The sequence below is a fragment of the Odocoileus virginianus genome, unplaced genomic scaffold, assembly GCF_023699985.2.
Source record: "Odocoileus virginianus isolate 20LAN1187 ecotype Illinois unplaced genomic scaffold, Ovbor_1.2 Unplaced_Scaffold_14, whole genome shotgun sequence".
Taxonomy (NCBI): domain Eukaryota; kingdom Metazoa; phylum Chordata; class Mammalia; order Artiodactyla; family Cervidae; genus Odocoileus; species Odocoileus virginianus.
In genome coordinates, this window is record NW_027224276.1 from 110,985 (window position 1) to 327,614 (window position 216,630).

General features: G+C 44.9%; 3 protein-coding genes, 1 non-coding gene and 2 pseudogenes across 8 annotated transcripts; 4 read left to right on the plus strand and 2 right to left on the minus strand.

The window, feature by feature from the left end:
- The first annotated feature begins 29,666 nt into the window (after positions 1–29,666).
- LOC110132414 (palmitoyltransferase ZDHHC3-like) lies at positions 29,667–31,047 on the plus strand. The gene has a single exon (XM_020885783.2). The coding sequence runs from the start codon at positions 29,936–29,938 to the stop codon at positions 30,716–30,718; it is 783 nt and encodes a 260-aa protein (XP_020741442.2). The 5' UTR covers positions 29,667–29,935; the 3' UTR covers positions 30,719–31,047.
- Positions 31,048–46,071: 15,024 nt separating this feature from the next.
- Positions 46,072–77,824, minus strand: KDM5C (lysine demethylase 5C). The gene is given in 27 exon segments (XM_070462798.1): positions 46,072–46,310; positions 46,312–46,628; positions 46,737–46,936; positions 47,080–47,149; positions 47,429–48,028; positions 48,212–48,349; positions 48,495–48,671; positions 49,156–49,294; positions 49,887–50,245; positions 51,189–51,294; positions 51,902–52,049; positions 52,177–52,301; positions 52,391–52,572; positions 57,955–58,149; positions 58,261–58,380; positions 64,271–64,433; positions 64,520–64,701; positions 65,328–65,486; positions 65,613–65,732; positions 67,480–67,638; positions 68,671–68,852; positions 68,959–69,082; positions 69,807–69,941; positions 70,328–70,498; positions 70,788–70,910; positions 73,165–73,242; positions 77,104–77,824. Coding segments are annotated over 27 exon segments (4,659 nt in total). The 5' UTR covers positions 77,254–77,824; the 3' UTR covers positions 46,072–46,273.
- On the plus strand, positions 53,107–54,298 carry LOC110132408 (glycine cleavage system H protein, mitochondrial pseudogene; annotated as a pseudogene).
- Positions 77,825–85,254: 7,430 nt separating the features above from the next.
- Positions 85,255–162,202, minus strand: IQSEC2 (IQ motif and Sec7 domain ArfGEF 2). Of its 5 annotated transcripts, XM_070462806.1 has the most exons (16): positions 161,210–162,202; positions 138,966–138,995; positions 125,846–125,941; positions 104,468–104,729; positions 103,242–103,643; positions 100,008–100,903; positions 98,496–98,657; positions 97,717–97,839; positions 96,588–96,754; positions 93,980–94,119; positions 93,085–93,210; positions 91,165–91,264; positions 90,456–90,617; positions 88,692–88,865; positions 88,156–88,205; positions 85,255–87,556 (listed from the first exon to the last, which is right to left on the minus strand). In XM_070462806.1, exons 1-16 carry the CDS (start codon positions 161,914–161,916, stop codon positions 86,591–86,593), a joined length of 4,563 nt encoding a protein of 1,520 aa, XP_070318907.1. In that variant the 5' UTR covers positions 161,917–162,202; the 3' UTR covers positions 85,255–86,590. The 5 variants fall into 5 exon arrangements, with proteins under 5 accessions (XP_070318907.1, XP_020733307.1, XP_020733309.1 ...); XM_020877648.2 differs by lacking the exon at positions 125,846–125,941; XM_020877650.2 differs by lacking the exons at positions 138,966–138,995; positions 161,210–162,202 and adding an exon at positions 127,684–127,770.
- Positions 162,203–163,367: 1,165 nt separating this feature from the next.
- On the plus strand, positions 163,368–164,210 carry LOC110127441 (small ribosomal subunit protein uS2-like; annotated as a pseudogene).
- A 45,136-nt stretch (positions 164,211–209,346) lies between these two features.
- On the plus strand, positions 209,347–209,419 carry TRNAG-UCC (transfer RNA glycine (anticodon UCC)). The gene has a single exon. It is a non-coding gene; the product is annotated as a tRNA-Gly (tRNA).
- The last annotated feature ends 7,211 nt before the right edge of the window (positions 209,420–216,630 follow it).

Sequence of the window (216,630 nt, forward strand, 5' to 3'; positions counted from 1 at the left end):
TTAATCTGTCCACTGAGTTTTTTATTTCAAGAATTATATTTTTCACTTATACAAATTTCATATATTTCACTTTCTAATCTTCCCAGTCATCCCTAATAGTCTCTTGTTGCTTGCTCATCTTTGTGATTGCATTTATTATTTCTTTAAACATTTTATACAATTATTATTCAACCAGTAATCATTGTTTGTCTAAGTATGGCATTATAAATATTGTTCACATCCAACTACAGAGTACAGTTGGATTACATATCCTCTGTTGTATGCCTTTTTGTTTTCTTGTAACTGGGTTTTTTTTTCTTTTGCCTAGTGTTCTAATACCATTACGAGTTCTTCTCTGAAATTCTTTTTAAAATTCGTGTTAGATCATGTCTCTCCTTTGCTCAAAATTCTCCCATAGCTCCCAGCTCCCTTAGAATAAAAGCCAAAGCCCTCACCATGGCCCAAAAGTCTTTACACAACCTGGTCCCCATCACCTCTCTGATCTTCCACTCTCCCCATCACTCACTGTTCTCCAACCACATTGTATTCCTTAAGCATGTCAGGTATCTCCCCCCACCAACTTCAGAGCCTTTGTACTTGCTAGTCTCACATCTAGAATACTCTTCTTCCCAGATAATCTGATGACTTACCCACCCACTTCCAGTATGCTCAAATGTCACCTCCCTAGAGAAGCATTCCCTGACTGACATATCTAAAATAGCCCCATTCACCAGCACTTTCTATCCCCTTATACTCCTCTATGTTATATTTTTCTACAAATCACTGATGACCAACTGATATATTTATTTACTGTGATCAGTGTTTGTCTCTCCACAATAGACTGTAAACTGCACAAAGCAAGGACTGTTGTTTTGTCCATAGTTGTCTCTCTAGTGTTAAGAATAGTGCATAGTCATATTTAATAGACATTCAATAAATATTTTTGGAATAAACTGAGTGAATTAATGAATGAATTAATCTGGAGGATAAAGGGAGAAATGCATTGAGAACTCAACTAGGCGTGAAGGCCTTTCGTGTCATGAAAAGGAGCTTGAGTGTTATTGTTCAGAAGGATAGGGGCTGTAAAAAAGCAGTGAGGATAGCTCCTGGATTCTTTTGAGAAGCAAGTTCAGGGTTGATAGGGTAGTAACAAAACCCCATCTTTATGACTGGCTCTATACCCTGGGCTCTTAAAGGTAAACCAGCCTCTTTCTCAAACAGCCCTCAAACTGCTGTGTTGTCATGCCTACCTGTTTACTTGGTGAAAACCAAAGCCCCTGCGCTGATTAGGCCTTTTGGTCCCAGCTAGGATCCTCCTTTCTCTAGCCTGTGAGAAACTGTTTTTTGGTCCTCAGGCCAAGCAGATCACCCTCATTAGACTTTTTCTGTAGTACTTAGGTTTGGGGTGGTGGTATAGCAGCTGGTATAAAGCCTGGAACATAGTAAGTAGTGTCATAATGGTGGACACTTCAGGGAGGTAAGTTCAGAAAATATTTTTCCATTGTAAAGGCTACAACAGGTTGTGAGGTTTTAATCCTGGCTTTTCCCCTAACCCCCTTGTGGGCTAGCATGGCTCCAGTGTTTCTGTCTACCCATGACTCTTTAGATACTAATTCTGTTTAATGTGTAGCCTACTCCCCTGGCTTTTTGTAATGCACTGATTTCATCAGAATGCTGTCAATACACACAGGTCCCTGTGGCATACCCCTAGAGACATCCTCTCTGGGCCAACATCAGTTCATTAATCATTGTCACACTGGTTTTAACCAGCCAACTAGTTCACTGCAGCAAAGTTGACAGGACACCTAGTACGTATCAGGCCTCCTGTCCCACATTGAGGACACAGAGATGAACAGGTGTGTTCTCAGACACAGAACCATCATCTCAGGGCAGTGGTCAATACAGTAATAGTGATGATACAAGAGACTGTGAGAGACCCTATCGAACACAACAACCCAGCTCAGGGTACCAAGGAAGGTTTCATTGGAAGAGGTGGTATGTGAACTGACTAAAAAAGATGAGTGGGAATCTTCTAGATGACTAGCAAGCGGAGAGGAAGGCAGTCCAGGCAGAAGGTACAGCATGGGCAAAGGCCCAAAGATGGGAAACAATGTGCTGTACACCAACCTAATTGCATTCACTGTTCACCTTTTTTTCTATGAGATCATTCTAGGAGACCAAAATTCTGACATGAGTTTGTGCTAATCTGTTAACTCCAGAAAAGCAATGAAAAGTTGGTTGGACACGACTGTCCTCAAACTTGTCCATACCAGCTTGCAACGTTCATGTATTCCTTAAATAGATGATAGTGTTTAAGTGTCAGTTTACTCATCAGTAAAATGAGTTGAATACCCACCTTGAATAGTTGTGGGTGTTAAAGCATATGTGAGGTACTTGGCAGCTGACCACCATTTATTGAACACCAGTATTAAAGGAAGAATGGCCTAGTGGTTAAGAACATGAGCTGAAGATCCAGACCAACCTGGATTTGGATTATAGCTCAACTACTTACAAACATTGGGACCTTGGTCAAGTTTCCTAACCTTTTTAAAAGCCTTGGTAAAATGAAGTTACTGCACCTACCTCAGAGTATGTTCTTGTAGCAGGATATATATGCGAGGTGGGAGCCTTCACAAACCTTGGACCCCTCCCCAGCCTGCCCTCTCAAGAGACTCCCCCCCTCCCCAGGGGACCTACCTTTAGCTTCCCCCTCTCTAAGGCTAACAAAGAGGACTGAGCTGGCCCCTCAGAGCCACAGGGCTACCTTGTTATAGGAGCTTTCTAATGTTAATTGGCTCTTGCATTTCTGGAATGAACATTTTCATCTTATGTTAAATCTTTTTTTACTCATACTAGATTTGTTTTGCTAATAAAATTCTTTAGGATTTTTGCACCTTTGGTCATCCACCATATTTGTCTGGTCAAAGTTATTAGAGGGCTCATCCAGTAAATAAATTAGTTGGTCCGGTTCATCTAATTTCTCAAATTAATTGTATCCTCTTGTGTAATTTCTGCTTTATCTTTTATGTTGTTCATATTATTTATTTGTGCCTTTTCTCTCTTTCTTGATTAGTCCCTCCAGAGATTTTCTAGTGATTAGTCTAGAAAATTTACCATAAATATTCAATGTAAAGTCTAAACAGTATCCTAATCCCCCACCCCAAACAATTCAAGGATTTATCAAATACTAATGTCTCCCAATTTACATGTTATGTTTGTCTACTATTTTAGTTCTTTCTTTTCTAAGGAAGATGTATACTAGATGGACATTAACAATATTATTTTGTGCATTCAGTGTTTAAATAATTATTTACTATTTTATTTGCTCACCCTCCTTCTTAAACATCAGATCTCCTTTTTGGGGATAAGTTTCCTTCTTGAAATACATACTTTAGATCCCTTAACAGCAGATCTCTTAACAGGAAGCTGTCTGAATCTGTATTTATCTGTAAATGTGTTTATTATATTTTATTCTTCTTGAAAGATAAGTTTTGCTGGTCCCCAATTCCAAATTACCTCTTTTTCTCTTAACACTTATAAAATATTATGGCACAGTCTTCTGGTTCCAACTGTTGCTGTTGAGAAGTCTGTTGTCAGTTTGCCTTTTTTTTCAGGTGTTCTTTTTCTCTGGCTGTTTTGAAGATCCTTCTTTGATTGTTTCATAACTCTAAGGGCTTTTCATCGTTGTTGTTCTTTGAATGTTTCTTTGTATAGCTTCTTGGTCTTGCTTCATGAATGAAGTATTTTTTCCTTGTCATTCTGAGGACATTAAATAATAGTGTCTTTCAAAAAAAAGTATTCTTTTCCTTGCATAGTTTTTGTTTCTAAGTATATGTATTTGGGTATCAGTGAGAAACTTAACTGGCTACCAGATGTGGCCAGAGGCATCACAGATACCAAAGACATAACATATTCTGAAGACTTAGAGTTTATATGATATTGAGGGAGGGGCTCCATTACTGTGCAAGCATGCATCAGTGCCACAGTTGTCACTTGATAGCATGGTAGTGCACTGTACTCTGAAGCCAGACTGCCTGGGTTCAAATCCTAGATCTGCCATTTCATAGCTGGACAAGTCATTTAACCTCTATATTCTTTAGTTTTATCTTCTATAAAAATGTGGATATTAATAGTACTTACTTCACAGAGTTATTGAGGGTATTAAATGAATAAATATATCTAATGTGTTTAGAATAGAGACTGGCAGGTAGTAAGCACTCTTAGAAACAAAAACCATTCTCAAAAAACACAAATTTGGGAATTTAGAGGAGTTATTTGGGTACTTTAGGCTGTGGGATATCAAGTTCATTAGGCAGTCGGAATGGTTTAGGATTCTTCAATGGGAAAACAGGAAGCAGGGTTTAAGGGTAAACCCCTCTTGAGAGGTGACCCACATTGGTTATTTCCTCATTGGACCAGAACAATACCAAATGGGGGAGCACTGATAGTGAGGATTAATCTAGGGTAAGTAAGTAAGTAAGTGTTAGTCGCTCAGTCGTGTCTGACTCTTTGCGACCCCATGGACTATAGCCCGCCAGATTCCTCTGTCCATGGAATTCTCCAGGCAAGAATATTGGAGTAGGTTGCCATTCTGTTCTCCCACGGATCTTTCTGACCTAGGTATCTATCCCAGGTCTCCTGCATTGCAGGCAGCTTCCTTACTGTTTGAGCCACCAGGGTAAGGGATTTCCTAAGCATTTAATAATTCTCTTTTGGAACTAAGCTGTCAGGTACTGAGAGGCTTTTTAAAGGGTGTGATGGCTCTTCAGGTTGAGGACACGAATCTGTTGGAAAGCAAGTTTGCTGTCAGGAGTTGAATCACACTCTCAGAGGTAGGACTGACCACATCAGAAATGCTTCCAGTCTTTGTTCTAAATTCTTATGGGCCCCCCTCTGAGTTTAGGGAAATTCCCAGCCTTAGTAACTATCTCAGACACTAGAAATCTAGAGGATATGAACAGGAGGAGTGAGTCATACTGAAATTAAGTGCTTGGTGGGGAGGCATATTTGAGGAAAGTGTCAAAAGTGAAAGTTCAAGAAATGCAAAAATTGTAAACAGGATTTTATCCAATCAAATCCAACAGTATACTTTGAAAGATAACCAAGTGGAGTTTATCTCAGGAATGCAGGGCTGACTTAACATTAGAAAATCAGTCATTGCAACTCACCATGTTAACAACCCCCCTCCAAACCCTATATGATTATTGCAATAAATGCAGAAAAACATTTGACAAAATCCAATATCCATTCCTGATTTAAAAAGAAAACCACTGGCAAACTAGGAATGTAAGGGAACCTCTCAACCTGACACGGAGCATTTACAAAAAATCCACAGCTGACACTACGTTTAGTGGTGAAAGACTGAAAGTTTTACCTTCCAACATCAGAGACGACACAAGGATGTCTGGTTTCATCACTTCTGTTGGGCATTGTACTGGAGGTTCTTGCCAGTGCAATCAGGTAAGAAAAGAAAAAAAGAGAAGAAAAGGCAAGACATTCAGATGGGAAAGGAGGAAGTTAAACTATATTTTTATAGTTATATAAAACTATTTTTTATAGAAGATATGACTATCTGTGTAGAAAATCCAATTGAATCTACCAAATCTACAAACTACTAGAACTAATAATTCCCCAAGTTGCAAGATACAAGATCAGTATACACAAAACAATTGTATATACCAACTGTATATAGCAGAACAATTGGACATAGAAATTTTTAAAATTTCAGCATAATAACATCTAAAAATATGAATTAGGAATATATCTGACAGAAAGACCTGTACACCTATATTGCTGAAAGAAGACCAAATTAAATGGAAAGATACACCTTGTTCATGGGTCAGAAAACTAAGAATTGTTAAGATGTCCATTCTTCCCAAACCAATTTGTACATTCAACATAATGCCTATAAAAGTCTCAGCAGGCTTTTATTCCTGCAGAATTGGACAAGATGATCTTAAAATTCATATGGAGGGACTTCCCTGGTGGCCCATGATTAAGACTTTCCACTGCAAGGGGCACAGATTTGATCCCTGGTCAGGGAACTAAGATCTTGCATGCCATGCAGCCAATAAAATTTTAAAAAAAATTTGTTTAATTAAATTCATATAGAAATATAAAGGCACTGCAGAACCTGAAACAGAGTACAGAAGCTTTGGTTAGGGTCCAGCCTTCCTACAGGATCAATGCTGTCAATAGAGCCACCATAGGAAAAACAGTAGAGTGGCCTCCACAGGATACAAACAAGCGATTTGCTGAAGTAGAAAACTGAAAAAACTAACAGGCTTAAGAAAAGATGTGCAAATGCATTGGTTATCATAAAAAAGTACAAAATGAAATTATGAGATTTCACTTTAGATCTCATAGATGGCCAAATTTTAGAAAGCTCAATCATGCCAACTGTGGTGCTAGAGAAGACTCTTGAGAGTCCCTTGGACAGCAAGAAGATCAAACCAGTCAATCCTAAAGGAAATCAACCCTAAATATTCATTGGAAGGACTGATGCTGAAGCTGAAGCTCCAGTATTTTGGCCACCTGATGTGAAGAGCTGATTCACTGGAAAAGACTCTGATGCTGGGAAAGATTGAGGGCAAGAGGAGAAGGGGGCAACAGAGGATGAGATGGTTGGATGGCATCACTGACTCAATGGACATGAGTTTGAGCAAACTCAGGAGATAGTGAAGGACAGGGAAGCCTGGCACGCTGCAGTCCATGGGGTCGCAGAGTCAGACACAACTTAGCAACTGAACAACAATCATGCCATGTCCTGTAATAGGGATGTAAGGTTAAGGACCCTCATGCAATTCTAGTGATAGAAGGGACTTGGGCAGCCATCCCAGAGATGAATGTGGCAATACATAATCCAGTCAATATCCTCATGTGCCACCTGAAGAAATTCTCACACAGATCCATAACAGGTCAGGTAGGAGAATGTTTGTTATAGTGTGATTTGCAACAGTGGGGAGTTGGGGTTGTTCTGGCTGTTACCAGGGATACACTCCATAGTTGGCCTTTCAGCAGTTAGATCAGTGAGTTAGACATACACAGAGCAATACTGGTGATCTTCTACACATAGCACTGGATGAAAAATAATAAGCCATAAAACAAAACACTATTCTCATAAGTTACAAATGCATGCACATATATACCAAATATACATCTTAAAAGAACTCAAAAGGGTATATGTATGTGGTATGTGTTAGTCGCTCAGTCGTGTCCAACTCTTTGCAACCCCATGGACTGTAGCCTGCCAGGCTCCTCTGTCCTTGGAATTCTCCAGGCAAGAATACTGGAGTGAGTTGCCATTCCCTTCTCCAGGGGATCCTTCCCAACCCAGGGATCGAACCTGGATCTCCTGCACTGCAGGCAGATTCTTACCATCTGAGCCATCAGGGAAGCCCCTTAAAAGGATCTAAGTTAAACACATTCGAAGAGATGCTTGTGAGGCAGGATTTGGCATAGAATGGGAGTGTGGATAATAGGGAATAAACAAAACAAGCAAGGGAGAAAGGAAAAAAAAAAACAGAAAGCATTATTCCTTTGTCTTAGTTTACCTACTCTCTGTGGTGTTCATCCTTTAGCATCTCCTCTTCACTGAGGAAGCAGCCCCACCTGTCCTCTGTTAACCTGGAGACAGAATGCCTAGGGGAACCTGACTCAGAGTATCTGTACTTTATCTGTGTTAATTTGACCACATGCTGCCGAAGCTCCTGCACATCCTCCCTCCAAGCACTGCATAGCCTGAATCAGATGTGGACATACATTCCACCAAACAGAAGTTATCTGCTGTCTTCTACTCTTGCCCATGCTGGGAAGTGGGGGCAGGTCACGGGGAAATGAGAAGTAGAAAAGTTAGAGGGACCCACTTCCTGTCAAAACATATTGTTACCAGACAACTAATTTTTCTGGTCTGCACAGCAGCCTGCTGGTGCCCTGACTGTGGTGAGCCATGTGTGTTTCCCTGGACTCCCATGTGACCTTACCCTTCCCAGACTTAGCTTTCATTAACTCTTAGGGAAGCTGAAGCCAGACTATGACCAAGAGACTTTGTTCAGCTTACCTGCTTTGGGGCATCTTCACCCAACAGTAACTTCAGTAACCAGCTAGGTGTGTGCTGGCCACAACCATTTTCAAAACAAAACAATATATTGTCTAGGGCAAAACTTTCAAGGAAATCAAGAGAATGAGAACATAAAGGTCAAGATAATGGTTTCCTTGGGGGAAGGAAGATACAAAGTGGCTTCTAAAATACTGTAAAGTTCCAGTTCTGAGTCTTGGATATTTTATTACTCTTTCTTAAACTGCACAATGGCTTCCCTGGTGGCTCAGTGGTAAAGAATACACCTGCCAGTGCAGGAGATGCAGATTTGATCCCTGAGTCAGGAAGATCACCTGGAAGAGGAAATGGCAACCCACTCCAGTATTCTTGCCTGGAAAATCTCATGGACAGAGGAGCCTGGCGGACTACAGTCCATGGGGTTGCAAAGAGTCGGACACGACTTAGCAACTAAACCACACAACAAACAGTACAAATAAGTTTGAGAAGCTTTTCTATATGTTGAATGCAGTTAAAATTTTTGAAGAAGCACAGTTTTCAACCGCAATAACATTTACACCTGACAGAACACATAGAATCAAAGAGAATCACAATAAACAAATTAGAACATTTGCCTACGAAGGCAGAGGGTTGGAAATGTAAATGGAGAATGAAGAGAAAATGGGATGCATGAATAAATAAATAAAAAGACATCCAGTCTAGTGGTCAAAAATAATGACAGTTTCCTTTACCTTCTGCCCCGATAAAGCAGCTGGGCCTTACAGATCTCTTCAAAATCAACTGGTGCAAAGTCAAATCACATGAAGAGTATTATAATAAAGGGTTGATACAGGTTTCCCAGGGCGGAAGGTTTTGAAGGCCCCTCTGAGTGGTCATCTCTCCAAGGTTTGATTTGTGAACTCCTGACCAGTGTTCCTGAAGTATTCCAGTGCAACCCTTGGTGCATCAGCCCATTTCACAATAAAGCTCAAAAAACCAGTGGAGAAAGCAAGAGATTAAAGTCATGTTCTTATAAGAGCAAAAGAGGGAAAAGAAATTGCCTCTATAGTTTTAAAAACAAGAAACAAAACCTGGCAGTTGGGAAAATGAGTGCTTGTGTAAACCTCAGCCATCCTCAGCCCGGAGAAGAATCATGAGGGTAACACCGAGTCTACTCAGCTCAATCCTGGCCACAGTATCTCATTTTGGCTCCCAATCTTAGCATCCCCATCTCCACTGATGGGCAAATCCTCATTTCCCCCTCAATTTTAAGGCCACCTGTTCCACCTAAACTGCCCAAGCTCAGTTTGCTCGTTAAACTTGTTGTTTACTGGAATTGAAATTGAGATAAAGTCAATTATCCCTAATCTTATGAAATGGCTCCCTATTACTGTGTTATGTGCCTTCCTGCCTTAACCCATGTGTCTACTAACATATCAACTAGAAATATTCCTTGCAGACTTCTCTAGTGGTACAGCAGATAAGAATCCACCTGCCAATGCAGGGGACATGAGTTCAATCCCTGGTCTGGGAAAATTCCACATGCCATGGAGCAGCTAAGCCCGCGAGCTGCAACAAAACTGAGCCTGCCAACCACAACTAGAGAGGTCGTGCACCACAACAAAAGGACTTGCCTGCTGCAACTAAGACTTGATGCGGTCAAATAAATATTTTTTTAAAAGAATTACACAGCGTATAATTACCTTTCTCTCCCAAAGAGCCTGTCGTCAATGTTCTCCTCAAACATGGCATCTTTTTTTTCTTTTGAACTTTTTATTTTGTATTGGGATATAGCCAATTAACAATGTTGTGATAGTTTCAGGTGAACAGCGAAGGGACTCAGCCATGTATCCATTCTCCCCAAGCCCACCCCCACCAATCCAGGCTCATGGCATCTTTTTAAAAATTATAGTTGATTTACAGTGTTGTGTTAATTTCTGCTGTACAGCAAAGTGATTCAGTTATACATATATGTATGTTGTTGTTCAGTCACCAAGTCGTGTCCAACTCTTCCGACCCCATGGACTGCAGCACACCAGGCTTCCCTGTCCCTGTCCCTCACCATCTCCTGGAGTTTGCCCAAGTTCATGTCCATTGAATCAGTGATGCTATCCAACCATCTCATCCATATATATATACACACATTCTTTAATATTCTTTTCCATCATGGTTTATCATAGGATAATGAGTATAGTTCCCTGTGCTGTATGTACAGTAGGACCTTTTTATTATCCACTCAAACATGGCATCTTAATACCAACTCAGAATCTATGCAATAGCCTTGTCCTCCCAGTAAAAAGTTTATTCCTAAGAGCCAACAGGTCTGCCACAACATTCCAAACCCACATCACTTTAATGAATATGTCACCCCTTTCATCTCAGAGTTCTGAACCCACCTCATTTTCTCCATGCATCTATCTTAAACTCATTTGAGATTGATCTGAGCATCTCTTTGTTTCTTGTTTCAGGACACTCCAGTTCCCCAAAACTGCCTTCACCCACCATCAACAACTAGTAACTTAGACTGTCCCTTCCCAGGCCCCAGGATTTGTAAGGAAACTAGGCTGTTCTGTTAGTCCTCAGTATGCCTCAGTGTCATCTTGTTAGGGGAAGCACACTGATTGAAACCGCCCACCCTGGCCAGGCACCATAGTAACCATTTGCATGAGTTGTTTTATGACAGGAGATCCTGATAAGGAATACGGAACTAATAAGCCACCACCAGCCAGAAGAGTTCGGGAAAGGTCGAGAGGAGACACTGCCTGTCCGTCCACTTCCCAGAATCCCTCTTGCTAGCATCCATCTTGGCTGAGCGATGCGTGCGCCACCAGGAAAGACTCTGAATTAGAATGATTGGCCAAAGACCACCCGGAAACTAATCCCATCACCATAAAACCCAAGACTGAGCGAGCCACGCGGCAGAGCAGTTCTCCTGGGTTCCCTTACCCTCCTGCTCTCCACCTGGGTGCCCTTCCCAATAAAATCTCTTGCTTTGTCAGCACATGTGTCTCCTCGGACAATTCATTTCCGAGTGTTAGACAAGAGCCCAGTTTCAGGCCCTGGAAGGGGTCCCCCTTCCTGCAACAATCTGAGAGCAGGAAGTCTCAACTCATCAGACCCAATGTACCTTCTACTTTCCTGAAATGAAATTTGCTACTAATGGAACCCACCTACACACTTCTTAAAAATCAAGATAATGCCCTCACTTCAACATAAAGGGAATATATCAAATGATTTTCTGCATCAATTGAGCTAATCTTATGGTTAATTCAATTGATGCAGAAAAATCTAAAGGCTTTTGTCCTTTAGACAATTTATATGGTAATGTTTGATGTTCCTTGTCAGGAAGCATTTAACAAGAGGCTTCCTGTGTGCTGTTTTGGGTCTGTCAGGAGCCCTCTGGCCCTTATTGATTCCTGAATATTCAGGAATTAAGAGGAGAGGCATGCCTTTCCCGGGGCTGAGGAATCCAGGCATTTCTCATTACAGTGATAAGTACCCTCTTCCTTTTTATGAGCCATACAGTAAAAGGTGATTGTTTGCAACTCTCTCTTTGATAGGGATCATCTTATGTTTTGTAAGTCTGGAATTTTAATCTTTATCTTTGCTGAGATTACATTATGTATGCCCACGCCATGTTGATTAAAACACCTTTGCTCCATCAGAGCTTTGGTCCACGTGTCTGTCTTTCTTTCTTTCTTTCTTTCCTTCTTTCTTTCCTTCCTCTCTCTCCCCCTCTATTTCTGGCTAATTCCTTGGAGAGCGGAGGCCCACTGAGCTCACTTTCTTGCCCGGGCTTCTAAGCCCCTCTCGAGAAGGCGCACTGTGCCTTCACCCACTCGAGAGGGCGCCCGGTGCCTACGTGCAGCAGCGCGAGCCCTAAGAACAGGACTCTATTGGCTTTCCGCGTAAACCAGGGGATATCAGCCTCTCTCTCTCTTACTCTCCGGACCACCAGGTTCCGGTCCATTAAAGGACCAACAAGCGCTATCAGCCTCTTTCTCTCTCTTACTTTCTTATCGTTGACTCCGGACCACCAGGTTCCGGTCCATTAAAGGACCAACAGTTCCTGGGGTAAACTCTACCTGGTAATAATCTATATTTTTGAATACACTGTTAATGTCTGTTAGCTAACATTTTATTGGGGATTTTCATTTCATAAATGAAACAGCCCTAGAATTTTCTTTTTGTTCTATTCAGGCCTTCAGCAGATTGGATGAGGCCCACACACACTGGGGAGGGCAATCTGCTTTACTCAGTTTACCAATTCAAATGTTAATCTCATCACAAAGGACCCTCACAGGGACACCCAGGATAATGTTTGGCCGAATAGCTGGCAGTCTGTGACCCAGTCAAGTTGACACATAGAATTAACCATCACAAGTTTACCCCCTGTCAACTTGACACTCATAGGCATCTCCTTAAATTATACTTAATTTCCAAATGAAGATAATACAAAGGTTATCCTTCTACTTAACATGATACAGCTGTCCTGTGTACAGCAAAAGTGAATTAACCCCTTCCCCAGAAGAGGAGGTAAAGTCCTTGTATGACGTCTCCTCTTCTCTTTGACATCCCGTGACTTAAATATTATGATTTGCTACGTGAATAACTACATACCAGGAACCAGGGGATATGTTAATTTGCTCAAACAATGAAATCACATTGGTACAGCAGCTACAACCCAAGTTACCACCTGGTTAAGCTTGCAAGGAGATGGCAGCCCACTCCAGTATTCTTGCCTGGAGAATTCCATGGACAGAGGAGCCTGGCAGGCTACAGTCCATAGGGTTCACAAAGAGTCAGACACAACTGAGCAACTACCACTCACTCAAGCTTGCAATAATCTGCAATCATTCTCCAAGATCCATCTGTCTTCTGCACAGGCCAAATAGGAAAGCTGAATGTGGATGTGATGGGAATCACTACCCCTGCATCTTTTAAAGCCTTAATGGTGACACTAATCTCTGCAATCCCTCAGGAATGCAGTACTGCATTTGGTTTACTATTTTCCCAAGTAGAGGTGGTTCTAGTGGCTTCCTCTTGGCATTTCCCACCAGCATCACCCTCACTTCACGGATCAGGGAAATAATGTAGAGATTCTGCCAGCTGCTGAGTAGATCTACTGCAAGTATGCATTCTGTGACTGGGGAAAGAACCATAAGATGGGTTTGGGAACCCATGTGGCCCACTCTGAGATAGATCTGAGCTAAAACTACACTGATCCCCTGACCTCCATAAGCCCGTACTCTGACTGGTGGGCCACAGTGGTCTCCTAGAAATAATGTCCGTTCAGAGTCAGTGTCGGGTAGTCCCCCCAGAGATCTGATTATTCCCTGTTACTCAATGCACAGTTACCCTAATAAAAGCTCTAGGTCCTTTTGTGGAGGCTGAGAGAAAGATAAACAGTATGAATTTTTGGCAGTGTTCCTGTAGGAGATCTGGCCTCACCATTCCAACTTTCAGGATCCTATTCCTTACCAATCAGTCCTCTCTCACTTTAACAGGGGACACCTTGTAAGACCAGGAGTTCAACTTGTGTTGAAATTCAACCAGTTGCAGGATAAGAATCTGGGTTTGATTTTTAGCAATCTCAGTCCTGGAACTACAGGAGATAAGGGCCTCCAGGGCACAGCTAGAAGCTCTCAGGTCATTTATGTGCCTCTTGTGCTGGGATTTCAAATTCTTGAGCTCGTTCTTTACTTTCCCCACTTTGTAGATCAATCTTAGAAGCAACCAGACAATCTCATTATATTCATTAATTTAAGAAAGATGTTCAAAAATGTATACATCCTTGCTTCTTATGAGTAGTTGATTAAGAGTATCCACTGGTAATAGTTTGTGTATCTCTATGAGCAATTCATGCCATGGAATATCAGTGCTGTCTTTACTACTGGGATAGTTATTGTGTGTGTTAGTCGCTCAGTCGTGTCCAACTCTTTGCAACCCTGTGGACTATAGCCTGCCAGGCTCCTCTGTCCATGGGATTCTCCAGGCAAGAATACTGGAGTGTGTTGCCATTTCCTTCTCCAGGGGATCTTCCTGATCAGGGATTGAACCCTAGTCTCCCACATTGCAGGCAGATTCTTTACCATCTGAGACACCAGGGAAGTATCCACCAGTCTCAAAACAGATTACAGTCTCAGCCAATTCAAGAAACCCCAGAACCAATTCAGAAACTCATTCTTAAAATTCTGTTCCTTTAGACTGCTTTCATTATCAAAATCAGGATTAGGGCTCTGCAGAGAAACAGAAGCAATAGGATGTGTATATATAGATAAACATATTTCTTTTAGAAAGAATTGGCTCATAAAACCATGGAGGCTAACAAGCCCCAAGATCTACAGGGTGAGTTGGCAAGTGGGAGACTCATGAGAATCAATGGTGTAATTCCAGCCCAAATGCCAACTGACCCAGGAAGAGCCATTGTTTCATTTGAGTCTAAAGGCAGGAAAAAGCTTCTGTCCCAGTTAGAAAGCAGTTAGGCAGGAAGGAGTTTTTTTTACCTTTTTGTTCTATTCAAGCCTTCTACAGATTGGATGAGGCCCACTCAATCAGAGAGTGCAATCTGCTTTTTTCAGTCTGCTAATTTCCATCCAAAAACACTCTCACATACACACCTGGAACAATGTACAAATATCTAGGCATCCTATGGCCCAGTAAGATTTACACATAAAATTAACCATCACAAGGTAATACTTTGGAGGTCCAGTGATTAGAACTAGGCACTTTCAGTGCTGAGGGAATTAAGATCCTGCAAGCCATGAAGCACAGCCAAAAATAAATAAATAGACAAATAAAATTAACCATCACAGTATCATAATGGACTTTTGGGGTAAAGATGCAATGTTATCATATCTCCAAAACCAGCTCCACGTCCATGAATGGTGTTCACATTATGAGTGTTAGTCGTTCAGTAATGTCTGACTCTTTGTGACCTGGTGGATTGTAGCCCACCAGGCTCCTCTGTCCTGGAATTTTCCAGGCAAGAATACTGGAGTGGGTTGCCATTTCCTTCTCCAGGGGATCTTCCTGACCCAGGGATCAAACCTGGGTCTCTTGCATTGCAGGCGGATTCTTAACCACTGAGCCACCAGGGAAGCCTTACATCATGAGGATCATCTCAAATTTGGATTTGAATGCCCAACAAGCCCTCATTCCTCAGCTTAAATGTCTGATTTGTATACAAAATGTTTGAGAGAAGCAACAGTACCAAACAGATGATTCTATGTTAAACTATTCCAACAAATATTTCATGAATTACTTTTTATTTTGGAGCAATCACAAAGACAAGTTGCAAGAACAGTACAGAGATTTTTTTTCCCTAACCATTTGAGAGCAAGTTGCAGACCTAGTACCCTATCACTTCTGAATACTTCAATGTGCTTTTCTACAAACAAGGATATTTTCCTACGTAACCACAATTCACCCATCAATGTCATGAAATTAATGTCAATCCATCACTATCACCTAATTCTAAGATCCCATCCAGATTTCACCAGTTATCTTAATAATAGCCTATAATTTATAGCAAAAGGACTCAATCCAGGATCATGAATTGCATTTTTATGAACATTTTGAAACAAATCTGTGTAGTGAGTAAGGCCATGGTGACAGGAAGATGTCCTGGAAACCTGAGATTTAAGTAATACATTGTTTTATACATTGTTTTATATATTGTTTTATACAGAGGAGCCTTCATCTGTAAGAGTTTGCCTTTTGATCTGATTTCCATGGGAAATGGTACTATCAGTATGGTGAAATGAAATATAAGGTACTAGCCTCTCCCCTGTTTTCAACTTTGTATAAAGACAAGGGCTCAGTACATTCTTCTTTGTTGTTTCATAAGTGTATGAGCTGAGTCAGAGGAAGAATATTTTCAAAAGTTTGTGAGCCATAATAAAAATTGAAAGTTTTTTTTCCATGGTCAATTCATACCTGACAGATTTGTGGAGAGATTAGCTGAATTTTTTGGTTCCTGAATATAGTTTATAGAAATTTGTAAGGATCATGTGAAAAGAGGTTAATGTGAACTGACAGAGTTTGGGGGGTTCAAAGCAAAAACTCTGGAAAGTTTTTGGAGCTTTGAAAAAGTGAGGTTAAAAGTTATTCCCTTGGTAATGTTGCTGTTATAATCTGAATCATAAAGACAAAAATTTTAATAGAGTAGAATAATGTGAATAACTTCAGGGAAAGAATTATCATTTAAAAACCATTAAAATGTTCAACTGGATTTAAATGATTTCAATAATGAAATAGAAATTCTGGCTAATGGTGAGGAAAACTCATGAATTTTTGCTTTCCATTTACCACTGCCTACTTGAGAAAAAAAATTCTCATTAATAGCCACAATCAAGATTTTGAAGAGATTATGAGTAAAAAGTCCTGATCAGGAATTGTGTGTAGCCATTTCCAGCATAAAACCTTATGTAAAATGTATATTCCAAAAAAGTTGATCGGATGTGTCGTTAAAATGTGAAAATAGTTTATTTCCATATTTATACAAATGAAAGATTTATTACCTCCTCTAATACTGTATAGTTTATTTTTGTCATAACTATATAAAATAAATAGAGGGACTTCCCTGGTGATCCAGAGGTTAAGACCTAGCATTTGCACTGCACAGAGGTAGGGGGAGGAACCGATTTGATCCCTTCTATCTCTGGTCAGGGAACTAAGACCACACATGACTTACAGCACAACCAAAAAAACAAAACAAAAAACCAAAGTAGCACGTGTTTTCACCAAGCTCTCTTCCCACCCCTTTCTCTGCACCCCCATACCTCCTCCGAATCGGAGCCACAGCCAAGGTGATGTTTCCTCTGAGCTATAGTCTTGCTCCAGCTCTGGGAGCCCAAGCACTAGGACTGAAAATATCTAATGATAATAATGGCAGCTAACAGTTACTGAGGACTTGATTTAAGCCAGACACTAAATGCAGGAAAAGAAGTGAAAGTCATTCAGTCGTGTCTTACTCTTTGTGGCCCACCAGCTTCCTCTGCCCATGGAATTCTCCAGGCAAGAATGCTGGAGTGGGTAGCCATTCCCTTCTCCGGGGGATCTTCCCAACCCAGAGATGGAACCCAGTCTCCTGCCTGCATTGCGGGCAGATTCTTTACTGAGCCACCAGGGAAGCCATAATAAATACATAATCTTATTTAATTATCTTATTTAACTACTAAATACATAATCTTTTTAGTTCTCACAGTAACCCTCTGTGGTAGGTATTATTATTCTACTATTCTCCTTCATTAGAAAGATATGGGATCTAGACTATAAGAGATTAAGTTATTTGCCAAAATTTACACAGCCAGTAATCCATGGAGGCAGGATTTACACCCAAGCAGTTCAGTAGCCTCAAAGTGGGTGGCTCCTCCCCTCTGAGTACCCAGTGTACCTGCTCCTTCTGGGCCCCTTTCTGGTCCCTGCTTGTAGGGTAAGGGAGTTAGAGAAGGCGAGGTTTGGAAAAAGAATGAGACCGGCACTTTACAGGAACAGATCACCTTTAATGAGGCGAGAAGGGGCAGCAGTCAGATTAGTGAGCTGCTGCACTAACCCAAGAAAAGAGTAAGTATATATAGGCATATATGTGGAAATCTACTGTCTTAAGGGGGCCTGTTCTTCTCCAAGGTTGTTCGGAGTAGTTATCTCTTAAACGGCTGGGGCAAGGAATTCTGGAGATGGCCAGAGGCTGGGACCAGCTGGGAGCTGGGCATAATCAACCTTAATGTCCATTTTTTTCCTTCGGGTGAGAGAGTTCTTTGTTTTGCATAGAATGGTGGGGAGGACCTGGAGGGGAGTTTTAACTCCAGGCTATTTTGAGCTATGTAATTCTCCTTCACTACTGGGCCTCAGCTTTTCATCTGCAGTGGTTGGTTGTATAGAGGGGTCGATGTCAGGGCTGTCCCAGGTCAAGCTACAGGATGAACAGGTCCTACTGACCACACAGTAGGACAGGCCCAGTTGGGGCCACTGAGGTCTACAGTTAGGAGGAATCAGGAAGTAATGGAGGCACCAGCCCCTGATCAAGCCTGTCACTAAGCCCCAGTCTGGGGAAAAGGCCTGGACTTTCACCTACACTCCATTCTGGACCTGATCATGAGGCAACACAGTGTATGCCAACATCCAGAGGACAGAGATATGCTAGCAAGGAGGTCTTTAGAAGAGAATGAGGCCTGAATACCAGGTAAAGGGCAGGAAAGGGCTCAATCCCTGTGGCACGTCCTGGCAGTAGTTGAGGGGATGAAATGGCCAGAGAGGAGGCTGGCCCTCAAGTCATCTCCAGAGCTTGAGTCCCTCTAGCCAGCTGCAACTCCCAGCCACTTTGGACTAGGCCCTTTCGCTCAAAGCAGGCTTCCAAATCCCATCTAGCTCTGTCTTCCACATTTTGCCACCATCATGGTTTCAGACCACCCCTTACCTCTCTCAAGTCTCTCCATCCATCCTGCAAGGTCTAAATCCAATCCTTCCCCCTCCAGAAAAACTTCTAGAGTCCAAGTTAAGTTCCCTTTCCTGATGAATTGTTTGATTTCTTTTTCTTTTCCTAGTCACCATTCTCAGGGAATCAAGCTAATATTTAATGTTATATAGCCTTTTTGTGTGTCCTGGTAAAATATATTATTGTGTGTGCATGTAGTTGTAATGTATCTAAGGGTGTTATGTGGTATATTTCATTCTGTTTCCTGTTTACACAGCAATATGTGCTTTTAATTTTTTAAACTTTTTGTTTTGTAATTTCAGACTTAAAATATTACAAACCCAATACAAAGAATTCTCATATACTCTTCACCCACCTTCCCCAATGTTACCATTTTACATGATCACAGTACAACTATCAAAACCTGGAAATCAACACTGATACAATACTATTAATCTATTCAAATTTCACCTTGAACTTTATTCAGATTTTACCAGTTTTTCACCTAATATCCTTTTTCTGTTCTCGGATCGCTCAATACAATTAGTTATCATTATTATGTCTCTCTGGTCTCCTCTAAATTACCATAGTTCCTCGGTCTGTCCCAGTCTTTCAGGACGTTGACACTCTTGAAGAGTACTGGTCAGTTGATAGAATGTCCCTCAATTGGGTTTTTCTGATATTCTTGCATGATTAGATTTAGGATTAGATTAGATTAGATTAAATGTATGGATTTTTGGTAAAGACCTCAGAAGTGATGCAGCCTCCCCAGTCCATCATGACAGGGGGTACGGGATGTTCATATATCATATTATTGGTGATATTAACTTTTATCACTTGATTAAGGTGGTGTCTTCCACTGTAAGGTTGCTATTTTCACCTTTGTAATTAATAACTAACTTGTGAAGATTCACTCAAAATATCTTCACAAATATTTTGTGTTTCACCAAGGTTTCACCCACTAATTTTAGCATCCACTAATGATTCATGCCTGATACAGTTGTTACTGTAGTGTTTGCCAGATAGTGATTGTTCTATTTCAGTTGTTCCTTCTACACTTTTTAAACGTTATTAGTTAGACTTCTCCTGTATTAAAGACTTTGCTTTCTCCCCTATTTATTGGGCTTCCCAGGTGGCTCTAGTGGTAAAGAATTCACCTGCAATGCAGGAGACACAGGAGACTCAGGTTTGATCCCTGGGTGGGGAAGATCCCCTGGAGAAGGAAATGGCAACCCACTCCAGTATTCTTGCCTGGAGAATCCCATGGACAGAGGCTAGTTCATTCATTCATTCATTTGTTTGCATCTGTAGGGACTCATGAGTTCTTATTTTATTTTCTGCATTATGATTCATTACACTATTTATTTATTTTGTTGCTCAAATTGTCCCAGATTTGGACGTTGGGAGATCCTTTAAGTTGGCTTTTGTGTGCTTTTGACATGTTTCTTTCATTTTAAGCCCATCTTAACTCTCTGGTCCCAGCCCTGAAATCATCCATGTCTCTAGTATGTTTAGATAGATTATAGATAGATAAATATATAGATGTGTGCATGTTCAGTTGCTCAGTCATGTCCAATTCTTTGCAACCCTATGGACTGTAGCCCACCAGGCTCCTCTGTCCATGGGATTTTCCAGGCAAGAATACTGGAGTGGGTTGCCATTTCCTTCTCCAGGAGATCTTCCCGACCAAGGACTGAACCCACGTCTCCTGCATTGCAGGCCAATTCTTTACCACTGAGCCACTGGGGAAGACCAAATAAATAGATAGATGCTTTATATATCAGCAATATATCTATATATCAGCTTTATTGAGATATAATTGTCTAAAATATACATACTAAGTATAACACCATTATTGAAATACAATTCACATATCACACAATTCACCCATTTAAATGTACAGTTCAATGACTTTTAGCATATTCAGAGTTGTTAGACCATCATCAACATTTAAGCCTATAACATTTTCATCAGCCCCAAAAGGAAAATCTGTACCTGTTAGCTCTCATTTCCCTTCAGCCTCCATCTGCCACCTCCCTAGGCAATAGCTAGGGCTTTCCAGGTGGCTCTAGTGGTAAAGAACCCACCTGCCAATGCAGGAGACATAAGAGATGCGGGTTCGATCCCTGGGTTGGGAAGATCCCCTGGAGGAGGAAATGGCAACCCACTCCAGTATTCTTGCCTGGAGAATCCCATGGACAGAGGAGCCTGGAGGGCTACAGTTCATAGGGTCATAAAAAGTCAGACATGATTGAAGGAACTTAGTATGTAGGCAACCACTACTTTCTGTTTCTATAGACTTCCTAGTCTGGACATTTCATACAAATGGAATCATACAATAGGTGGCCTTTTGTGTCTGGCTTCTCTCACTTAGCATAATGTTTTCAAGGTTTGTCCATGTTGTAGCATGGGTCCATACATCACCTATATTTATTGCAAACAATATTCCATTGTATGGATATACCACATTTTATTTATCCATTCATCTGTTATAGACATTTGGGTTTGTTCCACTTTTGGTCTATAATAAGTAGTGGCAGCAATATATTGTAAGACATATTCTTACATGTAAGACATAAAGCAACCTCAGCTGGTTTACAGCACTATGGTGTACAAAATCCCTATTTTTCCTGTCTACTCAGCAAGAATGGACACCCATATTGCTTCTAATTCTTTGCCATCACAAATTTTGAGGTGATGAGCACCCTCAAATATGTTTCCTCATGAACATTTGAGAGAATTTCTTTGAGGTGTGTGTCAAGGCATGGAATTGCATAGGGTATGTTCTTAACTTGACTGGAGTCCTCCAAAAGGTCTGCTCCATCTTCACTCCTATCAGCCATTTGCAAGGATCATCGAAAAAGCAGGAGAGTTCCAGAAAACACATCTATTTCTGCTTTATTGACTATGCCAAAGCCTTTGACTGTGTGGATTACAATAAACTGGAAAATTCTGAAAGAGATGGGAATACCAGACCACCTGACCTGCCTCTTGAGAAGCCTGTATGCAGGTCAGGAAGCAACAGTTAGAACTGGACATGGACCAACAGACTGGTTCCAAATAGGAAAAGGAGTACGTCAAGACTGTATATTGTTACCCTGCTTATTTAACTTATATGCAGAGTACATCATGAGAAATGCTGGGCTGGATGAAGCACAAGCTGGAATCAAGATTGCCGGGAGAAATATCAATAACCTCAGATATGCAGGTGACACCACCCTTATGGCAGAAAGTGAAGAAGAACTAAAGAGCCTCTTGATGAAAGTGAAAGAGGAGAGTGAAAAAGTTGTTTTAAAGCTCAACATTCAGAAAACTAAGATCATGGCATCTGGTCCCATCACTTCATGGCAAATAGATGGGGAGACAGTGGAAACAGTGGCTGACTTTATTTTTGGGGGCTCCAAAATCACTGCAGATGGTGATTGCAGCCATGAAATTAAAAGATGCTTACTCCTTGGAAGGAAAGTTATGACCAACCTAGACAGCATATTAAAAAGCAGAGACATTACTTTGTCAACAAAGGTTTGTCTAGTCAAGGCTATGGTTTTTCCAGTGATCATGTATGGATGTGAGAGTTGGACTATAAAGAAAGCTGAGCACCAAAGAATTGATGCTTTTGAACTGTGGTGTTGGAGAAGACTCTTGAGAGTCCCTTGGACTGCAAGGAGATCCAACCAGTCCATCGTAAAGGAGATCAGTCCTGGGTGTTCATTGGAAGAACTGATGTTGAAGCTGATACTTTGGCCACCTGATGCGAAGAGCTGACTCATTGGAAAAGACCCTGATGCTGGGAAAGATTGAGGGCAGGAGGAGAAGGGGACGACAGAGGATAAGATGGTTGGATGGCATCACTGACTCAATGGACATGGGTTTGGGTGGACTCCGGGAGTTGGTGATGGACAGGGAGGCCTGGTGTGCTGCGGTTCATGGGGTCGCAAAGAGTCAGACATGACTGAGTGACTGAACTGAACTGAACTTATAGCCTCACACACACACCCCAACACTTGGTCTTATTCAGCTTTAATTTTTTTTTCACCAGTCTAATAGGTATAACAATATATCTACATTAGTCTTTGTTGTTGTTTTGGGCCATGCAGCATGTGGGATCTTAGTTCCCTAACCAGGGATTGAACCTGTGCCCCCTGCAATGAAGCACAGAGTCAACCACTGTTCCTTCAGAGAAGCCCCTTTAATTTTGTTTTAATTTCTGTTTATCTGTTGACTGCTTAGTTTGAGCATTTGTTCATGGGCCTGTTAGCCTTATGGCTTGCTTTCCTTTTCATATTATTTGTAGACCTGTTTGCATCTGAAGTCCTCTCCAAAGGTTTCCCTTCTGTGTGGTCTACACCGGTGATCCCAATCCTGTGGGAAACCTGGATGTCACCCAGGGATTCTATACTCTGTACCGTGGGGCACTCACAGATGCCTCTCTCTATGATTTCTTGACCTGTCTGAACAAACTTCCCTAACTCTGGTCCTCAGCACCCTCTTCTTTTCAAAGTCTCCCTGTGGATCAAGGCCATGGTGGTGGAGTCACATTCATGCCTCCCTACTGACCCTTAGGATGCAACTCCTGTGCTTTCCACACACTTCCACTCAGCCCTGTATGTGTCCACAAGCTATCTTTCCCTCCCCAAAGCTATATAACCTTTTATCAGAAAACTCCAGGGACACTCCACTGTCCAAAATCTCCTGAAAGGATGCTGTGTGGGGTCCTCTCGGGGAGGAGGTGCCATAGAAGCTATCATCCAGGAGGTTTCACTCTTGTCAAGGCCCTGCACTACCTATCTGGAGCAGATCATGAGGATAAAACATGGGGTACCCTCTCCTCAAAGAGGCAAGGGTGCATGGAAGATGAAAGAACTTTAGAAGAGCCTGAGACCTGAGTGCCAGGAAACCACTAGGAAGGAGGCACTGGGGCAGCCAGGACAGGGAGAGAGATACGTATGACCTTCAGTGACTTTTGAGAAATGATGGCCATGGCCTTCGGGCACCTCCAAGCCCAGGCCCCTCCCTCATCAGCCTTAGCTCATAAATCCTTCCAGATTATGCCCTGTTCCAAAGTAGACTCTTGGCACTTCCCCACCATCTTTTTCTCACCCACAGACTACCGCCTTTATTGTGGCTGCCTCCCTCTACTCCTATCCTTATTTGGACCACTTCCCTCTCTCTACCCCCAACCCCAGCATCCCACAAAATCCAGATATAATCATAGGTTCTCTAGGGTGCCTTTTCTGGGTCCAAGTCTCCTTCTTTGTCTCTTACTTACCTTCCTCCCTAGGAAAGAAACGAGGGAACTTCTGGCAGGTGTGCAAGAGAATCAGCACATGAAGTGGAGAGGACTCTCTTCACCTCAAAGGGTTGGGTGTCCTCCAACACTGTCTTGAAGCTGCCATCTTTCTGGAGGTCACCATAGTCTTCAGGGCCCACAAGTGAAGGCTCTCAGTGACCAAGGCCCTGTGAAGTTTAAAGCCCTGCAGTTTCCCACGTCATCTCCCTCCCACCCTACTCCCAACTCATTACTCCAGCCATTCCCAGCAGGGCAGCAGGGCCCTGCTGTCTGGTCTCTAGGCCTTAGCTACTGCTGCGCCTTCAGGTGGATTCTCCTCTCTCTCTTTATAATCAGGCACCCCCCTAACTCATCACTCCAGACAGCTAATCACCACCTTTCTGGGATCTTCCCTTACCCTTTCCCTCAGGCTACAGAAAAGTGGAAATATTAAGCTATGAAGAATATATAGAGTTGAAATAGAGAACACAATAGAGGAGTAAAATAGGTTGAATACAGATGAAGAATGAATAAGGGAATTGGAAGATTAGATTGAAGAATTCTTTCAGAAAGCAGAAGAATAAAAATGTAGAAAATATTAAGTTAAAAAACTAAGAGAAACGGAAAATAGAAAAGCCTTGATAGTAGTCTCAGAAAAAGAGTAAAAAAACGAGAGGAGAAAATACTTAAAGAATGGAGGTAAATATCCCAGGATTAAAGTTTACTGAATATAAAATCACTTTACAAACATCAATTGTACTTCTGCATATAAGCAGATGCAGTTAGAAAATAAAATGTTTTATTTAACACTTAAATGGCATTTAAAATCAATTATTTAGAAATATATCTTAAAAGGACATGTAAGTCCTTTGTGGAGAAAGCTATGTAACTTTTTAAAGAGAGATTAAAGAAGATGTAAACAAATGAAGTGATATACTGTATTCACAGGCTGATGAACTCAATATTACAAGGATGTCGGTTCTCTTCAAATTGATTTACAGATTCAATATAAATCCAAATAAAGCCTTAATGGGCAGTCATTGTTTTGTGGAACTTGACTACTTCCAAAATTTATATAGAAATGAAAAAGGCCAAAAATATTCATTACTCCTGAAGCTCCTCTGTCCATGGGATTTCCCAGACAAGAATACTGAAGTGGGTTGCCATTTCCTCCTCTAGGGGATCTTCTTGATCCAGGGATCGAAACCTGCATTTCCTGCGTCTCCTGCATTGGCAGGTGGATTCTTTACCACTGACTACTGGGGAAGTCCCATAGTATTGCACAAGGATAGAAAACTAGCCTAGTGGAACAAACCACTCAGAGAAAGAACCATGTATAGTTGCATATGTGATTTAACAAAAATGTAGCACTGGAGAACAGTAGTACCGGGGCAATTTTTTTTTTTAGCAAATGATGTTGAGACAATTGGGTGTCCAAATAGGAAAACAAGCAAACAAACACCTAAATTGAATGTTTACCTCACATATCTAAAAAATCAATAATTCACAAATAGTTATAAACCTAAATGTGAAAAGCAAAGAAGATAACATAGGAGAATATATTTTTTACTTTGGGATAGTAAAAGATTTCTTAAACAAGACACCAAAATTACTAATGATAAAAGGAAGGGATTGATAAAATGGACTACATTAAAAATAATAACTTATTTTCACCTGGGCTTCCCTTGTGGCTCAGCTGGTAAAGAATCCGCCTGCAATGCAGGAGACCTGGATTCGATCCCTGGGTTGGGAAGAACCCCTGGAGAAGGGAAAGGCTACCTGCTCCAGTATTCTGGCCTGGAGAATTCCATGGACTGTATAGTCCATGGGGTTGCAAAGAGTCAGATACAACTGAACGACTTTCACTTATTTTCACCTAGAAATACCATAAACTGCACAAAGGTAAATTACAGAATGGAAAAAGATATATTTTCATCATTTAAAACCATCAAAGATTTCATATCCAGATTATAAAATGAAATCTTACAGTTCAATAAAAGATCTATAATCAATATAAAAATATTCAACAGGGAATTCCCTGGCAGTCCAGTTGACAGGACTCCATACTTTCACTGCCAAGGGCCCAGATCCGATCCCTGGTCGGGAAACTCAATATCCCACAAGCTGTGGCCAATAAATTTTTTTTAATTAAAAATATTTGAAAGATTTGAATGAACATTTCACAGGAGACTATCCAATAGCCAGTAAGTGTCCACGAAAATGTGCTCAATTTCATTAGTTTTCAGGGAAATGCCAATTTAAACCATATGAGATACTATGCTTCTCAGATTGGCAAAAATTAAAAACTGACAGTATAGATGGTACTGACATGGGACAGACAACAGGGCCTGAACCTAAAAGTTTCTCTGAAAAATAAAGCCTATATTAAAAAACAAACAAGAACCCTCTGTATCTCTTCTAGTCACCAGACTGATGTAGCCTGAAATCAGTCATAAAGCCAAATACCACAGGTTGTTGAATTACACCACAGGAGGAATTCAACACATCTCCAGGTCTCTTATATGAAACCTAAAGTCTGCTGGTTGTTGGAAGAATGGGACCTTGGCAATTGAAATTGGAACACCAAAGTTGATTTGCATTAACCTGAGCGATCCCTAAACACCAGCTTCCACTGAGGCTCCCTTGGTGGCAGAGGCAGCCCTTCCTCCCCAGTCTAATGGGACTGGACCTGAGTGACTTGGGGATCCTCCAATGATTTGGCTGATCTTTCTCAAGATCCATTCATATCACCTTTTGGTGCCTCCATCCCCATTATTGCATTCAGACTCCTGTATGTCAGACCTGTGAGAAGAAAGCCTAATTTATGTTGGCAGAAACCTCAATAATATATGTGAGAATTGATTCTATGCATGATAGATCAGAGGGAAATAAATACAATTTTAGATTGGGCCAAACATTTTTAATTGTGGTAAAATATATATAACATAAAATTTGCCATTTCATGGGCCAAAGAACTAAACAGACATTTCTCCAAAGAAGATATACAAATGGCTAACAAACACATGAAAAGATGTTCAACATCACTCATTATCAGAGAAATGCAAATCAAAACCACAATGAAGTACCATCTCATGCCAGTCAGAATGGCTGCTATCCAAAAGTCTACAAACAATAAATGCTGGAGAGGGTGCGAAGAAAAGGGAACCCTCTTACACTGTTGGTGGGAATGCAAACTAGTACAGCCACTATGGAGAACAGTGTGAAGATTCCTTAAAAAACTGGAAATAGAACTGCCATATGACCCAGCAATCCCATTGCTGGGCATACACACCGAGGAAACCGAAATTGAAAGAGACACATGCACCCCCATGTTCATTGCAGCACTGTTTACAATAGCCAGGGCATGGAAGCTACCTAGATGTCTATCAGCAGACGAATGGATAAGAAAGCTGTGGTATATATACACAATGGAATACTACTCAGGTATTAAAAAGAATGCATTTGAATCAGGTCTAATGAGGTGGATGAAACGAGCCTATTATACAGAGCGAAGTAAGTCAGAAAGAAAAACACCAATACAGTATATTACGCATATATATGGAATTTAGAAAGATGGTAACAATGTCCCTATATGTGAGATAGCAAAAGAGACACAGATGTAAAAACAGATTGTTGGACTCTGTGGGAGAAGGTGAGGGTGGGATGATTTGAGAGAATAGCATTGAAACATGTATATTATCATATGTGAAATAGATCGCCAGTCCAGGTTCGATGCATGAGGCAGGGTGCTCAGGGCTGGTGCACTGGGATGACCCTGAGGGATGGGATGGGGAGGGAGGTGGGAGGGAGGGTCTGGATGGGGAACACATGTGCACCCATGGCTGATTCATGTGAATGTATGGCAAAAACCACTACAATATTGTAAAGTAATTAGCCTCCAATTAAATTTTTTAAAATTTGCCATTTTAACCACTTTGTAGTATACAGTCAGGTGGTGTTAATTACATTCAAATGTTTTGTGACCATCACCATTACCTAATTCCAAAACTTTTTTTTTTATCATCCCAAACAGAAGTTCTGCACCCATTAAGCAATAAAGCCCATTCCACTCTGCCCCTAGTTCCTGGTAACCTTTAACCTACTTTCTTTCCCTACATATTTACCAATTCTAGATATTTCATATAACTAGAATCTTACAATATTTGTCCTTTTATGTTTGGATTATTTCCCTTAGAATAATATTTTCAAGGCTCATGCTCTGTGATGACCTAGAGAGGTGGGATTGGGGGAGGTTCAAGAGGGAGGGGATATATGTATACTTATGACTGATTCATGTTGTTGTATGGCAGAAACCAACACAACATTGTAAAGCAATTATCCTCCAACTAAAAATAAAGTTTAGAAAAGAACCTGTTGCCAGATCCAAGGTCATGAAGATTTACCCCTGTGTTTTCTTCTAAGAGTTTTATAGTTTTAGCTCTTGTATTTAGGTTGTTGATCCATTTTGAATTAATAGTATAGGTATGAGGTACGGGTCCAACATCATTCTTTTGCATATAAAAATCCAGTTGCACCAGCACCCTCAGTTGAAGAGACTATCCTTACCCCACTGAATGGACTTGGCACTCTCGTCAAAAACCACTTGGTCATTTGATTTGTCTTTTTCAAGATTGTTTTGACTATTTAAGGCCCCTTGAAATTCCATATGAATTTGAGGATTGGCATCTCCACATATCTGCAAAAAGGCTGTTGGAATTTTGATAAGGATTTTGTTGAATCTGTAGGTTGCTTTGGGTATTAGTAACATCTTAATATAAAATCTTCCAATCTGGGGACTTCCCTGACAGTCCAGTGGTTAAGACTCCAAGCTTCCAATGCAGGGGGTGTGGGTTCGATCCCTGGTCAGGGAACTAAGATCCCACATTCTATGGAGTCAAAAAAAAATCAACCTTCCTTATGGCATGTGGCATCTTTAGTTGTGGCATGTGGGATCTAGTTCCCTGACCAGAGATCAAACTCTGGTTCGATGCCTCTAGCATTGAGAGTGCAGAGTCTTAGCCACTGGACTACCAAGAAAGTATCCTACAGATATCTTTTAGATGGTATTATAAATGAAATTGCTCTTCATTTCATTTTAAAACACAACTGATTTTTATGTGTTGATCTTGTTCCTTGCAGCTTTGCTGAATTTATTAGATCTAGGCCTTTTCTGCATCTGAAATGCCCTTTCTGCACCAGTTGAGATGATCATGTAGGTTATTTTTCCCCTTGTTCTATTAGTGTGATGTATCTATAACCTTGATTGATTTTCTGATGTTGAACTACTCTTGCATTCCTGGAACAAATCCCACTAGATCATGATGTATAATCCTTTCAATATGCTGTTGGATCCTGTTGCTAGTATTTTGTTGAGGATTTTTGCATCTGTATTCATCAGGGATATTGGTTTGTAATTTTCTTGTGATAGCTTTGGTTTGGGTAGGGCCAGACTTTTCAGTACGGGTGCACTTAGCATTCCTGGATGTATGTACTGTGTTAGCTAAAGCAGCTAGCAGTATTTCTAGGATTAGTCCTACTGATTGAAAACCTGGACTCAACAGTGTTAGTCACTCAGTTGTGTCTGACTCTTTGTGACCCCATGGACTGTAGCCCGCCAGGCTCCTCTGCCCATGGAATTCTCCAGGCAAGAATACTAGAGTGGGTTGCCATTCCCTTCTCCAGAGAATCTTCCTGACCCAGGGATCGAACCTGGGTCTCCTGCATTGCAGGCAGATTCTTTACTGTCTGAGCCACCACACCAGGGAAACCTGGACTCAACAGCAGCCTATGTTAACTGTACAGCTGTACAGTGTAGAGGGAGGAATCCAAATGTTAGTGACATCGGTGGTATACTGGTGAGCATAACTGCCTTCCAAAGGTTTAGGGCAATGAGTGCTGGGCGCCGCCACCCCACTGAGGGGCGCTTGATGGGCGCGCCGCTTCGTGTCTGGCCGAATCAAGGAAGCTGCGGCGCCTCCTGCCGGGGAGCCGTCGCTGCAGCCTGAGGTCGGGTCCCAGATCGGAGGCTGCCTGAGGAGCGACGACGGTGGCGGCAATCAGAGCCACATCAGGAGTCTGGGACTGAGGAACTGCCTGCAGCTTCACAAGGCCAGTATGGACAGAATAGCTTAGAATGTTTATTCCCGCCCACCGCTTCTGAGAACTTGAGTGGAAACCAGAGTGCCTCCAGTCAGAGAAGTGCATCCCACCTTCCCACCCCTATCCGACGGGCACCATGTGGTTCATCCCCGATGGCTGTGGCATTTTCTGTGCCATCGTCACCTGGTTTCTGGTCCTCTACGCGGAGTTCGTGGTCCTCTTCGTCATGCTGATCCCGTCCCGGGACTACGTGTACAGCGTCATCAACGGACTCGTGTTCAACCTGCTGGCCTTCTTGGCCCTGGCTTCCCACTGCCGGGCCATGTTGACCGACCCTGGGGCTGTGCCCAAAGGAAATGCCACTAAAGAATTCATCGAGAGTTTACAGATGAAGTCCGGTCAGGTGCTGTACAACTGTCCCAAATGCTGCAGCATCAAGCCCGACGGAGCCCACCACTGCAAGGTTTGTAAGCGGTGCATTCGGAAGATGGACCACCATTGTCCCTGGATCAACAACTGTGTCGGCGAGAAGAACCAGAAGTACTTCGTCCTTTTTACAATGTATGTAGCTCTCATTTCCTTGCACACCCTCATCTTGGTGGGATTCCACTTCCTGCGTTGCTTTGAAGAAGACTGCAGCTCCTCCTCGCCCACAACGATGACCCTCCTCATCCTCCTCGGCTTGAAGGGACTGCTCTTCCTCATTTTCACATCGGCTATGTTCGGGACCCAGATGCTCTCCATCTGCACAGATGAGACAAGAATAGAACAACTGAAAAAGGAAGACAGAAGATGGGTCAAGAAAACAACATGGGTGAACCTGAAAGCCGTTTTTGGCCACCCCTTCTCTCTAGGTTGGGCCAGCCCCTTTGCCACGCCAGACCAAGGGAAGGCAGACCCGTACCAGCATATAATCTGAAAGACCCTGACCAGCATTGCCACTCAGACACAAACCACATCCCAGCACTACCCTTGGATTGGGTCTTATGAATGTCCAAACCGAAAAACCAACACAACAACTCTAAATAAAACATTTTTTGTTTAATGTCTCAAGTAAAATGGCAGAACATTGCCGGGAAAAAAAATGTCTCCGTGTTTTGTTTTTAAAAGATCATCCTTTCTGCTTTTCTTTTTTCCTTTTAAAAAATATAATAATTTTATTTATTTTTGGCTGGGCTGGGTCTTCATTGCTGCATGCAGGCTTTCTCTAGTTGCTGTGAACAGGGCTACTCTGTAGTTGTACTGCAGCTTCTCATTGCGGTGGCTTCTGTTGTTGCAGACCACAGGCTCTAGGGCCTGCTGGCTTAGTAGTTTCGGCTCACTGGCTCCAGAGCACAAGCTCAACAGTTGTGGCACATGGGTTTTAGTTGCTCCATGGCATGTGGGATCTTCCTGTACTAGGGATCGAACCCTTGTCTCCTGCATTGGCAGGTGAAGTCTTTACCACTGAGCCACCAGGGGAGCCCTCTTTTTTACTTTTTAAAATTATTTGTTGGGGAGGGAGGTGGGAGGGGGGTTCAGGATGGGGAACACATGTAAATTCATGGCTGATTCATGTCAATGTATGGCAAAAACCACTACAATATTGTAAAGTAGCCTCCAACTAATAAAAATAAATGGGAAAAAAATCAAAAAAATAAAAGTGATATTAGAAGTTGAACTTTGCATTGACAATATCCATAAGGTGGACAGGTTTACTATAAATATTATGATATGTGATAGAGAATAAAGGTAATGAATATTTACCTATTAAAGTAAAGCTAATGGTTAAATACAGGCTCTGTGCTTTCAAAATCACTTGTGTCAATGGTTTTACTATTTTTCAGTAAAATTTTTCTCTTTAAAAAAATAAAAAAATAAAATCATTTGTCACCCATTCATCTGCTGATGGACATCTAGGTTGCTTCTGTGTCCTAGCTATTGTAAATAGTGCTGCAATGAACATTGGGGTACATGTGTCTTTTTCAATTATGGTTTCCTCAGGGTATATGCCCAGTAGTGGGATTGCTGGGTCATATGGTAGTTTTATTCCTAGTTTTAAAGGAATCTCCATACTGTTCTCCATAGTGGTTGTATCAATTTGCATTCCCACCAACAGTGTAAGAGGGTTCCCTTTTCTCCACACCCTCTCCAGCATTTATTGTTTGTAGACTTTTTGATGATGGCCATTCTGACTGGTGTGAGATGATACCTCATTGTGATTTTGATTTGCATTTCTCTAATAATGAGCAATGTTGAGCATCTTTTCATGTGTTTATTAGCCATCTGTATGTCTTTGGAGAAATGTCTGTTTAAGTCTTCTGCCCACTTTTTTATTGGGTTGTTTGTTTTTCTGGTATTGAGCTGCATGAGCTGCTTGTATATTTTGGAGATTAATTCTTTGTCAGTTGTTTCATTTGCTATTATTTTCCCCCATTGTGAAGGTTGCCTCTTCACCTTGCTTATAGTTTCCTTACATACACACAATGGAATATTACTCACCTATAAAAAGGATCCCATTTGAGTCAGTTCTAATGAGGTAGATGAACCTATTATAGCCTATTATACAGTGTAATATTGTAGAGAGTGAGGCAGAAAGAGAAAGACAGGTACTGTATATTAACGCATATATGTGGAATCTAGAAAGATGGTACTGACGATCCTACATGCAGGGCAGCAAAGGAGACACAGACATAAAGAACAGACTTTTGGACTCAGTGGGAGAAGGAGAGGGTGGGATGATTTGAGAGAATAGCATTGAAACATATACATTACCATATGTAAAATAGATAGCCAGTGGGAGTTTGATGTATGATGCAGGGCACCCAAAGCTGGTGCTCTGTGACAACCTGGAGAGATAGACTGGAGAGGAAGGTGGGAGGGGACTTCAGAGGAAGCAGACACATGTATGCCTATGGCTGATTCATATTGATGTATGGCAAAAACCATCACAATATTGTAAAGTAATTATCCTCCAATTAAAATAAATAATTCTTACTAGGAGATTTTTTAAACTAATTTATTTTTAATTGAAGGATAATTGCTTTACAGAATTTTGTTGTTTTCTGTCAAACCTCAACATGAATCAGCCATAGGTATACATATGTCCCCTCCCTCTTGAACCTCCCTCCCATCTCCCTCCCCATCCCACCCCTCTAGGTTGATACAGAGCCCCTGTTTGAGTTCCCTGAGACATACAGCAAATTCCCATTGGCTATCTATTTTACATATGGTAATGTAAGTTTCCATGTTACTCTCTCCATACATCTCACCCTCTCCTCCCCTCTCCCTGTGTCCATAAGTCTGTTCTCTATGTCTGTTTCTCCACTGCTGCCCTGCAAATAAATTCTTTCAGTACCATCTTTCTAGATTCCATATATATATGTTAGTATAATGATATTTATCTTTCTCTTTCTGACTTACTTCACTCTGTATAATAGGCTCTAGGTTCATCCACCTCATTAGAACTGACTCAAATGTGTTCCTTTTTATGGCTGAGTAATATTCCATTGTGTATATGTACCACAACTTCTTTATCCATTCATCTGTCAGTGGACATCTAGGTTGCTTCCATGTTCTAGCTATTGTAAATAGTGCTGCAATGAACATTGGGGTACATGTGTCTTTTTCAATTTTGGTTTCCTCAGGGTATATGCCTAGGAGTGGGATTGCTGGGTCATATGGTGGTTTTATTCCTAGTTTTTAAAGGAATCTCCATACCATCTTCCATAGTGGCTGTATCAATTTACATTCCCACCAACAGTGCAAGAGCATTCCCTTTTCTTCACACCCTCTCCAGCATTTATTGTTTGTAGACTTTTTGATGATGGCTATTCTGACTGGTGTGAGGTGATATCTCATTGCAGTTTTGATTTGCATTTCTCTAATAATGAAGGGTGTGTTAGGAAGTGTTCTAATTTCATTCTTTTACATGTAGCTGTCCAGTTTTCCCAGCACCATTTATTGAAGAGGCTGTCTTTGCCCCATTGTATATTCTTGCCTCCTTTGTCAAAAATAAGGTACCCATAGGTGCATGGGTTTATTTCTGGGCTTTCTATCTTGTTCCATTGGTCTATATTTCTGTTTTTGTGCCAGCACCATACTGTCTTGATGACTGTAGCTTTGTAGTATAATCTGAAGTCAGGAAGGTTGATTCCTCCAGCTCCATTCTTCTTTCTCAAGACTGCTTTGGCTATTCAGGGTCTTTTGTGTTTCCATATGAATTGTGAATTTTTTTGTTCTAGTTCTGTGAAAAATGCCATTGGTAATTTGATAGGGATCTCATTGAATCTGTAGATTGCATTTGGTAGTATAGTCATTTTCACAATATTGATTCTTCCTACCCAGGAACATGGAATATCTCTCCATCTGTTATGTCATCTTTGATTTCTTTCATCAGTGTCTTATAATTTTCTGTATACAGTTCTTTTGTCTCCTTAGGTAGGTTTATTCCTAGATATTTTATTCTTTTTGTTGCAATGGTGAATGGGATTGATTCCTTAATTTCTTTTTCTGATTTTTCATTGTTAGTATATAGGAATGCAAGTGATTTCTGTGTATTGATTTTGTATCCTGCAACTTTGCTAAATTCACTGATTAGCTCTAGTAATTTTCTGATAGTATCTTTAGGGTTTTCTATGTATAGTATCATGTCATCTGCAAACAGTGAGAGTTTTACTTCTTCTTTTCTGATCTGGATTCCTTTTATTTTTCTTCTCTGATTGCTGTAGCTAGGACTTCCAAAACTATGTTGAATAATAGTGGTGAGAGTGGACACCCTTGTCTTGTTCCTGATCTTAGGGGGAATGCTTTCAGTTTTTCACCATTGAGAATAATGTTTGCTGTGGGCTTATCATATATGGCCTTTACTATGTTGAGGTAGGTTCCTTCTATGCCCATTTTTTGAAGAGTTTTAATCATAAATGGGTGCTGAATTTTGTCAAAGGCTTTTTCTGCATCTATTGAGATGACTTCATATGGTTTTTATCTTTCAATTTGTTAATATGGTGTATCACATTGATTGATTTGTGTATATTGAAGAATCCTTGCATCCCTGGAATAAACCCAACTTGATCATGGTGTATGAGCTTTTTAATGTGTTGTTGAATTCTGTTTGCTAGAATTTTGTTGAGGATTTTTGCATCTATGTTCATCAGTGATATTGGCCTGTAGTTTTCTTTTTGTGTGCTGTCTTTGTCTGGTTTTGGTATCAGGGTGATGGTGACCTCATAGAATGAGTTTGGAAGTGTTCCTTCCTCTGCAATTTTTTGAAAGAGTTTTAGAAGGATAGACATTAGCTCTTCTCTAAATGTTTGATAGAATTCACCTGTGAAGCCATCTGGTCCTAGGCTTTTGTTTTTTGGGGGGGCGGGGGGATTTTTTTAAATCACAGTTTCAATTTCAGTGCTTGTAATTGGGTTGTTCATTATTTCTATTTCTCCCTGGTTCAGTCTTGGAAGATTGAACTTTTCTTAAGGGACTTAAATCCTCACTGAAGATGGATTCTTACCCCTTGTAGCCTAAGAGGGCTGGAATCAGGGCTAAAGCTCTAAAAAGTGTCCTTGACACAGTGGCCTTATGCCCCATGTGAGCACAATGCCTCCTGTTTCGTGAAATCAATTGCCTGCCTTGTACTTTATGGGCCCTGGGTGTGTAGAATGATTTTGGAGGTGGGGGTGGAGATGAAAGGGGTCTTATTTGTATTCTGAATCACAAGTTATATTCCAAATGATTATTTGGAACAATGTGAAGGAAAGAAGTTTTTCCAGTTTAAAATGCCTTACACAATCACAAGAAGAAAATGACATAGCTTCAGGCAAGCTCTGTTTCCTTTGTTTCTTCTGCTTACTGTCTGAGTACCCACCCTCCCTCCCTCTCCTAGCACAGTGTCCATTCAGCAGTGTTACTGCCTAAGTGAAACAGCCACAGGCCCCCCACCGCCACCCGTCGACCCCCCTCTTCCTCATTTTGTAAATTTTCGCAGTGGGTTTACTTTCTGATATTTTAGACCCATAAATGTGTACGTACCCATATCTTGTCTGTATTTCAACTTGAGAGACAGTAGACCTGCGTTAGCTGACCGTGATGCCTGGGCAACATTACAAAGTTGAGAGATAACCTTCATCCCCTGGAACTGGCAGACACCTAAGCCTGCAGTACTGAGATTGAGTAGCGTTTCCACTTGCACACTTGTGTGTTGAGTCTTAGTTGAAGGAGGAAGGGCCTGAAGACGGGGTTTGGGGAGCAGAGGGGGATAGATGCAGGTGAGAGGACAAGGAGCACACATCAAATGCAGAAGTCACAGAAATCCAAATGCCGACCATCTCACACGTGGTATTGTTTTTAAATGATCACCATAAACCTTTGTTTTAATCTTTTGCTTGGGGTGGTTTTGGGGTGAGGTTTATTAAATCAGCCCTGGGTGGGGGTAGATTTCATCTAGCTATGTGATCTTTCAGAAAAGTAAGTGGAACATGCTGCCTCTTTTCAGTTCTGTCAGTGCTTCCACATGGAAACCAAACACAGTAAAATTTTTCAAAAAAAAAAAAGAAAAATCAGAGTGCTGGAATCAATTCATTCTATGTAACCCGCTTAACTCACCCTCTAACTATGTGGACACTCCTTTCACAAAGGCTTCAAGACATGCATTATGAGATGTGGCAGAGACTAGCTAGGTGGTCACTAGGCCTGTTTTTATTCTTCCTTTTTGGGACAAATTCAGATTATATCTTCCAGCATCCCTTGCAGTTGAATGTGACTGCTGTCTGAGTTCTAGCTAATGGAATGTGAGTAGAAGTGCTGTACACTACAGTCTAGGCCTAGCTCATTAAAACCTCCCACATGGTCTTATCTTCTTTTATTTGGCTGGGATGGAGACGACAATAGTACAATGGTGACCACATTTTGAAGGTGGCAGATCATCTACACAGAAGATGCCTAGGACCCTGAATCACCACTTAGAAAAGGGCAGTCCAGCTATTAACGGTTGTTTTGGAAGATTGCAGGAGCAAGAAGTAAATGTTATTGTCTTAAATTTCACAGATTTTTTTTCTGTCTCAGAAGCTAACTTTACCTTAACTAATACAAGTAAGCACCAGCCTCGTTAAAAACATTGTAGTGTTTTTTCCCCTGTTATTTGGGTTCATGATAAGAGATGGGCCCCCTGATTTCAATGGGGTTGATAGGATCACCTTTAGAGACAAGTCTTGTCTGATCCCTATAATGGACAGCAGAACCATAGCAGAAATCAGAATGGTGATTTGACCTGTGGGGATGTGTAATGGTGGCTAATTAAATGTGGTTACCCTAGTGCCAAATAGATGGACAGCCTAATAAGGTCCTACTTGATTCATGTAACAACAAAAAAATCTAGTCTAGCAAATGGATGCTTGATCTAGTCCCCAAAATGTAGAGTCCCAGCCTCTCCCCCCAGTTCATAGACTGGAGCCCTTTGAATGAAGGGGAGGGTCTACTTGAAGTAATACTTGCTATACTTTTCACAAGGGTGTATTGTGAACTCTCCCTCCTTGCTTTTCCCACAGGAACCTGCGGCCAACATAATTGTGCCTTGGGGACAGGGAAATACCCAGACCTCTTGAAATATAATGGATACTGGTTCTGAATTAATCCCCCATGACCTAGACTATCATGATGGTCCACCAGTCAGAGAAGCATAAGGTCATACATGAAGATTCAGCCTGAGTCCTCATATTGGGCCCAGGGGTTCCCAAATCCCATCCTGTGGTTTGCTGGTTCCTGGGCATGCTATGGGAATACACACAATGAAGATGGCATAAAGGGTAGGAGAGCTACATATGGAGAACAAAGTTTTGAATGGAAAGATCAGATTGAGGATCTCTCTGGAAATCAACAAAAAAGAATAAAGAGATAAACGAAGAGATTAAAAAAAAAACTAAAGAAGTGGGGGGGGGTAAAATGAGAAGGGGCCACATTATGATAATAGGAGTCTCAGACACAGAGAAATATAAAAATAGAAAAACCAATCTGTTTTGTGAATGAATGCCTGGGCACAGGACACCATGTGACCTGTGTAAGCTGAGCTGCCATTGTGACATGATAACAGTCCTCTCAAGCCATGAGGTTGTCTGTATGCAACAGCATTTGCCACCTAATACAATTAAGTAAGCTGTCTGACAAGGATGCCCACTCTCACCACTATTATTCAACATAGCTTTGGAAGTTTTAGCCACAGCAATCAGAGAACTGAAAGAAGTAAAAGGAATTCAGGTTAGAAAAGAAGAAGTAAAACTCTCACTGTTTGCAGGTGACGTGATCCTCTACATAGAAAACCCTAAAGACTCCACCAAAAAATTACTAGAGCTAATCAATGAATATAGTAAAGTTGCAGGATATAAAATTAACACACAGAAGTCCCTTGCATTCCTATACACTAACAATGAGAAAACAGAAAGAGAAATTAAGGAAACAATTCCATTCACCATTGCAATGAAAAGAATAAAATACTTAGGAATAAATCTACCTAAAGAAACAAAAGATCTATATATAGAAAACTATAAAACACTGATGAAAGAAATCAAAGATGACACAAATAGATGGAGAAATATACCATGTTCATGGATCAGAAGAATCAATATAGTGAAAATGAGTATACTACCCAAAGCAATCTATAGATTCAATGCAATCCCTATCAAGCTACCAACAGTATTTTTCACAGAACTAGAACAAATAATTTCACAATTTGTATGGAAATACAAAAAACCTCGAATAGCCAAAGCAATCTTGAGAAAGAAGAATGGAACTGGAGGAATCAACCTGCCTGGCTTCAGGCTATACTACAAAGCTACAGTCATCAAGACAGTATGGTACTGCCACAAAGACAGAAATATAGATCAATGGAACAAAATAGAAAGCCCAGAGATAAATCCATGCACCTATGGACACCTTATCTTTGACAAAGGAGGCAAGAATATACAATGGGGAAAAGACAATATCTTTAACAAGTGGTGCTGGGAAAACTGGTCAATCACTTGGAAAAGAATGAAACTAGAACACTTTCTAACACCATACACAAAAATAAACTCAAAATGGATTAAAGATCTAAATGTAAGACCAGAAACTATAAAACTCCTAGAGGAAAACATAGGCAAAACACTCTCTGACATAAATCATAGCAGGATCCTCTATGACCCACCTCCCAGAGTAATGGAAATAAAAGCAAAAATAAACAAATGGGACCTAATTAAACTTAAAAGCTTTTGCACAATGAAGGAAGCTATAAGCAAGGTGAAAGACAGCCTTCAGAATGGGAGAAAATAATAGCAAATGAAGCAACAAAGAATTAATCTCAAAAATATACAAGCAACTCCTGCAGCTCAATTCCAGAAAAATAAATGACCCAATCAAAAAGTGGGCCAAAGAACTAAACAGACATTTCTCCAAAGAAGATATACAAATGGCTAACAAACACATGAAAAGATGCTCAACATCACTCATTATCAGAGAAATGCAAATCAAAACCACAATGAGGTACCATCTCACACCAGTCAGAATGGCTGCTATCAAAAAGTCTACAAACAATAAATGCTGGAGAGGGTGCAGAGAAAAGGGAACCCTCTTACACTGTTGGTGGGAATGCAAACTAGTACAGCCACTATGGAGAACAGTGTGGAGATTCCTTTAAAAACTGGAAATAGAACTGCCATACAACCCAGCAATCCCACTGCTGGGCATACACACCGAGGAAACCAGAATTGAAAGAGAGACATGTACCCCAATGTTCATCGCAGCACTGTTTACAATAGCCAGGACATGGAAGCAACCTAGATGTCCATCGGCAGACGAATGGATAAGAAAGCTGTGGTACATATACACAATGGAATATTACTCAGCTATTAAAAAGAATGCATTTGAATCAGTTCTAATGAGGTGGATGAAACTGGAGTCTATTATACAGAGTGAAGTAAGTCAGAAAGAAAAACACCAATACAGTATATTAATGCATGTATATGGAATTTAGAAAGATGGTAACGATGACCCTATATGCAAGACAGCAAAAGAGACACAGATGTAAAGAACAGACTTTTGGACTCTGTGGGAGAAGGCGAGGGTGAGATGATTTGAGAGAATAGCATTGAAACATGTATATTATCATATGTGAAATAGATCGCCAGTCCAGGTTCGATGCATGAGACAGGGTGCACTGGGATGACCCTGAGGGATGGGATGGGGAGGGAGGTGGGAGGGGGGTTCAGGATGGGGAACACATGTACACCCATGGCTGATTCATGTGAATGTATGGCAAAAACCACCACAATATTGTAATTAGCCTCCAATTAAAAGAAAAAAAAAGTAAGCTGTCTGAGCAGGTGGCTCATAGTCCCACTGGCTGCTCTGCCGTCCCCTTCTCACACCTGAGTCTCATGGGGTGTTCCCTGTGACCAGGTGACTCAGAGGCACAATAGTCAAGCTTGGTTCACAGATTGTTTTGCATAGTATTTTGGTACCAGCTGGACATGGCTAGCTGCAGTGTTATAGCTCCACTTAGGGTTGATCCTGGGGACAATGGGAAGGGCACTTTTCAGTGACTGGTCAGAGGTTTAGATAGCCACTCATTTGTGAGTAGTTAGTAATGACTTGGCTAGGTGGTCCAGGACTTAGAACAGGATTGAAATATTGTTCAAGGGGGAGGTCTGGGGAAGAGGCATATGGATGTCCCTTTTGGAATGGCTGTGAAGGTATTCATATCTCACATAAATGAGCACCAGAGAGAATCAACCATTGAGGAAGATCTCAATCAGATGGATAAGATGTCCTGTCCTGTGGATGCCAGTCAACCTGTTTCTTATCCATGAACTCCTGAACAAAATGGCCATGGTGGCATGCATGGAATTTAGACACAAGCTCTACAATATAGACTTTAACCAAGGCCAGTCTGGCTATAGCAACTGTTGAGTACCCAACCTACCAACAGCAGGGGCACACCAAGCCCCACTACTGAAATCATTTCTCAGTGGCAGCTGATTACAGGCACACTACAAAATGAAAAGAAACCATTTGGACCCCCAACACTTTACTGGCAGGAAGCAGACTGGGGAAACTACTCACCTGCAAATATGTGCTACCTTTCATGAAAAAGGAAGGAAGGCACAGAGGATGGGACCAAGAGCCCAGAAAGCAGAGCCAAGCAGAGCCCAGAAACCCTAGAGGATTATTTCCAGGCCTTGAAACCTAATCCAGGAACTTCCATGTGCCCAGTGGGATTTCACAATTGCTATAGACTAGTGACTCTTTTGTGTCTCCCATTTCCCCTTTTTGAGATGGAATGTCTATAGCAGTATCCTGTGTCTGTTCCACCATTGTATGTTTGGGTGTGTTGGGGACAGATAACTTGTCTCTAAATTTCACAGATCTACCGGTAGGAGGGGAGGGGGGAATAATACTTAAGGAGCCACTTAAGGAATACACCAAAGGAACCCTTCACACTTGGACTTGATTTAGATGAGATTCTGGACTTTGAGACAATGTTCTAATGAAATGAGACTTTTACAGACCTTGGGAAGGGGTAAATGTATTTTGCATGTGGAAGGGACATAAATCATTGGGGCCTGAGAACAAACTGTAGTAGTCTCCAAGATGGCTGCCAATGATCCCCACCTCCTGGTATTTACATCCTTGTATAACCCCCTCCCTGAGAGTGTGGCCTGGACCTAATGACTTACTGCTAGTGAGTGGAATATTGTAAAAGTGGTAGGATGTCACTTCTGAGACTAGGTTATAAAGACTGTGACTTCCATCTTGCGTGTGCAATGTTCTCCCCATGTCCCCTCATGCTGCTCTCATCTCACTTGATCACCCTGTTGAAATAAGCAGCCATGTTGTGAGTTGGTCTGTGGGCATGTCCATACAGCAAGGAATTTGAGGATGGCTTCCACTAAAAGTCGGCAAGAAATTGAAGCACTTAGTCTAGCCCACAAGGAACTAAGTCCTGCCAACAGCCATACATTGAGCTTGGAAGCAGATCCTTCCCCAGTCAAGCCTTGGGATGACTGCAGCCCCATCTGACACCTTGATTGTAGCCTGTGAGAGATTCTGAAATAAAAATCCAGCTAAGTTGTGCCCAGATTTCTGATCTACAGGAACTGAGATAAATGTCATTGTTTTATTTAGGTTTTTTCTTCAGCATTTAAAAAAACTTTTTTACAATGTTGTGTTGGTTTCTGCCATACAGCAATGCGAATCAGCCATAATTATACATATATCCCCTCACTCTTGAGCCTCCCTCCCCTCCCTTCCCCCTGTCCCACACCTCTAGGTCATCACAGAGCTCCATACTGGGTTCCCCATGTTATATAGCAACTTCTCACCAGCTATCTACTTTACACATGGTAGTGTACATATGTTGATACTAACATGTTGTTTTAAGCCACTGTTTTTGAAGTTATTTGCAGTAATACACATGAACTAATAGGGGTTTCCCTGGTGGCTCAGTGGTAAAGAACCATCGCCTGCCAATGCAGGAGACATAAGAGACATGGGTTTGATCCCTGGGTTGGGAAGATCCCCTGGAGAAGGGCATGGCAACCCACTCCAGTATTCTTGCCTGGAGAATCCCATGGACAGGAGCCTGGTGGGCTACAGTCCGCTACAGTCCATGGGATCACAAAGAGTCAGACACAACTGAAGTGACTTAGCACACATATGCAGTAATACATAACCAATACAGGAAGGCATGGAGGTTATGTACAAGTTCAGCATGTGGACTTCTATCTACCAACCTGGCTATAGCACTGCTGAGGTCCCATTTGCCAACAGTAGAGAGCAACACTGAACCCCAGCTATGAACTCTTTCCCAGGGGCAGGCTGATTACTTTGGATCCCTGCTCTCATGCAACACAAGCTGTAGGTTCAGAGATTTAGTGGGAATCCCAGCTGATACTACCTGTACCCTGTGTATATGACAAAGACTTCGTGAAATATCTCACATGTAGCTTGGCACCCAGAAAGGAGTTCACAAGAGGCAGTTCCCTTCCCTTTCCTGAAAGGTGAGTGCCCCAGAGGCAGGGAATGCATTTCTTTCTCCAAATCCCTCTTTTCCCATCATCACAATTTCAGGGCTTCTGGGAAGCATGGTCAGTGTCTATCCCTTCAGGGTCTCAGTGGTCATGGACCTCAGACCCCAGGCCCCACTCCTGTGGGGTAGCATCCTTACCAAGGAGCTTTATGCACTGCAGAGAACAGAATTAGACTCCAAGCGTTGTTCCTGTCTCCCTCTTCTTCTGAGCCCTGACTGAAAGTGGGAGCAGAGGTCTCAGGCTTGGGACTTGCCTTCCCTCTAGGAACTCCCAGTACAGGGGACTTGGGGGTGGAGAGTGTTTCAGGCACCACCTAAAGCACAGTGGGGGCACTAGGGAGGGGGAAGGGGTTGGAAAAAGTCCTTAGTAGAAGTGATGTCTCTTCCCATTCCTGTCACTGCGGACTCACGAGCCATTCTGAGGGATTTGGCAGCCCCTGGGAAACTGCATCTGTCTGCAAAGTGATGTCTCTTCAGAAGAAAATGACCTTGAGGGGAAGATACTGTGCTCCCCAGTGCTCTTTCTCCCCATCTGCCACTCATCTGGAATCCCCCAGGGCAGTCAATCCTTTCTAGGTGAGTCTGGAAAAGGGGGACACATCTGCATCCAGAGCAAGCTCTCTGGAAGAGATCATATTTGATTTGGGTCTTACAGGATGGGGTCTAGCACCTCTCCTGCAGAGATCACAGGATGCATATCACTGAGGGATGGGGCAGGGCAGTGCCAAGATGGGAAAGGCTGTCTGGAAACTGGTGAGCCCCTTCCTTTGGAGGGCCTGAGCCTGGGCCGAGTTCTCAAGCAGGGGAGCTGCTACAGGTTGTAGGCACACTCTTCGGCACACTCTTCCTCTCCTGTTACGCCACGTGTTCTGGGGTCTGCCTCTGGGTGGGACTGGGAGTGGTGTTGAAACTGAGCCGTTCCTGTCCCTGTCCCAGCTTTCACATCCGTCTCCTCTCAGGTGGTCTCCACTTTTCATGCTCAATTCCATATAAGTGGGCAAACAAAAGACCAGGCTTTCTCCGTGGACTGGGATCAAAATGAGCCCAAATTAGAGGTGTCCACTGGCCTATGCCTCCCCTTACTTGCACAGCCCATCTCCTGGCTAGAAGACTGGAGGCAGGGCTGAGGCAGATATCAAATCAAAGCCCCAACCAATCAAAGCTGCTAGAAGTGGGTGGGCTTTCTCAACTCATCACTGGGTTACTATCAACTGGAAATCTTTGAAGGGGAAGAAGAGAAGCAAAATGAACCCACTGAGCATTCAGATGAGAAAGGGCAGAGTGGCAGTGTTCTGGGTTCCTGGGCTAGGCACCAAAGCCTGCCCATTAACCTTTAAGAGTGAATCTAATGCAACGTGGTTTATCTTCTTGCCAGTATAATAGATGCATGCAAACCCCCATTAAAAACATGTTAACTAACTCCAGTGATGGTCTCTGACTTTAGAGCCTTAGTCACCCTCATTTTAAAGACCTTGGGGCCCAGGAGGGGAAAAAATCTATCCAATATAAAGTCACCATTAATAATCTATATTTTAAAGTTAACTCACCTTGAAACCATTATGCTAAGTCAAAGAACAGTCACAAGGAATCACATATTTTATGATCCCACTTATATATGTCCAAAATAGACAAACCCTTATAGGTTAAGTGGTAGCCTAGGAGTGGGGCCTAGGGAGAAGGGTGATGCATAAGGAGTGTAGTTTCTTCCTGGAATGACAAAAATGTTCTAAAACCTTTTGCAGTGATGATTATACAACTAGAATATACTCAAAGCCACTGAATTATATACTTTAGTGGGTGAAACCTGTGTAGTATGTAAAATCTATTACAGTAATGCTGTTTCTGAAAAAGTGAACTTGGTGATTGTAAATGACCTAATTTTAGTCCTCTTTCACAGAGGTAGGAAAAACCCTTCAAGGTAGAGAAAAACCAGGGAAGGGCCCCTGAAAGACCAAGCATATGGGTCTGACAGGAAAGCATTCCAGAATGAGATTACACGGGTGTATGTATACATGTGTGTGTTAGGGAGCACCGACCCCTGTACAGTTGAAAATCTGCATGTCACTTTAAAGCCAGTCTTCCATATCATCTGCAGATTTGACACATGGTGTATAGTACAGTAGTGTCAATACATATTTATTGGAAACAATCTGAGTTTAAGTGGACCCTCAGTTCAAACCCATTGTTTAAGGGTCAACTGTGTGTCTGTGTGTATCTTAAGGGCAATGACGCATCATGGATAGTTTTAAGCAGGATAGAAACATCCCTTTGAATCACTGAACTGTACATTTAAAACAGGTAAATTTTGTGTGTAAATTATACCTCAGTAAAGCCCTGCCCCCAAACCATCCCTCTAGGGGCTCGAAAAGGGTAGACAGGAGGGCATAAAGTTGGAGGAGGCTGTGGCAGGAGTTACGTGCCAGGGCCTATCTCGGGAGATGGCTAAAACTGGCTTGGAGGTGGAGTGAGGGAAGAATTGGGATGTCTTGCCCATGGTTAAGGAGAACCTGGTAGAACTCGTTTCAGAACTCAGAGCTCCCTGGCTTCAGCCCTCGTGTTCCACCAGCACTGCAGCTCCTCCACTGACAGGTGATGGAGACCTTCCGAAGAGAAATGCACTTCAGAAACATGTTTCAAAAAAATGTTGCTAAGGGTTTTATTTCTAACAAGAGGAAAATAATAAAATAAAATTAAAATAGGCTTCAGTTGGAACCAAGTTTCTTGTTTTGCCTTTTTTCTTTTGAACAAATTAATTACACACCAACAATCTTCTTTTATTACAACATGAACCCAGGAGGAGGAAAGGAGACAGGGCAGGACATGGAGGGAAGGTCAAGGTGGTAATGAGGACAAGCACCAAAAGCTTTCTTCAGATCTCAGGGAGCCCTCCTCAGCTCCCCAACCAAATTTATTTAAAATAATAAACTGTGAGCACAGCTATGTGAAGTTTCCTCCTCCTGGGTGGAAGTCAGGGGAAGGGAGAAGGAGGTGAGGGGAGGGACGGAGGCAGGAGAAGGGGGGAGGAGGAGGAAGAGTGAGAGGGGGAGGTGAGGTTAGTGTAGCATGGCCTGGCCAGGGCCACAACTGGGGAGAGAAGGGAGAGGAGATTCCCCCAGTTTGCATATGCACTGGCTGTCTCTCTGGAATGGTGCTGGCCCAGTCCCAGCCACCCCCCTGCCACCTGCCCATCCGTCTATCTGCCTCAGGTGTCTAGGAATGCTGGTTAGAGGCTACCAGGGAGGGGGACTCCAGGGGCCAGCCCCCAGGGGCTGAGGTCTGAACAATACCTTGGAGTCAGAATATAAAAGTCAAGGGACTCAGGGGTGGGCTGGGGTGGTCATCCCCCCTACTCGCCCACCTCCCAAGAAGCAGGCTTGATGGTCAGAAAGAGGATCCTTGAGGCCAAGGGGTCTCTGTTGGGGTCTGTGCTAGGCTCAGCCACTGTCACAGCTGTTGCTGAGGCGGCTGCTGTGAGCAGGGCATGCAGGGGAGTCAAAGTGGGAAAAGGGCCCGAGGAGCCTGAACTGGCCCCCAGTGCAGGCTCCAAGCCATTCTCCTGGGCGCTGGGGCTGTCAGTGGTGGGCAGGGGTGGGGGTGGGCCCTCACCACCAGTCTCCTCCTCCAGCTCCTCCTCCTCCGGGGCCTCCTCGGCCTCTGGCCCTGAGCTCCGTACCCTCTTTGGCTCTAGCTCCTCTCGGGCTGGGTCATCACCCTCCCCACCCCGATCTGCTTTCCGCCGCCGCCGCCTCTCCAGTGCCCGGCCCCGTGCTCGGCTCCCATGGCGCTCTGCCTTCTCCAGCTGTGATCACAACAGGCAAAAAGAGGTGCAGCAAAAGTGGTCAGGCCTGGGCTCCTTGCCTGCTCTGCCTGACCTCCCAGCCCTGCACATGAGCTGTCCTCTCCTTACCTCCAGAAGTGTGCGGATCCGCTCCACGTCTGGAGGCTGCCCAGCCTGCAGCAGCTGCCAGATGCTCTGGTTCTCATCCAGGGTCACCTCAAGCAAGTCCCCCTCCAACATGAGCTCCTCTAGGGGGGCCCGGGTTGCCTCAGGCAGCTCCAACACAGGGCCAGTCAACTGTGGCAACAGCGAGGACAGCAGCTCCAGGTCTGGGGAGTTGCCGGGACAGGTTGGGTTAGAGGCTACTCCTGGTTATACCCCTGCCTCCTACCACGACAGAGCTAAGGACCACAGGGATCACTCTGGTGAGGTTCACTAACAGCCTACCCACACTTAGACCTACCTCTCTTACCTGAGCCCTCCCCCGGGGCTACCTTCTCAGGACTGGTCATGCTGTCTCCATTCTCTAGCAACCCCTGCACCTGCCAAAGAGATGAAGAGAAGGTAGTGGTAACTGAAGAACCAGGTCCTACTGCTGCCCGCCAACTTCAGACTTGGGACCCTCCACCTCCTGGAGATGGGCAGACACAGGCTGCCAGCATTGAGCATTATAGGGATCTGGAGAGGAGGCAGAATGGGGCAAGAAGGCCAGGCCAAAGGAGACCAAAAGTCAGAGAGCAGGGGTAGGGCTGGAGCCTAAATAAGGGTGAGGGCTAGGAGAGAGGATTTTGAGGGTGAAAGAGCTGGGCTGCACAGCTCACCTTAGGCATATCCTTGCCACTGCCTTCTCTGAGAGGGTCAGAGGCAGGGGCTGAAGGGTAGGTAGGGGGCTCCTCGGGCCTGGGTTCAGCCTGCAGCCGCTGGCGAAGCTCAGCCAGCCGTCCCAACAGAGCAGTCACATCCTCAGAGGCCAGAGCCTGCCTTGCACGGCCTTGCCAGCTGATGGCCCTCTCTGTGAGGCACTGTAGGGCCTCACCCTCAGGCAGCCGCACAGGCAGTCTCTGCAGTGCTACCAGCAGTGCCAAGATGGTCTCCAGGCGTGGGCGCCGTGAGCGCATGCACAGCGGACACAAGAATTTGGTGTCCCACTCCCACCAGGCCAGCAGTGGGGATGGGGTGGGACTGGGCCTTAGGGAACTGAGGAGGCGGGGTACCGACACACATCGCCCATGGAACCAGTCCTGACACAGGTCACACTGCAGAGCTCCCACCCCGGCTGGCACCTGCCCACACACACAGATGGAGGTTGCAGAGGAAGCTGTGGTCGATGATGCCAGTGGGCTGGGTTTGGTGGAGTTGGTGCGACGTAGCTGCAGGATTCCCTCCTTCTCCTTCTGTTCCCCCTCCTTGAAGGCCACGATCTGCCGTGCCCAGGACAGGGGAGGAGAGGTCAGCACCCCAACCCTCCTTCTCTGGCACCATGAACACCCCACTCCCAAACCAGGAGAACTGACGCACAGGGAGCAAGCGGTCTGCCCATGGTCACCAGGCTCAGACACTATCATTGCCAGACTCTTCTCCCCATCTGGGCCTAAGCTCCTTACCACAGAGCCTGGGTCCCTGAGGTCCTGCGCAGATAGCCCCAGCAGCTCTGTGTCAGATTTGTACAACCCCAGCTCCTTCTCCATCCAACGGCTGCGCTTGGTGCTGTCTGAGCCGGCATCTGCACACGGGCAGAGCACCTGAGGCAGGCAGACAGAGGGGGACTGTCTGGGCTTCCCCTCCTTCCCATGCCCAAAGCCCCCAAACCCAAGTTCTCACAAGAACTGTCTCACAACATCTGGGCCAGAGGCAGGAGAGGCTGTGGGTCAGGATCCCAGGCCTCACCTCCAGCAGAGTGTAGCAAGAATTCTTGAGGAAGGTCTTGGAGGCCTTCTCCCTCCAGGAGTGCGCTGTCAGTACCTGCAGCTCTAGCTGTCTCAGTTCCTCCAACCCCACAGGTAGGTCCCGGCCTACAGCCACCAGACCCTCCAAGTCATCCAGGCAGGGGTAGTGATCACCATTCTGGGACAGGGCAAGAGAAAGCTCAATTCAACTCGCCAACATCTACTGATGCTACTCTGTCCCTAGCCCTGAATTGGGAAGATGGACTGGACTCACAGTCTTGAGCCAGAAGAAAACAGGCTCATCCTAAGGAAGGTATGCCTACCTGGCTCTCTCCTCCAACTCCTACATCCACTGGCTCAGCCTCCAGGTATCCAGGCAGTCCCCAGGACCACCAGACCAGTTACATTGCTGTGGTTGGCCTCTTTTAGCCTCCCTGCCCCTACCATTCTCATCTTAACCAGTGTCCTATCTTCCCTCAGGCCAGCCTCGCAACCCTTCTTCACATTGCTCACCAAGCACATTTTACCTCCTCAAAACATGCTATACCCCCTTCCTCGCTCTAGCCAACCCAACTCAACCCAGCACAACACAGTGTATGACATCTCTCCCATCTGGACTGGAGATATGGGGTGAAGTGGGGGTGGGGCAACAGGGTCCTCACTTGGATCTCGTCCACATCAGCAATCCAAGCCCGGGCCTTAGCAAGAGCCTCCTTGAGAGCCTGGATGTTGGGCAGGTGAACAGGGATGTTTTCTGCCTCATGAATTATGGCCTCAAGCGTGGCTGGTGGATGCTTCTGCCTAAAGGTAGGGAAAAAAGAGGCCTCAGTCTGGGATGATCTCTGTGACCAGAAGCCCAGTCTGACTTTCGGGTATAGCAGTATGAGCCCCTGTGGCTGCCACTTGGGCCTACTTGCTTGCATTCTGCCTACAAGTGGCTGTCAGTCTCTGCTTGTTCCAGATTGCACGCACCAAATTTCTGCCGTATCCCCATGCTCTGCTGTCCACCAGTCTGTCCGCCTGCTGGCAGTGCCTACACACACAACCTGTAGTATTAATCTGGGAATTGCAGTTTGTCAGACTGTTCCATGTGTGGGGTCTTTCTACTAACAGGTGTTCATCTGCTTGTTGGTACTTCTCATGAGTGTGTGCACACGTCAGCCTGTGGAGCTAGTCCTCTATATAGCTCTGTATTTGTCCATCTCTGTTTCTCCATAAGACTATCTCTGCCTCTACGTGTAATACAGAGTTAAACAAAAAAGGGGAGGATAGGATAGTCAATACACCAATACAGGAGTCTGGTGCCCAAGGCCACCCATGGGAATCATCTTCAGCTTCTCTGCTAAACTCTGAAGGATGCAGTAGAGCAGGGAGGGGAAGAAGCTGGACCTACCTGGCCTCCAGGCAGAGATGGGCCTTCTCCTCCCAGCGTTCGGCAATGGTCAGTAGCTCCTGCAGTTCGGCTTGGGCCTTGTCCACAACAGGGCTAGGGGCCACACTGGCACCTGCTACCAACAGTCCCCGCATGACAGCCAGGGTGCCTCTTCGGGCTGAGGGGGCCAGTGTGCGTTTAACCTCATCCAGCCATTGTGCCTGTTCCACCTGCCGCTGGAGCTGCTGGGCTTCAGGTACCTCCACTCCAAGCTGCCGCCCTCTCTCCAGCAGGGACTGCAGGAGCCCTGGACTGGACGGCAATGAGGCCAGAGCCTCACAGGCCTCAGCTTGGTAGGCTTCCACCTGTTCCAGAATACCCTACCAGGACACAAACAAAAAACAAACTCCTCAGCAGAGCCCACACAGAGGTCCCACCACCACATACCTCTGTCCTACTTACCTTCTTACCCTTCAGTATTTGGGAAGAGAACCTAGCATGGTCTAGGCACTCTTCCTTCACCGGGCCCTAAGCAGTGGTTCCTAATACTCACTGCCCACTAAATACCCTGGGACATTTGTTAAAATGCAGATCTCTGGGTCCACTCCTTGAGATTCTTAATAGGGATTGGTCAGGAGTGTAAAGGGCATTCCTGGTGGCTCAGTGGTAAAGAATCTACCTGCAATGCAGGAGACCCGGGTTTGATCCCTGGGTTGGGAAGATCCCCTGGAGGAGGGCATGGCAACTGCAACCCACTCCAGTACTTTTGACTGGAGAATTCCATGGATAGAGGAGTCTGGCAGGCTACAGTCCATAGGGTCGCACAAAGTCAGACATGACTGAAGTGACTAAGCAGCAGCAGTAGGAATCTATGCTTTATTTAAGCGCCCAAAGGATTCTGATGTATATCATCAGGAGACCCTCTGTCTTAAAAATGTTCTGTTATGCTTGGCCTTCTCACAATCTCTACACTCAAACTGGTGTCCACTGCTCTTTCCATCTTTCTTCTGTACCTTCCTGAACTTGACTCAGCTTTCCAGGCCCACAAACACCCTTGTTACTTCTTTTCTCCTCTCCTACCTTGAAGAGGAAACCTTTCCTTGACTATGCATCCTGTATCTGTACCCTTGCCACTTGCCCCTCAAATCCCATTTCTAACAGGCAGTTTGCTAAACCCTTTGCCTCCTACCTCCATCACTCACAGGTGCATCCCATCTTGCCCAAATACTTGCCACTTTTGAAAGAAGTCAAGAGTGGCCTGCTGCTCAGGTCCCTCCCCCTCCCCCAAACCCTCAGCAGCACCCCAAATTCACCCCTCCTCACCTTGACATCCCCAATCTGGTGCATGGCACAAGGCAAGTTGTTCATCTGCTCCAGAAAGGCCCGGAGCTCAGCAAGGGTCATCTGCAGACCAGCCATCCTGTGGGGGCTATGGAGTTTCACATGTAAGGTTTCAAGTCCAACCCAGTCCCCTCCCTCCATCTCTGTACTAAGGCCCAACACCTTTCCTCAGACATGCCCACCCTGACCTCTCATACTTCACAGTTCCCTGCAAATGCCCAGGTTAGAGGGAGAATTTTAAGATACATGCATGTTCATATGATGAGGGGAAAGAATTAGAAGAGAGGAATATAGGATTTATTTGGTGGGGAAAGCTTAGAAACTGATGGCAACAGAAGCTGGACAATTATAATCCATATTCTACTTTGAACTAAGTGTATGCTTCTGTGTCCTTTTCTTATCCCTAAACCTCCCACAACTCCCTGACCTCAGCCTGTCTGAAATCAGTACCTTCAGGTACTGATAAAAAAAAAAACAATCCTAGCTATCCTAGCACTGAGGTACTCCCTGCTGTTCTAGCTGCCTGGCCTTCTTGCCTCCCCACTTCCTCCAATGGCAGTGCTTGTCAGCTTCCTGCTGATGTCACCTGCTAAAGGTACTCAGAGTTCACCCCCCCACCCCCCCCCAATAGTCCTTTTCCTAAGGTGCTCATTTCTCAGCAGGCTATCTGTGCCCAATGCCTCACGCTGCCATACCCAGCTTCCTGGCCGCTGACCAGCCCCAGAGCCCGGGACACGCAAGCCTCTGCCTCACTCAGACAGTTCTTTAGTCGCTGCAGCAGCTCACTGTTAGGAAACCTCCGCTCACGGGCCTCTGACTCTAGTGCCCTCAGCTCTTCAAGGCCTGGAGAGAGAATAAGAGCAGCAAGGAGTAGGCAGTATTGAGTAAAGGCAGAGGAAGGGGGTGGAGGGTACAGAAGAAAAGGGAATAGAACTTGCCTGTGGAGTCCCTCCGTCCCCCCATCACTCACTGCGCTTCCGCCCATCCTCCACCTCCAGGGCCACTCGCACTTTGTTGGCCCACGTGTCAAAGGACTCAGCCCGGACCTTCAGCTTATGGAGCATGGCAGGGAGCTCATCCAAGGTGTACCGATACCTACAGGAAGAAGGCAGGGAAGAGCACATCTGGCCCAGTTCTACATCCTCCTCCTCAGCCCACTTCCTCCAGGTAGGCCCCCTGCTCACCTCAAGTACTGCCGGCTACTGGAGCACTTGCAGAGATCATTGATGTGGGAAAGGCAGACAAGGCCGTCAGGGCAGTCATAGCAGGCTAGGGCTGATAGAAAGCACGTGGTCTTGCACTTGATGCACTGGCGTTCATCATCCGGGAGCAGCTCAAAAGCTTCTCGCTCAGCTTCGGTGATGCCCTGGGGGTGTTCATTATATAGAACCAGAACAGGGCTGCAGAAACCCCTAACTCAGCCACCACTGAGCTCCACGTTAAAGACTCAAATCTGTGCTAAGAGCTATGAAGGAGACAAAACTCCACAGATCACACTGCCTCTGTGAAGTCCAGACTCTCAAAGCTGGGTAATCATATGAAGCAGGGTAAGATCAATGTAGGTTGAGAGGAAGAAAAATCAGGTAAATTTCAGATTAGCAGAAAGGGCCTTAGGGGTGAAAGAAGGTGAGGAAAATGTGGACCAAGGCACCAAAGAGATGGCAATATGTGGAAGGGGTCAAGACAAGCGTCACGTACTGGGGAATAATGCTAGCTTCCAGGCACTCAGAGCCCACTGTGCTCTAGGCACTGTGCTGGCTGCTTTAGCAGCACACTGCATACACATCTATAACTTAAGAGAAATAAACTCTATGTGCTTGTATCCAGTGTTTAAAGTTCCAAACCTAAGCCAATGACTTTATCTGCTGATTGGATGAAAAAAAAGCAATCCACTCCAAAAATGGAGGAAAAGCCAGTTATCTTGGAGTAACTGAAAGACAATACAATGCTATACATTATGGGCAATTTTGGGGATTTCAGAGAGAAATTTTGATTCTAACAGTTTTGGCCTTCTGTACTGACCTAACTTCTGTGTAAGTCCATTGCACATTACAAATCCCACCCTACCACAAATGTGCTCTGCACATTACAAACCCTGCTCATATGAGTCCATTGCACATTACAAATCTAGCTGTGTTGATAAAGAGTAAATTATTTAAACCTCTCTGGGTTTCAGTTTCCCTATTTTGTAAAATGGAGACTATGGTACTATCCCCATTGGGTTGTTATGAGGATTAACAAAGGTAAAGTCACTAAGGACTTAGAAAAGCATCTTAGCACTTAGAATAGTGGAACCACAAAAGGCCCTCAACAGTCAAAGTAACCTTGAGAAAGAAAAACAAAGCTGGAGGTATCAAGTTTCTTGATTTCAAACTATATTACAAAGCTGTAGTAATCAAAACAGTATGGTACTGGCATAAAAACAGACACATAAACCAATGGTAAGCCCAAAAATAAACTCTCATACATACACTCAACTAATATTTGACAAGGGAGTCAAGAATACTCAGTGAGAGCACCCGTGCGAACATGGCGCTGCAAGCGGTGCGGCGAGCGTGCGGGCCGCGGTCGGCAGCCTGCGCGCCATCTCGGCACCCAGCGCGCCCTGCTCGCCGCGGCCCTGGGGACTGCGGGCGGGTGCCGTCCGGGCACTGCGCACCGGCCCTGCTCTGCTGTCGGTGCGGAAATTCACAGAAAAACACGAATGGGTAACAACAGAAAACGGTGTTGGAACAGTGGGAATCAGCAATTTTGCACAGGAAGCTTTGGGAGATGTTGTTTACTGTAGTCTGCCTGAAGTTGGGACAAAGTTGAATAAACAAGAGGAGTTTGGTGCTTTGGAAAGTGTGAAAGCTGCTAGTGAACTCTATTCCCCTCTATCAGGAGAAGTAACAGAAATTAATAAAGCTCTAGCAGAAAATCCAGGACTTGTCAACAAGTCTTGTTATGAAGATGGTTGGCTGATCAAGATGACATTCAGTAACCCTTCAGAACTAGATGAACTAATGAGTGAAGAAGCATATGAAAAATACATAAAATCTATTGAGGAATGAAAATGGAACCCCTAAATAAACTACTTTGAAACAACTTAATCTAGCATAGTTGTCTTAAATTAGTGGTGGATAGATATTTAAAAAGCAACTTTTAGCAAAAGAAACTACTTGTAACAATGTTTCCTGAAGAAAATACCCCTTAACTTTCTAATGCCTTCAGATAAACACTGTATCTTTTCCACAGCATCCTGTGATTTTTAGGCTAGGCTCCAGTTATACTATTCAGAATTCCTGAAATTATCTCTGATAAAACTAATTACAAAAATTATGTAATTCAAGGATAACATGGTTATCTTATACCTTATATGACATTGTAACTTGCTTACAGCTATCCTTGGATTTGGGTCAAAATGATCTTCCCACTAGAAATAACTGGCAGTGGAGAAAAGTTTGTTAGTTGTATAGTGTCCAGTGAAGAATATTACTGTCTTAACTTTGCAATATACTGTGTTTGCTGGTGCTATTTTTATACAGTGAAGCAACAGCCTTGCAGGAGAATAAAACAATTTAATAATAAAATATTCAACTTCTTAAAAAAAAAAAAAAAAGAATACTGAGTGAGGAAAAGATAGTCTCTTCAATAAATGGTGCTGGGAAAACTGGATAATCACATGCAGAAAATGAAACTGGACCTTTATCTTGTATCACTCACGAAAATTAAATTGAAGTAGATTAAAAACTTAAACGTAAGAACTGCAACCATATAACTCCTAGAAGAAAATATAGGGAAAATGTTCCTGGACATTGGTGTGGGCAATGATTTCTTATACATGGTATCTTTAAAATGCACAAGCAACAAAAGCAAAAATAAGTAAGTGGAACTTATCAAACTAAAAAGCATCTGCACAGCAAAAGAAATCATCAACAAAATGAAAAGGCAACCCACAGAATGGGAGAAAATATTTGCAAACTGTCTATCTGATAAATGGTTAACATCCAAAATATATAAAGGACTCATACAACTCAACAGCAAAACCCCAAACACCCGAATAAGAACTGGGTAGAGGACCTGAAAAGATGTTTTTCCAAAGAAGACATACAAATGGCTAAATAGGTACACGAAAAAATGTACAATATCACTAACCATTAGGAAAAAGCAAATTAAAACCATAATATCACCTCCCACCTGTCAGAATGGCTTATCAAAAAGAAGAGATACGTGTTGGAGAGAATGTGGAGGTGGAGACCAGGGAAACTTTGTGCACTGTGGTAGGAATGCAAACTGGTACAGCCACTGTGGAAAACAGTATGGATAGGTTCCTCAAAAAAAATTAAAAATAGAATTACCATATGATCTAGCAATCCCACTTCTGGGTATACTCCGAAGGAAATGAAACTAGGATCTCAAAAAGATATCTGCACTCCCATGTTCACTACAGCATTATTCACAATAGCCAAGATACAGAAATAACCTAAGAGTCCATAAATGGATGAATGGATAAAGGTGATGTGGTGTATGTATGTGTATATGTACATATACATATAATGGAATATGTATTACTCAGCCATAAGGAAGATAGCAATCTTGCCATTTGTGACAACACAGATGGACCTTGAGGGTATTATACTAAGTCAAACAAATCAGACAAAAAAGATAAATATCATATGGTATCGCTTATATATGGAATCTAAAAAAACCCCAAACTCCTAAAAACAGAGTAGTAGGAGTTCCCTGGTTGCCTAGTGGTTAGAATTCCAGGCTTTCACTGCCATGCCCTGGGTTCAATCCCTGGTGGGGAGACTGAGATCCTGCAAGCCGGCTTGCAGCAGCACGGCCAAACAAAACAAAAAAGAAACAGAGTAGAATGGTGGTGGCCAAGGGCTAGGGAGGTAGGGAAAATAGGAAGATGCTGGGCAAAGGACACAAACTTCCAGTTAGAAAATAGATAGATTTGGGGGAGTCTAATGTATAACATGATGACTATAGGAGGGGGAAAAATAGGCACTCAACAAATATTTACTGATATTAGCTAATTTGCAGATAAAGACACATATTTCACAGGCCTATCTCAAAGTCTTAGAGAGAGTAACTTGCACAAAGTGAAAATCTATTTTTGAATCCGAAGCTAGAGAATGCTGCTCTTAGGATGAAGCCCCTAAGTATTCTTGGATCATGGACTCCTTAGAGAACTGGATGTAAGCTATGAGCCCTCTTGCTAGAAAAGGACTCAAACACATACACAAACATAAACACACACACACACACACAATCTTTTATAGAATTTGAGCCCTCTCACTAGAAAAGGACACACACACACACACACACACACACACACACACAATCTTTTACAGAATTTTGAGACTAGGGGTTCCAGAACTCTTCTCTTAGGTAAGGGCCAAATGTAGAGAATTCTGAGTGTTAGTATGGGAACATCTACTTTTCCCACCTTGCTTTGGCTCCTTCCTGTAGCCTAGCACAGCCCCAAAATCATCATTTAATAACAGCACTGAACAGAGAGAAAAAATGATGCTTAGAAAAGCCCATCAAAAAAAAAAAAAAAAAGCCCATCAACGAATACCACAGACTGATAGGCCCTAGACTTCCAACACTTACCAAAGCTGCAATTCTTACAGCCCATGCTCATAGGAAAGTTATAAATGAGCTTTAAAATAAGAAAATACTAGCCTAAATTTCCTTATTTTAAGAAAAGAGATCCAGCATGGGATTCCTCAGGACCAGCATTCTTTTGTCATCCTATGGAGCACTCTCACTAAGTCAATTCCCTAACTGAGCAAGTTTGGAGCTTTAAGAAGGCAGCTAAAGTACATGAACAGCAGTCCCATTCACCTTCAAACAAAACTGATATGTTATGAGGAATCTATCTGCCTTCTACTCAGTAACACTAACCCAATCTGAACTGCTAAACCATTTGAATTGCAATACAATGGCATTTCTTAATATTCCATATTTCAATTATTTTGTTCATGTATTATTATCAATAGTAGCAGCTGCTACACTGGAAGTGCAGTAATAGATGCTTTGACATAAATCACCTTACTCAAGCTTTACAACCACTTTGCAAGTTATTTATTCCCATTTTATAGAGTGTAAGAGTGAGACTATGAGAGGTTAGGTAACCTGAAAAGGTTGTCCAGCTTATCAGCAAGTGGGGGTTTCGTTATGTCAGTTGGTCTTGGGTTATTTAAATAATCATGAATAGCAGCTATACCAGCACCTGCTATGGGTCACTTAACACCTTGAAAGAAAAGAAAGTGAAAGTAAAGTTGCTCAGTCATGCCCGACTCTTTGCGACCCCACAGACTGTAGCCTACCAGGCTCCTCCATCCATGGGATTTTCCAGGCAAGAGTACTGGAGTGGGTTGCCATTTCCTTCTGCAGGGGATCTTCCTGACCCAGGGATCGAACCTGGGTCTCCCTCATTGCAGGCAGACACTTTACCATCTGAGTCACCAGGGAAGCCCACTTAACATCTTAAATCCACTCAACTATCCAAAAAGATAAGCACTATTATAATCTCCATTTTTTTTTTCAGATGGGAATGCTGATGCTCAGTCAGGTAAATTAACTTGCCAACAGTTATTAGTAAATGGTAAAGAATAGAATGTAGTTTCCAACTTAGATGTGTCTAGTTCTTTTCAGTACTTCCCAAGAGTAGAGGCTACTACTACTTCTTCCTCTCCCTACCTCTGCCAGACTAGGGTACCCAATCCTGTTCACTCTCCCCACCACCCACCTTCTCCAGCAGGGCCTTTCGTAGACGCCGCTCCTCCTGCACCATGATGAACATCTCCTTATGCACAGCTGCTGCTAGGTTCAGGTCCAGCTTCTCTGGACAAGCAGCCATCTTGCAGATGAGCTCCTCATGGGAGAAGACACAATATCTTCGGAGTCGGCGGTAGTGCTCAATGCACTGGCGACCAGCTGGCAGCTGTGGACAGGTTCAAGGTTGAGTACAGCCAAGTCTGGAGGCAATGGTACCTCAGCTTCCCTACCACCCTCCTGCTTCTCCTTGCCACCCCCCATCACACTCCAGACTCACCCAGTCAGCAGTGCAAAAGTTGACAGCCTCAGCAAAGTTGTAGCCTTGGTTAAAGCCACTGTGGTAAGCACGAGGGAAGGTAATGACAAATTCTCCTGCACACTGGTTTGTACGGACAACCTGAGGAAGAAAAGCCAAGATCACGGACATAAAAGTTTTCCATAGTCTATAGAAACCTCATCTAAGTGCAGAGTCCTCAAGGAGAGGAAGGAAAGTCTCAGGGAACAGTCTGACAACAGATTCCCAGACCCTCCAACTCCAACAGAGAGGACCACTGGTCTCTGTTCTCAAGGTTTTGATTTGTGACGACAGGAAATATTGTAAAGTAATTAGCCTCCAATTAAAATAAATAATTTTTAAAAAAGAGAAGTTGAGTCAAAAGCAGGAAATATACCAAAATATTTCAACTTCCTTAATAATTTTTATAAAAATTCAAAATGTAACTTTCCATTAAGCTGGCCATTCCTTTCTCAGTAACAATTTTTGTTACCAGTCATTTAAGCAGTTTCACACCAAGTGGTTCTACAAGATCTGTTATAAAATCAGCAGGCCTTGCCATTCTCCATTTCCTAGAGCCATTGGTTTTCACCTCTTCTGATTATTTTGGCATTCACCTTAACAATTCTAAATATAATGCCTCAAGACTATACTAAAAATAGCCTTCTATTTCTCAATTTGCTTAGTTTTCTATGCATGTATTAGTAATTTAATCCCAACCTTTTTGACAAATGTAAAACTCTATCACTTTTCACCTTTCTGTAGCAGCCTCTCATAGAACCTTATGATCTGTTACAACTGGGACCAGCTGCCCTCCCTGGATTGTCACTCTCCCAGGACAGATTTCCTGTTTCCTAGATCCCACGTCTTCCTCTTTCTTGGTTTGTTCCTTTGCTGTGCTTAATTAAGCACATCATACAACAGCTTCCTGAGAAACAGTGGGAAGAATTTAGAAAAATATCTCTATTCTACTCTCACACTTGATAATTTGACTGCACATATAAAATTCTAAGTTGAAAATCATTTTGAAGGCATGGTTCTAGTGTTCTGGATCCCAATGTTGCTTTGAAAGTTTGAAGCCATTCTGATTTGTAATGCTTTGAATGAAACCAGTTTTCTCTCTCAGAAAGCTTGTATGAGTTTTCTGGTCCCAGTGTTTGATAGGAAAATTCACCAGATATACCTTGGTGTGGATCTATTCTCATTCATGTACTAGGTAGGCCCTTTGACTCTGGAAACTTATGTAGTTGAGGGAAATTTTCTTCAACAATTTCATTAATAATTTTATCCTTTCAATTTTCATTTATTCTCCTTTCAGAGAGAATTATTGAATACTGAACTACCAGAAAAAATTACCTGATTTTCTCTAGCTTTTTCTACCTTTAACTTTTTATTCTCTTTTCTGGGAGATAACCTTAACTGTTTATCTTCTATGCTTTTTATTTAGTTTTCCACTTTTGCTATCATTAATTTTAATTTCCAAGAGCTCTTTTTTGTTCTTAGCATGTTCTTTTAAAATAGCATCTTGTTCTTATTTTATGTTTGCAACATATGCTCATCTCTAAAAGTTTTAATGAGGTTTCTTTTCCTTTTCTTTTTCAACTTTACTTCTCCCAGCCTAGCCTCTGTTCAAACTGCTTTTTTACCATTTGGTTCTACTTTGTTCTAGAGTTTTCTCAGTTATCTACTTATATTCAAAAGTAAGAAAGCAAAAGACTGAATAGAAGTTCTGAGTACTGAGGTGAAGTTTGTCAACTGTGAGCTTCACTGTAGGGGAAAGCCACTTAGTTTAGGAAACAAGGTTTTTCCTTTTGAGCCAGTTAAGAGTTCACAGAGAAAACTCTCCCATTTTCCATGCCTAAGAAAAAAGGTCTGGCTACCAGTGTTCTAAGAGTCAAGTGGAGGAAGATGGCTGGGAACCTCAACATTCAATAAGTATACAATGAATTCTAGTAGTTTCACTATACCTCAACTGTACCTAAAAGACCTCAATCCAGAGATCAATTTCAAAAGCACACCTCACAATCTTTTACTAGAGAGAGGGAGGGTCACATTTCCCGCTACCTAGTGTGGGTGAGGTTCCCACCGCTTTCAGATTGATTCTCAGATGTTCCAGATACTAAGTTTCAATTTTCTTGTTTCCTAGTTTCAAGAATTTTTTCATTGTCTCTTTTCTTGTTTTCCCCATCATTGTGATTTTTTGATCTTAAAAAAAAATCACTTTGTATCATTTTAGTTAAGTTTCAATAAGGAACAGAAGTAGCCATGTGTATGTTTAGTTTGCCACCATTACCAAGAAGTCCTACAAGGTTTTTTAAGATGAACATTTAACACTGATGAAGACACAGTGAAATCAGTACAGTCCAGGTATGGGGACCAATTAACTTCTCTCTAGAAAGCAAAATTGCTAATATATACTAAGAACCTAAAATGTTAATAGCCTTCAACACAATAGTTCCTCTGCTAGGATTCTAGATTAATGTGGAGAGAATCAGCAGCCTAACAATATTGAATCTCCAAATTTATTCAGGTCATGTATCAGCTCCCACCTCCAATACATTTTCTTCTCAAATCTACTCCTACTTAGAGACAATATCAGTATTTACTGCTTGTACTACTGCCCTGGCCCCCATTATCAACCAGAATTGTCTTCCCCAACCAAAATGCAAATCTGATCATGTAATGTCCCTGTTGAGAACCGCTCACTCAAATCCTCATATCTACATGATAAACCGTGGCTTTATCATGTAGATAAAGCAGACAAACTCTTATTCTTCCTTCAAGTGTTGCCACTTCTACAGATACTTTCCTGACCCCTCCCCCTCAACTTCCTAATGACCCAGTCTGTTGCTCTCCTGTAACACCTCTAATAATATTTTATTCCAGTTGTTTACTCTGTCCTCTACTCAACTACACACGAACAAAGGCAGGGATTGGTATATTTGCTTTCAGGGTGTTGACCAGAGGCCTTGCAAACAGGGAGTTCTAGCAATATCTATTGAATGATCTAGTCCCAGCCTTGATTTTATAGATGTGAAAACTGAGTTCTAGAAAAGCCTCAAGTAACAGAGCCAGAAATAAAACCTAATGCTCCTGCACCCTCATTTTGGCAATGTCACTTTATTATTTCCTTCCTATACAGTTTTTTAAAAAAAGCTTTCCTCATATTCTGCAGCTATTAAAAAAATGACTCCAAAGTCCATCAACTGGTGAATAGACAAACAAAATTTAGTATATCCATGCAATATATTATTCCACCTTAAAAAGGAAGTTCTGAAACAAGCTCTAACACAGATGAACCTCAAAAACATTATGCTAAATGAAAAGCCAGATATACAAAGACCACATATTATTCCATTTATATGAACTGTCTAGAAAAAGCAAATTTTTAGAGTCAGTTAATTAGTGGTTGCTTGAGACTAGGGGTTGGAATGTAGAGTGACCGCAAAATTGTACACAGGATCCTTTTGGGGTGATGGAAATGTTTTAAAACTGGATTATAGTAATGGTAGCACAACTTTGTAAATTCACTGAATCGTGCATTTAAAATGCATGCTTTTTATGGTATGTAAATTATACTGCAATAAAGTTGTTTTTCAAAAAAGATGGTATAAATAGTTCATGGTGAGGAAGCAAAAATCATTCTAAACCAGCACTGTCCAACAGAAATATGCCAGCCACATATATCCTTTTCAAATTTTCTAATAGCCACATTAAAAAAATAAAATTAACTTCAATGTATTTTATTTAATATATCCACAATATCATTTTAATGTGTAACTGGTATACAGAAGTATTAGTGAGATATTTTATACTGCTTTATATTACACCTTGAAATCCAACATGTGCTTTATACTTTAAATACATTTCAGTTATGACTAGTCATGTTTCAAGTGCTCAACAGCCACATGTGGCTAGTGGCTATCAAGTTGGACAATGCCACTCTAGATGATCAAGCTTAACAAAAGACATTATAAAAATCCATACACTGATTACTGTTATGTCAAAATTTACATAAAAAACAGGTGGACACAACAAAATGTGGAGGAAAATAGAGGTGACCTTTGTATTTCCTTTTTTTCTTGAAAGGGGGGGGGCTTTCTTTTATAATAAAAATACTTATACTATGTATCTTTTATCTATAAAAGGAAATAGCCTTCTCTCACCAAAGGGGAAGATGTGTAAGGTGGTGGCGGGTAGGGGTGGGGGCAGCCAAAGATGGCTGAGGGAGCTCCAGCTGGCTAAACTGCAGTCTGCCAACATGTGAATATGAAAAATCAGATGTCTTGGATGGAGGGAATACTGCCAAGTCTAAAGAGCCTGGAGATTCTGGGAACTACCTATAGGAGTGGCAGGGTAGACAGAGGGTGAGGTGGTGAAACAGCAGCTGGCCAGAGAAGCTGGGGAACCATGAGCAGGAGAAATGCTGTGGAGGTGGATGCAAAGAGCACATATTTAAGAGTCTGTGATAAGACTTTTTTAAAAAATAGGCAAGGATTGAATAGCTATAAGCTGTCTGAATCCTTAATGAGAATCCTCTCCTACTCTTAAAATTCTCCTTGATATTGTGGGAAAGAAAGGATGCAATGAATCAGGAAGTAGTCTGAGGAAAGGTCAGACTCAATGTCTACTTGCAAAGAGCATAACTTGAAGGGCCCTTGATCATTTCCATACCTTGAGCCCAGTAATTTTCAAATGGGGTGAGGCAGAGAGGGAAAATGTAACCCCCCCACCTCCCCCAAGTGGAAGAAGGTGACCTGAACTGTTGCAGAATTCGTTTCCTCTAATTCCCTAGGTATTTCAATCCTTAGTTAAGTACCACTTAAACATGTAAAAGTATTACTCGCAGATTATATAGTATAGTAAAACAAGCTGAAGGCAAGAAATTCTGGTGAGAGCCACTGACCTAGTCCAAAGACCTGCGTTCAGGTGACCAGGAATTTCAAGGAGATTAATTCAGTGTGTACTGACTGTCTACCATGTCCCATACATCAGACTAAGTGGCAGGGTAGCTAAGGCTAGGGTGTGGGGGTGTGTGTGTAGGGGAAGTGGTGAGTTGAAGGGAGTGGGGAGAAGTATAACCACAAAATGAGTAAGACTGAAGCAGAGGTGGAAGATGTACTCAATCCTATTCCTACAGGACTACTGATCAGATTATTTTAAGACCCATACCAGAAAACTGGCTGATGCTAATCAACATTAGAAATTCCCAGGAATATAAAGCCCCTTAGAGGTAAGCCAGGATGTATACCCAGAGTGGGAGAGAAGACTACAGAGAAGGAGAATAGGACAAGCCAGGACTCTGAGCTCAGTTTTTTTTTTTTTAAATGCTGAAAGATATTGGCATTTTTTTTTTAGGTTAATTCCCCCCACTCCCCACCAACTTTATTGAGATATGGCTGACATATAACCTGTTGGTGCACAACATTTTGATGTGATACACTTATGTATTTGCAAAGTAATTACCACCACAGAACTCTGACCTGTTAAATAAGTAAACAGACCTACTCACTTCTCCAAGATGGGTCACAATATGGAAAGTATAACAGTGACTGCTAGTTGTCCCCCTATATCCATTCTCACCCTCTTCCATAATAACATGACCTCCAATTTGTAGCTGGTACATGACCATCCTTAATAAAAATCAGATTTTCCAGTTTTTCTCACAACCAGATGTGGTCATGTGACTAAGTTATGACTAATAGGAGGTGAATGAAAATGATGTGTGTCCTTAACAGTAAGAAGACTTGTCTTGCCCAGTCCTTCCTTCATTTCCCTCTTTTACTGGTGGAATCCACCCCTAAGGTGTTGCCCCGAAACATCTGGCCCAAGGGGCTCATCATCACACTGTATCTCTAACCACTATTATTTCCATCAAACCTACCGTCTGATTAATATAGATTAAGAATGAGAAAGGCATGGAGGTATATTCTAGACAATGACCACCACCACCACCACCACACAGGACATCACTAACTCATTCCTATTCCTTGCCCGTTTACTAGGCACTCACCGGCACACCATGGGACATGAGGGTGTTGGGATTCATGAGGGTAACAAGCTGGTGCAGAAGGTCAGGCTGGCTATCAAAGAGCTCAGGTGTCAGCTTCTTCATCACCTCTTCCAAATGTTCTGCTGCAAGTGAGGGTACCCCATACCAGGTCTTCGGCTCACCCCTGGCCAAAAAGAAAGGGGACGCGTAGAGTGGGCACTCAAAGAGCCTATCCTGAATGCTTCCTTGGCTGCCCAGGACCCCACTCACCAGTGGAGGTAGTTAATGGAGTAACTCCAGTGATCCTCAATATGCCAACAAAAGGCTGAGAAGACCATGCCCACATAGAGCCAGGGCACCTTCATGCCAGAGATATCTGCATTGATGTGGCACAGTACAGACTGTTCCAACACTGGCATCACATTCAGGTTCCAACCACTCGTAGCATACTCCTGATAGGTCAGGTATTTACGGAAAAGAGATGAGTTTTGCTAAGGTGCTGAGTTCTTTAGCCCAGGGAACCTTAATTTTGAGGTCATAGACCTTTCTGAAACGTCTAAAAAATATTACAGATGTTCTTCCCCTTGCCTCCCTCAAATGCATAGACATTTCAATTCACTTCACTTTACTTCAGTTTTAGGAAAGTTTATAGATGTGCCCACTCACAAAAGTATCTGCAAGTCAAAAGCCCCTGCTCTGGACCAAAATGTACCCTTCTTGTGATACAGGCCTAGGGCCTCTTTATTTCCTGCACTTATAATCCCAGTCCCTGAACACTTCTTATGAATGAGCCAGGTACTCTGACAGATATTTCAAATACCTTCTCATTTAATTCTTATAAAATTTGCGAAATGGATACTATTCCCATTTTACAGACCAAAAATAGTCAATCTCATAGCTGGAGAAGCCATGCCAGATACTAGGCTGTGCTCTTTACACACATCATCCCATCTAAATCTCATAGCAACACCTAAGGCAGGCATAATAGTCCCCGTCCTATAGAGATACTGAGTCTTTCAGATACTGAAGGACTTGCCTAAGTCACACAGCTGAATATAACCATGAATCATCTACTCACCTCCTCCTCAGGGGTTAGGTGCCGCTTACTGTCACTGACGGGGAACCCGCTACCAAATTCTTTGGAATGGATGTCAGCCCCATACTCAACAGTTACATCTTCCTCAATGCTATTCACCAGCCGCCAGAATTCCTTCTCCACAAGTTCTGTGGGTACCATCTAAGGAACAGGGGTAGCTGATGACTGTGGCTCATCATATCCTGGCCCCACTGACCCAGGCAAGCTATAGACCATAAGGCGCCTATGACCCTAGCCCTAACACTACCCCAGCCCTCCATCACCTACGTGTACAGGCATGTTGAAGTAATCGGCTTTAAAGGAGTCAGCCATCTCGCCAAAGCTCTGCAGAGTGTATTCCCGGGTAGCCTGCTCAAAGCCAAAGGCTTCAGGGGGGCGCTTACACTCCTGAAACCCAAAGGAGAACATGTCACCAAGGCAGAGGCAAAGAGGTGGAGAATCCCCCAAAGTTGAGCTGGAATATGGGGTAGGAATCGGGCCTAGGTTTTTACTGAAGGCCCCTGAGGCAGGTCTCACATCATAGCTCTATCTTTTTCTCCTAGCACTTCAGTGCAGTTAGTCTCATCATTCCTCACATGCACTTCTACCATGCTTTTATCTTCTCTTCCTTCAGGACTTGACTATCTAAACCATGGGCTCTGATTTAATACGCTACCCCACGCTCTTTCTGTCACTATCTTTCTTTCAAGACAAAATGTGGGTTTATACAGGATGCTTAGAGAAACTTTTTTATGCCGAGACTGGAACTATAGGCCTGGGAAAACAACAGTGAATATTCCAGTAGCTCAGAGGATGGAAAACAAAGGCACCAACCCTTAGTGTCAAACTCCACACTATTTCTGTTCTTTAGACTGTCTCAGAAGACAGGACATATGTCTAACTCATTTTGTACTTATGTTCATGGTTTTAGATGAGAGTTGGATGTACCCCTGAGTCAGACACACCTTCTGCTCATGTCTGAAATCTAAATGTCAACCTGGTTCACCAGCCCAAGACCACTTAAAGAAGAGAGCTAAGTAGACCTGACAATCTTTGTTGTCTATGATACTGTTGGTATTCAAACTCCCCCCTAAAGGAATCCCCACCACTACCAAGGCATTACACTGCCCTGGTCTCTTTCCTCGTGTGTGTGTATGTGTGTCCGCATGCACATGCATACCTGGACTCTATGACCACAGTTGACAGGGCAAGAGACTATCAACATCTACTCTCCCAGAAACCCAGGGAAAGATGTAGACAAGCAACCCAGAATTTGGATCAAGGTAAAAGGCTCATGAAATGAAACTGGCAGACTTACCAGGCCTCTTAGCCCTCACTGCTGCTTCAGGTGTTCTCACTGCCTCTCTTGCACTAGGTACGTTATCCCCACACATCCTTATTCCTGAACTCCTCTATCCCCCAGTCTAGAAAGTCTGCCCAACGCTTGTAATTGAAGTCTACAACAGTGCAAACCAATTTAATTATCACAACAGAAGGAAAATAATTAATAAATATTATACCCACATGATGAACCCCTTACAAGAAAAGAAATCATACCATGAATAAATATAATATAGAAAAATGATTATAAAGTAACAAATGAAAATACACAGTATGATCCCAAACCTGTTAAAGACAGTTATATATACACAACAACGAAAAGATGAGAAGAAAATACACCAGGCTATTAACAGTGGTTATCTCTAGGTGGTGAGATAGATAATTTGTCTATTTTCCAAGCTTTCAAAAAGAAAAAATAAAAAACTTGGAAATTGAAAGAACATTTTTTTCTTCATATTCCTGTCCTCCAAATCTCATTGCTGACACCTTCCTTGATTACTACTCTTAGTCACTTTCCTCTCCTCTGAACTTCTACATCTGAATTTCTAACACACAATTTAACATTTGATTATATGTCATCATGTACAATCTAATTATAAATCTCACCTCCCCAGGTGGTCTGAGAGCTTCCGGAGAACACAGGCTGAATGTCCTCCTCTTCTTTCTCCCAAAGCTCTGCCCAACCTAGCCCAACCTCAGGGACCCAAAACATAAGACTGTGGCTGAGCTAGGAGGCTGCTTTCAATAAGACCAGATGAAGGAAGGCAAGGACAGCCTATGAGGCAGACACAGATTGGGGCTGGGAAGTCCTTACCGCCATGACACACTTTGGACACCGCCAGACACCCTTGGGAATCTCAGGCAAAGGAGGCAACAAGCAGAAGATGTGGTAGTTGTCATCACAGCCATCACACAGCAGGAGCTTGTCATCTTCATCCCCTCGGGAACACATTCGGCACACATATGACTCAATCTGCCAGGGGAGGGAGGCAACAGTTCATCAACCCAAGCCCTGTCCAACCTTTCAAACTTAAGACTCCTCCAGACAGTATCCTAGTCCACAGAGATCTCTGTTAGAAACCCACTGTGCTTGATGGCTGGATCATTCATGGCCTTGTACAGGTTAGTCATGCTTGCTCAGGAGTTAAAACTGCAAGCAATAATCTCCCCAAATAAACTAACTGGTAGAGCTGTGAGAGCAGTCTATCATTCAGTGCTGAATTCTCCATTTTCACTCATTCAATAAACATTTACTGAACACTTGTGTTCAACATTATGCCAGACTCTATGGTACAGTGATAAATAAGACATGGTATCCTCCTTCTAAAGGCATACAACAGTCCAGAAGCACAAGTTCATAAAAATTAAAAGGCAGTGTAGAAACTGCCAATAGCTCCCCATAAAAGGGTACTATGGAAATCTAGAGGAGGAAGCACACAAATCAGCTGGAGATGAGGAACAGCCTTGAGGAAGAACTTCACTGAAAAGGTGACACTTGAAACTAACTGAAATCTGAAGGCAAACTGAGATTTGGCAATGGCGCAGAGAACAGGGGGAAACTTCTAGGCAGAAGAAACAGTATGTGCAAAGGATGGGGCAAGAAAGCATGGCACATCTCAGGGGAAAAACAAACATACCTACAAGTAGTTCAGGGTGGCTATAGCAGAGAAGTAAGGTGGGCAGTGCTGGGGAATGAGGCTAGAGGTCTGCTGGGACTGGATCATGCACGGTAATAAGGAACCTAGCCTTTATCCTGAAGCAATGGAGAGGAAGTCTCCTTCTCTGCACCCTTCCAGCACTTCATGTTGACAGCACTTGATCACCCTTTCCTGTTCTTTGTTCCATGTAAGCTGGCCTTGTTTCCCCAATTAAGTGAGCTACTTGAGGGCAGGGCCCACCAGGCCCACTTTTCTGTTTAATGCAACCTGGTCCAGTGCCATGCTGGGGAAATGCTCGTTGAAGGGATGAGAAGCAGAGCATTAGGAAGTCAGGGCTGGGTCCTTACAAACTGGGCATTGCTGTGGTTCCTCCTGAGCCTCATGGTCATCTTGGTGCAGGGCTCTGGGCTGTGACTCAGCTCCTCCTTGCTCTCCAGGAAGGTCTTGGGTGAGGTTGACTCCACCTTCATGTCCCCGCCTGACTCCTCCTTCACCACTACAGTAGGGGGACACTCGGGCCCTTCCTTATCTGGGAGAGAGAATGGCTCTAAAGTACAAGTCTGAACAATTAGGGCCCCGCCTCCTCTCCCCAGGTGAGGCCATTCTTCACAGTTCCCCAGCCTGTCAGGCCTCACCTTTCTTCCGCAGAGTCTTATCCTTGGCCATGAGGCCTAGGCCCATCATCTTGGGGCCTGCCCCATAGATCTGAAGCTTCTTTAGCTCAGGATTCTTTTCAATGTCTTCCTCTGTGGGTTCCGGCTAGGAGGAAAGAAGGAAATGAATCAAGATTGCAGGTTGCCCCATCCTAAAAGAACAGCCTGGGCTATATCACATGAGTTCATGTCAGGCCTGAAGCACAGGTGGGCCAAGGCAAGAATTTAGACTGCTTTTTGGAGACTAAGGGTAAGTGAGCTCCCTCTTCATTCCTCTCCTGGAATGGAATTAAGATGGATCTCAGTTTTTCCAACTGTAAAATGAGAATATTAACTCCTATCTCACAGTTACAAGGAGCTTGAGAAAGATATATATAAAGAAATCTAAGTATCTGACACTACCAATAAATGGCAGAGACTAACATGATCTGGTAAATTACATGCTTTGGTGAGCCCAGGGACAGTGTCCATCTTCTTTTCTGCTGTAGCCCCAGTACCCAGAAGAATGCTGGCACATAAGCTTCTTTCTGAGGCCAGAATATAGGTGTAAGGAGAAAGAGAGTTTTTCCCCTATAAGCAGAGTCAGGAAAGGAACAAGGCAGGCAAGAATAGCAGACACAGGGAAGATATTATGTGAAGAGATCAAAACCCAGCTCAGAAGCTCAGTTGAGAGTAGAGGAAAAGCAAGAGTGAAGCCAGAAAGAGGCACACTATTCTTCAGAACTCAGAGAACTGAGAGAAGGGAGAGTGGAACAGGGAAGAGAGTCTTGGTCAGAGGGAGAGGACTCTCTTCACCCCCAAAGCTCTGTTAGAAGTAGGGAAGCACTCACATCAGGCTGCAGTCTCTTGGCTCGCCGACCATAGCTGTTGAACTTGGAGGGCTGCACAGACTGTCGAAGGGGGATACTGTGAGGTTTATATTCCTTGTCTTTCTCCTCATTATCAAATGGACGTGTGTTGCACTGCTAGGGATAGGTGAAGGGTAAGGGTCAGGGCATGGGGTCCCAGCCCCCTACAGCAAGGACTTCCCTCTACCCTCCCCACAATGGCAACTAAAGTTGTGGTTTCATCCCCCCTCCCCTGCCAACAGGCCCTGCCTAACTGGTCTTTACCACTGACACCAGCACACACTCCGGGAATTCTTCTCATGCTTTTGCTTATACCATCCTAACATCTTATACATGCTTTTACTTATACCTTCCAAAAATCTCCCCAACAACCAGACTTCATCTCTTTCCAGACCTCTCCAGGTGTCCAGTCCACTCCACTGAACCAGTTCCATTAAGAACAAGTGTGGAAATCTGCATCTGGCAGAGGAAAGCCTACTCCCACCTTGGCTTGGCATCCTTACCACCAGGTTGGCTCCAGACTGGTACATCTCATAGGGGTAAACGATGCGTTCATAGTGGGAGCGCAGCAGGGAGCCAATGTTTTTGCCTGGTGGGTAGTTGAGGCGCTGGGCCACCCGAGCCCATCGACGGTCCTTGCAGATGGCTTCATAGCCACCTTCCTCCACCACGATCTGTAAGGACAAGCAGGAAGGGACGTGATTTGCTATGTGTAGATATAGAAAGAACAATGAGGACAACTCCAGCCCCTTACTTCACTGGAGGCTACCCCCTCCTACCTCCACCACTTAGACTCAAAGTGTAGCCAAGGGATGCCAAGTTCTGATGACAGCTTGTGTGCTACCAGGCTGTGCCCCTTCCACTGTAGCCTAGAGATCCAATAACCAAACCAAGGTGGCCCCCAGAATACCGAGGATATTAAGGCGTGGGGTGGGGAGGGGTTTGAGAAAAACCTGTTCTTACTTTGCTGAGGCTGGAGAGGTCCAAGATCCGCCGTTCTACATTGGGAATCTTTAAGGAAGAGCCCTGGATTTCCCAGAATTTGGCAATCTGATCCAAGTAGTTCAGTTTCACTCTCGTCTGGGCCTGGAGAAGAAATGGCTCAGAGAGGCTGGCCTCCCCCTCTACCTGACCATCTTCTGGCCTAATCTTAGGGCAGGAGAAGGGATACAGAGCAGCCCACTTCATCTACAGAGCAGCAGGCCTCTCCCAGTAAACTGGATCCTCAACTCTAGGTAGCACCTCACCAACCCCTGTTATCTTTGCTACCTTCCAGTCAACAGGAGAAGCCCAAGGTCCCAAAACAGAGCAGGCTGAGTCACAACAGCCAAGCTTTACATATATTCTTTCTCAGTCTCCTTGACAGGGCTGTGTCATCACCTCTTACAGAGCCTCTGCTTCCTCAAGTCACACAGCAGGTACCAAGAAATCTGAGTGTCAAATAAGTTTTTGCTCTTCTGCGAATAATCTGCTGTATAGTCTTGAGTAAATCACTTCTACTCTCTGGACCCCTGTTTTCTGATTAGGAGGGAGATAAAATAACTGCCTAGTCCACTCACCCCAGAAGAGTAGACTTATGAGAGGAACAGTGAATGCCCTTTGGAAACTACAGAATTATATCTAAACTCTAGGCATGTTTCAGAGAATGAAGCCTCCAAAAGAGAACATTCACCTCTTCACATGCACCATGAAATTTGTTCCATGGTGGTCAAAGGGTGAGAGTGCATGCTAAAGACAAAATGGCCTAAAGAACTGAGATGGTGTACCAAAGCAGCACTGGCACCCAACCTAATCAGGACCCAATGTGGGGAAAAGATCCTAGGAACAAGGCATGTGCCATGCGTTCCTGAAATCTGTGATCCAAGAAGGGCACCCCAAGTCTATAACTACCTCACCCTAGTCAGAGGGCCTAGTTTTAGGGAGAACTAGGTTAAGTCCTTACCATTCATTACCTTGCTCTGATCCCATTAGGGGGAAACAGGGACAGTTCTTTCATAGATGAGGAAAAGTAAAGTTTATCCACAGAAAGGAATATCCTATGGCTCCCTTGCTATAAGAATCCCTAAGGGGCCAGGAACCCTAACCCTTCCACTTCAACCCCTTAGCTTTCCAACCTTGGCCTCATGCCTGCCCCCCACCCCCCCATTAGCCAGCTCTCTCTCTAGAAAACCTGCCCCTATCCTATGGTAGGCTACACCTTGCCCTACCTATACAACAGCAGACCTGGTCAGATCCATTTCTCTAAGGAACTTGTATCACATACAAAAGATGATTTTTCCCTGACCAGAAGAGTACCTGGACTGACTCTAGAACAGTGATTCTCAATAAGTGGCAATTTTGCCTTCCAGAGGACATTTTTTTTTTCAGAGGACATTTAAGTAATGTCTAGAGACATTTTTTGGTTGCCATAACTGGGAGAGGGTAATATGTTCCAGTATCTAATGGGCTGACAAGACATCCTACAATGCATAGGACAGCCCTCCATGACAATAAATTACCTGGCCCAAATTGTCAACAGTGCCAAGGCTGAGGATCTGCAGTCTAGAAGACAAGTAACCTTTTAGGTTACAGGTATCTGGTTGGGCCTAATAGTCAGCCCCATACCCTTAGACACCTATTAAGGTTTGAAAATACATAAAAATGAGAGAGAAGAGTATAGCATACTTCTAATCTACATCTTCCAAGGGAAACTCCAGAATTTTACTTGGAACTGGCTTAAGGGCATCTACTCTCATTGCTCTAGGGCATTCTCAAGTCTTTCATGGAGAACCTCACCTTATCCAGGCGAAGGGCCTAGATTTCCTGTACAGAACAAAAGGGAGAGGGAAAAGCCTACTTGCCTGACCTTCTGTCCAGGTTTGTAACCATTCCAGCTTCCACAGAGACCAGTTCTTTTGTCGTTCCTGCCCATCCACCTCACCTCCCACTTTACCAAGCACCATGGAAGGAAGGTAGGAAGCACAGGGCTGTAGATGGATTGGACAGATGAGGATATATTCAGCTGGCCAAGCAAGAAAGGGTCTCAGTTAGCCCCATATTTCTCTTTTGATGACCTAAGTAGGGTGGGTTGGTTGACAGGGGAGTTTCAGAAGTACCAAATGTTTGTGGGAAAAGCACAATCCCCAGCCTTGGGGTTATCAGATCTGGGAGACTAAAAGCCCTTGCTCTGCTTTATATTCAGAGCTCTAAAGCTTCTCCATGCCCTCCAGGCAACTTCACAGAAGATAGAATAAAGGCCTAATTAGGTAAAGTACCTCAGCCAGAGAAGGTAGGAGGGAAGTAGGATCAGAGCTCAGGTATCCATTCTCCCAATCCCACCACCAGCTGTTGGTCTTCTTACCTCTAGTTCATTCAGCCTCTGGATTCGGGGAGTAAACCTGAAGTTGTCCACTTCAACAGCAAAGGGTGGCTGCCAGTCCTGAGTGGGTAAGGAGGAGAAAGGGAGTTGGGTTATTCCAGCATAGTACAAGACCAGTCTGGGCACCAAAAGCAACTCAGCACCCCATTCACGGCTTCCCAGACCTCTAGCCACCCCAGAACTTTTAACCTGGCAAACACCCAATCCATACAAACACAACTCACAACAGAGCTTTAGAAGTGCCTCAAGTCCATACTCAACATCCCATGCACATACCCTGGGAAATGTCTCCTGATTCCCTCCCAACAGTACAGTGGTACAATTTTAAGAAATAGAAAAATGAGGTCCAAAACAGCTGACTTAAAACTCTCCCTATGCACATATCCCTTAGGCATGTGCTGTACTGGAAAGCATACAGGATCTGAAGTCAGAAGACGTGGGTTCACATTTTAGCTCTACTACTTACTAGTTACGGGATTTTTACCTTTCTGAATCTGTTTCCTTAACTGTAAGGTGGCAATATGAACTCTTGCCCTGGTTTCCTCATAAGACTGATATGAAAAATTAAACTGGTTTTCTTTTCAAAGGAATCATCATTAAGACTTGACATCTAAGAGTGACCTCACTACCCAATACATATGCAGAGTAGCTCAGCTCCAATTTGGGCTATTTCAAGGTTTGGGCCTTTAATGTTTGTTCTCTCAGTGAGATAGACACTGCAGGGAAGAGCAAGGAGCAAGAATTTGCAATACTCACCTGGTCAGAAAGGCTTCCTATGTGTCCTCTCTCAAACACCTGCCCAGTACCAGGAAGAGGCAGGGGAAGAAGTAGGAAGGAGGGAGGGGTGTCCTAAGTGCTGAAATGTACCACTGACTGTGGTAGCAAAGATTGGGAGGATTCGGGGAGGAGGAGAGAAGTTAGGAAAGATAACAAAAGTAGAGGAGACTGATCTGCCAAGTTGGAGCTTGTTGTGTCCTGCCCAAAGGGCAGCTGTGAAGAACCTCCTCCCCAATGCTCCTTCCTCCCTCCACCCTCCCAGCAGTCCTTCTTAGAACCTTGGCTCCTGCTGGGATGGTGAAAAGAACCTGAAGTAACCTACACCAGTGCCTTCATTTAACCAATGGGGAAAATGAGGCCCAGAAAAGAAATGTGATTTCTCCAAAATAACATGCTGAGTTACTGGTAGAGCCAAGACCAGAACCCCTGTCTTCTGACCTCTGGTCCAAGGCTCTTTACACTACACCAGGATACCAGTATTCACCCACACATGCATACACATGGGAAAGGGGAGGGGCAGTTAAAAAGAAGAAAAAGCTGCTGGCCTCTTCTGTACACACACTTTTAGAAAAGGGGCCAGAGGACTCATACTTACATGCATACATAATCCCCATCCCCACCCCCTGCAAAGCAGGTAGCAAACACATGGGACTCAATAAAGTAGGGGCAAAAACAAACAAAACTAACAACAAAAAAGCTCAAACTAAAAAGATATGGCTCAAGTCCAGACAGGCTCCCCATGCTCCCTTGCCTCCCATCAGTAGGGCATTCCCCTCAGCGCAGGTAACCCAGGTAGGAAGGTGCTCAAACCCAGAACTCCAGGCACCCTTCTTTCCTCCTAAATCAAGTTCGAGATAAGAATAAGTGCAACATCAAGCAACCTGACAATGGCAGAACTGAAATCCTAGAGCAAAAGCTGTACATACAACAGATAGCTAAGGAAGGTTCAGTGGTCTCCCCTGCCTGGCTCTCCCTGGGACCTACAAGCTCCCTCATCCTGCCTTCAGTCCCATATTCTCATGTGTCAAATACTCGGTATGTCAGTATTGGCAGGATGGTGATAAAATGGTTGGCCACCTGAAGCAGGAAGCAAGGCCCTTCCAAGCTCCCCTGGGTGAGTATACCAACACTCTCCTTGCACTCATCTTCTTCAAGAGTGGCAGCCACTCGCCTAGCAACTCAGAATCCAAATTACCCTTCCCCTGCCCTTCCTTAGGCAAACCTCCAATTTCCAAGCACCCACCCCTATAAACGTTCCAACTCTGGGCCCAAGCACCACTTGGGTGAGTGCTTTAAATTCCAGCCAGAAGTCCCGCTAGGAGGGACATCTAAAGGAGGCCTAGGAGCAGCTCTACAGGAGGGGAAAACCGAACAAAACCAGAGAGAGCCAGATCTCCTGGGTTAGAGGGAAGTACAGTATTGGGGTAGGGAAGAGAAGCCTAACAAAGGAAGGCCCCCTGCAGGACACGGACACACGGACACACACACACACACACACACACACACACGACATGTCACCATGTCACATTTCCTACTCCTGGTGTCCCAAGGAAGGGTAACAATACCTGCACAACGCTAGTCTGCCCTGAGAAGTCCAAGACAGAAAAACAGGATAGAAAATTCAAGGCTCAACTACCTCTTATGTCAGATATGCCTCTTTCCCACAGGCCTGCCAAGTCACTTCAGGGAATGCCTCCCTGAGGCTGCCCAGGACTCCAGCTTCTCCTTTCTGCTGGCCTTTCTGACCTCTCACTACCCACTGCCACTCCCCAACCATGGACAAGGATACCTCAGAGATATGTGGCCAGGCTCCAATAAGGAAGAAATCAGCTTACCCAACACCTCCCAAAGGATCCATTTGAAACCAGCCTAGATCTATGGCTGAGCACCAGAAAGCACCAAGTTAAATAAGGAGGCCTGTGATGCCCTCCTCAGGTGGCAGCGAGGTTTCTCATTTGGTTTCAGCCAGGAGACACCCGTTCAAAAACAGCCAAACTCAATTCCTGCCCTTTGAATCCCAAGTGGTGACTGAACAACATATATCATCATTTCCCTTTGATGCTAGCAAGGTGGCAGCGTATCCTAGCGCTTGGGGGACTTCTCCTGGCCTAAAGCCAGGCCTAGGAGTAAAGATACACCGCCCTTTGTCGCTGACCTCTGGGAATCAAGGGTTCCAAAGGAGGCATACTTCCATCCATCCAACCATTCTGTTTCTGAGAGTTCAAGAATATCCTATCATCTGGCACCTCCTACATCCTGGGACAGATCAGAGGAGAAATCTGAGAAGGACTCATACCCAACCCCAAGCTGACTGGTCCAAGACTCTTTATAGAAGTCAAGCCTGGGTAGTGATGGGCAGAAAAGGCCCAGATATTGCCTTCAACTAGGAAAAGAGGACAATTCGCTGAACCCATCTCAGGGGTGCCAGACAGAGCATTCCCTGTGAAACTGATTTCCTGACTGGTCTACCAGACCAGAATATTATCATAAATGTATTGGCCTGGCAGGCTATGAGTAAATATGAGTCAACCCACATAGAAGCAAACCAATGACCACATCAAACACTTTCGCAGTCACAATAATTACCACTTACCTAGTGCCTACTACACACAGACGCTACCTAGTTTAATCCAATTCTCGAAATAACCATTCAGGGAACCCATTTCACAGGCTCAGAGAAATCACGTTACTTGACCAAGGTCACACAGCTGGTAAACTGCAGAGTGGAGTTCTGAAGGTCTAACTCCCTTCAGAGCTGTGATCTTTACATTACACCACACTGCCTTAAGAGAAGTGATGCCAGTAAATGGGAAAAAAGACCTTTAGAGCAGCCTTGACCTAGGTAGTTCGGGGTAACCAAGAGATGTTTGGAGTGCCTCTCTGTGAACTGTCCCCGGGGCCACTAGGCATCCCTTTCTTGAATCTTACTAAGAGTGATTCTGAAGGGCGGAGTGGGAGTGGGTCTCCGACTTAGGGCCAAAACGAAAGACCCCTTGCCCCCAGCACCCTTTCTCCGACCCGCGCCGCATCCACAGCAGTGCCAGCCATCCCATCTCCCCACACCTCGAGCTGCCCTCTGATCTGGACCTCTCCGCCCGCTACCCTAGTTCTTCATCCCCAGCGACCACCGGCCCAGGGCCTTACCGCGGGTGGGCGGATCTTGCAAATGCCAGACTTCTCGGCGATGGGCCTGATTCTCGCAATGTAGCCAAGAGGGTCTCGGAACTCCGCCCAGCTAGGCTCGAACACCGGGCACTCCGGCGGCGGTAGGAAGTCGTCAGACCCCGGCTCCATGGTGCGCCCTCGGACTGGGGGGCTCGGACCGCCCTTAAGGACTCATGGCGGACGCCGCTGTACGAAGCCGAGGCACTGCTCGGAGACTAGGCCCTAAGCGGGGCGGCCGCCGCCCGCTGAGGGCCCAGGGGACGTGTAGCTGCCGCGATCTGAGAGGTTCAGGCTGACGCTGCTCTATCGCCTCTTCGCCCCGCTCCGTTCGTTCCAAACTCTGCCGCTGCCTCCCAACTACCGCAGCCTTCACCCCCACAGTTACCTCCCAACCGCCGCGGCCGTTAGTGCCGCCGCCGCCATCTTGGTTTCTCACCGTCTCCCCCCCTCCCTTCACCACAACAAACCGGATCCCTCCGCGGGATGTCCCTCTGAGCCTCGCATGCCTTGCGTGAGGCCAAGCCCTAGGAAGCCATCATCCCGTGGGGACTGAGCTGAATCGGCAGGCGTGGATCCCCTATCAGGAAGCGGGAACTTAAAACTGCTTCCCAGACTGAGAGCAAATAGTCCGCCTCAGCGGCGGAGGAACAAAGTTGAAATTAGCAAACCGATCCCTCTTTCCGGACGGACCGGCGGTGCACGTTTAAAGGCCAGTGCTGCGCATGCGCGTTACGGAGGGAGACCGGAAGAGGAGTTGGCGTTGGTAGGTGGTGGGTCTGAACTGGCACCCACTCGATGACCTCAACTCTGGCGCGAGCCCCGCCCCAACATGCTCTCCTCCCGGGTCTTTCCGGTGTGGGCCACAGAAGGCGGCTTCGTGTCCGTGATTGCAAGGGACCTTTCTGCAGGCCCGCAGATTATGAGAGACATACATAGCTCACAGGTCTAGGCTCTGACACCTCTGGGGCTTTGAAAAAAGGAAGCCGGGATGCTGCTCCCTTCTCGAGGATTGCGGATTTTTAGAACCCTGGGCCCCAAGGAGAGGAAGGAAATATTTATTTTGTCCAAGTTTTCGTGTAGAGGCTTCCATCCTTAACTCCAAAGAGTTATTGTCAGTCAGCATTTTAATGAACACTTTTATCGTGTCCTTATTTGTGGCATGTGGGCTTCCCTTGTGACTCAACTGGTAAAGAATCCGCCTACAGTGCGGGAGACCTGGGTTTGATCCCTGGGTTAGGAAGATCCCCTGGAGAAGGGAAAGGCTACCCACTCCAGTATTCTGGCCTAGAGAATTCCATGGATTGTATAGTCCATGGGGTCGCAAAGAGTTGGACACGACTGAGTGACTTTCACTTTCATTTGTGGCATGTACCCCTACAAAATAAGCCTGAGAGTATGTATATTTTAACTATCGGATTTTAACAACAGCATATATATCGCCTACCAGTGCCCACCATTTGAAGTACCTACTCTGTGCCCACTTGTGAGCCTACAGTGTACTTATGTATTTGTGTGCATGGATTGTATTTATTGTGTATAGCCCCCTTCTTATATTTGAGTATCTACCATGTGTACCTCTGCTCCTATTGTGTGCATGTTTGTAAGCAGTTTCTGAATAGGTGTATTGCAACTGCTTTGACTAGCAAACCAATACTTTGCCCATAGATCAGGCATCTACTGCATTTGAGGAGCTCTAAGTTACTCATCAGTTGTGGGCCTAACGCATAAATAGTTCAAAAACCTACTGTGCACATTTTAGAATACTTCTCTACATGCTGATTGGGCTTCCCTGATAGCTCAGTTGGTAAAGAATCCGCCTGCAATGAAGGAGACCCTGGTTGGATTCCTGGGTCAGGAAGATCCCCTGGAGAAGGGATAGGCTACCCACTCCAGTATTCTTGGGCTTCCCTGGTGGCTCAGCTGGTAAAGAATCCACCTGCAGTGTGGGAGACCTGGGTTCGATCCCTGGGTTGGGAAGATCCCCTGGAGAAGGGAAAGGCTACCCACTCCAGTATTCTGGCCTGGAGAATTCCATGGTCCATGGGGTTGCAAAGAGTGGGACATGACTGAGCAACTTTCACTTTCACTACATGCTGCTTAAGTGCTTATTTTGTGTTCCTCTATCAGACTGTGAATTCCTTAAAGGCAGGGACCTTGTGATCTTATACATCCTTAGCACCTGGCATGGTAAGCAGTAAATAAATGCTGAGTAAACAGAAAAATGAATATATTTTTGAGCAGCCTTAATATATATTCACTAAAAATAATATATACTCTTGGCAAACATTTCCTGGATATATTAAGCATCTGCTGTAAGCTTGAGTATGTTTGAAGGGGATGGAGAGTGTCATTCCTTCAGTTAACAGTTTCTAATCACATACCCGGAGAAGGCAATGGCACCCCACTCCAGTACCGTGGCCTGGAAAATCCCATGGATGGAGGAGCCTGGTAGGCTGCAGTCCATGGGGTCGCTAAGAGTCGGACACAACTGAGCGACTTCACTTTCACTTTTCCTTTCATGCATTGGAGAAGGAAATGGCAGCCCACTCCAGTGTTCTTGCCTGGAGAATCCCAGGGACAGGGGAGCCTGATGGGCTGCCATCTATGGGGTTGCACAGAGTCGGACACGACTGAAGTGACCTTAGCAGCAGCAGCAGCAATCACATACCATGTCCCAGTTAAGTATATTCATTCTGCCTGCTGAGCTAAGGGCATCCTCTCTAAGGGAGTGGGGAACACTGGTAGGACCTCACACCCTGTAGTCAGAGAGGCCTAACTTCTAGTCCCACCAGCTCTGCCAATTTCTAGTTATGTGGCCTTAGGTAAGTCCCAGGTTCTGAAACAGTGATGTTGTATGGGGATGATAATACCTACCTTGAAGGATTGTTGTATACTACCTAGCATATAGAAGGCCCTCAGTATCTGTTAACTGTTATTTTCACTCCTGAGAGTCAACAAACAGTATGTCAAAACTCATTAAGAATCTCCTTTGTGCCAGGCACTGTGCCTAGTGATTTCAGATTTTTTATCACTTGAACACTTAGAAGTTTGCCTTGAATGCTTGGAATCTTTATCCCCTACTTGCCTTGTGAGGAAACTTGTCCCAAGTAATACATATAGTAAGTGACATCTCCTTTCTAGCTTTCTAGGTATCAGGGAAACCTCAACCCTTCTCCACCAGAAACACAGGTGAGTGACCCAGCTAGACAACTGTATGGACAGGAAACAAAGCTAGGCAAGGTAATGCTAATAACAGTTAAAAAAAAATCACTAGTCTCTTACATGTGTAAGCATTTAACAGCCCACATAGCTCTTTCATACCAATTACTTCCCTTAATCTTTGCAACAGTCTTGGGAAAGATGTAGATCAATTTACCCAACCTGTAGATGAGGAACCAAGTTCCAGACAGATTAAACAACTTGCCCATTGTTACACAGGAAGTTGCTGACTCTTGGTCAAATGTTCTTGTCATTTGCTCCCACCATAGTAGAACTAGGCAGGAGAAGGTGACGAGAACAAAGAAGATAAAAGAATATGCCAAATCCTAGGTTGAAAGAAGTTCGACCTTTCTATCTTGAGGCTGCTCAGTGAAGGGCAAAGAGCATAAATTAGGAGTCAGGAGACCAGGTTTGGGGTCTCAGCTCAGCCTACCCTTCCCAAAGTCTTCTCTAAGGTTCTTAGCCTAGACACCACCCACCATCCTGGAAGGGCAAATGGAAACTGCATAGACTCTTTGAAGCCCAGTCAGTCCCAATTCATTCATTCATGAACACTTATCAAATTCCTACTATGCACCAGGTACTTTTCTGGGCCCTGGGAATATAATGGTCTGCTTTCCTGCAGCTGACATTCACCCACTGAGATCTACCATGTACCTCACCTCCCTGAACCTCGATTTTCTCATTTGTCCAATGAGACTATATAATCCCTTCCACACAGGGTGGTTATGAAGATTAGAGATCATGATAACTGCCATTGCTCAAAAGCCAGGTACTATGAAATAGGTATTGTTATCCCTATATAACAGATGAGGAGGTTGAAATTCAGAGTAGTGTAAACTTAACCCAGTTACATGGCTAGTAAGTAGCAGAGTAGAAACTGTTCAAGTCTGTCTGACTGCTATGCAATTCTGCCTGTAAAAGTCTCAAATGGTGCCCCTCGCAAAACAGGTGCTCAGGAAATGGGATCCTTTCTCAATCTTTGGATCTTGCTTGGGACCAGCCTGAGTCTGGGCCCTGCAGGGTTAAGAACTGAGAAGTGGCAGGGAGCTCACCTTGAACTGGGGGTTGGGTTGGCCTCAACCATGCACCTGGGAGAGAGGGTCTGGCATGGAACTGGTACAGAGCAGTGATTGGAATGCTTGGCTCTGCTCTTGACCACACTCACTCCATCCATGTTTTCTGGATGAACTGCATAGTGACTTTGTGCATCACTTTCTTGATTTTAAAACAGGATCCCTTCCAATTCTAAAGTAGGTATGAGCTACAAGTTCTAAATCCTAAGTAGCTCTGAAATTTATCCCCTCTTCCCCATGCCTTTTTCTAATCTTCTACTCCCCAAGAGAGCCATTGACTGTTTCTATCCTAGGTTATTAAAAGAGCCTCCTTAAGATATCAAGGTCTCTGTGTGAGTTCGTGGAGATTTATAGATAGATAGGTAGATAGAGAGGGAGATGTATATTATGTGCTCAATATATATGCATAACAATAAAAATGATATTCAAAACAATGATAATCCCAAATGAATTATGATAATAGTGGTTTATAACTCGAGTAAAATAAAAATCCATGACTCCATACTGATATAAATAAATAAAATGAGGGAAAAGGAAAAACTTTTCCTTCAAAGAATGATGGAGTTAGAAAATCATCAATAGATGCTCAAAGTTTTCCCAAATAAAAAAGCAAATCCTGAAAACAAAGCTATTAATATAACACCTAGTGCCCAAATCTTGGTTTCTAAATGCCATTCTCAACCAAAAAGAACCAGAGCTCCTTGAAAAAAGTGGTTGATTCCAAGACTGGGTCAGGGAAAATATGAGTCTGAAGCATCTTGTGGTACCAGAAAATAAGGAAGTGCTCAGGAAAGATGGAGAGCTGTCAAAAGGACACAGGAGTCGTCTTCCTGCAAGCTAAATATGGGACATTTTGAACATCGAGATAAAGAATGACATTAATGTGTTACAACTCACCGAAATTATAGACAACCATGAGTCCATGAGACTATAGATACATAAATGTAGGAAAAGGGAAAGCTCTCCCTTACACTGGAGAGCCAACTAATAGAAGTTCAAAGAATGATGGCATTGGACAGTCGCCATTTGGCCACCTCAAGAATCATCAGTGAATGCTAAAACTGGTGGGTGAAAGTTTGAGGAGTAACAAGACAAATACATAATGTTAATGCATCTCCCTTCAATATAATCATTCATTATTTACAAAGGGAAAAATAATAGCTTTATAACAGAGATGCTATGTAGCCCAACATGTCACCTGGTCTTTCTTTAGCTCCCAAGACCTGGGTGAGAAAATCTGTTGGTAACAGAGGAATGAGGATATGGGGACTGCCCACCTCTCCTTTGGGATGTGCCATGCCCACCACCTGGGCTGTCCTCTCCCATTCCTTTCTCATTATTCCACTAACATTAACATACTTGCACACCTCCAGGCATATGCTGCTCCCTCTGGCAAATGCCTTTCTTTCCTGGGCTTATTCCTACTCACCCTTCAAGACTTAGCTAAAGGAACAGTTCCAGAAATGCTCACCTGACCCCTCTCCCCTGCCCCAAGTTGAGTTTTCCCTTTCTTTGCACCCCCACACATTCTGTGCTTCCTTCTGGGCCCGCACTTATGTTGTATTGGCATTATCCCCCCAGGCTGTCTGCTTCTGAAAATCTTGTCCTGCACTGTCCAATATGGTAGCCAGTATCCACATATGGCTGTTCGTATTTTTTAAAATTCTGTTCCTCAGTTGCAACTAGCCATATTTCAAGTGCTCAGCAGCCACATGTGGCTAGGGGTTATCATAGTGAACAGCACAGGTATAGGACATTTCTATCATCACAGAAAGACTTATAGGCTACCACTGGTCTAGGGTAAAGACATGAACTCCATGAGATTCTAGGACCTTTGTCTTTTGTTATGTGTCATCCCTCCTCATCCACATCTCCAAAAAGACTGGCAGTAAAACGTTTGAGGATGGCCAATTAACTCCTTGTCTTCAGGTCCTCAGGGAAATGGGGAGGTGAGGAGCCAAAGTCTGGATGGTGAGCTTCCAGGGCGAGGGCGAGGGTGGGGCAGGGACAGCCCAGTGCTGGGACTGCAGGGAGGAAGGGAGGAGAAGGAGAAGATAGAGAGCTGAGAGAAGCACGAGGAGGTTCCAGAGAGGCCTGAAAGCTTGCAGGTTGCATCAATCAATAAATCAACCAATGCAAAGATACTTTAACATTTAGCTTAGAAAGAACTAGTCATTCAAATCAACAAAAAGTTTAGTGTCATCTGTGCTATGCCAAGCACTGTGCTGGGGAATGCTCTGGACAGAGGTGATTCAGATCAGCGTCACGCCTGTGCCAGTTATGGTCTAGTGGGGAAGATAGATACTGATGTGAGGGATCCCAGAGAATGTGATCAAGGGCACACTTTGTGAGGCATGGGTTCTTTAAGACCATCTCATAAGAGTGAGAAAACCTTCATCAGGGATGTGGGGGGAGTACATCTTTCAGGGAGAAGTCACAGGTAAAATACTGAGTTTGGAAATTACATACAGGTCTTTTCAGGAAATGGTGAGTGGATGACCAAAGTGTAGACGAGAAATGAGTGGATTACAGAGATAGTTCCAAAGTCAAGGCAAGGGGTTTGCACTTTTTTCTGTAGGCAGCCAAGAATAGCTGACTGTGTGTCTGGCAAAGGGGCAGGCATTTCACTCCCATCTGTTAACAATTGCCCTGCAAGATTATTATCCCTATTTCATCAAAGGCAACAGTCAAGTCTGACTGACTGCTAAAAGCTGAGCTATGGGAAGACAAAAACGAGCATCAAGCTGAAGGTGGGAGAAGTGGGAACAATCAAAGGTAGTCCAGCCTGGTCCACCAGAGAAGAAACGAAAAAAGTCTGATTGGATTTGATTCTGTACCAAATGCTTAGATGGCTCCAGCTGCTGCTTTTGTTTAAATGTGCATGTGAGGAAGAAAACAAAGACACTGATCTCAGCTACTCAAGAGTGGGGCCATCCATAAGGTGGGGGAAATAAGGCCTCAAAAAAAATATGTGGGGTCATCCAAACTGCTCCCTCTTGTGGCCATTTCACACTCTAAGAAAGTCCCCCAAATATTTATTGACTGCTGCTTCCAGGGACCCTGCTGACCCTAACCAAGAGCCAGCATCCCCCATTCTTCCTAGGCTCTGCTGAGCCCAGGACATGATCAGTGGTGCTGGAAACATGTCCATTTCATAGGGAGGCAGCTTTGGGGACTGGAAAAGAGCCTGGACTAGAAATCAGGATCCTCCATCCGGACTTGGGAAAGACCCTCCCCTTCTCTGGGCCTGACCCCTCCTCGGTAAACTAAAGGGAGCCCTGCTATTTGTCATCTAACATCCCAAGTACATACACAGAGTTCTTATAATGAATGTATCTAGCCTTGGCTTCCTGGCCCAGGTAACCCTCCACCCATACTCTCAAGGACAGAAATGTGGCCCACTGTGGAGAAGGGGGAGGGCTCCAGGACAAAGCCAGGCCAGTCCCAGGAAGGGTGAGAATAGATGCCATGGGCATAGAGGAAGTATCCAACCTGTGAAAGGAAGGGAAGAGAACTAACTTGCTGAGCACCTACTCTATGCCAGCTGCCGGACACTCATTACCTCATGCCGTCATCACAACCCCATGCGGCAATGGCTTATCGTTTGAACTGTACCAACTCCAAAGCCCAGACCCTTGCCACTCTGTTATGCAAACTGTTAATGAAACAAACAGGAAAACCTCCCTCACCGCCCACCTCCCACCCAACCAAAGCCTCTCACCCACCCAGTGGCCTGAGCTTCTACCATCAGCACCTCACCTCCCTGGGCTAAGGCCTCTCTCCCAGGGGCTCCATCATGGGGGAGGGGGCACAAGTAGGAGGCAGAGGCGGGAGGTGAGCACAAGGTCTTTTATGAGGCATCAAATATACATTCTTATATACAAGGAGAAAAGACAATGCCTAAACCCCAGGTCCTCTCCATACAGCCCCTCCCACTGCTGCCCTCCCCCACCCCAAACCCCGGGGTCCCTGGCCCTTCATACAGTCAGGGTCTGTCTGTCTGTTTGTACTGCAGCCCATGGTGGAGAGGGGAGAGGGAGGCAGGAGCTGAGAAAGGAGCTGGATATGCAGGGCAAGAAGAGGAGCTGGGGCTTGTAAAAAATATATTTATAATAAATAAACAGGGCTGTAAAGGGGCTGGAGAGGCAGCAGAGAGTTTGACGGACAGAAGGACTCAGGCATCCTGGCTCCCAGCCCCCACTCTGATGGCTTCAATCTCTGCCTCAGGAAGGACATCTCGGGCTCATGGTGGCCCTCTGGGAGCCCCTCTCCCCAGGGCTGACGCTGGGTGCCCTGCCCCAGCGGGATGTGTGTGGGCAGTATCTGTAAAGTGCACTGTCTTCAGCTGTAGGTGGGGTAGGTGTGAGGGAATGGGGGGCATGCAATATGGGTGAGGGAGGGCTGTGCCCTTCTCATCCCAGACCTCAGCACCCCCGCCCCAAACCTGTCTGGACTTTGATCAGGATAAGAACCTTGCAAGGAAAGGCAAGGTCCTGAAGCTGAAGAGGTCTGGGCTGGGGCCCACTAGACAGAGAGCAGAGATCGGCTACAAAGAGGAAGCACTGCTCCACCTGGGGACCAGCATATGTGGGGGCCCACTCACCGAGTGCACTGACACCCCACATCCTCCAGCAGGTGGAGAGACACCTGGAAGTGTGTGGCCAGGCCCTGAGGTCAGAGAGAGGGCCGAGCCAGCTGGGGTTTGGCCACAACACTGCAGAGCCCCCTCCTAGCCCCACTTGGCCAGAGGTGCCCTGGGGAAGCCTTCACCCTCATTGCTCTCAACACCTGCCCATCCCTACCAGCCAGAGCTGACGGGGAGCTCACACTGGCCCAGAGGTCTTAGGCCACCCAACTAGACCTCTGGGGAAAGGGAGAGGGGAGGGTGAAGAGAGGGAAAAAGAGGACGAGGATCTCTGAAAGGTCCTCACCACTCCCCAGAGCTCAAGAGCCCTGCATACAGGCTGCAAGTGGCAAGGAGTCTCAAATCTGGAAGGAAACCCCAAGGAGACTGTTGGGGGTTAGAGAAGGGGTCCAGAGGCAGGGAAGAAGTGGGGAGGAGGACATTTCTGTGTGCATGTATATTTTAGAAAAACTGAGGAAGCAGAGAGGTCCCTCTCCTGCAGATTCCCCAGACCTTCCCAGTCCCCAGCTCACACACACTCCATTCATCAGACCACGGTGCTGATCCGGCTTGGCTTGGCCTTGGGGTTTGCAGTGGGTGGGTTGGCCGTGCCGGGGGGCCCAGAGGCGTGCAGTGGGCCATGGGGGGAGGTGGGTGGCAGGGGCGAGTGTGGGGTGTGGGGTGAAGGTGGGGGCAGGGGTGGGTAGGAGGGGTGGGGTGGGATGGGTGAGTGCGGTGACAATGGTGACTGGGGGTGGTGGGGGTGGGAGTAGGAGCCCCCTGGTGGCCGAGATCCAGGGCCCCCAGCGGCCCCCGCTGCTGGCATCATCTGTGGGTGGTGGCTGAAGATGAAGTGCTTGGGGCCCTGTTTGTGGGCTGGAGGGTGCTGGGGGGCAGGACTGTACAGGGGCAAGGGGGAGGTGGGCTGGTGCAGGGGGTGGCGGCCATGTGGAGCAAACTGAGGGTGTCCTCCGGCCCCCCGCCTGGGAGCTCTGCCTGGCCGGCCCAAGGTATAGTGCTGGGGGCCTGGGACTGGGCCATGGGCATGGAAGTGGCGATGCGGCCCCACAGGAGGAGCTGAAGCGGGAGGTGGTGGAATGGAGCCCAGCTGTGGCAGGGGCGGGGGCTGCTGAGGCGGTGGGGGGAGAGGGGGTTGCTGGGGTGGCAGGTAGGGTGGCGGGGCCGGGCCTGGTCCTTGGCAATACTGGGCATGCAGGGCCTGGAGCTTGGACTGCCCATCAGGCAGCACCCCCAGGCCACCATGGCTGTGACCGTGGTGGTGGTGGTGGTGGTGGTGGTGGGTGGAAGAAGCAGATGAAGAGGAGGCAGAGGCCTGGCCTGTTGGTGGCGGTGGCATCTGGAAGGGCCCCTTGCCCCGCTTGCTTCCAAATAGGGAGCCCAGGAAGGATGAGGAGTTGGAGACGGGCCTCTGGCTCTTGTACTCCTCTGGCGGCGGGGGTGGGGGTGGAGGTGGCATCCTCTGGTGAGGGCGTGGACTGCTAATAACAGACCCCTGGAAGGGGGGAGGGGTGGAAGTCAGGCCAGTCTAGATGTCCTAAACCCCCAACCCTAAGCCCCACCCCCCTGGTCCCTGGGGGCTGGGGAGATAGGACCCCCCTCCACGGCATAATGGAAACCAAGTCACGGTCCTGTACTTGTACGTGGAGCGCCCCCAGCTTGCAGAGCTCTGCTGTCACATCCACTATCTCATCTGAGCTTCAGCTGGGAGAGGAAGATTTAGCAGTACCTTCTCCTCATCCCCATTTTGCAGGCAGGGAGCATGTTAGGCCCAGAGAGACAGAGTGACTTGGTCAGGCTCAAAGAGCAGGACTTGGAAGTAAGAGCTTCTCTCGGCCCAACTCCAAGAGCATCACTACTTGGAGTCGGCCCTGGGGTTGAGAGGGGGCTTGGGAGAGTGGAAGACAGACTGAGAGACAGGCAGAGTGAGGACAGAGAGAGTTGAGGACAGATTGAGAGAGTGGTTGGCTGGGAGAGGCAGCCGCAGGGTTCCCGGCAGGGAAGAGGGGGAAGCAACAGGTCCCCTCCTCCTCTGGGGCGCCAGGGTGGCAGGGCAGGGCTCATGCAGAGAGTGGGGCAGGAGCTGGCACTTACTTCGATGGTGCTGTCCAGCGATCCCACGCTGTTACGCCGCCCCCGCTTCCCTGCGCCCACAAGCAAGGAGCCCAGCGTCAGAGCAGCAACCCCCCCTCCCCACCCGGCTGGGCTCCAGAGCTGGGCACCAGGTCTGGGCCCCTCCCAGGGACAGACACCCCTATTCCCTTTCCCCCGTTGGAGAGGGGGAGGTCGGGAGGAGGAGAGGTAGAGAAGGAGGAGCGAGAGGAGGAAAAGATGGAGGAGGAGGAGGAAAGGTGGTGCCTGAGAGACAGAAGAGGAAAGAGAGGAGAAGTGGAGCAGCGAAAGAGAGGGGCTGAGTAGCCCCATTCGCACTCCCTGGCCCAAACCCTGGGCTCCACCTGTGCTGACCCAGCTCCCAGGTCCCCTGTGGCATGGCACCTAGGACTCTGGATGAAGGCAGGATGCGTGCACGTGTGGTGAGTGTAAGGAAGGCTGGCAGTCAGTGATAGGAAGCGAAGAGGACACCCAGTCCCATGGCTCCCCAGCCAGGACAGGGGCCCCGGGAGACTTGCCTGCATCTGAGAGGTCTCGCAGGGAACTGCTGAGTGCACCCCGTTTGAGCCCATCGCCTGCCCCATAAGTGTCCTCCAGGCTGCTTCGGGCCAGTGTGCCGTTCACCGAGTCCTTGGCCCCTCCGGGCTGTGAGGTGTTAGGCCGCATCATACCTTTCTGCTTTTCTAGCTCCGCTGGGTGGCGGTGGAGGAGACAAGGGGCAAAGGTCAGGGACAGGAGTGAGAAGCCACCTGACTGACCCCATCCTTCTGTGGGCCTTCCCCTTCCTCACCTGCTCTGTCCTCAGGTCTCCTGCTTCGGCCCCTGGACAGCCATACCTCAGCTACATCTCCTAAGTGCTGCAGCGCCCAGCCCGTCTCGCACAATTTCCTCTGGCTCAGTCTTCCCTTGTCCCTCTCAGCACCTGCTCCTCTGGCTCCTCTCCCCTTGCTTCTCCCTCCCCTGTCTGGTCTCCCAAACCACCCCTACCTTTCAAAACAGAGCTTTACAGTGGCTGCTTTGTTCCCAGGAGGGGCAGGAAGGCCCTTCGAGCCTATGGCGAAGGGCACTCATTCCAGAGCCCGCTCCATTCTCAGATACCTTGCTCCAGAGCAGAGGGCTCCTGCAAGGACAGGAGTAGGAAACCAACGGAAATCAAATTCTCTATTATGTGTCAGCCATGTGTTGGGTGCTATGCTTACTCAGTCTCTCTCAATCCTTACACCAGTTCAGAGGTAAGCATTAGCAGCCACAGTTTCCAGAGGAAGAAACTGAGAATCTGAGAAGTCACAGAGCTTGCCCAGGGCAAGTCTGGAAGTGGGGGAGCTGACATTCTGGAAGCAGGTCTTCCTGAGTCCAGAGCTCATGTTCTCCAGCCTTACACTCCCGCCTCCCTGCGGAGGTCACAGAGACTCCTATCGATCACCCATCCCTCCTCCTGGCATACTCACCCTCTCTCTCTCTGAATATCCCCAGGGTCTCAAGGATCTGGTGAGATAAATGAATGACCCTGCCTTGCTGAAGAGCACAGCAGACCCCAGAACTGTGAAGGCCTCACTGAGGAGCAGTCCACATCTCTTTCTCTGTCTCTCTGTCTATCTGCCTGCCTTTCTAGTTAACACCATGTTACTTAACCTGGAGAAAAGAACTTAGAGGGCATTGGGAGGAATGAGATGCAATCACTATTTTCTATTATATATGATCAGAATGACTTGATGTGGCCCCTGAAGGCCAGGAGGATGGGTCATCAGGACTCAGTTCAGGAACGAGAATGTGGGAAGAGGAAAGGAGAGGCTGGGAAGGGGAGTAACATCAGTTGGACACTAACGATGTTCAACACTCATGTCCTGTGAACATGTAGGACACATCCTCCACCTTATCTCATTGAATCTTCACAACTCTGAAAATTTCACCACCCCAATTTCATGTATGAAAAAACTGGGGCTCAGAGAGTCAGGTACCTTTCCCCAGTTTACCCAGATAATAAGTAGCATACCTGGCATCTGAAACTAAGTCCTACCTCCAATACCCTGCTTCTTCTCCCTGCTGCCTTTCAATAGAAAGAAGTGCTGGCTCATAATTAGGGCTTGAAATAATAATGAGCTTGAGAGGTAATGAGCCTCTTGTCACTGAAGGTATTCAAGCAGAGGCTGAAGGGTTCCTGGAATGAGGGTAGGAAGTTTGGACAAGCTAACCCCCAACTCTGAGTTTCTCAGAGGACAGGATTCTTAGTGTCTGCAAGGCACTGTATTAGTTGGAGAAGGAGATGTGGCTGGGTTACTCACACTCCACACGGTATTTCTCCATCTCCTGCACCTCAGCGATGGATTCTCGGAGGTCAGATGTGAAGCGCAGTCGGTCCTGGAGGCTGGGGGCATTGAAGATGATGAGGACTTTGCGCTCCCCACCAGGTACTGCAGACAGCAACTTGATCCCAAACTGGTAATCTGTTGGGAAGGGGAAGGTCAGGCACCTCTGTCTGAGGCAAGGTGGCTCATATGTGAAATAAGTTTTCTCATGTCCATCTCTGACCCAGCCTCTTCTCTGCATGGGCATCATCAGTGGGCCCCCTTTGTTCCAAAGCCCCCAGACTCCTGGTAGTCATGGTATTCCCTATGCCCCAGGATGGAAAGGCAGGCTGAACTCTGGCTGTTCTCTAGAACCCCTTCCTACTCACATTGCTTCTAATGCCCAGAAGCCACCCATCAAAGCTCCTCTGGCTTAGTCCTTCAATGTGTGGCGTGGTCACCATCACTTTAGCCCATCAGAAAACATACATGCTGCAGTTCTCTGCCAGATTATGAGCTCCCCAGGGCACAGACCCAAGTCATACTCCACCCTGCCCTGCCTTCCATCCTGGGACCAAGGAAGTGCTTTGGACACCTCAGCCCTGTTGTAAAGGAGTCCCAAAACTGGAGGCTGGTGTGGAGGAAGGATGAGCATGAGGGCCACGGCAAAGACTCTTGGGATGCTGGGATCCAAGAAGGGACTCACATGAATTCTGGAAGAGCTGCATGTGCATTTCCACGAGGGGAAAGGACTGACGGAAACTGTATGTCACCAAGATCTTCTTCTTCTGGAAAATTTTGGTGACCTTTGGCAGGGGTGGGAAAAAGACAAGAGGCAGGGTTTGGGGTGGGGAATTTCCCATGGCATCTATTGCTTGTTACTGCCTACTCCCTACCCTCCCCCCACCACTAACAGACATATACACACAAACACACATACCCACAAGTTGGGGAGAATTGAAGCTTGGTGGAGCAGAACAGGAGAGACGGGAGAGAAATGCAATTTCCTGATGTAATGATGATGCGCAACAGGCATTCACGATTTTTATAGGAACTAACTGAATGCTGCTCCCCCCAGGAAGCCTCTTCTAATACCGCACATAGAGTCCCCCTGCCACCATTTTCTGAGCTTCTAGAGTGCTGGTTCAGTGCCTTTCACCATTAGGCTTGAGGAAAGTGCTATGAGTGTGTGACTGCTGAACTGGAAACACCAGGAGGAGTCTATCTTGCCCATCTGGGCCAGACCCAGTGCACATTGGAAATCTACAATAAACCAATGTGTAGAGTTAATGAGTCTTCTTCTCAACAACCCAAGGTCTTTATCAAGTACTCGAGTGTTCTAGACTCAGCTAACATGGATTGGAAACATCTCAGACCATCTGCAAGTGTCATTTAAAAGCACATTATTTGATTTCAGGATGGTTACGGTACACACTTATGCAAAGCATCTTTTTAGCCCTTTGGATTGTGAGAGAACAAGGACTGAGTCTCCTTCATCTCTGGGAATCCAGTGCCTAGTATGGGGCTGGGCACCCACAGGTGTCAGTGCACAATGGATGGTGAAACATTTACTCAATACCTATGTGGGCGAGGCCCTCCTCTGGGTTAGGCTAGTCCACATCTGACGTGTTATTTCACCCCCATGACAACCCTGAGCTGGGGATTAGCTCCACTTCACAGAAGAGGAAATAAAAGCTCAGAGAGGGCACTGGAGGAGCTTTATGCAAAGCAGCAATTCTCAACTAGAGGTGAGTTTGCCCCCTAGAGGACATTTTTAGTTTGAGTGCTACTGCTATCTAGTAGATAGAAACCAGGGGTGCCGCTAAACATGCTACAATGCACAGGACAGTTCTCACAACAGAGTTATCCCATATCCACCCCAGATGTCAATAGTCCCGAGGTTAAGAAACCTGCTCTAAAGGAGAGAACACCAAGGGAGGACAGGTCACTGTCCTCAAACCCCTGAGGAGCTGTCTCAGAGCAGAGGGAGAACACTCATTCTCTGGGATTCCAAGGGTTGAGTGAAGATTATTGGAGGAAACCCATTGGGAGACAGATTCTAGCAGTCAGAGCTGTCCGAACAGAAAACTGGCTCCCTTGGAGGAAGGCAGCCTTCTGTGCTGCACTCATGCAAACAAAGGACCATGCGGGAATCTGACTCTTGCCTGGGATAAGAGGTTGGACAGGACCCTGAATTTCCCTTCCCATCTGCAGAGTCCTAAGAGTCCCAGTTCTAAAAGACATATGTCTACACTGGTGATGAGCTCGGTTTTAAGAATTACTTCAAGCATCCCAACCACCAGAAGGTCTCAGACCGACTCCAGGGTCACAGGTTCACTTCCTCCAGTCAACCTACTGGGTTGTTAAGGTGGGCATGGACTTTTTCTACCACTTCCCAGATTGTAAGCCTGTTATCTGCCCTGGTCCTCACCTTTTCTGTCCCCCTGTGGCTGTCACTACCTCCAAATGGATCCTCCAAATGGTGAGGTAAAGGAGGGGCAGAGGCACCCAGATCACATGGCAGAGCTACTTACCTACCATGTATCCACCCACCAATGTTAATGGTTTATACCCCACCCAGAGTCCAAGCTCACCACTTCCCTCCTCCTCCCCTCAATGCGCATACCACAAGGAGGTCGTTGAAGAGGAAGACCTCCCGCTGATGCAACCCTAGCCTCTGTGGGCGGTTTGGATCTGGCACCTCATAGAGCTGGCAGCAGCAAACCAGTCGACGGTGAGGAAGAGATAGGACCTAGATAGGCATGAAGAAATAGGTGTCCGCAAGGCCAGCCCACCAGCTTCAGGCATCTTAATATTAACTGCAAGAGTAAGTTCACTTCTGGTATATATCACTGTCACTCTGATACAAGGAATCTAAGCAACTAAGCCTAGGCTTATCTTTGTCCCTGTAACTCCCTCTGTCTGGAATGCTTTCCTTGCTCAGCTCCCTATGGCCACATTCCACCCCTCCTCCAAACCCCAGTTCCAGTGTTCTCTTTTCCAAGAAGCCATTCCTAATCTCACTGGGCTGAAAATGACTTCTCCCTCCCATGTGCTCCCCTTAAATTAACCTAACTATAAGGTGGAGGTATTGAGTTTTTGTCTGACACCTCCCCACCCTGGTCTGTGCTTCCAAGGACAGAGACCATATCTTATTTGTACCTGTGTCCCCAGTGCCAACTGAAATGCTAGGCTCAGTGGAAAGACATCTGTAAATGTTTGTTGACTAAAAGACTAGAGTATGTTCGTGGCTCGGTCATCAGCTATTATCTTGGCTGCTCACTTGGGATGGACCAGCCAAACCAGAGGTGAGAAGCATGTTAATATTTACACAGCATCCACGATGTGCCTTGCCATGCGCCAGACCCATTCCCACAGAGCATCCCACTCAAGCTGCCCACCACTCCTGAGGAATGCATCACCACCCCCTCCATTCAGCAGCTGAGGGGAGCCTGGGGCTCAGAGGGGCATGGACTCACCTCCCCAACCCTGTCCCTTCTTCAGCCTCCCAAGGCACTTACTGGTTTCTTGCCTACAATCATGCGCTCCACGGCCTGCACTTGGGACACATGGTCATCGTTGGTCCGCAGTTCGCGTCCCTGGATGCGCTGGTAAATACCCACTAGGAGGTCTCGGGGGATGTCTTCACCATTGTCAACCCCTGGTGGAGGGAATACACAGGAATATATAGTATACATGTGGGGAGTGGGTGGCAGGGATTTTCCACAACCCTCCACACCCAGGCGTGGGCCGTAATGATGGCCAGGACTGGAGGAAACAGCCACCCTTGGTCCCTTGGCCAGGATCAGGCCAGAAGAGTCCATTGCTTTCTTCCCCAGGACGGGAATTCTGTCTAACAACTCAGAGCACAGTGTGATTAAAACGATGACACTTTTTTTTGGCCTTTCTAACTAACAAAAATAATTTTAAATGATAATATCCAGTATTAGTAACAGTTCATGGAAGCAGGCATATATACTAACATAACTGTTTTGGAAGGTAATTTGGCAAGCCTCACTATTCAGTGATTCCTCTTCTAGGAACCCACTGTAAGGAATTACTCAGAAATATGTGCAAAGATATGTGTGTAAGTGCAGCTTATGATAAAAATTTCAAACAATCTAAGTTCTAACAGCCAAGGAATACTGAAGTAAAGCTGAATATATCCATTTCATAAAATAATTTATAGCTGTTAAAAATTTGATGTTTATAAAAAAAATTGTAAGAAAATTCCTATAGCAAGTGAAAAAAAAGCAAGATAATAAATTGCTTGTACAACCTGATCTTAACTGTACAGTTACACTTGTTGCTGTTGTTTAGTCACTAAGTCAAATAAATGGAGAGATATTCCATTTTCATGAATTGTTGTTGCTGTTACTGTAGTCTCTAAGTTGTGTCTCATTCTTTTCACAACCTTGTGGACTGTAGCCCACCAGGTTCCTCTGTCCGTGGGGTTCTCCAGGCAAGAATACTGTAGTGTGTTGCCATTTCCTTCTCCAGATGATCTTCCCGACTCAGTAATCAAACCCGCATCTCCTGCATTACAGGCAGATCTTTACCACTAAGCCACTAGGGGAGCCCATAGTTACATGTGCATAGGAAAAAAAAAGACTAGAATACACCAAAATATCAACCATGGTTGCCTCTAGGGGACAGAATTTTGGATGGTTAAAATTTTTAATAACTTCTATATTTATAAAATTTTTGGAATGAACAGGAATTCATTTCGCTTGCTTATTTAATAATTGGAGGGTGAAGATATACACATATACAATATATGTACATATAAAAATATATTGTACATATACAATATATATGTACACATATAAAATATGTACATATGTGTATATGTATACACATGTACATATATACACATATATAAATACACAGAGACAAGGAGGGGAGAAGGGAGAATGGATGAAATGAGTGAATGAACGAATGAATGACTAATGGCAGGATCCTGGGAGACAGCTCCAGATGGCCTCTGGTCTGTCTTACTCCCTCCTTTGAAGTCTACCATCCTTCTGATTGTCTGCTGAGCAAAACCCACTCACTCCTCTGACAAAAACCTTCTGCTAAAGAAAATGTTTTCTCCTTAGGAAATGCCAAGCCTCCTCCTTGGACACCAGGTACTAAACAAACAGCCTTCATCACACCGCCTTTTTACCTCAGCAGTCAGACAGTTTAAGAGCCCAATGATGCAAACCCCTGACAGTTAGCAAATCTGTCTTGTCTGTTTGTTTTTCCTCAATTATACTTCCCTCTTTCCTTTCTGTTTAAATAATCCTAACATCTGTGCCATTTCTAGTAGGCTGCTCTTTGGTGAGAGGCAGGGCTTGACATCAATACAATAAACCAAGAAAAAAAGTCAAGGGGACACCTTTCATCTGGCACGTCAAGGCCCCTGGAAACAGGTTCTAACTGACCTTCCTAACTAGATTGTCCGCCTCCTCTCGATTGTTCTCCAAGCAACTTTGTTTTCCTACCTCTGTGCCTTTGTTATTCTTACTGCTAGGTAAGCCTCCTCTATCACTGTTTGGTCATATTATCTCTCTTCCCTGAGCTCTGAATATACTTCTGTCCTGTCTGACATCACAGTCCGTTTCCTGTCTTGTGATGGGTATCTGGTACTACAAGTCAGTCTCTCGCACACAAACTGGGAGCCCTCTTGGGGCAGGGACTGTGGCAGATGCCCCTCCATGGTCCTTAGCACCTATCATAGGGACTGGCACACATGAGGCACTCAGTGTCAACTGCCTGGCTGGCTGATTGATGAATGAATAAATGAATGTATGAGTGGAGGAAAGGGCACCTAAAATAAATAAGTCTTTATGGGCAAACAAGAGAGGGAAACAGGGAGCAATGAGTGAATTAGTGTAAGTTCCATAAAAGTCACGGATTTTACCTCCCGTTCAGTCAATATTCAGTGTGGGGATGAATGGACAGACAAACGACGATTTGAGTGATTTAACAAGTAAATGCTGTGGGAACATCTAGCCTTGGCAGAAAGTGAGGTTAAATTTTCAGGAAGTAGGTGTGATCTCCCTCTTCCTTCCCACCCCTGCCACCTGGCCCACTTTCCCTTCCCAGGTGAAAGACAGGAAAAGCTGATGGGAAGCTCTGGGGTACCTCTCAGGTTCTTGATGAAGTCATCTAGTTTCATCTTGCGTTCAGCCTTGACGCTGGGACTGTACATGTCAGTATTGAGGAGGATGATGGCAAAAGCAAGGATGAAAATGGTGTCTGGATTCCGGAACTGGCGCACGAGGGCTGGGTTACACACACAGTACCGCTGGCTGCAGGGCAGGAGGGGTCAGGGCCAGGGTCAGGCACCAGTAATCTCTGCCTACCCACCATCCTCCCATCTGGCACCACCAATTCTCTCCTCCAAGACATACTCCCAAACCCTTTGGGTCTCTCCTCTTTCTTCAGACTTTCCTCAAGATTAGCATGTAAAAATCTCAACAGCTACCTTTCATGGAGCTTTGCCAGGGGATTTATGTATGTCATCTTCTGTAATCCCATCATAGTTTTGCAGCCCCATTTTACAGATGAAGTGACTGAAGCCCAAAGTGGCCTTCAGTGTCTAGGATAATAGAGCTGATAAATGGTGAAAATCTAGATCTTTCTGACTACAAAGCAAATCCTCCCATGTCAGAAAACAAGTTCCCAGTAACTCTTCTATTTCTCTTCTAAATACCCCAAAGTGGTACAGTCAGGGCTTATAACCAGGTCTGATGCCTGATCCCTGCAGCATTTATGGAGGAAGATAACAGTTAAGAGCATGGGTCATGGAATCAGACACATGAGTAGAAATTCTGGTTCCACTGCTTATTCACCATATGACTCTGGACAAGTTACTCAGCCTCTCTAAACTTCTGATTTCTCATCTGCAAAATGAGAATAATAAGAGAAGCACCTACCTCACCAGGTTGTTGGGGATATTCACTGAAATAATCATGTAAAGTGTCCAGCTCAGTAACCCAATCAACACCTGATGAGTATGGTATCAGCTCAGGGAACATGAGTTGTTGTTGCTGATGCTGTTGTCACTTATTAGATGCCCATGTCCCAGATGCTAAGCTGGATACTTTTGGTACATTACCTCTAATTGTCACAACTGCCTTGCAATATAGGATTTATAATTTCCAATTTCTAGTTCAGAAAGTATGAGGCTCAGAGAGATGACTCATAGACCCATCCTACACTGCCCCCCAAAGCAGAAAAAGGCAGCTTTAGTACTGGGAAGTGGGCACACCTGAAGGCTTCGATGAGTCGTTCTACTTTCTGGGCCTCACCCTGAACCCGGATGTGGGATTGGAACTTCCGGAGCGCATCATCCAAATCCATGGAGGAGAAGTCCATTTCATCCACCACACAGCTGAGGAGCAGAGAAGGGGATGTGGCACTCTCAATTCCTCTGCAAAGAACCTCTGACCCACCCTGACCTGCTCCAATGTACCAAATCCCCCACTGATAGACTTCCAAAATCTGAACCTGTGGCCCAAGCAAATACTTATGAGGATGAAAATGGATGTTGCTCAGTCATGTCTGACTCTTTGCAACCCCATGGAGTGTACATCCATGGAATTCTCCAGGCCAGAATACTGGAGTGGGTAGCTGTCCCCTTCTCCAGGGGATCTTCCCAACCCAGGGATCGAACCCAGGTCTCCCGCATCACAGGCAGATTCTTTACCAGCTGAGCCACCAGGGAAGCCCAAATGAGGATAGAATGTTTGAAATGGAACCCATCCCAGAAAATTTAGGCAAGACACATGGTTGCTAAGGGTCTGTTCCATCAACCCACTGATATCAGGGATGGGAAAACTCAGGCTCAAAGCAGGTCATAGGACAAGCATGCCTTGCCTGGGGCCACCCAGAGACTTTAGGACTAACTCCAAGAGAGATCAGATCTCTTTAGGGTGGAGAGGTATGGGAGCAGGAGGTCTATTCATCCTGTTTTGCAAAGTTTATCTCCCTCCTGCCCTCCTTTTCCAAGAACCCCTGGCCTAGTCGGTCCCAGCCTGGGGTCCTCACTCCAACACATCTCTGTTGAACTGCTTCTGCCGGTTCCCTAGGAATTCCCCTATCATCTGCCGGCTCAGGCCTTTCCGTTCCAGGATGAAGTGAGCCACTCCCACCGGCGTGTCTGACAGGAAGCCCCGCTCAATCAGATACTGGATACCCTTCTCTGGCTTCCTGCAGAAAGAGGGGAGAGAGATGAGATGACAATCCTCCTGGAACTCTGCCCCCTGCCTTATATCTTGAACTAATTTTGGGCCCAACCATGGCCTCAGAGAGCCAAGAAGGTCCACTCCCTTCATGTGGTCCACTCCCTTCATGGTACACATAAGAAAACTGAGGCCCAAGGGAAAGAAGCCACTTTCCCATTTCACAGAGATTCAAAAATTCCAAGGTATCTTCAACTCAACTTCCTCCTTCACTGGAACCACATTACAATTGAAAGAGAATTAAGATCTGATGAGAGCCTGTTCTGTGCCAGGAGCTTTGATATTCTCCACAGGCACTAAGGAGTCCTGGGAGAAGGGCTGAGTTCCAGGCTAAGTCCTTCTCTCCGCATCACAGGCCCTCGGAGCAGGAAAGTAGTAAAAAGATTACTTTTTCCACATCCCACTCAGGCAGGCACCACCAAGCCTCTGTGAGTGTTTCTATAGATCAGTTGCTCCCTACTTTCCATATCTGGGTCTGAGCTATCCCATATTCAGAACCCCAGAGCCTTAGGGCCTCATGAGGCTAGAATTTGGGAGACTTTGGTGCCACAGATGGAGTCTCAGATCCATTACTTACCATGCATGAATTGCGACAATTCCCTTTAGTTCTCCAAGCCTCAGTTCCTTCTCTATAAAATAGGGACACGACTACCCACCTTGCTGAGTTATCATGAGAACTAAATACAGATGGCCATGTCTAGTAGGCTACAAAGATGTAAGGCATTTGTTTTCTAATCAAGTGTCACACTCGTATTTCACTGCTAAGCACCTGGCACAAGACTAGGTACCTAGAAAGAACTCAGTCCTGGTCGCTGACTAGTCCAGCACAGCACCCTGCCCCCAACATCTCAAACATCCATATACTGCTAGTTTATTGATAGAAACACTGAAGCTCAAGGAAGGGATACACCTTGCTCAGGGCTGCCCAATGAGTCTGGCCCAAGTCTCCTGTTTCTGAGAGCAGGGTTCTTCATATACAACATCGGCCATCCCAAAGGGATAGCCTAACCAAAAAGGGAAGGTGGGAGACCCAAGGTTCAGAATCCATCCTATATAGACAGAACTAGGGCCAGAGAGGAAAGCATCTCACCCAAGACGACACAGTCAGAAGCAGAACCAGGACCACAACTGCCTTTCATGGGTGTGGGGGCAGCTTTCCATTCTTGTCACCCTGTTGCCAATTCTTTTCCCTGAACAGCTAGAGAGAAACGCCATCCACAAAGTGGAAGGATGGCAGCAGCAGGATCACTGCCTCCAGGAGTCTAAGTACCTGCAGCAGGGTCAGTAGGGGCAACAAGGTGGGAATGGGAACACGTACTTATTGAACAGGTTGAGGCCAATTCGGTAGTGCCGCCTCTGCACCACATCATTGTTGAAGGCTGGTGAGTCCCAGCTGTGCCTAGTCTCCCGCTGGTAGGTCTGCTTGCACAGGCCGGTGGCTGGAGGCTCCCTCAGGCTGTCCCGCGAAGAGGAGCCAGAGCTGCAGTTGATGGTCTCGTTGGAATTGCTGGAGCTCTCAAGGCTCTCGTTATCGCCACCATCAGAGTTCTCGCCTGCTGCCTCGCACTTCCCCAACCTCCGACCCCCAGCCACACCACTGGGCCCAGTGCCACTGTTGGGGGCTGGTGGTAGGGGCCCTGGCGGGGCTGGGGCTGGGCCCTCCGGGGCCGGGTAGTGGCGGTGTGGGATTGGGGCCCTGCCTGGTGGCCCTTTGTGCTTCAGGGTCCCATGGGGGCTGCAGCCATCAGCCTCATACACAAGCTGACGGTGGACAGAGCCGCGATCTGAGCGGTCACTCAGGTCCACGGAGCTGTCACTGGGAGGTTCAATGGTAAGCAGGGGCAGGTGGGCAGCCCGCAGCCGGAAATCCCGACATTCCAAGCACCCAGGACCCCTGCGAGTGCCTTCCTCACGGCTACCATCTTCCCGGGACCCTGCTGGCACTGGTGGAGGAACTGGAGGGAGAGGGGCTGGTGCCCAGAACTCAGGCCTGCCCTGGGCAGGGGGCTCTGTGCTAGGCAGTCGTTCAGGGGATGGTGGGGGAACTGGGTCATCCAAGTAGAGGGGAAGGTCACTGAAGGATGTGGCCGAGCTGTCCTCTTGCTGTTCCTTTGACTCTCGCTTCTCCAGCTGGGCTGACCCTGGTTCCTCAGACATGGGCCCCGATGGGTGGCAGTTCAAGGCCTCGTCAATGGATTCAGCCAGAGACTTTACCTGAGGTGGAGGGGAAAGGAGAAAAAGGAGGGAAAGATGAAGAGCAGTGGGATGGTGAAAGGGTGGGAACAAGGAAGGGAGGGAAAGAAAAAGTGGGGGACTCTTCCTGGTGAGGCAGCCATAAAAGGGCTTCCCTTCCCCCACCTCCCCAGATTTTCTGCAGGACATAACTCCCAGGGAGCCATTGTGAGCTCACAGGAGCTAGAACTTATGCCCACAAGTTCCCTTCTCAGATATCCCAATACCTTCTTCATGTCCATATAGACCCAAGTCAAATGCCGCCTCCTCACTGCTCCCAAGCCACATTCCTGCCTCTGCCTTTCCTTAGGGTAAACCCAAATCCCAGCTGCCTCTGAGCTCCCGGAGCCCTCTGTCTGGTTCTCTCTTAGGAAATCCATGATATTTAGCCTTGAGAATCTGGACCGAAGCTGGCCTCACTCTGGTATCTAGCCTCCCAACTGGTCCCTAATGATCCCCGCCTCCTGCTATTCACACCCTCATGTACCATAGTGTCCCAGGTTGGTCTGTGGGACCGGCAGCATCTGGAAAATGTGATGGGATGTCACTTCTGAGATTAGGTTAAGAAAGACTGCAGCTTCTATCCTGAGTACTCTCATTTGCTTGTGCTCCCTCTCTCAGATCCCTCGCTCTGCTCACACTGTGAGCAGTCTTGTAGAGAGGCCCACGTGGTAAGGCCCTGAATCCTCCTGCCAACAGCCAAATGAGTGAGCTTGGAAGCAGACCCATCAACCCCAGTCAGGCCTTTAGAGACTACAGTCCCACCCTATAACTTGATCAGAGCCTCATGACAGACCCTATGTGAGAGCCACCAGCCAAGTCACCCAAAGATTCCTGGCCCTCAGAAACTATATGGGATAATAACTATTGTTTAAGCTCAGTCTTTACATTCAGTTTTAAGCTACTAAATTTTGGGGTCATTTGTTATGCAGCAATAGATACCTCCCGATTAGACTTGAATAGCACTGAGAGGTAGGCCCAGGCCTGGTTCCTCAATCTCCCTACCAGACTATGAGGCCAGTAGTTGAGGGATGAGTCCAGGCTGGGTTTCTCTCTTTTTAGCTCAGCTTGACACACTGATTGACATTAATTAAATGTGTCATATGGATGCATAAAGGAGTGATTTAGATCTTCCCTTTAATACTTCTTTCCTGTCTTCTACCTGCCTCCTCTCCCAACTCCATCACTAACTCCAGGGAAGCATGACCAAGCTTAGGGCAGGGCCAGATCACAGAGGTTAGAGCAGAATGATTTCTTCTCTTATACACTTTCATTAATTCATTCAACAATTTTTATCAAATATCTTTTTGGTTTTAGGAAGGAAACTAACATGTACTTAGCAAATGCCATATACTAGGTGCTTTCAGATATATTACCGAGTTGAACTCAACCTTCCAAACAGCTCTAAAAAGATGGTTTTATCTTCACGTTATTGATCATGTTTCAGTGGAGTTAAACAGTTTGCCCATGGTCATCTAGCTGGGAAATGGCAGAACTGGGATTTGCACCTGATCAGCTGTGCTGACACACTCCAAGCCTAGAATGATCTCCCACCACTATCACTGCTGCTTACATTCCCACACTTCCCTGCTTTTGCTGATGCAATGCTTATGCAAGCAACACCCTTCTGACTGTCTCTAACTTGCTAACTCTTCGCTGCCTGCTAAGGCCCAGCTCCAGTGCTGTTTTTTCAAAGAAGCCTGCTCTCGTCCTCCCAGAAGAAAATTTTCTTTCCCTCCTCTGGGTTCCCACAACACTATATGGGATCTCTTCTCATGGCTGTGAGCACACTCTTTCAGGAAACAGTCCTGTGCACATGTGCCTGTTATTTCCTGCTTGCTTGGGGAGATCCTTGAGAAAAAGAATCCTGGCCAGTTCATCTGTCTCCCTCACAGCACCCAGCACAGAGCCTGGTCCTCAATCGTGTGGTATAAGGGAAAGCTTTGGGACCAGACAGAGCTGAGTCCCAATCCAATTTGGAAAAGTCAAGTCACCTCTCAGGGTTGTAGAGTCTCAATTTCCTCCTCTGTAAAACCAGGATAGCACCCCTAGTCTCGAAGGCTGATATAGAGTAGGAGCTATTAGTTAGGCCTTCTATAGTGGCTCATGTTCTAGAGTGAGAACTTGCTTGTTTGAACAATATAATTTTTCTCTTGCCAATCCTTTCTCATCACCCTCACAGTCCCTACTCAGATGGTAGCTATTTGTTGTTATCAAAACAACAACTTGTTGGGCAACTTCTTTGAAGTACAGGTAAAAGGTTGTAGTAGTAGCCAGAGCTTGGAGAGGGATAGGAAAGGTCCTTTTCAGGGATGCTGACCTGTTTGGAGAAGGAGTCCTCAAGCTCCGTGATGTCATTAGAAAACTCTCCAGATGTGGTGACGGAGCTTCCCCCACCATCGATGCCCCCTCCGCAGGAGCCGCCATATGGGAGCCCCCGTTCAAGCCGGTGGCTCCGGGCCCCAGCCATGGCACCCTCGTCCAGCGAGGCAGGCTTGCCCTCGAAGTACGCGGGGTTCTGTGCCTTCTCATATTCCTCAAAGGAGAACTGCATTCGCATGTTGGAAAGGATGATGCGGCGGGACATGCGACTCTCTGAAGCTGAGCTGCGGAGCCGCTCAAAGTTCTTGTTCATGCGGTACTGGCGGAAGGCCGTCTGGATGGTCCTGGCGGCTCTGCGGCTCAGGAAGGAGCCCCCATACTTCCTCTCCAGCATTTCCACCTGGCAGGGGAGGGTGGAGGGGAACAAAGTCAGAAATTCACGACAGCCTCCTCATCTCCCTGGGCCTCAGCCACACCACCAACCGAGTCATAGCTAACTGCTTACAGCTGCCTGGATGCACCAGGCTGGGGTCTGTGTGGTGTTCTCACTTTAATATCGGATAGCACATGTCACACGGGACTGAATTGTGGTTTTTTTTTTTATTTACAAAAACTAGATGTTCACTATTAAAAAGGAAAAGAAACAGAGAAGCTAAAACAAGAAAGAAAGGAAGACGTAAATTGAAGGCAAGAAAGAGAAAGAGAGAGAAAGAGAGAGGAAGGAAGGGAAAAAGGGAAGGAGGAAGGAAAGAAAGTTGCTTCACCTAAACTCCCAACACCTAAGCATAATCACAATTACATGTTGGGATATGTCCTTCCAATTTTTTTACTTCTGTACATAGTATTTTGTGCCCCCCTTTTGGGTAAACAATATCTTGTGTCATACATGTGACATACTGGAAAACAGTGTTCTGAATTTGTCAACTTACATGTGTGCTTCTCCCCTTATACTGAGATTATTTAGGACTTGGTCTTTTATCTACACATCTCCAGCCCAGCATGGAGCTCACTAAATGTTTGCTGAGTGAATACAAGACTCAGTGCATGGATAGTGAATGGGTCAGTGAGGTTCCAGTCAGGTGAAGGGTTCTTCTTCCATTCCAGTCTCACCATCCCTCCCTGGACATGACCTTCGAGCACCACATTCCAATTTCTCCCTTGGTCCTCTCACCCCCCCATCCCCACCGGCACCCCCATCCCCAACCAGAGCCATCTCTTGGGTACCTTCTTGTCCTGCAGGTCCGTGGAGAGTTCATAGCTGTCCGACAGGGCCTTTGAGCGCTTTATCTCCTCCTCCTCCTGCTTCCTCAGGGCAACACTGGCTGGCTGGAGGCGTGCCCGCTGAGCCCAGGGAAGGCCCACCCCAGCAGGGGGGCCCCCCATGTGGCTGCTGGTGGGGGGAAGCTGGCTCAGCCGGTAGGGGGGTTGGCTCCCAGGACTATCAACCGCTGTGCTCAGGTCACTGCCTGGGGCATCACCCTCCACACTGTGGGGATGAGATAAGATGAGCCAGGATGTGGGAACAGGAGACAGGCCTACTGGGCCAGACTGAGAGTAGGTGGACCAGATCCTTTCCCACAGCACCATCCTCCCCAGCCTCCTCACAGAAACAGAGACCCCAATACTTAAAGGCCAGAGGAGAGCCCTACCCCCAATGTTGTCTTCTTATTCCCCTCACAGTCCTACCCCTTCCCCTTCAGCCCCGTCCCCTCCCCTGCAGCCCTGTCCCCTCATAGCTCCATCCTCAAATGCCCTCTCCCCCCTCACAGATCCCCACCCCTCATAGTTCCATCCTTTCAGACTCCTTTCCCTCCAGCCAGGTCTTCTCACTGTCTTGTCCCAAGTCCTACTCTACCCTTACAGCCTGGTCCCTTCATGGCCAGGTCCCCTCACAGCCTTATCCTCAGACCCGTTTCCTTCCACTCCTACCCCTCAAGTTCCTTTTTCTAATCATCTTAGCCCCTAACAGCTCTGTCCCCAAGTCCCCCCTCCCCTGAGGGACCAGTTCCCTTATATCCCTACCCCCAAGACCTCTTCCCCTCCCAGCCCGATCCCCAGCACCATCCCAAATCAGCTCTGTCCCTAGACCTGAGCCTACTCCTACACCCCTGCTCACCCAGCCCTGCCCCCGACAGCCCCACCTCTGCCCCCAGAGGCCTGGGCTCCAGGCCTGGCCAGTTCTCAGTGTCCCCTGGCTGCCAGGCTCAGTGACAGTGGGAGGCGCCTCCCACCAGCATTCTCACAGGTAAAGAGCTGCCCTGCGGGGCAACTTCCTTTTTCTCCTCATGGCCTCCTCTGCTCAGCTCGGGGGAGGGGAACAAGGGCGAAGAGTGGTAGGAGCAGGGCACTGGGTCTTGCCCGCCCTGGTTACCCAGAGCTGTTGTTCTGCCAGACCTGCTCCCATGGTGCCATGGCAACCAGGCTGCCAGGGAACTCAGGTGGCGACAGAGCCCAGCGCCCTGAGCCCAGGCAGGCACGGTGAGGAGCCACGGAGATGGGAACAATGGAGGGGGTTTGGGAGGGGGGACAGGCAGGGAGAGGTATGGAGGGGGTTGTGGGGGGAATGGGTGTGACTGAGGCCCAGAGAGTGGTCTGGTTTGGGTAGGCACTGGAGCTTTTGGCCAGTGAAAGGGTTAAGGGGCCATTCCCTGGCCCCTACCTGACAGAGGGCAGGGCACAGGACCAGCATGGGGGGCAAGCTGGGGTGGGTGTAGGGAGGCTCCCAACCATTTCAGGAGTTTGAGCTACAATGGGCTTGCCAGTCTGATAGAAGAGTACTTTGGGCTGGGGGCTTAGGGGCTGGGGGCAGTGGGGTACAACATTGGTGCTGGCTCAGGACTAATGAGGGCTCCTGCCCACTGCTCATCCCCGACCCTCCCAAATGTTAATCTGCAACACTGTAAGGAGTAAGGTGGAAACAGACTGAGCGACTGCCCTGAACCCCAAACACTCTCTCCTCCTGGGCCTCTGGGGTCTGTGAAGTCCCCCTTCAGGGGTCAGACCCAGCCCAGTGCTCCCCAGGCATCTAAGATGCACCTCTCTCCCCCTCAGGACTGCAGGATCCCACCCACCAGCCTCTCAAACCTCTCCCCTCCTAGCACATGCCTCTCAGTTTTGATCAACTGGCTCCTTTGTTACAAACCATCCATGGTTCCCACTTGCATTCCTCCGATTAAAAAAAGAGAGAGAGAGAGATAGCCCACGTCCTTGTTGTGGCATTTGAGGCTTCTCCAAGACACGGTAGCTAATGTTTTGTTGTTGTTCAGTCACTCAGTCGTGTCCAGCTCTTTGCAATCCCATGGACTGCAGCATGCCAGGCTTCCCTGTCCTTCACTATCTCCCAGACTTTGCTCAAACTCATGTCCATTGAGTCGGTGATGCCATCCAACCATCTTATCCTCTGTTGTTTAGTAAGACACTATTCTTGTGCTTAGTCACTCAGTCATGTCTGACTCTTTGCAACCCTATGGACTGTAGCCTGCCAGGCTCCTCTCTCCATGGGATTCTCCAGGCAAGAATACTCTGGAGTGAGTTGCCATTTCCTCCTCCAGGAGATCTTCCCCAACCCAGGGATCGAACCTAGGTCTCCCACATTGCAGGTAAATTCTTTACCATCTGAGCCACCAAGGCTACTATTCTTACTGCTTCACATTTAATAACTTGCTTACTCTTCAAAACAACCCTATGAGGTAGGTATTATTAATCATCTTCATTTTACACATAAAGAAATTGAGGCCCAGAAAGGTTAATAACATATCTATGGTCACACAGTTATTAATGATAGAGCCAGGATTCAAATCCAGGCAGTCTGACTCCAGAGTTCACACTCTTAAACATTAAGCCACACTGCAGTTGGCTACCAGCCCCCTACCCCATCTACTCTTCCCTCCAACCTTGCCTAAATCCTGTTTCTCCCCAATACTCCCATTGTCCTTTCCACCTTCCCAACTGCTCATACAGTACTTTCCACCTGGAATGCTGTCCCTATCATCTTCTGCCATCTGCAATCTGAGAACCCCCACACATAGCCTAGTTCCATCAAGAGTCAGGTCATATGCCACCACTAAGAAGCCCTTCTGAAGCCCGCCTCCAGCCAGAAATGATGGCTGATCCTGTTCAGGGCTCCCACACACAGCACATGTCTGTCCTTTTTATGTAGCAGGTTAGCTTTGGCAAAGCGTGACAGCTATTTGTGTTCCTGACTCCCAGAATCCCAGCACAGGAAGAGAGTTTGGTAATCTCCCTGCTAGGACAGAGCACAAGGCCTGGAACAGAGTAGGTGCTCAGTAAAAGCTTCTGGAGGGAGGAAGTCAGTGAATGAGCTCTGGTGGCTGGGCTAATAAATCCTCTCACCTGAACTCTGACCTCAACTCCAGTCTCCTCTTCCCAATCCACTCTCCATTCTGTGGCTAGAGAGAGCTTTCCAAAGTAGAAATCTGACCATGCTGCTCCCCCACTAAAACCCTTCCATGGCTTCTCATAACTCATTCAACAAATGACAATTGAGCCCTTTCTACATGCCAGGAACAGTGCTAGGTGCTGGAAATATAATCATGAGCAAGACGTGTGAGTTTTGTTCCCTCAGGGAGGTGACATTCTAGTGGGAGAAGAAGACTATAAATATATACTATCATTTCAGGCAGGGAGAAGTGCTAGGAAGGAAAATACAGCAGGGTGATAAAAGGTGCTGTTTTAGATGTGGTAGTCAGAGAAGGGCTTTTTGAATAAATGGCATAAAATCAGAGAAGTAAGGGAGCGAGCTGTGTGGTTATCTGAGGCAAGAGCAGTCCAGACAGAGGGTAGAGCCAGTGCAAAGGCCCTGAGGTAGAACTGTGCCTGGCATGTTTGAGGAACAGCCAGGAGGCCAGTGTAGCTAGGGCAGAGTCAACAAGGGGAGATGAGATCAGAGAGGTAATGGGAGCCAAATTGTGAAGGGCAGTGAACCCACGATAAAGACATTGATGTTTGCTATAATTGCGATAAGCAGAGAAGGACCATGATCTAACTTATGTTTTACAGGAATCATCATCCATAGGATAACCTCTAGCTTCCTCACCTCACCATAACCTCACCTTCCTCCTTCCTCACCATAACCATGGATGGTTCTCCTGACCAGACCTCTGCCTCATATACCCTCTGCCCCTTTACCCCAACCTGGCGACCTCCTGCTCACTCTTCAACATTTAGCTAAGGTGTGACCTTCAATGTCTTCCTGAGCCCTTCACACAGGATGGTTTACAGGCCCCTCTTCTGTGCTGCCATAGGGCCCTATAGTCAACTCTATCCCTAGAGCAAGGGCATTAATTGGCTCATTGTGTGGGTGTGTGCTTAGTCGTATCCAACTCTTTGCAACCCCATGGGCTGTAGCCCACCAGGCTCCTCTGTCCATGGGATTTCCCAAGCAAGAATACTGGAGTGGGTTGCCATGTCCTCCTCCAGGGGATCTTCCTGACCCAGGGATCAAACCTGCATCTCTTATGTCTCCTGCATTGGCAGGTGGGTTCTTTACTAGTGCCACCACCTGGGAAGCCCCTTGAAGGCTTACAATTTACTGAGGCAGGCACCAGTAGCCCCATTTTATAGAGGAGAACACTGAGGCAAGAGGTCACGTAAACTTGCTCGAGGTCACACAGGATGCAAATCCAGAGCCCAGGCTGCCTTTTCATGACATCTTGTTGCCTCTCCCTACTTCGGGCCCCGCGCTGCCCCTGGCTTTTAACTCAGTGGCAGTTCTCCCCTAGAGAGCTCTCTCTTCTGCTTTGGTTGCAAAGGTAATAGTGACAGGGAGGTCAGGCTGTCAACACAGCCTCCTAAAAAGAACAGAGATTGAAGGCATCATACACATTGCTGAAGGAGTGGGACCTGGGGACATGGGATCCCTTAACTCAGAACCCCCAGAACACCAAGGAACATGCTAATAATGTGGAAAAATCTCTCTTACATAGACTCATATTCTCTCTCTGTGTCTCTCACTCACACACACACATGCACATGCACACGCATGCACGCGCACACACACACAGAACATGTTGTGCAGTAACAAGCTGGGTGGACCTAGGTTCATGTCCTGATGGCCATCCACCCGCTGTGTGAGCCTGGGTGTGTCTCTTTATCTCTGTGCACCTCAGTTTTTCATCTTCATGGAGTTCAAAATGCTATTCCCTTTTTGGATTCCTGGACTTCAGAAAGGCCCTGAGAGACCTACCTCTCCCCAAACTCCTCCCAGCCAGGAGCAGGAGCAAAGAAAACACACACACACACACACACACACACACACACACATATACCTGTGCATTACACAAACAACCACAGTATAAAGCTGAAAGTTCTCAGGATTGGGGAATGAAGGAAGTGCTGGGGGAGCTCAGGAGAAATTTTTCTTGCTGGGGAGGGGGCCAGGGGCTAAGCAGAATAAAAATAAACTCTCACTTAGAGTGCACCTTCCCTGTGTCAGGCATTTTCTGTACGTATTTTAACTGCATGGCAAATGGGAAAGAAGAATTAGGATTTCGATTTTGCAGGTGAGGAGAAGGCTCCAAGGGGAAAAGTTAAGCCAAAGGTCTCAGGACTAGCAAGTGGCAGAACAGGAATCCAAAGCCCAGAGCCTGTGCTAGTTCCCCTGCTGCCTTGAAGACTACCTGGAGTGGGTGGAGTGGGGGAGCTATGGAATAGGGCCTTGCCTAGGAGGAGCTGGTAGAGATGAGGCATGAAGGACCCTGGGAGCCAAGGCACTATGATGGGGAGAAGTGGGACAGGATGGGCTTGTAGGGATTCGGGGTAGCATGCCCATGGCAGGGGCACTGACCCACTCCGGCTGCTGCCCCTAATGGGAGGTCTCTCTCCCTCCTTCCCTTTATTGGCACTGCCCAGAGCCAGGCAGCCAGCAGGGGATGGAATCAGGATGCAGTTGCCATGGAAATGAATGGGGGCTGTTGCTATGGATACCATAAGATGAGGGTAAGAGGAAGCTAGGGATGCTGAGGACTATCCCCATGACAACTTGGGCTGAAGCGGGGGACTGGAAGTTAGAGACAAGAAAACAAGACAAGGAGGTCAGCACACCTAGATGAGGAAAGAAGCGTTGGGCTCTGGAGGAAGACTGGGCAAGGAGACCAGACCCAGCAGGGCCTGGGGGCAGAGGGGCGGAGGGACTGCTGTCACCTCCCTCTCTCCTGACAGCTTTTCAGCAAGCTGTTTCTGCTGCCCAATCCCAGCGCCATAGAGACTCCAAACCTGAGGCCAGCCCGGCTTGGTACAGTAACTCGCAGGGAAGGGGGAAGCCATCGCAAGGGCTCGTTGAGTACCCAGCGGGCAATGTAGGCTTGGGAGCACAGAGATCAGGTTTGAATCTCAGCTCTGCTTCCTTTGCAGCCCTAAAAATAATAGCTGCCATTTACTAAGGACCTACTTTTAGCTAGGCCCAGCAACTCTGCAAGGTCTGGGTTATTTCCCTTGAAGGGGATAATACAGATGAAGAAACTGAGATGCAGAGAGATGAAGTCATTTGCCCAAAGTCTCAATGTTCAGCGGTGCAGGATCCAAGAATCGAATCATCGCTCATGCCTGTACCCACCAACCCAGCACCGAGCAGCCCCTCTGGAGCCATTCTCCAGCTCCCTGTGCCTTCACACAGTGGCACACAGAGGGCCAGACGCTGAGTAAATATTTGTGGAGTGTTTGAGTGAGAAAGTGACCCAGGAGAAAGCAGAAAAGACTGAGGTTAAATGGAAGAAGTGCCTGCCTTTGAGAGCAATGACTCACTGGTTTGCCTGGCCAAGGGTAGAAGATGCTCAGAACCGGCATGGACTTTTTGAACCATCTAATTCCAGAGATCCAAATTAAGGCTCACAAAGTCAAAGTGACTTGCTTGCTCAGGGTCACACAGGATGAGAACCCCAATTCCCTATCTTCAAGGCCAGTGTCCCACTTGCAGCTTTTTAGCTGAATCCGTCTAGTCCCCACCCCACACCCAGCCCCTTGAAGCTCCTAGATGTTGGCGACAGCAGGCCTCTTGCACTTTCCAGGCTATGGCAAGCTGATCCGTAGTGCCACGCCTGTGCCCAATCTTTTAGCTTCTGTCCATGGTGTCCTCCCTCTCTCCTCCACCTGCAACCTTCACTGATCTGGCTGAGCTCATCTCATTTTGTGGCGCCCCGAGCAGGCCAGACCTCCTAGGAAGTTGGTTCTGACTCACTCCCACTCCCCATCAGATACCATCCCTTTATGTTTTGTGCACACTCATGTCACAGGCCGTCCTTGTCACTGGCTAACTTGAGATTCTCTGTTGAAGTGTTCATTGCCTACACTGCTCCTGTTTCCCATGGGCGGTGGCCTGGTCTGATTTACCACTGTGGACCCTCCCTATGCCCAGGCCAGCAGCTACCTTGGTCCCCTAAGACCAGAGCTGGCAGTCATGTGTGTATGAACATCTAGCTTGACAACTGCCACCCTAAAAGCCACAGCTCCACATGCTCAAAAGCCACTGACACATATTCTTATGATTATCTTCACCCGGCACACACAGAGAGACTGCCAGGCACAGAAATTTGCCATCTCACACAATCGACCTCACACACCCAGAATCCCTCACACCCAGCCTCATACAATCACATTTCCTCAGATACACAACAGTGTACAACCTCTCATTCTTCTCAACCTGCTGGCCTCATGCATACATGTGCACAGGCACACACGTTTCTCTCACAACTGATAGAAACCTTCCCCATTCCCATACCATAGGCCCTCACCGACTTCAGTTGCCTACACCCCCATATCTCCCATGATACCCATCTGATCTTCAGTTGAGCCCCTGTGCCCCCCAACTTTCATCTCCAATCAAATGAAGGGTAAAATGGTCTCTTCCTCCACAGCCAAAGGTCACCTAGACTCACACACCCAGCTTGAACAGAGCAATCTACATACCATTCCCCAATATAACCCTGGAGCTCTCCACGAGGTTTTGGTCCATGCTGTACCTGACTCTCTAATGCCTCCTCACCTCTCAAACCATCTATTCAAACCCTTCCCATTCTTGCCCCTCTTCCTCCAGCAATCCTTGGACACCACCACCCCCAAATGATCCTGACATCTCCCTCTTCTTTGGGCCAGGAACATATTTTGCTCATTACTGAAGCCATATCTGCTCAATCACTTCCGCCCTTCAGGAAAGTACCCTGCTTACTTTCCCAAAGGAATTTGCATCTCTCCTGAGAGATGGAGAACTTATGGAGAACACAGTCACTGTCTTACTTTCGGTCTCTCATGGTATTTAGCTTGAAGCCTTGCACACAGTAGGTATTTGAGCAATGTCTTCTGGAAGAGTAAATAAAGGAGACAGGAAGGGACAGAGGGAGGGGAGAAATAAATGAGAATTTGAATGAGTGATTGAGGAGCTGAGTTGAGTGCCTAAGTCAGTTAAGCAATGAGTGAAGAGTGAGGTGAGCCTTTGGAAAACTACTGGAGCACGTGAAGGGTATGTTGAAGGGAGGAGGGAAAGAGAGGAGAGGAGAGACTCTCACCTGGGCCTTAATCAAAACAGGAGCCACCAATCACTGTGCAGTTGCCAACTGTGCATTAGACCCTATGCTGAGCTCCTTGTGTTTCTTCTTGCTAATCTTCATGACAACCCACAGAGGTAGATCTATTCTCACTATACTCAGGAAGGAAATGAAGCTCAAGGAGAAGAAAATATTTGCCCAAGGTTATACAGAGAGTAAGTGGCAGAACCATAAGGTAAACTCAGATTTGTCTAATGCAAAAAAAAAAAAAAAAAGCAAGGCTCAGAAAGGGAAAGCAGGGGCAACGAGCCCACTTGGGAGCCTCCTGGCTTTGCTCCTAACACAGACTCATCACGCAAGGTGCAGGTCCTACAGCTCACAGACGGCACCTTCCGCCTTCCTGCCAACAGCCTCTGGGGATTCTTAGAACCAGCCTCTGGCAGGTGCAGGAAATATTTAGGGTCATCGCATCTGGAGGCAGTGGCTTTCCCTCAGACTCCGAGATCCCTAAAGCTGTAGAATCAGAACCTTGAAAGTACAAAATCAAGGACTTGTAACATCACAGAATGTTAAAAGCATACCATCAGAATTTTTTAAATGGTAGAATCATGAAATCTTAAAACCACCGTATTGTAGAATCCCCAAATCACAGCATAATAGAAATAGAAACCACAGAATTGGATGGAATGTGTCACTGAATTATCCTCTCTTAAATTCATGTAATCATAGTTTCTTAAAATTGTACCATCTCAGATTCATAGAATGTCAGAGCTGGAGGAGCCCTTGGAGATCCTCTGGTCCAACTCCCCCTCCTCCTTTTACACATGGGGAAACTGGGTAGCAGAGAGGCCAAGTCATGTGTCCCAAGTTGACCAGCTCATGCCACCTCAGGCTGAAGAAGGCTCTAGGCTTGCCCATGGCAAGAGCGCCACACCATTCATTCATTTATTGAGTGCCTTCTGGGTGTTGACAATACCAGGAATCAAACCCTACTCTCTTTCGAGCCCCTGTTCCCAGCCCTGGATAGGAAACAGGGTAAGGCCCTAGTGGAGATGGGGAGAGGGAAGTGGGGCAGGGTGGAATATACATCAGACAGAGAGAAGAGATCAGCTTTTATTGATGGAAATTCTTTTGTACACAGCGACACGCACTCTGAAAGGCCTTTTCCTCCTGATCATATTTACAGAGCGCTATGGGAGCGGCAGGGGGCACAAGATGAGACCATCAAGCAGAAGAGATGGCAGCAATGGCCACAGCGAGGGAACGAGCAGGCTGGGTCCCAACCCCTTCTGGTCCTCTAAGCCCTAGGCACCCTGCATCTCTGTTTGTGCTCACAGAGGACAGAGGTAGGTCCTTGGGATGTCATTTGGAGACCTCTCCAGGAGTGGCAGGCTCCAGGGTGCCTGGGAAGTGGGGTGCGGGTACGGGAGGGTCCAGGTTTCAAGCTCCAAGCTCTGCTACTCCCACATTTTAGTCAGACCAAGGGCTCCAGCCTTTATAATTCGGGGGCTGGAGTCCAGGGGAGACAGCAGCAGGGGTGGGAATTCCAAGAAGGGAGTGGGCAAAGATGGGGCAGGATGCTCGCCCATCTGGTTCCTGAAGCAGGGACGGGGTCCCATGGGGGATCGCAGGGGTGGGGGCTGGTTAAGGCTTTTGCTTCTGCATAGAAAATGACCCTTGTCCTCTCAGTTACCGAGAGGAGGGACTACTGCACTCGGAGGCCGGACAGCAGAACTGATGAGCGTCTTCCTCTTCCTCTTCCTCAGTCTCCTCCTCCTCCTCCTCTTCCCTGGGGCCAGGAAGGGCAGGGTAGAGGCCACAGGCGGCGGGTGACAGAGAGAGGCAGAGGCATTAGTTTGCAGAGCAGGGGAGATACAAGAAGGACTGGAACCAGGGAGGTGGGGCTAGGATGGGGGTTGGAAATGGGAAGGCCAGTGTGACCAACAGGGCCACACCCATCTCAGTCTCTGAGGAGCCTGTTGCTAGTCCCCCTCTGGGACTGGCCCTCCCCACACTCAGGCTGGGCTCCAACTTAAGGTTACACCCAGAGTAAGTAAACTCCCTTTCTGATCAGACTGGTGCCCAACCTTCATTTTAATATAAATAGTAGCAACCAGCTCTGTGCTGGCACTTTGCATGCATCATCTCATTTAACCCCTGCAACAACTCTGCAACATTTTAAAGATGAAGGAATTGAAGTTCAGAGAGATTAGATAACTGCCCAAAGTCACACAGCTGGATTAGTGGTAGAGTCAGGATTTAAACTTGGAATTTTTTGGAGCTCCAAGTCTCAGACTCTGCCCAGCAGGTCCTTTGGGTGGACTTGGTACTATCTCCAGAAATCCATCCTGCCCTTGAAGGACAAAGATTTGTATCTCCTGAAGGCTTCAGGGTTTGGAATGTGGGAGATGCTTAGAAATGGAGTGTGTGAAGTCCACAGCTTTGGAAGCAAACAGACCTGGGTTCTGAGACCAGCTCTACAAGTGCTTCTAGGCTGTGGCCCCAGGCATGTTAATGCCCCTCTTGGAGCCTTGGTTTCCTCATCTGTAAAAATGGGACTTATGGTGCCAACCTTACAGGATTGTTGCAAGGACTGGAATACATGTCAAGTGCCTGGCAAACAAGAGCAATAGGAACACGGTGATGGTGATGAACTGTTCAGGAACTAAACCTAATTAACAAGGTAGCCCTTTGCACTCACACAGAAGCACCACAGTGGTGGGAGGAATCATTGCAGGAACAAGCACACGTTTCTCGGGTCTTGCAGAACAGTACCAGGGATCAGTCACTGGAGTTGGACTACAGTTTCATGGGGTGGATGGACAGGCAGGGGAGCTGGGGCAGGACCAGGTGTCTTGGGAGTGAAAAGGCTGACAGATCTCCTAAGAATAGTGAATGAAACAGTCTTACCCCATTTCCAGACCCCTTGGCTTGGAGGATGAAGGAAATATGGAATCCAGGGTACTGGAGGATCGGGAAGACATGGGAAGGAAAGAGGATAGGCAAAGGGAAGGCACTGCTGTCCATGTGACAGACAAGGGTGCATGGGTGCCCGCATGCGCTTACACACACACACACACACACACACACACACACACCTTCCTCATACTCAGAGCTCCCTCTGACACATTATTCCACAGACTCACTGAGTCAGCAAAACCACATGAGCCAGGGCTCCAGTCCTGGGCAAACAGCTCCTCCTTTCAGAGTCTCCCATTCCTCATCTATAAAAGGAGACAGAAACTCCACACTTCTCAAGGCTATCACAAGTAACAAATGATCTTCCAGTCCCCCAGCTCACTCCCCTCCTACCCGAGCCAGCCCCTGCTACCCTTCACCTGACACTGCAGTCATCTCCTGATTTTCTCTCTCTACTCTCCTGGACCACTTTAGGCTTCCTATATCCCACCTTTGAGTGTGAATCTCCTGCTCAGACATCCACCTCAACTCCCCTTTGGTTCCTGCATAAAGTTCAGATTCCTCAACCTGACATTCAAAGCTCCCCACCCTATGGCCTCATCTGGCCTTTCCTGTCAGGTAGAAGAAGCATAGGCTTTAGAATTAGACAGACCTGGGTTTAAGTATCAGCCCCACCATCTACTATCTATGTAACCTTGAGTCCATTTCTTCACCTCTCTAGGACTTACTTATCTGCAAAATGAGGAAACACCTATTCTGTAGGTTATGGTGGGAGTAAGTGAATTCAAGTATGTAAAGCACCTGCCACAGGGTAGGTGCCTCACACATGGTGATTATTATTGTGACTGTCAGCATCAGTGGCATCAATGTTATCCTGCTCACTCCAGCCCAGCCTGCATGAAACTAGCTTGTCCATTATTCTGTCAGCATGAACCAGCCTTTTCATGCCTCTATGCTTTTGCTGACTCTGTTTCTTCCTCCTGCACAGAGCTTTGCCCATTGAAATCCTACCTGAACTTCACAACCCAGCTCAATTGCTGCTTCTTGCAGGAAGTCCTCCCTGACTTCCAACCAGAAATATTCTTTGCTTCTTCCTAGCTCCAGCATCCATGCTCTCCATGTTGTTGCTTTGAACTTTTCCAAGGCATTTCTTTCACCAATCCCCTCAATGCCCTTGTATTCCCCCCACCACCATTATCTCTCCTTTCCTTCCCTGTGGGAAAGAGAGGACACCTATACTATTTAAGGCCAGTCTCTCCACCCAGGCTCTGGAGCCCACCCCTGCTACCTCCTCCATAACAATCATCCCCTCTCCCTCCAGTATTTCAACCTCTCCCTCTCTGTTGCCTCCTTCCTACCAACATTTATAGAAGCTCAAGTCTCTCCCATCTGGGAATAAAAACCCTCTATCTGCCCCCACATCTCCCTCAAGCAATCACTGTCCCTCTCTCCCCTTCACAGCTAAGCTTCTTGAGAAATTCGTCTACACTGGCCATCTCCACTTCAGTACCTCCCACGGGTTCTTCAACCCACTGCAATCTGCCTCATGTGCCCACCAAGCCACAGAAACTCTTCTTAGTAAGGTCGCCCAGGACCTCCCACTGGTTAAAGCCAATAGACTTTCTCCCACCCTCATCTTACTTCTCCCAGCTATAACATTTGCCACTCTTAACAAGCCCCTCCTGTGCGCAGACGGCTCTTCCCTTCCTCTGCTTCCATGAGCCCACTCCCTGCTGGTTTTCCTCCTACTTCTCAGGACCACCCCCAGCTCCTCTTCCTCTCCCCATTCCTTATATGTTGGTACCTCTTCTCCAGTTCTGCTCTGGTCCTCTTCTCTTTCACTCCACACTCACTGTCCAGGGATCTCATTCCATTCCATAATTTCAGGTATGGCTGAGGACCCCCACATCTGTCTCTCTCTAGCATGGACCTCTCTCCTGGGTCCCAGACCCACCAAGCCTAATGCTTGCTGGAAGCTCCACCAAGGTGGTCCTTAGGGCCTTCAGAGCTCACAGGGACCTCTCACTCAGCATCTTACCACTGCAAACCTATCCTCCTGCATTTCCCACCTTCGTGAAGGGGCGCCACCATCCAGTGGCCCAAGCCTAGATTCTTCCTTTAGCAAGTGAAGTGAAAGTCACTCAGTCGTGTCCAACTCTTTGTGACCCCATGGACTATACAGTCCATGGAATTCTCCAGGCCAGAATACTGGAGTGGGTAGCCTTTCCCTTCTCCAGGGGATCTTCCCAACCCAGGGATTGAACCCAGGTCTCCCACATTGCAGGCAGATTCTTTACCAACTGAGCCACAAGGGAAGCCCAAGAATACTGGAGTGGGTAGCCTATCCCTTCTCCAGGGAATCTTCCCAACCCAGGAATCAAACCAGGGTCTGCTGCATTGCAGGCAGATTCTTTACCTGCTGAGCTACCAGGGAAGCCCTTCAGCAAGTCAGCCACCAAGTCCTGCTGATTCTACCCCCCTAAATAGCTCTAAAAGACTACACATGATCTGGCTCTTGCTAACTCATCATCGACTCCTCTTGCCCCTCACTCACTCTTTCTCCAATCATAATGGTCTCCCTGCCATCCCTCAAACATAACAAGCCCACTCCTGCCTCAGGGCTTTTGCACTCACTGAAACATCATTCCCCAGATAGGTGTGGCACCAGACACAAGCTATTAATATATATTTAGTTGCTTATTTATTATCCATCTCATCCACTGTAAGATCCATCAGGGCAGGCATCTGTTTTGTTTACTGCTATATCTCTAATGCCCAACACACTGTCTAGCACTCAATAAATATTTTTAAAATAAATGAATCCACTGCCAGGCCTGAGCACGGGCAGCTCACCGTGAACTCCAGTCTTGGTCATCTCCACCCCCACTATCTGTTCAGCCTCTGACTCCAGTTCTCTCTTCCTCCCCATCATCTCTCAAATCCACTTCCTCTGCTCCCTCCCCACAGCCACTGCCTTAGCGGGTTGTGCTTGTGCTGTACTTAGTCACTCAGTGGTATCCGACCTTTTGCGACCCCGTGGACTGTAGCCCGCCAGGCTCCTCTGTCCATAGGGATTCTCCAGGCAAGAATATTGGAGGGGGTCGCCATTTCCTCCTCCAGGGGATCTTTCCAACCCGGGGATCGAACCCAGGTCTCCCGCATTGCAGGCAGATTCTTTACCCTCTGAGCCACCAGGGAAGCCCAAGAATACTGGAGTGTCCAGGGGAACTTCCCAACCCAGGAATTGAACCAGGGTCTCCTGCATTGCAGGCAGTTTCTTCACCAGCTGAGCTACCTGGGAAGCCCTACCTTAGCTTACCTCTCTTGGATTACTGGAACAGTCTCCTCCCTGGTTTCCCTTCCTTCTAAAATGCTAACTTGATCATGTTACCTTCCCTCTTCAAGAGCTGCTCGTAGCTCTCCAGCTGCCTACCATGACAAAGGAGCCTGGACTCCACAAACGGCTGTCTGAGGTATATCTAATCTCTGCCTCAGTGTACAGCCTTACTATTTCTCACCTCTAGGCCTTGGCATTCACTCTCAGAGCATCTTCTCCTATCTCTATCACTCAAAATCTTTACAGACATTGGATGATTGGCTCAAACACTACTTTCTTCAGGAAAATAAATACGTGACTCACAAACCAGAAGTAATTCCTCTCCAATATGCATAGAGAAATAAGTGTCTCCAGTGGCACTCAGGATCTCCAAGAACCAGGATGGTAGTTGGCAATTCAATTATATCTGAGACCATGGACTTTGGGTGCTGGGCGAGCATTAATAGAGGTTCCCTTTGCCTCCTGCACTATTACCCTGGATTCACGTCACTGGGGTCCTCTGCTAACACTGACTCATCCTTGCCTTCTCCCTTTCTCTCACCTGCTGTTGGGTCTATCTCATTAATACCTCGCAAAGGATTTAGATTCCATAAGGTGAAATTAAAATGCTTCTTTGTCAACAGTGTCCACTGGAGTAAAGCAACATAGTAGCACTGCTCCAAGTCATTTCTTCAATGCCAACACCCCAGTTTAGGCCTTCTAGCTGGCCTCCATGCATATGATCCATTTTTCATACTGACTGCTAATGTGATGTTTCTAAAACACAAATTTTACCAAATTTTTCTATTTAGTATCCATTCACATGACACTTCATCACTAGCAACACTGGTTCTTAACTTTTTCTGCAGGAACACAAAACTCTTTAAGCATTTAATGAAAGCCAGGAACCATCTCCCCAACAGCAAATCCACACAACCAGATAAACACAACATTTTGCATTCAATTTCAGGAGGCTCCCAGGCCACCTGAAGCCATTTGGGACCCGTGCAACCCAGGCTCTTAACAAACCTCTGGCTCTACCCAACAACGTCCAGATTCTTGTGCGTATGCTATTCCTTCTGCCTGGAATATTCTGGCACTCTTCACCCTTTCCCCTGGCTGCCTCTGAGTCATCCTCTAAGACTCAGCTCTTAGGCTAAGATGACCTGCACCAGCCCTAGGTAGGGCTAGATCTCTCACTGCTGTGGAAGCCACTCCATAGCACCTCCCACCCTGTGCTCTCCTTTGTCATAGCCCTCCTCAGTCTCCCCAACTGACTGGGAATTTGTGGAAGGCAAGAACCATTACCCAGCATAGGCCCTGGCCACAGAAGAACTCCCTAAATGTCTATTGAAATGAACATTAATAATAGCTACCCTTTTTTTGGAGCACTCATTATGTGCCAGGCACTGAACAAGGTGAATTCTATTTATGATCTCTTCTACCCCTCAATAAATAAACCTCATGATGCTGGTGGTTCTTTTTGACAGATAAGGAACTAGGCTCAGAGATGTAAAGTCGGTTGTTTAAAGTCACCCAGTTAGTGGGTGCCAGAGGTGGAACTGAAATTTGAGACCATTGCAAGTATTGGTCCACCATGCTTCCCTGCCCAGACTGTGAGATGGCATCAGTAGCAGAATAGGACCATGAATTAGGGCCAGAATGCCCTGCCTGGGCTCCATTCCACATTTATTTTCCCTCCTGTGTCACCTTTATGCCAAGAGCAGAAACCTGGCTCTCTCTCTTCTTTTTCCTTCTTTTTTTTTCTTTTGGCCATGCCACATGGCTTGCAGGATCTTAGTTCCTTGACCAGGGATTGAACCCAAGCCCTAGCAGTGAAAACACCAAGTCCTTATCACTGGACGAATTCCCTGGTCTCACCTTTTATAGTGCAACCCCAGTCCCTTCCCATGTACTACATTCAGCCTCCTCATCTCAAAACCCCACTATAGTCAGGTCCATCCTTTGCCCAGAACCATCCCTAGACATGTACAGCTTTTAATCCAATCCAATCCAAGGCTACACACTGTCTATGAGGAAAACAAGACATGGGTAGCCCCTGCTCTTCAAGAGTTGATAGTCATACAGGAGTTTTACATGTACCATCTCCAATCCTAAAACCAGCCCTGAGAGGTAAATAGGCATTATCCTCATTGCACAGATGAGGAAATAAAAGCTCAGAGGCTTGCTGAGAGTCAAGTTGGTAAGTAGCAGAATTTGGACTTGAACAAAGGTACCGACCCAACTATATTTCCCCATTAGGTCATCCTACTTAGAAGAGGCAAAACGTAGGCAACCATTTCTGGCAGGATTGGGGGATAAAGGAAAGCTATTACTCTTTCAAGACTTAGTACACATCCACTCCTGTAGGGGACAGGTGAGGTGAGGTACCCCTCCTCTGGCAGCACTCTGAACCTATCATTGTCTATGGGTCTCTCTCCCTTCTAGACTTGAGCTCCCTGACTGTAGGATCAGGCACAACTCACCCCCATGTCTCACCAAGGTTCAGCACAAGGCCTAACAGAGCATGCAGGACAAATGCTTGCTGAATGAATGAGGTGGCATTTGAGCAAGTTATTAAAGGGAAAAATAACATCTGAACAGGTGGATACAGGGGCAAGGTATGGAAGAGGAAGGAAACAAGTTAGTAAAGGCAAGGATTTGGGACTAAGAAAAAAGGCCAGTAATTTAAAGATTGTGACAGGGTATGTATAACATTTTTTCATTGTTGTTATGAGGGTTTTCTTTTCCTTACAAAAATGGATCATACTATAAGCTCTGTTCTGCAATTTGCTTTTTTCATAGAATAATCAGTCTTGGAGGTCTTTTCAGGTGAGTATATAGAGATATATCATTTTCTTTTGATCTACTACAGAGTATGGGTGGATCATGAAAGAAATCCTACTGATGGACAGGTAGGTTATTTTAATTGTTTGCTATTATAAACAATGCTGCAATGAACATCTTTGCATATATCTGAAAGTAGTTTTGAAGGATTTCTAAAAGATGAATTGCTGGGCAAATAATGCACATTTTGTTTAAAATGTAGATAAAAGTTATTTCTGTAGCTTTAACATTTTTATAGACCAGCTAAAAATAAAGATTATTCCTACTCACATAATCCTGTCTTCATCTAAGAAGCATACATCATGAAACCTTTTCATTAAGAGTTGGCTGAGAATGCTATCCTACAAAAGGGCATGTGATAAAGAGCTGCACAGTGTGGCTTCTGTTTGCAGTTGGGGTTGGGGTATTTAGAAAAGGCCTCTAGCTGGCCACGTTGGGGTCTATCTAATAGCGAAACTCTAGAGAAATCTAGCTCTGAAACATATATAGTTCTCAGCTTGGAAGTATATGTAAATTTGTTTCTGGGGGCATGTAACAAATTGGTCCCATAAGAAAATGGAACCAATTTGTACTCTAGTCAAAGAATATACAATTCTGTTTCTTTTCAACTCTCTTAATCTTCTAAATTTTGGTACTTGAAAGTTATACTTTGTCGTTGTTTTAGTTACATTTCTTTAGTTACTTGTAAGCTTCAACATCCTTTCTCATTCATTAGCTGTCTACTGCTCTGAATTGTCAAATCAGGTTATTTCTCCACTTTAAATGAGTTGTGCACCTTTTCTTATTGATTTCCAGGAGATGATATAGATACAGTGTTATTAACCCTTGCCTGATATTTATGTAGCAAATACTATCCTCAAGCCTGTTATTTCTGTTTTAACTTTGTGTATAGTATCTTTTCCACACAGAAGTTCTTAACTTTATTTTTTATTTTTTTTTTTAGAAATTCTTAACTTTAATTGTAGCTGAAATTATTGCTCTTAACTTTATGGCTCCTGAGTTTTTAAGTCCTGCTCAGGAAGACTTCTCCACTCTATTATAAAAATATTCTAGATTTTGCTCTGATACTTTTACAGCTTTAGTTTTTGCATTTGTTTTTGTGCAAGGTAGGGATTTAACTTAAATTTTTTCTTCTATTTTTTTGTCCATGCTGTGCGGCATACAGGATTTTAGTTTCCAGACCAGGGATTGAACCCATGCCCCCTGCACTGGAAGTGTGGGGTCTTAACTACTGGACCACCAGGGAAGTTCCTTAAATTTTTTCCAAATGGTAGGATTTTTTCCAAATCCTATCACACTTACTGACTTCCCACTGATTTGAAATGTATTCTTTGTCATAAATTGAATTCTCATATGAATACATGAGTTTGTTTCTAAATTCTGTTTTGTTCAATTTATGTATTCCTCTATTTATGATATATTTTTAATTTCTGTATATTTATGGTAAGTTTTTAATCTAATAGGGTAAGTCCCCCCTCATTGTTCTTCTTTTTCAAAATTTTCTTAGTAATTCATGGGCATTTACTCTTCCAAATGAATTTTAAAATCCAATTGCCCAATCCCCAAAGAAAATACCACTAAAATTTTAATGAGAAATACATTGAACCTTTTGATCAAATTGGGAGGAGGGGGAATGTCATTTTAAATCATATTGAATTCTTCCCATCCAAGAATAGGATATGACTCTCAATTTATTCAAGCCTTACAGCTTTTGATGAAATTTTATAGTTTTCTACAAAGAAGTATTTTAAATTTCTTATAAATTTGTGGGAATTTTATTTTTTCTTTGCTATTGTGAATGGAATCTTTTTCTATTATGTCTTCTAATTAGTTATTGATGGTATTCAGAGAAGCTAATGGTTTGGGCATATATTTATCTTGTATCTACCCATCTACTGAATTTTCTTATTAGTTCTAATAATTTTTCCTTTTATTCTCTTTGATTATCTAAGTAGACAACCATATCATCTTCCAGTAATGCTAATTCTCTTTCTGATATTTATACCACTTTTTTTAATCCCAATGATTAAAACTTCCAGAAAAATATTGGTTAGTGACAATGATAGGAGTCATCCTTATTTTGTTCTTGAATTGAATGGAAATTTATCTAGCACTTCACTGTTACATTTGATGATTGATTTTGGTCTCTGATAAAAATTCTTACCAAGTGAAGGAGGTTTTCACTCATTCCTAGCTTACTGTACTAGTTATCTATTGCTGTTTAACAAATTGTCCAAATGCAGCAAGAGATAACTAAGGCACTAAGGGTTTTTAAATCAAGAATGGATGGGTAATTTTGTCTGATTATTTTTTCAGCATTTATGTAGACAGAGTAAAAAGAAAAGATTGTATAACTATTTAGTATAATCAATTATAATAACAGCTTTCCTGATGTTGAACAACCCCTGCACTCCTGGGACAGACCTTAACCTGTCATGATACAGCCTTCTTTTAATACACTGATGGGTTCAGTTGGAGAATCTGTAATTTAAAATATGTGTTTCTCTATTAATATGTGAGGTTAGGCTATATAGTTTTCTTTTTTTTTTAATGTGTCCAGTGATACTAGCCTTGTAGAATGAAATAGGAAGCTGTCCATCTTTTCCTATTAGCTGGTCATCAAGATTGGATAGAACCTCCATCATACCTGAACTACCATGTCTGAGGAGAAAACTTTGACCATCTTTTAAATTTCTTCTACACAGTTCTATTCTATTCAGGTTTTCTGCCACTCCTTAAGTGGTTTTGGTAATTTATATTTTCCTAGAAAACCACTTGTTTCATCTAGATTTTCACTTTTTTGGGTATAAAATTATACAAAGCACTTTCTCATGACTTTTTAATATTTTCTGAATCTGTGGTTAAATCCCCTTCATCATACTTCATGTTTTCTTGCCTTTTTCTCAATCATATCGGCCAGAGCATGGTCTGTCTAGTTTATTGGTCTTTTCAAAAAACATCTCTTAGTTTATCAAACCTTTTGTTTTCTATTTCATTAATTTCTGTCTGTTTAAAAATATATATTTGCTTATTTTGGCTGCACTGGGTCACCGTTGCTGTGCAAAGGCTTTCTCTAGTTGTGGCGAGTGGAGGCTACTCTCTAGTTGTGTGTGGGCTTCTCATCGCTATGGCTTCTCTTTTTGCAGAGCACAGACTCTAGGGCATTCAGGCTTCAGTAATTGCTACACACAGGCTTAGATGCCCCACGCCATGTGGGATCTTCCTGGACCAGAGACTGAACCAGTGTCCCTTGCATTACAAGGTTGATTCTTAACCACTGGACCATGAGAGAAGCCCAATTTCTGGTTTTATCTATAGTAATTACTTAATTCTACTTTCTTTTGGTTGTCCTTTTTATAGAGTCTTGATTGGAATAGCTGGTTCATTTAAGCTGTCTTGTTCTCTAATAAAAGCATTTAAGACTACAAACTTTCTTCTGGGAACCCCTTGGTCATATCCCGTAGGTTTTGTTCTATAATATTCTCAATTGACATTTACTCTAAATAGTCCATAAGTTCCATTCTTGTTTCCTCTTTAACACAAGTATTTTTAAACTTTCAAATGGACCTAGCCTTTTTTGCCATTGCTATTAAGATTTCATTTTATACATTATAATCAGAAAATGTAAAATGTATTTATTTCAAATTATCTTGGAAATAATCTTCCACAAAAGTGTAGGCAGATGGTTTTCTCTGCCTAAACACCCTAACCAATCCTATCCAACTGGCAGACTCTTACTCATCCTACAAAACAGCTCAAATATTACATATTCTAGGACCAACCACTCCCACTTTGGGGGGAAAGTATCTAGAGAAGGATTTTTAAGGAAGGACAAGCTACAAACAGGCTGTGAATGTCCTCTTTGGTCTCCTGGCCTGGTCCCCCAGTCACTCTCCTCACCCGCTCAGACACCCATTCCACAATCACTCCAGGGGCTGGAGGAAGATGGGGAGGGGCTGGCAATGATATTCATATTTGTCTGGAGGGGTGAGGGATTGGGGGAAGGGTGGGTCTAGCTCTTACCTGCTCTCTGCCAGCCTGCCTGAGGGGGTAAGCTTCATGGAGTCAAGGACCTGAGTAGGACAGCAATACTGGTGTAGAGTATGAGACGCTGTGGACCTGAGAGACAGCGAGAGACAGAGAGAGAAAGAGATACAGAGAGAGAGACAGGGAAGGAGGGGAGAGGCAGGGTGGGGAATGGGGACAAGGAGGTGAAAGTGAGTGGGGTATGGGAAAGGGGAAGACTGGGAGGAATGGGTGGTGGAGGATAGGGGTTGGAAGAGGAGGGGAGGGAGGGAGGGAGGGAGGGAGGGAAGGAAGGAAGGAAGGAAGAAAAAAAGAAAAAACCACAAAGTCAAGAAAGAGAGGACGGCACTCGAACCACAAACAGAACACAACGACAACAGGGGGCAGCAGAGACGAAAGAGCTGGGCTGGGCCTCCTGTGTTCCAGGTGACTCCGTGGGGACCTCGGCCACGGAGACACTGGGACACCACAGTAGGGAAGGGGGAGGGGCCCTCCTCACACCAGATGCCACACGGGGATGGAACAGGGGAGGGGGACGGGTGGATGAAAGAGAAAGGGAAAAGGTGGGTGCGGAGGGGGTTGTTCCCCCTTATAGAAGACCCCTCACAAGAAGGGAGGGAAGGATGGGGAGAAAAGAGGCTCTGGGTCCAAAGAGGGTGAAGAACCCAGGCTGGGGCAGGGTTGGGGAGGGTGTGGGAGACACTGGAGGAGGAGAGGGTAAGAGACAGAGAGAAACTGAAAGAGACAAGAAAAGGGTGAGACAGAAAAGGAGAGAGACAGAGGAGGAAGACAGTGAAAGGGCGAGACAAAGACACAGAAAGAAGACAGGGGAGAGGCAGAGTGCCAGAGCAAAGGACAGGAGAGGTGAGGGCGGAGGAGAGCTGACAAGGTCTCAGTGGTCCTGGTGACAGGATAGGACTGAGTGGGAGGATGGGGCCCAGCGAGCCAGGGGACAGGGTGGGTCTTTGCTTCCAAGGCCAGTGCTGCACCCCCAGCCTGGGGCAGGGCCCAAGCCCCGCCCCCCAGCGCTGTCCCCCACCCCTAGAGCGGGGTCCAAAGGCCCCTCTGCCTCCTGCTTCCCAAGATGGAAAGTCCAGAGAATGGGAAGGAGGAGAGACAGCAGGGTAGTGAGGCCAAGGGCCCGGTCCCTGGCCTCCCCAGTGCAGGGCAGATGCTGGGGGTGAGTCCCCAGTCAGCCAGCCCCTGTCCCCCACGAGCCCCTGAAGGCTGGTTTTGGTCAGGGCCTGGCCATTCAAGAGCCCAAGTAAAGGCCAGGAGATGCAGCTGCAGGCCAGGCCAGCTGCCCACTATCTCGCTTGCTGCAAATTAGAGGATGCCTAAATCTTAGAACCTTACAGAGAATCCTGGAATCCAATACTCTTCTTCCAGAGTCTCTGGACTAATTATCAGCAGAACGACTGTTTCTTAAGGACCATTTAGGTGCCAGTTACCGGCCCAAGTCCTTGACTCATTAAATTTGAGACTCAGAGACCCACAGGCTGCTGGAATGTTGGTATCAGTCTCAGCTGCTACAGACAGCTCCACAGCGCCAGGCAAGGCGCCTGGGCAGCCACCAATCACACTCCTCCTTGGTCACAGACTGTGCTGCTCAGGGCTCCAGGGTCCTCACAGAGCTGGGCACCCAAATGCCCCTGCGCTCACCCACTCGAGCTGCCTCCCTACCCCAAGCCAAAGGCCTCCAAGACTCCAAGAGGGGAGCCAGGAACCAGGAAGCCAGGAGGCTGCTGAATCAGCAGCCCAGGGACCAGGTCCAGGCCTGGGCAGGAACGGAGGGGGTCAGGCTGCAGGGCTGAGGCTAGGGGCTAGGTTCCTACCTGCTACTCCTCCCGGGGGGCTCCATGGGTCTGGACCTGTCCCGAGGGCAGGCCCCCTGGCCAGGGCGGTGCCTCCACTGTGTCACCACCCCCTCCTCCCCAGCCCTTCCCTAGAAGGAGGAACCAAGGAGGCGGGGCCAGGCTGGCTGGGCTTGGGGCCAGACTGCAACTGGAAACTTTGCTCCTTCCCCTGCTCCCCCAGGAGGGCTGGGAACTCCTAGTAAGAGGAAGCAGCTTTGAGAGCTTGAAGAGACTCCCCTGGGCCAAACCTCAGGCTGGTCTCACTACATGCACCTCTGTTGGAATCTCCCCAAGCACCCTGTCAAGTATACGTCATTAGCTCTATTTTCCTGAAGAGAAAAATGAGACGCAGAAACATTTAAGTAACTCGGCACAGGTAATAGAGCTAGTAAGTAGCGGAACCCCAAGGTCAGGACCTGTTTTTGCCATTCCCAAATCAGGACTCCATCCCCTTGGCCATATGGTTGCCCTGTGAATACGGAAACCTTTCCATAGAAGCTTTTCACAAACATTCTCATCTTCCACAGACTTAAAGAGACTCTGTGTGGTGGTTATGCTAGGATGTTCCAGATCAAGTAAAATTCAAATCACCCATTTTGGGAAATCAAGATGAGGTCTGAGCCAATATTCTTAACCATTGCAATAAGCTCTCACTTGCTTCTGCATTGTTTTCTGGATTGGCTAAGAGAAATGCTCCCTGGACAGAAAAGCAAAAATCAGAAGAAATGCCATTCACAATCTAGAGGCTGTTCTAAAGAAATTGCCCCTCCTGACTTTACAGAGGGCGAAATTAAGGCCTGGAGAAGGGAAGAGTCTTACTAAAGTTCATACTGCCTGTCAGACTAGAATCCAGGTAGCCTGACTCCCCACTGACCTACCACAGTAACCTCTCTCTCCTCCTTATGTGGGGGCTGGAGAAAGGAGAGAATTTGGAGGATTTGAAGGGTGTGAGGTTCCTGAAGAGTATCCCAGGTCCAACTCAGGGGGCTCTTGTCCTTTCATAGCCCCAGAGCCCAGGCCCCTGGCTGTTCTGAGCAGAAGGCGGCCCTGGGAGGGGCCAGGGGGCCAGTGATCTAGAAGGAATAGGAGCTGACAGGCCACAGGCCAGTCTTCCTGCCTTCCTGCTGGGGCAGCTGGTTCTTCTCAAGAAAGCCAAAGCTGCTGAGAGAGATTGGCCCTCTGGACCACCACAAAGTTGGCATCCATGGGCCCTTCATGGCCTCTTCTTCCTCAGCCCACCCCCTAAAGCCCCATGGTCCTTAGGCTCTGGTCTCAGCCCCTGCTTTTTTTTTCCCCCTCTCTCTCCCTCAGCAACTCTCTTGGCCCCTGTGGCAGCCACACCTTGCGCCCATTTGTAGTTACTGTCTTAAAAGTGGCACCTGTGGCCCAAACACTCATCTTGGTCTGGCAAAAGTCAAGAAACATAAATTCTAGTTCTGGCCCTAAGGCCAATGCTGTGTGACCTTGGGCAAGCCCCTTCCCCTCTCTGGTGAGGCAAAGAGCTTACACTTTGGTGCCTGGCAGAGCTAGGTACAAATCCCGGCTCTACTATTTTTCCACTGGGTAACCCCTCTGAGGCTTGGTTTGTTCATCTGTAAAAGGCGAGTGGCAACTCCATTCTCACAGGTTTTTGTGAAGTTTCAGTGAGACAGATAGGCACATGCTGACAAGTCTCAGTTGGAGCCTGAGAGAGCATGGTCCTTCTGCCAGGGAGGTAGGGGAGACTCTTGGGAAACCTGTTTGTTTCAGGCTGGGGAAGATTTCTAGGAAGATACCTTTTCATTTGGGCCACTCTTAGAATTCAGACATATCTGAGCCTGTTGGTGCATCTCATGTGATAATCCTCTAGGGGTTGAAGGGAAGGAATTAAGGGTGAGGAGCCTAACCCAATCACAGGGCACTGGCAGGGGAACGGATATGGTAGTGACTAAAGGCAGTCAATGTCCTGATCTCATGGAGCTCATGTCCAAATGAGAAGAGACAGACATTATTCAACCACTAGTGGAATTAAACTGGGCAAAATTGGAGGTAGCAGGGGGAGAGTGTTCCAGGAAGAGGAACAACCTGGGCAAAGGACCTGAGGTGGTATTTCCAGGAACTTCAAGGAGGCCAAGATGGTTGACTGGAAAAAAGCAAAGGGGAGATTAGGGATATAGGTGGGGGACCAATCACGCAGAGTCCAGAGGCCACGATAAGGTTTCAGTATTTATACTAAGAGGAATTTCGAAGCCTGTGGTTCGTGGATAGGCCTGGAGTGCAGAGTGTCTCTGAAGTCCCTTAAGTTGTATGAAAAACATGAGTATGAGTGCATTTCTTGGGAGAATATTGCTTTTATCAGATCCTCAGATGAGTCTGTGATCCCAAAAGGGGAGGGAAGCTCCTTATATGATTCCATTCACTAACTGCCTGCCAGGCATCCCAGGACCTTCTGTGAGCTGCCCCCCCTCCACCTCCAGGTGGTCTCAGCCTCCCCTCATATCTTCAACCTGTGCTCCACCCAGACAAAAGTGCCTGCAATTGTCTGCCACACTCTGCTCTCTGCCTTCACCTTTGCCTCTGCTCAGAAGACTCTTCCCCACCACCCTGCCCCCACTGCCATCTCTCCACCTCATGAGAGATGGAGTCTGCTCAGAAGTGGTTCCTTCTGGGAACCTGACTCCCCTGCGTCCTTCCCACCCTGCGTTTCTCCAGCGCTGTCTGTTCACATGCTGTTTCCCCTTCTGGCCAGGAGCTTGGTGGGGACAGGGGCCGTGTCTTATTCATCCCAGTGTTCCCAGCATCCGGCACAGGGCACCTAGTCATAAAGGTCAGCTGGTATTGGGAGACAGACAAACCAAACTGAGGTGGAAACTGCAAGATAGGCTGTTGGACACTAGAGGGCACTGTGGCCACTGGAATCCTGGCCTGCTGCTGGCAGTGGCCAGGCCCACCCAGGCTGATGCTGGGAAGAGGCAGGCAGGGAATCATGGAAACTCTACTCCTGGGTCCTGCAGCTCCTTGGCTCTGGGTCTGACTGACCAGGGTCCCGGCCCCAGTCTACCAATATACCTTCTACCCCCTTTTCAAACTATTTCTCACGGTAGCCCCATCCCACTACAGATACAGCTATGTGCTCAGTTGCTAAGTCACGTCCAATTCTTTGTGACCCCAGAGACTGTAAGCCTCCAGGTTCCTCTGTCCATGGGACTTCCCAGGCAAGAATACTTGAGTGGGTTGCCATTTCCTCCTCCAGAGCATCTTCCTGACCCAGGAATCAAATCGAGCCTGCGTCACCTGCATTGGCAGATAGATTCTCTACCACTTGAGCCACCTGGGGATTCCACAGATACAGCTATAGTTCTTCACAAATGCAGGTACCAAATACTGCTCCCACAGCCCTGGCACACTTTTTTGCTCTGCCTGCAAAATGCTCTTCACCTCACCCTACCTCCATCCTGCACCAGTTCAGTCGCTCAGTTGTGTCCGACTCTGCGACCCCACAGACTGCAGCAAGCCAGGCCTCCCTGTCCATCACCAACTCCTGGAGCTTGCTCAAACTCATGTCCATTGAGTTGGTGATGCTATCCAACCATCTCATCCTCTGTCATCCCCTTTTCCTCCTGTCTTCAATCTTTTCCAGCATCAGGGTCTTTTCCAATGAGTCAATTCTTCACATCAGGTGGCCAAAGTATTGGAGCTTCAGCATCAGTCCTTCCAATGAATATTCAGGGTTGACTTCCTTTAGGATTGACTGGTTTGATCTCCTTGCAGTCCAAGGGACTCTCAAGAGTCTTCTCCAACACCATAGTTCAAAAGCATCAATTCTTCGGCACTCAGCTGTCTTTATAGTCCAACTCTCACATCCATTCATGACTACTGGAAAAACCAGGCTAACTTCAACTCATCCACCAAGTCTCAGTTTAGAGGTCAGTTTGGAGAAGACTCCTTGACCCTCAGGCTGGGTTGGGTATACTTCCGAGGGTCTCCCTCAGCACTCTACACTTCCTCTGTTAATTGTCTGTCTCCTTCTCTGTTTTCCTACCAGAGGGTGAGTTTTCTCACAGCAGGATTCTACTATGCATTACTGTATCAACTGCATTTAGTTTCACACATGTTGTATGTGAAACTAAACTAGCATGTTGTAGGTACTCCAGAAACTATCTTTGAGTGAATGAATGACTAAATGGATAGATGGATGGATAGGTAGATGGATGGATGACCTCGGGCAAGTCATCTTACCTCTCGAGATTTTGGTTTCCCCCCCTGTAAAGTGGATCCAATCACCCCTACTTGGCAGAGCTGCCAGGAAGATTAAAGATAAAGGTGTGTGGAATGCTCCCTAACAGTGCCTGATACATAGTACACATTTTCTAAATCAAAGCATTTGTTAGGTTGAAAGAGGCTTTGTCCTGAGCCTGGGATGATCTTTCCCACTCAGGTTTACGGTCTATGTGTGGAAGATAGCTTTAACAATAAGAAAACTATCGTTTTTATTAAAAATAACAAGAGCACCTAATATGTGCCAGACCTGAAGTAGGCACTCCCCAAGGAAGTAGGGGGCAGCCTCCAGTCTCAGCCAGAGGATGGGAGGCCAGGGCCGAGGTCAGAGCCATGGGAATTGCGCCTGCTTCTGGAGAACAGTCATTATGCACACAGATGGTTCCAAACTCCTTACTCATAGGTGAAAACCTGTCTAAGGGGTCATTAATTCCCTCTGTAATTAATGTAAAAACAGCAGGGTTTGTATTAATAGAAAAGTAAGCTCAAGCGTCAAGCTGATAATATTGATAATGTGTGCTTGTAGTTATATACTTCAGATAACTATAAATTCAGTCGCTGTACTAATAAAATGTGAAAATTTCTGAAACAACGAAGAACTTGAGAACAGTTGTATCATGAGTAGTATTATGCCAGTTGTTCTGAGGCTATGAAAATCACCGTGCACTGGGAGTGATGGTAATACCCACCATGCACTTAAAGGCTGTTTTGGCACAAAATAAGGGGAAATTTTTAGATAAAATAGCGTGTTCTGATTCAAGAGCATGGAACTTGAAAGCATAGTGAGCAAAGGTCGACTTGCATTAGAGTATGAACTACAACGTTGATGGATGAGCAAGCTGACAATTGTGGGCCTCTGAGTAGATTGCTCCCCAGGCTCTGACCTGGCTTGTGAACACATAAAAGCTGTGGGCACTATAGAAGAAACACCAAGTTCTTAGTATTTGACCTCTACCCTCACCCACTCCTGGGCTTCCCAGGTGGCTCAGTGGTAAAGAATCTGCCTGCCAATGCAGGAGACACAGGAGATGCAGGTTTGATCCTTGGGTCAGGAAGATCCCCTGGAGAAGGGAATGGCAACCCACTCCAGTATTCTTGCCTGGAAAATCCCATGGACAGAGGAGCCTGGCGGGCTACAGTCCATGGGGTTGCAAAGAGCTGGACATAACTGAGCACGTATGGGCACACACTCACCCACCTCTAGGAGAATCCATTCCCACCTACAACCCCTTGTTGCCTCATTTTACCATAGGATGGACAAAAACGCTGCAGTCACCTGGGGGTGGGCCCCAGAGCTGGAAGGTCATATAACTTCAAGGTTGATGGCCACATCAGGCCACCTGAGAGCAGAGGAAGGCACTCCAGAGAGAGGAGTCAGTGACAAAAAGATGAAAGGGACCAGGCAAGTCATGAAAGATGGAGAGAGACAGGCACGGGCCAGGAAGATGCAGAGAGAGAGGGGGGTGGAGGGGGACAGTCTTGCTCCTTGACTTCTTGGTCCCATTTCCAGTTGGCATGAGGCCTGGCTATATGTCATTTACTGCTCTTAGATTCTGTGAGATGTAGTCTCACAACAGTCTTCCCCCTCCCCATCCCTTATTCTTGAGCATGTTTGAGTGGGTTTCGGTTCCCTGCAACAAAGTGTACCTAGACTAAGACAAGGGAAAATTGGGGATATAGGTGCAGGGCTGCATAAGCAAAAACGCATAAAGAACACTTAGGTAGGGAGGGGTGAATACAATTACAAAGCTTTTGTGTTTGTTTACCCAAAAGCTCCCTCATTTCCTGACACTTGCGACCACAGATATGTCCTACAGCCACACACACACACACATTGACATTCAGTGAACACCGAGCAGCAACCAGATCTACTTCTATACAGACAGCCTGCTATGCAAGGACACTGGCCAGCACGCAGCACTGTCCCTGTACTCCTCACACCCGCACAGACGTGGAGCCACACCAAGAACACAGCAGTGTTGCCTGTGAGGTGAGGGCCAGGAACTCAGGCTCAACTGGGCTCTCAGCAGCCTCCCTCCCCAGCTGCCAAGTGACTCATCCCCAGGGCTGCTAATTAAAGCCAGGACAGAGGGGACGGAGACAAGGGGAGGAGAAGAGAGAGAAGGCAAGTTTATTTTGGTGCCAACCAGGCATGCAGCCAGCTTAGGGGTCACCCACTTCCTGGGGCTGGGCCAAGAGGGGGCAGGGGAACATAAACAGGAAGGAGAGGGAGAACCCCATTACCTCTTCTTTCCCCTTGTGAGCTTCCTGGGAAAAGGTACGTTCTTTGGGAAAATTGCCCATCTCCCTCCCCACCCCTACCCTCTTCCTCCATCCCACTATCAGAGTCAAGTGCTACCTCTTCCAGCCTCTTGTCCTTAGAACTGGCTTTTCATCAACAAACTCCCATTTTGGCTTGCCAGAGCTGGCTCATCTATGTCTGTAGCCCACTTCCATCTCCACCATGGATCACCCAACACAAGACTGGTACATAGGGAATGCTCTGTACGTGCTTCTGGAATACAACTGGATTAACTCTGGTATAGAATGATGACCACAACTCTGAATTTATATTTGAGTTCTATGAGGGGGGATAGATTATTTTAACTTTCTAAGCCTTAGTTTTCTCACCTGTAAAGTGACTAAAATATAAACCCTATAGGATTATCGTGAAGATGAAATGAGAAAACACAGGTGAAGTGCCCAGCATGGTGGCCAGCATATACGGACTTTAGCTATCACCTAGTAAGCACTGCTGCAGCTGATAAATCATAACCTACCTCGGGTCTGGGGCAGCAGCAATTACACAGAGCTAAGTTCCAAGCCTGGCTCCACCACATAGGACCTGGGGAGCTCAGACAAGCCACATAAGTTCTCAGAGCACTGGCTCATATGTAAAATGGGGATTCGCAATATGACACTATAAATTTACAGAAAAGATCTGAATCTGTCAAGGGGAGCCCAAGCTCTCAGAAGCAGCTCGAAGCAATGCAGCAGCAAATTACTAAGGAGAGCAGGAGAAGCATAGACCTGTGTGGCCAAAGGAGCCCAGGAGGGAGGAAGCAGTCTGGGCAGGCTAGGGCAGCCAGGGAAGGCTCCCCAGAGTGCACAGGGCTGGAGTTGGGCCCACCGGAACCAGAGAGAACTGAGCAGGCGGTGAGCGACAAGGTTCCAGGCAAAGGAAGTGGTATCAACAAAGAGCTGGGCGGGGCCAGCGACCAGGCTGCACTGAACCGGAGGCTGCATGGAGGGAAGATTTGGAAGCAGCTGGGGCACTCTGGTGTCTGGTGGTGTCTTGGGCATGTGGGGGAGCCATGGAAGCTCTGTGAGGTCTCAGCCACCCCAGATTGCCAGGAGGTCAAAACAAGGAAGAATCTTTCAGAAATTATCTAATCCAAGCTCCGGTTGGATAGATGGGGGCACTGAGGCCCAGAGTGGGAGGCCTCCTCTGGGAACAGAGCCAGCGCTGGCTCCTCCTCCCACTTCTCCTCCCAACAGCAGTGGCTCCGTTGCCATGGGGACGTCCCTGGCTCTGCGGGTGTCAACAGCTCCCCCACCCGCTCCCTCCTTCCCTAGCAACAGGCCACCTCCTCTGGCTCTCATCCTTGCGTGCCTGGCAACCCCAGCCTGGTGCCCAGGGCCCCCAAGTTCCAGCTTCACCCTCAGTGCAGTGGCAGTGCCTCTAGGCCTGGGCTCACTCCCCTTCTGGGTAGCAGGGGTATCAGCTCCTCCTGCCTCTCTGTTTTCAAGTTCTATGCTCCATATTTCTCAAGCTTGAATACCCCATAAATGACAATGGAAAGGGTTAGGCGTTGGCTAAGGGCACTACAATGTGTTGTACCACCATTTTATGCTGAGCATTGTTTTAAGTTCTTTCATTAACCCAAAGAAGTCAGAATTATTGACCTCATTTTACAGATGAGGAAAGTAAGGATCAGAGAAGCTGTAAATGACTTTGCAAACAACACACAGCTAGGAAGCAGGCTCTGCTGAGCACTAGTTTGTGACCTTGAGCCATTGCCCATCCCTTTCTGGACCTAGATTTAAGGTATCTCTAGGTCTGACAACTTCTCATGGATCCACAGGAAGTCCAGGCACCTTCTTCTGCCCACATCCCTCTCACAACACCAGCTGCTCAGCTCTAATTAGACTCCACACTTCCTCTGGCACCCTATACTTGAAAGCCCTCATGCCTGGGGCCCTGCCATACCATAGTGGGTTTTCAATCCACTGACCCTACTCACTCCTTCCTGTTCCCCTTTCACAACAGCCAAGGTCTAACTCCTCTCCTTGATGTTTTTCTTCTACCCTCCTAATGTTTCCCCTACACATACACAATGTTTATTAGACGAGGAAGGACCCGGGGACTCCTGGGGGGAAATATATCTGTTCAAAGTCACATAACTAGAAGGCGACCTGGCCATAAATGGAACCCTTTGCCCAGATCCAGTTGCTGCCCTTATGTTGCAGATCCCAGCCTCCCTCCTCTGACCTCCCCTGGCTCTCAATGATGACAGAAGGTGTCTGTGACCCAGCCCCAACCAAACTAGTCCTTTGTTAAGGAGCTTTTAACATCTCCTTTCCTGCCCAGATCTGTTTTAGTCTGACCGACTGCCCCACCCAGCCCCCCTCACCTCTGATGCCTGCTGGTTTCTTTTCCAAGGATGCCCTCCTTACACAAAGTCCATGTGTCAGTCCTCCATGACCCAGCTCAGACACTGTCTTCTCCAGGAAGTTCTCCCTGATGCCTAACTGAAGTGAGCTCAAGAATTTACACATGGGGCCTGAGAGCATCCTCAGATGACCCCAGCCAGCCCAGGTTCCAAGTTAAAGGCTCTTCCCACCATGTTTAGAAGATTTTGCCCCACAGAATAGCCCCTAGTGCTATTCTAGGCCAGCCCCTTCCACAGTCCAAGTTTAACCCTTGCTTCCACAGTTGCTGAGTCCTCAAGGTCCCTGTAGTCTGCTTGACTGTAGGTCCAGGGTGGATATCAGGAAGCATATCTTAGTAAAACAAATGCCAGCTTTGGAAGCAGGCAGCCCAGAGTGTGAGTCAGAGTGATGCCGCCCTGCCCCATTGCTCTTATTTCCTTGGGCAAGGCGCTGACCATCTGAGGAACCTCGTTTTCTTCATCTGTAACAATCCATGCCTAATGGGACTGTGGTGAACATTGAATAAGATCATGTTCAGAGTTCTTAGTAGGTGAGGAGCAAATGATAGCTGCTATGACTACTAATATTAGGATGAGGATGAGATGGCTATTATTATCTGCAAGGCTGTTGAGAGCTCCTGCCGTGGTGGCTCAGCCATAAATTAGCTGCATGGCTGTGGGCAAAACCTATAACCAGCCTGAGCCTCAGTTTCCTCAACTGTAAAAGAATGATGATAAGGCCAACCCAGCTTCCACTTACAGTGTCACTGGGAGGATCAAACGAAAGAAAGCCCCTGACAACTTCTGTGAGTCGTAAAGGGCCAATGTACACTATCATATGATGTATGATTATGCTATTAAATGCCCTGAGCTAAAGGTCCTCGGAACACCCATGCTGGGAAGAGCTAGAGACGCCTTCTATTGGGTTCCTTGACAAGGCATATCAATGGGAATGTCTGCGGGCCTGTGCTCAGAGTCAGCCCAAGTTGTCTTCTTCCAAACCCACAGTGGGGCACTGGAATCAGTGTTCTTTGCTAGACCAGTGCCTTCCTAAATGCTAGGACAGGTTGTGCTCCGGCCATATTCTTTGGCTGCAGGCTGGGACTAATTATGTCTCGTCATATACCCCTTGCCTGGACACTGGGCCTGACTGCATCGATCACACTTCCCGCTTTCCTGTTGGCCCAAGTGTGCTCCCATCCCACAGCCCGTACCTTGGCACAGGACACCAGTGTGCTCACCCTGTACTCCCTGTCTGGGATGCTAGGACACAGCGTGTCTCATTAATGCACCTCCATTTGAATGCTGGGATCCTCTGCCTCTCCCATATCCACTGCCTGGATGCCAGAACCTGGGCTGCTGCATATGGTTGGACAAGCTGTGCCTTGCACAAGGCTTTACAACCAAGAGGGCATGAGTTGGGGCTGAAATTCAACCTGTGCTCTGCTCACTGAGCCAGGAACCCTGGTGAGGGGCTGCAGGAGCCCAGTGGAAAGGGAACATTCCTCCAACTGATCCACTCAGTGGATTCTACTCTTCACATAGGTGCTGTGTATGTTAGTCGCAGCCCTGACTGGAACTGAGTGACCCATCTCGTGCCTCTGCGGCTGGGACCCATCTCCTTTCAGAGGCCCACTTCTGGCCTAGATGCTGCCTAACTGGGCCATATCCTGAGTCCCCCATCATTCCCACATGGTCCCTATCCTTGACACTTGTGTTTTCGTGAAGCTTCTGATGGGTTAAGGCCTGGGAAATGTACTAATAGTCCTTGTCTCTATCCCAGTTTGACCCCCACCTCCTCAAATGGCAGATTGATCACACCCTGAAAACTCAGTGATGCTTGTAAGCCTTTTTCACCGAGTGTGCAAAAAAAAAAAAAAGTCCACTGGTTACCATAAGGTACATTTCTAATGTCTAGATTGTGTCACATCAAAAAGTCCATCCAAACCCCACTACTTAGGGCTAGTGCAGGCCAGGGTGCAGCACAAACGCCAGACAAGGGAAGCTCCATTTCCCTTGTGTCCCCTTCTCCTGGGAGGAGAGAGGGAGAAGGTCCCTGGTCCAGCTTTCCCACATGGGCCGCTCCAGTGTTCAGCCAAGCCCCCAAGTCAGTGAAGGTCAGAAAGACTAAGGAAGAGTTTTCAACCCCCTCCGCATGCTTGCCACATTCACCCCGGCCCTCCCACTCCATTCCATCCCCACCCCTGATACTAATGGGACAAAACCCCTGGAGTTGGCCCCCCCTTCCCATGGATCCCAAAGTGACAAACCAGAGGCCCCCACCCCAGTCCCTGCCCCTACCCCAGTTCCTGCCCCATCTCCCAACTACTGCTAAAGAAAGGAGGTACTGACCTGACTGTTCTGGAATTCTCACCATCAGATCTGAAAGAGAAACAGAGAAAAAAAACCAACAACAGTCAGTAGATGCTCTACTCCTTTCCTCCCTCTGCTCTACATAGTGGCCTTGACACCTTCTATGCATCATGAAAATGAGGGGTGGGGCATTTCATGCAGAGAGAATAGCCAGTGCAGAGGCCATGAGATGGAGGAGGGGCTGGCCAGTTGTTGGGATAAGGAGGAGGAACACGTGGCAAGGAAGGAGTGAGTGAGGGGAAGAGCGGTTGGAGGTGAGGTCAAGGAAGTGCCAGGGACCAACAATGTTCTAGCCTACTGGGTCATGGTGAGGAGCCTTCCTTGGAGTGGCTGCGGGCAGGGGCAGAGTCCGAGGTTTAAATCCAGAGAGATGGAGCCTCAGATACTGGCTTTGCCACTTACCAGCCCTGTGACCTGGGCAAATCACCTCCCTGCTTGGAATCTGAGCCTCAGTCTCCCCACTTGTAACATGAGGCCAATCCCCGCAGGGCTGGTAGGATGATTAAGCCCTTTGGAACCCAGCAGACAAATGCCAGGTATTATTAACAACACAGAAAAGGCTTTGCCAATTGCCTGGTCCAACCTGCTTATTTTCCGGATGAAGAAAATGAGGCTGAGAGGGTGAGTGAGTCAGCTGCTGGGCTCCTTTCTACTACACTGGTCTGCCTTCTTCATTGTGAGGCCCCCTCAGAGGCAAAGGAAGGACGAGAGAAGAGAATAGCATTGGGGACAGCTTTGAGGGGACTGAGAGAATGAGTGAAATCAGAACCACGCCTCTAGCTATTCCCCCCTAAAAGAAGGTGTGTGTGTGTGTGTGTGTGTGTGTGTGTGTGTGTGTGTAGGGGAGGGACACTGGGGCTGTCATTAGGGGTGGGGAAGAGAAGTAAGAAGAACCAGGGTGCTAGGAAGAAGTGCGGAGAGTGTGTGAAGCGACTTCCTTGTCCCCTGTCTGTCCTCTTCCTCCTTTTCTCCCCTCCCTATCCACCCCCACCCCCACCCCGGAGGAGACAGAGATGAACACATCACAGGCTCTGTCCTCAGGTGAGAGAACCGAAAGCAACCTTAGTGAGGACCTGAGTCAGGGGAGAGTCATCTATGCTGAGTGCAAAGTGAGAGGGACACGCGGGGAAGGGAGATGGAGCTCAGCGTGAGTATCTGCTGGAAGAGTGAATGGAGCACCCACCAGCCAGGTAGGGCAGGCAAGCATCTGGTTGCAGGAGCAAGACAGTGGGTGAGGCCAGTGCTTCCAGTTCTGCTACTTACTAGCCATATAATCCCGGGGAAGGCACTGTCCGATGTCCCGCCTCAGCTTTCTCACTTGTAAAATGACATGACAGGGGAAGGGAGGCGGGCACGAGGGTGGGGTGGCTGTGAGGTTCAGCCTGGCACAGTAGACAACAGTAGGTCCAATCTTTAGCCTCTGCAGCCCCCTAAAGGGACAGAGGATTAGGGCCACGGAGCACCTTTTCACATTTATTAAAACTTCCATCTCAGCCTGCCACAACAAGATTGCGTCTGAGGCCTGGCTCAATCATTTGCAGGTACCGGGTTGGATGGGCCTAATTCAATGACTCCCCAGCTGTCGACAGAATGGAGGCTAAGCCCCTCAGTGTCTCTCCCTAACACAAACCCTCTGCTCCGGGCAGGCTAGTCTCCTCGCCACTTCACCCCCAAATCTCCAGCATACACGTATTCAATCTACTATATACCAGGCCTCGAGTCAGGAATACAAGCCCTCAAGTTGCTCACAGACTGGCCCCCTGCCTCAATCTACTTTAGGGCATAAGCCACATATATAGTCAACTGCACTGAAATGTGGACAATCACTGGGCAACTACTATGTACCACGCAAGGTGACGGGCTCTTTTGACACATGACCTCCTTTGATCCTGCAAAGTGGGAATTACTCATCCTCTTTTAAGATGATGAAACTGAGACTCACAGAAGTTGAAATGAGTTGCCCCATAGCACACAAGTAGGGGGGCCTGGCCTGGACCCCAGAGTTCTCAAAAGGCTTGGCTATACTAACTCCCATCCTCAAGAGTGATGCTCAGTAAACAGTAACTGACTGAAGTCTATGAGTATAGTGACCATACTTTTTGAACCTAAGAAAGTGAAGTCGCTCAGTCGTGTCTGACTCTTTGCGACCCCATGGACTGTAGCCTGCCAGGTTCCTCCATCCATGGGATTTTCCAGGCAAGAATACTGGAGTGGGTTGCCATTTCCTTCTCCAGGGGATCTTCCAGACCCAGGGATCAAACCCAGGTCTCCCACATTACAGGCAGACTCTTTACCATCTGAGCCACCAGGAAATCCCTACTGAACCTAAAACTCAGGCATGTAATGAGACCAAGGATTTTGACATTGCTGCTTCCAGGTACAAGGGGCAATCAGGCAGATGGGAGAATAAATGGCAAAATATTGACAGTCTTGAACCTTTGGGGGATGTATAGGGACAGCAGGGCAGAATAACTGAAAAGAATAGAAGCCTTTGAAATGCCATACTGGGGTTTCTGCTCTCGCCTCTTGGATCCCCTGACTCTCATCTTGCTCCTCCAAGTCATCTATAAAAAGTACCTGGGGAAGAAATAAGGTGCCTCTCTCCCAACAACCCACAATTATATAAACAAGGCTGTCCTCTGAGAGCTATGAGAAATGCATCAGAAACCAGATATGCAGTTACCTGAAAAAGAGAGATGGTTTCTTCACAGCATTTGGGCAACATGTCTACAAGATCAGTTGTCCAACAGAAAGGAGATTGGACACAAAGAGAAGGTACATATTTTTAAAGGAGACATGAAGAGCTACTGTGTACAGCGCTCCTCTTGGAAGCGTCCTGAGGAGAAAGGGGTGTGCCCTGGTCCAGAGAAGCATCTCTAAAAGCTAAGAACCCGGCCTGGCACAGCCAGCGACCTCAACTCCCAAACATCAACTTGCCCAACTGCAAATCTCTTCAATGGACAACCACCTTCTCTCATTGGTTGCCAAAGGAACATCTCTCAAGCACAAATCATGCATGTGTGCTAAGTTGCTTCAGTCATGTCTGACTCTTTGCGACCCCATGGACTGTAGCCTGCCAGGCTCCTCTGTCCATGGGATTCTCCAGGCAAGAATACTGGAGTGGGTTGCCATGCCCTCCTCCAGGGGATCTTCCCAACCCAGGGGTTGAACCCAAGTCTCTTATGTCTCCTGCATTGGCAGGCGGGTTCTTTACCACTAGCGCCACCTGGGAAGCCCAGTTTTCTTTGGTTGTATGATCAACTCTCCCCAAACTCTGTGAGAAGTGCATTTCTTCTCTCAATGTAATCTGACACATCCCATAATCCATCAGACTTTTTTTTTTCCTTTGAGACATCATCCTCACTGCGGTCCAGACTGGTTGCTCTCCAGGCCTGCATAAAGTTGCCCTAAGATCTCCTCCATCACTTTGGGATTCCCTTCAATTCTCTTCTGTGTTAATTTTCTGCTTCCTCAATTTCTTGGCCTTTTTTTTCTGAGTTTATGCTTGCATTTTGCTGGAGCACATTCTCCAGTGCTTCCTGAGAAAGGAGACCTAGGACATAAAATCTTTAGATCTCCTGTTTGAAAATGTCTTTATTATGCTCTCACCCTTGATTGATAATTCAACTCTGTACAGGCTTCTAGGTTGGAAATTATAGTCCTTCAGAATTTTGAGAATGCTGCTCCATTGTCTCCCAGCTTCCAGTGCCGCTATTGAGAAGTCCAATACCATTCTTTTTCCTGATCCTTAGTATATGATATGTTTTTTCTCTGGAAGTTTTTAGTTGCTATTGCTGTTCAGTTGCTCAGTCGTGTCTGACTCTTTGTGACCCCATGGGCTGCAGCATGCCAGGCTTCCCTGTCCTTCACTATCTCCTGGAGTTTGCTCAAACTCATGTCCATTGAGTTGGTGATACTATCTAACCATCTCATCCTCTGCTGCCCCTTTCTCCTTTTGCCCTCAATCTTTCCCAGCATCAGGGTCTTTTCCAATGAGTTGGCTCTTTGCATCAGGTGGCCAAAGTATTGGAGCTTCAGCATCAGTCCTTCCAATGAATATTCAGGGTTGATTTCCTTTAGGATTGACTGATTTGATCTCCTTGCTGTCCAAGGGACACTTGGAGTCCCTTGGAAACTTTCAGAATCTTCTCTTTATTCTGCTATTCCAAAATTGTGTAGCGGTGTACCTTGGTGGGAGTCTTTTTATCATTTATTTTGCTGGTTACTCAGTGGGATTTTCATTCCTTCGGTTCTGAGACATGTTCTTTGATCCTTTCCTTCCTGCTGTTTCCTCCATACTCTGTTTATTTCTAGAACTCTTATTGTTGATGTTGGAGTTCCTCAGCTGATCCTCCCATGCTCTCATCTTTTCTGTTGTCCATCTCTTTGTCCTGTTTTCCTGCTTCCTAGGATACTTCCTCAACTTTTATTTTCTAATCCTTCAGCTGAAATTTTGAGTTGGCTCTCGTTATCTTAAATTTCCCAGGTGTCATCTCCTCCCTTCATTACCTCTGCTCCAAGTTTTTTTGGTTTGTTTACTTTTTGGGTCATTCTTGCAGGTTGATGGTCTTCCTCAAATAGCTTTATACTACCTGATCATCTCTGGCTACCTAAGCCTTTTTTTTTAAAATGTCAGTTATATTAAGGTTTAATTTACATAAAATGAAATATACCTATTTTAAGGGTCCTCAGCTGGTGAGACCTGGCGATAAGTTCCCATGACACTAACAATCTCTGTGTGTAGGTGGAGCTGGCCAGGTGATGGGCTTCACTACAGAGTTAATGGACTAAGAGCCTATTCCTTGGATGGAAGACTCCCAAATGTCATCTTTAAGAGGCCTTTGTCTAGGGTCTTTCAGTTTCCCCAGAGAAGAATCCTTTTCTCTTGTGTGCGCCTGACTTTGGTGTCCTGAAGTAGGTAAGTGGAAAGAGGTTGGGGTGCCACTGTTTGGGGGTGCAGGTTACTTTGCTTGCAGCCCTGTTTCACCCCATCCTCCACTGTGCCTGGTGTCCCCAAGCCCAGAGGCTCATAACTTCAATTTTGCCAAAGAATCACCCTCCATCTGCAGAGATGGAGTCAGTGGAGGCAGGGGGCGTCCCTGACTGAATGGGGTTGGGGAGGAGCCAACATGGTCTGTTCACAGTCTTTCAATATTCTCCCTGTTTTTGGTTCTATGCCTCATCCTACTTTCCATGCTTCATGGTACCTCTGATACCCAAGCATTTCTCGGGCTCGTTGTGTGGAATAGTTTACTTCTGGTCAGCAACCCAGGCCTCATGTTTCTACCTTTTTTATTTCTTTACTCATATTTCAGTGGAATTTGTGAAAGCAGCACAGATAAATAAGTTTATTCAACTTGTTGTATTTAACAGGAAGTTCCCGTTCTTCTTCCAGCCAGTTCTTATTCATCCTCCATGACTCATTTAGGCAAGACCTTCTCCAGGAAGCTTATCTTAATATCCCCTCCTGGATGAGGAACCCCTCCTCTGTTCTCCCACAGGATCCTTTTCTTGCCTCTATCACAGCCCTGATCGAACTGTTTTGACAGTGTCCGTTTCCAAGCCTGGCTCTCCTTGCATACTGGGATCTCCTAGCAGTCTGAGCCGTGTCTTAGTCATGCCTGTGCCCCAGTTCCCAGGGTCTGATCCACAGGGGTACACAGTAAATATGTGGGGATGGAAGGAATGAATAAATGAATGACTATAAGTATGAATCAGACCTAGCCAGAGGGACCATCTAGAAAGGGAAATAAGCTGAATACAATTGTTCCTATACAAGACCAGTTCCCTAAAAGCTCTAAGTTCCCTAAAAGCTGTTATGTGCAAAGATGCCTACTGCAGCATGATTGAAACCAGTGAAAAAAACAGGCCCAGTGTCTATGCCCTGCATTGAGAGGATGGTTAAGTACATTATGGTATATTGGTTGCCATTAAAAATGATGCTTCTAAAGAATATGCAATTACATGGGGGAAATGTTCAAATGAACAAAGCAAGAAAAAATTGCACCTGCTGTATTATTTCAACCATATGAAAAGAATGAAGAGAATAAGGGAAATACATCAAATGTTCAGAGTAGCTGCCTCTGTGTGTTGTAATTATGGATGATGTTTTTCTCCTCTACTTTTCTAAATTTTCAAATGGAAGAATGCATTAAATGTATAATCTTTTTTAAATTTCCTAAGAAATGAAGATAAGAATCCTGAGATACTCATGAATAAAATATTGTGAAGAGGACCCAGGAAGGCTTTGGCCTTCACTGACCAGAGACACAGAAGGCCCAGTCCCTGCCCCCACTGCAAAGCAGGACCTAGTTCAGGAAGCCAAAGGAGGAGGATCATGGAGTTCAGCTTATTACAAATAGCAATATCATAAGCTGTACTGGGAAATAGACGTTACTACACTGGATATCACACTTTAGAGGCCCCTTTCTGTGAGGTAAACGGTCTGTGGGGCAAGGGAATACGCCCATTAGGATCTCTGGCCTTTTTCTTCTAGACTTTACTCAGGTACTCAGAACCCAGAATTCCATCTATATTTCTTGAGCTGACTTGCAGGAATTGTGTGGTCTTATTATTCAGGTTCATCAGGTCCATTGGGTGGCCAATGGGAAAGGAAAATAGTCAGGGCTTAGATGTGGGCTGGGATATCCATATACACCTCAAGGTTCCATATGAGGTACAGGCGGTGAGAGAAGGGGAAAGGGCCAATGGCCCCCACTGGTACCTTGTATGGGCCACATAAACAGAAGCAGGCAAGTCCATAGGTTCCTAGGCCTCAACGTTGGTAGAAGCTTTGAGTCTTAGACGGATCTGGGTTCAAATCTATTTATTTGCTGTACAACCATGGGTGAATCCATTCCCCTCTCTGAACCTCAGCTTCCTCAACTATAAAATAGGTATACTAATTCCAATCTCAGAGAGTTGTTGCAAGGCTTACTGGGGGCACAATGGCTTAGAGGTTATGAGTACAGGTTTTGTGGTCAGACAGGTCAAGGTTTGAATCCTAGCTCTGCCCCTCCTAACCATATGATTTACATCTCTAAAACACAGTTTGTTTATCAATATGACAAAGATAATAACAGTACTGCTAAAGTTGTTGGAAGGATTGTGGTTGCAATGAATACATAATAACATTAGAAAATGCTCAAATGAGAAAAGGCCGCTTAATAATGGACATGCAAAGATTGGCTATGGTAGAGCTGACTGGGCCTTCTGCACCCCCATCCTCCTGACCAGCTTTATTTTTCTCCATAGCACTTACCACTATTCGACATGTTTTGTATCTTCTTGTCTGTTTCTTTTCTGTCTCCACCCCCTACATTCACACACTAGAACGTGAGCTCCGCAGGGCAGAAATCTGTTTTGTTCACTGTTTCCAAGTGCCTGAAACAGTGAGAGAGTGAAGATGTTCCTCAATAGTCGAGTAGATATCCGCCATGTAGACATGGGTATAAGGTATTCTCAGCCAAGAGAACAGCCAGAATACAGGCATGGAACCACAAAGCAGTCCACTTTGCCAAGTTCTGTACAGCTTGAATGCAGGGTGAGGAAGGGAGCAGAGTGGTTACAAAGATGAGTGGGACTGTGGCCTGACCCAAAGGAGCACGTGAGAGCTTTCCTAGACCACAAGTGGTGTGAAAACCAACTTGTGACAGCCAGGAAGTAGAAAAGCACTAGCAGAGAGACAAAGATGCCTTCCAAATTCAACTGTCATCTAAATCATGATGATGTGGAAGGCCAAAGTGAAAACATTTTGAAAGATAGTTCAGGTGGAGGGAAGACTCCTTTCTAAGGGGCAATCTGAGCCAGGAATCAGACCTAGAAAAGACAAATAGGCAAGGATAGAAGTCATATGGAGGAGATAATAGTGATATGCAAGAAAATCTTATAAGATTACTTAAAGAGAATAACAACTAGATGAACCTCAGGACAAAACAGAAACCTTGTTGGATAACATTTTTAGCAATGGATCCACATGACACTGAATGGATCCATGTGATCCACAGGCCAAAATGGTGGTGGGAAAACAAAATGAAAGCCATGGTGTTTCAGTTGCCAGTTATCTTTCTGTTGATGATTACTCTTCCTCTAGTCATTTGTTACCACTACTCACTGAAAAGTCCTGAAATGACAATGATGATGATGATAAAGATTACTATGTACTTCAAAGGAAATATTTGCCTATCCCTTTTCAAATTTCTTCTTCAGAAAATAAAGAGGCAAGTATCACTTTACATTTTTTATTTTAAAGAAAAGAAGACCAAAAAAATGAAAGAAAAAAAGACAGGCAGAGACTACAACAAAAACAGCACTGAACAAGAGTGTGAACTTCATTGTATAATTGCAGGGGAGCCCCTGGGGCTCGGCCTAAGGAGTGAAAAGGGCAAATTCTGCCTTTCTAACCTCCCTCTCCTTTCAATCACTGAAGCATGCTTTATTTGGTCTTTAGCATTTCTGCCTTCTAATAATCCAAAAAGGATAAAGTGATTATTAAGCACCTATAATGGTCCAGGACTTGTGTTATCTTCATAACAGCTGTGCAAGTTCATTACTATTCTTCTGATTGTATAGGTGTGAAAACTGGGGCTCAAAGCAGTAATGTGATTTACCTAGAGTCACACAAATAATAATAAGTAGTGGAGTCGGGATTCAAGTCTGTTTGTCTGATTCCAAAACCAGTGCTTTTCATTGCTACAGCTGTGGCTTCCTTCTGTCATGCCAGAGCTAGGTAGCACTTCGTCTCCCCCAGCTTGGCCTCTCTCCCTCATCTGGCTCTGATACCCCCTCCATACATTGAGCATTCAGGGGGTGCTTCTGAAAGAGACAATACTTCAAGGATGGAAGGGGGCACCCAAAAGGGAAGGTGGGGTTAGGCACAGGTACTGCAGCCCAAAGAAGCTTAGCACTATGACAAAAAGAGAGAGAGAGAATGAAAATGAAACTGGCTCTCCAGCCCTCCCTTCTTCCTTCCCTCTGCTGGAGGCAGAAGGACGGAGGTTCAGCCATGATGGGAGAGAAAGTGGGCGGAAGGGAGAGCAGCGAGAGCAGCCTGCTATTGCAGAAGCCTCAGCTCAGCCTCAAAGCCCCCTCCTGTGCATTTGGGGCCTATTGCTGGCCCACCTGCTCCCACTGCCTAAGCAAAGGAGGCCAGGCTGTTCTCCAAGCACCCACCCAATCCTGCCAAAGCACAGCTCACAGCAGACTCAGACCCCCTTAAGTCACAGTAAGGGCATCCTGAGAGGTGGAGGGACTGGCTTGGGGGTTCAGAGGGAGGCAGTGGCAGGGTGGGGGTCAGAACCCACATCTCCAGCCCCTCGGTGGAGGGCTCTCTTGACTGCAAGGTCTAGACGGCAGAGGTTGAGGAAAAGGAGCTCAGGAGACTGCCAGAGGAATGCTCATGACAGGTCTAGAGCCAGAGGCAACACATGCCAAAATGAGGCCTACAGAGTTGGGTATTTTGGGGGTTGACTAAGTATTTTCCATCTCAGTCTGGATTGAGAAAGCAAAACAACCATATTTAAAAGTCGCATTAGCCTTAGTTTGCACCTCAAAAGCATAAATCTTTATCTCTTTCTTCTGTCAGGACCCTGCTAAAAAGAAAGAGAAGGAATAAAATAAGGTATGAAATCATAACAGTGAAGAGGATGGAAGAAGGTGATAGCAATAGGTGAGGGATTTCAATAAATTTCTGGGAGCAAAAAACAAAGAGGAGGGTGTTTATAGTTGAAGGAGAGCCAGCAACACCACTCAGGGGGTTGCAGCCGGAGAGGGAGCCAATCAGGCCAGCAGACACCCAGAGAGAACCCAAACTTGAAGATGGTAGGTACCAGGAGAGTAGGTGTGATTGGGGGCTGAAAATGGGGGCAAAAACTGAAGGTAAGTACATGAAATCCTCCCCCATGCCCTCCCCCAAACTCCCAGATCCAAAACACAAGCTGCCTGGCATTCATCCCTAGGTAAAATATCAGAGAATTCCTGATTAAAGGAATTAGACTCTGTGGTATTACTTAGGCACCTAGTGGCATGTTGTTGCTCCCAAAATAAACTGCTTTACATTCTGGCATTTGGAGGTCACCCATTACAACTGTCAGCTCCTGGTGGCTCACCTAAAATAAGGCCAGGGAGTGAACAAGACAGTTGGATATACAGACATCTCACTCAGCTTTGTATCAACTCATTCGCAAACTATAAAATAGAAACTATGAGAGAAAAGGTAAGCAGCCTAGAAGATCAATCCAGGACGTTCAACATCCAACTAACAGACACTTCAGAAAGAGAAAATGGAGAAAATGAAGGGGAGAAAACTACCAAATAAATTATGTAAGAAAAGACAAGGTGCAGCAAGTTGAAAGGGCTCACTGAGTACCAGGTAGCATGAATGAAAAACAGACCTTGAGCTGAGTGTTGGTTACATTGGCTTGGCTTGTAAAAAAACTGACCAAGCTATTCATTTGTGATACAAGCACTTTTCTGTATACATATTATATTTCAGTAAGAAGTTTAAAAAAAAAAAAAACCTCCTAAAAAATCTGCAAGTAAAATGTCCACAGAAGATGTGCTATGATTATCCTGTGATTTCAAGGAACCCCATGCAACAGTAAGTTTAAGTAAGCACATAAATAAATAGATTTATAAAGTGGAAAATCCCAGTCCAGATATGAAACAATGTAAAAAGTGGCATGACTTCGAGCAATTCATAGTGCATAAGAAAGGAAAATTCATTTGATCTTGATGCTAGGAAAATTTTCCTAGGAGTACAGAAGTTGGAACAGTGGACCCATGAGAAATGAGGTGTAATTATAGTACACTATCTGACCCTGCAATGAATAATATGACATAGTCATAATCACATAAACACAGTGTATTGGTGGTCAACTTTTAAAGTTCATTTGTCCAGAAAAGCACTGAAGACATAATTATTGTTATAGAACAGAATGCAAATGTAATCAATATTGCTGGATGTGAAAGTACAGAATTCAGAAAGTGGGAGGTGGAAACATAGAGGAGAGATGGAGGGAGAATGGGGCACTAATAGGTCTATCTTATAAACTGAGTGGTCAAGAGATACTGTGGCAAAATGATGGAACAAGAAATAAGTCTAAATTGTACCTAACAAAGTTACAAAGGTAACTAATAGAGGACCAAAATAGTAACATAACTATTAAAGTTTGGGAGGGGGAGAAAAAAGTCAGATGTTGTAAATAAGCTAAATCCTCACTTGTCATAGTAGTTCAGTCATGTCTGACTCTTTGTGACCCCATGGACTGCAGCACACCAGACTTCCCTGTCCATCACCAACTCCCAGAGCTTGCTCAAACTCATGTCCATCGAGTCAGTGATGTCATCCAAGGAAGAAGTCAGTAGATGATGTATGATGTTTGAAGTTGATAAATGAAGAAATTAGCATCAAAGCATGTTTTTTAGAGATATGAAGTTACCACCAGAAAACCTGAATGGTAGAAGTGGTCACCTCTGGGGGTTGGGTCCTTGGTGACTCAACAGTAAAGAATCTGCCTGCAATGCAGGAGACCTGGGTTCAGTCCCTGGGTCAGGAAGATCCTCTGGAGAAGGGAATGGCAACCCACTCCAGTATTCTTGCCTGGAGAATTCCATGGACAGAGGAGCCTGGAGGGCTATAGTCCATGGGGTCACAAAGAGTTGGACATGACTGAGTGACTAACACTTCTACTCAGGAGGTTAGGAAGTAGGGGACAGGGAGACATTGGTTTTTTACTATATATGTCCTTGTGTACTATCTGCCCTTTAAAAATTATGTATATGGGGCTTCTCTGATGGTTCAGTGGTAAAGAATCCACCTGCCAATACAGGAGACATGGGTTCGATCCCTGATCTGGGAAGATTCCACATGCTGCAGGGCAACTAAGCCCGTGGGCCAGAACTACTGAGCCCATGTGTGGCAACTACTGAGCCCATGTGTGGCAACTACTGAGCCCATGTGTGGCAACTACTGAAGCCCTAGAGCCTGTGCTCCACAACAAGAGAAGCCACTGCAATAAGAAACCTGCACACCACAACTAGTCCCCCTTGCCTCAACTAGAGAAAAGCCTACAAAGCAATGAAGACCCAGCACAGCTGTGAATAAATAAATGTAATTTAAAAATTGTGTATATGTACTTCTTTGATTTAATTTTTTTGATTTAATTTTCAAAAAACAAGTCCCTCTTCTTTCTTTGGACCACAGTCTCCCACACAGTCCATACAAAGTGGGGAGGTTGATGACTCAAGGTGATGTGACGTCTTGTTCTCCAAAATCTATGCTTCTTTCTAGAGCAGAAGCAAGACAGGCGAGTGAAAGACTGATTCTTTCCTAACTAACCCCTCGACTCCTCACAGTATCACAATCATCCTTTACAGATGCCTTCTCAGTTGTCCCAGCCTGCACCACCCTCTGGTCTCCTTCAAATCCCACCATCACTAGTCCAGCCTTGCCAGTCTTCCATTCATTCAACTGTTTACAACCATTAGTTATTTATACCTGCCTGAGTCATAAAGGATTTGAGGTGGCTTACTCTAATAACACAGATAAGGAAAGAATAAAAATTGAACTAGAAAATAAGAACTCAGAAAAAGAAATCAACAAAGATGCTAGAGCTGTACTTCAAATTAACTGGTAGCTGAGGCAGAAAGCAAGATAAAATGAGCCATGACAGCCTCATATTAGGAAGGAGGAAATACAGCCATTTTCAGGGGAAGCAAACCTTTGCCAAGCACTGAATTCTTCAAGTCATTGTCCATGGGAGATTTCATGAGGGAAAAGGAAATGACTGTTTTTTATTTGTTTTGGTTTAGTTTTGTTAAACTTCAAGTTGTCCTATTTTAATGATTTGCTCTCCAGGTATTTGGATGACTTATCTCCTATAAAAACGGAAGAATCTTAAGTAATATCATGATTATGAAATGAAGTATATAAGAGCATATGTTTTGGCATTATCGAGAATTATGTCATTGGTTTTCTTCCCCTGGAAATGACTATTTATTGAGCACATACAAGTATCAGGGAATGCCATTCAAATGATCTTGGTCAATCCTGAGAGATGGGCATTGTCATCTCATTTTCCAGATGAGGAAACTATAGGTCAGAGAAGGTGAAATGACCCCAACCCAGTTGGTTGGGGCAGAGCCGAGATTCAAACTTAGGTCCGCCTGTCTCCAAAGCTCATTCTTGGTTTTTTTTTTTTGCCACTTTATTTATTTTTAATTGAAGGATAATTGTTTTACAGAATTTTGTGTTTTCTGTCAAACCAAAGCTCATTCTTTATGTTTCATACCAGGGGGGCCTCAAAACCAAGGCCCGCAAGGCTAGAGATACCCTGCCCAAGGCAATGGGGACACAGTGGTGACACAGGCCAATCCTAGTCCATGAAAACAGAAAAGGGGGGATTACAGGCCTTGCTGCCAAGCCAGAAACTGCCTCTGAGCTGCCTCAGTCACATTAAATGAGGACTTCCAAATCAGAAAGAAGGTTGGGCCTAGTGCTTCTAGAAAAGGAAACCACAGACCCCAGCTATAAATCTAACCAATCTGACTTCTGAGGGGCTGAACCAGAGCACAGGGTCTGTCTCCCACTGAAGCAAGAGATCCTTTATTCAGGTGATGGCATCATCTTTATCACTTCCTCCCCAAACAAATCACCCAGCCTCCTGGAGGCCCGGCTTTCTCATCTGCGGGACAAAGATAATGATCCCTACCACCTTCACGGGATTTCAAGGCAGAAAATAGCACATTTAAGGAATGATGCTTTAAACACTGGCATTAACACTAGAGTGGCATTTCTAATCAGAGCTCTTCTGCTCACACACATGGAGTGGCCTCCTACTAAGTCCTTTCTCTCTCTGTCAGCCTCAGTTTTCTCATCTGTAAAATGAACAGCCTGAGCTGAGTGATTCCGATATTATTAAAACCCTGCTGGTCATGAATGGCTTAAACTCTCCTATGTCACAGCATTTATCAAGGTGCTGTCACTGTCTTTCTCCCCCAGTAGATTATCTCTACTCCTACCACCAAGTTCAGGCCTTGTCACCTCTCATCTAGCCTGTCACAGCAGCCTCATCACTGGATGCCCTCTAGTCTACCTCTCAAAGTGCAGAGATCTAGCAGAGATCTCTCCAAAACACGGCTCTCAACAGCCACCCCATACTCTGCAATACACACTCTTCCCTCAGCTTAGAACTCCATGTTGGCTCCCAATTCCTAACAGAATAAAGCTCCTCATGCTGCTACTCAAGTGTCCTCCAGATCTGGGCCAGCCAAGTCATCAGACTCTTCTCTGGATCTTCACGGTTTGTGCTTTAGGTTGTACTGCCCTGGTAAATGTGGTCCCCTCCCCACCTCCATATACCCTGCTGGCCCTCTGCCTTAACCATCCTTTGGCTCCCAATTCCCACTGACTGAGATGCCATCCTGCTTCACCCAGGTAACCCCTGCTCATCCTCCAAGCCTCAGAGCAGGCATCAGGAAATCCTCTCCATCAGTCTGGGTAGATGTCCCTCCTTTGGGCACCCATGGCCTCCTGTGTTCCCCTCTGGCATAGCACACAAGACCCACATTACACTTGTCTTTTCCACCTGACTGTGAGCTCCCTGAAGCCCAGAAGAGTATACTATCCATGGTGGAATTCCCTTGCTTGCAACAGCACAAGCTGTGGCATATCCCTGGTGTACAATCTTCACTGGACAGCCCTCTCTTTCTCTCAGAAATGTGGTGAGCTCCCTCATAGCCTCTCCCCATGCCTTTCCATGGCACAGAATTTCACACAGTTATTATTATTAATAATAAAAAACACCTATGGCTGAGTAAACACACACTCTTTGCTGAACACTTCTGTATCTGTCATCTCACTGAATTCTCACAACAATCACAAAATGGGTCATTTATGAATTGCCTAGCATAGCAGGTGTACAGTTATGACAGATGCCTCCCAGTTTTATAAAGAAATTTGAGGGAAGGAAGAAATTATGCACTATTTTTTTTAGCACAGATACAATGGCAATAATTTTGAAGTGGTTCTATAGAGGAAAATATAGGTTTTCTTCAGGTGAATACACTAAACTGCATCTGGAATCCATCAGGAAATCACAAGCCTCATCCAGATATGCAGTCTTATTATCCCTTAATATACACACACACACACACACACACACACACACACACACATATATATATACACACACACATACACATATATATCACAGCTACAAATACATTTGACATTAGTGAAATATATATATATACATACATACATATACATATACACACACAAACACATATATATCACAGTTACAAATACATTTGACATTAGTAAAATAGTACATATCAGGTGATGATTGTGATAAATTTCCCTCTAAGATGTTAGAGGAATCATCCTGATCTGTCATGTAGCCCTTGGTGGTCATCTTTGTTTCAAAAAGGATGTGATGAGACAATCTTGGCTGGGTTGTTTTGTTTGCAACACTCCACCTCTAGAGGGCAGGGCAGGCTAACATATTATTTTCCATCCTTATTCCTCAGTTTTCCATCCTGATCAGGACCTTGCTGAATGTGCCAGACAGGAAACTTTCTGGTACATTTTTGTGGGGTAGGAGGCCAGGGGCAATGGGAATCTCACCCATTAGAAAATACAGTTTTATCCCCATTTACTACTTGAGAAAAAGAAGGCTCTGAAAGTTAAGTGACTTTCCTTAAGTCACGTGAAGTCCTCATTCCCACAACACCACATTTTCTAAATTCAAAGGTCCCAGGGAACTTCAGCTCTTAAGTGCTTAAGAACAGGCATCCTGGGACTTCTCTGAGGGTCCAGTGTCTAAGACTCTGTTTTCCCAATGCAGGGGGCACGGATCCAACCCCCGGTTGAGGAACTAACATCCTACATGCCACACGGTGTGGCCAAAGAAAAAAAAAAAAAACCTAAAAACAAACAAACAAAATACAAACAATAAAACAGGCATCTTTGCATGAGTGCTTTTCAACATGGATACCTGGAGAGAGACCCAATACTATAAGGAAGTGAGGGTAACTGGCAAATGATCTTGCCCTAAATGGCTTACTGCAAAAGAGGAATAAGTCATTTACTCACCATTCTTCCCTGTGACCAGTGTTGATTCTTCTGCCAGGGAACATAGCAGAGAATGAGCTAGAAGGGCTGTCTTATTCTTACTCCAAGACACTGTGCCCAGCCCAGGGTCAGAGCCCAATAAAGATTTGATGGCTAAATAAGTAACTTCCCACTGGATGAGGCAGATGGTACACAGTCCTGTGCAGGCCTCTTTGCTCCTTTCAGGACAGAAGGTCTTACATTGAGGGAGAAGACCATGGTATGACACAGCCATGGTATGGGAAGGACAGGTAATGGTGAGCAGATTGGCTTAAATGTCTCTAAAGTCTCATCTGACTCCGCTACCCTGACATCCTATGAACTGGGAAATTGGTAAGTGGGAAGAACACAGAGGGCAGAGGCCAAACAGCTCCAGGGAGTGTGAGGAAAAAGCCACACAGAAGCCAAGAGAACTCTTGAGTTGAGTCATCTCTCTCTACAGGAGTCCCGAAAGGAAGAACACCTTAGCCACCCCTGGCTGTTAGTGTCCCGGGACTTAACCCGACATTCATCTGTCTGCTCAGCATTTACTGAGCAGCTACTATGTGGTCCGCCATGCATTTCCAAGCTTCTAGCTCCTTCAGTTACACCCACAGCACCTAGCAGAGGGCTCTGACACAACATGCATGTGATACATATCTATGAAATCTCAATCTGAAGGAGCTCTCAAGCTAGTAGAGATGATATAAGATATAAACAAATAAATGGATAAAGAAAGACAAAGTGCTCATTTCAAGGGTCAGGGATAGATCAGTGAACAAACGTGGGAGAGGTGACAGCAGTGGAGTGCAGCCTGGGCACTGGATGGAACAGCCCGGGAGAAGGGAACAGCAGGAGCAAAGACCCAGAGGCTTGGACTTCCCTGGTGGTCCAGTGGTTAAGACTCTGCACTTCCAATGCAGGGGAGTCTCTGGTTCTATCCCTGGTTGGGGAACTAAGCTCCTGCATGCTGCAGGTGTGGCCAAAATAATAATAATAAAGACTCAGAGGCTCTCAGGGGGCTGAGTGCGCTGACAATGGGGCACGCAGGCCAGGCTGGCTGTAACTCAGTCTGTGTGAGGGGGACTATAAAAAGATGAGAGGAGAAAGGTAAGATCCTAAAGGGCCCATGCATGGCAGGCAGAGCTGTCTGAAACCTTCTCCTAAAGGCCACAGCAGGAAACTGCTGGAGCCCCACAGAAAGCTTGGTCTGGCTGTACCTCATCAGGGGCCCAAGGGAACAAGAGCAGGAGGGCATCGATTAGGAGTCTGTGGTCAAAATCCAAGAGGCTACCAGGAGAGGGAGCTTGACTCAAGCAGTGGTCCCAGGAGCTCTGCGGGTAGAAGCCCGGAGCTACACCCAGAACATGTTAAACCATCTTCATGCCCACCTGCAGCAGGCAATGGTAGACCAAAGGCTCAGTAGCCAGATAGTTCTGGGCCCCATGCAGTTGTGTAACCTTGGGGAGGTCACCGTACCTCTCTGATCTCCCATTTCCCTGTCTGAAAAATGAGGATAACACGAACACCCACCTGGCACAGACTCTGTGAATGAGATAAGCAGCAGCATGGAATGGTGGGTGAGAATGCTGTGGATGGACTCTCGAGTCCAGCCACCCGGACTCCTAGCTCCTTCTTAGTTCTGTCATATATGCACTGAGTGACCTTGGGGAAGTGATCCAACCTTTCTGGGCCTCAATTTCCTCATCTGTGAAGTGGACTTAATAACAGTATCTATCAATAATACATCAAGGGATTCGTGTGGTGATTGAAGGAATTAATATACAGAAAGCACTTGGAACAAACAGTGCTTGGCACACAGTAAATGCAGGTTAAAACAATGTTGGCTACTGTTACATAAAACCACACAGGGTGGTGCCTGGCACACGGAATTGAGGCTCACTCAGCACATGTATGGCCCCTTCTCCATGCCCCAGGCCTCTTCTGTGCTCCCAGAAAATTCAGAGGCCATGGGAGGCAGAGGTGGGACAGATGAAAGAGTAGCAGAGGGCAAGCCTGGATTTGGTCTTCTTCCCCTTACCCATCCACCCAACACCAGGTGATACCCACTCTCTTCAAAGCTCCCTCTGCCCCAGGTCCTGGCCTCCACTCCTCACTGCCTGTGCTACTCATTTTGTCCTAAGCACCAGCACTATGATGGGTCAGGTCTGGTCCCCTGTGTCTTTGGCCAGGGGAGGGGGTGGGGGGGATCTCAAGAACAGAGAGTGTGGTGTTTGCTCAGCCTGGAGGCCCCTCCTGCTCTCTGCACACAGCCAAGAAATGTTTGTGGATGACAACAGCCCCATTCTCGCCCCAGATCTAGACAGAGAAGCAAGATTCCTCTAATTCTCATTCAATTCGACATTATCATTGCCTCCCACACAACTATAATGCTCCCAACACAGTGGCGGGGAAAGAAATGGTATTCCCTCCTGAGAAGGAGAGGACCCCCCCCCCAGGAAAAGTGCCCAAGACCCCAAAAGGGACAGACTTCCCTAGGACCCCTCTCTGGACTCCCTCCCCCCCCCCCCAGCATCCACATCCCCTGTGGGGAGCACACTGTCAATCCACTGCACACAGGAGACGCCACAGCAGTGCCTAAACCAGGCTGGCCCTGCTCACTGCTGTCCCCTAGTGCAAGCCAGCTTGCTGGGTGGGCAGGGTGGGGGGGCAGAGGATGGAGAGTTACCACCAAACAGGCTTCAGCCCACCACTGCCTACGGCAAAGCCAGAGCTGGGCCCAGGCAAAAAGAGTGGGAAATGCAGCTCTCTTCAGTGTGGAGGACTCAGCAGTGGCCCCCAGCACGGCTGTAAATCATTCCAGGTGCCAGGATGGCAAGGGGGACCAGGCCATGATCAACAACAAAAACAGAGATCTTCTCTAATCATGATGGGTGTGTGTGGTAGGGGGGAAGGGTGGCAATTCCAGGGGGAAAGACCTGAGCGTGGTGGATATCAGCAGCTGCTGAACAGACAGACAAACAAAAGCATGCAAAGACTTCACATATGAAGGCCCAGAGGCCAGAAGGAGGTCGGGCCTTCTCATGCGCTATGCTGCACTAGGAAGGCCACACCCAGAGCACAGCAGAAGGCAGACTGGCATCTGGGAACCTGTCCAGAAAAGACAGTGCGGGAGGGTGTGGGGATCCTGGGGGGATGACATGAGTGGGGGTGGACATAACAGCTGCTATCAACTGCAGTAGAGGGCAAGTTCCCAGGCTTGGGAGTCTGCCTCGTGGCTCTGTGACCTCTGGAGTGTTGCTTCACTTCTCTGAGCCCTCGGTTTCTTTGGCTGGAAAACGTGGGTTGTGGTGACATACGCACAGGGTAGCTGGGAGGACTGAATATGCCCCTGGGCAAGGGGCCCTTCCATGCCGGGCCCAGGCCCCTCTCTCTCCTCTTCCTCCACCAGAGGGAGCCGGGGGACCAGGAGCGCCCAGCTTGTACCAGCTCTACCTAGCCTCCCCCAGTGCTGCAGCCCTGCTGCTCAACTCCCACCCTGCCTGCCCTGGCTTCCAGCAGCAGCCTCTCACCCACTCCTTACAAACCCAGAGGAGGCCTGGCAGGGGAGTAGCTTGCAGCAGCTGTGGCGACGACAACGGCTACTGCATCAACAGGCCCTCCTGACACCTGGCCGAGAGAGGGAGGGAGAGTGGAAAGGAGCGAGACAAGGCCTTCTGCCCTCCCCCATCAACTCCCTCTCTCATCACTCATTCCAGAGCCATCTCCCCCTGCTCGAATCCTCCAGAAACCTCAGGCTCTCTTGGCCTCTTCCAGTTTGTGACCTGGTCAGGTCTTGAGGCTCCAGAAAGCTCCAGTGGAAAAATAACAGGCCTTGGAGACAGGTGGACTCGGGTTATAGCCCTAGCTCTATTAAGAGCTGGCAGTGTAACCTTGAGCAAGGTCCCTTCATTTTTTGGAGTCTCAGTTTCCCCATCTCTAAAATGGAGTTGCTAGTGCTCACTGCACATGGTCTGTTGCGAGGACCGAAAGAGGTAATAATGGATGTGCAAATATTTATGGTTAGGAGAAATTTGAAGTATCATCTAAAATCCCCTTATTAACCCATTAGGAAATGTGAAGCAACAAACACAAATGTGTTTCACAAAACGTGAAATCCAATGAACAGCCTGGAGGCTGCACAGAGGGAAGGACCGAGAGGCAAGCCTGCCCAGATGGCAGAAGCCCAGAGCTCAAGAGCAAACAGGCTTTCAAACCCACATCTGCAGGGTGGAGAATAGGAGGGGAACTGAATCCCAGAATTGGGGAAAGCCTTGGTCATTTCACAGGGCTTTCCATCAGTTCAGGAATTATGTTTTCTCTAGCCCTTCCCGATCCCCTTGAGACAGTCCACTGCATCACCAGACCAGGTTGGAAAGTTCTTCCTGATTTATCCCCAATTTTCCCATTGCTCCCGGTTCTGCTACCTGGAGCACACATAACGAGGCTGCTTCCTCTGTCACAGGCTTGACCACTCTGGAAGTCTTCCGCAGCCAGGCTCAGGGACCACAATGCCCATCTAGTCTCCCTGTGCCCTCACCCTACCACGGTCCTCTCCTGAAAGGGTCTTGCTTGGTTGACCTGGCCCCTCCCTCCAGTGTGGGGCCCCAAGCTGCACACAGTCAGTCCTCCTGGAATGGGCTCCAAGCAGCACCCCCTCCCCTCCCCCAGGCAGAAGAGCCCATCTCCCTCTGGGGCAGCCCACACCAAACCTCAGCTGAGGGTCACTGCAGTGAAGCCCAGCCGAGTCCTTGAGCTGCAGCTGCTGCTCCTGGGGCCCAGCCATCTCAACCCAGCACCCCAGCCTGCTGCCTCACCACGGGGGAGTTGCAGGGAGCTGTCTCCCGGCAGATTTCCTGAGGCAGAAGGCTTCCCCACCCCCAGCCCAGCCTCCAAGAGACACTCCGCTGGTTGTGGCACATGGTAGGACCAGCTGAGCCGTGAGAGGAGGAGGAAAGCTGTCCATTTGCTAGAGGACTTCAGACTTGGTCTGTAGTGGTGGCTGGATTAGTCACAGAACCATCAAATCTAAGCTGGAGGGGCCATTCAAGAGCATTCAAGGCAGATCCTGCCTTTTATAAAGATATGGGGGAACTGATGCCCTGAGAGAGGAAGGGACTCAGTCAAGGTCACAAAGCCAATCTGCAGCAGAGCTGGAGGGGGAACCCGGGTTTCCTAACTCCCAGTTCAGTATTCTTTCCAGTCCAGCAGAAGAAAAATCAGGGAGCCTTTAAGGCAGCCCTGTGATCCTGCACACCCTGGGCTCCTTCAGCTTGACATTTATCCCAACCAGCTCACCATGGTATCTGCATGGAGAAATGGACCCAGCCCATGCCCCACCAACCCAAGAGATGTTGCCAAGGTGTCCCAAATAAGCAGACACACAGACCCCAGCACAGACACTGGCACTGATCCAACAAGAGGGAAGATCTGTAGACTTCCCTTGCTGGTATGCTCTTCAATTGGGCGGTGTTTTTCTTGAGGGTGGAGAGGGGGTGGTCTTTGAGGAACTAGCCAAGGGCCGGGCCTCCATCTTTGCTCCCCCGGCCAGGATGTGCTGCAGTTCCCCCTCAGAGGGACGTCTCAGCCTCTAGCTGCCATTCTGGTCCCCACCTGCCTCTCTGGGAAAGGATGGAGCTGAGGCTGCCAGAGGAGAAAAGATCAGGCCTGCGCTCAGGACCTGCAGAGGAGACCCGAATGGTGGGGGGAGTCGCGGCCGGGGGTGGGGGGGGGAGAGGGAGGGCTTTCGTTCCCCTGCGGCTCTGAGCTGACATCGTGACAGACAATAAATATCCCAACCGGCACATCCAAATAGAATAAATGAAGAAATAAAAAGCCATCCTCTGGCAAGGATACAGGGAGAGGGTGAAGAAGTGGATGGGGTGACGACTGCTCCAAGCTCTCACTGGCCACGGTTTTGAGAAATAAGAGATGCCTGCACTCATCGGGCCAACCCACTCTGGTGAAGCTAGAGAAGGGGTATCGGCTGCCTGAGGGGGCGCCCGGCTTTTCCCGACAGGTTGGGACAGGAGAAGACACGGAATCAGGCACTGGCTTCTTACTTTACTAGCCGTTCAAGTTGAAGAGGGAACTAGCGGGGAAGAACCGGGGAAGACAAACACGCGTTCCTTACTTTCTCTGGAGGGTTGTGGCCGGGCTGGTGCTGGTACTGGTGCTGTGGCCGCCGCCGGCCCCGGGGCTGGAGCTCCTGGATGCGCCGCGGCTCAGCTGGCCCCGCTCCCGCGGTGGCCGGGGCCCCACGCCCACCGCCGCCGAATAGCCGGCTTCCTTCTCGCGGCCCGGGTGCGCCGGCCCAGCCTCCCTCCCGCCACGCTCGCGACTCAGGGCTGGGTTCTCGTGGTGCAGGTGGCACTGGGCCACGTCGCGCTCGCGGGCAGAGTAAGCAGCACTGTCCTGGAGTGGGTAGGAGGCGTCCCGCTCCTTGTCCCGATACACAGCCTCCCGGTTCTGGTAGGCGCCGTCCCGGTTCGGGTAGCCCACGTCCCGGGCCGCCTGGTGGAACTGGCTCTCCCGCAGCTCGCGGTGGTGGAACTGGGTCTCGCGCAGGTTCTGGTACTGGCTCTCGCGGCTCGGGCTATCCCGCGCGCCGTGGGGGTCCCGGTGCAGCTCCCCGCGGTGCAGCTGGCTCTCCTCCCTCAGATCGCGGTTCTCCTGGGTGAGCTGGTCCAGCTGGCCCTCCAGCTCTTCGATGCGCCGCCGCTGAGTCTCCAGCAGCTGCTGCTGGCTCTCGATGATGTTGTTCAGCTCCAGCAGGTACTCCACCGCCCGGTTGGGGCTCTCGGATCCCGGGCCGCCCGGGGGACCCGACCCCGCCTCCATCCTGGCGGCCCAGGGGCAGGGGAAGGGGCAGGAGAGCCCGATCCCAGCTCGCTCACGGCGCCACCCTCCCCCGGGCCCAGCCGGGGGAGGGGGCCGGCGGGACGCGAGGGCGCGCACCGGGCTCGAGGGCCCGGGGGCCCGGGGGGGCCCGGGAGACAGCGCTGGGGCCGGCGGCACGGGGAGCAGGAGCTGAGGCTACCGCCGCCGCCGCCGCCGCCACCGCCGCCGCCACGGCTCCCGAGGACGCGGCCCGCGGCGCTCCGCCCGCTGCGGAGTCACTGCGCAGCGCGGCCGCGCGGGACCGCCCCGGCCGCCGGCCCGCCCCCCGCCCCTGCCCCCACCCCGCGCGCCCGGCCCGCCCCCGCGCGTCCCACCTGCAGCCGCCGCAGGCGCCCGAAGCTGGACCTGCCCCAAGGGCCCCACGGGCCAGCCCCATCACAAGCTGCCGGAGATCTCTCCTTTTCACTGGTCCTAGGGTCCTCGCTTAATGTAGCCTAAAGAAGCCCTCCATCCCAGTCCGTTCCAACGTCCTCGGTTCCAACAGGCCCAAGATCCTCATCTAAGACCTTCCAGGAACCTCCATCCCAGGCAGCCCCCAGGTCCAGGAATCCCTCAGACTCCCCATCCCCTGGGTCTGCCAACCCCGTGTCAGTGTTCCTATCCCATCCAACCCCTGGACCTCCTACCTCTGGAGACCTCTCTCTAGCCCATATCATGGGCAGTCTCCAGGATCTCCCACCTCAACAAGCCCTGGGACTCCCCATCACAACTAGTCTTAGGCTCAAAGCTCCATTCATTCATTCAGCCCTCATTTTCCACTCTCCTTTGGAAATGCTCATCTCCATTTACTCCATCACCTCCATCCAATGAAACTGTACCCATCCTGCAAGACAAACACCACCTCATTGAAGCCAGCCCTGATCTCCCCAGCCAGAAATGCTCACTTCCTCCACACTTCTTTTGTGACACTTGTGGACCTCTGCTTTACAGCCCATTTGTTTTTATTCTTGCATGTCCTCTACCAGACCAAGCTCCTTAAAGCCAGAAACATGTCATCATTCATCTTTGTGAGCAGGCTGGGATAGAAGAGAAAGCTTGAGTTTTACAGTCATACAGAACTGGATTTAAATTTCATCTCTCTGAACTTCTTTTTCCCTCTCAGTAACACCTACCTCACAGGGGGTGGTCTTAGGAAAAGCATGCAAAATCATTTGGCACAGAAAAGACAACGCAGAGAATGAAAGAAAATATTTGCAAATGATATATCTGAATATGTAAAGAACTCTTACAGTTCAACAGCAAAAAGACAACCCATTTTTTTAAACAGGCAAACTACTTGAATAGATACTTCTCCAAAGATATACAAATGACCATTAAGCACATGAAAAGATACTCAACTTTATTAGCCATCAGGGGAATGCAGATAAAAACCACAGTGAGCTTTCTTTCCTAATGTAAAAGGAAAGTTTCACAATGTCCAGAGCCCTTGATGTCCTGCAAATGAAGGAGGAGGATGTCCTCAAATTCCTTGCAGCAGGAACCCACTTAGGTGGCACCAACCTTGACTTCCAAATGGAACAGTACATCTACAAAAGGAAAAGTGATGGCATCTACATCATAAATCTGAAGAGAACCTGGGAGAAGCTTCTGCTGGTGACTTGTGCCATTGAAAACCCAGCTGATGTCAGTGTCACATCCTCCAGGAATACTGGCCACCAAGCTGGACTGAAGTTTGCTGCTGCCATTGGAGCCACTTCTATGGCTGGTTCCTTCACTCCTGGAATCTTTTGTTAATGAAATCCAGGCAGCCTTCCATGAGCCATAACTTCCAGTGGTCACTGATCCCATAGCTGACCACCAGCCTCTCACAGAAGCATCTTATGTTAAGCTGCCCACCATTGCTCTGCGTGACACAGATTCTCCTCTGCTCCAGGTGGACATTGCCACCCCAGGCAACAACAATGGAGCCCACTCCATGGGTCTGATGTGAATACTGTCCTGGGAAGTACAATGCATATATGACACCATCTTCCATGAGCACTCACGGGACGTCATGCCTGATCTCTGTTTCTACAGAGACCCTGTAGAGATCGAAAAGAATAAATAGGTCACTGATGGAAAGGCTGTGACCAAGAAGGAATTTCAGACCTAATGGACTGCTCTAGTTCCTGAGTTTACTGCTACTCAACCTGAGGTCACAGGCTACTCTGAAAGCATGTTGGTGCTCTCTGCACCTATCGAGCAGTTCTCTGCCAAAGATCGGAGCACTCAACCCATCACTGAAGACTGATCCCAATGTTCAGGCCAGTGAATTGGTAAGAACGACCATTGGGTAGTATTAAGCTGTTCTCCACAGGCTCTTGAACAGAAAACGGAAATAAAGCTGTTGAAAAATAAACATCAGTTTCTTAAAACACACATATACACCCGATCCCTCTGGGTCTTCCCAGTGCAGGAGAGGGAGGTGGGAGGGGGGACTGGGATGGGGAATACATGTAAATCCATGGCTAATTCATTTCAATGTATGACAAAAACCACTGCAATGATGTAAAGTAATTAGCCTCCAACTAATAAAAATAAATGGAAAAATTAAAAAAAAATTAAAAAAAAAATTAAAAAAAAAGACAAAAACACATATACAGATACCACTTCACATCCACTATGATAACTGAAATAAAAAGGACAGACAGGGAGTAGTGTTGGTTGAGCATGTAAAACGATTGGAACACTCAGTCGTTACTGCTGGAAATGTAAAATGGTGTGGTTGCTTTGGAAGACCATTTGGAAGTTTCTCAAATTATTAAATATAGGATTACCATATGACCCAGGAATCCACTCCCAGAAATATACCCAAGGGAAATGAAAACATGTTTACATGAAAACGTGCACATGAATGATCATAGGAGCATTATTCATAATAGCCCAAAAGTGAAAACAATTAAATGTTCATCTGTTGATGAATGGGTAAACAAAATGTGGTATATCCACATGGAGGAATATTATTCAGCCATAAAAATGATTGGAGTTCCAAAATATATAAACAGCTCATCCAACTCTCTCTATATATATAAAAAGAACAACGTGATTTTTAAAATGGGCAGAAGACCTGAATAGACTTTTTCCAAAGAAGATATACAGATGGTCAACAGGCACATGAAAAGATGCTCAACATTACTAATTATCAGAGAAATGCAAATCAAAACCACAGTGAGCTATCACCTCACATCTGTCAGAATGGCTATCATTTAAAAGACCACAAATAACAAATGTTGATGAGGATGTGAAGAAAAGGAACCCTAGTACACTGTTGGTAGGAATGTAAATTGGTTCAGCCATTATGGAAACAGTTTGGAGTTTCCTCAAAAGCTAAAAATAGAATTGCCATATGACCCAACAATTCTACTCCTAGGTATATATCCAAAAGAAATGAAAATATTACTTCAAAAAGATATATGCATGCCAATATTAACAGAGGAATGGATAAAGAAGATGTGGTATATGTACAAGATGGAATACTGTGCATCCATAAAAAGAATGAAATTTTGCCATTTGCAACAACATGGATGGACTTGGAGGGTATTATGCTAAGTGAAATAAGTCAGACAGAGAAAGACAAATACTGTATGATATCATTTATATGTAGAATCTAAAAAATAAAACAAACTAATGAGTATGACCAAATAGAAACAGACTTACAATTATAGAAAACAAATCAGTGGTTACCAGTGGGGAGAGGGAAGGGGAGAGAGACAATAGAAGGGTAGGGGGAACTACTGTCTATAAAATAAGTAAGCCAATAGTTTAAATGGATAACCAACAAGGACCTACTGTATAGCACAGGGAACTCTTGCTGCTGCTGCTGCTGCTAAGTCACTTCAGTCGTGTCCGACTCTGTGTGACCCCATAGACGGCAGCCCACCAGGCTCCCCCGTCCCTGGGATTCTCCAGGCAAGAACACTGGAGTGGGTTGCCATTTCCTTCTCCAGTGCATGAAAGTGAAAAGTGAAAGTGAAATCACTCAGTCGTGTCCGACTCAGCGACCCCATGGACTGCAGTCTACCGGGCTCCTCTGTCCATGGGGTTTTCCAGGCAAGAGGACTGGAGTGGGGTGCCATTGCCTTCTCCAGATTGGCTATACTCCCAATACAAAATAAAAAGTTTTTTAAGAATAAATAAGCTATAAGAATATATTGTACAGCACAGGGAATATAACCAATATTTCATAATAACTATACATGAAGTATAACCTTTAAACATTGTGAATCACTATATTGTACACCTGAAACTTATGTAATATTGTAAATCAACTGTACTTCAATTTTTAAAGGAGGGATGAAGTACTGATACATGCTACAACATGGATGAACCTTGAAAACATTATGCTAAATTATGCTAAAAGAGACACAAAAGTCCACATATTGCATGATTCCATTTAGATAAAATTCCAGAACAGGCAAATACATAGAGACAGAGAGTAGAGTAATGGTTGTTAGGGGCGAGGGCATGGGTTGGGGAAAGAGGAGTGACTGCTATGGGGTTTTGGGGAGGGAGAATGAAAATTTTCTAAAATTAGATGGTGGTGATGGTTGCACAACCCTGTTAATTCAAAACCACTGAACTGTACATTTTAAAAGGGAGAATCTTAAAAAAAATTAAATAAAAGGGAGAATCTTATGGTATGTGAACTGTATCTTGATAAAAACTGCTTTTTAAAAACACTTTGCACAGAGTCTAGCACATAACAGCAGCTACAGTTAAAAAACAACAACACATCTATGGTGCTTACCATGTGGCAGGCCCTGTGCTAAGTACTCTACATGCACAAACTCAATCTGCATGACAATCCTGTGAGGTGGATGATGTTATTACCTCCATGTCATGGATGGGAAAAGTGAAACCCAGAGGTTGAATGACTCGCCCAGGGTCACACAGAAGCATAGCCAGGAAGCTCAGATGTTTCTCTTTCACATCTCTGTATCTTTCCTTAATACCTTGTACAAAATAGGTGCTCCATAAGAGTTAAATTAATATATGTATCAAATACTTCTATTTCCAGAAAATATTTAGAGTATTTATTATGTTCCAGGCAAACCTGTGTTCCTGTCCTGTGTTCCTGTTTCCTATCCCTATTTCTCTCATTCAGATTGTGAGGCAGTAGGCAGATGGGTACAAAGTTTCAGTCACAAAATATTTATTGTCTATGTGTCAAGCAGTATTCTAGACACTGAGGATATAGCAAAGAACCAAATAGATGACAGTTCCTAACCTCATGAGCTGACATTGTACTGGGGGAGAGAGACAATAAAGAACTAGAATACATAGAACATGTCAGATGGTGTACTGAGTTGAATAGTATCCCCCCAAACTTGATGTCCACCCTGTGAATGTGATATTTTTTTTGGAAATTCGGATCTTTGCAGATGTACTTAAGGTAAAGTCATATTCTATTGGCATGGGTCTTCTCTGATGGGTTAGGAAGATCCCCTGGAGAAGGGAAAGGCCACTCTCCAGTATTCTGGCCTGGAAAATTCCACGAATACAGTCCATGGGGTTGCAAAGAGTTGGACATGACTGAGCGACCATTCAGGTATGACCTAAATCAAATCCCTTATGGGAAGTGAGAAATAGATTTAAGGGACTAGATCTGATAGACAGAGAGCCTGATGAACTATGGACGGAGGTTCGTGACATTGTACAGGAGACAGGGATCAAGACCATCCCCATGGAAAAGAAATGCAAAAAGGCAAAAATGGTTGTCTGAGGCCTTACAAATAGCTGTGAAAAGAAGAGAAGCAAAAAGCAAAGGAGAAAAGGAAAGATATTCCCATTTGAATGCAGAGTTCCAAAGAATAGCCAGGAGAGATAAGAAAGCCTTCCTCAGTGATCAATGCAAAGAAATAGAGGAAAACAACAGAATGGGAAAGACTAGAGATCTCTTCAAGAAAATTGGAGATATCAAGGGAACATTTCATGCAAAGATGGGCTCGATAAAGGACAGAAATGGTAAGGACCTAACAGAAGCAGAAGATATTAAGAAGAGGTGGCAAGAATACACAGAAGAACTGTACAAAAAAGGTCTTCATAAGTCAGATAATCACAATGGTGTGATTATTCACACTCATCTAGAGCCAGACATCCTGGAATGTGAAGTCAAGTGGGCCTTAGAAAGCATCACTATGAACAAAGCTAGTGGATGTGATAGAATTCCAGTTGAGCTATTTCAAATCCTGAAAGATGATGCTGTGAAAGTGCTGCACTCAATATGTCAGCAAATTTGGAAAACTCAGCAGTGGCCATAGGACTGGAAAAGGTCAGTTTTCATTCCAGTTCCAAAGAAAGGCAATGCCAAAGAATGTTCAAACTACCACACAATTGCACTCATCTCACACGCTAGTAAAGTAATGCTCAAAATTCTCCAAGCCAGGCTTCAGCAATACGTGAACCGTGAACTTCCAGATGTTCAAGCTAGTTTTAGAAAAGGCAGAGGAACCAGAGATCAAATTGCCAACATCTGCTGGATCATCGAAAAAGCAAGAGAGTTCCAGAAAAACATCTATTTCTGCTTTATTGACTACACCAAAGCCTTCGACTGTGTGGATCACAATAAACTGTGAAAATTCTGAAAGAGATGGGAATACCAGACCACCTGACCTGCCTCTTGAGAAACCTGTATGCAGGTCAGGAAGCAACAGTTAGAACTGGACATGGAACAACAGGCTGTATATTGTCACCCTGCTTATTTAACTTATATGCAGAGTACATCATGAGAAACGCTGGGCTGGAAGAAGCACAAGCTGGAATCAAGATTGCTGGGAGGAATATCAATAACCTCAGATATGCAGATGACACCACCCTTATGGCAGAGAGTGAAGAGGAACTAAAAAGCCTCTTGATGAAAGTGAAAGAGGAGAGTGAAAAAGTTGGCTTAAAGTTCAACATTCAGAAAACTAAGATCATGGCATCTGGTCCCATCACCTCATGGGAAATAGATGGGGAGACAGTGGAAACAGTGTCAGACTTTATTTTTTTGGGCTCCAAAATCACTGCAGATGGTGACTGCAGCCATGAAATTAAAAGACGCTTACTCCTTGGAAGGAAAGTTATGACCAACCTAGACAGCACATTAAAAAGCAGAGACATTACTTTGCCAACAAAGGTCCATCTGGTCAAGGCTATGGTTTTTCCAGTGGCCATGTATGGATGTGAGAGTTGGACTGTGAAGAAAGCTGAGCGCCGAAAAATTGATGCTTTTGAACTGTGGTGTTGGAGAAGACTCTTGAGAGTCCCTTGGACTGCAAGGAGATCCAACCAGTCCATCCTAAAGGAGGTCAGTCCTGGGTGTTCATTGGAAGGACTGATGCTGAAGCTGAAACTCCAGTACTTTGGCCACCTCATGCGAAGAGTTGACTCATTGGAAAAGACCCTGATGCTGGGAGGGATTGGGGGCAGGAGGAGAAGGGGACGACAGAGGATGAGATGGCTGGATGGCATCACCGACTCGATGAACATGGGTTTGAGTAAACTCCGGGAGTTGGTGATGGACAGGGAGGCCTGGCGTGCTGCGATTCACGGGGTCGCAGAGTCAGACACGACTGAGCGGCTGAACTGAACTGAACTGAACTGAGTGACTTTCACTTTCACTCCATCTAATGACCGGTGTCCTTAAAAGAAGAGGGAAATTTGGACGTTGATACACACACACGGAATATCATGTGAAGATGAGGGTAGAGCTTGGAGTCTCCACACTATGGGAACACAAAGGATTGCTGGCAACCACCAGAAGCTAGAAGAGGCATGGAAGGATTATTCCTTCCAGCCTTCGTAGAGAGCATGGCCCTGCTCTCTATGAAGAAGTCCCATTTCAGACTTCTAGCCCCCAGAACTGAGAGAGAATAAATGTCGGCTGTTTCAAGCCACCCGGTTTGTGGTACTTTGTTATGGCAGCCCCAGGAAATGACTCCAGATGGTGCTCTGGAGAAAGGCAAAGCAAGGAAGGATGATGGAGAGCGCTGGGTGAGTTAAACATAGCCTGCGAAGGAAGGGAACTCTCAGTCTAGTCAGAGAACTACAATCAATCCTATGTCCCAAAAAGGAGTAACAAAATGCAATGTGCAAAGCACAAGAGTGGAATCACCAGGACTAGGATGTTGGGAAGTCTTTATGTATTTGAGCTGGGCTGAGGATTTCAACAGGTGGAGGTGGTAGAGCTGAGAAACACCTGTTGGAGTCCCGTGCCATGGAAGGAAAGGAACAGGGTCAGGAAAACTGTGTTTAGGGAACCATGCATAATTTGATTGAAGAGAGAAATAGAAGCACAAGTGTGTGTGCATGCACATGTGTTGTAAGAGACAGGAGGAGATCAGAAGACATGGCTTGATTCTGCTTGGAGAAGATTCCAAAGCCAAACAAGAGCATTTGGACCTTCTGTTATAGGCAATGAAAAGTCATGGAAAGTTTTTTGAGTAGGAGAGTAACAGGCTAGGAAGGAAGGGGTTCCACATGGATGTTATGTGTACTGAATATTACACACTACAAACAGTTTTTTAAAACTAATTTATTTGTTTTTGGCTGAGTCTTTCTTACTGTGCACAGACTTTCTCTAATTGCAGTGTGCAGGCTTCTCATCGTGGTGGCTTCTCTCATTGTGGAGCACAGTCTTTAGTGTGCATGGGCCTCAGAAGTTGTAGTTTAAGGGTTCCAGAGCGCAGGCTCAGTAGCTGTGGCACATGGGCTTAGTTGCTCTGTGGCATATGGGATCTGCTGGGACCAGGGATTTTACCTGTGTTTCCTGCATTGCAAGGCAGATTCTTAATCACTGGACCACCAGGGAAGCCCAAAAGGGTTTTTTTTTAATTGGCTCATTGTTGTCGCTCAGCAGAGACTGTGGCACTACCTTCTTTTCCTGCCTGCTGCCTCCGGAGTCATTTCCCAGAAGCCTCGATCCCTGGTGTGATTGCTCCAGTTCTCCTTACCCCAGCACCAGCTTTGCCAAGGAATGCAGAGCTAAAGCAAGAAAGAACCCTGAAAACCACATCTCACCACTGCCAGTATCCAGTCAACAAGAACTCATCATGATGATGAGAGCCATGAAATATTTTCCTCAGATTCGAAGGTGGCATCTGTTCAAATTGGTTTTTCCTATTGGGTTCTCATAGCTCTACCACGAGTAGATCTTCTACACTGTTAGCTGCCAGACATGAGATGGGAAAATAAAAAAAAAATTTTTTTAAATCATCAGTCTTTTCCCTCAGTTTTATACTCCAGAATGTTCAAGCTGGAGCTTAGAGATTAACTCATTTTTCAGATGAGAACGCTGAGGACCAGAGAAAAATGATTTGCATATAATTGCTGTGTGATCAGTAGGTTATAACTCCTTACTTGGGCTATTTCCTGAGGTCTGCTATTCCAAAGAGTCTTGAGATTGAAGACTGTAAAGAGCAAGACAGTGGGAAAGTGATGATCTGTGAGGCACAGAGAAGAAAGAAAAAGGAACAGAAAAGGAAGACTCATCCCTGTGGAGATCCCTAAAGAGATAGCAGTGCTTAAAACTGAGACAGCATTTTGCTAATTAATTAATTATCCTTCCGGCCCCTTTCCCACTAGTGGGGGAAGGGGCCAAGATGTATGTGAAGTACCTGTCAGTCTTGAACAGTCTCACAGAAAGCAATCCTAATAGACTAGTCTGGGTTTTGTTTTAGGAAAAATTTTCTCTCTGAAGATGATTTGTAAGCATGATTCTGTCAGAACATAAAACCACATAATCCAATGTGTTTCCAATTTTGTCCTAGCTTCCATAAAACTTCGAGCCAAATTCAGAGTCCAATTATAATCCAGTTCATTTTAGGTACCTGGCAACATCTATTCAGGCTTCCTTTACATGGTCTCTGGTCTGTTTTCTTCCCCATTTTTATCCCTAATTGTCTTTCTTTCATGTTGTAACTGATGACTCGCCTAATATCCTCTTTAAAGTAGGCGGAATATAAATCTTACATAAACTAAACTGTGCTTACAGATGCTAAGGAGATTTGAACCAATGAAGAGTATTTGAAGGAACAGATGATATTAGGCCTGGAGGAGAGCAGGCTTATGAAAATGTGATTCCTGGCTTTGAATACCCAATAGGCTGTCAGGGGGCAATGTAGTGGAATTATTCTGCTTAGCCCCAAAGGACACAGCCAGAAGCAATGGGTGAAAATTACAGGGAGACAGATTCCCAGAGGGAAGTGATGTCTCATAGGTGAAGCCTAGCGGAAAGAGTGAGTTAACCATCAATGGAAGTCTTCAAATAGCGGCCAAACGGCCTCACTTGAAGGGTCTATTGCATAGGAAATGTAAACACTGGATGGAAGTGTTGGATACGATGACGTTAAAGGTTCTTTGTAGCCCTAATATATGCAAACACAGTTCTAGATGTAGACAAGAAGACTGGGGAGGGGCAGGTGGGGAGAGGAGACAGGAAAGAAAGAAACAAAGGTTCACGAAATTCTGAAACATTTTCCCCAAAAGCAGTGAACCCTAACTGCTCCTGAGACTCTTGTAAAAGGGAAAACTGTCCAAAACTAGAGCTCAAGTCTGCACTTCCCCATGCCTATTCTTTGTGAAGCCTAGAAGGCAGGAGAAATGGAAGCAATTACTCCACTGTTCCCACTGCCACCTAACCGGCTGGTATTCAAGGAAGAGCAGGTCAAGACTTTTAAAGCTAGAAGGGGCCTGAGGGATTTTGTAACCCCAACCTTTCATTTTAGAACCAGAGAGAATAGGCCCAGAGAGTGTAAGGAGCCTCTGTATCTGTCAGCAACTTCACCCGACCCTATGCTACTGAAGGGCAGAGACTTTTGTTTCGTTTACCTTTCCCCAAGCCCAGTCTGACCCCAGGTCCTTGCACATGATGTGTGCACGGTAAGCAGTTGGAAAATCGAATTGCCCAGGAGGGCTGGAATCAGAAGTTAGGTCTTTTGACCTCCAACCTATGGTAATTTCCATGACCAAATTTCATTCAGTTCAATTCCCCGGACATTTTATTTGGCATTTCTGTATGCCAGACTTGGAGCTATAGCAAAAATGAACAAGAAGCAGGCTGTGCCCTCAAGAAGCAAACAGCTCCTCCTGGGAGCTGGGCTCTTCCCCTCTCAGGCCCTGCACACCTGCTGTTCCTTTGCCATAGAAAGCTGTTTTCTGTTGCCTTTGCCTACTTACTGCCTATTCATTCTTCAGATCGCAGTTCAAATGTCAGTTCATCAGCAGCTCCTTCTCTCACTCCCAGATGAGGCAGAACCCTCTGGTATATGCTTTCGGTGAGTCCTTCTCCTTCCTTGAACTTAGCAAGTGTGTAATTACATATTGATTTGTGTGATTCTTTGTTTGCTTCCCTCCCACCTCCCTCTCTAGACTGTTAGCTCTACAAGGGCAGATATTCCGTCTGTTTTGCGCCCCCCCCCCCACCCACTGTACCACAAGTCTGGCAAAAAGCCTGGGACATGGTAGGTAAACAATAAGCAATCTATGTTTGTTGAATACACGAATCAACCATCTAATGGGATATATAGATAGATAAATTATAACTACAATTCGATGTGATGACAGCAATAAGGTAATACAGAAATCAATTCTTTGGGAAAGAGAAAGCCAGCTCCTGTATCAATGCTGCCGTGTAGAATGTATCAGTAGCTTCAGTCATGTCTGACTCTTTGTGGCCCACCAGGCTCCTCTGTCCATGGGATTCTCCAGGCAAGAATACTGGAGTGGGTTGCCATGCCCTCCTCTAGGGGATCTTCCCGACCCAAGGGATCAAACCCAGGTCTCTTTACCTCCCCTGCATTGACTGGCAGGTTCTTTACCACTAGTGCCACCTGGGAGGCCCTTGTAGAATGTATATACTGCCAGAAAGTCAAAGCATGAGAGCAGGAAATCCTTGTGAAAGTGCCTGTTGCATTCAGACAAACCAAAGCTATGTGTCAGCATCCCTGTATGTCCCCAGTCCCCTGAGAAAAGGGCAGTTCTGCCATAGTGGGGCAGACTAGGCAAGTGAGTGCCGATCGGGGTTTGGGCACAGCTGGCAAAATCAGACCACGTAGGGCTGGCAAGGCCAAAAGGAAGCTCCTGGAATTCAAGGTACATAGATCTTTCTGTTCCTCAGGGTTCTCTACAGGAGAAAGACTGAGAGGATTGGTCGGTCCTGGAATGACGGGACACTTCCTTACGTTTTGGGCCGGTGGAGGTTTAGACCTACTCTGAGGCATAAGAGAGTGTTGCCCTCTAGTGGTAATAATAATGATAATGATAGTGATAATAATAAGTAGGGGATGTGTGCCTTGCTAGGGTGACAAACTATCCCAGTTTGCTCAAGATAATTTGTTTGAGCACTGAAATTCTGCTTCCCAGGGAACCTCTCAGTCCCAGGCAAAATGGTACAGTTAGTCATCTAATCCCTTGATGGTGTTCAACACACTCTGGATACACATCATCTCATTAGATGGTTCATAACCCCCACGGCAAGGAATCAGGATTCAGCTCCACAAATCTGCAGAGCTTTTAGAGATTCAGACTTTTTTCCCAACAAGAAAAGATGGCCCAAGAGAAGGGAAGTAACTTCCTTTTTCAACATCATATTACAAAATGGCAGAACGAGGATCAGCATCTAGGTGTCCAGACCCACAGCTCCGTGCTGTGTGCCTCTGCCTGGCATGCCCTTACCTACTCTGTCAGTTTGTCTCTGCTCTGCGTCCTCAAGGAAGACTTCTGTAAATTACTCACCCCTTAATTCTTTCAGAAAGCTTCCCCTCTGAAAGCCTGAAATACTCATTTGGCACTTATCATGTGCTATAAGTACTGTTTTGGTGTTTTTTTTTTAAATCCTTTACATGTATAGCTAGAAGAAAAGGAAAGCTCCTCAGCCCCTCACCCCCAACCCCAGGCCATACTGGAGAGGAAAGCAACCTCTGGGTGGAATAGTCTCAGGGTGCCCATAGTTTGTTCAGGGACCCGAGGAAAGGGCATTTGGCATTGCAGAGCAAGGAAAGAATCAGAGAAAGCCTTTTGCAATCACCAGGTGGGATGGATTTGAGAGCAAAGAGTTGAACAGAGGTGAAAATACATCCCTCTGCAGCCTTGGGGGAAAGGAAAGAGAGTGAAGCCTTCCTTACCATCAGGGGATGGGTTCTAGTTTTCTTGCTACCAGAATTGCAGTGTCCTTCTCTGCTTCCCTGGTTCCTGACAAGGACCCCCCAAATCAGCTTTTGCCTCTCCCCTCCACTGAGACAAATTTGCAAACTCCCACATCTCTGTGGAAACGGCAGAGAGCAGGAGAGAAGAAAAAAGGAGAAAAATCCACCCACATGCCAACAAACTGGAAAAAAAAAATAACCCAGGCCTTGTCTCACTCAGCTGTTGGCTTGCTGCTCCCTCCTACTGTGGCGGCTGCTCCTGCCTCCTGGACAGGGGCCTAGCTCTGTGCAGTCCCCCTTCCCACCCTGCGTTGGCTTTTGTCAATCCCCCTCCCTCCATCTCAGCTATGGGGAGGGAAGGTCCTGGAGCCCAGGGTAGGAGAGCTGGAAGGAAGGACTGGCAGAGCCACCAAATGCTTGGAGCCAGCTGCAAACTCAATTCCCATCACTGTTCCCCCAAATCATGCAGGAGACCCTCTTCTCACCCCAGGGACGAAGTCAAGGAGTTCTCACCCACCAGGCAACCTCTCCCTCAGATACCCCTGCCCGTTGAAACCTCTGCTGCCTCTCTCTACCATTTCACGTCTAAACTCTGTTTTTGGTCTAACTCCCTCTACTCCAATCTTTTCATACCCTATCCTTTCTTCACCTTCTGCCCCAGTTCTGGAAACCATACATTTTTTTTTTTAATGGAATGTGTTGCTAGGAAAGGAGGGCTCTGGTCATCACTATTAAGAATTACCAAGGAAAACAGAGATGTTTAGCCTGCAGGAGAGACTATTTGGGCTCAAAGAATTATGGGAAGATGGAACTACAAGGAGCTTTTTGGATTACCTCGTCCAATCCTTCATTTTCTAGTTAAGGTGACTGAGACCCAGAGATGAAAGAAGACCTGAACTGTCATGGAGAAGGGACAACTTTGGTCTGTGGGCCTCCAGAAAACTAAAGGAGAACCAGTGGGTGAAAGATATTAGAAAATAGATTTAAATGACAGTTTTGTTTCTTCCTTCCAAATCCCTATTCCTGTTATTTCACTTCCTTCCCTTATGGTGCAGGATCTCCAATTTAGTGCTGAACAAAAGGAGTGATAATGGGCATCCCTATCTTGTTACTTATCTTAAAGGGAAAATTTTCAGTGTTCAACCATTATATACATTCCCTGTGGAATTTTGGAGGATGCTTTTTATCAGTTTAAGGAAGTTCCCTCTTATTCCTAACATGCTTAGAACATTTTTTTGTCACTAACAGGTGTTAAGTTTTATCAAAGTCTCAGCATCTTTCATAATGATTGTAAGTTATTTTTTCTCTTCTAATCTGTTTATATGGTCAAGAATGCAGTGCTAAGCTCAAGCGAAAGATGAAATTTCTAACACACACACACAAAAACATCCAAAGAGGCATTGGCTGCCTTATGGATCAAAGCAGTCAGCTCCAAGTGACTGGGAATGTTCAAACAGAAGTGTAGCCACTCAATAAATATTTAGGTGCCAACTCTGCTCTAGGTGCTGACAGTTCAGTGATGATGAAGATCCCTGCTCTCCCCGTGGTCACATTTTAGAGAAAGGATGACAGATATAAACAACCAACAAATATAGGAACAGGATCATTTCAGAAAGTAAAAGTGTTTTGAAAATACTGTACAAAGGTAATGTGACTGGGTAGATCTGGGGAACAAGATTAAATAGTCAGTAAAGGTCTCTGGACAGATTTGGGATATATTTTTACTGAACAGCACTATCAATCAACTTGACCACATTGCCACTTATAGACTACAAGATTAGTCAGGGAAAGTCTCTCGTAGGAGGGAAAGTTGAGGTGAGATTGAATGACAAGAAAGTGATCATTTCAGGAAGATCCAGAGACATGGCTTCCCAAGCAGGGCAAAACACAAGGGTGAAAGCCATAGAGTGGGAATGAACTTGGGGTATTTAAGGGATTACCAGTCAGAAGAAGTCTGATTGGTACTAAATGAAGTAGGAGAGAAATTCTGAAGCAAGCCTGTGTACGACCATGCCAGCCATACTAAGGTGTTTATTCCAGGTGCAGTGACAAGCCGCTAGAGGGTTTTGAGTTGGGATTGACATGTCTATGATCATTCTGTCTGATATGTGGGAAATGGATTATAGTGGGAGCAAAACTGAAAACAGGTAGACCAGTTAGGAAGCTAGTGATGAGACCAGTCAGAAGGTCTAAGCAGGAGACCATAATAGCTTAGGCTAGGAGAGTGATGATGAAGCAAGATAAGTGTGAAGATTTCGGATCTATTTTTACCTATTTTTTTTAAAGTAAGATTTAAAAAATAATTTTATTTTTAACTAAGTTTTCTGGATTTTTTAAAATGTAAAATTCAGGTTTGTTTCTTTTTAAAAAATCTGTGAACCATTCTTTTTTTTTTTAAATTAATTTACAGCAGTATCAGTCAACCTGATCTCATTGGCACTTACAGAGTACTCCTTCTGACAACAGCAGAGTATACATTTTCTCAAGTTCGCAACAAATGCTCATCAAGATAGACCATATTCTGGGCCATAAAACACATCTTAACAAATTTAAAAGAACAGAAATCATACAAAATATGCTCTCATACCACAGTGAAATTAAACTACAAACCAGTAACAGAAAAATTTTCAGAAAATCCCCAAATGTTTATAAATTAAATGATATACTTATAAATAACATATGTGTCAAAGAAGAAGTCTCAAGAGAAAATTTTAAATATTTTGAGTTAAATGAAAGTGAAAAATACAATTTGTGAAAATTTGGAGGATTGTGGAAAATCCTGAACAATCTACAAAAAAAAAAAAGCCTTTTCTGGAACTAATGAGTGTATACAGAATACAAGGTCGATACACAAACATCAGTGGCTTTCTTATATGCCAGTAGTAAAAATTAGAATTTGAAATTTTAAGAAAATGGTACTATTTACGATAGCTGCAAAATAATGAATTAGGTATAAATATAAAAAAATATGTACAGTATCTGAATGTGGAAAATTAAAAAACACTAGTGAAAGAAATCAAAGAATATCTAAATAAATGGAGAGATAGTCCATGTTCATGAATCGTTGTTGTTGTTGTTGTTTAGTCTCTAAATCATGTCTGACTCTTTTGCGACCCATGGACTGTAGACCACTAGGCTTCTCTGTCCATGGGATTCTCCAGACAAGAATACTGAAGTGGGTTGCCATTTCCTTTTCCAGAGGATCTTCCTGACCCAGGGATCAAATCCACATCTGCGGCATAGCAGGCAGATGCTCTATCACTGAGCCACCTGGGAAACCCATGAATAGGAAGTCTCAATATCGTTAAAATATCAGTTCTTCCCAAATTGATCTGTAGATTCAACATAGATTCAGTCAAAACCCTGCTAAACTATTCTCTAGATATAGACAAAGTGATTCAAAAGTTCATATGGAAAAGAAAAGATCTAGTCCACCAAAACAACATTGAAGGAGTCAGAGGATACTATCCAATTTCAAGATAGCTACAGTACCAGAAGCTATAGTATACAAAATAGTGGAATGGAATAAATTTTAAGGTAGAGCTAAAAATCTTCTTGATGTTATGTATGGGGTGAAGAACAGAAAGGAATCAAGAAGGATGAGAAGGAGGAAGATTGGGTTAGATACCTTTTAAAATTTCTTCCAAAGTTTGTTTTAATAAAAAGTTGTAAGATCTATGATTTCTTGACCTGACTCACATATTTCTTCTAACTCATTACAGTTATAGTTGGGGCTGGGATTTCCCTAGTTATTGACTCCATACCTCCAAGCTCAGGCCCATTCCCTCCCCTTTTCTCTTCTGTGGAGGGTATCCTGGGGACTCTGCAAGTAAGAGCCAATGAGCAAGGTGAATGCTGCCTCTAGTCTTGATTTTAAGAGGTTTCAAGCTCCATGGTCAAAGTCTGATTACCCTATAATTAATGTGTTAATAAAGCATGAAGGAGAAGCTGAGGAAGAAAAAGAAGAAGAGAAGGAGAATGAGGAAAAGAGAAAAGGAGAAGTTGAAGAAGGAGAGATGGGAGAGGAAGGGAAATGAAAGAATAAATTATCTGTTGGCAGAAAGAGGGGAGAGGAGCAGGCCATGGTGGCACACAGTAGCCTCCTGAGGCAGAATGCATCTAGCCCTGCTAGCCTCAGTCCATGTCTTCAGCAATAGCCCTTCCTTATTTGTGGCCCTACGAGAAACTTGTTGTTCAGTCGCTCAGTTGTGTCTGACTCTTGGCGACCCCATGGACTGCAGCAAAGGACCAGTCTTCCCTGTCCTTCACTATCTCCTGGAGTTTTCTCAAACTCATGTCCACTGAGTTGGTGATGCAACCATCTCATCCTCTGTTGCCCTCTTCTCCTTTTGCCTTCAATCTTTCCCAGCATCAGGGTCTTTTCCAATGAGTTGGCTCTTCACATCAGGTGGCCAAAGTATTAGAGCTTCAGCTTCAGCATCAGTCCTTCCAATGAATATTCAGGGTTGATTTCCTTTAGGATTGACTGGTTTGATCTCTTTGCAGTCTTGCAGAGAGACTGTTATATGGAGAAATGAGTCTTTGTAGTAATTACATCTGGTCAGAGTAGGTGGGATGGGGGGAGCAGGGAGGAGGTGATGAAAATATCAATAAATGGATGGCGTTAGATCAATGGTGTTATACTTTATTTTGAGTCACAGACCTGTCTGAGAATATAATGAAAGCTATGGCTTATACATTCTCCCCAGAGAAATGCTAATACAATCATACCAAATTTTGCCTTCAATACAGCATATGCATTCATGGATTCTCTGAAACCTTCCAGGATCCATGAACCCCTGATAGAATTCTGAAGAAGAGAATACTGACGAGGTAAAAATCAGCATGCTTAGTGAATGGATTTTATGTGGTAGTTAACAGAGTGAGTCAGGGAAGAAGCCTGGATTTATGACTTAGGTGGCTGGCTGGATGATGGAGCAATTCACTGACACAGAGTAAAAGGTAGAACCAGGAGAGTGTAGTGTCAGAGAAACCAATGGCAAATCATCTTCCAAAATAGGAGGAATGGTTAACATGCCAAATATTACACAAAACAAAGCCTGGAAACCAACCACTAGATTTAGCAATAAGATCACTGGTTGGTAGCCTTGCAGAGAACATGGCGTGGTGGGGGTGGATGGCAAATTACAATGGGTTAAGAAGGAAGAAGTGGAGGCCAAAATGTAATGGGTTAAGAGGTATAATTGCACTCATCTCACAAGGCTAGTAAAGTAATGCTCAAAATTCTCCAAGCCAGGCTTCAGCAATACGTGAACTGTGAACTTCCAGATGTTCAAGCTGGTTTTAGAAAAGGCAGAGGGGAGGAGCCAAGATGGCGGAGGAATAGGAGGGAGAGACCACTTTCTCTCCTACAAATTCATCGAAAGAACATTTGAACGCTGAGCAAATTTCACAAAACAACTTCTGATCGCTAGCAGAGGACATCAGGCGCCCAGAAAAGCAGTCCATTGTCTTCGAAGGGAGGTAGGACAAAATATAAACGATAAAAAGGGAGTCAAAAGAGCTATGGACGGAGACCCATCCCGGGAAGGGAGTCTTAATAGAGGAAGTTTCCAATCACCAGGAAACCCTCTCACTGGCGGGACTGGGGGAAGTTTTCTGCATTCTAACTGGGAGGAAGAATTAAACAAGTACCACAGATTACGTGCCTAAAAGCAACTCCCAGCAGAAAAGTACCCCAGACGCCCGTACCCACCAGCAACAAGCGGGGCGGAACGGAGAGGAGCGGGCGGCATTGCTTAGGGTAAGGACCGGCCCGAAGACCCTGAGAGCAATCGGAGGGAGCTTTTTTAAACTGTGGGATAGCAAGGGACAAAATTAACTGGCCCGAACACACTGCCAGTGGTTCGCAAAACAAAGGGACTGAGAATCTCCAGAGAAGAGCCGGCCCATCCCTGCTGGAGGTAGGAGGCAGGGGGGAGGGGAAAAGGGCAAACTCAGCCCCTGAGAAGCCACCCCCTCCCACACTGCAAACAGGCCTCCGGGTTCTAGCTAAAGACTTCCTGAGACCCGACTGGCGGTGCGCGCTGGGGCCGCGGAGGGAAAAAGCGCGCCGTACCCGGGGAGATTGCGCCCAAGCCTCTGGCTGCCTGGGCCGCTCGACGCGGAGGGAAAAGGCGCACTGCACCCGGGGAGAGTGCGCCCAAGCCTCTGGCTGCCTGAACCGCTCAGGCCGGGGAAGGCACAAAACGCAGGCGCAACCGAATCTGTGCTTTTGTGGAGTACCCGAAAACTGGAACCGCACTCAACGCAGGGCCCGCTCCATATAGAGCAGCCGGGAGCCTGAGCAGTGTAGACGGGGAAAGCACTGACACCCGTGAGCGGGGCAAACCCAGTGTGGCCGGTGAGTGCTAGCCACACGGAGCGGTATCTGTCTGCAGCGCCCCGCCCTCCCCGTAGCAGGACTGAACTGAACTAGCGAACCTAAATAAGAGATCACCTCCGCCCGCCTGTGTCAGGGCGGAAATTAGACACCAAAGAGACGGCAAACAGAAGCCAAAATAAACAAAGGGAACCGCTTCAGAAAGGACCGGTGCAACAGATTAAAATCCCTGAAGGTAACACCGACTACACGGGAAGGGGCCTGCAGATATCGAGAAGTGTAAGCTGGAAAGAGGAGCTATCTGAAATTGAACTGAACCTACGCTGACCGCAACAGCTCCAGAGAAATTCCTAGATATATATGTATATATTTTTTTTTAATTAAAAAAAAAATTTTTTTTCTTTCCTTTTTTTTTATTTTTTATTTTTTCTCTTTTATTTTCTTTTAAAATTCCCTATTACTCCCCCATTACTCCTCAACTTTCATTTTCATATATTTTTACGATTTTTTTAATTAGGGAAAAAAAATTTTTTTTCTTTTTTTTTCTTTTTCTTGTTTTTCTCTCCTATTTCCTTTTAAAGTCCTCTAATACTCCTCTATTATTCCTTAATTTTCATTTTCATTTCACTATAACCTTGCAAAAAAAAAAAAGAGAGAGAGAGAAACCCTATTTTTAAACCGAACTTCATATACAGTTCTAATTTTTTTTGTGTTTTTGTTTTTGTTTTTAAATATTGTATTTCAAAGAGTCTAACCTCTACACTAGATTTTCAATCTTTGTTTTTCAGTAGTATGTGATATAAATTTTGGTCATTTAAGAATCCAATATTCAGTTCCCATTTCTATTCAGGAGTGTGGTGATACTCTCCCACTTTTGACTCTCTGTTTTCTACCTCAGAACACCTCTATTTCCTCCATTCCCCTTCTCTTCCCAATCCAACTCTGTGAATCTTTGTGGGTGTCTGGGCTACAGAGAACACTTTGGGAACAGATAACTGCGTAGATCTGTCTCTCTCCTCTTGAGTCCCCTTTTTCTCCTCCTGCTCACCTCTAGCTCCTTCCTCCCTCTCCTATTCTTCATGTAACTCTGTGAACCTCTCTGGTTGTCTCTCACAGTGGAGAATCTTTTCACCATTAACCTAGAAGTTTTATTATCAGTGCTGTATAGTTGGAGAAGTCTTGAGACTATTGGAAGAATAAAATTGAAATCCAGAGGCAGGAGACTTAAGCCCAAATCCTGAGAAAACCAGAAAACTCCTGACTACACGGGACATTAAGGAATAAGAGACCATCCAAAAGCTTCCATACCTACACCAAAACCAACCACCACCCAAGAGCCAATAAGCTCCAGTACAAGACATACCACGCAAATTCTTTAGCAACGCAGGAACATAGACCTGAGTGTCAACATACAGGCTCTCCAAAGTCACACCTAACACAGAGACCCATCGCAAAACTCATTACTGGACACTCCATTGCACTCCAGAGAGAAGAAATCCAATTCCACGCACCAGAACGCTGACACAAGCTTCCCTAACCAGGAAACCTTGACAAACCAATCGTCCAACCCCACCCACTGGGTGAAACCTCCACAATAAAAAGGAACCTCAGACCACAAGAATACAGAAAACCCACTCCAGACACAGCAATCTAAACAAGATGAAAAGGCAGAGAAATACCCAACAGCTAAAGGAACATGAAAAAAGCCCACCAAGTCAAACAAAAGAGGAGGAAATAGGGAATCTACCTGAAAAAGAATTTAGAATAATGATAATAAAAATGATCCAAAATCTTGAAAACAAAATGGAGTTACAAATAAATAGCCTGGAGACAAAGATTGAGAAGATGCAAGAAAGGTTTAACAAGGACCTAGAAGAAATGAAAAACAGTCAATTAAAAATTAATGATGAAATAAATGAGATCAAAAACACTCTGGAGGGAACCATGAGTAGAATAACAGAGACAGAAGATAGGATAAGTGAGTTAGAAGATAAAATGGTGGAAATAAATGAAGCAGAGAGGAAAAAAGAAAAAAGAATCAAAAGAAATGAGGACAACCTCAGGGACCTCTGGGACAATGTGAAACGCCCCAACATTTGAATCATAGGAGTCCCAGAAGAAGAAGACAAAAAGAAAGGCCATGAGAAGATACTCGAGGAGATAATAGCTGAAAACTTCCCTAAAATGGGGAAGGAAATAGCCACCCAAGTCCAAGAAACCCAGAGAGTCCCAAACAGGATAAACCCAAGGCGAAACACCCCAAGACACATATTAATCAAATTAACAAAGATCAAACACAAAGAACAAATATTAAAAGCAGTAAGGGAGAAACAACAAATAACACACAAAGGGATTCCCATAAGGATAACAGCTGATCTATCAATAGAAACCCTTCAGGCCAGAAGGGAATGGCAGGACATACTTAAAGTAATGAAAGAGAATAACCTACAACCTAGATTACTCTACCCAGCAAGGATCTCATTCAGATATGAAGGAGAACTCAAAAGCTTTACAGATAAGCAAAAGCTGAGAGAATTCAGCACCACCAAACCAGCTCTTCAACAAATACTAAAGGATCTTCTCTAGACAGGAAACACAGAAAGGTTGTATAAACGTGAACCCCAAACAACAAAGTAAATGGCAACGGGACCATACCTATCAATAATTACCTTAAATGTAAATGGGTTGAATGCCCCAACCAAAAGACAAAGGCTGGCTGAATGGATACAAAAGCAAGACCCCTATATATGCTGTCTACAAGAGACCCACCTCAAAGCAAGGGACACATACAGACTAAAAGTGAAGGGCTACAAAAAAATATTCCACGCAAACGGAGACCAAAAGAAAGCAGGAGTCGCAATACTCATATCAGATAAAATAGACTTTCAAATTAAGTCTGTGAAAAGAGACAAAGATGGACACTACATAATGATCAAAGGATCAATCCAAGAAGAAGATATAACAATTATAAATATATATGCACCCAACATAGGAGCACCGCAATATGTAAGGCAAACGCTAACGAGTATGAAAGAGGAAATTAATAGTAACACAATAATAGTAGGAGACTTTAATACTCCACTCACAACTATGGATAGATCAACTAAACAGAAAATGAACAAGGAAACACAAACTTTAATGGACATAATGGACCAGCTAGACCTAATTGACATCTATAGGACGTTTCACCCCAAAACAATCAACTTCACCTTTTTCTCAAGTGCACACGGAACCTTCTCCAGAATAGATCACATCCTGGACCATAAATCTAGTCTTGCTAAATTCAAAAAGATTGAAATCATTCCAGTCATCTTTTCTGACCACAGTGCAGTAAGATTAGATCTCAATTACAGGAAAAAAATTATTAAAAATTCAAACATATGGAGGCTAAACAACACGCTTCTGAATAACCAACAAATCATAGAAGAAATCAAAAAAGAAATAAAAATATGCATAGAAATGAATGAAAATGAAAACACAACAACCCAAAACCTATGGGACACTGTAAAAGCAGTGCTAAGGGGAAGATTCATAGCATTACAGGCCTACCTCAAGAAACAAGAAAAAAGTCAAATAAATAACCTAACTCTACACCTAAAGCAACTAGAGGAGGAAGAAATGAAGAACCCCAGGGTTAGTAGAAGGAAAGAAATCTTAAAAATTAGGGCAGAAATAAATGCAAAAGAAACTAAAGAGATCATAGCAAAAATCAACAAAGCTAAAAGCTGGTTTTTTGAAAAGGTAAATAAAATTGACAAACCGTTAGCCAGACTCATCAAGAAACAAAGGGAGAAGAACCAAATTAACAAAATTAGAAATGAAAATGGAGAGATCACAACAGACAACACTGAAATACAAAGGATCATAAGAGACTACTACCAGCAGCTCTATGCCAATAAAATGGACAACTTGGAAGAAATGGACAAGTTCTTAGAGAAGTATAACTTTCCAAAACTGAATCAGGAAGAAATAGAAGATCTTAACAAAACGATCACAAGCAAGGAAATCGAAACTGTAATCAGAAATCTTCCAGCAAACAAAAGCCCAGGACCAGATGGCTTCACAGCTGAATTCTACCAAAAATTTAGAGAAGAGCTAACACCTATCTTACTCAAACTCTTCCAGAAAATTGCAGAAGAAGGTAAACTTCCAAACTCATTCTATGAGGCCACCATCACCCTAATTCCAAAACCAGACAAAGATGCCACAAGAAAAGAAAACTACAGGCCAATATCACCTGATGAACATAGATGCAAAAATCCTTAACAAAATTCTAGCAAACAGAATCCAATAACATATTAAAAAAATCATACATCATGACCAAGTGGGCTTTATCCCAGGAATGCAAGGATTCTTTAATATCCGCAAGTCAATCAATGTAATACACCACATTAACAAATTGAAAGATAAAAACCATATGATTATCTCAATAGATGCAGAAAAAGCCTTTGACAAAATTCAACATCCATTTATGATTAAAACTCTCCAGAAAGCAGGAATAGAAGGAACATACCTCAACATAATAAAAGCTATATGTGACAAACCCACAGCAAGCATCACCCTCAATGGTGAAAAATTGAAAGCATTTCCCCTGAAATCAGGAACAAGACAAGGGTGCCCACTCTCACCACTACTATTCAACATAGTTTTGGAAGTGTTGGCCACAGCAATCAGGGCAGAAAAAGAAGTAAAAGGAATCCAGATAGGAAAAGAAGAAGTGAAACTCTCTCTGTTTGCAGATGACATGATCCTCTACATAGAAAACCCTAAAGACTCTACCAGAAAATTACTAGAGCTAATCAACGAATATAGTAAAGTTGCAGGATATAAAATTAACACACAGAAATCTCTTGCATTCCTATACACTAACAATGAGAAAACAGAAAGAGAAATTAAGGAAACAATACCATTCACCATTGCAACAAAAAGAATAAAATACTTAGGAGTATATCTACCTAAAGAAACAAAAGCCCTATACATAGAAAACTATAAAACACTGATGAAAGAAATCAAAGAGGACACAAACAGATGGAGAAGTATACCGTGTTCATGGATTGGAAGAATCAATATTGTCAAAATGGCTATACTACCCAAAGCAATCTATAGATTCAATGCAATCCCTATCAAACTACCAACGGTATTTTTCACAGAACTAGAACAAATAATTTCACAATTTGTATGGAAATACAAAAAACCTCGAATAGCCAAAGTAATCCTGAGAAAGAAGAATGGAACTGGAGGAATCAATCTGCCTGACTTCAGACTCTACTACAAAGCCACAGTCATCAAGACAGTATGGTACTGGCACAAAGACAGAAATATAGATCAATGGAACAGAATAGAAAGCCCAGAGATAAATCCACGAACCTATGGTCACCTTATCTTCGACAAAGGAGGCAAGGATATACAATGGAAAAAAGATAACCTCTTTAACAAGTGGTGCTGGGAAAACTGGTCAACCACCTGTAAAAGAATGAAACTAGAACACTTTCTAACACCATACACAAAAATAAACTCAAAATGGATTAAAGATCTAAATCTAAGACCAAAAACTATAAAACTCCTAGAGGAGAACATAGGCAAAACACTCTCCGACATAAATCACAGCAGGATCCTCTATGACCCACATCCCAGAATTTTAGAAATAAAAGCAAAAATAAACAAATGGGACCTAATGAAACTTAAAAGCTTTTGCACAACAAAGGAAACTATAAGCAAGGTGAAAAGACAGCCCTCAGATTGGGAGAAAATAATAGCAAACGAAGCAACAAAAAGGATTAATCTCAAAAATAGACAAGCAACTCCTCCAGCTCAACTCCAGAAAAATAAATGACCCAATCAAAAAATGGGCCAAAGAACTCAACAGACATTTCTCCAAGGAAGACATACAGATGGCTAGCAAACACATGAAAAGATGCTCAACATCACTCATTATCAGAGAAATGCAAATCAAAACCACAATGAGGTACCATTATATGCCAGTCAGGATGGCTGCTATCCAAAAGTCTACAAGCAATAAATGCTGGAGAGGGTGTGGAGAAAAGGGAACCCTCTTACACTCTTGGTGGGAATGCAAATTACTACAGCCACTATGGAAAACAGTGTGGAGATTTCTTAAAAAGCTGGAAATAGAACTGCCATATGACCCAGCAATCCCACTTCTGGGCATACACACCGAGGAAACCAGATCTGAAAGAGACACGTGCACCCCAATGTTCATCACAGCACTGTTTATACAATAGCCAGGACATGGAAGCAACCTAGATGCCCATCAGCAGACGAATGGATGAGGATGCTGTGGTACATATACACCATGAAATATTACTCAGCCATTAAAAAGAATTCATTTGAATCAGTTCTAATGAGATGGATGAAACTGGAGCCCATTATACAGAGCGAAGTAAGCCAGAAAGATAAAGACCATTACAGTATACTAACACATATATATGGAATTTAGAAAGATGGTAACGATAACCCTATATGCAAAACAGAAAAAGAGACTCAGATGTAGAGAACAGACTTGTGGACTCTGGGAGAAGGCGAGGGTGGGATGTTTCAAGAGAACAGCATTGAAACATGTATATTATCTAGGGTGAAACAGATCACCAGCCCAGGTTGGGTGCATGAGACAAGTGCTCGGGCCTGGTGCACTGGGAAGACCCAGAGGGATCGGGTGGAGAGGGAGGTGGGAGGGGGGACCGGGATGGGGAATACATGTAAATCCATGGCTAATTCATTTCAATGTATGACAAAAACTACTGTAATGATGTAAAGTAATTAGCCTCCAACTAATAAAAATATATGGAAAAAAAAAAAAAAGGCAGAGGAACCAGAGATCAAATTTCCAACATCCGCTGGATCATTGAAAAGGCAAGAGAGTTCCAGAAAAACATCTATTTCTGCTTTATTGACTATGCCAAAGCCTTCGACTGTGTGGATCACAATAAACTGTGAAAATTCTGAAAGAGATGGGAATACCAGACCACCTGACCTGCCTCTTGAGAAACCTGTATGCAGGTCAGGAAGCAACAGTTAGAACTGGACATGGAACAACAGACTGGTTCCAAATAGGAAAAGGAGTATGTCAAGGCTGTATATTGTCACCCTGCTTATTTAACCTATATGCAGAGTACATCATGAGAAATGCTGGGCTGAAAGAAGCACAAGCTGGAATCAAGATTGCTGGGAGAAATATCAATAACCTCAGATATGCAGATGACACCACCCTTATGGCAGAAAGCAGAGTGAAGAGGAACTAAAAAGACTCTTGATGAAAGTGAAAGAGGAGAGTGAAAAAGTTGGCTTAAAACTCAGCATTCAGAAAACTAAGTGCATGGTGTCTGGTCCCATCACCTCATGGGAAATAGATTGGGAGACAGTGGAAACAGTGTCAAACTTAATTTTTTTATGCTCCAAAATCACTGCAGATGGTGATTGCAGCCATGAAATTAAAAGACACTTACTCCTTGGAAGGAAAGTTATGACCAACCTGGATAGCATATTTAAAAGCAGAGACATTACTTTGCCAACAAAAGTCCATCTAGTCAAGGCTATGGTTTTTCCAGTAGTCATGTATGGATGTGAGAGTTGGACGGTGAAGAAAGCTGAGCGTCGAACAATTTCCCAAAACTCCCAGCTTTTGAACTGTGGTATTGGAGAAGACTCTTGAGAGTCCCTTGGACTGCAAAGAGATCCAACGAGTGCATCCTACAAATCAGTCTTGGGTGTTCATTGGAAAGACTGATGTTGGAGCTGAAACTCCAATACTTTGGCCACCTCATGTGAAGAGTTGACTCATTAGAAAAGACCCTAATGCTGGGAAGGATTGGGGGCAGGAGGGAGAAGGAGATGGCTGGATGGCATCACCGACTCAATGATCATGGGTTTGGGTAGACCCTGGGAGTTTGTGATGGACAGGGAGGCCTGGAGTGCTGCGATTCATGGGGTCGCAAAGTGTCAGACACGACTGCACGACTGAACTAACGAACTAAAGGAAAAAAGATAAAAAAGGAAAACAGTGAACAGGAAGTATGGACAGGAGTATAAATAATGTTCTCAAACTGTTCACCCCTGACAGAGACAGAGATACACTGATTAGGCTCTGAGGCACTTGTTATCCTTTGTGTGTGTGTGGTGAGAATGTTTAAGTTCTACTCTCTTAGCCAATTTTAATTATACAATACAGTGTTATCAACTCTAGTCATCATGTTAGATTCTCATAAATCTCATTAGATTCTCAGACCTTATTTATCATATACCTGAAAGTTTCTACCCTTTTATCAACCTCTCCCCATTCCCCCCACCAACTCCCAGCCTTTGGCAACCACTTTTCTACTGTCTGTTTCTATGAGTTTAACTCTCTCTTTTTTTCTAAAGATTCCACATATAAGGAATACCATGCAATATTTCTCTTTTTCTTTTTGGCTTATATCACTTAGCATAATGCCCTCAAGTTTCATCCATGTTGTATCAAATGTTAGAATTTCCTTCTTTTTGTGGCTGAATAATATTCCAGTGTGTGTGTGTGTGTGTGTGTGTGTGTGTGTGTGTGTGTTACCTTTTTTTCTTTCCTGTTGATGGACACTTAGGTTGCTTCCATATCCTGGCTATTATGAATAATGCTGGGTGAACATGGGAGTGCTGATATCTTCTGAGATCCTGTTTTCATTTCATTTGGATATATACACAGAAATGGAATTGTTGGATCATAGTGTAGTTCTAGTTTTAATTTTTTGAGGAACCTACATGCTGTTTTCCATAGTGGCTGCACCAATTTACATTTCCAGCAACAGAGCACAAGGATTCCTTTTTCTCCATATCTTTGCTGCCATTTGTTATCTCTTGTCTTTTTTTAATTATAGCCATTCGAACAAGTATAAAGTTATATCTGTAGTTTTGATATGCTTTTCCTGATGATTAGTGATGTTGAGTACCTTTCATGTACCTCTTAACCAGTTGACAATTTTTATGTCTTCTTTGGGAAAATGTTTATTCAGTTCCTCTGCCTGTTTTATAATCATATTGTTTGAAATGGCAACCCACTCCAGTATTCTTGCCTGGAAAATCCCATGGATGGAGGAACCTGGTAGGCTACAGTCCATGGGGTTGCAAAGAGTCAGACACGACTGAGTGACTTCACTTTCTCTTTGGGTTTTTTTTCACTATTGAGTTGCATGAGTTCTTTATGTATTTTAAATATTAACTCTTATCAGACATATTATTTGCAAATATTTTACCCATTCTGTAGGCTGCCTTTTCACTCTGTTGCTGTGCAGAAGTTTTTAGTTCACTTGTTTGTTTTTGCTTTTGTTGCCTTTGCTTTTGGTATCAAATCCAAAAAAATCATTGCCAAGACCAATGTCAAGGACCTTATACCTTACGTTTTCTTCTAGGAGTTATATGGTTTTGGGTCTAACATTCAAGTCGTTAATTCATTTTTAGTTTATTCTTGTGTTTGTTGTAAGATAAGGGTCCAGTTTCATTCTTTGCATGTGTTTGTCTTTTTTGTCAGCACCATTTATTGAAGAAATTATCCTTCCCCCATTGTGTATTCTTGACTCCTCTGTCACAAATAAATTGACCAGTATATGCATGGGTTTATTTCTGGGCTCCCTATTCTCTTCCATTGATAAATATGTCTGCTTTCATGCCAATAACATACTGTTTTTCTTCCAGTTTAATTGATATATAATTTACATACAGCATTGTATGAGTTTAAGGTGTACAACCTAATGACTTGACATACAAATATTGTGAAATGATTACCACAAAACGTTTAGTTAACATCCATCACTTCATATAGTTACAAAGTTTTTTTCTTCCTTGTAATGAGTACTTTTAGGGTCTAATAACATGCTGTTTTGATTACTATAGCTTGCAATTAGGAACTGTGATGTTTCCAGCTTTGTCTTTCTCTCTCAAGACTGCTTTGTCTATTTGGGGGTCTTTTGTGGTTCCAACAATTTTAGTATGGTTTGTTTCTGTGAAAAAAATTTATTGGAATTTTGATAAGGACTGCTTTGAATCTGTACATTGCTTTGGACAGTATGACCATTTTAATATTAATTCTTCCAATCCATGAACATGGAGGATATTTCCATTTTTTGTGTGTCTTCTAGTTCTTTCATCAATGTCTTAGAGTTTTCAAGATACTGATCTTTCACTTCTTTGGTTAAATTTATTCCTAGGTATTTTATTATTTTTGATGCAATTGTAAATGTGATTGTTTTCTTAATTTCTCTTTCTTTTAAAAAAACTATTTATTTGTGCTGGGTCTCAGTTGTGACATGTGGGATCTAGTTCCTTGACCAGGGATTGAACCTGGGCCCTCTGCATTGGGAGCACATAGTCTTAACCACTGGACCACCATGAAAGTCCTTTAATTTTTCTTTCTGATAGTTCATTGTTAGTATGTAGAAATGCAACTGATTTTTTTGTACATTGATTTTTTTTTGTATATTGATTTTGTATCCTGAGACTTTACTGAATTTGTTGGTTAATTTTTTTGTGGAGTGTTCAGGATTTTCTATATATAATATTATGTCATCTGCAAATAGAGGCAGTTTTTATTCTTCCATTCCAATATGGATTCCTTTTATTTCTTTCTCTTGCCTAATTGCTCTGGCTAGAACTTCTAGTACTATGTGGAACAAAAGTAGTGAAAGTGGGCATGCTTGTCTCATTCTTCATCCTAGAAGATAAGCTTTCAGCTTTTCACCATTGAGTATAATGTTATCTGTACATTGCTTTAGACAGTATGGCCATGTGTGTTAGTCACTCAGTCGTGTCTGATTCTTTGCAACCCCATGGACTGTAGCCCTCAGGGCTCAGATGTCTATGAAATTCTCCGTGAATACTGGAGTGGGTTGCCATCCCTTTCTCCAGGGGATCTTTGTGATCCAGGGATTGAACCTGGGTCTGTTGCATTGCAGGCAGATTCTTTACCATCTGAGCCACCAGGGGAGCTTGCCATACATGACCTTTATTATGCTGAGGTACATTCTCTCACTATACCCAGTTTGTTGAAAGTTTTTATTTATGAATGGATGTTGAATTTTGTCAAAGGTTTTTTTCTGCATCTATTAGGATAATCATATGATTTATATCCTTCATTTTGTTAATGCAGTGTATCACATTTATTGGTTTGTGGATTACCATCCTGGCATCCCTGGAGTAAATCCCACTGGATCATGTTGTATTATCCTTTTAACGTGGTATTGAATACAGGATATTGACCTATAATTTTCTTTTCTTCTAGTGCTCTTACATGGTTTTGGTATCTGGGTAATGCTAGCCTCATAAAATGAGACTGGAAGTGTTTCCTCCTATTTTGGGGAAGAGTTTGAGAAGGATTGTCATTTATTCTTCTTTTAACGTTTGGTAGAATTTACCAGTGGAGCCATCTGGTCCAGGGCTTTTATTTGTTGGAAGGTTTTTGATTACTGACTCAATCACCTTACTAGTAACTAGTCTGTTCAGATTTTCTATTTCTTCATGATTCAGTCTTGGTAGTTTTTATGTTTCTAGGAATTTATCCATTTCTTCTAGGTTCCAATTTGTTGACACTTAATTGCTCATAGTAGTCTCTTATGAGTCTATGCATGTTCGTGGTAAATAAGTAATAACTCCTCTTTCATTTCTAATTTTATTGATTTAGGTCTTCTATTTATTTTTAAGTCTAGCTTAAGATTTGTAGATTTGTCTATTTTATCTTTTTTTTAATCTCTTGGTTTCATTGATCTTTTTTTTTTTTTTTTTTTTTTTTTTATTTTTTTTTCCCATTTATTTTTATTAGTTGGAGGCTAATTACTTTACAGCATTGCAGTGGTTTTTGTCATACATTGAATTAGCCATGGATTTACATGTATTCCCCATCCCGGTCCCCCCTCCCACCTCCCTCTCCACCCCATCCCTCTGGGTCCTCCCAGTGCACCAGGCCTGAGCACTTGTCTCATGCATCCAACCTGGGCTGGTGATCTGTTCCACCCTAGATATACATGTTTCGATGCTGTTCTCTTGAAACATCCCACCCCCGGGTTCTCACAAGCAATAAATGCTGGAGAGGGTGTGGAGAAAAGATTCTCATTCTTAATGTAGGTGTTCATCATTATGAACTTCTTTCTTAGAACTGCTGCATCTCAGGGAATTCCCTGGTGGTCCAGTGGCTAAGATTCCACACTTCCAATGCAGGGGTCCTGGGTTTGATCCCTGGTCAGGGAACTAGATCCTACATGTCTCAACTGAAGATCCCATATGCAGCAACTAAGAGATCCTGCATGCTGCAACAATGCTTGAAGATCCCATGTGCCACAGTTAAGACCTGGTGCAGCCAAATAAATGAATAATTTTTTCTTTCAATTTCTCTTTTGAGTCATTTGTTGTTAAGTAGCATGTTGTTTAATCTCCATGTATTTGTGAATTTTCTAGTTTATTTCCTTGTAATTGATTTCTAGTTTCATACCATGTGGTTGGAAAAGATGCTTGATATGATGCTTCAGTCATCTTAAATTTATTATTATTTTTCTATGACCTAACATACGACTTAACATGGGAAATGTTCTATGTGTATTTGAGTAGAAAATGTATTCCACTTCTCTTGGATAGAGTGTTCTTGTGTTGTTGTTGTTTTTAAAAACAGCTTTATTGGGGTATAATTACATAGCATAAAATTCACCTGCTTTAATTCTACAATTCTATTAATTTTAGCATATTTACAGAATTGTACAATTATCACTACAGTCTACTTTTAGGACATTTCTATCTCTCCAGAAAGATCCCTCATGCTCATTTATAGTCACTCTCCATCCATGCCCCCAGATCCAGGCAACCACTAATCTACTTTCTGTCTCTATAGATTTGCAACTTTTGGAAATTTCATAGTAATGGACTCATAATATGTGAGGTTTTGTGTGTGTGTGTGTATGGCTTCTTTCATTGAGCAAAATGGTTTTTTGTTTGTTTTGAGCAAAATGTTTTTAAGATTCATTTTTTATTTTTATTGCCAAATGGTATGGATATATCACTTTGTTCATGCATTCACCAGTTGGTGAACATTTGGGTTCTTTCCACCTTTTGGTTATTATAAATAATGCTTTGAACATCCAAGTACAATTTTTCATGCAGACATATGTTTTCATTTCTTTTAGGTAGATACCTAAGAGTAGAGTTTCTGGGTCACATGGTAAATTTATGTTTAACTTTTTTTAAAAAATGGAGGCAATTATTTTTTAAATTGAGGTAAAATGCATAAAACATAAAACTAACCATTTTAAAGTGTACAATTCAGTGAAAATACATAGATGATGTTGTGCAACTATCACTTTTATCTATTTACACAATATTTTCATCATCCCAAATGGAAACCATGTACCCATTAGCCAATCACTCCCCACTTCCTCCTTGTGCCCAGCCCTGGGAAACAATCTGCTGTCTATAAGAATTTACCTTTACTGGACATTTCATGTAACTGGAATCATATAATATGTGGTCTATTATGTCTGACTTCTTTCACTTACATAATGTTTTTAAGGTTCATCCACACTGTAGCATGTATTGGTACTTCATTCCTTTTTATGATTAAATAATATTCCATCATATGGGTATACCACCATTTTGTTTTATCCATTCATCAGTTTATGAACATTTGGGTTGTTCCTACCTTTTGGATATTGTGAATAGCACTATTATGAACATTTATATACAAGTATTTGTTTAAATATCTTTTTTCAATTATTTTGGATATATACCTTAGTGGAATTGCTGGGTCCCGTGGATGTTCTATGTTTATCTTCTTTTTTTTTTTTACAGTTTTATTTATTTTTTTACTTTACAATATTGTATTGGTTTTGCCATACATTGACATGAATCCGCCATGGGTGTACATGTGTTCCCCATCCTGAACCCCCCTCCCACCTCCCTCCCCATCCCATCCCTCTGGGTCATCCCAGTGCACCAGCCCCGAGCACCCTGTATCATGCATCGAACCTGGACATATGATAATTTACATGTTTCAATGCCATTCTTAGAAAAAGTGCCAAACTGATTTCCACAGCAGCTACACCATTTTACATTCCCATGAGCAATGTACAAAGTTCCAGTTTCTCTAAATCCTTGCCAGAACTTATTTTCCTTTATTTTATTAGAGCCATCCTAATGGGTGTAAAGTGGTATCTCATTGTAGTTTTGATTTGCATTCCCCTGATGATTGATAGTGGGCATTTTTTCCATGAGTTTCATGGTCATTTGTATATCTTCTTTGGACAAATTTCTGCTCAAGTCCTTTTCCCATTTTTCAATTGTGCTGTTTTTGTTGAGTTGTAAAAATTCTTTCTGTATTCTAGATACAAGTCCCTTATCATATGTATGATTTGCAAATATTTTCTCCTACTCTGTAGGTTATCTTTTCACTTTCTTGATGGTGTTCCTTGATGTGCAAAAGTTTTTTTAATGCAGTCCAATTCATCTTTTTTTTTCTTTTGTTGACTGTGCTTTTAATGGCCAAATCGAAGTTTACAAAGATTTACACTTATGTTTTCATATAGAAGTTCTATTGTTTTAGCTCTTACATTTAGGTATTTGATTTGTTTTCAGTTAATTTTTATAGATGGTGTAAGGTTTGCATGTGGTTAACCAGTTATCCCACAACAATTGTGGTGAGGCTGTTCTTTGCCCCATTGAATGATGCTGGCATCCATGTTGAAAATCAATTGACCATAGGTATTTGGGTTTATTTTGGACTCCAAGTTCTATTCCATTGATCTATATGTTTGTCTTTATGCCAGTACCACACTGTTTCAATCACTGTAGTAAGTTTCAAAACTGGGGAATGTGAGTCCCCCAACTTTGCTTTCCTCTTTCAAGACTATTTTGGCTATGTGAGGTTCCTTGCAATTCCATATGAATATTAGGCTCAACTTTTCTTTTTCTGAAGAAAAGGTCAGTGGGATTTTGATAGAAATTAAACTCAACATGTAGATGGCTCTGGGTAGTATTGCCATCTTAAAAATGTTAAAACTTTCAATCCATGAACATGGGATGTCTTTCCATTTATTTAGGTCTTCTTTAATTTCCTTCAGCAAAGAATCTGCCAATGCAGGAGATACAGGTTATATATCCATGGGTCAGGAAGAGCCCTTGGAGAAGAAAATGGCAACCCACTCCAGTATTCTTGTCTGGGAAATCCCATGGACAGAGGAGCCTGGCGGGCTACAGTCCATGGGGTTGCAAAAGAGTCAGACACAACTTAGCAACTAAACAACAAACGACAAATCTTTTGTAGTTTTCAGCATGCAAGTCTTCCATCTCATTGGTTAAATTTATTCGTCTGCATTTTATTCCTTTTGATGCTATTGTAAATAGGTCAATTTTTTTTTATAAGTGACCTGAATATGTTTAAAGGATGAGTCAATAGAGAGGGAGATATGAAAGATAAAGGAAGGAGAGAGGAAACTGAAATATCAAGGTTTTCCTGAGTGGGGAATGTGGCACAGAGCATCAGTGGAAGGATCAGTCAGCATGATAAATGACACCATTCCCAGTGTGACAGAAGGGAAAGAGCAGGGATAGGTCAGTTTAGAATCTCATGAGTTTGCAGGTAGTTTGTGGCAAGAAGTTGGGAACACTGCTGTTTGGGGGTTTCTATTTTAAGTGTAGTAGGAGGTGACAACACATGGTCCACTGAAGAAGGGAATGGCAAACCACTTCAGTACTTTTGCCTTGAGAACCCCATGAACAGTATGAAAAGGCAAAAAGATATGATGCTGAAAGATGAACTCCCCAGGTTAGTAGGTGCCCAATATGCTACTGGAGAAGAGTTGGAGAACTAACCCCAGGAAAAATGAAAAAATGCATCAAAGCGAAAACAATGCCCAGTTGTGGATGTGACTGGTGATGGAAGTAAAGTCTGATGCTGTAAAGAACAATATTGCATAGGAACCTGGAATGTTAGGTCCATGAATCAAGGTAAATTAGAAGTGGTCAAACAGGAGATGGCAAGAGTGAACATTGACATTTTAGGAATCAGTGAACTAAAATGGACTGGAATGGGTGAATTTAATTCAGATGACCATTATATCTACTACTGTGGGCAAGAATCCCTTAGAAGAAATGGAGTAGCCCTCTCATAGTCAACAAGAGTCTGAAATGCAATACTTGGGTGCAATCTCAAAAATGACTGAATGATCTCTGTTTGTTTTCAAGGCAAACCATTCAATATCACAGTAATCCAAGTCTATGCCCCAAGCAGTAATGCTGAAGAAGCTGAAGTTGAATGGTTCTATGAAGACCTACAATACCTTCTAGAACTAACACCAAAAAAGATGTCCTTTTCATCATAGGGGACTGGAATGCAAAAGTAGGAAGTCAAGAGATACTTGGAGTAACAGGCAAGTTTGGCCTTGGAGTACAAAATGAAGCAGGGCAAAGGCTAACAGAGTTTTGCCAAGAGAACGCACTGGTCATAGCAAACACCCTCTTCCAACAACACAAGAGAAGACTCTACACATGGACATCACCAGATGGTCAATACCGAAATCAGACTGATTATATTCTTTGTAGCCAAAGATGGAGAAGCTCTATACAGTCAGCAAAAACAAGACCGGGAGCTGACTGTGGCTCAGATCATGAACTCCTTATTGCCAAATTCAGACTTAAATTGAAGAAAGTAGGGAAAACCACTAGACCATTCAGGTATGACCTAAATCAAATCTCTTAGGATTATACAGTGGAAGTGACAAATAGATTCAAGGGATGAGATCTGATAGACAGAGTGCCTGAAGAACTATGGATGGAGGTTAATGACATTGTACAGGAGGCAGTGATCAAGACCATCCCCAAGAAAAAGAAATGCAAAAAGGCAAAATGGTTGTCTGAGGAGGCCTTACAAATAGCTGAGAAAAGAAGAGAAGCTAAAGGCAAAGGAGAAAAGGAAAAATATACCCATTTGAATGCAGAGTTCCAAAGAATAGCAAGGAGAGATAAGAAAGCCTTCCTCAGTGATCAATGCAAAGAAATAGAGGAAAACAACAGAATGGGAAAGACTAGAGATCTCTTCAAGAAAATTAGAGATACCAAGGGAACATTTCATGCAAAGATGGGCACAATAAAGGACAGAAATGGTATGGAGCCTAACAGAAGCAGAAGATATTAAAAAGAGGTGCAAGAATACACAGAAGAACTATACAAAAAAGATCTTCATGACCCAGATAACCATGATGGTATGATCACTCACCTAGAGCCACACATTCTGGAATGCGAAGCCAAGCGGGCCTTAGGAAGCATCTCTAAGAACAAAGCTAGTGGAGGTGATGGAATTCCAGCTGAGCTATTTTAAGTCCTAAAAGATGATGCTGTTAAAGTGCTGCACTCAATATGCCAGCAAATTTGGAAAACTCAGCAGTGGCCATGGGACTGGAAAAGGTCAGTTTTCATTCCAATCCCAAAGAAAGGCAATGCCAAAGAATGTTCAAACTACTGCACAATTGCACTCATCTCACACGCTAGCAAAGTAATGCTCAAAATTCTCCAAGCCAGGCTTCAACAGTATGTGAACCGAGAACTTCCAGATGTTCAAGCTGGATTTAGAAAAGGCAGAGGAACCAGAGATCAAACATCTGTTGGATCATCGAAAAAGCAAGAGAATTCCAGAAAAACATCTACTTCTGCTTTATTGACTATACCAAAGCCTTTGACTGTGTGGATCACAACAAACTGTGGAAAATTCTTAAGAGATGGGAATACCAGACCACCTTACCTGCCTCCTGAGAAATCTGTATGCGGGTCAAGAAGCAATAGTTAGAACCAGACATGAAACAATGGATTGGTTCCAAATTGGGAAAGGAACATGTCAAGGATGTATATTTTTACCCTGCTTACTTAACTTAAATGCAGAGTACATCATGCGAAATGCCGGGCTGGATGAAGCACAAGCTGGAATCAAGATTGCCAGGAGAAATATCAATAACCTCAGATACCCAGATGACACCACCCTTATGGCAGAAAGCGAAAAAGAACTAAAGAGCCTCTTGATGAAAGTGAAAGAGGAGAGTGAAAATGTTGGCTTAAAACTCAACATTCAAAAAACTAAGATCATAGCATCTGGTCCCATCACTTCATGGCAAATAGATGGGGAAACAATGGAAACAGTGACAGACTTTATTTTCTTGGGTTCCAAAATCACTGCAGATGGTGACTGCAGCCATGAAATTAAAAGACGCTTGCTCCTTGGAAGAAAAGCTATGACCAACCTAGACAACATATTAAAAAGCAGAGACATTACTTTGTTGACAAATGTCCATCTAGTCAAAGCTATGGTTTTTCCAGTAGTCGTGTATGGATGTAAGAGTTGGACTATAAAGAAAGCTGAGCGCTGAACAATTGATGCTTTTGAACTGTGGTGTTGGAGAAGACTCTTGAGAGTCCCTTGGACTGCAAGGAGATCAAACCAGTCAATCCTAAAGGAAATCAGTCCTGAATGTTCATTGGAAGGACTGATGCTGAAGCTGAAGCTCCAATACTTTGGCCACCTGATGGGAAGAACTGACTCCTTGGAAAAGACCCTGATGCTGGGAAAGATTGAAGGCAGGAGGAGAAGAGGATGACAGAGGATGAGATGGTTGGATGGCATCACCGACTTGATGGACATGAGTTTGAGCAAGCTCTGGGAGTTGGTGATGGACAGGGAATCCTGATGTGCTGCAGTCCCTGAGGTCACAAAGAGTCAGATATGACTGAACAACTAACTGACTGACTGGTGTAGATTCAGCCTTCTTTCCCCATCAATAGGAAAACCAAACTCTTAAAATATGGGTATAATACCTAACGCTCAAATCTTCATTCCTAAATGCCATTCTCAACTAAAAAGGATCAAGTCTCTTTGGGGAAAATGACTGATTCCAGGACTGAGGCAGGGGAAGTACGAGATGAGCCTGGAACATCTTGTGGTGTCAGAAAATAAGGAAGTGCTGAAGAAAAGATGGAGACCTGCCAAAAGGACATAGGAATCATCTTTCTGCTGGCCAAATCTGGGACATTAGGACATCAAAATAAAGAATGGTACTAACCCACTGAATATGACAGACAACCACAGGTCCATGAGGATATAGATACATAAACGTAGGAGAAAGGAAAGCTCTCCCTTACACTGGAGAGCCAACTAAAACAAGTCTAAAGAATGATGGCATTGGACAGTCACCATCTGGCAACCTCAAGGATCACCCATAAATGCTAAAACTGATGGGTGAAAGTTTGAGATCAGGATATATATATAATCTCAATGTATCTCCCCACAAAATATTAACTAATGACAAAGGGGAAAATAGTAACTTTACAGTGGAGAAACACAACTAGTCATCATGTGCCTCCTTATATAATGCACTGAAAAGGACACAGCATCCCTTCTGTGATATTCCTACCAAAATGCATAACAGAATCTAATCATGAGGGGATGTCAGAAAAAACAAAATTGAGGGATAGTCTAAAAATAACTAACCTGTAATCTTCAAAAATGTCAGTGTCAGAAGACACAAAGACTGAAGTACTCTTTGCTGTTAAAGGGGACTAAAGAGATATGACAAGTGAATGCACATGATTCAGTTTTATTTTGCCATAAAGGACATTGTTGAGGAAACTGGTGAGTTCCGAATGAGTTCTGTAGATTATAATAGTATTGTATCAATGTGAATTTCCTGATTTTGATAATTGCTCTGTGTTTATGCAAGATAATTTGTTTTTGGAAAAACAGTGAAGTATTTTGGAGTAAAGAGGCATCATGTCTGCAAGTGACTATGAATTAGTTCACAGGAAAAAAAATATATATATATGAGACAGAGGGAAAAATAGAGTAAGATAAGTGTAGTAAAATGTTAATGTTTAAGGAATCTGGATTGAGTATACAGCAGTTTTCTTTGTACTATTCTTGGAACTCTTTTGTAAGTCTGAAATAATCTAAATAAAAATTTAAGAGAAACAATTCATAAGTTGAAAAACTTACAAAAAAATAGAGCTAGTATCATACTTAATGGTGAGAAACTAGACTTTTTTCCCCATAAGATCAGGAACAAGGCAAGGATTTCTGCTCTTATTATTCCTTTTTAACATCATACTGGAAGTCCTTGCAAGTGCTATAGGCAGGAAAAGGAAATAAAAGGTATACAGATTGGGAAGGAAGAAATAAAACTGTCTTTGTTCACAGATGACATGATTGTCTATGTAGAAAATCCCAAAGAATCAACAAAAAGATGGCTGGAACTAATAAACAATTAGAGCAAGGCTGCAAGGTACAAGGTTATTATACAAAAGCCAATTGCTTTCTTATATACCAGCAATGAACAATTGGAATTTTAAATAAAAAGCACAATACCACTTACATTGGCACCAAAAAACTAAATATTTAGGTATAAAGTTAACAAAATATGTATAAGATCTATATAAGGAAAATTATAAAACTCTGATAAAAGAAATCAAAGAAGATAAATGGAGAGATATTCCATGTACATGGATAGGAAGACAGTATTATCAAGAGGTCGGTTCTCCCCAACTTGATCTATAGATTCAATGCAATACCAGGCAAAATCCCACCAACTTATTTTGTGGATACTGAAAAACTAATTCTAAAGTTCATCTGTAAATGTGAAAAACCCAGAATAGCCAAAACAATATTGAAAAAGAAAGTTTGAGGACCGACACTACCTGACTTTGAGATTTCCTATTGATATAAACTTACAGTACTCAAGACAAATATGGTACTGGTGAAATAATAGACAAATAGATGAATGGAACAGAATACAGAGCCTAGAAATAGATCCACAAAAATACAGTCAGCTAATTTTTTAAAAAATATTTATTTTATTTCTTTGGCCGTGCTGGGTCTTAGTTATGGCACATGGGACCTTTTTTAGTTATGGCATGTGGGATCTAGTTCCCTGACCAGGGATCAAACCTGGGCCCCCTGCATTGGGAGCACAGAGTCTTAGCCACTGGACCACCAGGAAAGTCCCAGGTCAACTAATCTTTGACAAAGGAGCAAAGGCAATTCAATGGAGAAAGGACAGTCTTTTCAACAAACAGTGCTGAAACAACTGAATATCCACATGCAAAAACAGTAATCTAGACAAAGACTTTAACCCCTTTACAAAAGTCAACTCAAAATGGATTATAGGCCTTTGTGTAAGATGTAAAACTATAAAATTCCTAGAAGATAACACAGAGGGGAAATCTATGCAACCTTGAGTTTTGTTGTTGTTCAGTTTCTTAGTCGTGTTCGACTCTTTGCAACCCCCAGGCTTCCCTGTCCTTCATCATCTATTTGCTCAAACTCATGCCCATTGAGTTGGTGATGTCACCCAACCATCTCATCCTCTGTCGTCCCCTTCTCTTTCTGCCTTCAATCTTTCCCAGCATCAGGGTCTTTTTTAATCAGTTGGCTCCTCACATCAGCTGGCCAAAGTATTGGAGTACTGGAGTATTTAGTCATTGTTTGGCAATGACTAAAAACAACACCAAATGCACAACCCATGGAAGACAAAAATCAATAAATTGAGTTTCATCATCGGTGGAAGACACAAAGAATGAAAAGGCAAGCCAGAGAATAGATGAAAATATTTTCAAAACACATATCTGGGGGCTTCCTTGGTGAGTCAGTGGTGATGAATCCAACTGCCAGTGCAGGAGACGCAGGTTCAGTCCTTGGTTGGGAAGATCCCACATGCTGCAGAGCAACTAAGCCCATGCACCACAACTATTGAGCCTGTGCTCTAGAGCCTGGGAACCACAACCACTGAAGCCCAAGCACCCTACAGCCAGTGCCCCACAATGAGAAGCCCATGCACTGCAATAAAGTGTAGCCCTCGCTCATTGAAACTAGAGAAAGGCTCAGGCAGTAACAAAGACCCAGTACAGGCAAAAGTAAATTTAAAAAAACAACAACACATATTTAATAAAAGGTTGGTAATCAGAACATGCAAAGAACTCAAGACAAAAAAAAAAAAAGAAAGAAAAACAATCCAGTTTACAAATGGGCAAAAGATCTCAACAGACACTTCACTGAAGAAGATGTACACATTGCAAATAAGCACATGAAAAGATGTTCAACATCTATGTCATTAGGGAAATGCAAATTAAAACAACAATAAAATACCATCATAGACCTATGAGAATGGCTAGAATCCAAAATAACACCATCAAGTGCTGGTGAGGAGGTAGAGTGACAGGAATGCTCATTCATTGCAGGTGGGAATGCAACATAGTACAGCCACTTTGGCAGACAGTTTTGCAGTTTCTTAAAAAACCAAACATATTCTTACTATACTAATCTCAGGTGGGCTCAGTCTGCAGCAGCTTGAAACAGGGCTTCAGTTCCCCAGCCAGAGACTGAGGCTGGGTCATGGTGGTGAGAGCACAAAATCCTAGCCACTAGACCAGTGGTCAGTGACAAGGCCCTGGCCCTTCAGCTTTGCAGAAAAGAATTCCCACAAAGATGGAAAGTAGTGAAACAAGTAAAGTGTTTATTAGGAAGAAAAAGAGTACAGTATGCGTAGATAGACACATGGGCAGACTCAGAGGTAGAGTCCCTAAGTCAAGCCCTCATCACTGTTTGAATTAGTTTTTTGGGCCATTTCTTCCAGGTTTCCTTTGGATAATCATTTTGAATTGCCTGGTTCACAGCCCCTATTTGGTATATCTCAGGGTCCTCCCATGTGTATACACGCATCTCTTAGCCAAGATGGATTCAACTGAAGAGGCCAATGGGTAGCTTGGCATCACTTAGCATCAATTCCCTTTGACCTTCAAGGAGCCTGTCTGCACATGTGTGGTTGGGGAGGTCTCCCGACTTTGAGAATGAGATATATGTGGTCTGGGCAGGGGTCAGTCTTCTGTCTTAATTGCCCTGCTATTCTTCTCTTGGAGTTTCAGTCCAAGCAATGAAATCTCCTATTACTTTACCTTGGGGTGGGACGGGGCTCATCTGTCCACTGCCTTAACACAGTTCAGCAACTGTACTCCTTGGTATTTACTCAAATGAGCTGAAAACTTAGGTCCACACGAAAACATGCACATGTATGTTTACAGCAAATTTATTTATTCATATCTGACAAAACTTGGAAGCAACCAAAATATCCTTTAGTATGTGAGTGAATAAATAAACTGTGGTACATCCAAACAACAAAATATCATTCAGTAATAAAAAGAAGTGGGCTATCAAGCCATGAAAAGACACAGGGAAACCTTGAATACATATTACTAAGGGAAAAAAGCCAATGTGAAAAGACTACACACGGTCCCAATTATATGGCATTCTGGAGAAGGCAAAAGAATGGAGACAGTAAAGAGATCAGGGGTTCAGGGAGAGGAAGAAAGGGGTAAATGGGTGGAACAGGGAATTTTAGGGTAACGAAACTACTCTGTATGACACTGTAGTGGTGGATCATGTCATAATAAATATTTCAAAACCCCTAGAATGTACAACACAAGAGTGAACCTTAATATAAACTATGGACCTTAGTTAATAATAACATATAAGTCAATTATATCTCAATAAAGCTGGAAAAAAAGAAAAAATGTTATTATTACTGGTTCATCAATTGTAACAAATGTATCACACTAATGCAAGATGTTAATAATAAGGGAGACTGGTTTGGGTAAGGGGGTATGTGGAAACTTTCTTGCACTTTCCATTCAATTCTTGGGTAAACCTAAAGCTGGGACTTCCCTGGTGGTCCAGTGGTTAAGAATCCTGCCTTCCAATGCAAGGGATGTGGGTTCAATCCCTGGTCAGGGAACTAAGATTCCACATGCCATGTGGTGACTAAGCCCAGGCACCACAGCTACTGAGCTTATGAGCCACAACTAGAGTTCGTGTGCCAGCAGTGACCTGCATGATGCAATGAAGATCCTATGTGCCACAACTCAGACCCAATGCAGACAAATAAATACTTTTTTTAAAAAAAAAAGGAATGACGTATGGATACATATTACAATATGGATGAAACTTGAAACCATTATGCTAAGTGAAAGACTTAGCATAGTCGCAGAAGGCCACATACTGTATGATCCCATTTATTTTAATTATCTATTTTATTTTAGCTATGTGGGGGTCTTTGTTGTGGTGCTTGGACTCTGTTGTGGTTCACAGGCTTTCTCCAGTTGCAGTTCACAGGCTTCTCTTGTTGCAGAGCATGGGCTCTACAGCACACGAGCTCAGTAAGTTGTGGCTCATGGGCTCTCTAGTTGTGATGTGCAGCTTAGTTGCCCCATGGCATGTGAGATCTTAGTTCCCCAACTAGAGACTGAACCCGCATCTTCTGTATTACAAGGTAAATTCTGAACCACTGGACTATCAGGGAAGTCCCTGTATGATCCTATTTATATGAAACATTCAGAATAGGCAAATCTGCAGAGACAGACAGTGGTTTCCTAGGGATTGGGAGATGGGGGCTTTGGGATGACAGCAAATGGGTATAGGTTTTTTGGGGGGGGTAATGAAACTATTCTAAAATTGATTGTGGTGATGGTTACAAAACTCTGGATATACTAGAAGTCACTGAATTATACACTAAACAGATAAATTTTCTAGTGTGTAAATTGTATCTCAATAAAGCTGTCAAAAAATAAAAACATAGCTATGCACACAAAGGACACACAGGGAAGTGCTAACAGTTGAGAGCCCAGTATATAACTGGAGAACTGAGGGTGGGGATGAGAAAGAGACTTATTTTCCACTGTATACCTTCATGTGTCATTTGAAAGTTTTTATCCTATGTGTGTTTAATATAATCTAACGTTCCCCTCAAATACTGTTTCCAACAAGCCTACCTTGCTTTTCCTAACTTCACTTAAACAACGATCTCTCTTATATTATCTCTCAAATTAAGACACAGAAAAAAATCAAACAATTCTAAAGGAGGAAAGAAAAGTAATGAAAGAAATGCCAAAACCCATGCAGAAAGGAATTCCATAAGCATATCCATTCAGTGGAATATTGTGTAGCCATTTGAATGACGTTTATAAAGAATTTTAATGGGGAAACATTTGTGTAAAAATAGCAAAGTATAATTGACTATACAGCCTGACTCAAATAAGTCTTTCAGGCCTAGAATACAGCCTAAATGCACCAAAATTCTAATACTGGTTTTGTTCAATGCAGTAGGATGTGTTTTTTCCCCATATTTTCATAAAAAAATATATATTACTGTTGGAGAGATGGGTATTCATTTTATTATTTGGGGACTTCTGAGCAGAGGTTGTGAGAGAAAGAATACATATTTTATATATTATGTGATTTTTAATATATTAATATATAAAAATATATTTTTTATTTTTTAAATGGAAAGTGCCCAGTCTGGGCCCAGTATTCTAGCTCCGGACCCTCCAAGGCCACACTCCATCCTTTCTTTCAAAGCACAGCCCCCAACCACCTCTCCCTTCTACCAACCAGGCCCCTTTCAATCCAATCACTCTTATCCTGCCCTTGCTGCTGCTTAGGTGCCTAAACTTATGTAAGTAACTGCCTCTCTAGGAGCCTCAAGTTCTTCAGAGATGAACCAAGGTATTAATAGTATTCACATAAAGGGGCTGCTGTGACTGTTAAGAGGTTATGCATAGAGAGATTTGGGCTTCCCTGGTGGCTCTGATGGTAAAACATCTGCCTGCAATGCAGGAGACCCGGGTTCAATCCCTTGGGAAGATCCCCTGGAGAAAGGAATGGCAACCCACTCCAGTATTCTTGCCTGGAGAATTCCATGAACAGAGGAGCCTGGCGGGCTACAGTCCATGGGGTCGCAAAGAGTCAGACACGACTAAGCGACTAACACACAAACATACACACATAGAGACTCGAGTAAGTAATAGAAGCTCAGTGTTGATGCTCCATCTCCTCTACCCTTCTCCTGCATCCTCCTCCATGCATCTTGGCGGTACCAAGGTCACCGTAGGTGTTCAGGATATGATTTCTTCTCTCTCTTCTGCCTTGACCATTGTTTCTCTAAGGTGCCAGTTTGAGGCATGACTCCACCAATAACTACTGCAAAGCTGTTGTCTAAAGGGGATGTTGGGAACAATGTGGAAGTGACTTGGACTTCATCAGACTTGGAGTCTCACCATTGCTGTTCTTAGCTGTGTGGCTTTGGCAAGTCACCTAAGTCTCCCTGTGCCTCACTGTACTTACCTGTAAGGGGGAGGGGAAATGATAGCACCTATCTCAGTGGGTGTCTTCACTTTCTATCCGCAATGCATCCCTTCTCTCCCACCACACCTCACCTCCCTGCTCACTTTGCTGGTTTGGTCTCACCCTGCACCAGCTTATGAACCAAGCCATGCCCCATCCTGGAGCAACAACACCCAGGAGATGAGAGAAGAATTGGCCAGAAAAGAGTGACATGCAAGCCCTTTGGGGAAGGACTGAACAACCACAGAGCTGAACCCAAATTTTGTTCGTCATTCAACCATTCATGCACTTGAAAGCATGCGATGAATATTTGCTGACACTTCCACTCGGACCAGCCAGATTCTGGGCTTTGCTGGAGACAGAGTCAGCTGCCCTCGTGGAGCTTCTGACACATAGATGAGAAAACCCCAGGTATCAATTCCACATGGGGCAGGGGAGAGGGGAGCAACAAGGGCTGTAGGAGCCCAGAGGACAGGATCCAATCCAGCTTGAGAATCAAGGCAGGCTACTTGGATGAAGTGACACTTGAGGTGAGTTCATTAGATTTGGAGAGTCATTGTCTTCCATGCAGAAGACACTGTAAAGATACCTAAGGGAAAGCCTGGTACACTGAAGCACCCACTTGTTGTTAGTTCAGTGGCCAGAGCACAATGTGTGAGGCCAGGGTAGCAAGAGATGAGGCTCGAGAGGCTTGGCAAGGGCTATGGGTGGCCTTAATTGCCCAAAAAGGAGCTAGAACTTTATCCATATGTGGAGATGGGTGTCACAGAAGGAAGCAATGTTTTAACTTCTAAACCCATATGTTCTCACTGCTGGTGTCCAGAATAGTAGGTTAAAGACAACCAGTCTGGAAGCAGTGAGGCCAGGGAGTAGACTTGGGGTCATTCATATGAGAGATGCTGAGGCTGGATCAAGGCAGTGGCAGAGGATGAGGAAAAAGGGTGTAGTATTTGGGAGACAGAAGGAAGAATCAGCAGGACTTGGTGAGGGACTGGCTATGAGGAGAGAAGGGGAGTTTGGGCTGCACATAGAGCAGAGAATACAGAGGAAACGTATAGCACATGTGCCAGGGAGTGATTAGATCACAGTGGGAGGAACTCTAATGGCTGAGAATTCAGTGTGGGATATCAGGGGCAGAAATACCTTTCTGGAGGAGGGATTCAGGCTAAGACTCACTGTGTATCCTTGGACCACTCACTTTATCTTCCTTTGGTCTCCACCTGCTAAACTGAGAGACAGAGAATGACCATTGTGACGAGTGAATCACATAAAAGAATGTCCAGGACTTCCCTGGTGGTCCAGTGGTTAAGAATCTGCCTGCTAATGCAGGGGACACGGGTTCAGTCCCTGGTCCAGGAAGATCCCGTGTGTCTCAGAGCAACTAAGCCTGAGTGCCACAGCTCCTGAGCCAACGTGCCCAGAGCTCATGCTCCGTAACAAGAGAAGCCACCACAATGAGAAGCCCACACACCACATCACCAGCACAACGAGTGGTTCCTCGCTGTCTGTAACTAGAGACAGCAATGAAGACCCAGTGCAGTAAAAAAAAAATGTCCAGGAGGTGCCAAGTCCTGTGGGTGATTTGGAGGGGGAGATTTGTGGGGCAGGTGTGTTTGCTCCAGAGGTGGGGCTGGGCTACCATTTGTGCAATATCACTGCCACTAGCAGGGGGAAACAGTTACTTACAAGATGTATATGGGGAGGAGATATGTGACCTGAACATGTGTGTGTTGGATTTGAGGGCATGAAAAGCCAAGGCAGTGACTTCCCTGGTGGTCCAGTGGTTAGGACTCTGCACTTCCACTGCAGGGGGCACAGGTTTGATCCCTGGTTGGGGAACTAAGATCCCCACATGCTACGTGTTGTGGCCAAAAAATTGAAAAAAAAAAAAAAAACACAAACAAACAACAAAAAACCAAGGCAGTCAAATCACTCTCACCCTGGGAGGCCGTATTTTGACAGTCAGGAGTGAGGGACTTCTCTGAACAGTGAACCCCAGAATGCCATTTCCTCAGGAAATACTTAAACCAAGACCTCTGGGTTCTGATCTCAAGTCATCACCTGAGTTGCAGTGTGACCCTGAGTCAGTTCTAACCCACTTTGTGTCCCAGGTTTCCCACATGAAAAATAACAAAAGCATATGTGTGTTGGTGGAGAGGTGGATGGAATGTGTTCAAAAGTCTTGTCGAGATTTGTTATGCTTCAGTTCTATGACCCTGAATCCTTTTTTAAAAGGTCTAGCCCTGTCTCCATCGCTGACTTACTGTGTGGCCTTGAGCCAGCTTCTGGACCTCTCTGGGCCTATTTTCACATCTGGAATATCAGGAGATTGGGTAAAAAAGTCTCTAACATCCAATGATTCTCCCTGGAGGATGCTCATCATCTTCTCCAGCTGAACGCTTCAGACAAATCAGAGGAAAGCGAGGTCCAAATCTTCCGTCTTCTCCCACTGCCCTCCCCTGCCTACTGTCAGGAGCTCGCAGCACTGGCTCGCTTCCCAAACTTGTTGCTATGACAACGGGTTACAAATAACTCAGATGCAGACAAAGATTTTAACCCAAGAACTGCTGGGCCAATGGTTTCTTCCTCTCTCTCCACATCAGACCAAGGGAACAATCTAATGAATTCTTTGGGATCAAATTACTCACCTGCTCACAAGCCTGCCAAGGCTCCTCAGTGTCATGCAGTTAAGTCCTGGCATCTTGAGGCCCTCCTGGAACCTGATTCAAATCCTTCCAATTACATTTCCCACTTGCTCCCATTAAAAAGGGGTCACTCCCATTTTTTGAGCACCTACTGTCTGCCTGCCAATCCTTGTGTTAGATGCTTTACATACTGTAGCTAAGAAAATCTTCCCAGAATTCTATCAGATAAACATTATTATTCCTGTTTTATGGAGAAAATTGAGGCTCACAAATATGACTTGAGTAAGGAGGTCAGCAAGTCAGAATTCAAACTCAAATCCACCAGATTTCCAAACCCGGGCTTTTTTCATTGCCATTGTTTCACAAATGTTGGTCTACCCACTTGGGGCATATTCAGATAATCTGAGACAGTTTACAAATTCAGATTCTAACTTCTGTTCAAGAAGGTGGAAAACATTTGTCTCCTCTAACTCCTGAAACCTCATAAAATAAGAGTAAAGGAATCAAGTGTATAAACCCACATCTCCAAAGAAAACTGGAGAATTTTCCATCAATCAAGGAGATATTGTAACAAGTTTCTGGCAAGCAGAAAGGGGCTGGAAGAGTGATAGTGAGAAAGCAGGGCAGGCAGAGGTGAAGCAAAATCCACACGTTGGTGGGGGGAGCATCCATGAAGAGAATGTTGGTCTATCTTGCAAAATTCTGGTGAGACTCTGGTGCAGAAAAGTTATCCTGACAGTGCGAGTGAGGTGCAAAGCCCCGTAATGAATTGAAAGTATGTGTTGGAATAGTTGACTCCCCCACCCTCCCTCTCACCTTCCCTGTGCTCGTGGGTAGAAAGCACAAGAGCCAAACATGTACACTCAAGCAGAATACAGAGAGTCCCCCAAAGAAATCCAACAGTCTCAGAGCAAAGCCTCCACTTTATGGACTCCTACTTTCACAACATAGGTTGTGTTGGTCCCCACCCAGGCACCTTAAGGAGAAGTTTAATAGCAGACTTGACAAAACCCTACCCCTTTCACGGGCTCCCAACCAATCAATGTTTTATTGCTTTCATCTTAAATCTATGGGCTGAGAGGTTTAGGGAAATATGCTGATAGATTTATGAATGAACTGATGTAGCAAATATTAAGGCTGGGAGCTTTTCAAGTGAACAAAAAACCTAAGCAATTAAATATAGGAACACAAAAAAGGCCAAAATAATCCAGGTAATTATAGTACATTTCTTGGCTCTGTAGCAACTATGGATTTACTAGGAATCAGGATACAAACACATTGGAAGGGAGGGAAAGTATGAATGTATATGTGTGGAGAGGGATAAAATCCTTTTCTACTATAATGAGATGTCAAGAGGTGATGTCTCAAATTACTAAGAAATAGTAGCATATTAGAGAAATGAAATCAAAACTACAATGAGGTATCACCTCACACCAGTCAGAATGGCCATCATCAAAAAATCCACAAACAAGTGCTGGAGAGGGTGTGGAGAAAAGGGAACCCTCTTGCACTGTTGGTGGGAATGTAAGTTGATACAACCACTATGGAGAACAGTATGATTTCTTAAAAACCTAGGAATGAAACTACCATGTGACCCAGCAATCCCACTACTGGGCATATACCCTGAGAAAACCATAACTGAAAAAGACACATGTACCCCAATGTTCATTGCAGCACTATTTACAATAGCCAGGACATGGAAGCAACTTAGATGCCCATCAATAGATGAATGGATAAAGAAGTTGTGGTATATACAATAGATTACTACTCAGCCATAAAAAGGAACAAATTTGAGTCAGTTGAACTGAGTTGGATGAACCTAGAGCCTGTTATACAGAGTGAAGTAAGTCAGAAATACAAATACCATATATTAATGCATATAGATAGAACCTAGAAAAATGGTACTGATGAACCTATTTGCAGGGCAGCAATGGAGACACAGACATAGAGAACAGACTTGTGGACACAGTGGGGGAAGGAGAGGGTGGGACAAATTGAGAGAGTAGCATTGAAATATACACATAATTGTGTGTAAAATAGCTAGCTAGTAGGAAGTTGCTATTAATATATAATACAAGGAGCCTAGCCTGGTGTTCTGTGATGACCTAGAGGGGAAGGATGGGGGTGGGGGAAGGCTCAAAAGGGAGGGGATATATGTGTAATTATGGCTGATTTGAGTTGTATGGCAGAAATCAACATAACACTATAAAGCAATTATTCTCCAATTAAAGTTTAAAAAATAGTAGCATAAGTACCTTCCTTAGAAACATGGTGGTCATTCAGTTAAAAATCCTTTCAGCTACAAGTAACAAAAAACCCAACTTATAGTGGCTTAAACAAATACATTATTTAATTTTTTTTAGTATTTTCACTTATTTATTTGGCTAAGCCACATCTTAGTTGTAGCATGTGGGATCTTTAGCTATGGCATGTGAACTCTTAGTTGGGACATGTGGAATCTAGTTCCTGGCCCCCTGCATTGGGAGCGCAGAGCCTTAGCCACTGGACCAACAGAAAAGTTCCTATTTATTTATTTTTAAAGAAGTCAACTTATTATTAACAGAAGTGCCATGCCAGGGTTCAGCTGCTCAATGATGCCCTCAAGGATCCAGGCTCTTTCTAACTTTTTCTTCCTTAATGTGTGGTGTCTACATTCTCATGTTCATCCCTTCATGATCACAAGACTGCTGTCACAGCTTCAAGCAGCACAATTATATTCAAGGCAGAAAAAAGAAGGGGACATTGTGTGTCTCAGGAAAACAAGAGCCTTTTAAAAGGCCGCCAGCAAATATGTCATGGCCATAACTGGGACACATGGCCACCTCTCTAGCTGCAGGGGAGGCTAAGAAATTATCTGGCTCTTCAGCCTCTGAATGGGAGATGACAAGGGAGAAGAGGGGTTTGGAGTGGTAAATGCCAGAAGGAAAAGCCAAAGACTGGTAAAATAGTTACCTCTAGGAAGCAGGACTTGAAGTAGGAAGGAGTAGGACAGGATATTGCTGGGTTTTTTTTAATGAAATCTTTATCATTATTTTTTAACTATGTAAAGTATTAATATTACTTTGATGAAAATAAAAATTTAGAAATAAAATGTATGGTTTCTATAAAACAAAAACATTTGAGAAATAAAAGCTGGTAGTTGCTTTCTGCTTCCAGAGAGAAAAGGACATCAATTAGCCTTAGGAGCTAACGAGCCAGAATTGGCTCTTTTCTGGACTAAGGTACCTTGGGTGTCCACCCACTGATCTGACAGAAAATTGTGCCATCACTATTAACCTGAATGTGGCTTTTGGAAACCACTACAGCACTATGTAGCAGTTACATGGGTTGACTGTGGTTAGACAGTCCTGGTGCAATTTCCTGTCTGCCATTTATTAGCTTTGTGTCCCTGTGCAATAGACACCTGGGAAACTCACTCTCCTTCTTTATGAAATGAAAGTAATTCAAGAGCCTGGTATTGAGTAAGCACTCAGCAAATGTTATCTACTGTGATACAAATGTTAAGTGCTCTGAGCAGTGATGTAATTTGGGTATACTTTAACAGTATTATGCTTCTACTGAGTTCATTTTTTTATCCTATTCATGGGCTTCGACTGGACTATCCATGAAAATTATTATTTGTTCCTGAGAGATGTGTGTGCATAGCCTTTGCTCACAGAAGATATGTAGTATGAACCATCAAGAACTGTTCAGGCTTGGATTGCTGTTGGCTCCTGTTGGAAGAAAGATGGTAAAAAGGAACTAGGCTCGATTATTTCCACTACATATATTGTTATTTAACTTTAAAAACAACCCATCCTGTGAAATGTGCTGCTGACTACTGTGATTGCTTTGTATAGGCCACATGGATCAGGTCACAACTGCAGGAAGTAGGTGTGAGAATGTTTCATAAAGAAAAAGGATATGGGGAGTGCTATGCTGGCACAGGAAGTACAGTTGACCTGGGAGTGGGGAACAGAACAATGACCTCCTCTCTCTGATGTCAAGGTGAGAGCTGGAGATCTGGACTCCAGGTAGGGAGCATATAGCCAAAAATCATCCAGTTGGTGGGTAATCTTTCCCACACGTGGTATCAGGTAGGGACATCCAATAAGTGGCTCCCTCCTGAGGGGTGTAGGTGACATTCTTTTGGAGAGGTAATATCTGGTATCCATTTAGTTTTCCTTTCTGGCCTGGTAATTATCATCTGTTATTCCCAAGATTCCAATAAAGTTCTATTAAGCACACATACAGAGAAGATATTGCATCCATTTTTCAAAAAGATACTATGAAAAAGGCATCTTTGGAGACTAAGAAAGAGTACTTAGAAATTTTAAATGACTGCCAAAAATGAAAAAGTTCAATAGAAGATAAAGTCATGAAAATATCTCAGAATGCAGAACAAAAAAGGAAATACATGGAAAATATGAGAGAAAATAAAAAGACAAAGAAAATGACCCAGGAGGTCCAAAATCCAACTAACAGGACATCTAGGAAGGGAACAGGGAAAATAGATGAGAGAAAATTTGCAAAGAAATAAAACTGATTTCTTGGAGGAGGGGGCATACGAGTCTTCAGGTTGAAAAGGCCCAACCACCAGGTGCCCAGTAAAACAGATGGGGGAAAAAAACACACTTTGGGGGTTATCATTGTAATATTTCAAAACACTAACGATGACCCTATATGTGAGACAGCAAAAGAGACACAGATGTAAAGAATTTTGGACTCTGTGGGAGAAGGTGAGGGTGGGATGATTTGAGAGAATAGCATTGAAACATGTATATTACCATATGTGAAATAGATTGCCAGTCCAGGTTTGATGCATGAGACAGGGCGCTCAGGGCCGGTGCACTGGGATGACCCTGAGGGATGGGATGGGGAGGGAGGTGGGAGGGGGGGTTCAGGATGGGGACATATGTACACCCATGGCTGATTCATGTCAATGTATGGCAAAAACCACTACAATATTGTAAAGTAATTAGCCTCCAATTAAAATAAATAAATTAATTTACAAAAAAAGATCAAAAGACAATTATAAGCAATTATATGCCAAAAAATAGCTTAACGTAGAAGAAATGAATAAATTCCTAGAAACATACAACCTACCAAGATTAAATCTTGAAGAAATAGAAATTCTGAACAGATTTGTAACTACTGAGAAGACTGAATCAGTAATCAAAAACCTCCCAACAAATAAAACATAGAACATGGCTCCAATGATGATTTCTACCAAAATTTAAAAAACAAGTCAATATATCTCAAACAGTTCCAAAAAACAGAAGAAGAAGGAGCACATCCAAATTATCAAAAACAAAACAAAATCAAAGGGAACAAATGTCGTTGGAGAAACTGGAACTTGTGCACACTGTTGATGGGAATGCAAAATGGTATAGCTGCTATGGGAAACAGTATGGACAGTCCTCAAAAATTTCAAAATAGAATTATCATATGGCCTGGCAACCTCACTATTGGGTATTGATCCAAAGAATTTCAGTCAACATCTTGAATAAATATTGGCACTCCAACGTTCATTGTAGCACTATTCACAATAGCCAAGATATGGAAACAACCTAAATGTCCATTGACAGATAAGCCAATAAAGAAAATGTTGCATGTACATACAGTGAATACTATTCAACCTTAAAAAAGTAAATCTGAAATATGTGACAGCATAGATGAGCCTTGAGAACATTATGCTAAGTGAAATAAGCCATTACAGAAAAACAAATACTGTACAATTCTACTAATATGAGTATCAGAAATACTCAAATGCATAAAAACAGAGTGGAATAATGGTTTTCAGGGACTGGTGGGGTGGGGGTAAACAGGGATTATTAATCAATGGGCATAAAAGTTTCAGTCAAGTAAGAGAAATAAGCTCTAGAGATGTGGTTATACAACACTGTACTTATAGTCATCAATAATATATACTTCAAAATTTATCAAGAGGGTTGATCTCATGTTGTGTTGTTACAACATACACACACACACAAAGTAAAACAGAGGCTATGCATACTCTGCAGCCCAGAAATCCCACTTCTAAGTATGTTTCTTAGTGAATTCTCCATGTATACGAAGAGTCATATACAAGAATGCTTACTGCAGCATTATTTATAGTAGTAAAAACCTATAAACAACCTGAACGTCTGTGGAATTCTGTGTGGCAATTCATATGAATAAACTAGAGCATTTGTATTAGTATGTGTAGATTCTAAAATTAATGCTAATTTAAAGAATATTTTTGTGATGTTTTGTATAAAAGTGTTTTCCAAAAAAAAGGTATGAAGGAAAAAAACATAAGCTTCCAGAGTTAGGGAAAACAAGTTGTCAACAAAAATTGAGAACCCGATTTCCAATTAGCAACACTGCATGCTAAAAGCAGTACTTACAAAATTCAGAGGCAAACTGTTTTTCAATATAGAATTC

Bases quoted from the DNA above. Each gene is read 5' to 3' on its own strand.
- IQSEC2 (XM_070462806.1), bottom strand. From the start codon at position 161,916: ATGGAGGCGGGGTCGGGTCCCCCGGGCGGCCCGGGATCCGAGAGCCCC. The intron at 90,618-91,164 runs GTGAGTCCCTTC...CCTTCCCAACAG, and splicing joins GCAGCTCTTCCAGAATTCAT to ATTACCAGTTTGGGATCAAG. The intron at 87,557-88,155 runs GTAAGTGCCAGC...CCCCCCTTCCAG, and splicing joins CGCTGGACAGCACCATCGAA to GGGTCTGTTATTAGCAGTCC.
- LOC110132414 (XM_020885783.2), top strand. From the start codon at position 29,936: ATGTGGTTCATCCCCGATGGCTGTGGCATTTTCTGTGCCATCGTCACC.